At 37.3% G+C, this 288358-nt stretch overlaps 2 protein-coding genes and 1 non-coding gene across 6 annotated transcripts; 1 reads left to right on the top strand and 2 right to left on the bottom strand.

Annotated features, from left to right (window-relative positions):
* The first annotated feature begins 39528 nt into the window (after window positions 1–39528).
* Window positions 39529–40236, top strand: LOC145982333 (uncharacterized). The gene has a single exon (XM_083115896.1). It carries the CDS (start codon window positions 39529–39531, stop codon window positions 40234–40236), a length of 708 nt encoding a protein of 235 aa, XP_082972022.1.
* A 53678-nt stretch (window positions 40237–93914) lies between these two features.
* LOC145982331 (uncharacterized) lies at window positions 93915–269420 on the bottom strand. 4 transcript variants are annotated; one of them, XM_083115893.1, is made up of 3 exons: window positions 175155–175211; window positions 129309–132873; window positions 93915–93967 (listed from the first exon to the last, which is right to left on the bottom strand). In XM_083115893.1, exon 2 carries the CDS (start codon window positions 132700–132702, stop codon window positions 129946–129948), a length of 2757 nt encoding a protein of 918 aa, XP_082972019.1. In that variant the 5' UTR covers window positions 132703–132873; window positions 175155–175211; the 3' UTR covers window positions 93915–93967; window positions 129309–129945. The 4 variants fall into 4 exon arrangements, 3 of the variants coding, with proteins under 3 accessions (XP_082972019.1, XP_082972020.1, XP_082972018.1); XM_083115894.1 differs by lacking the exons at window positions 93915–93967; window positions 175155–175211 and adding exons at window positions 122329–122445; window positions 269336–269420; XM_083115892.1 differs by lacking the exon at window positions 93915–93967 and adding an exon at window positions 122329–122445.
* A 1700-nt stretch (window positions 269421–271120) lies between these two features.
* Window positions 271121–271195, bottom strand: TRNAA-UGC (transfer RNA alanine (anticodon UGC)). Its single transcript has one exon. It is a non-coding gene; the product is annotated as a tRNA-Ala (tRNA).
* Between the last annotated feature and the right edge of the window lie 17163 nt (window positions 271196–288358).

Below are 288358 nucleotides of genomic sequence, written 5' to 3'. Positions count from 1 at the left end.
GCAATACTCGTGTTGCAGCCACTATCAACAACGAAGCTCCAAGCAGCCTTGTTGGTGTCTGGAGTAGGGAACGGCACTCAGCTGTACAAAGGTCAGTCATTTCTGCTAACACAACAAAAACACAAGCTCATCTTACAATGAATCAAGAAGCACGGAAGAAATTTACACGACAGCGCGGAGTTGTAAAGGAGCAACTTACACGATTGTTAGAATTCATTCAGAACTTTGAAGAAATGCAAAATATTGTGGAGGTGAAATGCCATACTCAGTATTTATCAGATGTTTGGTCAAAATTCAATGAAGTGCAAACACAGCTGGAACTCGAAGACGACGAGTCACAAGAACATGAAACTTACCACATTGAAGTTGAAGAGTTGTACTTTCAAATTAAGGTTCAAATGCAAGACATAATTTCTAAACATACTGCAATCAACAATCAGGGTCAAGAATCAGTTGATCAGAAATTTATTTTAAAAAAAAAAACAAGCAGCTCAAGCTACCATCAATTTCTCTTCCTACTTTTAATGACAAATGGTTAGGGTCTTCGGATACATTTGTAGCCTTAGTGCACAATAATGACACCTTATCTGCAATTCAGAAATTCCACTATTTGAAATCAGCTGTTAAGGATCAGGCACTAGACTTAATCCAGAATTTGCCAATCACTGAAGGCAATTACACAATAGCTTGGGAACAGCTAGTTCAGCGCTACGAACACAAGAAGCTCATAGCAGCAACACACATAAAGAAACTCTTGAACATTCACTTATTTAGTAGGTAAAATGCATCAGATTTGCGTCAATTCACTAATACCATTACAAGCAATCTTTCGGCATTAAAGGCATTACAGTTAGCGGAACCTTTAGAGGATGTAATATTATTGCAGAACTTCCTCTCTCAATTAGACATACAAACAAGACGTGATCGGGAATTAACTCACACTGAGCAAGACTTCCCACCACTCTCAGAATTACGTCTTTACGTTTCTCAAGCATAAATGTCAAGCACTAGAAACTATCAAACCGCAAATCAGCCAGACACCAAGGGATAATAAATTCAGTGACGCAAGGACCAAACAAAACAAAAATACACAGCAGTCACATTCATATTTGGCTTCTTCATCAAATGCATGTTTGTATTGTAAACAACAGCCTTCTCATTTTCTGTATGCATGCCCAGGTTTTCTCAGTGCAAATGTAAATCAAAGGAGACAGTGTGTGCGTAAAAACAAATTGTGTTGGAACTATTTGAAACCAAATCGAAGCAGGGACTGTAAATCAGCCAATTGCAGAGCATGTTCACAGAAGCACAACACTTTGCTGCACGATGATCAACGAAGCTCGGTACTGTTCGAAGGGAAAGACAGAACAGACACACCGACACCAAAGGTTCAGTGGTGGAGAGTGAGACTCACAATCGGGAGAATACGCAAGTACCATACTGAAGTTTCAAGACCAGATACATATTGAATGTTCTACTTTCAACTGCTTTGGTGCAAGTGAAGGATAAGGACAAGATTGATCACATGTCGTGCCTTACTAGATAATAGAAGTCAGTCAAATATCGTGACGGAGGAAACCGTACAAAGACTGCATCTCAAGTAACAAAGGGCGTACATTCCAATTCATGGGATTAATAACTAAAAGTTGGAAACTCACTTCAGTGTGAATGTGAACATTTCACCACTCGCGAATGACTTCTCAACTACAATCTCTTGTTCAGTTCTGTCAAAAATCACTGGAGATATGCCTGCAGAGCACATAAACTACGATACATGGAATGTTCCAACGGACATCACACTGGCAGACCCAACATTCAATAAACCTGGCAAGATAGACATTATTTTGTGCGCAGGGCTTTTCTACACCATACTGAAGCCACAACGTCTAACTAGAGAAGGCAATTACCATGTTCTGCAAGATTCGAAACTTGGATGGATACTGGGTGGATCCATGCCTCAAGAACGTAACTCATCAATCACTGCATGCTTTGTAAGAACAGATGACAGTTTGGAAAAATAACTTAAACGCTTCTGGGAGTTTGAAGCAATAGAGTCACCAAACAGATCTAAGGAAGAAGAGCTATGTGAAGAGCACTTTAAATTAAATACAACGCGATCCGAATCTGGTCGTTTCACAGTACGTCTACCTAAACACCCAAATCATCCACAATTAGGAGATTCAACTCAGTAAGCCATGAGTAGATTGGAACAACTGGAGAGAAGATTGAAGAGGCAGCCAGCTCTGAAAGAAGATTGCAATAACTTCATGTACGAATGCGAGAATTTAGGACAAATGAGGAAGTTAGAATCAGACAGAGTCAAGGGTGACACACAAGTATTCTACATGCCTCATCATCCAGTATTCAAGCCAGACAGCAGCAGAACGAAGACCAGAGTTGTCTGTGATGCCAGCGGCAAAACTACGTCTGGAAACTCACTTAACGACATTTTACTGGCAGATCCAATTCTGCAACAAGTTCTGTACTCCTTCATTCTAGGATTTCGCACACACAGCATAGCATGCACGGCAGACACGGAAAAAATGTTCCGCCAAATTATGGTGCATGAAAACGACTTACCATTGCATAGAATATTCTGGAGATACTCATCAGACAGCTCAGTAGACACTTATGAACTCTTAACAGTGACTTATGGAACAAAACCAGCTTCATTCCTCGCAACAAAGTGTACACAAATGCTAGCCGAACAGCAACAACACGTATATCTGAATGCAGCAAGAACAGTAAGGGAAGATATGTACATGGATAATTGTTTATGAGGCAGTAACAGTGTAGATGATGCACTGAAATTACAACAAGGATTAATACATCTTCTACGGAATGGCGGTTTCAATCTTCGAAAATGGTGTTTTAACCATCCCGCACTTTTAGAGGCAGTACCTCATAGCCACAGAGAAGTGCAGTTACCACTTCAGTTAGATAAGGATAAAGGTATCAAAACTCTTGGTCTACTTTGGGATCCAAGCACAGACAAATTCTTAATCGCCAAGGCAGAATCAACATCTGCCCATGCAGCAGAAGTAAGAAAAAGAAGAGTAACGTCAATAATCGCTTCAATATTCGATCCTCTTGGATTGGTCAGTCCTGTACTCATCAGTTTCAAAGTATTTCTACAATCGCTGTGGTTTCAATGCATCGATTGGGACGAGAGCACACCACTGACATTATTGCAGCAATGGATGCAGTTGTATAGAAACCTACCACGCATCAATGATATACGAGTCAGTAGATTCATCTTGATTGAAGGAAAAATCAATGACATACAGCTTCATGGATTCTGCGATGCCAGTACAAAGGCTTACGTTGCAGCAATCTACGTTAGGTCAACAAACACAACTGGTGATGTTGCAGTTAAACTTGTTTGCACCAAAGCAAGGGTGGCTCCAGTAAAACAGTTTACACTTCCACATCTGGAACTATGTGGAGCACATTTACTTGCCAAATTAATGAAGAAAGTATTTGCGGTACTCAATCTTGCAATCAGCCAAGCGTATTTCTGGACAGTCTCACAGATAGTCCTAGCATGAGTGTCATCGCCACTAAACAAGTGGAAAACTGTTATCACCAACAGAGGGGCACAAGTTCAAGATTCAACAAGTCGTCACAATGGAGACACATGTCATCACATGACAATCTTGCGGACCTTGTATCTCGAGGTGTAGAACCAGCCACATTGGTGGAATGGACCCACATTCTTGAGTGAAGAATCTTCATCATTGCCAAATTCTTCGTCATACACAGAGAAGGAAGACGTTACAGAAGAAAGAAAGGGGGTCACATCACTAGTCATTAGAGTTCCATCGACAACCTTCATCCACAAATTTTCATCAGTATTGAAACTTGTTAGAGTCATTGCCTATTGCTAGCGTTTTATTCACAACACAAAGAATCGTGAAAACAAGAAAACAGATCAGTTAACAGCAAATGATTTAAGACTCAGCCTAGAAGCAATAATCAAGACAACGCAACAGGATGTTTCCAGAGAAGCATTTCAGGAGCTTCAACGTAATGGACAAGTGGCAAGGGATAGTCCATTAAGAAGTATCTATCCATTCATAGAGAAAAACAACATGCTTCGAGTAGGTGGGAGACTACACAATGCTCAAATACCCTATGAGAGCAAACACCAACTCATATTGCCATCAGAGCATCATTTAACAAGACTCATTATACTAGCAGAGCATCAAAGATCACTTCACGCTGGCTCTCAGCTACTGTTGGCCTTGCTTCGCCAAAAATACTGGATTCCGAGAGCAAGACAAGTCATCAGGAAGGTTAAGCATAATTGTTTACCTTGCTTCAAGCTAAAATCATCTGTGTCAGAGCAACTAATGGATCAACTACCATCAACAAGACTTGAACCAGGTAGAGCATTTATCAATGCAGGTGTGGATTATGCTGGTCCATTTAATGTAAAATCAGGAAACGCAAGAAGCAAGATTTCGAGAAAATGTTATGTAGCAGTCTTCGTCTGTCTCACCACAAAGGCTATACATCTAGAATTAGTCTCAGATCTAACATCGTCTGCCTTTATCGCAGCTCTAAGGATATTTACTTCAAGAAGGGGAAAATGTAGAAATGTATACAGTGATAATGGAACAAACTTCATAGGAGTTTACAGAGAACTACAACAATTGCGTCAGTTGTTTGAGTCTCAAGAATTGAAGACTGAAATACACAAGTATGCAGCATCAGAAGAATTCATATGGCATTTAATACCTCCATATGCTCCCCATTTCAACGGCCTGCGGGAAGCAGCGGCATAATCAATGAAATACCACTTAAGAAGAGCAGCTGGAAATCAGAACTTCACAATTGAAGAACTTTCAACTTTGTTTTGTCAAATCGAAGCCTGTTGAAATTCACGTCCTCTCACAACTATGTCCAATGACCTACTGACAATAGTTATCTCACCCCAGGTCATTTCCTACTAGGTAGCCCTCTAACATCCTTTCCTGAGCTTGATGTGACACATATAGCAGAAAATCATCTGGATCGGTGGCAACGGATTCAACGGACCTACCAACACATCTGGCAGCGGTGGTCCAAGGATTATCTCAACAACCTGCAGCAGAGAACCAAATGGACAAGAACCAAACCCAATCTCCTACCAGGGATGCTGGTGCTAATGAAGGAAGACCATGTTCCACCCCTGACATGGAGGACTGGAGTCATCAAAGATGTCTACACAGGATCTGATAAACTTGTGAGAGTAGTGAACGTTCGCACTACTCAGGGTACATTTAAAATACCAATTCATAAACTCATCCCTTTTCCAACAGAGAAATAATTTGTTGTAATGTTTTGTTGATTTAGTAAATCAAGGAGGAGCGAGAATGTTCAGGTTTTAATCACTAATCAGTGTATTTTAGTGGGACTTGCAGCACGCCAGTGAAGCAGCGTGTAGAGTTGGCAACACTGCCTCAAGACAGTCTCATTTGGCTGCAGTGAAACACTCAACCAAGACGTGCATGTGTGTTGCGCGACCACAATTCAATGCTATTTGTTAGTGTGTGGATTTAACCATATGTATTCCTCAAATATAAGGATTTACAAGAAATGACGTCTACAGAATTCGTGCAAAATCACTATGGTGAAGCAGTTATGGCAATCACAAACACACACCAACTAGGAATAATATAATAAAATAAATATGATGATTTTGATCAGTACCTGTTCTTCATACCTGGTCTGTAACTTCTATAACTCACATACTAATACTCGTATGTACCCCCCAAATAGACATAAATTTCCCAGAAATAAAGAAGGAATTAAAATCCTCAAAAATTTAGCTTTGCAACTTACGTCAACTAGAACTGTCACTGATGCCAGAATGCTTCCCAGTGACAAGACGCTCACCAAAAGTATGTTCAATGGACTAAACCCAGATAAAAGTAGTTAAAAATTAAATTATTAAACTAACAAACATCTCTGACGATTTAGAGTTTCTTAGGATAAAAATAATAAATTAAACAAATTAGAAAAAAAGATTCCAAATAACAGTTGAGCTGAAAAGTTCGTAGGCTGACTCATAGATGGCGTTACTAGAATTAAATCCATGTGATTTTTACTTAGTACTAACCTTCAAAAGATACGTGTATAAATTTCACAGCTGCCGGATAATTAGTATTGTGAGTGAAGCAGCTTTTGTTATTGTGAAAAAATGGATAAAAAAGAATTTCGTGTGTTAATAAAGCATTGCTTTTTGGCGAAAAAAAATACTGTTGAAGCCAAGGCTTGGCTTGATAAACATTATTCGGACTCTGCACCAGGAAAATCAACCGTTGAGAAGTGGTTTGCTAAATTTAAACGAGGTGAAATGAGCATCGAAGACGATGCACGCAGTGGACGCCCCAAAGAGGCTGTTACCGACGAAAACATCAAAAAAGTCCACAAAATAATTTTAAATGATTGTAAAGTGAAGTTGATCGAGATAGCTGAGACTTTAAAAATATCAAAGGAACGTGTTGGACATATTGTGCATGAATATTTGAACATGTGAAAGCTGTGTGCAAAGTGGGTGCCGCGCGTGCTCACAATCGATCAAAAGCAGCAACGTTTTGATGATTCGGAGCAATGTTTAACGATATTCAACCGTAATAAACACGAATTTTTCCGTTGATATATTACAATGGATGAAACATGGCTCCATAACTACACTCCAGAGTCCAATCGACAGTGAGCCGGGTGGACTGCACGTGATGAACCGAATCCAAAGCGTGGAAAGACGCAACAGTCGGCTGGCAAGGTTATGGCATCAGTATTCTGGGATGCGCATGGTATTATATTCATCGATTACCTCAAATAGGGCCAGACCATCAACAGCGATTATTACATAGCGTTGTTGGAGCGTTTAAAGGATGAAATCACGAAAAAACGGCCCCATTTGAAGAAGAAAAAAGTGCTGTTTCATCAAGACAATGCACCGTGTCACAAATCAATGAAAACGATGGCAAAATTATATGAATTAGGCTACGAATTGCTTCCCCATCCACCATATTCTCCAGATCTGGCCCCCAGTGACTTTTTCCTGTTTGCAGACCTTAAAAGAATGCTCGCTGGAAAGAAATTTAGCACTGATGAAGAGGTAATCGCCGAAACTGAGGCCTATTTTGAGGCTAAAGAGAAATCGTACTATAAAAATGGCATCGAAAAATTGTATGACCACTATAATTGTCGTATCACCCTCGAAGGCAACTATATTGAATAATAAAATCGAATTTTGTCAAAAAAATATTTTTTACTATGTTAGCCTACGAACGTTTCAGCCCAACTGTTACATACAGACCATCAACTCTTTCGTATTTGACAAACTTCCTTCCTACTGCCGGGAGACTCATTCCTGAAGAATCAAAAACCTTTTCAATAACGAGCACACTGACCTGACATAAAACATCCTAGACCTTATTGCTGCAGGATACCACTTGTTTCCTAGAAACCTAAATACAAACGAAATCATTTTTGAACCTTATTGTAAATGTATCATTCAAACTGGCTATCCAATATAAGAGTGTTATTATTATATTTTGAAAAGGAACATGAGAGACAGAGAGTCTAAATAATGGAAACTACTATCCCACTTCCCTGGACAAAGAAATCAGGTTAAACATGGCAGAGGGAAAGGGAGACATGACTATTATATGATAATCGTACTGCACTTACCGTATAATTCGCCTGTTGATAATTTCTTCTTTCCCTCTCTGCTGATATTGATGGTTATTAAGAAGCTTTGTAAAATAGAGTTCACAACAAACATGTACGTACTTTTCGTATGTACAGCTGTTTCGTTTCAATTCTCAAACCTGTTAATATCCAGTGCTCGAAGTGGGAAGGTGCAGGTGGTATGGCCTCGCCTACTTAAAAGAAAACCCAAAGCATAGCCACAAAGATTCACTTTCAATTGCAATTTTAATTCTGGGAGAATTCAGTTGTATTTCATGCCTGCCAAGGTTCCGTCGTGAATGGGTACGTTTCCTGTCTGAGGTTAACTCAGCATTTTACTAAATGTGACTGTTCTCCAACTTCTGCCAACAGGATATTGGTAAGGAATATATAGTGTGCTCGGGGACAGTCTTTTATAGACAGTTGTGACAGACAGTTTGCAATAGACAGCTGCGATGAACAGTTTTATTTATTACAGACACAGCGATAGCAGTGGCTCATGGTCTGGCTCTATGGGTGTGCACTTTAGTCTCGCGTCCAGAAGTGTTATACCACCCCTGTGAAATACTTGCACTTGTTTGTGCGTACATAATGATGCTTAATAAATTGGTAACAAAAGTTTTGATCACCTTTCAGTGAAAATGAGGCTATGACAGAGTTATATTTCATGATTTTTTTAACATGGATTTTTTTTACAAATTTCAAATATTTTGGAAATTATCCAGTCAATCACGAGAAGAGAGATATGTAATTCAGCATTCGATAACCTAATAAAAATTACTCAAAACATAGAAATACCGATCTACAATATCAATACTATTGTCAATTTGCAAAATATTTCATAAAAACTTTCTTCCCCGCTCTGCTGATATTAATGAACAAGGAGAATAATAAGATTGGCGTACACCTAAAAAGCCAATGCAACTACCACATGGAGGAAATCAGTTGTAATCTATCTAGCTGTTGTTAATTTCTAATGACAGATTTATCAAACCAAGTAAATCAAGCAAAATCAAGAGAAAAATAAATGAAGGGGTCCGCCGTATAACGTTGTAAGTGACAAAAAAGTGATTTTTCAGAAATGAGCAAAAACATTTGTAGAATACATGGGCGTGTGTTTCGAACTTTTTTCAGCTAGAATGTATAGTTCGTATTGAAATAAACATAAAACCAAAAGAACAATTCATTGCAATAAGCCATTAATGCGTTAGAGAGCTTTTTACACCATGTAATGAGGTAACAACGTTGTAAGCGACTGGCACTTACAACGTTATACCCCGAACTAGCTGGTGTCGCTTAACTAGGGACGGGGCAGGAATGAAAAACGTACCACAGTATTCCTGTCAATACCTCATTTTATGATACAAGTAAAGCAATAGTAGATAAAAGTACAAAAATGGTATTATAAAAGTATAACATAATGTTAAATGAGGATAATACATTTTCTTATGGGTTAACATATAATACATATTCTTAATAAGGAGCGTTATCCTTTTCACTTGGACATCCAAAGCCATAATACATAAATGTCATACAAAATTGGTGCAAAAATATTTTGCCCAAACAAGTTTTCCCTGGGTGTAGGCAGGTACAACTAAGAATCGTGGCAATTTTAGGCTTGCTCGGTTGTATGGTTCCGGAATCAAAAATGGGATGCCGACAGACAGGCATACGCACAATTTTGTCTACGGACTCTACATTATTCAAGGGTAACACTGACAAATACGATCAGAGCCCCGCCATACGTAAACGTATTGCAACAAGTGGTGGTTACAACGTTATTCTACTCACCTCTTCTGGCGGCAGTTTCCGGGTACAGTTTTTTTCTTCTTTGTTACATATGGCATGCCAGCATCTCTCAAAGCTTTCCTCTTCTTATCCTCCCAATGCGAAACATTAACTTTCCGTTTTTCACAATTATTTAAGCGTTTTTGATCACCCGGTGACAGAGTAACGCCCGACACAGCGTCCATTGTTTGGCTCGGTTTGGCGCATACAACGTTCTTCCGGCGACAAGAGCCGAATTCCGCGCTTCTCACTTCGGTTTGCAGTGCTACCAACCTACTATATCATCAATCTAAATTTACCACATGGTGGGGAATGTCGCATACTCCGTTTTTGCCACAAAATCTCCACATTGGAAAAGTTGGCGCTTACAACGTTATACGGCGGACCCCTTCAAATGTTAAAGCAAATAACAGTACTCACTAAGTTCACACTGCCCTACTTCGTAATCGTACTTCAGAATTTTGCTTCTCTTCCGTCATATCCATATATTACTGCTGTTGCTACAGGCTTTGTAGCTAACTTCATGGACAATTATTCCATGGAATGAAGGAAATGAGTCATTCCCTTACAAAGTAGAAGTATTAACTGTGTTTCTGTGGTCAATTTTTTAGTTTCATTCAAACTATTCATATGTATTCGTATATCTACTTGTAAGGGCTATTGTAAAAACCGCAAGACTTGTGTCCTCGTCGTAGCTGACGACCATCAGTGTCCGTGTCGCTCACCCTCGGCAAAGACAAGGGAGCATTCGGCATTCTTCGTAGATCTTCGGCGTGGGGAACGCATGGCCGGCACTCATTCCAGTCTCACAGTTTTCTTGAACTAAATCCCCCTAAAATAAATAATTTTGCAATATTTTTTCTTCGTTTACAGCAAATTTTGTGTTGTCAGTTATCCCAGTAAATTTCATGTGTGTAATGTGTGAAATTCAACTGAGAATGTAAAAACAGATGGAAAAAGAGGAAGAAAAGGAACAAAGACTAAAAGAAAATTAAGAAGAGGAGCAAAGACTAAAAGAAAAGGAAGAAGAAAAGAGGCAAAAACTAACAGAAAAGGAAGAAGATGAGGCAGAAAGACAAAGGGAAATGGAAATGAATAAACAGATGTTTCAATATTTCAAAATAAATCAAAGAGAAGAAATATCCAAAGCGATAACTAAAGTGAGAAAAGAGGGAGATGAAAGATACGAAGAACTACTATAAAAAAGGAGAGAATACGGACAGATAGATGACGATCACTTTAAACAACTACAAGAAAGTTGGCACCAAGAAATTAAAAGTTTGAGAGGAAAAAAATAATGTAAACCACGGTTTGTTAACCGAGCTGAAGGAAAGCCAGATGAAAATATCCAAAAATTTGGGAGGTGAGATAAGAAACAGGATAGAGGGTCAAGCGCAACAAAAGGAGAGGCTTCGATTTGGAACGGGAGTTTGTATAGTGGTAGGGTACCCTGTATTTTTTAAAAATTAAATTTAAGAAATACACCCACTTGTCAGTATCCCCCGTTTTTTTACATTTTTCTCAGTTGTCACACATGTCAATTTTTTTCTATTTTCTCTATATTCTCATTGGAACAAACACAAACATCCATGCTCGAAACGAGTATTGATAATATTGCATGCTAGCGAACAATTTCCGAGGAAAAGTTTGATACGGTTTAGACGTAAGTGGTTGGGATCCCACTTTAAACTGTAGGTCCAGTCCAGTATTAGCTTTCTTACTGTGCATAAAGTGGACTTAAAAGGAAGAAAAAAATTCGAGAAAAAGCACTTGAAGGTTTTGATGCTTTCCAAGTGCCTTGATGAGGCGAAGCTATTCTATGACTTTTAAGTGGCCAGGTGGCCCTGTGATAGTGAATAAGTTTCACGTCCTGAAGGTTTTGGGCTCGATTCCCGTTCTACTGCACATTTTTTAAAAATAACTCGAGCAACTCATTTTTTCATATTATTTAATAACTTATTTAAATAAAGGTGAAATTTTTACTTTATTTTTGGGTAGAAATCTCTATATTACAGTTTTCAATTTTATTTATTAAAATTAATTTTTACGACAGTTTTCCACTTTTTCTCATCTTTTACAAATACTTACATATTAAATTGTGCACGTGTTTTATTGAAAAAATGTTATGTCTGGCAAAAATATACATTTTTTCGAGAAAATGATCCAGAAATAAATATAATACTATTCACAAGTAATTATCGTAAAAGTTTGGAAAACAAAATTCAATTCAAAATTCAATAATTCACACAACAAATAAAATAAGAACGTGCGCAATAAATAAAGTGAAATAAATAGTTGCTCGAATTAAGGAAAAAACTGGAAACAATTAAATGGGAATCAAACCCACTAGCTTTTACGTGTCAAGCTAACATGCTACCATCACACCACCGGCCCTTCTGACAGACGGACAGTATATTCGTCTCGTGAGTAACTCTTGCTAAGTTTCTAATCTTTGAAGCACTTTTTTCTCGGAAATGACTGGCTAATGAAATTGTTGTTGTGTGTCACGGAGTAATGTTTACTGCAACATTTGAGCACACAATCGAAACATAGAGAAAAAAATGTTTTGTCTGCACATCATTACTTTTCACTGAGTTCAAAAAACATCCAGAGTCCAAACTCACTGCTAGTTATGCAAAACGTGCCAGGAATATATGGAGCATGCGTGCACTTTGTTAGGAATGCAAAGGAACCTCGCAAAGTCACAGAATGTTGTATGCCATGCTGACGGTTGGCCGTGGAGTCATGTGGTATCTGCTTATCAGTCGAACATGACCTTGTGCATTCAGACCAGAACACTGATGCGAACGAAGGTATTTCATGAGAATTTTAAGCTGGAACAAAATGTTCCATGCGCTACAACCGACAGAGGTTTGTCTTCAGCTTACTATTTTGGGACAGGCAAACTACACTAGGCATACAGAGTATAATGTAAGATAGGAGGCATTTGTTTCTCCATCTCTTCACACTGACAATTTAATTACCCTTTTTGAAGTTATTTGGCCACAGAAACGGATCTTATTATTGATGTCGTATCTCATGTGATGGCTTTGTTCAGTAATTCTGACTAGGTTTCTTGACAAAGCAGGACAGGCTACCCAAGAACAGTAATTTTCTACCTTTTATATCTGCTTCTGTCCTCATCCTGTATAGAGCATACGAGCACATACCACAAATATGTAAGAGAAATATTTGTTAATTTGGTAACTTGTTTTGCACTTGACTTTCTATCATGAACAGCTGCAAATGTCAAAGGCTTTCCCTTTTTAAAGATTAAAACGAATAATTTTTATTTGATTAGGAAACTAAAAATGACTTCAGTATTCTCATGCAGTACACAAGAGATTATAAACACTCTCTAAAACATACTGCTCACTGCAACACATTATTTCCACAATCAAGACACAAAGTTAAAGACATGTTCAAGTACAATTATATTTCTATGATAATCAAGTGCTTTACGGTCTCAATGTCAATTTTGGATTTGTCTGTTATCCAAATATTATTAATTTTGAAAATACTCTTTCAGTTGGTGGAATGTGCCTGAAATTGAATGCCATGTTTTATATCGTGAAAGTGTTTTGTTTCTTTAATTAAAACTTTTAGTTTACAATTTAGTTCATCAAACCAACCTGTGTTCTTCTCCCTTGTTTATTTATAGTAATAACTAAAAGCCCATTAAAGCATAGAATAACCTTTCACTGTTCGTAAGTCAGTCATTGTTCTCTGCAGTTTTCCATGCAACCTTCAGGCTTTGTGATCGTGCATCTTACGCTTCACATCAGGGTATGATCATTTATAAGTTGGTTTAAGCGAAATTCTCCATTTTCATTCTTTCAATATATGATATCAACATCACAATGCAAAAACAGATATTAATGGTTTCAATGTCATTTGCTGGGAATAAAAAAAATCGTATTATGTTGGTTTCGAACATCCAAATGCAGTATCAAAGTCTTTACCTCAGACAGCACTCACGATTTTGAAACGTGGAAAGGTATTCATTTTATGGGGAATGTGAAAGTTGGTGTGTTGACAGAATGTAGTTACTGCCATAATAGCACTGACAAGTAGGAAGCGATCTCAATGAAAACATGGCTACATGCTTTCCGCTAACAACGGTGATTTTTCAACATACACACAAATACATCATTGATTCGGAACAAGAAATTTTCATCTTTGCTGCTTTCAGATTACCAACATACGAAGTGGCATGTAATTCAAAAGGTTTTGAAGAAACATCAGTTTTATAAATAAGGTTGGATGAAATTAGACAAAAAAATATTACCTTCCGCTGGGTTCGAACCCAGGCTGCCCGCATGCTAGTCCGACACGATAACCAACACTCCAAATGAGACAACACGAAACGTTTTTGCAAGTAGTCAACTAAAACGAAAGTTTATTTTCAGATTGATAATTCCCAAAATATAACATAGCTTGGCAGGTGTGTCTTGCATTTTCTGTACTTTTATTATTTGAGTAGCTTTGGTCTCTCCCTAGGTTAATCATGGGAATAGTGAGGAATGTTTTTTTAGAAGAAGATGATAAATAGACACCCAGGAAAAATCACCCTCGCAAAAATTACAGAACTCGATTGATTGATTGATTGAGTTGGTGTATTAAGTCCACTTTATGCACAGTAAGGGTAATCAGGACTAGACCTACAGTTTAAAGTAGGATCCGAACCACTATGTGCCTCCACCGGGAATTGAACTCGAGAACTCGAGCCTGGAACCTTCGATGGGAGGTGTGTTTCTGGTTCTAACTATATCTGTGTGTTTTCGTTAGATTCATGGTATTTCGTGAGTAAATATGAAGAAAGTAAATAAACAAGACAAGTGGGTGGAAGGTACTGGAGAATCATAGCTACGAGACCATTGAGAAGATATCCTTCGCCAAGATAGAGAATCTCTATATCCCTTGTGATAGAGAACCTATTAGAAGAATGAAAGGACAGATTAAAATATTAAATTTGATGTGTATCCTTTCGTCAAAATGTCTAGAAAACAATATAATATACTTGTTCACTGCTAGAAAAAAATTTTTTTTTGCCTTTGGTGGGGATCGAACCCAGGCCTCGCTGATGAAACTCTGCACGCTAACCAACACACTATCAATAACTTTACTCTTTATTTTCTCCAGTCAGTCTGTTTCCTTCCTCAACACCTGAAAAAGCAAATGCATCTTAATTTCACTGATAATTGTGTCATTGTCTATTGATAGAAACCACCGTATGTCAAAAATAGACACATTCTTTCTGTGAAATATCCCATGTTTCGCACATCATGCTTCTCCGTTTACTGTTATTTGGACATTCACTTGGAAGTTAAAACTTAGCTTTGTCTGTGTGTTTCCACGTGCATGTGTAACAAGAGTGGTGTGAACGTGTGTTGGAGGTTGTTCTAGGTATTATTTTCGTTCAAGCATTAATATAATTGTAAAATATAGAACTTAGTGTAATGCAAGGAGTGAAAATATAAACCCAGTCCGTCAGGTTCGTTCCCAAACAATATTAAATAAAGGAACGTAACGTGGACCAAGTATTATTCCATGTCGAGAACACGAGACAATACTTCCAACAATTTTCATCGCATATTTCTTTTAGGCATCACTGCTCAATTTACAGAGATGTATACCTGTGACTGGTATACAAGCCGCAGAATTGCAATGCTGTTTGGGTTGTCTACTCACAAGGCGCTTGGTGGTCAGACACAGAGGGCTTGTTTCAGTGCTTCTTCAATAGGGTCGTTACAACCCAGCATTGTCCAAGACTGTACAAGGGAGAGCACTTTGTAGAACGATCTCTGGTTTAAATTCTCTCAACTGGTAGAAGGAATTTCCCATGAAGGTGTTCTAGGGTTTAAAGAAATGTCGTGTGGAATTTCGTCAGTTTGTATTCCACATTCTTTCTTTCAAGACTGGTTACAGTCTGTTGGAAGTTATAATAACTATACCGCGTTTGTTACAACCTGTCCATCTTCCCACGCTTGCTGATCACTGGCTATTCTAGCAGAAACCACGCTGCGTTGCCGCTGTCTACCACGTGAACTCTGTGCTGGGGAAAGTAGAATCCAGGCTGTGAATAAAATATGCGGAAGTGCACAAATATACACAATCCCCCTTCCTGAATGTTCTGGCTAAGATGACACTAAACACAAAAAGGACACAAACAAATATCACCAGAATAAATTCCATCCTAAATACTTTAAAATGCACACTAATCAGCACAAACGCTTACATAACAAGCTTCTTCAACAAGACCCAAACAAAACACGTGAGTTAGGCCACAATGTGGCAACAGCATCTACGTAAGCGCCTCTCTTCTGGCTTCCATTTACTCCTCGCTGCTCAGCAGACGACTTTTTCCTCGTTTCTCATTGGCACCAAAACTGTAGAGCCATCGCTGGTGAGGGAAACGGGACAGGTTCTAACAAACCGGGAATAAGATTACAACCGGTTTCGTGTCAAGTCTCGCAAGTAGCAAAGATGGCGGCTGTTCTTTGGCAATGTGTCTCTTTAAGTTCCTGAGTATTTAGGCCACAGCAAAGAGGAGAACTAGTTAGGGAGTGTATGTGATTGAGATAAAAGATTCTGAATATGTTCCACCCAAAAAAATAATGAAGAGGATGCCAATGCGGAGGCGAGTAAAACTGTGTATGACAAAAAATATTCCATTTCATGTAAAATGTGGTATCTACTGTTCATACCATTGTTAACATGCAGCGGCGCCCTTCTTAGACTTTCCAAATAAATTTTAGACTCACTTGATTAAAACGGGTCTCGGGTTCAATATCCGGTGTAGGCCCATAGTTGTTCAGATTCCACTATAAATTGTAGGTCCAGGCTCAATTGGCCTTTCTATGTACAAAGTGGACTTAAAACAAAAACTAAATAAATAAGTATTTACTGTCGTATGTAGATGTGAACTGCAATCTAGTAGAGAAATATCATATCAATGTTTCCATTCCAATCCCATCCCAACCACTTCTGCACACCCATAGTTACGGCAGTCATTATGATTCTAATATCTCTTGTGAACATGTTCTCTCGTTATTTTGTTGGACATGGCAGTTAATTGCTGTAACTGACAGCCTGTAAATCGCAGAAAAAAGTATCGATACAATTTCACCATTTGAATCACATGAACTTTTTCCAGATATCTTGGGGAGGGAACAAGTGCCCACCCAGCGTCGTGAGGACCATTTGGAAGCTACTTCAAGAAGTAGCTGAGTCCGGTCACGAAAGCCAGAAAACAGCGGCGATGGAATCCGATGCGCTGACAACGTGTCACCCAATGAAAAACCGCTCAGGTGGCCCTGGTCTTTCGAGGGCTGTTGCACCACGGAGTTTAGTTTAGAGAGTTTTAGGACCAAGAGAGGAACGTAAATCTCCAGGTTAAAATCCAACCTGAAAGAACACCGCTTTTAGTCCATACAAGTGATTAAGGAATATTAGCTCCGGGACCTCAAGGCTATTCGCCAAAATGCATTCCAGAACACATTCCAACAGTGTAAGAAGTGCTGGGAGCAGCGGGGGACACACTTTCAAGGTGACAAATCCGATTAAGCTGTGTACAAGGTAAACAAATTTATTTTGAAAAAGTTCCATTTGTTTTTGGAGAAACCTCGTGAGCTCGAATTACAGGAAAATAATCTTCCTCTACGACGCACACTGTTCACTTCCTCTCTGTGAACTGCCGTTCGCACAGGAATTACTTAGGAAAATAATATTCCTTCTGTCCGCGACAAACTTTTGCGTATTCCAAACTGCACTTCTCGTAGCGATCTAACTTCTTTTACTTTCTTTATCGCAGACAAAGAAAGATAAAAAACCTCACACTATCACACAGATTATCATTTCTTACCAAACACGACAAATGAGGTTTGCATTCAGATTTCAGCAGCAATACCTGCTACTTCTAAGATTAGAAAAGCAACTCTCTATTTAGAGCACAAGTCACCCATTCTTAACAACACTCATTGTTCACTCATCATAAACATTCAAGACTGCGTATGATTGTTCATTACATACAACAAAAACCACACTGTAAGGTTACACAAAGTTCTTGATAAAAAGAAAGAATTTGTCTACAAATTTTGGGCTGTCGAGCCACAGGCTATTATTAATATGTATATATATTTTTAAATATTATTATTAGATATATAATTACAAAATAATATTCCAGACCTCTTTATGCTATTAACATACCACAGTTTAATAAATACTGTGATACTACGTCAAATAAAAGTCAATGAAAGAAACTCAAATTAAACATGATTGCCAGATTTCTTAGTTATTGTCTGGGGTCTCCCCTATGGCACAGTGGTAGTGTCGTTGCCTTGTAATGAAGGGGTCCCGGGTTCGATACCCGGTGCAGGCACATAGTGGTTCAGATCCCACTTTAAACTGGAGGTCCAGTCCCGATTAGCATTGCTGTGTACTTAAAACACTAGCTCAACTCAACTTAGGTATTGTCCGAATGCTCAGCAAAGTTTATTGGAACTTTCGATGGGAGCTTTATAATACATCACAGTAGTATCCTACAATACATATTCAGATTATTCATATTAAGTATCAATGTATATTGCAAAGTGCAGAATTACTCCTGATTTACTTTCTCTAGGCATGGGACTCTCTGTCTCGGCTATTTTCACGGCTTCTCAACATGGTAAAAGGTAGAAATTTTTAGCAAAAAATGCAGGCTTGACCATGACTCGAACCCGGGTCTCTGGCATACCGTGCTATTGCTCTAACCACTGAGCTACCGAGCCGGCCTGGTCGAGCCTGCGTTTTTCGCTAAAAATTTCTACGTAGTTCATCTCCTGTGTGTGCCTTATCTACAATAATGGTAAAAGGTGTTTTGCGGAGGATCTGCTTTAATCAATACCTACATTTACTTATATATCACCTATGTATTGTTGTTGATAAAGGCATTATCCTCCGCATAACATTACCGGTGCAACTAGTCTTGGTGCTGACTGAGATGCCAAAAAGAGTGTTTTTTTATGCATGTTTTTTCATCATAGAAAGCTGACTTAAAGAAAAAGATAAAATAAATTTTGCCGATTTCAGCTAACCCAAATCACTTGCAGTCTCAATTGAAAAATTCGAGGTTCTTAATGCCATATCCATATTTTGTAACTAGCTAAATAATTTTAGATCGTAAGAGACAGATATTGGCCACTGTTTATACTCACTCACTTGTTGTTGCCTTATGTACTTATGTGTGTGAAAGGTAAGGGTTTAATGGATCCAAACCCCTCCCATTGGTTTAGTAAACATTTTGAATAAATTACATAATGAAATGACGAGTTAATCATTTCATTCTATACTTGGATGAGATTTGAAGAATTTATTTATGATATATTTATAATGAATGGTCATATATTACTCAATTGCAAAAATATAATTTTCTCCATAACCTAAGTATGCTTCAGAATTGTTGAAGAAAAAGATACTGTAATTGACAATAATTAATTGTATATAACCCTAAAACGTGAAAAATCAAAGATTTTTTTTCAATAGTTGAAAATTGCATTCAAGGGTACAAATTCAATCCCCAATGGAGAGACAGTGGTTAGGATACCATTCTAAACTAAGTCTAGTTCCAATTAGTGTGCCTGAGCCTGGTCTGGTTTAATAACCTACGTTCTACAAGAACGTCCGGCGTAAGCAGGGGAAGCAGATAGGGCTACAATCACTCCAGAAATTTTGAGATGAATCAAAATTTTCAAATGAAAGCAGTAAAGAACTTGGGAAAACCAAAACCAAACTCGCTTTAAATAACTACTGGTTACCTAATTCCCTTTGAAATTAAAACCGAAAGTTAAATTATGGTAATTAGGAAATAGTTTATAGTGTATCCTACCTGCAGCTCTGCAATAACCACTTTAACATTACTAGCCTCCTCCGAAAAAATTCCTGCGTACACAAGTGGTCGTACATGAAGTTTAACATGATGCTGCATCCTGATGAATGCGGTCCTACCAATGGTAACTATCATTTTGTAGTCACAGTCAAGGGGTCAAGGGTTCAATACCCGGTGCAGTCATATTGTACAATTGGGATTTTGATGAGGCTAACTGAACGTAAAGCCCTTGCAACTACCAGCCAACCCCTAAGAGTATGAGAGGGGCAGATAGAGATAAAAGAAGGAGGGGGTACGTACAGGTTTTTGAGAACCACTGACGTAAATAAGAAAATCATTCCACTTACCTTTCCTGAAGCACTTACGTCTTCTCGATGTAGCAAAGGACATCGCTGTTGTTCTGGGTAACCGAGCAACCGCGAATTCATGTCGATGTAAATAGTGAACCTCGCGTTTATATTACCCGTGTATTTAAGGTAGATTGCTCTACGTACCGACTAAATTTATCGAACGCAATGGTATCGAACTTTTAGCATTATCAGTCTTTATATCTTCAAATATCACAACAGATCAGAACATAACTGTCAGGAATCATAGCAACAATAACTTTCACTTGCAACAATCTTTTTTCTGTTGTTAATGAGCGTCAACAATCAGAAATTCTCTTTTAGCCACTGCATTCTACAGTTAATACAATAAATCTTTACCCGATTTCTGTTGTATCGCGCTAAGAACCTAGTGTTTAGTTTTTGATAAACTATGAACATTTCATTATGTTTGTCTATTTCTATTTACCTACTAGCTGATTACCCGGCATTGCTTGGGTATTTAATTTTCCCAATCTTCTATTAGACAGGAAAATAATGAATTAAAACTATAGTGCAAAATGAACTTGGAGTTGAACGGGATTGGGCACTATTCACATTAGCGACCCCGTAAAATATGGATTCCACACTAATATCGGTCGTTTTACATGACACGCCCTTCCCACCCCCACCCCTAGGGGTGCCAGGGGTGTCTTGGAGTTGAACGTCATTAGGAGTGTCACTATTCATCTTAGCGACCAAGTAAACTATGGATTCTACACCATACTCCATGAGGCCTTAGAAAGATTGCATCGCGGGCTTGCAGCTGACGGCAATATGGGGGTGTGTCTGCGATAACCAATCTGGTCAGCGAATGAGCTAGCCCGGTTGCTACAGCCAGCTCGCTGCACCCTTCTTGATATGCCTCTTGCTACCCCGGCCTGTTTGTTCGGCTGAGGAGCAGACGGCACGAGAGTATAATATCGGTCATTTTTGCAACACAAAGTCATATCAGCCTGAATGTTAGACAACCCGAGAAACACTATCGTTGTGCGGGATTGCATAGAGTCACAGATGTCTGTTTGTGCGGAATTTAATATCGGTCGTTTTGGATTATTTTTACATGTCACCCCTTCCCATCTCGGGTTAAGTGGTAGAGAAGGCACAGGCTGAACTTCACCCATTAATAAAGAAATTCTAATTCTAATTCTAATCTTACCCCTAGGTGTGCCAAGGGTGTTTTACCCCCAAAGTATTTTTTCCAGATTGCAAGTGATACGTGTACCAAGTTTGGTTGAAATTGCTTCAGGAGTTCGAGAGTTATGCCGGAAGAACCAAACTTACACACCTACACACATACATTCATTTTTATATATTTACATATTCATCTATAGTACCAATTCATAATTCAACCTTCATTGATTAATTTGGTTTATTTTACTTCCACTTTTAGCTAATTGCGAAGGCTGAGTGATGATATGATGAAATTAATGAATACTCTTACAAAGAACATGAAATGCCCAAGCTGAGATTCTAACCCGGGACTGCAATCTTATGGTCGTGATTAAACAAGAGAGGGGAGAAATTGAAGTAAAATAAACAAAATAAAATAAATCTCGACCAAAGCTAAAAAAAAATCACAGCACTGTAAAAAACGACCGTTGGTAAAAAGACACAGACAGTGGTCCCTTGAGTGTTAAGACTGCTTTCATGCACAGATAGCCTAAGTTTAAAGTAGGATCCAAACACCCATGCACCTCAGCGCATGGTTGTTTGGTTAACCTCAGTGCTGTTAATGGGCTTTAGTTAACCTTCGAGCGGGCGCACCTGCGCAAAATTTACGCCAAAAGTAATTTTCTTTAATTTTCTTGTGTTTCCTTTGAAATCGGCGACCTATGCTTTTTATGTATTCCTCAAGGAGGTCTTTTGTGTTGCATATTAGCAGTCATTGTTACTAATCCATATGTTATACTCTTTCAATTGTTGTTTATTTGAGATCATAACACCGTGTCGTAAACTTTGCGCTGCGCGCCTGCTCCTGTTCTGTAATTTTCTCATCCGGTCATTGTTGAAAATGAGTCGACAAAACGTAGACGTCAGCGAAATTCAGCGCATCCTTCAAGTTTCTTCTGATGAAGAGGGATCAAATGAATTGGACAGTGATAGTGACTTAAGTGACGAATATATAGAAGTCAATCAATATGACAGTGAATCGGAACAAGAACTTTCTGATACTGAATATGAGTGTTTTTCAGTGGACAGTTTTTTTGTTGGTAAGGACAAATGCACTAAATGGAGGCATAGAGCATATGGACTGGGTTCAAAGACTAAAGCCGTGAATATTGTGAAAGTAGTGCCGGGTTTGAAACAATGTGCTAGAGATATTGAAAGTGAGGTAGATGCTTTTTTGAAATTGATAAACATTGATATGGTAGATGAAATTGTAAAATACACAAATATGTATATTGATAATCTCAGGCTTGTGACTAAATATGTGCGTGACAGAGACTGCAAAAATACTACTCGATGTGAGATCATGGCACTTTTCGGGCTGTTATACATAATTGGGATCAAAAAGGGTAATCACACAAACGTATTAGAATTATGGGCTACTGATGGAACAGGGATTGAAATATGTCGTGCCGTCATGAGCTACAAACGATTTCTGTTCTTATGCCGTAGCTTGCGTTTTGATGACAAGTCTACTAGACCTGACAGACGCCGGATTGACAAAGTAGCTGCGATTCGCAGCTTGCTGGATCAATTTGTTGCCAACTGTAAAGCCTGCTACAGTTTGAGCGAGTATACAACGATTGATGAAATGCTGCATCCGGCCGCTGTTCGTGGATTCAGTACATCCCCAGCAAGCCCGCCAAGTACGGCATAAAAATGTATGCTTTATGTGATGCAAAAACATTCTATACTTCAAACATTGAAGTGTATTGTGGAAAGCAACCAAGTGGCCCTTATTCTGTTTCAAATTCAGCGATTGATGTGGTGAAACGGATGGTTGAGCCAATTGAAAATTCCAAACGTAATGTTACTACGGACAATTACTACACAAGTATTCCACTCGCAGACTACTTATTGGAAAAGAAAATAACATTGCTTGGAACTATCAAGAAAAACAAGAAAGAAATTCCACCTCAATTTTTGCCCAGTAAGGAGCGAGTTGTTGGTTCATCCATTTATGGTTATCAAAAAGATAAAATGTTACTTTCACACGTCACTCGTAAAAACAAAGCAGTTATAGTATTATCCACTCTACATGACACCGCAGTAATGTGCAACAATAAACCAGAAATGATACATGATTATAATTCTACAAAAAGTGGTGTGGATGTTGTTGACAAATTGTGTGCTTCATATTCCGTTTCAAGAATTACAAAGCGTTGGCCTTGTGTCATCTTTTACACTCTAATGAACATTGCAGGAATAAATGCTCAGGTACTCTATTCTTTCGCAAAAAATGATGTCACACTCCAACGAAGAGTGTTTCTAAAAAATTTAGGTGTGTCTCTGATGAGAGAACATTTGGAGCAACGAGCTACAATTACATCGCTTCCATGTGACATTTCAGCATTTTTGAGAGTCAACTATAGGAAGCAACAAGTAAACGACGAAAGTCATGCAGGAAAACCACCACTGAAAAGAAGAAGATGTCACCTTTGCGCTGTAGAGAAAAGAAGATCTTCCGCATCCATGATATGTAATTCATGTGAGTCATATACTTGCAAAAAGCATTCAACAACCAAGGTTATCTGTACTCAGTGCAGTGTCAACGATTCTGCATCAGACTAAAATATAGCACAAACAAGTATAACATTTCATGTAGTGAAATTTAAACAGGTAAACTGTAAATATTTTTAGCAACAAGTGAGGTTTCTTGAACTTGGAATGTAAAGTGTTTGTACATATACTTGTAACATTTAGGTTTTCAGCAGAAATATCTGTCGTAAAAAGTACGACATGCGCCTGCTGATGAAAAGCGTGGTGCGCTATAAATATGTAATAAGTTACGTACTGTATTTTTTTATATTTTTTTTCAGCATTCTAACTTTTATTTCAATATGTTTAATTTATATTAACCTCAGATATGATATAAATAAATGTAGACCCAAAAAAATTACGTTTATATTATAAAAATCCTTGCTCGTAATGAATGATACTAATTGACGTAAAAAATGCGTCACGCGCCCGCTGGTGTCACGATTATGAACGCGCCCGCTAGAAGGTTAAATACTGGTGATCCACACCATTTGAACACCACTGAAGTTAAACGTTGACCAATATGTGGTGTGTACTTCCTGAATGAGTCCACTGTTTGTGTGGCTCTAATACCAGTATTTTTTTCAGTGATTGAGAGGGTTGGAAGGGGGGGGGGGGGTTTCTGTTCTTAGTTTTCTGTAATCGTCATTTGTCTCGTCTCAATTAACCTAGAGGTTTAGAGTGCTTGGCGTCTTATCCCCTGCAATAAAAAAAAAAAGCTTCATTACCCCGTGCCATAGTAATGTGTTCAATCTGTAAATTTCCAAATCCAGGACCGAAAAGTGTGATGAAATTACACCTAAAACATGCTTGTACATTGCTTTGTAGTGTTTTTTTTCATATTCATGGTGTTGAATCATTGCTGAACTTGACAGGAGTTTTATACAAAATCCAGTTTTGGAAGGGAAGATTATTTTCTTAACAGATCAGAATATTTCTTGATTTGTGATCTCTTTTTGAAGATTTTGATTCCTCTGATACAATTACCCTGAAAGCCGAAATGTAGATTTTGCCCAAATCTGTTGTGTACTTAATGAATTTCGTCATTTCTTTATAACCAGCATACGAGGATTGCCATTTCGCGAGGTTCACAAACAAGCTATAATCGCTGTAACAGTCCCAATTCCCAGTGCAGCGTGGGTACCATAGCGCACTACAAATCCAAGGCCCGAGTTCGAATCCAAGATAGGGCATGGGAGTGTCCTTTCATTAATTTCATCATATCATTAGCCTACTCATCCTCATTCTCGAGATTGCAATGGGCACTGTTGTGTGCATGAGGACACTATCTCCTTCTCAGTGGTTTTGTCATTTATATTGCCTCACTGATAGTGCAGTGGTAATGTCATGGCCTTGTAATCCAGAGGTAATTAATTTGATACTTGGTGGAGTTACATTGTGGTTCGGATCGGGGTCTCCAAGATAATATATACAGGCATCACTCCAGCTTCTGCGACGTCACAGGATTGGTCCAGTATAATCCATTTACAACATTTAACACAAAAGTTGGTTGGTTGTTTGGTTGGTCAACTGTCCTGTTTTAGCAATTACTTAAAATTTTGTTTAATATATGTTTTCGTAGTTATGGAAACAGCCCCGGCGCCCACCCAGCGTCGAATAACATGGGTACCTGGGGGAAACCCTGGGGGGTAAAGGCAGTCAGGGGCGTGATGCTGATCACATCACCCCACTCACGACCGGATCAAGAAAGTGTGGGGCGTTACCCCCACACCCCCTATATGCCTTCATGGCATGGTGCTATGCACAGGGAAGCACTTTACCTTTTTTACCTTTTTTCGTAGTTAGGTTAGGCAGGCTATGTTTGGTTGTCTTAGCATTAAAATAAAGTCCCTAAATGTATTCTACTAGGGTTCCAATATACTTCCACATTAATTCCCACTAGTCTACGATACTTACAGTTGCTTGTTAACGGAGAATACATTGTCCATGGTAAGCGCCCATGCTTGTGTAATGTAATTTTAAGTAGTTTTTTTCAACGTAAATAGCTTTTTCTTTGAAATCCGAACAGTGTTAATTACTTTAGGGAAGGTTCGAATTTCGTGTGACAATAATTGTCAAAATTCTATGATAATTAGTCTTTCTGATATTGGAATTGAAAAAAAAATCATAAAACAATCTGAAACATTACCCAAGGAGATAATGTGTCAAGTGGCAAATGAATCACATATTAGAAGCAAAGCCACATGCAGGTATTCAATGATATGCTGAAGTATATTTGCTAGCATGTCAAAAGCCGTGTGACCAGCATTCGTCCAATAAGCTGTATTCTAGAGCACGTACACAGTTTTTAACAGCTTAATGTATGCACACCCACATAAAGCAAAAAAAAACAAAAAAAAAAACAGAAAAAACAAATGGAAATTCTAGCAATAAATGTAACAAAAATCTAAAATTTCTACTACATTGACATGCAAAAAAACAGTGCTATCACCTGAATTTGCACTACAGGAAGGTCATTGATGCTAGAACAGCACCAGATACAGACAATAATCCTTTTATAATATAAATTGAAACATAGCATAACTACATGCAACTTGCTTCCCAATAAATTTTCTATTACTCTATAAACCATAAACTACAATATAGTTAAAAAAACTGAACTTTACTGAAAACCACGGCCCTACTTCGTTCAGTGAAAAATGACCTGGAACTCCACATTCCAGGAGTATACCATATACCCTGTGAGTGTGAGACACCCTATATAGGCCAAACAGGACACACCATTGAGCAGCGATAGAATGAACATCAGCGCAATATCCGATTATTCCAACCAGAAAAGTCAGGACTTGAGGAACACAACATCACTGAGGGACACAGGATTTTATTTGCTGACGCAAAAATGTAGCCAAATGTGCCGGTTACTGGGACCCGACGGGTAAAGGAAGCAATAGCCCTTTCATGGGATAGCACAAATCTCAACAGGGATGTGGGACTCCAGCTCAGTAATGCCTGTAACCCACTTCTCCATAAAAACAAGACATCAGCCAATGAGAACACCAGGATCCAGAGTGAGGCAGTATGATGACAGCATCCAATCTCTGCCACATTATAGTCACGTATATTAACCTACACTGGTCTCCATTTTTACATTCCCTGAAGGTGAGAGCAATGTATGCGCTTGAAACATTGGAAGCTAACTCCAATTTAACCTGGCTGGTAAAATCTGAGAACATCTGTTCGATATCTCACAAAGTCCAATGATGACATGACCATGATAAATAGTACAACTTACAACTATTCATGCTATAATGCATATATGAAAGCTAAAGAGCACAGAAAGGTTTCATATGAAACACACCTTCATGAACTGTGCAAGGTTTTTCACTTTCCCGTTGAAGTATGAAAGGTCACCAGCACTCTTTTCTGTGTGAAAAGTTGTTATGGGCACGTGCTCATTGTACTGTGAATGTTAAGATATTTAACATCCCACCATCTGTGGGCTCTATCTTCACTTTACATTTGTGTTGAAATAGGAATTTCATATCTCAAAAAATATTTATCCAGTATATTTCAGGATGGCACAATCTAAGAGCAGAAATGCTAACTAACTAACTAACTCTCTAGCCTTAAATACGGAGAAACTAGTACTCACTTTTATCCGCGAAGCTGTTTTTTCTTCTTTTTCGATTAATTTCAGTGGCCACTGCCACCATCCTCGTTGGAACTTGCTGCACTGTTGCTTGGCGTGCGTCTAGCCTTCTTAAACACGAAGATTTATGGCTGCAGCAACACAGGCCTTCCACTTGTCCCTATCATGACCAACATCTATATACTCTTTTCCATTCCTACCAATTTCCTTTAGGTCCATCTCAACATTGTCCCTCCATCTTCGTCTTGGACTTCCTACAGGTCTCTTACCATCAGGTTTCCCAACAAGAATCCTGTAAACTCCTCTTTCCTCTCCCATTCGTGCCACATGGCCTGCCCACCTAAGTCTTCTTGATTTAATCATTCTAATATCTGGACATGAATACAAATTATGTAGTTCTAAATTATGTAACCTTCTCCACTCACCTGTCCCTCATCCCTTTTAGATCCAAATATTTTCCTAAGGATCTTATTTTCAAATACTCTCAATTTATGTTACTCTTTCAATGTAAGGAACTAAGTTTCGAATCTATATAATAATACAGGCAAAATTACTGTTTTGTATATTTTAACTTTTATTTTCTTAGATATTAAATGAGAAGACAAAAGTTTATGAAGAGAAAAGTAACATGCATTTCCTGAATTAAGCTTGCTTTTTATTTCCTCTTTAATATAATTTTCATTTGTTAGTATTATTCCTAAGTACTTGAATTTGGAAACTGGTTCAAACGAGTTGTTATCAATAATTAGATTTTGATTATTACCTAACCCTTGGTTTTGGCCTGTAAGCATATATTTAGTTTTCTCTTTGCTAACTTATCCAAACTTATCTCTTTAGCTGCTTTTAAAAATATTTTTGCATTATTCTTAATTGTATTTATATCATCCCATAATAAGTCTACATCATCTGCGTATCCTAACAACCAAGTCACACCATTTAATTTTAGTCCTTCTTTAGTTTCTTTTACCTTCCTAACAGCATATTCTAAGGCAAAATTAAAGAGCAATGGAGATAATGCATCTCCTTGTTTTAAACCATCATGAATATTAAATTTGTCAGACACGTTAATACCCACACGAATTTTACTTTCTGTTTCACTGGTGCATACTTTTATCGCATTAACAAACTTCTTAGGTATTCCAAACTCGAAAGAGCAGAAATGTCACATTGAAAATGTGAATGGGCATGCAAAGGAGAATAGTTCTTGTAACATCTGTTACACTCCTAAATAGCACATGGCATATTTGGGCTAAAAATTTCTAAAATTCTAAATCTAATATCCCCCATTCTTGAATACTGCTCCCCTATCTGGACCATGGCTTCAAAAACTAATCTCTCCTGGATTGATTCCATCCTCATCTTTTCCCTCGCCATTGCTCGCCACAGAATACCTTCTCTGAGGCACCTTCACAAAACAGATATTGTGTCTGTCTTGAATATCCAACCACCACACACTCGTTGTGAATTAGCAGACATGAAATTTTTGAACAAAATCATGAATGGTAAAATTAAATCCGAATTTCTGCTCAACAAATTTCATCTGCGCATCCCCTCACAGCCAACCCGCAACATTAAGCTCTTTCACAATTCCACCACAAGACTCTCCCTTCTACAGCGGTCTCTTTTCTACAGTCTTCCTTGCTCATATAATAACCTGCCTCCAAATGTGGACATAGTCTTGCCAGAACAAAGTTTTAGAAAATTATTAATGTATATTTTTGCCATCTTGTACTCTATTTTGTTGTTGTTATTATTGTCCTTTTCCTGCTGTTACTGTTTCAGTGTTAAATGGTCATTCAGTACTGTATCTGATACTTTAGGTAAAATAAATAATTAGGAAGATTTTCTTGTCTGTTTGGAAGGTTCGCTCACAATCTCCATATTGAAGATTCTGCATTTTGAGTCCTGTTCTGGGCATGCATGTTTCTTTGTGAACGTCCATTTATTATTATTATATTTAATATTACATAATTATATGTAATCATTAACTCGTATCATTATGATTAACCAAAAGTGTAGGAAAGCAACCCAAAATAAAAAAATGCAAATGCATTGTCTCTTTGGGTGGAGTGACCTCATTCCCCCTTAATCGTCAGTGAACTAAAGGTTAGTCATAATTGAAGCAGTCGTGTTTCTGAGTCACAGGCACCAGGCCACTACTAAGTCTTACAGCCAGCATGATGTCATACTACCTGTGGTGCTGTTATGATTCAGCCTGGTAAACCTTTTCAACATCCCCTCTTAAAATTTTTAACAAAGTCTCTATTGGGACATTCAAGAAAAAGTGGTCCTTCTTCATGTAAATAACAAAATGAATTGTGGTCCTACTTCACGTAAATAACAAAATGAATTAATCTGAAAATTATTAGTGTTTTTAATTGCATTAAGGTTAAAATGTGTGTGAATGCATATAATTTGCATATTCCACCAACAAAAAATTAGCACCTGTAGCCTATATGCTTCACAGGCAAATGAAGTCAAACTTTGGTATATTTTTAAAGCATCACACATGTAACACTTATGTTTCTGCTTTCCATGCTCAGACTATGTCATCATACTCAAGTACCTTTTGTTTTCATTTGTTAGCAGACACCAAAAAGTATTTCATAATTCTATAAAGTCACTTCATTGTAAATATTTTAAGCCATCTCATGTCTACTATCTGCATAAAAAATTTTGAGCCCTCAGTTTACGTGCTTGTAAAATTATACTCTATGGGAGGAATAATGACAATTATACATCATTGAAAAGCTTTTACATAAAGAAAGAGTTATTTTAACTCTGTCTGTTCTCAATTCAGACAAAAATGTTCATAAAAGTGTAGTTTTTGTTGTGTTTTTTTTTTTAAACATAAAGGCCGAATTCAAATATGTGTAGCTTCTTGTACACTTGTCATAAAAATACGATTTTTTTATTTGTTTGTGTTGAAGGTTGTTTATGTGAAAGTATCTCACATATAATGGTGCTGTCATGTGTGAAAGAGCCACAATTAATGCTTAAAAACAATGTTGCAATCTTGATAATGGTCAGCCCAATAGTCATGCAATGCATATGAAATGATGGGTGTGAAATAGAATCAAATTTTCATATCTCATTCTTGCACATTGTGTGCATTGACAGAGTTGTTTTTCTTGGCAAGTGGTTCCAGCATAATTCGCCTCGTTGCTAAGAATGAACAAGGAGCAAGTGAGTTTTGTGTCCGCCAGCACAGTGAATAGGGTATATAAAGAAAAAAGGGAACAAGAAGAAGTTTCATCACCTAGAGTCGTTTTCACATTCAGAAGACACAATGGGCTCTTATGGGCAATGCTTTTCTTATGGGAAATACGAGCATGCTGTTGTGAAATTTCTGGATTTACAAATTTAGCTTAAGTAAAATCGGTACCTGCAGTTTTCCAGGAAATTTTGTAGAGAATATGATGGTGAACACAAAAAACTGGTAACTTGCTTACATACTTTTAGATAAATTAAAAACACAATTTTTACATTGTTTTCATTCCTAACGTTGAAACATGCCGTAAAATTGAAGCATTCATTATTAAAAAAATTGATACTGTTTTTTAATTGTCATAGGTGACGGTGGTACTCAGAATTTATCAATACTTTAAAGCATATTCGCATTAAAAAATATTCAAATAAAGTATGTGGAGATTTTTTATATTCGTGCAGTAGAAAATGTCGTCGCTGGCCATTTTTTGTTCTGTAATTCCAAGTAAAATCTTCCAGCGACAAAGTTGTGGAGAAAATAATGAAATTATTTTTTATAACCACTCAAAGGTTCCCAGGAATATTACTTCCATGCATTTGGAGTTTCTTTTTAACCCGAACCGTGCGCGAAGTAAGGAGACGTTGTCTGGCCATCTTGAGCCGACTCACCGCAGCATTCCGGCTATCACCACCAAGTTTTTGAGTTGTTATTTTATTTCCATTCAGTAAAAATATGAACTTCATGCAGTTTGTTATAATAGAATTGAAATTACTTAAATTTAATAATTGACAATTATTTCCAATGCTGCTGTTGTGAGCAACATTAGTGCTGTTGCAAATACACGTTGTTTTTGTTTACATTACTGTCGACATTAATACTGAAATGAAGATCACCTTTCAGTTTCCAATGTACACATAAATTCATAGACACCATATTAACCTTTCAAAGGCTTTCCAACTCGTGACAAAATATGGGGCTTCAAGATAGAAATATGACATGCCTTGCTTGAGTCATTTACGTCTTATCAGTTCACGTGGGCCATAACTCATTTGTTTGTTTGGGTTGCAACTTGAATCTAACCCATGTGCCAGGTTCCCCTTACTTGAGTGAGAGATCTACTTTGGTCTGTTTAGACTTTTTCCCTCTCCCGAAAAAGTGTTTTCAGTTGTGTGAGCTCTCAGTGATTTTTACTTTTTTAAGTGATTTTTGAAGTGTCATATTCGTGCATTACACTCGCGTGTGTAGTGATCGCAATGGATCATAGTAAAAAGGGTAACTGTAACGTTCACAGTATAATATTAATATTAATAATTACATATAATTATCATTATACAGGGTGCTCGGAAATTCCCCTTACAAACTCCTATGGCAAGTAGAGGGGACTGAGTAGACAATATTTGGAATAAGAACCTATGTCCGGAAACGTACCGTTTCCATGCTACAACCATGACAATGTGTCGGATGTGCCTGTGTTGGTATGCAACCGGGTAGGCAGTACATGACGTCGGAAGATCACCTGATGACCTAAAGTGTAATCATTTATTACAACCATGTCAAATGAGGTATTACGTAAGGTACAGAAGTGAATGACGTGTGACTCAGTCCATAATACAAACCAATTTATTTGGTAACAATGCCAAGGGAACAAAAAAGAAACATACTATTCATTGATTAACACCTGTGTCGACAGTGGAACGCAACAATTTGTAGACATCACGTGCCATCAGGTGATCTTCTGACGTCAAATACTGCCTACCCGGTTGCATACCAACACAGGCACATCCGACACATTCTCATGGTTGTAGCATGGAAACGGTACGTTTCCGGACATAGGTTCCTATTCCAAATATTGTCTACTCAGTCCCCTCTACTTGCCCTAGGAGTTTGTAAGGGGAATTTCCGAGCACCCTGTATATACAAAATATGTAACACGTTCATTGTGAAGGAAGGTCTTCATTTCCCGGCGACATGAGCTAGCGCTGTATTGGCAACACTGTGTGGTTTCTCCATAAGCGCCATTGTGTCTTCTGAACGTGAAAACGACTCTAGAAAGGAGACAAAAGGACAACCCAATATTTTATTGGGAGATTTTGCAAGGAGTGGTGAGAAGAAAGATTCATGACTTTTATTCTAATTATCCAGTTCAACAGAAGCCATTATGAACAGCATTTTATATTTTTACCTTTCACTTATTATATTTATTGAACATTTATTAATGTTTTTAGTCTTCCTGTCACTCCTAATCAACCCACAACTCCTGGCTTATTACCAGAGTTGCAGCTGTGTAACAGACCAAGATATAAAAGCAATATTTCAGGTGGGATGTAGCAACACTTTAAATGTTGAAACCACCGCCACTACTGGACACAATGATTAAGCGAATTTTGTGAGAAAACACCCAATTTAAATGCATCTTTCTTTCAATGTACATTTAATAATGTTAGTTGAAAGGCTTCTTTCTCATGTTCATTTTTTTAATTATAATTTTTATGCATTGCGATCACTGGTATGCACTTTTCCTTCTCTGTTTTCCTGTGTTATGAAATCACTGTATAAAAGGGACGTGTTATTATTATATACAGAGATGTCTGCAGAACCACAAGCCATGGGTTCAAATGGGTAAGATCTCTCCTTGACTTCATTCAAATCATTCATTGTTACACGGGCCCTAATAAATTTTTTAGGTTTATGAGAATGTACAACTATTTAACAGTACATATTTAATATGTGTGTAAAGTTACCCATTCATGAAATTTGGAAAGAAAAACTACACTTTTCCGTTAATTTTTCATTGTAATAAGAAAATTGAGTAAAGATTAATGTTCAAATAATGATTATTATAAAATAGATACTTGAAGCTTTCCAATGAGGTATGTGTGAATTGTTTCCTCCCATGGAATAGTTTTATAAGCACATAAATGGAGGACTCAATTTGTTGATGTGGAAAGTAGAACCTTACATTTTATGTGTAAAATGTCACACATATAATGCTGGAAGACCCTAATAATTTATTATTTTGGTTCTTAATTTACCTTCATACCTCCTCTAAAAACAAAATTACAACCCACACAGATGGAAAACCCTGTAGGGTGGTTCCAGTAATTAAGTAGTTATGTGTACTCTTACAGTTGTTGCTGTATTATTATTTTGACAGATACAAAGTGAAAACATTAATACAAAATATGAAGAATAGGTAATTATTTGATAGAATATTTTAATACTTTTACCCTTTCATTTGATAATTCAATGTTGGTGTTTGTAAAAGTTTTAACATTTACTTTAATCCGAGGGATTTCACAATTTAATGTGGTCATAGTGGGTCCTTATGACCAGCAAATTTAAATTCTCTTCTTCTCAATATTTAAAGTTACTTTTTTGTTGTTTTGTCTTTTGGTTACTTTTTTATTCCATCAGGAAAATAAATAAATAAACATATTTATTTTTACTAGCATTTTTGTATTCTTTCTGGGAATTCTGCGTGAATTATTGGCTCCGAGAATTGCATGTAAATTCTGCGTGAATTTTTCTCCTTAGACGTGAAAAATTGCAACTTTTATTAATTCAAATCCCATTGATTTTATACATATTTATAAATTCCCGAGACAAGTTTTTCACAGTTTAGCTTTTATTTTTATCAAGGAAAATAAATTGAGTGGAAAATAAAACCGAATTCTCTCAATTCTTTTACTTTGTTAGTGTCCTTCTCAAGATAATCTATCTGCCAGATGGAAGAATATTGCAAGATAAGATATCTTGAAGTTCATTAGTTAAATGAACGTTGGAAGAGCATTAAGCTGGAGGGTTATATTCAAGACTTTGTCTAAATGTATTTAATTTGTTTAAAAATTAATGCTAATATTCTGGCAATACCAATTCTCTTCGACATACCAAAACACACTATTCCTCTCCATCCAGCCAAAGATCCAACTTGGACAAACCCAGACTTTTCGTCTCCAGATGGAGGAGGTTCAAACTCCAAAAAGCAGTTGCCAAATGCCGGAATTTTGCTCAGTTGTAAATGACATCTTCTGTCAACATGCACCCTTCACTCATAGTTCAGGGTGTGAGAGAGAGAATTTGGAGACCCATTTGTTTGCTATCCAGTGGCAACCATTAGGTTTAGCCACACCTTGGCCTTGTGTCTTTGCCACCTGTTTTGCTGTCAGACATAAGTTTGGCAAAGCAGAATATCTCAAGAATTTCCCCTCCCCCTGGCAGCTAGATCAAGCCGATTGGTTAAAGGGTTCATGAGACCCTTCCTGTCTTTTCATGGAAAATGTAAAAATTGAATTTCAAGTTTGTTCTTTTCCTGGGTGAGGAATAAAAAAGTGCTTCTAATTTTGTCAGTGTTATGAGGAAATGATTTGGTCCATTTTCCATTAGTTGATACAATGTCTTAAGAACATTATTATTAACAGCAATGTTCCAACATTGTTAACAAGCATTTCAATGGTATGTTTTTGATATTTGATAGAAAGTTATCCTGAGTTATCAATCCGGATGAGTTGTATTTTGAGTCCAAGTATGCGAAACAACAAATTTAAAATACGCAACTTAAATTAAATATTTTAAATATGTACACCATTTTATTGAATTGAATTGGAATTTTTGGATATATTAGAATCACATGGACCCTTTACATTGTTAATATATTGGGGGGGGGGGAGAGGTTGTAATACGTAAGTTGGTAATTTATTTTATTATAAAACATAAAGTAAACATAACGTTTCAATCTTCTAGCAAGGTCTTCTTCAGACTCTGTACCAAGTACAAATGTAACAAGATACAAGAATTGGACGATATATGTACACAAACATTACTCCCGTCCAGACTATTAGAAAGTTGTTCTGGAACATTCTAGCAGGTGGCTTTCCCTTGTCAACTGTACTTTCACCTAAAAGGCTAAAAATATTTACTTCCATCTAGAATGTGGTTGGACTCTTTATCTCACACTCTTTTCCCTTCATTCTTCTTCTTTCTTCTCTCCTCTTTCTCTCTTGTCCTTTCCACTCTTTATAACACCTTACCACCTCCATGAGAGGTTGTAATACGTAAGTTGGTAATTTATTTTATTATAAAACATAAACTAAACATAACGTTTCAATCTTCTAGCAAGGTCTTCTTCAGACTCTGTACCAAGTACAAATGTAACAAGATACAAGAATTGGACGATATATATACACAAACATTATTCCCCTCCAGACTATTAGAAAGTTGTTCTGGAACATTCTAGCAGGTGGCTTTCCCTTGTCAACTGTTCTTTCACCTAAAAGACTACAAATATTTACTTCCATCTAGAATGTGGTTGGACTCTTTATCTCACACTCTTTTCCCTTCATTCTTCTTCTTTCTTCTCTCCTCTTTCTCTCTTGTCCTTTCCACTCTTTCTAACACCTTTTTCCATTCTTTGTTTAACTTCAGTCCTCCATTCCAGTTCATTGTGTCTTCTTCACCTTTCTTCTCTATTTCCTTGGCCTCCTCCCATTTTCTCACTAGTATTCTCTTCTCCCTTCCTATCTGTTTAGCCTCATCCCACTCTATGTCATGTCTTGTTTCTCTCGTGTGTTTAAATATCACATTACTCTATCTCTTAAGTCATACATCATCCCGATGTACATCATCCCACACAATGAACTGGAATGGGGGACTGAAGTTAAACAAAGAATGGAAGAAGGTGTTAGAAAGAGTGGAAAGGACAAGAGAGAAAGAGGAGAGAAGAAGGAAGTAGAATGAAGGGAAAAGAGTGTGAGATAAAAAGTCCAACCACATTCTAGATGGAAGTAAATATTTTTAGCCTTTTAGGTGAAAGTACAGTTGACAAGGGAAAGCCACCTGCTAGAATGTTCCAGAACAACTTTCTAATAGTCTGGAGGGGAATAATGTGCGTGTATATATATCGTCCAATTCTTGTATCTTGTAACATTTGTACTTGGTACAGAGTCTGAAGAAGACCTTGCTAGAAGGTTGAAACGTTACATTTAGTTTATGTTTTATAATAAAATAAATTACTGCCTTGCTCAGCATATTTAGTTTTTCATATAATGGAAACAAGGCTTAATGGTGTAATATGTAAGTTGAAATAGAGAAAACTTCTGCTTGTACCCTTGAATTTTTCGAAAGTTCACCTTCAAAACCAGGAAGTATACTTGGAATTTTATCATGGTCCTGGAGTGACCACCCTGTAGTAATATTTGTAAATACATGTTGAATAAATGCAGCATTTTTGCAAGTGTCTCAAATATTTAGTATATCTTTAGAAGAAAACAAAGAATGAGCATTTTTGAATAGTAAAGAATAAGGAAAGAAATATAGTACATTTTTATGTGAAATAGGTGATGATTAGTTTCTTGTCAGCCAGTAGCGTACGCAGGATTTCATCAAGGGGGGTGTTATCTCGAAAACTTTCTACAAATTCACATTACCATTGTTTTATTATACTTTAATTAATTAATAATAATAATAAATTAATTAATAATTCTTATAATTAATTAATTAGTTTAATTACTACTAATGCAGCTGCTATTTATGAAAGAAATAGAACAAAATTACAATTCTTTTGTTTCAAAATAATTGTCTAGTCAACGGTTATTTATATATGATAAGTGAGACATTTTAAGTGTGAAGAAAATTCATAAAAACAAGCAAATATATTAAATTTATTGAAATAATCGAAATATGAAACTCATTCAAGGAGCCGCGCTGGTCTAGTCTGACAACTTCGTGGGATATCCGGGTTCGATTCCCGGAATTGGTAGAATTTATCCAGCCTTGTCTCCGCACCCAGCCTATGGGTATCTGAGAGCAACCTTGGGGGTTGAAGGCTGCCGGAGCATGGTGCTGATCACATCACCTGCAAAATAGTTCGAGATCAAGAATCTTTGGGGCCCACCACACCACTATGTGTGACTTCATGGCACGGTGCTATATACACGGGGGAATTTACATTACCTTTACCTATGGAACTCACCCAGGGTGATGATGAAGCACGAGAATACATGTTGCTAAATTCCACTGAGTCTATGTTTTCGTTGTAAAGTAAGTTTATAGACATTCCAACACATTTATCCCTTCTAGGTGATTCACAAAAGACTTCTTCGACATTATTTAATGATGTGGATGTAGACTCAGCATCACTTGAGAGTTCACAAGGGGATGTGAAATCAGTACCGGGAAGAACGTTTGCAATAAGGACGAAGCAAGGAATTTTCACAATTCTCGCAAGAGTCACTGCGCGACTTTTTGCAAAAGAAAATTGCAAAATTGAACTTTGCGGCCGCTTAGATTGTGTTTGGAATGTTGTGTTTTTCTTCATGCTGCATGGGAATAATAATCCAAATTATTATTATTATTATTATTATTATTATTATTATTATTATTATTACTACTGTCGCAGATCTTTGACTGTGATAAATTAGCCATTTTTAATTTTTTCTACAGCATTTTCCATAATATTTCAAGAGCTCAAGGGGGGGGTTTAAACCCGGTAACCCTCCCCTTGCGTACGCCACTGTGTCAGACAGTCATCACAGGTGAGTTTCCCATGTTTCCCACAGATTGTCATCTGACAATGCGAGCAGCATTGGGAAGTCTTAATGTCGATTCTCGGACACTTTCCTTCCACATCTTTTTATTTTACTTGAAGATCCTTGGTCATGTTGTTTCACAAGAGAATTGCAATTGATTCAAGTAGCAAATATTGCTTCTCCTCCTTATCCAGTGTATCCTGTGTGCAAATAATGGAAAAGAAACAAACGAGTCAACTTTATTTCACCTTTTATGCCAAATCATCACAGCTCCGAAACAGACCATCTCAGATTTTCATGAAATTTGGTAGGATGGTTGAGGACATGAAGTAACTTACATGTGTAAAATTTTAGCCCTCAGTGATGCATGGTGTTCATACAGCAGGGTTATTAACTTTGTAAAAAGCCAACGGTCCCGGGTGCAAATCCCGCTCGGACTTGGTTGTTTGTGAATGTCCATTCATCAATTTTCATCATTTCATCACTCATCCCCATCTTTGCAAATTAGCCAACAGGCACAAAACGTGAAGTAAAATAAACTAAATCAATCCATCAATCAACTTTGTAAAAAATGTCAAATTTATGCTCACATGGTCTATAAAAAAAATCATAACTTTTCTTATAATTATGGCATAAATTTCATCTTGGGCTTGTTTTGAATCTATTCTATTTTCGTTAAAAATAGTCTTATATGAAAATATTGAAATATTAATTTCAAGGACACATGTGACCTTTCACCTTGGATACCTAAAAAAAAAATGTATCTTTGATGGGAATAAGGTATGTTATAGACAGGGCTCGAAAAATCCCGGTCGCTAAGTTCAAATTGCAGTACAGCATAAGTTACCAAATGATTTTTTTTAAAAAAAATCAACATTGTGAACATTCCAGAGTGTCAGTAATAATTCCTTACTCTTTGTCCCCCAACACCCCATTTCCTGTTTTCTCAAATGATTTAGCAATGTTTTGAATACCGTGATGCTTAGCTTCTTATACAGAGTGTTTCAAAGTTGCACAACCCAAAACTTGAAAATGTATATCATGAAAACCGTAAGAGATATTTACACCGGGTTTTCTGCATTATAAAGCCTCATCAAACAGAGATATTTTTCAATGCTTAAAATTATCAGTTTTCTCCATACAGAAAATTTAGATAAATTAATAACTGGCGGAAGGCAGCCTTAAAATTTTTCCAGAAATGCACTTTTGAATGAGAAAAATACGTAAGAAATTATCGCAGGGTCATAATTAGATGTCTGATGACATGTCAATCTGTCATATGCGACCAATATGGGTCATGTGAAACATTTGATGGATTTTTTATTGGCAATTTTATGGGTTGAGTAAAAAAGTGCCATTTTTGGGACATATATGGCACTGCTAGCAGGTCGAAATATTGTCAACAGACGCATGTCACATGTGCCTAAGTATTGGCTATACATTTACGTGAAAAAACATAAACCAAGATTTTGTACCAAAATTGGACTCTAGAGACAATCCTAGTCTGCCTCTGGTTACACTGAATTCTCTTCGCTCACATTCAACGCTACTATGCCTGTTCTTTTTATTGATTCAGCATGGCGTATTCTTTGGACCATTATGGAAATGAACCTTTTCGGATCTCGAAAGTGTCAAACTGGTTTCTATCCCCTTCCTAACTACATTTTTTACTTAAGAAGAAACTTATTGAATATTGTAAGAAGGGTGAACTTCCTATCGCTTTCGGTATTCCGAAAACTCATAAGGAAGGGATCCCGATGAGACCGATTATACCCATGTATTCTCATCCAGGGTATAAACTGGCGAAAATATTAGTAGAGAGGTTAAGGGAGGTTGGAGGAAAGACCGAATTCAGTGTTGAGAATTCTTGGGAAGTGAAGAAGGGATTGGAGGGGATAAAAATAGACGAGGAGGATGAAATTCGTAGTTTTGATGTCATTAATTTGTATCCTAGCGTCCCTCGAGATAAAGCCGCGGATTGTCTTCAGAGATGGGTTATGGATAAGGGAATTGATGTTGTGACAGCCTGGGAGTTCATTCGGTGGTTTCATTTAGTATCAGGATATAATTATTTCTGTTTCAATGGAAAAATTTATAGGCAGACTCAGGGACTTGCTATGGGCAACCCTGTTTCGGGAATAGTTTCCAGCATATTCCTCCATTACATTGAGAAAGATTCACTGAGTGAGGTTAACAATGATATTAAATATTTTTGTAGATATGTTGATGACATCTTGATTATCGGGAAAAACGAAAAATTAGATTGTATTTTCGAAATTATGGGAGGACAGGACGATAGAATAAAATTCACATGTGAGGTAGAAAAGGAAGGAGTAATCAACTACTTGGACTTGAGGATTGAACGGGTTAATGGCAGGTTTCGGACCGAGGTTTACCACAAGAAGTTAGCAGGGGACAGATTTATCCACCAAGATTCCGAACACTCAAACAGAATTAAGAATAATCTATACATGAACTTCTAAATTCAGGCCGGTAGACTTTGTAATTGTAGGGAGGAAAGAGAGAAAGAGGAAAATTGGATTATGAAGGTGGGGTTAAGAAACGGTTATAAAGTAGAGGAAATGAGGAGAATAAAGAGGGGGGCACTTAAAGTCTTGAATAATGAAGGTGGAAAGAAGGGGATAAGTAAGAATAACGAGGTAGGGGAAATAGAATACAAATACGTCGGCATCCCGTATGTAAAAGGGGTATCCGAAAAGTTTGACAAAATTCTAAAAGGCTTCAGGATTAAAGGGGGAATGCGAGCTCCCCGAAATATCGAGGAATTTTTTACTGAATATAAAAAGGATGGAAAAGGGCGAAAAGATGTCAGAGACGAGAAGGGCGTATATAGGATTACTTGTTCTTGTAATAAAGCGTATATTGGACAAACTGGAAGAAGCATGGGAACCCGTTGGGACGAGCATGACAAGGATATTAGGGAACTATCTCCGAAGACCGGGCTTTCTGAACATATTTTAGAATTTAATCATAAGATTGGAAAAAGAGAAGTTGTAAAAAGGGTTCATAAACAACCTGATTTGAATGTTCACGAGACTGCAAATATTTGTGTTGATAGAGGGAATAAATTAAACAGGGATGACGGTAACCTGAACGAAGCCTGGATTCACATATTTAAGCGGTGGGGAAATAATGGCAGTGAGTCTGTTAAGTTCCATGTCACGCCGGAAGTGACCCACGCTGCTTCAGAGTCTGTGGAGTTTTCATTGGAAGGGATGTAGCATTCGTGCGCTACTACAGCCATTCCTTCAATATGGTAATACGGGCACACTAATATATATTTTTTTTTTTAGAATTATCTCTTAGCCTACATGGCATTTTTAACTTCAGGTATTTTTAAATTCCATATCCTATCACCCTCTTTAACCTAATCCTGGATTTTTTATGTTCTTGACGAAGTATTTTATATACTGAAAAGTGACCTGAAGAAGCGAAGCGTAGCTTCGCGAAACGTCGTCTACAACCTTTATACTCACTCACGTAAGTTTTTTAACATTTATATTTTTTTATGTATTCTTTGGAGCAGCGAGTGTGCATTGCTGAAGATTATTTTACTACTCATTCTTACACTCATGTGCAAGAGGTTTTCCAAGAAAAATGCCCTTCTGCTGTACCTCACAAAGCAACTGTTTTACGACCAGTCAAACACCAACAAATGATCCCACAAATTGTTAAGAGGTGGTATTATTATTGAAGATTAGGCACACACATAAGATGTACTACGTAAACATTTTCAGCAAAAAATGCAGGTTCAACCAGGACTCGAGCATGGGTCTCTGATATACCATGTCATTGCTGTAACCACTGAGCTACTGAGCCGGCCTGGCTTCGCCTGATTTTTCGCTATCGCTGTTTTACCTGTGTGGAATCGTTTCTGCCAGTGCTACCGCAATGGGATATGTTGCCTTTGAAACACACTAGACTTCATCATTGACTGGTTCCTCCCAGCGTAAAGATATTAATGCATTTTTCACTGAAAATTTATTCGTAGTACATTTCCTGTGTGTGCCTGATCTTCAATAATTAACATCTCTACGCTGGGAGGAACCAGGCAACATCGAAGTCTACTACTGTATTTCAAAGGCAACAGATCCCGTTGCGGTAGTACTGGCAGAGAAGATTCCATGCAGGTAAAACAGCGACAGCGAAAAATCAGGCGAAGCCAGACCAGCTCAGTAGCTCAGTGGTTAGAGCAATGGCACGGTATATCAGAGACCCATGTTCGAGTCCTGGTCGAACCTGCATTTTTCGCTGAAAATTTCTACATTGGTATATATTGTTGAAAATCAATTCTCAGATGTTTTCAGCAAATTAACAATATTTTTTTAAAAAATGTAATTGCTTTTATTTGGATAATGCTAACATAAATTTATTAACCCAGTGATAGCGTACATGATTAGTTTAGTGCAGAAAACCTGGTGTAAATACCTTACGGTTTTCATGATATACATTTTTGAAGTTTAAGTTGTGCGACTTTTGAAACACACTGTAGTATGCACAATTGCTAGTAGGTAGTTTCCTGGCGCCTGATTTTCAGAGCTGGAACCTAGCTTTGAAGAAAATTTTTCGAGCACTGGTTATAGAGTTGAATGTAATCTCTGTTTGTGTAATTTTCATTTTGGGAAAGCTTTGGGAACAGGAAATGTCCAGAGAAATGTCGTCAAACTATTGGCATTGGCATTAATCCTGACTATTCACACCATATTTTTGTTGCATCAACATTTGTCTAAGGAGTCATTCCATGCCAAATCAACACAGATATGTGCAATTTCCAACCTGACAATCACGGATTTTCATGAAATTTGGGGAGTTGAAACTATGCATGGAACTTAGGAACTGTGGAAATTTTTAGTTTCGTTTGTCTTGTAATTGTTAAATTATTCAAGGTCAATGTTCGCATAACTTGCCCTTTTTGAGCCACCTTAGCTGTACTAAATGTGCTGTAACTCCGCCCCTATTTTGCGTAGGAAGATCAAATAAAGCTTATTGTACAGAGAATTGAACAAGCTTTCCAGTGATATATAACAAGCCTACCTTTGGATAATAATATAATTTTATCATGTGACCTTGACCTTTGACCTTGAATATCTCAAAACATGTCATCACCAAAAATCATGAAAAAAATATATTTCGTAACTCATGCCATACTCTAAAACATATCAAAATATGATTTTGGGACTGCAATGGTATCAGAAGATAAAAAATAATATGTGTAACTATGTGACTGATAAAAGCCTCATTACATGAACTATGACGAGTCAAATGTCCCTTAACACTCCCTACAAAATGTAAAGGAGTTATCCTGGGTATAATTGGTCATGAAAGAAATAGGTTTTGATTGATTTAGCATGGATGCCTATTATTAACATTTCATGCAAGTAAAAGCCACGGTGGCTCAGTCGGTATCGCGTCTGACTACCATGCTCAAGGTCCTGGGTTTGATCCCCGGCCGGTTCAAATCTAACTTTTCTAACGATGGAAGCGGCCCTGGCACCCACCCATCGTCGAATGACATGGGTACCTGGGGGAAACCCTGGGGGGTAAAGGCGGTCAGGGGCGTGATGCTGATCACATCACCCTCACTCATGACCGGATCAAGAAAGTGTGGGGCGTTACCCCCACACCCCCTATACGCCTTCATGGCGTGGTGCTAAGCACAGGGGAGCAGTTTACATTACTTTTTTAAAAAGTTTTTTTTAAGCTTTTTTGCTTCTGGCTGGTCTACTATAATAATTCAAATAAAAATACAGTAGGAATTGAATTTCCATTTCATAATGTATTTCTGTTAATTTCCCTCCAACTTATGCTCCTTGGGACAATGAGGATGAATAATGATTTGATAAAATGACAAAGATAATGATATAAATACATACATGAAACCAGGATTCGAAATTGGAGGAACCTCACTCCATATAGCGTTGCAATCATCACTACTATGAAAATATTTCTAAGAATTATTTTGCAAATTTCTGTTTTAGGCTCATCATATTTGACATTCATTATAAAGTTAGATCACTGAAGTGAGCTCATATCGTGAACCAAACAGCCCTTTAATAACAGGATGATATCGTTAAGGATTAAAGTGCCGATTAGATCCATTTCTTTCAAATCCATTTACACAACATCTGTAAGTTCCATTATTAACTAAACTTGTCTAAGGTTGTAACAATGCAATATCAATATTTTTTAAACATGTTTTGTAAGTTCATAGTCTCATATACGATGTTAACAGTATTTTTATTTGTTCATTTTGCAGATGAGCATCTGAGAATCTAATCGAAGTGTCTTCTACCAATAGTAAAGAGCACTCTTTAAATTTGTACAAAAGGACAATAGGTTTGACCAACAATAGCAGTTGGTGTATAAGCTTCTGCGGAATATAAATCAACAAAGTCGACTGTTTGAACTTTACATGGAAGAGTAAATACATTTTTGCTAGCTAGCGTAGACACTTGATTGAATGGTGATGATTTACTAGAAATCAAGAGTCCAAAATATGCTCAAGAAATGATGTTTCAAGCGTTAATAATGTCTGAGAGCAAGTGGTCATCAATTGTAAATTGTATATTAGGGGAAACAGGAGGGGAAAAAAAAACAATGCGAGGGGTGTGACTTACTTGTGTTGTCTGTCAAGCATTGGCACGCATTCATTGATATTCTTGCAAGTTGAAATTTTGAGAGGTATTTTCCCAAAATCTTAGGACATTCATCGCTTCCTCAATGCGATGATGATTTGCAAAAAGCATATCTCTCAGACAGTAGCGGCAATTAGGGGGAAGGGAAGATGGTCCCCACTTTTGACCCAATACTATACAAAACCTTATATACCAAGGGAAATTAAATGTCCTTGTCCCCTCCCAGTTTTTGAACCCAATCGCGAAAACTGCTCTCAGAGATCGCAATAATGTTTTGCAGGGTATGATAAAGAAAAATAATAAATATGCATTGAAACAACAATGTAAATCTGAATTTTTATATCCCGAAAATCTAGTTTTAGTAGTCCCTGTAAACAATGATTTGTATGCTAATGGTATTTATTATTGTATTGTATCTTCCCTTGAAATCAGGCCCATAGCCAGGAATTCTTTGTAGGGGGAGCGAAGTCAATCCTAGAGGGGGCAAATTTTTAATATATTGTGTCGCATTGGCAGATATAGCAGGGTACACAGAGGCACTTGCCCCCTCCCCCAAAAGAGATAAGTAACAGAAAAGGGATGATATTTTGAACGAACAACAAACAAACAAAAAAAAAAAACTTCAAGCAACATCAAATAGCAATATTTCGATAATGACCTTTCCGAATTGCCAAAGAATATAAAGTTTCACATAAATACGCTAATAGGGACTGTATCTACTTGATATTTACACATCGATAATGTTTGCATCACTACAGAAAATGTTTGCCTACTGGTTACGTTAATCATTTTGCAAAATATTTTATGAATTGTATTATATTATAGTTGAAATACATGTGTTTTGACACCTGCCAAACAAATAGGAATCCCTTGATTGACCAATGACTTCTTGGATTACAGTGTCATCATTAATATTTCATATTAAGTTTCATAGAAAGACATTGTTTTAATAGGGTGCAAATAATTTTATGGGGTGCCATGGCATTCTCTTTAACATTTTATTTTTCATATAGATCGTTGGCTCCCAGGGCCGACTCCCGCCGCCCCATAGCTATGGCTCTGAACTTCAACTATAAGAATAGTGGAGACTGCGAGCAAAGCGAGCAAGAAAATTTTATCAAATGTTAATTGTAAAATTAATTAATTTATTTGTATAAAATTTGAAATCGAAAGGGGGGGCAAGTGCCCTTGGCCATCTGGAAGAAAAATGTAAGGAACACGTAAAAGCTAATTCCATCATGAGCATCCAATTGTCCTGCTATTCTTAGCTTCTCCTAGTCTTATTTTTCTATTTCAATGTTTGCTTCCCCTAGAATGGACTTCGGTCCAAGGTTGGGGGGGGGGGGACAATGCCCTCTGCCCCCCTGTGGTTACGACACTGTTTATGAGTGTCTCTTCATCAATTTCACGTCATCACTCATTGTTGCAATTAGCTATAAGTGGCAGAAAAGCAACGCTAAGTAACAGAAATCAAATATCCACTCCCTCTCTCCACCACATGAATCACTATTACCAAAAGGTAGACTTGGGGAAACAATAATTTAAGCAGTTCCAAGTTCATAGCAACATAAACACATTAGGCGAAATCATTTCCCGAAGTCTGAATCTGGACGGAAATTTTTCCCCACAATCCTGATACATTATAAGGAATCCCATACACCCTAATAAATCACAAAATCACAAAATCAATAAGTGTCTTTGTTATGTTGCTAGAGTAACACATGATATACTTATAAAGATTAGTGAGAATTCCAGGTAGGAATGTGTTCTGAATTTTTAAAGGGAAGAAAGCAGGTTCTCAGGGGGGGCAGTTGCCCCCCCTAGCTACGGGCCTGCTTGAAATAAGTTTTTTAAGTCTACTTCATACACAGAAAGGCTAGTTGGTATTGTGTATGTAGAGTCAGCGGCAATGAAAATGGGACACCTATCTCCTGAAATATCCACATTCCTGCAATGCATTATGTATGTTGCCTAACTCAACGGCAGTGACAGAACTTGCCATTGAAAATTTGCTATTAAAATTACTCATTGCCGTAGATTTAGAAAACAAAGATGCATTGTTGAGAAGGGAGACTTTCAGGATCTAGTTGTCCCATTTTTATTGAGGATCACTGTACACTCACCGTCTATCGAACCTGGGACTCCTGTATTACAAGGCGATTACATTACCACTTTGCCAAGGGGGAGGCTCAACTTCCCTCGCAATTTGTACCAATATGTTGCTGAATTCGATGATACTATATCAGCAATGTTTGAATAGTGTTTGAATAGTTACTCTTTAAAAGTAACTCCGAGTTAATCACTTGAGAAAGTAATTCGCATATAATGACTGTTATTACTGTTCCTTAGAAAGTACCTAACATAGTTATTATTACAGTTACTTTACTCTAGATTTGTTTCATCTCGTAAGATGTTGTTCGGAACATGAGTTGCAAGTGTGATGTCCTTTTCACCACCGGTGACCACCAAATGCTTAGCATTAAGTTTCATGAAATTATAACTTATTTCTTACATTTCATGTAGGCTAGAAACATTGAGGCAATAAAATTCACAGTAAACTACTGTTACAAAGCAATGACGATTAACATTTTATTTTCTTTTCTTGAGCAAACCAAATATTTTTTAGAATTTTTGTCGAACTATAAAATTACTGTGTCCATGAGGATTGTTGGAGATTATGTATGTAGTCTTATATGGTAAGTGATATAATACAAAAAAACTTGGGATACATCCTGGCTCTTGACGAAAAAAATACAAAATTGTTCTCATGGTCTCAAGATTTTAATAATCATCAATTGACTGATTTGCTTTATTTTACTTCGCTTTTTGTGCCACTTTTGGCTAATTTACGAAGATGGGGATGAGTGATGATGTGATGAAATTTATGAATGAACACTCACAAACATCCATGCCCAGGCCGGGATTCAAACCTGGGATCCCTGGCGTCGTAGAGCGATGTGCTAACCACTCCCCCATGGGGGCCGGCTTTAATAATCGTCAATTTACCCATTCTTTGAGGAGAACATTTGGTTCAAGATATTATTTCCATGCAGTAAAGTAGTTGTACAACTTACTAGTTAGGTGGAAAGATAACTGAGTTACAATTACTAATTTCATAACATAAGTAGTTTTCAGTTACTGTTACTTGAAAATGTTACTGATACTTCCAACGATTCTACATCAGCTGCAGAACTGAAAACCAGAAAAAACCAAATCCGTAAAGAACTATGGAACAGGACATTGTGTGGTGACAAGACATGCAAATAAATTAGATGTGCTACAAAACTGTATTTAATATTTAACTATCATAAAAATAACAAATATGTCTTCTATTGTGTATCCAGGATTCTTCTGACATTTTTCTTTCAAAATCGCGATATTAAAACTCAGTAACAAAAAAGGGTGCAGAATTCCATGTTTATTTACTTCAAGGATAAAAGATTGAGTATTGTTAGAGAGCGCTAATATTTATAAATATTTACAAAATGTACACTGAAATTCTGCAAATTTATGAAGAAAATCTGGTAACGTCACCGATAAAAGATATAAATGTGTTGAAGTACTGTCATATAATGTGAATTCTACAGTCAACGCAGCATTCACTTCAAACATAATTACAAAATGTTTTCAATTATTTCAATTACTCTCCTTACTTAATGCATTTCGTGTTTGAATTAACTACAGTTATCTTTGTATGTTCTCTTCTGCTTTCGAAATATTAAAAGAAATACATAATACAATACAAGGGATTTTATATTACTATTACGACTATTACTATCTTCCATTGCTGATAAATTGTTTTTTTTTTTTTTTTTCAATAAGAACATACAACTAAAATCTCATGATAAACAATTACATTGCTCCACATCTACTTAGATTTTTCAATAAAATCTGATAACCAACGTGACGTCATATCCCACCAAGGAGTACCCTAATCGACCAACCTGCCTGTATCTACCTTGATTATGTGGAGATCTGGCAACATGGCCCTCGGTTGCCATGGCAAACGGTGCTGGCATCTGTTATCGAAAAATTACCACAAAATTGCCTTTAGTACGGCCTTAAGCAGCTCAAACAAATATGAGGGATAACTCTGGAGTGAAAGAACATGGTGAACCTATTCCTTTCAGGGAGTTGTTTCTGTCAAATTGACCATGTGGGGCCATGCATTGTCATGGTGAAGAATGACATTTGCAGACATTTTCTTGCAAATGTCATTACGTATGGCACCCTTCATCAACGTGCAGGAATACTGGGCATTAATCATGACCCTTGCCCAAAATAAATCCACATAAAGAACACCTTGCATGTCCAAGTTGGATAAAAAAAATATGCCTATTACGTTCATTCGTCAGCAGCTGGCATTCTTCGCCAAACTGTTGACATCATTCATACACTCTTGCCTGTGACATCATTTATTCCCCATACCATGCTTTCAATCTTCTCAAAATTTCAGCTGGCTTTATGGTCTCCTTCACAAGGAATTTGATCATACACCGCTGCTCCACAGCTATAGACACACTACTTGCTTCCGGCAGTTTTATCGTTCTACAGATATTAACCACTCTTTATTCACATATGTCTTGGTCTATGTTCAACAACCCTTGTACATTTCTATGCATACAAACATGCCAAGTTGTGTCGAAAACAGACTAATACTTCTTGGGGGAGGGGGAATTACAATATGTAGGAGCACCAGTGTTGCCAGCTTACAGAAATTTTGGTGCTAGCACCAGTCCTTTGGATGCTGGATGGACCAAATTTGCAAGCATTTGTAATGCCTGTCCCCTAATTATTTTTGGTGGTGGGGGACAGGCATTTTTAAAGTTATTTACAGAAAATTTTGAAAATTGGGTATTTTCCCCTGAACCCCAAATGTTCTGTTCTCATTATTATATGTAAAAGTGAAATATGTCAGCAAAAAGCGGTGATTAAGGTGTTATACAGGGTGTCATTTTAATGGCGCCCACGGACCACAGATTCATATAGAGGACATCAAAATAAACAACTTTTCTCAGTAACGTTTTCCTCATTGGTGCATCAATTCGATGCTACAGCCGTTCATAAAAGACTGTTTTGCCGCCTGGATGCTGGCAACCCAACACAACATTTGATCGTATCTGTGACGTCATTTCCTGCGGCAATACAGCACATGGCAGTGTTGAAAGGAACACACAAATTTTGTGAAAAATGACAAACTACCAACCACATTATTAGCTGTAAAACGAAGCGAGAAACGCGTCCAGTAGACCAAACATCATAGCCTGCCAGCCAGAAGATCAGCAGTCATCTCAGGGGAAGGGGGAAGTGAACCAACAATATGAGAAATGGTAAAAAACGTATTCAAAATGAAGTGTCAATATCGAATTTTCTCTCATCCTACATATCAAATAAACGACAATAAATTTTTATTGGACTTACACGTGTAGTAGATAGTAACAAGTGGGTGTTCAGTGATTTGCGTGTGAAAGTACGATAGAATTTGGATATGAAGAGTTCGGAGACGGCGTGTGGCGGTGAAGAAACAATGATTGCACCCCAGGAAGATGGAGGGAAATGATGGTAGTGAACATAGGACCAGCACGAAACGGTTTGCAAGTTTTTGCAGAGTTGTCGAAAAGTCTGGACGAAAGTGAATTCGTCTGTACCCAGATGGGGATGCAGTTGGATTTTGGTCACAAGGAGCAGTGAGTAACAGCTGTGTGGACTGTGTGATGCAAAAACATGAGAGCTCGCCCATGAGGTAAGGACATTCGTTCCATTAAATGCAGTGACGATCGAGACAAAGAATCCAGCGTTAGGTAAATCTACCTTCATGTCAATCACGATGAAAGTAAAAGGATAAACGCCACACACAATTTTTAGTAATTGTATGTAACTTACATTGGTGTCATTCGCGCAACTGGATAGCAATACTTGGCTTAAAATCCAGGAATGCACATGGCTCATTGGAAGCTGCCATATTAAAAAGGAAGTAAAGTACTTTTCATCACTGGGATTTTCTCCTAATGTTAAATCTAGCCCATGCACATTACGTTCCACAGCTGGTAACGGAAGAAAAGTGGCAAGAACAGTATTAATTTTCATCATACTTGCTCGAGCATGAATAATTGGTATTAGCGCTATTGGGTTGGGATAACATCCAGTACATGGACAGACTTGATATGAAAAGTAAATAGAAAGTGCAATTGGTATATTGGGATGTACTGAAACTTGTTTTGGCATAATCCGATACTATTATTGTAACATTCAATTCGTGCATGCACAATTTAAATACGTAAGGTGCACCAACTGGTTAGTCAGTAAAGCATGAGAATTTATCTTGATGTTTAATATTACACTTCATTGTAACCTTTGAAAATGAGGTACCTCAGATATTGTATCATATTGCTATCTGATCAAGTGTAAATTAGAGTTATCGTCAACGTTTGTAACCTGAGAGATTTCAAATATAAATGGTCTATTGTGCGAAAGTAACATCGTTCAATCTAACCACAATATCTAATGTAAAGTTGGATCCATTACGGATTTTGAATAAATAATTGAATGTGCGAGTGAGTTATATTTCACCAAGGTACTCATGCATGATATTTAGTTCTCTATCTTTGTGTATTCACTAACCATAAGATTTCTTGCAGGTGAAAAAGATGTCTAGAGTGCTTGTTAGATAGTGGTGACATTTTTTAAGCATGGTACTGAACTTGTATAATTCATAAATCATAACAGTGAATGTGAATTGACATAATCACATCTTACTGCGAACTGATCTTACAGATTTATCAGGCATGATGCAGGGAAACAGCAGGAACATTTATGTTGAGGTATTTTGAATCTCCTCTGGATCCTATTTATTCTTGAGAGAAATTTAGAGGGTATTAAGGGATATTCAGTAACCACTTTGTGCATTTTCCTAGTACAGGGCAGTTTTCTAACAGATGGGCAAATTTTTGAAATTCTCTCATTTCGTCTTAAATTAATGTGAACCTGAAACATAGTTATACTATTTCATGTTAGCAGGGATCGACTTGTTGAAACCAGAAACCAATCAATCGTCGCCAGCGTGACCGCACGGTTATTCTATCGGATGGAACTGAATTGGAAAGGACGAGTTGCTGAGTAGGATGCATGATGCGGGTAAGGTTTGGAGGAGTGAAATGTAATCTCACGGAATAGTCAGGCTTGGGCAGCCCCGCTAGAGCGGACCGTTAAAATATGATGTCACAAATGCAATAAAATGTTGCGTGTGGTTACCAGCATTCAGGTGGCAAAACGGGCTTTTTTGAATGACTGTGAGAAAATGTTACTGAGAAAGTTGTTTGTTTTGATGTCCTCTATACCTTTCCGTGGTCCGTGGGTGCCATTAAAATGACACCCTGTATATTGTACAAGACTTACACCATATTATTAAGAGGGAAACAAAGAACATTTTCAAACTCTGCTTGTTAATAACAGTACAATAGATATATTGCTTTATAATTCGACTATATCATACCCTCATGCGGATACAAATGACCAAAACTACCTGAAGTTAAATATAATGTGTAGTTTTCAAGAAATTGCACATTACTTACTGGAACATTGTATCCAACCTTCCGGAAGAAGAAAACAGATGGCATTGGTGCAGCAGTGTAGTCAGAAAGAAGTATGCTGTCCACCAAAGATTAAAAGTGAAATACATCCTGTATGCCATTCAAGAAATTTAAGAGGTTGGTAATGAAAACACTTTCACACAAGGCTTATTGACCTTATTTAACTTGCATATTATTTTATTCTTTATTGTATTATAAGATGTTAATTGTAACGTAGCTTGTGAAGTTCCAAATAAAAAAAAATCATACGAATTGTAGCATTCCTGGCAACGTGATTCAAACAAGTGTTCTCGGGTTACCAGCCAGGTTGTCTGTGTTGGTTTCCATTTCGAGCACATACATTGCTCTCATCATCAGGTAATATAGAAATGTAGACCAGTGTAGGGTTAAAAATATATGACTTATTATGGGGCGGAGTTTTATTTGCTGACATCAAAATAATGGCCAAATGTGCCAGTTACTGGGACCGACGAGTAAAAGAAGCCATAGCCATATCACGGGAAAGCACCAATCTCAACAGGGATGCGGACTCCAGCTCAGTCACGCCTGGAACTCACTCCTCCGTAAAAACAAAGCTCCAGCTAATAAGAACAGAAGGATCCAGAGCGAACCAATAAGAAGACAGAGTCCAAACTCCACCCATAATAGTCATAGTCATATATTTAACCCTACACTGGTCTGCGTTTCTATATTCCCTGATGATGAGAGCAATGTATGCGCTCAAAACGTTGGAAGCCAACAACGACTTAACCTGGTTGATACCCAAAGAACACTTGTTTAAAATAAATCATAATTAGCATGGTTTACCATGAACTTTTATTTTTAATCTGAGAGCTGCCTTTTATCACTTTTCAATCACCTATCACAGCAATGTTCTGAAAATACATCGCATTTCTAAATCGTGGCACCACTGTTCAAGTGTCCAAAAAAAGTGGCAGGTAAATAAACCCAAAATTTTCATACATCAGAAAAATAAATGTTTTGTTTTTCTCTAAAACAATAGCTTAAAAAAATAATATTTTCCAATAAGTTTATTCCAAATATTGTAGACCATCACAGCAAAATATCACATTAGTTATTTAATACATGACACAGACACTACTGCATACAACTGATTGCAGATATGAATGGTAACAAAAATTGTTAATTACTTACGTTTGACTTAAGTGATCTGTTGGTTGAGGTTAGATTCTAAAATTATTAACAGAAATTCAAAGAAAAGCATTGTAGGAAAAGCTTATATTCTAAGATTTCTTAAGATAAACATTTAATGGTAATAATTAGTAACAAATATGTTTAACTTTCCGGAGCTTGACAGTACAGTTTAGGAAAGTACCATTCAACTATTGAAATGATATTAAAATGGTTATTACTAAAAGTAATTCCCTCTTCATGTAGAAATCGGACATTTAAAGGTTGCCAAATTGAAATTATATTGTATGACCCTTCCACACGGGAAAAGTGAATGGTACATTTGAGTAACATTTCAGTCATGGGATCCTTGAATCTTAAAAAAATGCCCCACCAAGTGACCTTACAAGAAGGAAGCCTTATTTGCCTACCATAAACAGAATATACCAGTTTTACGTACATTCTATGCAATGTTAAAATGTGTGTGTGTGTAATACAAAAATAAATCTAAATTGAACTATGCAAAATAACAAAACTACACTTAAAAAAATTCTAACCAAAATACATGAATTTTACATTCATATTTCAATAAATTTTCTTTCTTAAAAAACAATAATCCAACTAAATCAGCTGATTTGTCCTCTTCTTCCTATCACGTAATAATTTCTGCACATGACTGCATTTAAGCACTCCTTAACAAAGTTGTCCCACACATTCATTTATTGAAAACATTCTGGAATGTCTAAAATATATTTATCATTGTTATAAATGTACAAAAGTTTGTTGCTAATAAGCATACTTTTAGGCCCACTTTAGACAAAAGCATTTTTCTTAACATTTCTGCTACAATCAAGAAATGTTATAGCATTTTCATGCCATATGATATTCTCTTGGCATATTTCACAGATAGAATCATAATTTTCTTAGCATCTTGTGTAGCATAACCAATCAGAAGTGCAGATGTAATGACAACCAAACGTGAGGTAAACAATGTATCACTTCACATTCAGAAAAACCAGAGAGCTGTACAACGAGGAGGAACAACATTTTCTATGAAACAGTTTTAGGTACAAATCAATGGCACAGCTTCTCTTTAAATTACATCTCTTCATCTTTAAACTTATTATTTATTAAATGAAAACGTGTAAATCAATGATTTTCATGCAGTATGTCTTATCTAATGTTCTCTGCAAGGTTCACGTCAATGTCAAATGCTAACCTGAAGTGCTCTAAGAATTTTGGAAGCATTTACATAGAATTTATGCTAGTAAAGATGTTAAAAGGAAATACTTCCATGTAAAGCAGGCCTTAGGATATCTTGCATTACAACATAATTGATTTGTCTTGCAGCAGAATAATATAACTTAATATTCTTTTTCAATGTTGCATACATGTTTGCACATACAAATTACAGCAGAATGGTTTCTTACAAGGTACATAGTTTACATGAAAAATTCTATATTGGAAAAATATTATTATGAGCCACAAAAATAATATTATTGACTCAAATATCACTAATTTCTGCCTGTTACAGCATAAAGTACTTATTGCACCCTGAAAAACTGCTAACAACAGACTAACTTGTTGATAATTATACTTTTTATAATAGTGCAAAATGCAACACATCAGATTCTGAGATTTGAAGTTACAACTTTACCATTTAGTTATCAACAATTTTCAGCTATCAAACCTAAAGTAGGCACATTAATTAGGATCCTCCAGTTGCAAACATACTCTACTTTAATTTCAGTGCCTTGTACACGCATTTATGAAAGTGTATATTTGTGAAGCATTAACGAGCCATTTACAAGTCAGCATATATATTCTTGTATATAATAGGACAATATGAAGCTGTTTGCGTGTTCTTGTCTATGAAGTCCCCAATCTTACCCTGAAGTTCATCTGCTGAAGGAAATTTTCACTTTGCTCTACATCCACATGCTGGTGGGTGGCAGACATGACCCTGGTGGGATCCGAGCTTTCACACGGTTGTTTCGAGCAAGAAACAACATCACAGATTCATCTGATTCCCAGCACAACTCTCAGCCGATTTCAGCAGCTGCTCAAAGGAATGATCCAGGATAGTTCCTGACGGATACTTGGTGTCTGAACTTTGATGCTCCTGATCATCAACGGCCTTCTCTCCAAATTCTACGCAGGATGGTTCTAGGCTACTTCTAACTTCTCTTTTTGAGCTTAAGGTTGAAGATTTTTCAATATGTTCACCGTCAGTTTCTATCTCGCAGATTTTATCTCCTGTATCAGCAGACCAGATATTAAACATCTCCATGGGTTTTGACTGTTCTCTGAAAATTAATGTACAGGAATGATTACTATCTTTAGAGGAAACACATGTTTCGTGGACAACCTAAGTCAATTAGTTAACACACCCAAATTTTACGTACCTACCACTAAGTGGCCTAATTTAAGACACTACTAATAATACCATATGAATAAATTACAACTGTTTCCAAGCAGATTCCAAGTGGAAAGTAACTATTCCCTTCCTTATTCCTTATTACGGCTCTATTGGAAAACTGGCGACTCCCCTGGTGACAGAACAATGGGGTTTAGAGTGTATAAACTCAACAATGCTACTTTCCATCTCTTCCAAGTTTCTGAAATGGGAATCCGCTAGGTGTTGCTGCAGGGAATGGAACAGGTTAGGGGCTTCGAGGGGTCAGGTTAGGGGATGAGGTAGAACCTCCCAACGCAATGAATAGGGTGTTTCCTTAGTTTCTTTTACCGCGTTGTGTGGCCTGCCATTCTCATGCAGAAATATCACCTGCCAAATCCCACTGCCGGTAAATAATCTTTTCCTCTCAATTTAATTTCTCAAACAAATCAGTTGACGTTAAACTGTGGACTTTTGACCAACAGCTGCTCCAATTCTTCATCCACCAGTTTCTTTGGCCATCCATCCTAAAGATTGAAATTCCCCTCGCTGAATTGCTGGAAGTGCTTCCTGCAGGTGCTGTGTGACACGGCTTCCTCAACCAACGTGGAACAAATTATTTCCTTTGCCTCAGTGGCATTTTACTTCAGTTGAAAAAAAAAGCATGCAGTGTCCAAAGTGTTGTTTCTTTATATTTCATCATCTGCTAGTCAGGCATTTTACCTTTTCAGGTTGGTATTGGGAGTGCACACACATGGCAGTGAAGGTTCCAATATGAACTTTCAGAACAGTAAAGTAAAATAGGTGAGATATAATAAATACTTTATGGGCTGAGAATTAACCTTTAGTGGACTGAAGCCTCCTCTATGTGTAAGTATCTATGGATGGGACCATTTCAAGCATGTGCATTTCAAACTTGCCGTGATATGAAAAAAAAATGTAGCACAAGAACTAGTTGTCGTAGAGGGATAAAATCAGTTTTGATTCTTTGTTGGAATAACAAGGCTTTTATCAGAGTTGGAATCCATACATTGTACTCTATATAATGGAAGTTAAACGAAGAAGAAGAAGAAGAAGAAAAAAAAAAAAAAAAAAAAAAAAAAAATTGGTATGCCTCGGTGGCCACCACAATACGAGACCAAAGTGATTGATTGGTTGATTTGGTGTTTTAAGTCCACTTTATGAACAGTAAGGCAAATCGGGACTAAACCTACAGTTTTCAATTTCTACTTGACTTTCCTTCTATCAAAATGTTCAATGAAATCTTTCACGATCTCTTGGTGCCAATATTTTTCGTTACGTACTTGACACACATTTTCAGCTTGCATCAGGGCACATTATTTATTTGCCTAAAAATGCCGATGGAGTTGTGATTTCAACACTGAAGGCTGAAGAGACAGCAAATGCTGAACACATCCAGGATAGGCCATTATTGTGTCATTTATTTCTTGTCAGGAACATAGCTTCAATATCTAGATGTCTGCATTCCTGTTTGGTTTATAATGAACCATTGGCTGTTGTGTCACAACATTTCACTTGGCAGTAGCTGTATATCGCTTTGGTAGTAGTTTTTTCCTTGGAGATGACACACCTTTAACAGGAGCCTCTCCTGCATGTTAACCTCTCAGGATCACACATTTCAAGTGTATTTCCACTTTCCATGATGTTCATATATACAGTGCGATCGAAAAGTCCCTGAACCCAAATTTCAAAAATTTTTGTCGCCGGTCGTTATGATGATAATGTAATAATTTCTGTGGAAGCTGGTTTGCGAGGGTCTTGGCTGTACACGACACAAGAGATGGCACTGGGGAGTGGCGCTAGCAGTCATGGCGAGGAAATGAACTACGAGCAGTGCTGGTAACAAAATAATCACACCAGTTGCAAGAATGAGTTTGTCGGTGGAGGAGCGTGTGTTTTTGTTAGAGGAGTATTTGAAAACAACATCATACAGTGCTGCGAACGAGAAATTTGAGAGGCGTTTTGGGCGTTCTGTGAGTAAATCAACTCTTCAAGCATTAATCAAGAGATTTCGTGAACATGGTAGTGTGCACGATAAGCCACATAGTGGGTGCTCTTTAGTTGTGATGAATGATGTTTTGGAAGATGTCGCCGCACGATTACAACAATCACCGCAGAAAGGACTGCGGCGGTTATCACAACAGGTGGGCGTATCATATGGCTCAGTACACAAGGCAACAAAACAGTTAACATTACGGCCATACCACGTGAAAGTTGTTCAGGAACTGCGACCAGGTGACAATGGTGATCGAATTAAGTACTGTCAGTGGGTTCAACAATTCACTCGCAACAATATTGCTGTCCTTGATAAGGTATACTTCACGGACGAGGCCTGGTTCCATTTGTCAGGTCATGTTAATGCACAGAACACTCGCTACTGGTCCACAGAAAATCCACAAATCTTACATGAGGTCCCCCTCCACTCGCAGAAAATTGGTGTCTGGTGTGCCGTGTCCAGATCACGAATTATTGGACCGATTTTTTTCGAAAACCGAGTGAACTCTATAGTGTACCAGGACATTATACAGCAGTTTATCGCATTTTTGGACGCTGATGAACGATATGTGTGGTTACAACAAGACGGGACAACATGCCATACGTCCAATGCCAGCATGGCATTTCTGCGTGAATTTTTTGATGACCGCCTGATTTCATCAGGGCTTTGGCCGGCAAGATCACCTGATTTAACCTCACCCGATTTTTTCTTGTGGGGTTATTTGAAGGGGAAAGTGTACGAAAATAATCCCCACGATTTAGATACCCTGAAAACCAAAATTGCCCAGTGCATTACTGCAATTAATGTGCCTATTCTGCATCGCGTAGCATGAAACATGTGCCGTCGCATACGTTTATGCATGCTGCAGCATGGGGGACATTTTCAGCATCTCTTGTGATGTGCCTACATCCACCCAGATATCCAATGAGAAAGATCTACATGATCACGCAGGTAAGGTCCACTTGTTCCTTGCTTTCACAGTTTAGGTTAACTGTTGGTTTCGTTTACCTGATTACTTTGTTACCAGCACTGCTCGTAGTTCATTTCCTCGCCATGACTGCTAGCGCCACTCCCCAGCACCATCTCTTGTGTCGTGTACAGCCAAGACCCTCGCAAACCAGCTTCCACAGAAATTTTGACGTTATCATAATAACGACTGGCGAAAACTTTTTTTGAAGTTTGGGTTAGGGGACTTTTCGATCACCCGATATAAAAAGTAACATTATTCCCCCTCCACCAGAATGACGGGATTTTAGCAGAGGTGAAATTTATACATTGTATCTCATAATAATCAAAGTTAAAGGAAGAAGAAAAAGAAAATCAAAATTTTAGACAAAAATTGTATTTGGCATGCCCCTGTGGCCACCACAGTAGACCAAAGTGAATGAAAAATGTAATGATAGGGATGGCCAAAAAATCCGGATTCCAGAAAATTTGAAATCCGGATTTGTAAAATTTATTGTCCAGGTTTTGGAGGAAGATTTCGGAGGAAATTCAGGTTTTGGATGGAATTCACATTTCAGAGTGAAAACGGATTATGGAGACAAAACAGATTTTGCATTTCAGAGTGAAAACGGATTATGGAGACAAAACAGATTTTGGAAGGAAAATGGATTACTGGGGGCAAATAGATTTTGGAGGAAAAACGGGATTTCGGAGACAATCTGGATTTCGATCCATATTTTCTATAATTGTTGCATGAATTGATCAATATACTCTAATCTGCCACCCAAACGCCAGTCATTTTTCCACGTAGTACACCCTGAACTGCATTTAACACACTAACGAATCTCTGGTATTTGAACTCACAGCCAGTACAATCCTACATGAAATACATCATCATCTGATAGAAGCCGACTGCGTTTAGTAATACAGTAGATCCCCCTTGTTTTATGAACCGATTGCATTATGTTTACCAATATGTGCACATGTTTTCTTGTTTGTTCAACAATCTTAACAAAAAGTTGATACATGATCCACAACAATCCGATGTAATCTGAACATTTTTTGCATGTATGGCATGAGGGCAAGAAAAGTTTGGTCAAAAGCAGAAGGAAATAGGACAGTTTGTGTAGTATTCGATTCCATTGTTTGAGCTCTGAAACATGTAATCTCAAGAAGCAGATGCAAATGATGACATTGTTTTTGGTGTCTTGCGCATTGATCTAAAGTGTGAACTTGTCAAGTGTATCAAATACTACTCTTGTGCAACTGCTATGAGAGATAAGGAACTATTGAGCAATATGGGTATATTTGGCCAAACCAAAGAATTGATGTAGCTTTACAATACAGTTGCAACAACACTAATCCAATTGCTTTTCAGTTACCCAACTACTCCTCTTTCTCAGTATGGATTTGGGTGGAAACATATTCAGTACACTTGGTTACATGCTATTGAATGTATTATTTAAAATTAAGTGTGAGCCAGGATGGGTCAAATTCGAAATCCGGATTCCCTCCAAAATCTGGATTCTCCATTTCTGCTACAAGAATTCCGGACTTTAAAACATCCAGATTTGGCCATCTCTAGTATGTAGCAGTGGGACATTTCTACAACCATGCAAAGTTGTGTTGAAAATAAGCTAATACTTTTTGAGGAGAAAAATAATAACAATATATAAGAGCAGCAGTGTATCAAGATTCCAGAAAAAATCACTTCTAGTGTTGGCTCTATGGATGCTGGATGCATCATATATGCAAGGAAGCATGACAGAAGACAACTTATTGAGGGCATGTACTGCTTGTTTCTGAATTTTGGAAGAAAGGACAAAAATATTCAAACTTTGGAAAATCGAAATTTTAGGCAAATTTGAAAATTGGAGGTTTCCCGCTTGACCCCTAATTGTTGCACATTTTGAATATGTTCTCTTCATTTCATTATTACATGCAAAAGTAAAATATATCAGCAAAAAGTGGTGGTTGAAGAGAAATTAGGAGCACATTTATGAAATCTATCCCATAATATGTTGAGGGGAGAAAATATACATTCTCAAACTCTATTTTTTATCAATAGTAACAATGGGTATATAGAAATTTGTGATATTTGTATGTCATACCTTCATATCTACATAAAAAAAACCCTGAGAAATAACATGTTACTTGCTGCCACATGGAGATCGTAAGATGGATATAACAGACATCCCCTAAATGTTAAAGATGTGCTCACAATTCTCGTCTGTACTCTTGAAACAATAAATGTACAGCTTCAATAGCTGAAAGTGCACCTACAATACCTTGCAGACTCAGGTTAAGATTTTCCAAAGGACTGAAAACAACAATAGGAATTTGGAGGCAGTGAACCATCTCATAGTAAAAATACCATTATGTTGCTCTATTTTTCATAAGTTAAAGAGCAGAGAGACCAACTCCACAATGCTGTGAAGTCCTTAAAATCGATAAGACACAAGCAAACCATCTTGTTTGGTAAAGAGGAACTATTTTTTTAAACTTTAAATCATAATATGCCATGCACTTTTTAAAATTCATTGTGTTCAAAAGAAGAAATATTGAAATAGAGTAAATGTACAGCTATGCTGGACACTATACTCAACTGGATGATACATGTGTTGATGTGCCTATTTCAGAGTAGAATCTTCAGTAATTTCCCGTTTCGTTGAATACAAAAATGTTGTACTCTTAAATAAAATACATAATTCAAATTAGAAAGTTAAGGAAATCAGGGCCTCAATTAATTTATGAAATTTTCATCACACAAATAATATTTTGTTGCAACACGACATAATGTTGAAATTTTTCTTGTATGTATCTTCCTTGCTTGCATTATGGAATTATTTCTCCTGTAGTTTACAGCTGCTACAAGCATAAAAACAGAGTTTGTGTGACATTTCAGCAGACTCAAGTTCCCTTCATCAGACATTTATTTTTAGTTTGACTAAACATACAATTATAACAATATGATAAGTTTAACAAAAACAAAGCACTTATACAATGGATCTTGTCGATTTTACATTCTTATAATGTAGCAACTTAACTGTGAAACAAGCAGTCTGCTCTTGTTACTATTATATTAGTATTATTTTAAATGAAAATTTTTATCAAATTTTAATTATAGATCCCAAATATCATACAGCAACTCAAAATCATCTTCTGTTTTACAAAGATTCTTGACGTCTTTCATTACATTAAATTTTAAAAATGGTGGCTTACCCCACTTGAAACTCCATAGTGGGTCTATGTTGCCATTCTCATTATTTAATTCCTTCATGTGTTCTGCTATAAACAAAGCCTCCCAGATATTCAAATCGATGTCTGCCATCACTATATTTAAAATCTTTCTCTTTATAATCATGTGTTTTTATCCTTGATGTGAGCTGACAAACGTTGGTTTAATTGATTGATTGATTGACTTGCTTTATTTTACTTCACTTTTTTCTGCCACTTTTGGCTAATTTGGGAAGATGGGGATGAGTGATGACATGATGAAATTGATGAATGGACACTCACAAACATCCATGCCCAGGCCGGGATTCGAACCTGGGACTCCTGCCATCGTAGCATGATGTGCTAACTATTCTGCCACGGGGGCCGGCTAAATTATATTTATAATGTTCAAATCATATTTGTGCCCTTCAGTTCATGATGTATGCCCTATATAATATTTTGAACATGAATAACTTATATTATATATTCCTGTGGATTCTACTTCTGGCATTGATTTTCTCATTTCATATTTATTACATGAACATTCCAAACTTCTTTGTGATTTAAATACAGTTTTTCTTGTATGTACGCATTGCTTGCATGGTAGAATTATTTTCCTGTAGTTTACGGTTATTACAAGCATAAGAAAACAGTTTTCCGTTGTGATGTTTCAGGAGAACACACACTCCCTTCATCAGATATTATTTAGTGTTTTCTTATGCTTGTAATAACCGTAAACTACAGGAAAATGATTTAAATACAACTTTGAAGTTATATCTTCTAATAAATTTTGCAATTTTATGCGAGAATCCCTTGTGGAAGGGCATACAAACAAATTTCTTGTTCATTTCTCCTTTTTCCTTTAGATTTCTTAAAACATGTTTTCTGATTTGGTTCATTATATTAGTTTTAAACCATTTTATTTGCTATGTTGAAAAGTTTTTCTTCTTCTTTTATGATATCTTCATCATTTGAACATAGTGTTTGTCCTCTTAGAAGAAAATTTAAATACACATTGTCCATTGTTTTGAATTGACATGAATGTATTTTTCGCCTGCTATTTTTTTGTTATGGGCTGATGTTTGAATTGTTGTCTCAGTTGTCTTGGTTTTCAGATCCAGAAAATAAATTATATTGTTCATGGGTTCACTCACAACTGTATTTTATAAAAGGATGTGTTTCATTCAACAATGTAAATATATTAGTGAGGATGTTCTCATTTTTAGCAATAAATAGCACATCATGGTACAAACATGATTTGGACATTTTAAATTTAAATCCAAGAACAGGTTTTTCAGCTATCATCAATGAGAAACATATAATTATATAAAGAGAAGGGTTTTAAAAAGAGTGATAGGAGACATAGATTTGAATGTCTGGGAGGCTTTCTTTATAGCAGAACACATGAAGGAATTAAATAATGAGAATGGCAACAGACCCACTATGGAGTTTCAAGTGGGGTAAGACACCATTTTTAAAATTTAATGTAATGAAAGACATCAAGAATCTTCGTAAAACAGAAGATGATTTTGAGTTGTCGTATGATATTTGGGATCTATAATTAAAATCTGATAAAAATCTTCATTTAAAATAATACTAAGAAAATAGTAACAAGAGCAGACTGCTTGTTTCACAGTTACGTTGCTACATTACAAGAATGTAACATCGACAAGATCCACAGTATAACTGCTTTGTTTTTGTTAAATTTATCACATTGTTAAAACTGTATCATTAATCAAACTAAAAAATAAATGTCTGATGAAGGGAACTTGAGTCTCCTGAAATGTTACAAAAACTCTGTTTTTATGCTTGTAACAGCTGTAAATTACAGGAGAAATAATAATGTTGAAAGTTATACAATAGTAAATTGTTACACAAAAGTTATACGAAAGAAAACTTGGGATGCTCAGACCCACCTGGCCTCCCTGTCTCAGTGCCTGTGCAATGAATGCCAAGATGATGGCATATGAAATTCAGATGCCATACTAGTGAACTTAAAAATATAAAAGAAACTTTACCTTCCTGAATATGACAAGGGACTTGAAGCTTCTACATTTGAAGACTCTCCTTTCCTGTGTGTTTTCCCATTCATGGAAGATCCATCAAACTCCTGTTGAGAAATAATAGCAGCTGAAGTTTCTGACAATAAAAGACCTTTCTGAACTCACAATGAGAAGACAACAAATATTTTCTAACTTACGTATTGCAGCATTTGTAAAAGCTAAGAACAATAATTTCTTCAGAGCAATGTGCCCTCTCCCTCTGATCTGAAACCATATGCAATGTGATGCAGAGAAAGGTAGTATCTTTGAAATTTCATGAAGTAATAACAAAGTAGCAGAATTTTGTACTAGTTATTTATACAAATATTTGGTTGGTAAAAATAGGCATATTAAAAAATATATGCCTATATCAGCTGATAACAATAGAACTGGTTGAAATTAGAATGTTGAGTGACTCAACACTAAGGCTATTTGACCCTTTCATGAAATACAGGACAAGCAGGTGCGTATATTCTAGGCTATCTAGGCTATCGCCGAAGCACAGATTAAATACAGAAAATAATCGACTTTCAAATGTGACTGATGCTTCACTCTCAAACAATGACCGCACGAAAAAAATGATAGTATAAAACCCGCGACTCCTGTGCACTGTACTCCCGCGACGAGAAGAGGGGAAGAGTGGACCATGCTTCCTTATGGCCCGAGGTGAAAGGAAGAAAAGGCTGTGCTGGGATTTTTCGTCCAAGGTTTGTTTTCCTTGTGCTCGCTCTATACATGGGGATAGACTCCTTTCCTTTAAAACTACCACCAGGCTTCAGCGGTTAAATTCTTCCCCGACCAGCACCTGGAGGTGGTCGGTGACGTATTTGTAGTGGCTTCTTAAGACAGGGAACTCCTCGTTTTACAACAGCAGTAAAACCTTACAGTGATGCCAATGCCCTAACCAGTATGGGATTTTCCCAGGTAAGGGAAATTTGGAACTAAACTACTATTACAGGAACAGGAAAAGAGTGGCTGGCATGTGATAGGGAATTTTTCCTCTAGGCCAAAACAACACTGTCCCATCGAACACATGCAGAACTCATAGGCTGCTGACCTTCAACCAACAAACCACGCTTTACGATGTTTTCAACCCCTCTGCTGCTTTGTTTATGACTGGTTGGGGTAGACTGACTGGCTGGAGATGACAAAGGCATTTTGTGAGTGGAAATCGCGTTGAAGGAGGTTTAAGAAAATTAGGTTTCTTACTGTGTTGATTTTCTTACGTGTATTGAGTGAGCGAATTATGTATATATGTTTTGAATGATCTGTGCTGCGTCGTGTAGTGAACGAAAATGAGTGACATAATTAACAAACTATTGCCGAAACAATTTACTCTGCTTTTGATTGAAGATCAACTTCAAATCGTGAAGATATGCAGGCCTCTGGCATCGCAAAGAAGAGAAGAGTGGATTTGATTTGTTACTTTGCGTTGCTCTTCTGCCACTTTAGCTAATCGGGACGATGAGAATGAGTGACGATACGATTAAATTCATGAAGGGTCATTCACAAAGAATACCCATGTCCATGCCTGGACTTGAGCCCGGGACCCCTGGCATCATAGTGCGCTGTGCTAATAACCATTTTACCACAGAGGTTGCCAAGAGAAGAATGGAGTTCATGTTCAAATTAAATATTCAAGGTTAGAAGTTTATTATATGCATATATTTTATTCTCGCATGTAGGCCTACATAAATATTTCACAATATGGACCTCTATATTTAATAAATAACCATGAAATATTTTAAATGTTTTCCTTATTGTTTTTATATTAATGAAACAGTGATATTTTTATAATTATTAGTAAATTGTAATGTATGTATTTTAATCGCAATGTCACATCACCTTAAAATCCAAGAAATTGAATGAAAAAGAGCCTCCCATTTGAACATTATGATAAAAAGAGATAGCCCAGGTTTTAAATTCAGCATACACCACTGAGGACAAGTCCCTTATAAAGAACAATTTGAAGGACAGTTCTTAAATGAAACAAACCTTCATAAGTAAAAGATATTATGTGCAGACATGACCCTTAACAAGACTAAAAGCAATAAAATATCTGGGGAATAAAAGGCCCATACCTATGCTAAAAGATGAGGTTGTAAAGAGTATTCATTACACTTAAGGATATAACACAGTTCCACAGAGAAATATCCTGCATGAATGCAGCCCAGGATATACTACATGGAGGTGAGGTTACACTTGGGTTACTTACCACTGCTCTGCCCCCTCCACCGCGTGAACTGACTTGAAAAACTATGAATAATATTTCAGTTTTGTCTGTTTTGTTGATTAGTATACATATAAAGGTATCACTTACTTGAATTATGAAAAAAAAATACATTGTTACTATTATTAACAAGCAGAAATTGAAAAGTCCTTTGTTACACTTGTACTATTATGAAATTTTTAAAAAAGGCTATAACTCCTAAACCACTGCATTTTTGATATATTTCACTTTTACACATAATAGAGAAAAAATAAATCAACACTTCAACAATGTGTGGCAATTACTAGTCTGGCGGGAGGGGGGATGTGGGAACAAAGGAGCAATTTTCAAAATTTTCAAATTTTCAAAATTTGTCCTCAGAGGCTACCCAGGTGCACAAGGCTCCATCCACTATAGGTTAATCTGTCTCATCCCTATAATGCAATATAAAATAATGGTATACTCACATTGTCATATTCAAATGTTCTCCTGTATGACCTTGAGGTTTCTGTTATTACAACAGGAAAGGCACATTCCCCATCCCTTGTGTTCTTCATCTTATTTGCTCCACGATCCAATGAATAACAATTATTACAGTGTTCTAAGTAAGATCCACTGCTTCCTTCCTTGGAATGACTGCTGGAGGTGGAGACTGCTTCATTCTTCTCTTCATATTCCAGTTCCTCATCTGTATCACTTGACATGTACAGTTCTCCAAGATAATTTTCCATGCATCTATCTTTGGAAGAGCTTAAATATAAACACAGTCAGTAAGAAACAAAATACACAGAACTGTTACAAGCTTGCAATATGCATGTATTAAAATAGTCTCTGGTCCAGGAGACTATAAAATCAACAACAACAAATTTCATAGATGAAGAGGGCATAAAAAAATCAAGTGGAGCAAAAAAAGGGGGGTATGTGCAGGATGAAAGCAACTCTCCATTTGTAATATTCTAAATTTCGAAGCTGTGCACAGTATCTGATATATGTGTGGGGGGTGGGTGTACCATTACTCTAGCTAAAGAAACTTGCATTAAGCATTCCCCCACCCTATCACTAAGCTTTATCAAGCATTCACCACTTTGAGCATTTATTGTGAACTTTATACATGTTGATTTTTATTTTATATATTAAAAACAATTCAAGTCTTTATTTGTATGCTTGTTACAACCAAGGACATGCAGTGACATTTGGCTTAAGCTATAAACTGAATATGGTTCCATTTCACACACATATGTACTAATACTTGTAATAATAATAAAAAATAGTGTTCCTCTCTGCTTTGCACTATGCCATGAACGCGTATAGGGGGATGTAGATACATGTTGTAAAGCTTAAATCTTGCAGTTTCTGAATATGGCAATGTCATTACATTCAAGATAAAGACAGTAATATGAAATGTGCTATGCCCCTGGTAGTCTAGAAGCTAGCTCCACTTTTGTGTGCACTGAAATGTACCCTCAGTTTGACTTCACAAGCTTTTAATAGGTGGTCCTAGTATGAAGAAAAAATTGGTCACATAACTTGATTTTTGATCGCTCAGCCACCATATTAGATTCAATTTATCTTTTTTCGCTTGAATCCTCTAAATAAGACCTTGGATTTGTGTTCTTGTCATTTTTTCGTTAAAATCAACAATACTCACAGAAATTTGAAAAATTTAAATTAGGTACAAAATTTACAATAATATATCGTATTTACTCATGTATAATGCACACTTTTTCCAAAAAATTTACCCCCAAAAACTGTGGTGCGCGGAATAATTCGGACAGCCAATATGAAACTGTACAGGGTCATTCCATGATTTTGTGACGCTCGCTTTGATTCTTCATGTTTACAGAACCCTAGCATGTTATATATCGTTGTAAAGCTTAAATATTGCAGTTTCTGAATATGGCAAAGGGTATTACATTCAAGATAAATACAATAATATGAAATGCGGTTGAAATAAGATCATTATAAAATGAAGTAACATTTTGATATTTGTAGTACTTTGGATGAAAGAAAAGATAAGGAAAAAGAAAATAATAATTAAAATGTATTACTGGCCAAATAATATTATATATATGGAGTATGTCAATGCCTTAATGGAAGAAATCTTGTGCTGTTAACTGCTAGTTTGAGGATCTTGAATGTGCCTCATATAAATGTTCCATTAGTCACGCCTATATACTTTGAAATAATTCTTGAAGCTTTCCTGGCGTGAATACTGAAGGAAGCCTATCTGGAAATCACCTGGCTGATTGCCCAAGAAAACCTCGTATTTAGAAGTTTTTTTTAGAAAAAGTAAAGGAGGAATAAGCAAAACCAAGTGTAAAAGTTTGAAGGCCATTTCCCACGATTTTTCACTTTGTAATATAATGTTTTGCAACATCAAGAAAAGCAGCGCCATTCTGGCAGAATTTGAACATGCATCTCCAGTCACATGGGATGCATATCAGTGGTATTTGTTGGGCGAGAAATAATAGAAAATAACTTCCTGAGTACTTCAAATCCATAACGTAATTTTGATCTTGCTTTTTACTATTACAGAATAAATAAGGTGGTTAAAGAGTGAAAGCTTTTGGATGCTAAACACAGTGGAGGGAGATGAGGGAGGTGGCATGGGTTGGTGACTATTTGTTTACACAAGAGGATATTCTCCTCTTGGTCCACATAGCAACAGGTGACTCATTGAATAGGTATGATATTGTTCACTCTTGATCGGGATAGCAAGAGCTCAGCTAAAAAAGCCATTTCTTGAAACTAGATTGTCCTGTGCATTATATATGAGATACAATTGTTTGCCACTTTTCCCCATCAAAAATAAGGGTGTGCATTATACACGTGTAAATACAGTAGTCAAATTATGGTTTATCGGAGAAAATTGCCTATTTCTGCAAGGTTACCTGGCTTCTTAGAAGAGGTAATTATTTTTTGTCAAACTTTATGCCGGAAGAAGCCCATTAATGGTGCAGGGTACCTCGAAAGTAACATGTTCTGATTCTGCACCTTGACCATTTCAGTGGTAACGATGACGAAATCGGCTGCTTTCAGTTTGTACCAAAGGGATTTGTGGGCAGAAATAAAAATGTGGGATTAGGCTCACTGTTACCTCTTACATGGCCCTCCCAAGTACTTATTTTATTTTGAGGCAGTGGTGGTGATTGGGTCCCAAAACTTCGGGCAAGGTGTCAAAATGGAAGGGACAAAATCAGTTTACTTTCTCTTGGCAGATAAGGTTTAGCATAGTGCAGGGACAAAAGTGGTAAAAAGTGTGTGTGTGGGGGGGGGGGGGGAAGGACTGCCATTGTTTTGAGGCATTAAGTTTAGTGTACATATGATGTAATATGGCCTGTGATCAATTGCTCAAGTAGCTACTGGACCTGTAGGCAAAAAGATTTTCTCATCCCTGTAAGGTGCATGAGAAGTTGAAAAATATTGAAAATAGTGTAGTTATACTTATGCATTTATGACGGTTATTGTCATATGGCATGATAAGGTTAATACAATGCAATGTATGTTGAGAACATTTAGATAATCAATGCACGTCCATAAACTTGTAAACTACAAATTTCAGAGAATTCACGATAGATGGAGCGTAACTGCTCTAAAGTATACTTTTACTCACGTTAATTCTGGATAATAATGCTAGATGGCACCATTTGAAAGTTATGATAAGTTGTAAAATTATTAAATCTCGTTTTACTTGAATGTTATATTGAAGTTAAACTCAAAGTCATTCTTATACAGGGTGACTGGTAATTAGATGTATTCCCTGAAAGGGGTTAAAGTAGAGAAAATTTGCAATAAATTTGACCATATGATACCCCGTCCGAAAATTAGTAGTTATCGAGATAATTGAATTTCTATTGTTTCTTTAAAAAATGACAATTTTCCACATAAAAAGATGAATTGAGAAAAAACTGCTCATTGTATGGAACTTATTTTAGCGTTTTCTGATAGCTAACAAATAACTGGTTCGTTGAAAAAAAGTTTTTCCCAAATAACAATCACATGTAAATACCGGGTGGGTCTAAACTTACAAATGATGATAAAAAATGCAATCTTAGTTTACTAGGCAACATATTAATAACAAAAATGGTATGACACGAAGCGTACAAATTACATTAATTACTTCCTTGTGTCATCTGCTATCCAACAAGGTACAAATGTTGCTAACATTCACATTTGTGTACAAGAAATAATACTTCATTCATCTTCATGTGAATGGAATCAATGAAGAAAACAATTAAAGAACATTAAACATCTTGCTGAAAGTGGGCACCTCCGTTACGAATGCAGGCACGCAGGTTTTTACAGACATTTGTTCTCTTAACTCGTGATGTGATGGTGTCCTTGACGTGTTTACCAGCTGTTAAGATCCTCTCCCTGAGTTCTTGTTGCGAGTTTACCGGTGTCTTGTAAACTAAGTCTTTTATGTGGCTCCAAATGTAAAAGTCGCAAGGCATCAAATCGGGGAATGGAGCCGGCCAGGGAATAGGGCCACCTCGGCAAATCAATTTCTTTGGGTAATTTTCATCCAGACACTGTCGCACACCCAGGCAGAATTATGGGTTGGCGTCATCAACAATCATTTGATCGAGCCATTTTGCCTGCCCCAAATTTTAAATGGTATCACTTATGAACATTTTTTGAGGAACGGGATGGCAATGTTGTTGGAGGATATGCCTCTAGCTATAAGACGTGACATGATTTACCAGCATGATGACTGACCAGCTCGATCCCCTGATCAATTTGACGCCTTGCGACTTTTACATTTGGAGCCACATGAAAGACTTAGTTTACAAGACACCGGTAAACTCGCAACAAGAACTCAGGGAGAGGATCTTAACAGCTGGTAAACACTTGACAGACACCATCACATCACAAGTTAAGATAATTAATGTCCGTAAAAACCTGCGTGCCTGCATTCGTAACGGAGGTGCCCACTTTCAGCAAGACGTGAAATGTTCTTTAATTGTTTTGTTCATTGATTCCATTCACATGAAGATGAATGAAGTATTATTTCTTGTACACAAATGTAAATGTTAGCAACATTTGTACCTTGTTGGATAGCAGATGACACAAGGAAGTAATTAAAGTAATTTGTACGCTTCGTGTCATACCATTTTTGTTATTAATATGCTGCCTAGTAAACTAAGAGTGCATTTTTTTATCATCACTTGTAAGTTTAGACCCACCCGGTATTTATATGTGATTGTTATTTGGGAAAAACTTTTTTTCAACGAACCACTTATTGGTTAGCTATCAGAAAACGCTAAAATAAGTTCCATACAATGAGCAGTTTTTTCTCAATTCATCTTTTTATGTGGAAAATTGTCATTTTTTAAAGAAACAATAGAAATTCAATTATCTCGAAAACTACTAATTTTCGGATGGGGTATCATATGGTCAAATTTATTGCAAATTGTCTCTACTTTAACCCCTTTCAGGGAATACATCTAATTACCAGTCACCATGTATAAGCGCCTTTGTAACAAATTTTGATCTATTGTTGTTGAAGATCGCATTGTCATAAAATTTACCGCCAAAAAGTTTGCTGTCGCTTATGCGCAAGGACATTTCGATGTGACGGCGGCTGCATGCATGGACAATTTGCAGTGATGGCGATAAATTATAAAACTTAAAGCATGTTATTCTCCATGCTATCGCATAAATAAAGATAGAAAATTTATTCAAACATTTATTGCAAAAGGATCCTTGACACATACATATGAAAGTTATTGTGATATTATATAAATATGTAAATGGACAAGTTATCCGGGATAATTGTGTTGTACACAAAAAGACAGTGGGAAGGAGTAGAAGAAGAGGAAGAAAAAAGTGGGAGTTTGCTGGAAAAAATTGTGGCTAAAAGAGCATTGTGGTGAAGAGTGAGGAAATTAGATATTTCCGTGGATTTCTGCGGTCACACGTTTGCGGGACAAAAAATTAGGATTGTTTCCATACCGCTAATGGACGTTGAATGTTTGCAGATAATAGAGAAAGGCGATGTGTAAGTTAAATGACGAAATCATCATTGACAAACAGTTCGCATAGGGACTGTTACTTGGCATCTTTTCCCGGCTTCACAAGGTAAGCTGTTGTTATCTAAACATTTCTGCATGAGTTCATGTCATCGTATTATAGGTAGATCTACCAAATTGACATTGTCGGTAAATGCATGCATTCGTGTGAAGCGTGTGTCGCAGGATTGTCTACGCAAAGTTCATGTTGAACCTCATGGTGCATAGTAAATGACGGGTGACACTTTCATCATTTGGTACAAGTACACACATAAAACAAGCAAGAATCTTGTTCATTTCTATAAAAAATAGTTGAACTTTGTCTAGCATCTTACTCAATCGTTATTACATTGAAAACCATGAATGGTTAAGGAAATTAGGTAATTTCAATTTTCCCGCGGTCATGTGACCATATATGGGTATAATTGTAGTAAAAACAAAACTAAAAGAAATCAAGTGAAATTTATCGTGCAACTCGCAAGTAGTTGAGTAATGAAAGTTGAATATATCTTTCATTGTTTGATTTATGGTTCTGTAATTGGTAGAAACCAATACGGGTAACTAGATGCGGTGTTGCCAACTGGGTCAAGTCATACACAGCTTCGATGAATTGAAAGGAATCAGCTGTTCATGTTGAATATAAATTGCAATATTAGTACACAAAGTCTTGCCTATTCCAATGGGGTGGATATGTAAAGTTTCATATCAATAAATATGTTTAAAGAAATCTAAGGTCTATTTCAACCCAAATACGTGAGTCATGATATGTATATTTGGTGAGATGTCCTGTTCTAATGTTATTATGTTTCTTACAGAGGTAGAATGCTTCGAGTGTGCTGTGTTCGCAACTAAAGTTGTTGAATTGTTAAATTCAACAGTTACAGACAATTGAAATTATCGCTCAGGAAGCAGACACCAAAATCATCAATTAATATTCATGAGTTTGTGCCAGCCTTTAGATCTGTATGTTTTGTGGAGACGTTATTTGTTGTATCGCATCCTGATAGTACATGAATAACACAAAGTGCAGAGGCAACATGTGCTAATAAGTTCTGCATAAAAGTGTGCAATGGGATAGGGTTTTCACTGGGTGCATCCAAATCTCCTCAAGCTTGTGTGAGACATGAGTCACCAGAATATGAGTATCAGTGGATATAAAGACCTTTAGGCACCGAAACCATCTGATGAACGTGTGCAGTGATTCTGTCTTCAGCCTCTTAATTTTTGCACCTCAAATCAAGTCAAGGCAGAGGCATGTAGCTGGTGCAAAATGTAAAGAATTAAAAAGTTGTTTCAATAAAATGACAACATTGTTAAATACGTTAATGAACACCATTGCCGTCGAGTAGATATTGCCTAGGACATTTTTTCTGCAGCCGACAGAAGCGAGGAGGGAGGCCGTTCTGCTACCCTGAAGAGGCAACAAGGGAGAAGAGGGTGCCAATGCAAGGAAAGAGCGGGGAAGGACTTTGGTGTATTATTCATATGCCTGTTAAGGGGCCCTGTTGCCGTTCAGACCCACCGGAGCAGCCAGTGTTGTCACATCGGATTGACAGAAAAGAGCTAAATCCCACCTAAAATAGGAATACAATTTCTGTGAAGCAACCAGAGTAGACTGCAAAGCCAAGGCTGGATTGAACTACAACTGAGACCAGTTAGGTAATAGACGAAAATATAGTTCCTTGATGTGATTCGTGATTTGGACAAACCTTGCTCCAAAATACTAAGTTGGCAACAGTAGTACGTACAGCTGGGTTTCCCTTCCACGAAGGAGCGGGGTTCTGTTGTCTGCTCAGTGCTCACTACACAAACGTCAAACTGGCCCGGAAAAAGTGTGGTTCTTCTTCTTCCCCTTCGTAGCTCATTGCAAAGAAACGGAGACAGATGAAGAATTGACAAGGGTCTATCACCATTCATTGGATTTTCATGGTAACTGTCTCATGAGTGATACGAGTAGTTCTTTCTAGGAGTGTTTGAGGCTAAATCACTGTGCTGATTGCAAAACAAGAACGAATGAACAAATATCTAGCTCGAAGACATGTTTTCTTTACTGATGGGGGGAGGGGGGTTGTAATAACGTCTAGCAGGCATAATTGTTGTACTGATAGCCGGTAACACTTTTTAAAAAGTCACACCATGGCACTGAGTCAAGGGTTTCATTCAAGACATATTTTGCCACAACTACACATTTGAATTCATTATTAGGGTGCTTGCTCACCTCTAGGGAAGAGGGAACCCTAGCAGCTCGTGTATATTCAGTGCGTAGGCCCATCAGCTTCCATGCTCACTGGAAGTGGTGTTTTATCATTAAGAAATCTTATGTCCATCAAATCAATTTTTCCCCTATCTCGTCATACAGTCCCTTTAATACTTTCTTGGATTTCAAGTAAAAATACGCATATTAAGTATGAAATCAATGTATGAAAATTCCAAAATGTGCCGAGGTTTTTTTTTTTTTTTTTTTAGCAGCCATAAAGTCAACTACCACTGTTGTATCTGATTTTGATGCTGTAATTCTTTAGAGAAGGTTTATTAAATAACATTTCAAGTTCATGCATAAATGCATAAGTCGGACTTCACACTTTTCTTGCAAAAAAAAACATTTTTGCATGGAAAAAAAATATGTTTGTATTATTTTCAGCTGTTTTAAGTTCATTTCTTTATGCACAAATAGGTTAATTGGGACTAAACATCTGACTTTCCTTTTTCAATTTACTTTCTGATAGAAGTTCCAAGAACACCTCTCTTTAATCAAGGAAACTGTAATATTTGTTGCATGAGGTGAGTGGGCCTCGATGTTGCTCAATGTGTACTATCTTACCATCTACATTTACCATCATGACGATGTTTTCATCTCAAGGGATGGTAAATGTGGAAAATACCGTATTTACGCGTGTATAGTGTGCGTGCGTGTATAATGCGCACCCTGGTTTTTGATGGATAAAAGTGACAACAAATTATATCTCATATATAATGCGCAGAACAATCCAGTTTCAAGAAATGGCTTTCTTAGTTGTAGGTATGCTGACCAAGAGTGAATGACGTCATACCTATTCAATTGCATATTATTTGGCGAGTAATACATTTTAATTTTTATTATCTTTTTCCTTATGTTTTCTTTCATCCAAACTACCATAAAAATCAGAACGTTTCTTCAGGTTTTGATGAACTTATTTCAACCACATTTCACATTAGTGTTGTTATCTTGTATGGAATACTGTTTCCATATTCAGAAACTGCAGGATTCAAGCTTTACAACGACATATAACATGATAGGGTTCCGTAAACATGAAAAATCAATGCTAGTGTCCCAAAATCATGGAACAACCCTGTATGGTTTCATGTTGGCTGTCTGAATTATTCCATGCATAATATGCACCACAGTTTTTGGGGGCAAAAATTTTGGAAAAAGTGCGCATTATACATGAGTAAATATGGTATATGATGTGGATGACACTCATCTTCTTCAACTATCACGTCTCGGAGGATGGTAGGGTAAATTCCCCCAATGGTCCAACATAATTTTGATCTAAGTCATTTTGGAGGTGATGTGATCAGCACCACGTTCTGGCTAACTTTACTGCCCAGGCACCAATTGATCTGATGTTGGGTGAAACTCTGAGATGCTTTATGTGGAGACTAGGTCAGAAAAAAATCCGACCTTTAACCACCCACCCAAGAAATCGAACCTGGGTCTCCTGCATAGTAGTGAGATGCCCTAACGACTCTTTCAGAAAATGAGATACAGTAGAACGTCGTTTATCCACATTAACCCTCTAGTACTCGCATGGGTGACCATTGTCACCCAGCCCATTTTTTTTCGTTACCGCCAAGCAGTGTGGTGGAGGGGAGGGGTAGGGGCTTCAGTACCTTCCGCCTACATTTTCAGCTACCTGACTAGTGTGGGTTTGTATGTTGTAGTGAGGAGTGGCCCGTGTTATTGCGCTTGAAAGTCAGTTGGGTGACACTTGTCCCCCGCATGATTAACGGCATTATGAATGCACCAAAGCATCCACGACTCTGTAATAACTCTCTAATTTTGGACGTATTGCTTGGTGAGAGTTCCGATGAGGACGATGTTGTGGAGAATGATAGTGACGATGGTGGAGATGACCATTTAGATGTCCAGGATGATCTCTTTGACACCGAAGAAGCAGATGAACCACAAAAGGAGCAAGTGAAAAATGCCGAAAATGCCTTAGTGCCAAATGCGGAAGAAGAATCCAGTGATGAAGAGGACATCCCATTTGCAAATTTATACATGGTAAGAGACCAGTTTAAAAATGTAATGAAGTGGAAAAACTATCCCCTCAGCCCAGAAATGTACGAACCAGAGCTGACAACATTATTTTGCGGCTCCCATGACCAACTGGACAGGGTAGGGAAGCATGCAGTGCACTTGATTGCTTTGTACTTTTTAACGTTATCGGAACAATAGTTACATCAACCAACATTTATATTCACCATATAAAGGAGCATTTTAGCCGAGAGCGGGACGCCAAACACATGAATGTTCTTGAAATTCGTGCTTTCATAGGCATTTTGGTACTAACTGGCTGTTTGGGCAGTAACAGAAAAGAAAACTAAGCAGGTATGGGACAACTCTGCAGGGACCGGTGTGGATGTCTGTTATCTTGCCATGAGTGAGAATATATTTCATTTTTTCATGCGTTGTATTCGTTTTGTTGACATCAGAGATCGTCTGCAGCGAAGAGAAATTGATCGGCTTGCAACTATCAGAGAAGTCCTAGAACTTGTGGGGCAAAACTTGTGGTCAACACCTCAATCATTTAAAAGTTCAACAATGCTGCAGCTAAACCACCTGCAAGGCAACAATTCCTGAAAAGTTTGGCGTTGGAACTCATAAAACCTCTGATTGAGAGTCTAATCCAGCTTCCTTTCATCCCTGTACATCTGAAGAGATGAGGAAAGGCCCTTCTTGTAATCGAAGAAACTCTTCAGCCTGAGCGCAGACAACAAGGTAACAGTAGAGGTCGCTGCTTTCTGTGTGGGTGGGCGAGAGACAAAACAACCAGAAAACATTGTGAAGAATGTGGACGTCATATATGTAGCGATCCTTCAACAATTGTTTGTACTGAATGCCTGGAATAGGACTAAGGTAATACAACCATTGCAACTGTAAAATATTGCTGACTTCTTAGTATTCTTATGTACAAATGTATTTCTGTAGTTAAACATTCATTTCAATCTTCATATCCACAATGTGAAACAAAATAAGGACATTATAGGCCTAGTTATTACATTGAAATTTTCAACGTACAATATGCATAAAAAAATATTACGAGTAACAAACATTGTTGTGACTATACTATTTCCATATGTAAAATGCAGGGTACGCTTTAGCGATTTCTTTTGCCTTGTAATAAGGCCAAAATATGTTAATATATATGTTTATGGATTCTCAATAAAGCTGTCCTTCAGATGAGCAAGGAGTTTTACAATGTTACACTGCATTAAAAAAAAGTTATGGTAGCCTAAAGTTTAAGATATTTTTTTCATGTAAAATTTTGTCAAAGAACGATTTGGTATTTTTTTCTTTACAACACCTGTTTGATACAAAAATAATTAAGAAAATACTTTAAGTGTCACTAGAATAGATTGTAAATATAACAAAACAAAAAAATCCACCACACTATAATTAGTCTTTTCGAAATAAATATAATACTTTATGGGTGACAACTGTCACCCACGCGAGTATCCATGTTACACGATGCCGCGCAAGTACTCGAGGGTTAATTGGGACCGAAGGTTATGTGGATAACAGTTTTTGCAGATAATCAAACTGAAAGCAGCCGATTTCGTCATCATTACCACCAAAATGGCAAAGGACTGGAATCAGAACATTACTTTCGAGGCACCCTGCACTATAAATTCACTTCCCCCAGCCTAAAGTTTGACAAAAATTAATTACCTCATTTAAGAAGCCAGATAACCTTGCAGAAATAGGTGATTTTCACTGATAAACCATAATTTTACTTTAGTATTTTAAATTTTGTACCTAATTTATATTTTTCAAATTTCTGATAGTATTGTTCATTCTAATGAAAAAAATTATAAGAACACAAATTCAAGATCTTATTTAGAGAATTGAAACCAAAAAAGAAAATTGAAATCGGTTGAGAAATCTGAAAAACAATCAATTTAAAAATTCCGCCATTCTGCGGCTGTCTATAATAATAATTGTAGCTATGATAACTGTAAAGCAAATGGGCAGGGTTGAATCTGTAATACAAAGTAAAAAGTACTTAAAAATTCTTGTATAGTTGTCATTGCTCTTGTCTTTTGTAACAATTGGTCTATTTAAAAAAAAAAAAAACACCTTGTGAATTCAACTGTTGAAACTTGTAAATGTATTTACAGATTGTCCCATCATTTCTGCAACTTTACCTGAAGAAAATACTTCATTTGTGAGAAAAACTATAGGTTTACAACCTGAGCTTAAATCAGAGATGAAAATGTCTCTTATCATGATACTATTTCTCTAGGAATTAATATGTTAACTGTATTTGTGCGAAATATAATCCAATCTTGCATATAAAATGATGCACACTACCCCCGATTTTAGTGGTAAAAAAAGATAAGGGGGGGGGGGGGGCTAATATGCATATTATTTCTCATTCAGGGTGTCTGCCAAAATATCAAATCCTAAATTCTTGACTTTTTCATGACTTTTTCTTGACCTTTCTTTGGTTTTTCTAACCTCTATTTATTCGATCCCTACCTAGGTAAAGTTGGAAATTAGCAATTAAGAAAATAAATATTTATTTAATGAAAACCTTATACCAAAAGGCCAGTTAAGATGAAAACCGAAGTTGTACTTAACAAGAGAATAGATTTGCTTATCTATTGATGCATTGTGGACTGCTTGGCAGACTAACAAGGCTCTGGCATCTGGACTCAAAGCCAGTATAATTTTATGTGGGGCTCTTTTTCTCATTCCTATATATTTGAGATTGTCCCTTCATCCATCTTATCTTACCATCATTTATTCCCATCTTCACGATCAGCCAAAGGGACAGAAAAGTGAAGTAAAATAATCAAAAACAATCAGTCATTGTAATAGCAAAAATTCTTGAGCACAAGTATGTTTCTTGACTTTTTATTGAATTTTTGACCTACTTGTTGATTTCTCTACTTTTTCTTGACTTTCATGAGTTTCTTCACTGGTAGACACCCTGTTATTTCTTAGCTGCTTTGTTATGTTCCTGGCAGTAAATAAATGTACTTATACTAAATTAATTTCTCAATATTATTATATTGTAAGAAGTTATCTTGAAATAATGAAATTGTATGTGCTAAATTACATTAGAATGTCCACAAATCTGATAAACTGACAAATGACAACAGCCACTATTTCAAGAATCAACAGCAGTGAAGAGCATTCAAGAATCAACAGCAGTGAAGAGCAATCATCTTCAATATGAATTTTGTAGATGTAAAGTGAATGTAAGGTGATGGACTTGCCACAATGAAATAAAAAATAGTGGAATTTTGGAGAAATCGAAGTTTGAATATTTTATCCCACATGTAGATCCCTACTCGATGGAAAACCAGAAAAGCCTACCTCCGTGGCAGAGTGGTTAGTACTTAATGCTACGAAGTTTGTGAAATTATTCATCACCACCATAACATTGCACAGTATACTGTTAAGCAGTGATTCATACATGATTGGCTTTTTTGACAACTTTGACCACAAGGGATCTATGTTATTTGATATAGAGGGTACTCATGACTTCTTAGAGAATGCATATGAATTGTTACGATCATAAATTTTAAGTATGTTGCTGAGAACATGGCACTGGAACATATTATTACTGGATCTCAAGGGAGTTTATCTGGCACCATAGAGTGTAAGATGATATCCAGTCTATTTCGGATGCAACAACTCCATTCCTTTCATCGAATGTTCAACATTCACAACTTTTCTAAGAAGCAAACCCAGGACAGAGATGAAAAGAACAACTCATTGTTCAAATAACTGATTGATTGAGTTGGTGTTTAAAGTCCACTTTATGCACAGTAAAGCTAATTGGGACTGGACCTACAGTTTAAAGTGCCTCCACTGGGTATCAAAGCTGGACCCCTTGATTACATGGGAATGATGATACTACTATGCCATTGGGAAGGCCCATTGTTCAAATATTTTTTTCAAAAACTAACCCATCTTACGGTATATGTTTTCTCATGCACCACACAATCTAGTGACAGTGACAGGTTTCACAAGACACAAAGGAAAATATCTTGAATATATTTACAACCAGTGAAACATTAAGAAGAATGAAAATATCTCTGATGGAGTTCTTTCTTATGTTAGGGGCATCACAAAGAGCTATAGAAGAGTAGATTACGTTTTTGCTAGCTATCACAAAGAATCACTGAAAGACTGACAAATTACAGAGCGAAGATAAGGGCATTGCAATAGATATCACTCACATCTCTGAAGTGGTTCCACGGCCAATCTAGCTCAACAGTTTCTGAAAATCATCAAAGAATAAATTGATGTTGCAAGAATTCATTGCTAATACAGTAGTAGAGCTTTTGACTACAGCACCATGTGTTGCAAAAGGCAACATTAAGTGACTTTCTGTTAGTGAATAAGACGAGATCATTCAACCATACATATAGCAGCATGGAAATCAAATAAGTTACCCAGAAATAGATTGTAGCCAGTACACAAAGCTGACTTAAGAATGTAATGCTGATACATGCAAAACATGCATTCCAATGTTAATTTACAAAAAATGTTCTTGTTAGTTCTGATAATGATATTCAGTTTACATTTGTTTCACTGGACTACTCTATGTCGATTAGGGGGGGGGGGGTGCACCGAAGGTGATGATTCCATGCTACTATTGCCCATTCATAATATTCACCAAAGAATCAGACATTTATGCTCTTTGCTTCCAGCCATCCATGCACTATCTAGATCAGAATACACTACTAACTTTGGTAGTAAGAAAGCATTTCTTACTAAAAAAAAACTCTTAAATCTGCAGAAGAATACTTAATCCTTTTTGTTAAATTTGGATGAAGTCATATTGTGGCTGTATCATCATGGGAAGAATACAAACATTGAAGATTTGCCTCCTACAAGCAGAAGTGCTAGGAGACATTTGCTGAGATCTTATTTCTATACAAATCTTCAGTGAAACTGTATTGATGATGTAGTTGTTTGCACAGACCCCTGTGAATCTGCTTTCCAAATGATAGTTTAGTTCAAGGAAATAAAGAAATATCTCGATGATTTTGTTGGGACATGTCATTGTTTAAAATGTGCTAGATCTTCATGCATTTGTATGAAATATGAATTAACCTGTTGTTCTTTTGTAAGTATGGCAGTGTCAAGGGGACAGATTCAGCTTCTGGAAATCCACATGAGATAAAATATGAAATTGTTTGCAAATACAATTACTCTTGGTAAATATTCATTTTTTTATAGTACAAAAACACTTTATTCGTGGCATCATTGAATTATGATTATTACCTTACTTCTCCAACGGTAATACTGAATTTATTGCAATGCATATGAAGTGGTAAAAATCTAGGAACATTTTTATGCAAATTAAAACTTAAAAAACAATAAAAATAAAAATGGTTAGCAAAGCACTGTTATTCTCCTTACAAATCGAAATTGCAATATACTGAATCAATTTCCATAAAAATTGGTCAATTATTAAGAGATATTATTAGTTTTGTGATCAAGGCTGCCTTCTTTGATGACATCATAGCACAAAAATGTACTGGGAGGTCAATATCTGCCCAAGTCAAAAGTGTTTCCTAAGACAACTACTAAGTATTGCCAAAATACTCTGTTCACTCAAACTTTTTCCCTTGTATGTATGTATAACTTGCATTATGGAATTATTTTTCTTGTAGTTTATGGTTCTTAGAAGCACAAAAGCACATTTTTTGATGCAACGTTTCTGGAGAACACACACTCCCTTCATCTGACATTTATTCTTACTTTGATTAATGTTACAATTTTAACAATGTAGTAAATTTAAGAAAAATATTAAAAAAGCTACACTGGTGCAACATAAAAACTCAACTGTGAAACAAGTAATATGTTTTCTTTATACATGTTATTGTTATTTTAAATAAAAATGTCATCAAATTTCAATTATGAATCTCAAATATCATCAGGCAATTCCAGATCATCCTTCTCTCCACAAAAATCCTGATATCTTCTGTAGGATTAAATTTCAAAAGGTGGTGACTTACCCTATTTGTGAAAAAGAGAACTCCATAGTGAGTTAATATTGCCATTCTTTTTATTTAATTTCTTCCAGTGTTCTGCAATGACATTTCATTTAAAATAACAATAATATTTATAAAGAAAGCAGATTGCTAGTTTCACAGTTGAGTTCTTGTTTCAGTAGTGTAGCATTATTGACAAGATTCGTTGTAGAACTGATTTTTTTTTAAAATTTTGTTAAATTTACTACATTGTTATAACTGTAACATTAATCAAACTAATCATACATGTGTGATGATGTTACATCTAAAATTGTGTTTATGTGCTTCTAAGAACTGTAAATGACAAAGAGAAATAATACTCACTTTTCTACAGAACCATAGCCAGGTCCAGGTTCATACGGAAACCACAATGTGAAAAACCCTTGATCTGGCTACCACATGGGCACTTTGAACTTACTTCCGCAGACAATCCAGATACAATGTTGGCAGCATCGGAACAACATCACACTCAATGGAAAGAACCGCACAGAGTGACAGGCAACAGCATTTAAGTGTTCCCCTATGATAGATTATTCTTGACCAATTCTCCTGCCACTGAATGGTTATACACTTACCTGTCTTTCCTACTTGTAGGTAAATCGTCAGTGCTCATGGCTTCATCTTCAGAAAGCAAATCTTCATTTGAAGCACAATCATAACGCATAAAGTTAGGTTCACATCCCACGAACACTGACTCTACCTCGGAAAGCAAATCCTAGAATAAAGGATAAAGAATATGAACTGTCGTCAATAACCAGATTAACGATTATTTACATAACACAATGTAAATATCACAATGTACAGTTTCTTTGGAACAATAAACATGTTCAACATGCTTACCCTAGAGCAATACTGATGTAAATGCAAATGTAGAATAGAGACGGTGAATCTGGATCCTGGAGAATTTGAGATCTGGATCTATCCAGATATGCAGATCTAGATCTGGAACTTTAACTTTCAGCTTGGATGTGACCAGCATGTAAACAAATATTATTATTATTTTTTTAAAAAACAACTAATTTGTGTTATTGTGTTGTTCAACCTTTGTTTCAAGAATATACAAGCCAATTGGAAAATATACACTCTAATCAATCCTTTGTCTTATTTCCTTGTATGTGTAACTGCAAGTAGTTACTTATTTCTAACATCTTTAGAACATTTTGCAGGTTACATGAAAAAGCAAAGTTCTCAGAATTCATTATGTTTCAGAAAGGACCCTTGTAATTTAATCCACACATTGATGGCAGACACTATGGCTACCTTTCCACAAGAGAGGTTTTTTATGCACTATGGTGAAATCAGGATTCTGAGAAGTACATTGGATTGGATTGATTTGTTGTTTTAAGTCCACTTTATGCACAGTAAGGCTAATCGGGACTGGACCTACAGTTTAAAGTGGGATCCGAACCACTATGTGCCTCCACCGGGAATCGAACCCGCGACTCCTTGATTACAAGGCGACGATGACTCTGAGAAGTAGAAAATTCAGCAGAAGAATCTAGCACCATCAGAATGCAATTCGACATTCAATTGCAAAGTTCCCGACACATTATTATATTCTGTTATTAACGACTTTATGAATTCAATTAGAATCATCCATGATTTCTGAACTTTCTCCCGTGTTAGAGAAAGTTCTGAATGCAACATGTATCTTTCACTTTCCATAAAAGTGAATTCATCTAAATATCAGAATTCAAGATTCTACATACAGCAGAGCCTCATTAATCTGGACTAATAGGGGGATAAGTTGACCGGTTTAACGCAGTCCGGATTAACTGAAATAACCTAAAAGAACAGTACAAAGTGCATTAATACTCAGTTTATAGCAACAAAACACGTTTATTATGGTGTATTTAAAGGACATAGGCCTAAATACACTATACAGTACAGTAAAATGTAAAGCTATAATGTACATACAATGCAGTACGAGAGTATTCCTCTGTCAATGTGGCTTCTTCCAAAAGCATTCTGCTGCTTCTTTTTTTTTTCCTGTCCGGATTAAGCGAAGACTGGCTTATCGGGGTCCAGATTAACGAGGGTTTACTGTAATTATCAATAATATAACACCAAATCAATCAATCATCAATAATATGGCAAATGGTACCAAATGGGGTAAAGTCTATATTTTTTCTCAAATTGACTTTTTAGGCATAAAGGACTTTATGTGCCGGGGCACATGATGAAATAAAGTTAAGTGCAAAAATCTCCATTTTGTGATTAAAAAAATACAATTTTAAAAATTTCCACTCTATCAAAAAAGGTCCTGTGTCCATGGACATGGACCTATATTCCAAGAGGTCCTAGGTGTTGTTGATGTAGTAGGTTGTTGCTACTGATATGAATGTGTTTACAACTTCACAAGGAAAACTTTGGCCTGAGTTCTTTAAACTGAGGTAAAAGGTTTCATGGATGGAGCTATGGTTACGTTGCCAGGGCCATGCCAAAAAATGTTCTTCCGGAGGCATATCTCTGGAATGGGTATGAGAAAAATATCGAAAATGGTGGCAATCAAAAGGTGACTTGGGTAGTACAAGCCGAATCAACCCAGGTGCGTTAGCACAGAGGTGAAAATATCCAAAATGCACTTTTCAATGTTTGACCAATGCTGAAAACATGGATCGGTTTGTGGATTTCTTACGCGGAACCTATTTGAGATGGAACAAACCATCAAGTCACGTTGTAAAGAGGAGGTTTAGGGCTACCACGTGGTATTTTCTGTTTTGCCGATCCACTAATAGCAAGCGAGCATATTATTAACTTGCATACAGCAAGCGAGCCTATTAATGTCTCCGCAGTAAAAGGACCTGTAATTTTAAATTTAAATAAAATTTTATTAAACGGTATTGACATATGTCACAATTTATTTTCATGTGAAAAGTTGCAAATACATTGTATTACTTGAAATAAAAAAAAAACTGTTCTCACACATCCAATAACAAGTCCATTAAAACATTTTTTGTGTCTCCTGTAAAATTTGAAATTTTGGACTTTGTTCTATTTTTCCTAGAGGTCCTCAATTAACACTTTTAGTTATTAGACTAGCCTTACTTGTGAGTTCTTAAACAGGGTGTGGGAGGATACAATTTCTTAAAAACAAAACCTTCAGACTTTTTCAGATTTTCTAGATCAATAACCAAAATTTTCCAGACCAGATCATTAAGGCAATAAGTGTACATGTACGACTGGAAGGAGGTCTCTATTTTATCTAAACACACAAGTAAAGATAATAACATAAGAAGGTAACTGTGAAGAGTAATTGACTGTTAGTTAGTGGCAGTGGGACAAGTAACATCAGGATGGAATGAGCATTTATATTACACCCATTCGCATTAGGATTCATCTAAAAATTAGTGCTACCTGGGCTTATGTAATAGGGTACAAAAGTTGTGGTTTTGGAGTCCTGTCAAAGGAAGAGATTTTAAGTGTCCTCGTATAATATCCTCAGTCTATGCAAAAAGGCTCAAACATTTTGAGATACAAGGTAACCAAAAAAGTTCTTGCCGTTTATGATCATCAGAAACAAAAAGGTATACAGCAAATGTCACATACTGTTAGTCCTCACAGTAATCCTCATCGGCATCCAGCACCTTTTGCGGACATGCCTCCAGCTGAACTTCTGGAACCAATTCCTATCGGCGTGTTCATTCACAGCATTATCGTCAAAGGCTTGACGTATTAGGTGACTTGATTGTGCTGTGGACAAGCCCACCTTCAAGCCATCAAGCAGACAACCCGGAACTAGCAGCTTCAACACTCCCATTTCTCTTCACCCTTACTCGTCGGCCCTCGTGGCGGAGTGGTTAGCACATCACGCTACGATGCCAGGGGTCCCGGTTCAAATCCAGGGCTGTTTATGAGTGTACATTCATCAATTTCAACTTATAATCAATCACCCCCATCTTCCCAAATTAGCCAAAAGTGGAACAAAAAAGCGAAGTATAAAGCAAATCAATCAATCAATCTTCACCCCAACTCAAGCTATGACTGCTATGAGTGCACAATGTGTCTGTACTAGGCAAGACCTATGTCCCCACTACCACCCCAACCACTTTTCCGGCACATAGTACTCATTTTTTCCTTTCAGTGATCACTTCTTCCCATGTGATGTTAAAAATGGCAAGAACTTTTTTGGTTACCTTGTATATACATATACAATAGTGTGTAAATATATGGGAAAACATGTGAAATCAACCAGCAAAGAGGCACTTTTCAACCTCACATATTTTGATTCAATTGAAATTTGGCATATTGGAAGAGTCCCACGAGGTAGAAAAATATTCAAAGTTGTAGATCCATAGGTTTTGTATTTCCGATATTACAGTTCAATTTTGATCATTTTTTTAAACATCTTGTTAACTGTAAATTGCAATATTTCGGCAATCAGGGCATTTATACAATTGATTTGGAAGTCACTGGACAGGTCTTGAAGGGCTCTTTCACACGAAATATTACATGCTTATGTCAGGGTTAAAAAAGACAATTGAAGGTGGTGTAAAGAAAAATTTGATACCCTTTTATTTTTTTAAAAAAAGTGGGTCTTAATTTTTTTTCAAAAAAATTATGTCATACATACACTATTACTCAACAGCTGTACAAAATTTAAAATAGGATGCCAATTGGATCTGGAGTTATGTTAGATTGAGTTTAGGTAAATGTAGGATAGGGTAGGTTAGGTTAGGTAATGAATGAATACATATTTTGATAGACTTTTACTCTTGAACCATAGGAATTTGTCTTACAGAAATGAGGTATAATATTGTTTGAATTAACGTACATGAAGGTGATGTTTACATTCCCAGTTATTAGAAATACAGGGTGATTCAGAAGTCTGATCCCTTACGCAGCTCCGTTATTAGTGCACATAGTGAAAAATGAAAAGAGTGGAAAGTTGTTGGAAGGAATAATATTTCGAAAATTACACAGAAATATAATTGTAGCCTATAATGTGCTTAACATCACAGATTTTGTCTCATTGTCGTAGGACTTACCAGAGCTAAGAAAAAAAGGTTGCCACTGATGCTTACGAATGGAGAAATTGACGCGCGCCATGATAAAAAAATGCCCGCCATCTTCAAATCAGTGATAGTAAAAATAAAACAACAGTGGTTCTGAACTGTCAACATATGAGGCTCACCTTTCTGAACATGCTGTACTTAACCATGGTACAATATTTCTTTTATGTAACGTAATTTGGATTTATTGCAATTGCACTTTGTGCGACTTGTTAAAGAACAAAATACATGATATTGCTGGTAGTAAGCCAAAGAATTTCCTCTCACTTTTTTTTTTTTTTTTTTCAAAAAGAACAATTATTGATGGAAATTGTGCAAATATAGAAATGACTATTAAAAGGATTGCATACCCCTTTCCTTACAGTCACATCACCTATTACTACAGGTCTTGATTTTTCGCTTCTATTTTTTTACAAAAAGAGTGCAATTTTATGAGGGCTATTTTTTTTTTTTTTTGAGCCTCCGATAGGTCATGAAATCAAAACCACAGTGAATAGCAAAATGGGTTTATTGACAAATGTTATGTACACGTATCATCTACTTTTCAAGTAAGCCCCAAGAGGATTCAGACATTTATCGTACCGATGCACCAGCTTTCCAATACCCTCTGCAAGAAAAGGTGCCCGCTGTCTGTTGATCCAGGTCTGCACTGTGTCCCGAAGCTCCTCATTGGTGTGGAAATGCCGTCCTCCCAAACACTTCTTCATCGCCGGGAAAAGGTGGAAGTCACTCGGCACCAGGGGTGAACAAACACTTCCCAGTGGAATCATTGAAGAAGGTTTTGGGTTGATGCAGCAACATGTTGTGAGGAATTGTCATGAAGCAAGACAATGCCTGAAGAAAGCATGCCTCTCAGTTTGTACTGGATTGCTCTGTATAGTCTGTGCAATGTCTCACAGTATGCAGCCGCATTGATTCCATAAAGTCAAACAGTAACGCACATCGCACTTGGCGGGAGAGTCTATTGTAGTAGACATTCTACATGCCCGTCGTTCAGCTTTAACTAAAGCATTGACTTTGGCAGTGGTGGTGGTAGTTGCAGGGGAGACACCAATCACGCTGCATGACACCCTGCTTCCGCACTTCATGACCCACCTGGCAGTGCCATCACAGGTTGAAAAAAAAATAGCCCTCCTAGTATTAAAACTCATACTTTCTTATTTCAATTTGCCACCGCCACCCTAGGGAAGAGTTTAAAAACATATTGAAAATAAAATTTTAGATATATTTGGCAGAAAAGTGTGCTAAAGCAAAAATGTGAATTTTGAGAAAAATAACACCGAAAAGTGGAACAAAAATAATAACACAGAAAAATCAAGGTCCCTACTCATATGTCTTACACACACACACACATACAAACAAACAAATGTTGTACACAGGGAAAAATAACCATTAATTCTTCCTGAGGAGATAACATTTTCAGCCAGGCCCAAGTTACCAAGATCCCAGTACTGTAAGTTGGTTTGGTATAATGAAAAAGCAACAAAAATAGAATGAACGTGTTCCATGAAAATCATTCAAAGTTAATAATAAAATATTTTTGGTGTGAGTATTTGTAAAATAATTTCTTTAATATGGAATAAAGAAGAAATTCCTCAACAGTGGAAAGAATCCATAATTGTTCCTGTGTTTAAAAAAGGTGGTAAAATGAACTGCAATAATTACTGTGGAATTTCTCTACTCTCAACAACCAATATTATCTAACATTCTTTTAACAAGACTAACCCCATATGCTAATGAAATTATAGGCAATTATCAATGTGGATTTAAACATAACAGATCAACTACAGATCAAATTTTTCACATCAGACAGACACTTGAAAAAAAATGGGAATATAATCAAAATGTCCATCAGCTATTCATTGATTTCAAAAAAGCATATGATTTGGTCAAAAGAGATAAATTATATAATATATTAGTAGAGTTTGGAATACCTAAGAAGCTTGTTAGTATGATAAAAATATGCACCAGTGAAACAGAAAGTAAAATTCGTGTGGGTATTAATATGTCTGACAAATTTACAATTCATGATGGGTTAAAACAAGGAGATGCATTATCTCCATTGCTCTTTAATTTTGCCTTAGAATATGCTGTTAGGAAGGTAAACGAAACTAAAGAGGGACTAAAATTAAATGGTGTGACTCAGTTGTTAGCATATGCAGATGATGTAGACTTACTAACACTTACTGATTTATCTGTCAATGTATGGCTAAAATAATTATGATTTTGTTCCAAATTTCAAATTCTCAAAGCATGATGTTCTTGTTAAGAACACATTCATAAAATTAACAAATATCTGGTAGTTATATATATATATATATATATATATATATATATATATATATATGCTTCGCTGGATTTTCAACAATATTCCAGTGGTTAGCTAGATGGTTGAAGTACGCTATCTCAACATATTCGTTAAAGAAGAAGGAAAATGTAGTTTGAATAACTTTATTCGTATGAAACAATATCTGAAAGAACAGTTCCGTGTTTGAATATACACTATTTTTATGCAAAGTGCCCACATTTACAGAACTTTCTTGCACGAGTAAAATGAAATTCAGTATGGAACCTCCAAAGAAGAAAGTAGACCATTGGCAGGCTGCATCCTGCCAAGGAGTGCCTTCCCCCTGAACTACATGAATCAAGTGGCGGATGAAGTGAAGTCAGTGGTGTAATCCTCTGACATTTTATCAATAAAGGACTGCCTCATAGACTAGACCACCAAAGCAATAGTGGCTCAACTACAAGAACTCCTCGACTATAACACTGAGAAAGGGCTATGGAGAAATGATGAAGAAAACCAAAAGGTCACACAACAGCTGCTGAAATTGAAATAAAAAGCAGCACCAGAGGGAGAACAGTACTCGGATTTTTTGGGTTTATAGGCACACGGAATGACACTGGCACTGTTGAAACAACTGCAAGTGAAAATCAAGCCATCACAAATATGCAGGAGCCATAGGCCAAATATGAAGGCAGGACCAGGCCAATTATAGTTAATTGCTAATTATCATTTCAGAGTCAAAGTATGTACTTGACTAAACGAAAAAGCTGAAAGGCAGCAAAATGTATCTAAAAGAAGACTCGTGCAACCCCAGATTGCAGCTCTATAGGAGAGGAAGTGAGACATTTGGCACGAAGTGTGTTTTGGCATTTGATGAACTTGGTCATCCCAAGGTGTAGTGATCCATTGCTGGGAACATACTTATTCAAACGACTCATACATTGTGTTATTTTCCTAGGTTTTTTCTTATATTTTTTTAAACATTTTTTTCTTTAAATTTGCATTGTAAAAATTAGAACCTTCAGTTTTAATACTCCTTCATTTCATCCCAACTAGGTATTTATTCTCTCAAATTACCTACCTTCTATTGATTGATGGGGTTAGCACATTTAAATTATTAAATTCCCACATTATTCTGTAGGTGCAGTCAATTCCCACATTATCCTGTAGGTGCAGTCCCAATTTGCATTTCTCTGTATAAAGTGAATTCGAGACAAACTTGTAGACTTTTTCTTCAGAATAATGATTGGAAGAAGATATGAAATGTTCCTTATTTCTGCTTTGTGTGTACGATGTAAATAATTTATATCTTCAATGTTTCTAAGAAATACTAAAAAATTTACCATTCTTTCTTACAGTTGTCAGATGACAATTTAAAATGTGTGTACTTCAGGGGTGCCCATAGGGGGGGGGGGGGGTATTATGGCACAGACTGCGCCATCGAAATTTTGGGGGGGAAGTTTTTCCTAATTGTAATATAAAATTCAACATTTATATATTTCTCCAAAATAAACACCTTAGGTACACCATATTTAATCCATTAGATGAAGAAAATGAAGTATTTTGAGGTAGCGATGCCCACAGGTGGGTTTGTGGACTCTCGTTATGTCCAAGCAACTTTTTTTTGGGGGGGGGGGGCGATTTTTAGTAATGAAAATTTGATGTGAAATAGTACAGCATTTGGCACAAGTTGAATTACATTATTAACTATCCATTGCTGTTATATAAATACTAAATTATAGACTACCAAGGAAATTGTAATATTATTATTAAGGAAGGGGATATCCAACTCTTATACATTGAGTCCTAAATCAACACCTGGATTCTGGTGGGGGATTGAGGATTAAACGTTGGGCGAGAAGGGGGGCAATATCCGAATATGTGTTAAATCTTAGATTATCCTGGGAACTTTAGTTAGGGGGGCTGAGCATTAAATTTGGGGGGGGGGGATATCCAACTCATGTGTATTAACATTACGTCTGATATTGTAGCAGAAAATGTGGTTTGTGGATGGACATTTTTTCTTTTGGAGGGGTTAATATCTAGGTATTCTTCAACATAAACAGTAACTCCAAAATTTTGGTTGGAGGATTGAATATTAAATTTCAGGGGAGGAGATATGGAACTCTTAATAAAGTGTAAAATCTTAGATTGTCAAGGGATTTCTTTAGGGTTCGAACATTATATCTGGGGACTATATTTAGCAATATGGTATGCGGACGTTTCGGCACCGAACATGGGAAAACAGTAAATATCAAGGGATCCTATGAAAGTATTGACGTCCCATTAATTAATATTCTTGCAAGCCTGCAAAGAAATGGATATAAAATTTTCTTGCTCGCTTCACTCGCAATATTCCATTACAAAAATACATGTCTGGTATTTTCATGAGACGATTGTGAAGAATTATACTGTACCTGCATTACAAGAGAAACAATATTTTCTATATTTATTAATCATATGATTTCTTGAAACATAATGTTTAGTGTCGGTATACTGCTTAATTTAAAGCAGGCAAGCCATTTTGATGATATAGTTCTATTAGCAATATTTGCAGGCTATGCTGCAATAGTTGTACTATTTTGATTTGGTGTTTTAAGTCCACTTTGTGCACAGTATGGCTAATCTGGAATGGACCTACAGTTTAATGTGGGATGCGAACTACTGTGTGCCTATACCGGGTATCAAACCCGGGATCCCTTGACTACAAGGTAACGACGCTACCATTGCACCATCGGAGAGGCCCACAATAGTTGTACTAACTGTGTACTTCATAGTAACGCCTTGCACATTACTCAATAAATCAGGAAAATAGTGTCAAATTGGCATTTCTAACTTATTGTTGCAGGGTAATTTTGCTTTTGCAATGAAATTTGCACTTAGGATGAAATCCATGTAATTATTGCTATGGATTACTAAAAAAATTGTAGTTACCACAAGCAGGGGGGGGTGAGTTCTTTGAAGGAGGCACCTTATTATATTCTCGTCCTGGCCTTAGGAATTTCTAGCTAGGGTTCTGTAATTCTCGATCTTAAGTTGTGTAAGACTTTATGTTAAATACACAACTTGTGGGTTATTAAAATCTTGTTCTCCAACCACAAACACTGTTTAAATATATATTTATATAATTATGACTAAAGCCCGGATTTATAAGCGAAATGCATATTCTTTTCCAGACTTCTAATGGTAAGAAGAAAGGTTATACTTTGTATTACATACCTTGATGAGGTATTTAACTAAAGTTGAAAGTGCTTATAAATGCTTATTTCTGCAGGAAATGGTTATGCTTGCTTATTTTATGATTTTGGTTTAAAATAGCATATTTTACTCAAATCTGTCATATTTCAATCCTATATCAATCACACTACCGCATCGGGTTGACAAGATCAATGCTTCTAAATAGCCGCACGAGAGAAACAGCATCCTAGAAAAGATACAGTGCATCCATAATCATTTTTCCAAATAATACATTGTAACATTCGCTTTCTCTTATTAATTAAATTTCAGTAACGTTGTCTTCAGAAACTCATGGTGTTGGTAAAATTGTGTCCGACAAGCTCAGTCAGGAATTACTGAAAAATCCTGGTTACAAAACACTGTGCCAAATTTTTAAAAAAAATCTGTGAAGAAACAGACATTGAACAGGAATTCACCGAAGAAGAACTGTGGTGTTTTTCACATGCACCTGTGATGTCATGCTACGTTGAAAGAACATTTTCACTGTACAAATCATTCTTCACACACACAAGAAAATCTCAGGATGACCATCCTTACATACTTTAACAATTTGAATAAGTTAAGAGATCTAATAAACAAATATTTATTTCAGATTTTCCTGTATTTGTATATGTTTATTTTGGTGCTTATTTTTTTCATTTTTGTGCTAATTAACTTGCTTATTTTACTGTGTGATTGTGCTTATAAATCCAGGATCTAATTATAACATTTGAGATTGCTAGCTTTCCATTATTTCGAAAATTCGAACCATTAAAAAATATGGACAATTTAACAGACTATTGTATCCAAATAAAAATAATTATTACGTATTCATTCAAAATATTTTGAGGAGTAATGCATCCACGGTCTAGCTCGGGGATGGAAACCTCTGTTTAAGCAGAACGCACAGATCAAGTATCGTGTTCAATAAAGCTTTAAAAGAAACTTACTTTCAGTAGACATGCTATCATAATTAAATACTTCATGTGGATTACCACATGCTTTTTTGGGGGGGGGGAAGCATGACAAGATTTGGGGGGATTGTGCCATTGGCTTCGGGGGGGATGGGCACCCCTGGTGTACTTGAGCATTTTATTCTAGGAAACTAAATAACTATTATATTTGCAACTTACCCTGTGGTATATATTCTCTTCTGTTCTGATGGCTTCCAAATACTGAGGTGTTTTCTTCTTCCTGTCTCTCATTACAAAGAAATAGTCATTTCTTGCCTCTGTAAGTAACAAACACTTAACTTCCAGAAATGAACATAAATATCTATACACTGCTTATTATCTGGTCAGTGGTTCCTCACTTTCTTCCAGTCAATGCTAATCAATGTAGACAGGACATTCCCATCCTTATACACATGTGCAAATCAAAATATTATGATTTCATTCACTTTGCTAAAACCAACTTCAATATGATAACAAATAGAGATAAAATATCTTAACAGTATACTTGTTTTATTCATTCAGTTATTGCTTTTCCAATGCATCAAATATCAATCCAGGCCTAAAATAATGCCATTGCATTGCAATCAAAGGGCCCAAGGTTTCCTGATTGGCCTATCTCTGCATAAAGTGGACTGAAATACCAATGCATAACATATGTGTGAATGAATCTACACAACACAAGCATTTATAATGAAATAATATTTTGCACCTGGCTATTTCATGTCAAACCAGGTACGTGTCGACCCTTGATCTCTCTGATACTGATCACATTTGGTAAGTCTGTATGGATTTAATTTTATGAAATGTTCTACAAAGGCTTTGGATAAAAAAAAAAAAACAAGTATCTGATTTTTTAAGGATCACTTATTTACTAAATATGGTACTTTCAAATTAGCACATCTTGGGAATCAAAACCATGGAAGATGAAACTGGTCTTACTTTGATTGTTGTACACTGACTGAATTAGGTTATTTTACGTCACTTTCTGCCACTTTGGATATTGTGACGATGTGGTGAAACTGATGAAGGGAAACTCACAAAGAAAATCCATGCCCAGACCAGGATTCAAAGCCGGTACACCTGGCATTGTAGCATGCTGTGATAACCACTCCACCACTCGGCAGTCTTATTTTGAAGACAAAGACTCAATAATATAGAGTGCATTACACATAAATTTACCGTTGCGTAGATACCAATTTTCGTTTCGTCTCCCTCTCTCTTAGCATCACGTGTTCTACCATGCTCGAAAACCTTCGCTATTGTTGCCATATTGTCATTCCATTCCTGGACACACTCACGCAAACATCATTGAAAACAATTGAATAGCGCTCCAGCTCGCGGTTCCCACCGTTCGGCAGGGACGGTAATGTGGCAATATAGCACGGCGTAGTGGTTGCTTCTTTTATGCAGTGCATGTTCATTGGCTAGCTAGTAACTAGTGTTGCCAACTGTAATAATGAAGCACTATTTCTGTCACGGAAGGGGAAAGACAGGTAAAGTGGCGGTGAGTTTTGTTGGATTGGAAGCACCATATTTTTATTTTATACTAAGTATTTGACCGGTTTGACGTTGTGTGCGTGTATTGCGTGTGTGTATGTAAAAGTGTGTGTTTGCTAATGAACGTTAAATTCCATAATGCCTCTAGTTCTGTCAAAGTTGAAATCAAAAACCTTGCATAGCCAAGCTCGGGAAATTCTAAGCAACGTGCATGCGTTCATGAAGGAGGAAGCCAGTCATGGTGTTAGCATCCCAATAAAGCATTTTGGCAAGAGAGCAGCGGCTGCGACTTGAGTTCCTGAAAGAACAATCAGGGCTATCATGAACGAAAGACAATCTCTTGAGATGTCAGAAGGTCCCTCCACATCATTCCACACTCCCGGGAAAGAACGACAAAGACCAGCGACCAAATCGTCAGTGGACGCTTTCGATGAAAACGTTATCCGTAGGCGCATATACGACTACGCTCTGCGTGAAAATGAAGTGCCGACATTGAAAAAATTGCATGTCAAATTACAGGCGGACATAAATTTTACGGGAAGTCAAGAGAGTTTGCGACGTTTGCTGCGAAAGATGGGATTTAGGTGGAGGAAGACACAAAACAATAGAACCATTCTGACAGAAATGCAAGATATTCGCCTTAAAAGAACAAGGTTTTTGAGGCAAATAATGCACTACAGACGACAAGACCGACCAATAATATACATAGACGAGACTTATTTGCACAGCACCCACACCACATCGCTTCTTGGTCGGATGACTCTGGAAGAGGGCTTCGGGTGCCTTTGTCTAAAGGACGGCGCCTGGTAATAGTTCACGCAGGAGGCAAGAATGGATTTGTCCCCAATGCCCTACTCTTATTCAAATCAAATACCAATTCAGGAGACTACCACGATGACATGAATAGCGAAAACTTTATGAAGTGGCTCCGTGAGAAATTAATTCCAAATCTGCCGCCCAGTTCTGTGGTGATTCTTGACAAAGCTTCTTAGCACAATGCACAAATAAATCCTGCTCATACTCTTGGCTCGTTAAAGAAAGACATGCAGAGTTGGCTCCAAGGAAGAGGCATTCCCTTTACACCTGATATGACGAAGCGTGAGTTATATGACATAATTAAAGTACATAAAGCGAAACATGTAACATATAAAGTGGACTCTTTGTTAAATGAACATGGCCATTCCGTTTTAAGACTCCCACCATATCATCCTGAATTAAATCCCATAGAAAAAATCTGGGCTCTTGTAAAGAACTGGGTGGCATCACATAATGTGACATTTAAATTGGACGACGTCATGACGCTTGCGACACAAAAATTTGAAAAAGTCACGACCGAAGAATGGGTGTCAACATGTCGTCATGCAGAACAGATGGAGCGTGAGTACATGGAACATGAGGGATTAATAGACGACTACGAGGAGGCGGCTGCCCCTCTCGTCATCCATGTAGGGTCCGATTCCACCGACACCGACACCGACACCGAGGATTTATTAGGAATTGAGGAACTACTCTCTTCTGAATAACTGGAGCTAAGTTCCCAGTTGTGTTTTTTTTTTCTGAACTGTAGACAATTTACCGAACCCATAGCTGTGTTCAATGTTATCTACTGGTTATAATCAGGGCTAGGATTTATAGGTAAATTACATACTTTTAGTTTGACGAAATATCGCTGAAATTTTGTGATATCTGTGCGAATAGTAATGTTTGTAGTGATTTAAGGTACATTTTATTGTCAATATTTTTCCATATTTCTAACTTTAATAAATACTTACTTTTACATATTTAAGGAAAATATACTTAATTTTACATATTTCAACAGGTTTAATTCACAAATTGTTCATATTTCATAATTTTGGAATTATTCAAAATAAATAAATTATGTGGCTCCAACATCATTTCAACTCTGGCTCCGGCACGTGTTCTTGTAGAAATTGCATAGAGGAGGCTGTCATTTTTGCTGCTTAATGCGATATATATTGTTTTCTGTGTTAAAATTGCCATGCTTTGATGGGTGACCAAGTTCATAGCAGGGCCGGCGGAAGGGGAGGGCGAACCGTGCCATCGCCCAGAGCGGCAAAATTTGAAGAGAAGAAAAAAATAAGCCTATTGAAAACTGTGATCGAGCGAGATATTCTTTTGCGCTGAATAGTATTGAAATAGCATAAGAAGTCTCATTATTTATGTTATATTTTGATGTTTTAGTTAGGAATATATTGATTTTCAATTTTCCGTTGCTGCGTAATGAACGGGGGGGGGGGGGGGTCGAAATAGAGCGGCATCTGCCGCCACCTCCCAGGGAGGCAAAATGACTAGCGCCGGCCCTGGTTCATAACAAAAGAAAAAGCCGCGCAGCTTATCGTCTAGTGGCAGTATATGTACTTGTTATTGTTGTGGAAGCCGGCATCCTTTGTAAATGTACAACAAAGGCAACCGACTGTCGCCGATCTCAGAGAGGAAATAATAATACTGCTTCAGGAGGAGTGTCATGGTGCAATTGTAGTGGTTTAACACGTTGGCATGTTATTATCTGCCGTTGCAGTTCCATACCAGTGTATACAGGTTTTGGGAGTGAAAAGTTAGAATGCCACCAGTGCATTAATGCAATGAAAAATAATATATATATTTTTTTATTTTGTTTGAAATCACTCAAATAAGGAATCGTATGAAGAAGTCTTCTTTGCAGCATTTTTGGTAATTTTACTTATGTGTTAGATCACATTTTGCGAATTTTTAGTCCATATATATGTAGCTACATACAAAGCCACTTGTTAGTACATATTAATCCTAGTCCTGCTATAATGCATGACGTTTAAAACTCAACGTTAGATAGACCTGAATTCTCTAATTTTATTGTTGTACGTAACAGCTGTGCATCAGCGCACTGCAGCGATTTTTCTATCTGCTCCATTAGCAACACTGCTTCTTTAGTTGTTTCGCGCATCGCACAGCAGAAATATCTGCGCTGGACTCTACATCACGTGGTCAAATGGGTATTTCAAACATTTTTGGACAAGGTATTCAATGTGCAGAGTTGAATAGCAGAATGGAAATGGGAATTCTAAATAAACAAAGACCCCGGGTTTTAACATAAATTGTCAAGTAGAATCCTAGGTGGTATGGAACATGGATTTATTCAGACAGTCCATTTAAGGGGTGTTTTACATTTAAACAAAACTCACACACAAATGCAATTTGTTCATTCCCAAATGTTCCCTGGAAAGAACTTTTAGAAGAAATGGGTACAGTGTTTATTCGGAAGCTATTGGTGCATTGCCATCCAACACAACCTGCATTCAGAATGAATGACTGCATGTAGGATGAAGTACAATTCAGTGAATTCACAAATGCAAACCATCAGGTATGCTACATGTAAAGTTCAAAACAAATTTTCTACGTAGAAAAACAACTCCACCAAATTTTAGTAGTATTTAGAGAGTACAAGGAAGCTCAAAATACCCAAAAAATATCAAAATCAATTAGTGGTGCTTTAGCTATTCAACTTTGAACATTGAACACTTGGTCAAAATGTTTTCAAAATACTTAGTTGATCAGATAATATGTATTGTTGACTCTTCATCTTCAGAATAAGAGCAGTTCAGGTTGAAATTCCAAAATGAGAATAGGTGTTCTTTGCGGGTGCCCCTTCATCAATTTCATTGTATCATCACATCCTCATATTTGCGATTAGCCAAAAGTGGCAGAAAAAATAAGTAAAATTAGCCAAATCAATCAGTTTTGTTTAAAATAAAAGAACAAAATTAACTGTAATAATACTTTTATGTAGAATAGCTTCCATCAAGAAGTTGGTTCAAGAAGAAAAAGTGTAATTAATTGTTTTTTCAAAATTTTCAATGGTCTCCAGATTCACCATGCTCCCAAATGATAAAGAAAAAGGTTCCTTTTGATGTCTGGCTGTTCCCTAAAATAAAGAGTTCATACTCAAAAGATAAGCTATTTTCTTTTCTTAGCCATAAGGTTGGTTATGTTTTTTGAACAGATTTTCTATAGTTAGAATTATGGGCCTCCCCGATGGTGTTGTGGTAACGTCATCGTCTTGTAATCAAGGTATCCCACGTTCGATAGCTGGCAGAGGCACAAAGTGTTTTGGATCCAACTTTAAATTATTGTTCTGATTAGCCTATCTGTAATAAAGTGAACTTTTAAAACAAAAACTGAAACTCAACAACCTATAGTTAGAATTATGAACAGATTACTAGTGCATAGGAAGAGTTCGATGGTTATTTATCGGAAAAAACAAACAAAAAAAAAACTATTACATATAGCGTTAATCCAAAACAACTGAATTTTTCCTTTCATATTCACTTTAGAAGTATTACATACCATGTATTACATGATTATGTTGGAGTTGCACCTACATGTAAAGATTAATGATCTATTCTTTCTTTATCGTGCTGTGATGTCAAGGGTCCCGGGTTCAAATCCTGTTCGGGCATGTTGTTTGAGAATGTCCATTCATCAATTTCATCATTTCATCAATCACCCCCATCTTCACAAATTAGCCAAGAGGCACAAAATGCAAAGTAAAATAAAATAAATCAAAATCAAAATCTATTCTTTCTTTAATAATAAACCACCAAAATATATTTACTCTTCAAAGCGGTAATGGTATCAGGGGGGGGGGGGTATCAGATCAGCTTGTCCAATCCCCCCCCGGGTAGAAAAATAATTGATAAGTAAATGCTCTCTTAGTAAAAATATGCACTTTCTGTATGATAGTTAATGGTACATTAAATGTGATTGGTCCAAAGAAAATATTTCTATTCCCTCCCGCTCCCCTGTTTCCTCTCCAATAATTTTTCTGGGTACCATCACTGTTCACCCTTCCCCCCTGCTGCTTAGAATATAGTTGTGATTTTTCACTTTGTAGTGTGCTTTGAAAGGTTATTAACATTTAAAGGGTTGCTATGATTTCTTGATTATGAAATTCCCTGCATTTCCAGGTTTTCCAGTCCAAAAATGAAATTTTTCCAGACATGTTTATCATCATGATTTTTGCTTTAGAATCCTGTGTTTTTCAATTAATTATAGTATAATCCGTTAATGAATATTCACTTTCACATATTTTTTTTTAGCAAATTTCATTCTAAATGTAAAATTACAATCGGCATCAGCACCTTACCTTCAGACTAAGGTAGCAGAGGTAAATTATTTAATCATTAACAATTCTCCAAAATATAAAAACAACAGAAAAAGTTCATAAAACATACACAATTTTTCATTTTCTGGCAGATTTATAGGGTCGTAGAAAATGTTGCTTTTTTGCTTACATTTATAAGTACACAGCATTTTTGTTGCATATAAGAATTCTATAGGAAATGCTAACAAGACCAAGACCTATAAAATAATACACCATAACCTCATCTTCACCAACTTTTCCAATAATTATGATCAAATTTGTTAAAACACTAAAATAACACACAAACAGCACGATAAAAAAACACTTAGGAGTTCTTCCAAGCTTTCACTCCTTCATGGAGTCATCTTCAGGGCTGATCAAGGAAAGACGGAGTATACGCGGTTGTCCTTACACTGGTGTTACTTGATGTGTCCTCCGGCAGATGTCATTGCAGTCTTGCAGTGTTGGTAAGTCTTGGTGTGTTTGGATTGTTGGTTCGGGGAGATGGATTTTTGAGTTTTACTGTGTTACATTATAGAAACCAACCACCAACTTCCACAGGATTGCATTTCCTTCATTGCACAGGCGCAAGGAAAAATAGAATGGGATGTTAAGGAAGGGGTACACATGATCAAAAACACAAATAATCTCAATGACAATTTATGTGGAAATCTTTATTCTTCTAATGACAATTTATGTGGAAATCTTTCTTCTTCTTTTTTTTACAACACAGTAAAACTCAAAAATCCATCTCCCCCAACCAACAATCCAAACACAGCAAGACTTACCAACACTGCAAGACCGCAACAACATCTGCCGGAGGACACATCAAGTAACGCCAGTGTAACGACAACCGCGTCTACTCCGTCTTTCCTCGACGAGCCCTAAAAAATGACTCCATGAAGGAGTCGAAAGTTTGGAAGAACTCCTAAGTGTTTTTTATCGTGATGTTTCTGTGTTATTTTAGTGTTTTAACAAATATGTTGCCGGCACGTGACGTAAGAAGTTTTCTACAGTCAAATTATGATCATATTGTCAATGTACTTTAGTTATCAGGTATCTGGACTGCAAGTTTTTTTACATTGATATTCTTTCTAATATCTAGTATTATAAAAGTGAAAATTCATTACAGAAATTCCAAGGAACCATTATTTTGCACAACACAGAATCATAAGAATGAAAGAATCGAGTTTCTAAACTGTATCTTTCTTGGAAGTGGAATCACAAGAACCGAATCCAGAAGTAGAAGTGAACTGCGTTTTTATTTTGCAATCTCTTGCAGACTGCATAATGGACGTAAATTCCAGACGATCTGCAAAATTCTCTGACATTTGACATTTCCCTGACAAGTCAAATTCACTGACTTTTGCCTGTATTCCAGGTTTTCCAGACGTGTAGCAGCCATGAGTGTAGCTCCAGAATTCTAATTTGCATGTTAACAGTTTTAAGGGAGCTTTCAGACTGAAATGACAAGTGACATATGACATGGGATTTCACACTGAAGCAACGATCTACACTGGGCTCTCTAGTCTTTAAAATTCCTTCACTGAACATGTACGACCAACAGAGAGAAGAAAAGTCCATTGAAGATGAACCATCTCCACCAAGAATTCTCTGAACTCCAGAAAAACTTAAAAAATTGGAAATAGTGGTGCAAGACAGAAGATTGAAACTCTGTAAGAGCAAGGACAATAGGCTTTCAGAAATCAACAATTCATCTAATGTTGACTGAAGACTTGATGATGGGAAGAGTGTCAGTGCAATGAGTGCCAAAGTTCCTCAAACCACTTCAAAAGCAAAATTGGTGTCCACATTTCCACAGAAAATTTGGAATTAGTGAGAAGAAGAAAATGTGTCACTCTAGCAACAGGGGACAAGACATGAGTGCATCATTATGATACCAAAACGAAGTAAGCTTCCATGCAGTGGAAGCATAAGGACAATCTTGCACTCAAGAAGGTGAAAAGTTAAAAAATGGCCATGGAAGCTGTTGACTTTTTTTTTTTTTTTTTGGTACAGCTAAGGCTCACTGTTTACCAAGTTCCTTCCCATAAATACCACTATTAATGGTGTATCGTAAGCACAAACTTTAACCAAACTGCATCAAGTCATTCACCAGAAAAGGGGAAGTAACGACAGATACTGGGTGAACGTGTTTCACGATAATGCACAACCACACACATCTCACATTGCCAGGGTTGCTGGAGATGAAGAGACATTCAGAATAATAATCTACCCCATTTATGGACCAGACATGGCCCTCAATGATTTTTATCTGTTTTGACATTTGAAGTTTGAGTTAAATGGACAGCTATTTGATGATGGCAAGATGATCATGTGTCCTGTGAACTCCTTTTTTTAATCTTGGGATGAATTTGTCTACAACATTGGAATCATGAGCTTGCCATTCAAATTGGAAGAGGAGGCTACATTGAAAAATAAACCAAACTTTTTCTAAATTTGGCTTGGACACTCCTCGTATGCTATTGACAAAACAGTCCAGTTAAGTGGCAAAGCAACAAATGACACGTGCAGCTTGTCGTGCCATTCCAAAATGAAAGAGTCTGTATATTTCCAAAGGTTCATTTCCAAGTGACACATGCTGCTTGTATCTTGTCACTTCGATCTGAAAGCTGCCTAAAACTGAGCTTGAAATGATTGTTCCTCAGTATCAAATGTGCTGCCAAATGCCACAATAACATGTATGTACTCAGAGCAAAGCCAAAATTTACCAACACAGATATGCACATGCACATACATATACAATGCCCTTCCTAGCATGGATGTTATTAAACTAGCATCAAATACTTTCACTGATTGGTTGAATGACTGACTGGTAAAATACTATGAATGTGAACCAGATTGTACTGGAACATAGTAGAGAATAAAGTGGGACAAATCTGACTGTGGGAAAATATAATTACATCAGCTGATGAGTGTGTATTACAATAATTTTGTATTGTGGAAGTATTCATGGCAATAGGATACCTAGAAACAGGGATCACTACCTCCTCTGCAGGGTTTGCTGTAGCTTGTCACTGCAACGTTTGAGTGTCTATGCTTGTCACATCATGCTTTGGTATGCAGATATGATTGCAAGACTCAAATGTACTTAGTTTTAAATGCAAATACTTATACTAGGTTTATTTTTTAATTAGGGTCCATTTTGCACTGGCACTGCGTTCATGTTGGCAACACTGTGTGCTTGGCATTTTGCGCATGTGCGTTAGTTACCGACATGCCTTGCACCTTAACAGACACCATTTGCACGTTGTGAAATGCTTGGTGTAGTTGTGGTGGACAATGGAAGTGGTGCAGGTGATTGAAAATCCTGTCGAGTGTGAGATACGATTTTTTTTTTCAAAGTGTATTGTCTTTTTTTGACACTGTACCAAAGCGAAGGTGACGAACTACTGAGCCATATCGTCACTGGGGACGAAACAAAACAACTATCCAAGGAATGGCCCCACATATCATACCCCACAAAGGTGAAGTTCAAGCAAGCAACCTCCACCAAGAAACTCATGCTCACCATCTTCTGGGACAGGTTCGGGATGCTTCTGATTGAGTTTCTGCCGAACGGATAAACAGTTAATGCAGCCATGTATTGCAACACTCTCAAGAAACTTCGCCAAGCAATACAGAATAAACGACGAGGAATGCTGTCTGTCTTTCGGTATCATGTTGCTGTATGACAACGCACGGCAACACACCGCAGCTGCCACACAGCGATTATCACCTATTCCTCCACTTGAAGACTTTCCTCGCTGGGAAGCGATTCAACAGTGCCAATCAAGCTGAACAGACCTTCACGGATTGGTTGTCTAACCTGGCGGCAGATTTCTTTGATGAGGGTCTACAAAAGCTCATCTACCACTACGACAAGTGTCTCAACAACTATGGAAACTACGTTGAGCAGTAGCTGAATGTACATATGAACAGCCACCGAGATAATTAAATTTCTTTCTTTGCATGTTTTCGTTTTATTTGAAAACCGTCAATAATTAAAACATAAATCTTGTATTTTACTATATTTTGGCAAAGAATGCATTTCCACCAAAGGCAAAGCTAAGGCTTGCTGGCACTCTGCTTTGAGCTACAACTGGCTGATAGAACCTACTCATAGTTGTAAAAATTATATTTTGTCTGCAACCACTACAGTTCCATGGATTTTCTTGCAATTAATAGAGGCAGGCATATTTCATTTTGACACAAACACGAAATTTGAAATAACACACTGTAATGTTCATTTCCTATGTATTTTAAAGGTGTGAAGTGAATTATTTTACCTTGTTTTCTATGAAAATTAAATGATGCAAAATGAACTGCAACTCTTAAACACAGAATTTGGAGTTCATTTACTGACGTGACAATTTCTGAAGTCTGAATTATCTTGTGAGTTACGTAGATCATGGAAAATTGATGTAAATATTTGAGGAGCAAAAATGTACTACTTCACAGACATGGACGTCCGCAGGATTTTTTCCAGGGAGGGGCAAGGAAGGTATTTTTTTCCAGGGGGTGCAAACGAAGGCAACTTTTCCCCCAAAATAGTGTTGTTCCCTAAAAATTTAAATTTGAATTTATGGTGTTCATGCAATAATTAACACATATTATTGTGGCTAAAATGAAATGATATGTGTGAATACATATGTTTTGATTGACTTTCATTTTCCAGGGGGGGGGGGGGGGCACGGCCGCCCCTTTCGGATTCCCATGTTCACAGAGGAATAAACTAAATCCTTTGACAACTACATAAATGTGCTATTAGAAGGGAAATGTTTATTTTGTGTAAAAAGTTTAGTTTTAAAATCAAATTTAGGGTTATAATCACCATCTCAACACTGAAATGCCATTTTGTTTATTGCTTTTGATCCGAAATTGTGCCCAGTTTTTATACCGAAATCTTGATCCTTTATTCACCAAAAATATGTGGCTGTAGGAATTAACAATCGATTTCACCACCTTTCTTGGGCATTCCCAGTATGTGGCTGTCAAAGTCTAAGTAGAGGTGAAAAAATAAATTACTACTGCTTCAAAACCCATCCTGTGTTTATAAACCCTCCCCCAACACACACACACAGTATGAAGCTGGTCTCAATATTCTCTGATAAAGACTGATACTAAATAAGCTTATGCCGCGCAAGTTCAAAATAGAGGCTCAAATTCTTAAGAATATCTCATTAAGCGCAAGTAAGTCTTGTGCTTCTATTATGATTCCTAACAGCATGTTACCCTGCCCCCGTGTCAGGGCAACAGTGTTTCTTTTCCTTATTGAAATATTTATTAATATGTTAATTAATTAGGTAATTACGTGTATAAACATATATATGTGTTATTAGTGTAAATCAATTTATTATGCATTTTTAGGTTCGTATTATTCCATGTATAAATACCATGTAGCTCTCTGTTCTTGCTTCGTGTTTCGAGCGTTCAAAAGAAAGGCGGGCAGTTTAGCTGTGAAAGATTAAAAATTTTGAAAGAATGGCCGTTGGCAACAGACGCCAACCAAACATATATAAACTCCCAGATGAGAGTAGGGGAGGTCGGCTGTTGGAACTGAGACTTGGAAGGGAGAGGCTGTTTTTGCTTCGGTCGGCTAGGACCGGAGGACAGATCTCCCGAAACGGATGCTGTAAGAGATTGGATTGCCGGGCAAGCTAGTGCCTTGGTGTCCGATTTACAGGTAAAAAGGTAGTTTGTACTGGATGTTATTTTGAAGTAATTACGGTGCGCCGGGCAGCCTAGTGCCTTGTCACCGTGGAGGTTGAGAAATGTACACGTCGGGCGGCCTAGCGCCTGTTAAGACGTTTCTTGGAGTAACGCGAGTCTACCTTGTGACAAGCGTACTTCAGATGTAATTCATGTAATGTAAAGCATCCAGGTACAAACAATAGAGATTCCAACATCAAAATTAGAGTTTTGGCCCGATAAATAATTAGAGAAATGAACGTTCGGATACGACTTGTATATACTTCAACTTTTACGTTAATTAAACTATAGAAAATATCCAAAATTTCCGTTTTTAATTTCACAAACGCTGGACAAGGTAATTTATCTCCCTGATCATAAAGGTTTCGCAAAGGTTATCCGTTGTCTCTTGTAGTTAATTATATAATTATGTTGACTTGTAGCAACCCACGTGCATTGTCGTACAAAGAAAGATACCCCTAGACAAATCTGAGCCGAGTACGAAGTGCACCGAACCTCGAGTGCGGAGGTAAAGGGTGGGGGACCAGGCTAGTAACATAATTTATTTGGGGGCCTGTCCGGGATTGAACTTATTTATTTGGGGGCTCTGTCCGCGATTGAACTTAGTTATTTGAGGCTTGTCGCAGGATATTGAACAAGATTTTTATTTGAAAGTTAAGGAGAGAAACGGACGAGGATCGAACCGATGATCTTGCGAAACAGAAAAGGGGAAGTTACAAGAATGTCGCTTGGTAACTCGAGCAGGTCCAGCCCGACCGCGTCAGAACTTTCTGTTGTTGAGGAACAAAGGTGCGTTCCAAGAGTGACAATGGAGGAAATTCGTTTGCCGCTTCCGACATTTGAGGGAAATGTAGGGAAGGAAGATGCTTTTTCGTATCTGGATAGGATTCAAGATTACGCGAGAACGCTGAAAATTTCGGAAGATGATCTTCTGAAGCAGTTTATTCCTCTTTCGTTGCGAAATGAAGCGAGGGAGTGGTTTTTGTTCACGGAACCGTTCGGTGATTTTTCACAATTCAGGCATAAATTCTTGCAAGCTTTTCATGGATTGGATTATCAGAGAGAAGCAGAGTTATTTTTGTCTCAGAGGTTTCAACTTGCTAACGAGGGATTGGCGGAATACGTTCGCAAAGTTGACAGGCATTTTAGCAGGATAAGGAATTCGGCTTCTGCACAGGAGAGAATTGACTTTGTGAAGTCGCACTGCAATCCGGTATTTAGGGATTATTTGTACAACAAGACATTCACTTCTATGAGAGAAATGAGCGAGTACGCCCTGGAATTACAATCCGAGTTTTTGGAAAGGCAGAGATTCAAATCTTTCGTTTCGGAAGACGAAATTTACAGCTGGTCTTTGAGAAAGTCATTTAACCAGGAATGCGAAGAGGAGAGGGGGAGAAAGAAATCTGATATTTTCTTGGACCCTGTGAGCATTGGTTTTGACCGCCCGAAAGTCGAGCGCCTGAGGGCTGAACATGTGGTTTCACGCCCTCCACCCTCGCGCCTTGCGGTGAGGGATGAAAACAAACAGAACCGCTTTTCGAAGGACGATTGCCAGAGAAATAAATTATGCTACACTTGTGGACAGAAAGGTTGCAGAGCTTCAAATCACCGTAGGGAAAACAAGATTAATGAACGTGGGAAGGACGTAACAAAAAACTCGTAGAGTCGCCACGAATTTGTCAAGTTCGTGGCGTGGAAACTGCAAATTTTACGCGGAAGGAAAATTTTTCACCTCACAATGTAAATGCAAAAGACGTAAGGGAACCTATCGTTTTATGCAACGTGGCTAACGTGGAAGTACACGCATGTATTGATACGGCATCGTCCAATAACTTTGTGTCTTTGGAGGTTTTCGAGAAAATAAAGACAAATGGAGTGAAATTGAGGGGTTGCAAGACTAAAGTAATACTTGCGGAAGGAAATGTGGAATCTTTGGGGAGCGCTTACGTGAATATTAAGTTTCACGGACACAAGGCTCGGGATCAGATATTTGTGTTATCTAATGCTAATCATGAAATGTTAATGGGAAGGACATTGATGGCTAAGCTGGGACTTATACCCATGATTCATTGTAACGGGTGGGCAATTGAGCCTGATCTTTCGAAAATCGTACCTTTTGATTCGCCGCCGACACGTGACAGCGTTGATGCTGTTGGTTCTAGGGGACTGTGTTCGACCACGGATGGAGTCGAAGGGGTCCGAGAGAACGTTTCTGCTTGCGGAGCGGAGACACGTAGCAGCGACATCAAAGGGGAGGGGGTTGACGAAGAGAGAAGGATTGCCATGTTGATGGAGGGTACCGATATCTCAGAGGAAAACAAGCCGAAATTGATTGCCATACTGAGAAGGCATATTGATGTTTTTCAAGATAAACCGGGATTAGCAAAGGATTACGAGGTTGGTTTGTATGTGAATAACGAGAAGCCGTTCCGAGCGAAACCTAGGCCACTTTCTGAGCAAAAGAGGAAATTAATGAATCAGGCTGTTGAGCAGATGCTCGAAGACGGGATCATTGAAAGGGGTGACACAGATTACCTTTCACCGCCTATCCTTCATGTGAAGAGAGATAACACATGTAAAGTGATCATCGACAGCAAAGGATTGAATAAGAGATTGGAGGCTAGACGTAGAGAAATACCTGATATTAGGTCGACAGTATGTAAGCTTTCTGGGGGAACTATATTTACAGTTCTGGATATTCCGTTTGCATTTGCAAATATGCAGATTTCTGAAGATACAAGAAAATATGCAGGTTTCTTGACAGAAATGGGAACGTTTAGATACAAAAGGTTATTTTATGGCTGTCGTAGTGGACCTTTTCACCTTGCGGAACTGATGCAGAAGACGCTAGGAGAGCATTATCAAACTGATGCAATATGTTATTATGATGACGTAGTGATTGCAAACGCTACCGAGGAAGAACAACTGAGTGTGTTGGATTCTGTCCTGGGAAAGATGAAAGACAAAGGACTGACGATTAGTTATCGAAAGTCACGTCTCTTCAGAAAGAAAATTGATTTTCTTGGGTTTACAATTTCAGAAAATACCATATCTTGTGCGGAAAGTAAGAGAAAACAAGCAGAGCAATTGCAGCGCCCGAGAAATATCAAGCAAGTTAGGAGACTAGTAGGTTTCTTAAATTTTCTGTCGGATTTCATAAAGGACCAGGCAAAGATATCCAAACCGATCACAGACTTGTTACAAGGAAATAGGAAATTTTCTTGGGGAAAAGAACAAGAAGAGAGTTTGCAGAAGTTGAAGGATGCAATTGTAAATAGTCCTGATCTCAAGATTCCTGACGTTTCGAAACCGTTTCACTTGTTTGTAGACTGCTCTGACATAGCGCTTGGCTATATCGTCGCTCAGAAGGACGATAAAACCAGAAAATTGCAGACTGTTGCATTTGGGAGTAAGAAGCTGTCTGAAACTCAGCGTTCTTATTCTGTCACAGCGAAAGAGTTATTTGCGTTGACCATGGGTCTGGAGAAATTTGAATATTACTTTCTGCAAGCACCGGAAGTGATAGCTTACACTGACCATTCTGCGCTCGTGGACATCTTGAAATCTTCTCATATTCCGAGCCGCATAAACAGAATGATAAACAGGGTGACCAGGTTTCCAGTTACAGTAAAATACATTGCCGGTAGAAATAACACAGCGGTTGACTACTTGTCGAGGATCGAAGCGGGATTCTCTGAGAGGGAGAATTACATTGGATCTTCGGATGCAGAAGAGAATTATCCGATAGAGGACATCAAGCCTGAAGGATATTTCAGATTAGAGATGCCTGATGGGACGATAATGGAACATCATGATATTCCTAAAGTCGAAGGCAAAGTGTGTCAGAAATTCGACCGGAAACAGAAAAGGAAAACGGAAGCGATGTTTACAGATGCAGCTGGCAACACTGTAAATGGAAGACAGACGGACGGACAGAAAGAAACTTCGCCGCCCGTAGATCTTAACGATAAAGAAATGTGGAAAGGAGAACAACAGAGTGATCCTTACTTGTCGAAATTAATTGGATGTTTAAATGGAGAAGAAGTTGAAATAAAGGATTCTCGAGAGAAGAGAAAATTTGACTTTTATCTGCAACATTCCTGTCTCGACGATGATGGACTACTTTACCGTTTCGTTGACGAAAACACTGGACTTTATCCACCGTTTAGCTCCAGATTGAAGCTGTGGGTACCAGAGAAGTTGAAGAATGAAGTACTTAAATTTTCGCATGATGATTTATTATCTGCGCACTTAGGACATGGAAAGACTTTGTTTAAGGTCCTAGAGAATTATACTTGGGACGGAGTAGTCAAAGATGTCAGTAACTATTGCAAAAGTTGTATCACTTGTCTTCAGTATAATCCTGACAACAGCAGAAAGATGGGATTTATGAACTCGAGAAAATCTACTGCGCCTGGATACAAAGTGTTTCTGGACATTTTTGGACCACTGCCTACAAGTACGAAAGGGAGATACAAGTACTGTTTAGTCATTCAAGATGAGTTCTCAAGGCACATTAGTTTGACACCGCTTAGAACTACAACGGCGAGGACGATCTCGCAAGCATTCTTGAAGTACTGTTTTCAGTCAGGTTTCCCGAAATACGTTGTCAGTGACAACCAGAGTGTATTTCGAAGCAAACTGTATTCACAAACGTTGCGTTCTGTGAATTGCAAGCCTGTCTATATTACGCCGTATAGACCGAAGGGAAATAAATCAGAAGCAGCGATTAAGATAATCAAGCAAGCACTTGGAAAGTTCTGCAAGGAACACTCGTCGTGGGCTGAAAATTTGGACGCGATAAGTTTTGCCATCAATAATGCAACGAATTCGATGACTGGATTGAAGCCGTCATTTTTGTTCTTTGGACGTGATTTGTACACACCGCATGACACTCGGAAAATGGAGCTTCAGAGGGAAGATGGAACCGAGGAGGACGTCACGGCGGAGAGACAGATGGATTACGTCATGCAGTTAAAGGAAAGAATGGGCGTGGCTTTCGAATTTGCAAGAGAAAAAGAAGAAAAGACGAGGCAAAAAGCGTCAAGGGCCTACAATAAGGGCAGAAGAAGGGTTAATCTTCGTGTCGGAGATCGAGTACTGCTTCAAGACCATAGAATTTCGTCTGCTTTTAATAAGCAAACTGCGTGCTTTTTCCCGAAATTCAAAGGGATCTACAGAATTCTGAATTTCACTACTCCAAATAATGTTGTCTTGGAAAAGGAAGGTGAAGGGAAGAGAGTTCTAGCTAACGTTGACCAGCTGAAGGTCATTCCGAGAAGAAATTTGAGAAGTGTGAGGGAAAGCACTCGTCCCTAAATTCTACCCTGAGAATCCATCTCAAGGGGAGGGGGTAGAAGGGCTGTGAAAAATGATGAAAAGGAAACCGAGTGACCGACTTCTTGTTTGTACAGTTGTAATTAAGTTCCTGATTTATTGTCGCTACACATTTGAGTTCTGGTAAATTTATTTCATGTGAATGTAAGATCTAATTACGGACTGTTGTATTTTATGTTATGTCAACCTTTTGCCGATAATGGGTGGTGACAATTGTGAACATGAAGACATGAGATTTTCATCGCTAAGAGAATGCTGAAGGATGGCAGTTCGATGCCCGAAGAAGGAAGGGAATTCCTTAAAGATGAAAAAATGGGGAAGCCATTTTTAAGTCGGGTCGTATGATCGAACGATAGAACTTTTTGAAAGCATTTGAAGCTGAAATTTGGCAGAAGTCGAACCGAGTACCGCGGATGTCCCAGACGCAAGAACTAGGGGACTAAGAAGCCGGGAGTTCTTCGGATGGACCGAGAGAGGAGGCTGAGTCGACCCTAGAGCGGGAGCCGGACATGTTCATTGGAAGGTGGAGGGGCTGAGTCCGTCTGCACCTGGGAGCAGTCCAGATGACCAGATGACCAGATGTCCAGGAGATTCCAGGATTCCGGAGGAAGAAACCGTGTGGAAATAGGACATTTAGTTCAGTGAAATCGAGACTCTTCTTTTTCAGAGAGACGTTTTTGACGTGTAGTGAAAATAACATTTTTCAGTGAACTTTTTCTTTTTTCAGATACAGTGCTTAACTTTTCTCAGTGACTTTAAGACAATTCACACATACTGAAATTTAAATTTCAGATTGAATTGTAACGCTGGGGAGGGGGAATCTGTTACCCTGCCCCCGTGTCAGGGCAACAGTGTTTCTTTTCCTTATTGAAATATTTATTAATATGTTAATTAATTAGGTAATTACGTGTATAAACATATATATGTGTTATTAGTGTAAATCAATTTATTATGCATTTTTAGGTTCGTATTATTCCATGTATAAATACCATGTAGCTCTCTGTTCTTGCTTCGTGTTTCGAGCGTTCAAAAGAAAGGCGGGCAGTTTAGCTGTGAAAGATTAAAAATTTTGAAAGAATGGCCGTTGGCAACAGACGCCAACCAAACATATATAAACTCCCAGATGAGAGTAGGGGAGGTCGGCTGTTGGAACTGAGACTTGGAAGGGAGAGGCTGTTTTTGCTTCGGTCGGCTAGGACCGGAGGACAGATCTCCCGAAACGGATGCTGTAAGAGATTGGATTGCCGGGCAAGCTAGTGCCTTGGTGTCCGATTTACAGGTAAAAAGGTAGTTTGTACTGGATGTTATTTTGAAGTAATTACGGTGCGCCGGGCAGCCTAGTGCCTTGTCACCGTGGAGGTTGAGAAATGTACACGTCGGGCGGCCTAGCGCCTGTTAAGACGTTTCTTGGAGTAACGCGAGTCTACCTTGTGACAAGCGTACTTCAGATGTAATTCATGTAATGTAAAGCATCCAGGTACAAACAATAGAGATTCCAACATCAAAATTAGAGTTTTGGCCCGATAAATAATTAGAGAAATGAACGTTCGGATACGACTTGTATATACTTCAACTTTTACGTTAATTAAACTATAGAAAATATCCAAAATTTCCGTTTTTAATTTCACAAACGCTGGACAAGGTAATTTATCTCCCTGATCATAAAGGTTTCGCAAAGGTTATCCGTTGTCTCTTGTAGTTAATTATATAATTATGTTGACTTGTAGCAACCCACGTGCATTGTCGTACAAAGAAAGATACCCCTAGACAAATCTGAGCCGAGTACGAAGTGCACCGAACCTCGAGTGCGGAGGTAAAGGGTGGGGGACCAGGCTAGTAACAAGCAGTAGCACTAAAATTATATATACCCCCCTCGAACTGCTATCGGTAGCGCCGGCAGCGATAACATTGGACTGCGGTGAAATCAGATTATCAACGTTCACTTACACGAAACAACTCTCATGTAATACCACTATTAAACAGAATCACCTTCCTATTGGTTCACCCCCCTTTTTAGTTCCACATCCCCCCCCCCCCCCCATTATCCATGGCTATCTTTGTGACAGAAATATGCCTTAACCTCTTGTTCTAACAATCACATTCCACCACTTTTTTCTCATGCATGAAATTAACCCTTAGAGACCAGAGCAAGATGAAATTTCCCTGCCTGAAAGAAATATTATCATTAACATATTTCTATATACAATATACACTAAAGCATGTTTGGGTATGAATTGCAAATTCCGAGTCTGAAATATAGGTTTATCGACAAGAATTTATTTATGCCAGAACATAAACAAGCTTAAATTTGACATAAAGTATCCTTCGCGTATACCATGTCCCAAGTGCACAATAGTAACTTCCCTTACTAGAAATTAAAGTAAATGTTCAATGTACTGGAATTGTACTACTCGGGAATGTATGAAACTGAATCACTCAACAAAATGTTTTGCCTTAAGGACATACGCCAGTATGCGCGGGAATTACAAGCATGAAGTTCGACAAAGACTTCAGTTCAAAAGAATATGATCACCTTACACTGACTTTGCCACCAACGAATTGTGGAGCGTAAGCAAAAAAATGGGTTTTAATTCACCCTGTCAAAGGTTATACGTACACTCCAATGTGCAACAAAATACCTTGGTCCCTTTATACTGGACCATCGAACACAAATTGATGAATTAAATCAATCTCAGATTGAGACATATATCGTTCTTTACCCTCGATGAAATTTTCCACAACTTTTTTTAATATGGCTACCCTGGACGCCAAGTTTCCCGCCAAAGTTCAACACAAAGTATACACATGAATTATGGCCATAATTTCTCACACGGATGCTAGCATATACAAAATTGAGGATGAAACTTTGTATGGTTAATGTTCGTGCACGTTCGTCATTAACTGAAGATGTGTACTTACAGATCAGCTGACATCGGGCGAAAAATTCTCACAACTTTAACTTATAATATCCATTTCCACACATAATGGAGAATAAATGTTCTTTGGAATTTTCGATGAACGGTCCTTGATGAACAAATTAAGCTAAATGGATCCACTTGTCAGTTCAGAATAAGCCCGATTTCCATTGATACTTCTCGCTTGTTCCTTGATGACCGCCATAGCTTTCCTTTTATCCCAGACCGAGTCCTAGAACCGTTCCGCCGATCCGATTCCTCAAACCGATTCCATCTACGTCAATTCCATGGCTTCCTGCACAGTCAATGGGTTCTGTGATCCGTTCTTGGAACCAATTCCTTTTTAACATTTGCATTCTTCCGGTTTTGATGAATCTTTCCCTTTTCTTGCAAATTCGCAATGTACATTACTAATTGAGATAACATTGCAAACATACATAATCTAATTTGGAAAATATTATCATTCATTGTATTTACAATACAATCTTAATCTTATATTTTCATCACTAATACAATCATTTGGACCAATTTACAATTAGAGTACAGTGAGGACATCTATTATGAAATCTTTGTATTAACCATCAGTTCGATACGCTATTTGGCATCCAACTGCCATCTATGAGCAATTACAATCGGCCTTATTTTACATTTCAAAGCCGGACCAAAAATATTACTTCACCTAACAGTCGCATATGACAGTCATCGTCATAACAGTGTGCCCCAAAATAGTGTATACCCTCTTCGAACATAGAAACTATTAACGATGACTTGACTCGACTTTCTGTATTTGAAGCTGCAACATCTGTGCTGAATATCACAGTATATCAGGTGGAAGGCATTAGTGTACACAAAATGGCAGAGGTGAGAAGATTCTCTTTCGGGTGAGCAGATTTTCTTTCGAGAAATGTTAAGAAGCAGAGTGCTGCTGAGAGAGGATTTTGCTCAGGTGCCAAATAGTGTGCATGGACAATGCTAGACTGTAATTGAAAGCTTCTTTGCTCGAGCAGGCAAAATGAGTGGTATACAATAAGTATTTCATAAAAAATAAAACCCTATACTTACTTTATGTGAGTATGTTCCGTTTGTAAAAGCAATGTTTTGGAGGCTTCCCCGATGGCGCAGTGGTAGCGTCGTCGCCTTGTAATCAAGGGGTCCTAGGTTCGATACCCGGTGGAGGCACATAGTGGTTCGGATTCCACTTTAAACTGTAGGTCCAGTCTCGATTAGCCTTACTGTGCATAAAGTGGACTTAAAACACCAAATCAATCAATCAATCCAGCAATGTTTTGGGGGATCTACTGCTCCCTTCTTCAGGCTCCTTCCTTGGCACGTATCATTACTACATGCCACGTCAATTTACATTGAACAAGGAATAAGGTAAAAGGTTTCAATTGGTAAAAGAATTGTTAAAAAACCTGCCCATGCCTGAATAAAACTTTCCATACCCATTTCATCCTTCATAAAAAGCCTCCCGAAAACATATAAAGCTTGAAACAAAACTGGGAAAACTCACTCTCCTCAGTCACCTGTGTTAATACCCGATTGTCTTTCTTCTAGAATGCAGGAAGTTCCTTGAAGCTATTCCACTCCTACATAGCTCCCCTCCCCTCTGCCGTATCCTTACATCATTTCCAACTCAAAATCCAATCCTGTGATTCCTGGGCTGCACGGATTACTCCCAGCATGACAGAAATCCTATTTTGTTTTTCTTACCTACCTTCTACCTTTTAAACAACTTTATCCATATTTCATCTAAGTTCCTGTTATCTCTATTTAGTTTACTATTCCTTTCCTTGCATATATTAGCGGCCTCATATACGTTTCTATTTATTTGTTTACTTTCTCTTCTAATAACCTCACTTTTCTTAATTTTATGTTGTTTTTCTATGATGTGTTCAGATAAACCTGTTCTGGGTATTTCCTCTCTGATGTCTTTATTGTGTTCCTTCCACCTTACCTCCATGCTACTTTCTGTTTTTCCAATGTATTCTTTATCACAATCACACCTAATCTTATATACACCCTTCCCTCCCTCCTCAATTTTCATTACCATTCCTTCCTTCTTGTTTTCTGTAAAATGTTTTCCAATGTTGCGTGGAGCCCTCATTTTGCATTTTATGCCATATTCCTTTACTGTTTTTTCAATCTTTTCAGAAACCCCTTTAAAATAACGGGATTCCAGTAAACCTATATTCCTTTCCCGGATTCTCTGGAGTAAGAGAACGTGAACGCGCTCTGCGCGCATGTTGAAGGGTGTGTGTCTCGTCCAATGAATGCATGGAGGGGAGGGGCATCCATGGGAGGGGGCGACTCGACTGCTCATTCTTGGTCCAGTAGTTCAGTAGTAAACATGTCAGCTCGCAAGTCTAGGGGAACTCTGCATTCAGGAGAGCACCGCATAGTGTTGAATGTGTTCGAGAATAACTTGTTTGAAAAGTTTAAAACACATGGCTTAGTTTTTTTTACAAATGTTTAAAACGTTTAAAACAAAGTGTTTTAAACATGTTTTTCAGACTTGTTTAAAACACATTTCGATACATGATGTTTCATAGTTTGTGGTTATTTGCATGTTTTTTGAAAAAAGACAAATAAACGTGCAATATTATTTGTTATTTGTGTAAAACAATACACTGGCCATTGTTAAGAATAAAATAAGAAATTGGCAGCAGAAAGCGTTTTGCTTCACGGACATTATACCGCGCAGCACTTCGTTGCTTTCATCCCGCACCCTTCCCCACCCAGTCTGGCCCCGCCCACAAGCTTTCCCCTCGGCACGTCGCTACTCCAGAGAATCCGGAAAAGTAGTATATATTTCCTTTTCTCTTCTCCATTTCCCTCCCCCTTCTTCTCTTCCCCCTCCTTATTCATCCACTTTCCTCTTTTTCGCAAACTTGCATTCTCCCCTTTGTGTCCTCCTCATTTCGTTCTCTTTATTCCCATTCCTTTTTCCTACACCCATGATCCTTTTCCTCCTTTATCAATTCCTCCTTACGATTACATAGCCTTTTTGCCCTAATATAGAAGTTTAAAAACACATTGTTTTTGTTCTCCTCGCATGTTCAGATTCTTTACTAATGTATCGGTCCCCTGCCAATGCCTTATGAAAAACTCCTGTTTCAATTCCCTTTTTTGTACTTATAATCCTAAGGTGCAAAAATTTACTTTCATCATTTTTCATTTCCTCCTTTGTAAACTTAATGTGGTCTTCCTGTTCTCCTAAAATATTAAACATCTTATTTAAACCTTTTTCCTCACCGATTATCAGTGTGTCGTCAACATATCTACCAAAGTATTTGACCTTCCCTTTCACTTGTTCTATAGCTGCCTTCTCAATATAATGCAAGAATATACTAGATACGATCCCGGAGATCAGGTTACCCATGGCTAACCCTTCTTTTTGTACATGTATATCTTGCTGTTAAAGCTAAAGTAGTTGTATCCAGTAACTAGATGAAACCACCTGACATATTCCCATGCGACTATAATGCTTAAACCTTTTTCCATTAGCCATCTTTGCAAACAGTCCGCCGCTTTATCCCTGGGGATGCGCAGATATAAGTTTACAACGCCAAAACTCATAATTCTATAATTAGTTGTTATTTCAAGTTGCTCTATTCCTTTTTGACCACCCATGAGTTCCTAACACTATATTCAGTTTTTCCCCTACTTCTTTAATTTGTTTTACTAATGTTTTAGCTAAATTGTATCCCGGGTGCAAATACATTGGGATAATAGGTCTTAAGGGGATTCCCTCTTTATGTGTTTTAGGAATCCCAAACACTATTGGGATACTACCTTTTTGCTACCTTCAATTAATTTCTTTTTACAGTTCTCTCTAGTGTGATACTTGTTTCCACTCCCTTCCTGATTTCTCTCTTAATTTTATAATTGGATTTTCCCTTACCACTTCAAAATCTTTACTACAGAAACATTCTTCCATTTTTCTTTTATACTTATCCTTACCTATAACCACCATTTTATTATCTTTATCAGAATAGCCTCGAGGAACTTCCTGCATTCTACAAGAAAGACAATTGGGTATTAACACAGGTGCCTAAGGAGAGTGAGTTTCCCAGTTTTGTTTCAAGCTTTATATGTTTTCGGGAGGCTTTTTATGAAGGATGAAATGGGTATGGAAAGTTTTATTCAGGCATGGGTAAGTTTTTTAACAATTCTTTTACCAACTGAAATCTTTTACCTTATTCCTTGTTCAATGTAAATTGACGTGGCATGTAGTAATGATACGTGCCAAGGAAGGAGCCTGAAGAAGGGAGCAGTAGACCCCCAAAACACTGCTTTTACAAACGGAACATACTCACATAAAGTAAGTATATGGTTTTATATTTTATGAAATACTTATTGTTTACTAAAGTGAGTAATCTACACATGTGCAAATATGAATGAGTAACTGCAATTTGTCTGTAATAGTGGGTCCTCAAATATGGGAAACTTCAATAACATAGTCATGAAAATGAAATGGATTATAAGCTGAAACTGCCTAGGTGGATATTTTATATATGTTTCTACAACTATTGTCACATTAAAATGGTGTTCAAAGGTATATTATTACTGTATCTTATTATTTCATGTAACATGATTATCCTTTTCTGCAGTGAACAATGACGTACAGGTATCTGTTGCATTGTGATTAGATATTTTGATTTGTTTATGCAGGTCTGTCAGTATGTGTATCCAGGTCTGTAGTTATAGAATGTTCTGATATATGCATATTTGGATCTTTCATAGTAATGCACTGACTTATTGATTAAGTTATTTTTTCAAGTCCACTTTTATGCACAGATAGGTTAATTGGAACTGGACCTACAGCTTGAAGTGGGATGCGAAACAGTATGTGCCTCCACTGGATATTGAACCTGGGTCCCCTTCATTACAAGGTAAAGATGTTACCACTACACCATTGCAGATACTTATTATTTAGAATTGTAATTGATTGGAGTGGTTTTCTTCCATGTATGGGTTTCAGGTTGACAGTGCTGCACATTAAGCTCTGCAATACAAGACAGCCTTGTGCGTGACGATGATATCTTCCAATTGTTCCACTATGAATGCGGTACACTTGAGCATAGCATGCTCGAGGGTGGGAGACTTGAACGAGTACTCCAGTAAGAAGTGTCAAATATCCACCCAGATCTCCCAATTTAACACTTGATTTCTCACTGTGGGAACTGTGAAAAATGATGTGTACACCACAAAGGCATGGGCACTGTATGACATGAGACATGTGATTGAGACTGACTCTGGCTTCCTTCCATTTCTGCTGTTTGTTGATCTGTTTGGCATTGCAGGTGATGTACTGATGCCAATGGCCAAAAAACTTAATATTACTCTACATGGCTGTAACTCTGACATTTAAAACAATACAGTATTTTTAAAAAATAACAATAATATATAACAACAACAACCCTGAATGAGTCATGTTGGGTGCATGGTTTTCAATTTCTAATGTGTAGAGACCGGATGTTAGGCAAAATGCCTATTCTTTCCTGTTAGAGATATGATGAAAACGAATGTTGCGAAGGCCAGGGGGGAGGGATTAGCTTCATTTAAAGCCAATTTAATTTTGCCTATTTTGCCTATTTCATACGATATTGCCTATATTATTTCATAAATGCCAGATATTGCCTATTTTAGGCATTTTCTTTAAAATTGGGACATGACTGAACTCTGTGCATACAATTTCCTGTTCCCAGGATTAGTTTCCGATGCTTCCAAGAAATTTAAAAATAACAGTTAGCGAGTTATTGCAGCTAATAAGAACTTGGACAAATTAAGGGCAATTCTGAAAGCTGAAAATATACAAACTGAGTTAGATCCACATGTTCTCGCGTGTTTTAAGTATGCTCCGGTAACATCTGTGGAGGTTGAAAGATCTTTTTCAATTCTAAAAAATGTGTTGTCCGATCATAGACATAACTTGTCGGTTGATCACCTGAAGAAATACCTTGTACCGCAATTAGTGCTTCTTATTCAGAGACTGCCAAACCGTACAGTACAAACTTGAAATTCATTTAAACAGTTTCTCAGTTCGAACTGCTGTGTGGAATATACAGTGCAAATTTTTTAACTGAAATAACCCTGTGTGCAGTGATAAAGTGTATATTTAAATAATTTGCGTACTGGTTGGAAGTAGCCAACAATTTCTTTTGTCAGACTATTGTGTGTAGCCATTATACAATAAAAAATTTTGGGCTGACGTGACTCCTGTTTGCAGTGATTTATTAAGTACAACATTGGACTGCTGTCTCTAATGATGAGCTTCTGGTTTATTTTAAGCAACTATAAAGAATGCACAGGTAAGTCTTTATATTATTTAAACACCTATTTCTTTTTGTATGTCTATCTTCATTATTTTGAGTTAAATTTCATTGTCTTTTTTATTGCCTATTTGTATTTTAATGCCTATTTTGAAAATTATAAGTGCTTATTTGCCTGCCTATTTTATATGTTTTTAGTGCCTAAACATCCGGTCTCTACTAATGTGCATATTTTGTATTTGTAATTTTATGAATAAATGTTGCCAACTTTTGTCTAAGAACGATGATGAAATTGATGAAGGTACACTCAGAAATTAAAAACATGGTCCAGAGCAGGGTCTGAACCCACCAACTTTGGTGGCGAGAACATGAGATGGCTAAATGACCGTGTATTTGGCCACCAAGGCTGCACTCTAATGAATATGGAGATCCATGTTGTGAAAAGTACTCTGTTTCCGTGGAGGACGCTTTGGGATAAGGAGAGGGGGACAAATTCCACAAGCTCTTCTAAATTTATTGACATGGGAATTTGGTAAGGGAGTCCTAAAGTTGATCAATAATTAAAATGTAGTACAAATAATACATACCTTTGGTTGTCTTGTATGGAACATGAGGCAGTGCCTTCATCTCGCCTGCTCTAAGCTCAGCTGGTATGAACTGTCCTTCATTGTCAGATCCAACTGCATATTCCACTGGTATGGTGGCACTACCATCATCACACTGAGTTTTGCCATATTCTTCATAGAGGAGTGTTGAGTCCCTGTCAGAAACCATGTTATCCTTCAACTGTTTCTTTCCTTCCCTTTCACTGCAAAGGTCAGCTGCCACTAGTTTTGCTTCAGACCCGGATGAGCTCGAGACTTTTTTCTGCAATGTCTTCCATGCATGAAGAGCCACCCACTCATACAAGCGCTTCTGCTTCTGCATTCTGACTTTCTCATCTCTTCGCACCTTCACCTGAACAATATCACATATTGCTAGGTACTCTCGCACGTAAGAACCATGTGGCAGCTTGTCTCCAAGTCTTTCTAAACTTAAATTAGAGGTCAAAGCAAAAATTTCAGTGCAGATATTTTGCAATTTTACAGTGATAATAAATGCACATGGAACACACAATTTTGTGACAACACCTTCATATATTCTCCCAGCAACGAGTTCTTTCTCTCTGTACATTGTACTCTTCACTGCATCCAACTCCACGATATCTAGACCAAATGAGTTCAGGCTGGATAGTGTTGACGGCATGAGCTTCGGTTTCTTCCCGACCCATGCTAAGGAGCACTTGAAATTCACGCCACTTCTACACACGTCCTTCAACCTAACACAGTCAAAGTACATGTATGTTCCAACCTTCAAGAAAAAATCAATCGGTATGGTTGATGGGCACGGTGATGAATCAATGTACAGGATACTTTTATCACACAGCACTTTTTCCATTTCATCTTCTAACCTGCTGGAAATAATTACCTCACCAATACTCAAAATTTCCTGTACTCTTCCGGTCTTACCTCTAGGTAAATACTTCTGGTACACCCAAGGTGAGGGACTTACGCAACTACCTTCACTCATTGTTCTGTCTTCAACAATGCACACAAGGCCTGTTGATGTAGTGTGGAGGCGAGACTTCAAACGAAGGTGGCCTCTGTTTTCAGCTTCACATTCATGGGGAGAATCCAACTTCACTGCACCATAATTCAATACCTGACCCCTATTTACAGATTCTTGCAGGAAATTCCTTTCAAATTCTTCAGTGTCTGACAATAACTGGACTAACTGACTGGAACATCTGCTAATGTGAGTTTCTTCTTCTGTTTGTAAACTTCCTGCCTGTCGAGTCCTATCTACTCCCTCATATGATGATATTCCTACAGTATTGTTGGCTAGGGAAAAATACACACAGGCATATAAATTAATACGTGGGTCCTTTTACAAGTTGAAACATAAAATTAAATAACAATAACCAAAGAAAATGGGAGAGTAAAATTCAGTGCAAAAGATATCCTGGTTTAAACATAAGACACCATGACAAAAGGACATACCTCCAAATGTGTGCAAGTGAGGTATGAGAAAGACTAAGGGTTCCCCCGTTTTCATATTATCTGACAAAGATGCACAAAACACCTTTCTCAGGGTTGCCACTCATTTTGCAAAACCACCATGTTCTCTGACTTTTCAAGGTACTTTTACATAATTTTCCAGATCATCAGTGTTTTGTTTCAAACTTTGCATGTTTTATTAAAACAATAAATACGGAGAAACTAGTACTCACTTTTATCCGCGAAGCTGTTTTTTTCTTCTTTTTCGATTAATTTCAGTGGCCACTGCCACCATCCTCGTTGGAACTGGCGGAAATACAGGTCAGACACCCTAACCTAGCACAATCAACCCATCCACAAGCAGCCCAGCCACAACCAACCCCCGGCGACCAATATAAATGGTTTGCCTTCCCCTACCATCCCACCACTTCCAACCGCATAGCCAAAGCCCTTCTCCCATTTGGCATCAAAGTAGTGCACAAACCCATCTCCAAAATAACTGATAAACTGAACAAGCACAAACGGTACTTCCTCTCCCCCCTTGACAACCCAGATGTATATGATGCAGAGTGTGAATGCAAGACTCATTACATCGGCAGGTCCATCAGATCTGTCAATGAAAGAATCCAACAGCACCTAGCAGATGCGAAAAAAGCCCAACCCACTACTGGTCTTGCTAGACATATCAAATACAATAGCCATAAAATTCAAAAGGTTCGAGTCAAACACACTGCCCACATGCTCATAGACACCAAAATCAAGGAAACGCATGCCATAATGCACTTCCCGCACGAACTAAACATCGATAGCGGGCAAGCGCACCACACTTGGATTCCACTACTGCAGCAGTTATCGCCCGGAAATAGCAGACGACGCACCAAGATGCACAGCGCACCTAACGGCAGCCAGAGAACTACGAACAAAAGACGCACGCCAAGCAACAGCGCAGCAAGTTCCAACGAGGATGGTGGCAGTGGCCACTGAAATTAATCGAAAAAGAAGAAAAAAACAGCTTCGCGGATAAAAGTGAGTACTGGTTTCTCCGTATTTATATACTACCGCGTCTCTCTTTCCCCAATTATGAAAAGAATAAAGTTTATTCAACATTATTAAAAATTTTATGATGAAAAATTAATTATAAAATATTTATTTTTACTATGAAATATTCCCCCAAAATAAACCGATCGGTAGGAAAAACTGAAATGTATTCTTAGTTTTCAATCCTGTTAGACAAAAAAAATATTTCCTCAACAATTCCATGTTTTTGAACGTTTTCACAAAATTTTTGGACAATTTTTCCATGCCAAAGTTGACTTCTGGCTTCTTTAGGTCAGTGGGAATAATGATTTTACTGTTAGCAGCAAACAGTGATAATGAACACCATTTTGGTAGTAAACTATTATTAATAATTATTAATGCTAATCCTTGCAAAATGAAAAAATCAAGAGATTAAGAGTCCATTGCCCCTGCCAAGTTACAGCTATGCAGAAATGTTTCAAATGCTACCTGGTATTTCGTATGCATTAAAAATGGCACACTATGTACAAGGGTCGTTCAAGGTTGACCGGGAATTTTATTCCTGCAGAGGAAATAGGTAGCAGAAGAAACACCAAACTATGTCAGTTTTTCAAAGTATTCTCCGTGCGCGCCGAGGCACCGTTGCCATCGTTCTGGCAGCTCCCGAATTCCTTTGGCGTAGAAAGAACTTGGTTGTTGTCGTAGCCACTGGAGGACATCGCTCCACAGTGCTTCGTCTGTCGTGAATTTCTTCCCTCCCAGATGGTCTTTAAGGGGTGCAAACAAATGATAATCACTGGGGGCTAAATCCAGACTGTAGGGGGATGGGGCAGAACTTCCCAGCGCATGTCGGCCAGAGTTGTTATTGTCGCATTGGCCGTGTGAGGGCGGGCATTGTCATGGAGAAGAATGACATTTCCAGACAACATCCCAGGTCTTTTCTTGCGAAGACTTTCGTACAGCACCACTCAACAATGTGGAGTAATACAGGGCATTAATCGTGCTCCCTTTGTCCAGAAAATCCACATGGATAACACCCTTCATGTCCCAGAAGACACTTGCCATGATCTTTCCAGCGGACGGCTGCGTTTTGCTTTTCTTGGGGGGTGGGGAACCTTTATGCCACCACTCCATGCTGCATCTTTTGGTCTCTGGGGTTGAATTGTGCAACCATGTTTCATCACACGTGATGATGGATTGCAACAATTCATCACCTTCTGCTCGAAACCGATTCAGAAGCTGTTCACAGACCGTCCTGTGTGTCCACTTCTGATCGAATGTCAGCTGGCGGGGAATTCACCTTGCACAGATTTTGCGGAAGCGTAAGTGGTCGTGAATGATTGTCTCAACACTCCCGACACTGATATTCACCTCGGCAGCAATATCCCGCACTGTTACTCACCGGTTCTCAAGAATCATTTGCTCAACACGTGCGATATTCACTGGTGTGACTGCAGTCGGGCGAATGTCTCCATGCGCTTCATTTGTCACCAGCTCCCGTCCTTCGCGAAACTGCTCACACCATTCGTACACTCTTGTCCGCGACATCATTTGTTCACCATACTGTGCTTGCAATCGTCTGAAAATCTCAGCTGGTTTCACTTTCTCCTTCACGAGAAATTTGATTACACACCGCTGCTCCACAGCCACAGACACACTGCTTGCCGCCATGTTCGCTGCAACTGCTGCGCATGCGCGAAATACGTCATGCCGGGCACTAGTTACTCGCGAAGGAATACATTACGTAGCCCGCACGTTTCATCATGATCCGGCTATTCATCGATTTTTTATGTACGAAAATCCCGGTCAACCTTGAACGACCCTTGTATTAAAAACCCAATTTCTTCCATAATTCTTATGTGAGGCATATTTTTGGAAGATAATTTGTAACCTGTTATTGGCCTATTTAAGGGGTGGATGAGTGGTTATGATTATTTATGTGTCAGAAAGATAGAGTTTAAACTTTTTGGATCAAAAGGTAATGTCAGCCCCCTTAAACTTTACTTGTTTCTGGTTCAAAAGAAGGATATCCTGTTAAGTTTAAACATGCTCAATTTTCGATATTTTATAATCATGAAATTTTAACTGGTGCTTGCAAATTCTATATAACCAATTTCTAAAATATTACAATAAATGGAATCCATAGAAAATAAAAATTCTGTAGGTCTTGTGCTCATTGCCAGTGGACTATAAGATACTGATAAATCTCTTCAGGGAAGAATTTTGTTTAATTATTGTGCAAACATTTTCTTCAATGTATGTAATTATGTGCACAATTATATAAAATATGCTCTAACCCTGCAAATGAAATTTTATGCTTTAATTATACGTATTTTAGTGAATGAAAAATACACGATGCAAAAATATACACCTTAATTGTTCCTTGTTAGCTAAAAATGTCTACTTATAAATGCAAAATTGAACTCAGTGATACAATATTCTTTGAAACTCAGTGTCTGATGTGTGGGACGAAAAATTTCTGGTCGGAATGGGATTGGGAAGAGGAATATTCATAATCCCAATGTTGGGACTGAAATGAAAAAGAAATCACCATTTTTTGACCAGGTGGGGAAATTTTCGAAAATTTCCGATAAGGTGAAAATCTTGAATTCTACACACAGTTACTCCCTGAAGTGATTGTTCTTGCACTTCTGGAATAAAAACTGTTAATTTTATAAATTTCAGAAATGAAGAGTGCAGTAAATACCAAGAATTAACAATCTGGGATCTCGAAAAGTCAGAAAATTATTTCCAGAGCCAGGACCTGAAATTGACAATTTAAATTTTGAATTACTTTTTGTTACAGTACAATTTTGTGTGTACAACCATGATGGAGAGCAGGTCAAGTGGTTTCTGTTTGATATCTGTGATCATGAAAAAGTACAAAAAGACAAAGAACTGTTCATCAACAAAGTGATAGAGGTTTATGTGAAGGAAGCAAAGCAAATCCCATCCAGATTCTATTTAAATAGTGCACTCAAGTGTGAACTTGTCAACTATGCCAAGCTATTTCAATTTCAGTTTTTTGAATTGTAAAATAATATTTAATAATAAATGGTAAAATATAAGTTTGTAAACCAGTGCCTCATTAGCTGCAATTGTGCATTGAGGGAAATGGAAGTGTTAAATGCTACTGATCTTATTTCCATATTGAAGTTGCTGAAAGCAGGGAAAATCTTAAGTCCAGTTACGGAACCATTTCAATGCCTGATAATGATGAAAAATAGCCATCAGAGAATGACATAATTTAAATTACCATTTTATGTTGACAAGAATAGCAAATTTCTTACATGCCTTCCTTGTCACATACTGTCGTAATGGAGCAGATACACACATGACTTGGAAATGACAGTCCACCAGACCACTAAAGTGAACAGAAAGCTGTCCCTTCGGGTATGATCAGTTGTGATCTGCATCTTCGAGTCTGTAATTTGAAAGCGAAAATTCATTTGGAATGGGTAGTGTAACCACAATGGTATTTGCCATTCTTACCATAAGTTCAATTTTGGCCAGCAGAGAGCAAACAAAATGGTTGCTTTCTTGCCTACTCTTCCCTTGCTTACTCATTTTCCCAATTCACTGTTGAAGACTGAAGCATACTTTTCTACATAAATATTTTAGTTTTTTTTTATATTAACGTTATTTTTTGTGTTAGTCACAGAAAGTTTTGCGTGGGTCACATGGACGACATGAATATCGAAATGTGGCCCATCCAAATCTTGAGTAGCCATCCAGTGGCCCACCAACACCAGTAAGTCTGTTGCTGCCACTGCATGGTTTACAATGATGATACTGTAGCAACACCTGTAACACATCATTACAAGTAGCTAACAAAAACAAACATCAGAATAAAAAGACATGGATAAAGGACGTAAACCAAATAGTGATATGAAAGAAAAGATAAGATGTAGAGTACCTATATGGTATCAGGGAAGGGGATTCCAACTCGTAAGTTATGGCAAGTTGCCTTGCGTGAATCTTGGATGCAATATTCAGGGTGACTGGTCTAATGCTACGATAAAATTCAAGTAAAGTACAGGTTTTCAAAACAAATTTTCCAAAAATTCAAAACAGATAGTAACAATTGTTATAATAAAAATTAATGTTTTAACATTTTACACTAAACATTTATGAATAGTTCCACATACTAAGATAATTTATGTATGCTTCCCCTTACCAAGATGTTTTTTTTTTAAAAATTAATGTTAAGAGTAAGAAAAAAATATGCTATCACCTCTCCTGAGTCATCTAAAACTAACAAAAAATACTCAGTTAAGGCTAAGTGTTAATGCTGATCACCAGTTCTTCAGTTTTAAGTTTCCTCCTCGAAATCTACAATGAACTCATTATCCTCAAGACATCCAAGTAATAAGAGTAAAGCGAGATCATCCCTTCCTGGTCCTCTAAAACGAAGTGACTACCTCTACAGACTATTATTCACTGAAAATGAATAGGTACTACATGTGTCATCAAATTTTATGTGATGATTTACGGAAACCGTCCATCACACACTGACAGAGGAACAGAAGGAAACTAGAAGAACAATTGCCCTCGAACTGTTGAAAAAGTTCAGAAAGGTTCCCACATTCATGTTCAACATTATTGTCGAATATCAAAGTTGGTGCCCTGAATGTGACCATGAAACAAAGTGGCAGAATGCTGACTGTCAAGACCATGGTTCACCAGTCTCGAAGAAAGTGAAGCGGCATCCATCAAATACAAAAACAATGTTCAATGCATTTATTGATGCAAGAGGTGTGATGCACCATGAATTTCTGCCTCAAGGACAAACGATGAATCACAACTCTTACACTGAGGCACTGAAATGTTTTTGTAAGACAATTTGACATTGCCGACCTGACTTGCAGGCATATGGGTAATGGTTCATCTTGCATGATAATGCAAGGTTACATACTGTTATATTGGTACAGGAATATCACACCAAACAAGCTCTTTCACATCCTCCATATCCACCCAATCTGTTGCCATGCGATTTCTTTCTGTTTTTCTATGTGAAAATGCTGCTGAAGTGTAAGTGACATCCAGCTTTACAAAAGGCTGTGACAGATGCTGAGAAGCATCTCAGAAAAGACCTTCAGAAATGTTGGCATCTGTGAATAGACAGGACCACGGAGCATTAGTTGCTGGGTTGAAGATATAATTTCTTACAACATCAGTCATAGAACATTTCCAACAAAAGGTTACATATATTTCATGACTAGAGATAGCGATCCTCCCCATGAAATACTGATAATGCTGTCACCTTGTGTCTAGTGGTCCCAAGATCATACTGGTAGATGCACACTGCATACTGGTATAAAGTGGATTTAGAATTTGACAAGCTTGCAATACTACACTGGGACGAGAATGAAACAGGCATTTCCAATTCGACAAAGGAACAACACACATTTACAACTTGAGACAAGAATGAAACAGACCTGGTCATGTAAGTCTCGATAAAATAGATTAATGGACAAATACACCGACAAAATACAAAAACATCCTTACCTCACAGGATTTAAATCCAGAACCTTGAAACTCGAGGTCATGAGTTAGGAAAAATATTTTTAACCGCTTTTACGTAAGTAAAATTGGAAAATTCCATTTGTGAATTTCTACGCCTAGACGTACAAATGGAACACTTTATCTTCTGAGAATATTAAATACTGCACTAGTGGAGTCACACTCACCTTTGCACAACATCTTCTTAATCTCAGACTTATTATTGCCCTTAGGTTTGTCAGCTGAAAAACTCATGATATTTACATAACTTGACAGCCCTGATTCTTCAATATTAGAAAAAATGTCCTTGCTTATATTAAAAGTTTTCTGCTGAAAAGCTGAAGAAAAGTTTTCTTTAAGAGTATATATAAACTCATTGGATGCAACACAATCATAAATTTCTTCATTTCTATCACACTTTCTATTTCTGAGTACCTTCACTTCATAATCATCCACACAAAGAGAATGGTAAGACACGTTTTGTGAATAGTGTCTGGTGCATATTAGGGATGTCCTTACACAGGTTTTGACTCTGGGCTCACCGATACAGCTTGTGCTTTGAGAATTTGTATTTCCAATGTTATTTGCTCTTGATGTAGTTCCTGAACATCTCGTGGTTACATGGATGTGAAGTGTCAAGTTTAGACTGTCTGCATGTTTATGACCTTCTTTTAGCATTGTTGCAGTGTTATCAGAGTTTACCCAGAAGCTTATTCTTAATGTTAGATAAAGTGGTTTAGTTGCTGAATCCTGTACATGAAAAAATACTGCCAGCACTTTAACTGACAGACACATGACAATTTTGACAACCTCTCCACTTGATTGTCACATGTTGTGTACTGCAACGAACATTTTGCCATGCTTAGGAGGTCTTATCATAGTATTTACATTGTTCACTGCAATACTTTCTACTCTCTTCCACACAGGATTTCTACAAACTGTAGTACACATGCCCTCATCGTCTGGTTCAGAAGCTATTGCAACATCAGTACAGAGTGGTGAATTAATGTTTGAAATATCAACACATTTTGACAAGCTTTGCACATTCCTTTGAGAAACAAGTGCACCTTCTCCAGTCACAGTGTCAAGTGCACCTTCTCCAGTCACAGTGTTTGTTGCTGGAGTTGAGCAATGAACTTCAGATTTCTTACCTTCCTTCTTTGGTTTCTTCCCAATCCAGGCAAGTGATGCATAAAATTCTTTTTCCGAACCTTCTGGAAAGCAAAATGCATCAAAATTCAAGACAGCCCCCACATAAAGACACCTCATCCACTCATTCTGAGAGCACTTCCTTTGATCAATGAACAGGTGATTTATGTGAAATTTAATCCTTAGTTCTTGGCCTCCAGAGCTGCATTTGACTGTTCCTACTTTTCCCTTTGGGGCTCTGTAGATCACTTTCCCATTCTGACCTTTTAATTCTGTTATTTTTTTCTTGGGAGCAATACCATAATTTTTACAGGCCAATTTGATTATGTCACCTGCTAAAAACTTCAATACATTTTTGCTTGGCAACGTTTGGACAGAAGCTTTACCTGTTTGTTCAAGTTGATTTGCATTCTCAAATGTGCCATCACCTGAAGAAGGGCTAAGGAACTTTAAGGAACTAAAGTCAAGTGATTTATCATCATTCTTACATACTTGCTCATTAGAAAGAGACTGTTTACCATTGACATTTGAAGAGGATTCATTGTCAGGATGGGTGATGGAAGAACTTCGGGAAACTTTTGTATTCTGTTTTTTCTGCAACTTCTCAACTGCTGGTGAAAGTTTAGAATCTTGACAACAGAGGTGCTGTCCTTCACTAATCTGTGAAGCACATTTGCAGATGAAATTTGCACCTAAAGAACTGGCACAGATATTTTTAGCAGTTGAGCCACAATGAAGAGCATCTCCTTCTGTCTTCTCAGATTCCTTCTGCAGAGGATTTGGTGTTTCAATGACACTCACCACCTTTGCTGTGAAAGGTGTATCCAACCAACTCCTGAATTTAACAACATGCATTTTCACCTTCTGTCCTTTACACAGCACATAGTCCAGCGACACAGTACTACTAACTCGTTTCCCTGACACAAATACATTGTGCTTTGCAAAAAGTGCCTTTTCCTCTTTACCATGCAAAACAAATGAAGCAGTTCCAAACTCATTATCTAAGGTCTCAACATGTCCATCGATGTCCCTTGCCACAATCTGTTTCTCTTCCAAATCCGCATCTTGGAAGAATGGAGCCTCGGTTCCTCCAAAGCACCTGTTGTCTGACTTGGTTTCCACCCATGCTTCGGTAACACGGTACGAGGCTTTTGAATTGTCAGTTATCCTCTGTGCATTGAAATGAATAAACATTCCCACGGAGAGACAGTCTTGCAATTTCTTGGAGTGACAAGGCTCACCACCAACATGCAGATTGCATTTATTTACAAGAACAATTGTTTCTTTTCCATCAATATGGCTTCTGATCAGCCCACTTGTCACTGATGTAATTTTAACAAGCATTCCAAACAAGTTACCAACAGAAGAAAGAGGGTTCTTCTTAAATGGAACTGGTACACACTTACTTCTTGGAAAAGCTTCCATTTTTGTGTGCTCGAAACCAACCTCATATTCTCCTACACACTTAACAACATCAAGCTTAGGTTTCTTCCCTATCCATACAACCTCTGCTATGTAATCAGTGACCGAATCCACAGGTACAGCATCAAAGCATACTGTAGCTCCTAATTTTATGACATCTCTCAACAACGAAATTTGTGAAACCTTAACACCGTCGATATAAAGGTCACTAATTGTAAACAATGCTCTCTTTAAATTTTCAAACATAAGAAATACTATTATTCCAATAGATGGCGTGGCAATCAATGCAACCTTCCCTACCATGTCCTGCATCACATGCTTAATCATACTTGGTGGAGCAATTGCTCTTGGGAAATTTTCCAGCAAACCATGACCACCTCTGAAGGTACATTCTTTTATTCTCCTGTAAACATCATTGTTCTTCAAGGTCCACGACTGAAATCCAGTGCCTTTGTCTTTCCATGCTAATACTGCAATCCATTCAAAGATGTGGATGTGGTACGTCTGTTTCACCATAATACACACTTCATCTCCTTTTATTATCTCTTTACAGATGTTGCTGAAATTATCTTCTGCCGAGCTCATGAAGCTGGTCTCTGGTATTAAGACGGGAGTAAGAGGTTCATGAAATATTATAGCAGCAAAGGATCGCAACCTCCAAATGTAATCATCCACCACGACGGTATACACAGCACCCTGCTGCACTTTCCTCTGCTGCTTCAGTTCCTGAACTTGCGTCTCTTGAGGCTTCTGCCCTGTCCACACTAACAAAGCTGAATAGAGAAGATTTTGAGAATCAAAAAGGCATGCATCAAAGGAGACGAACGATCCTTTCACAAGATTATAATGAATATCACAATATTTGGATCCACTGACATACAATTGGTCCAGGCCAAAGGAAACTGTTATAGAAGAGTTATTAAACACCGATTCCAAGATCCCATCTGTGGAGTTTGTTGGCATCTTTCTCACTGTGCCACACCTGTCTACAATAACCTCCTTTGGACTCATCTTTAAAACATTTTTTAAACAAACTGTTCCAAGTCACATGGAGTACACAGTTATAGATACATGCCACCACTACACTACTGCTACCCCGTTACTACATGAATGCCATGCATGGTTAGTAATTTCCCTTCGTTGTGTGTATGTGTGAGTGCAACCTTACAAAATCCACCACATCTGAAAAGACAAAAAAAATGGAATGATGTATGTGCTTCCTCTAACACACAGACACACACACACACAAATGCAATAGTCTATTTGAAAAGAACCCTCTTTCTCTTGGGGAAATTTACTTTTAGTTCTCTTACTATGTTAATTAGATTTACTATTTGTTTTACACCCTTCAAATTGGTTGAAGTGTAAGGGAGACTTCATGTTGTGGGGAGAAAAGATACATGCCACATGTCACTTAAGGATTTCACTAGACTTGTATGGTTTGTCATGGTGTGAATGATGGTTTTGATATATTCATTCCCAAGGGAGATGCAGTGGCATGACAACATATCGTGACGCTCTGGTCGAGATTAGAATACGAGCCCCCACCCCATCTGTTGTTTTAAATTTGAAATATCAATGTGAATCGATACAAAATCTTAAGGAACTGCAGTGATGTGCGTCACCACGTAAACAACAATTGTTTACATTCTACGTGTAGACTATGTAATCTATGTAACCTACGTCGATGGCATATTCAACGAAGACAACATGGGGCTCGTTATTCTTTGTGCAAGGCACGCGCATCGTTCTAGAAGCAGCAACCAACATCAGCAGGTGGAAATAGAAAGTGTGAAGCATTCCACTGTCCAGAAATAAGTGTTCCAAGTATTTATTTATGTTCAACCAATTAACTAGGTATTAAATGAACTGCAAAATAAACTTGTCCCGACACACCTTAAAAATGAGATGTCTGTAGAATGACTAGATTTGTTTTACTTCTATTTCCACCACTTCACACATGAAAAAATCTGCCTATCCTAGGCAAAAAAAAAAAAACCTTCCCTTTCGTCAGTGTAACAAATAATATCAGATTTCACTATGGTTGTCATTTGATTTTCTTCCGGTAGTCTGTACATCGTGCTACAATCAAAGGGATCCTGGATTAGAATCCCGGCCTGAGTATAGGTGATTGTGAGTGTCCAATCATCAATTTCATCATATCATCACCCATTCCGATCTTCGCAGTTAGCCAAAAGTGGTAGAAAAGCGAAGTAAAATAAACAAATCCATCAATCTTCTGGTAGTTCCTTTTCCCCTCATTAGTGAAAATTTGATAACTTTGATTACATCGGATGGTCATATGTTGGTTATAGGCCCAGATTATTGACATGTTTGAAGAAAAAAATACTTTCTCTTTCAAAGAGCACTGGGATTTCTTCCTTCCCTGTTTGATTTTGATTTGAGTTGGTGTTTTAAGTCCACTTTATGCACAGTAAGGCTAATCGGGACTGGACCTACAGTTTAAAGTGGGATCCGAACCACTTGTGCCTCCACCGGGTATCAAACCCGGGATCCCTTGATTACAAGGCAATGAAGTTACTTCTCTGTTGTTTGCCTTGTCCACAGTAGACTATGTAAAATATAAGCCAATGTAAAATATAAGACAATATAATCTTTATGTAGATTACACATACACAACGCATGTAGACGTAAGCTTATAGTCTACGGCACATCACTGGGAAAACGTCAGCAATTTATCATATTTAAATAATGATAATAAATTACTAAAGAAAATCTCATTTAATAATTTCATTCATCCTAAAAATATTTTTGTTTTTCAGGAGCTGAAATTTGAAACTGTAGGACAGGCCCGTACCCAGCGGAGGTGCAATGGGGGCCATGCTTCCCCCTCGAACCATCAAATAATATAATGAGAAGATATGAAAACCTACAAATAATTCTAAGGGATGGAATTCTGTTCATGCGAAGCTGATCTTGACATCTTCTTAGTGGCATTTTTATTTCAACCCATTGTCATCACATTGTGCAAAACAGACTGATGGAAAATGGTAATGGACATATTACTTTTGCCATTGGGTATGCACTTAGAACTAGCTGCAATACTACATTAACATTGGTAATTACATCTAATACTTCAAGAGCACTTCCCTGACTACTGTGACAGAGTGTTAGCACAGCGTGCTATGATGCTATGGGTCCCAGGTTTGAATCCCGGGCTGGGCATTGGTGTTTTTAATGAGTGTTCCTTTATCATATTTCATTATATAGTCAAAAAGGCCAGAAAATCTACGTAAAATACCTAACTCAATTAAATCCAACAACATGTTGGACCTTCCTGTTGTTCCACATTGTCCCTCCATCCTCTAAAAAATCCAGGGTACAGGCCTGCTGTATGAAGGAAGGAAACAATACCAGCATTTAAATGCCTCACACTTACTGAATGACAGTTGGAGGTGCTTTATTGTTAACTTATTAAAATTGGGAGGGCAAAGTCAAAAGAAATAACATAAATGGGTAAAAATGTCCAAACTTGTTATCGTGAATTTTGAGTAAATGTTTCACATGAGAAATACGATGATAATTTTTAATTTTTCCTGCTCACTTGGGCTTAGGACCCGCCTGCCTGTATGTTACATCTCTGACTTGAGGTATTCATTCAAATTATGACATACTTTAAAACCAAATAAAGACAGAACGTTTTATTTTATTACCCACAAAAATTAGCCTATTCCAATTTTTTTCAGACTTCTATTTTTTTTTTCGTATCAACCCCATGGGACACAGGCTCCTTTAGCGTGAGGGTCAGGGCACAGTCGCCCACTTGCTATGCCACTGGTGACATGTGTTGCATTTTGCTTGTCATTTGCATGTGAAATTTCCATGAAACGGTAAAAGTACACCAGTAATGTCATGCTTATGCAACAAGTAACAAATATGCAAAGTGAAATCGATAATGAAAAGTCAGGCCTTTTTTATTGCATGGTGTATAAATTTCAGCACAACATATAATTACTGTACCAAAGTAGTGCTGCTTACATACAGGTGCACTGTGGAAAATTTAAAAAAATAATACACCACGAAACAGAACAGTGTAATATCTGCATGAGATAACACCCTCTATCTGGTATTCATGAATTTGCAATTTTAAATCCCACAGACAATGAAAGTTTTGTTCTCCACAGCACAGATAGTAACACTGCTACCATTCATAATCAAATCGTTGCAGTCTTTCTGATTCTGATCTTCACTTCTGGGAGGCTTCCAAACCAGCTGCTTATATTCTTGCAATAATCATAGACAAACAACTTCAAAATAGACACAGCAACTAACTCTGATTTATGGGGGGGGGGGATTTCTCTCAAGAATTTTTTTCAAATGTAAACTTACAACAATCAGCCAGAGTAAGCATGTCAACATATCTAGTGAACCCGAGAAAGATATTGATGAGAGAAAGCTGGACCAGTTGGTTAGGGCATGCAGCTTATACTTTCAACCTGGCATTTTGATCAGCAGCTTGAGTCTCCCCTCAGCTAGAAGTTAATTTTTTTTTCATGGTTTGATGGATGCCAGTTTATAATGTATGTTTATTAAAATTGTTCTATTGTTTTCACTCGTATTTCCAAACATTTGAATTAATTTTTAAAAGCACAACAAAGGTTTGTGTGCTGCAATATTTATTGTGCCACAATATTGATTCTACACTTGTGTTTGTGTATTTCACAAACATTTCAAAGATAAAGAGCCAAACATGACAACATCATTATATTACTACTTTTTGAAAATGTTGGTTCATGTTCTTTCCAAATTCAAAACAGTAAATATTGAAATGGGTGAGGTGGAGGAGGCTATTACAAAAAATTGAAACCGAAAAAGACATCACAAACAGACAATATTCCTCTAATGATACACCTTCTAAACAAAATGTAAACACGTAAAAGTCACCCTTATACAAGAAAAACTATGACTTGAGTCTAATATATATCCTGTAAAGTATCCTGCATCAGCGTGATGCTGATCACATCACCCCCACTCACGACCGGATCAAGAAAGTATGGAGCGTTGCCCCCAAACCCCCTATACGCCTGCATGGCATGGTGCTAAGCACAGGGGAGCAATTTACCTTTTTAAAGTATCCTGTAAAGTATTTGAACATATAGTGTATGCAAGAGTAATCACTAGTTTATATTATCAATGGCAGGATAAGAAAATTATGTACAGAGAAATTAAAAGCAGATGCTGCTTTTTATTACCAACCAGTATAGAACAATAATACCCCTCCTTCACCTCTTCCTTTTTTTATATTCCACCAATAATTGATAGCCATGCAAACATTATTGACGAAAAATATTCTCTCTCATTGTTGTGTGGGCATGGGAAGTAAACAAGGTTCAATTGTTCTCATTTCTTTACCTTTTTTTCACTTCTCACAACAATCAGTCAAAAGTAAAAATAACATTTGGTACATTACAGACTCGACTCTACTGGCAATCGAGTATGGGAGTTTCAAGACCACTTAGTCATTTGAGCCAGGCACGTATTAATGTGTAGCAATGCGAGTGAATAAATGTCTCCTGTAAAGGAATCTATTGTGGCGGGACTGAAGAGCTATGTTAAAGAATTTAGGAGTGATGTGTTCTCCACAGACGACAAGATTTTGTTTTGCAAGTTGAGTGAAACTGGGGTAGGATATTCAAAGAGATCTTCAGTATTGCAGAGTTTAGACACAGCAAAACATTAAAATATATCTAAAAAGTTGTGGTTGTGTATTGATTGCTTAGATTTACCAGAGCTGTAGTGAGCTGCCAATTATGCTTTAGGTTCCACAAAGGTGTAAATCTGACATAATAGTAAATAGAACTTACGATAATTGCAGTGAACCTCACAATATCTTCAATATTTTCCCACTACATTCTTTGGTTAAAGGGATTCAGACTTATTTTAAAACCCCATATCCATCTTAATCGATCTTCCATGAAGATACTGACATTCTGCAGAATGAAAAATTTGAAAGTACTGTTGTGCATATTTTTGGCTTTACTGACTTTCTGCATTTTTCTGGCATATTTTAAAATTTTCATGACAATTTTTTCAATTTTTATGACATAATTACATACATGTTTTACAGTTTTATAGGACATAGAGTCCCGGGACCTAGTAATGACTAATGTATGATCTGCATTAGTACCCAGTCAGCATTATTTTATTGTACAGTGGTCCACAGTAACAAATCTATCTGAATTTATGAATTTCGTAGCTTACATTAGATAAGAGGAACCAGGTAGACATATTTTATATTCTATTACTTAAGCTGATGCCTTTGAATTTTCCCAAAACTGTAATTTTTGTTCTCAGATCTTATCTAATAGATCAAAAGAAATTTGTAATGTTCATGGGAGGGAATATACTATGTTCTCTGGGGTGCCACAAGGTTCTAATTTAGGTCCACCTCTCTTCTTACTTTTGCAAATGACTTACCAAAACTTATTAAAAGTTCACACTGCCTGTTATTTGCTGATGACGTAGAAATATTTAAAACTGCTGACTCACATGAAAATTAAAATTTGGAAACTGACGTAAATAATTTATTTTAATCGTGTAAAGCAAACTTTCACATAATTTTGATAAAAGGCAAATAATGTGCATAATGAATGTACAAAATGAAAATATTTTCCCGAATCAATTGGGGAGAAAGCAAATAAGAATAAAAAAAATTGGATCTTGGAGTCACTCAACTATGTTTTAAAGACCATATCCACCATGTCATAAATCAATCATACGGAAAAAATGGTTTTGTAATCCACTGTGTAGCTGAAAAGTGTAGAAGTATTAAAAAATCTGTGTGTTTGAAGTATTAAAAAATCTATGCTTTTCTCTTCTCTGCTCAGTCATAGAATATACATCTTTGATTCTGCAGACAAAAGAAATAGAAGTGATCCAATCTAAATTCTTATGGGCACATGAAATTCAAAGAGGACAAACACTATCCTAAAATCATCCCTTATTAACTTCTAGATTATTTCAACTTACAAAAACTTGAAAATAGATGCAATTTCAATTTGATAAGCATGCTACAAAAAATTGTAAGCAATAAGATAAACTCAACAGTGTTAGTATCTGCATTGTGTTCTGCATGTAAGAACCACACAGAAGTGTGAATTGTTTCATGGGTCAAAGTCTCGAAGTTATCCCTAACTACAATAGATTACTGGTAAAAGATCGATAGCTAGACATAATGACATGACCTTACATCCATTCACATAAGAGCCATACATGCAGAATGGAAAAAGGAGGGAGACCTTTTGGAATAATGCCTACAGCAAACCGTACATAAACATATAATATATAAACAAATCTGCAATGCACAAAACTATGTATGCCATAATGGAACTTTGTTCTGTGACATCATTTACCTAAAAAATAAATAAATAGGGCATTCCACGAAAAGTGGTCCTACTCCATGTTAATAACAAAATGAATTAATATGGATTTTTTAAAAAGGTTTAGATGTTTGTGAATGCATATAATTTAGACATTTCACCAATAAAAGTTACTAGCATCTGCAGCCTATATGCTTTACAGACAAATGAAGGCAAAATTTGCTACATTTTTAAAGCATCACACATGTAACGCACTTTTGTGATAGAAGTTAAGAAAAAAATAAAATATTTTAGAAGAGATACTGTGAACAATTTGAGTGGGAGAGAGATTGTCTTTTATCTTTTGTTGAATGGTTTTCATGTAGTTTTTTTATAACAGGAAGTTATAACTTAAATAAATGTTGTTTTTCTGTTAAAGTTTTTCATAATGGAAAATTATTACAATTGGCGACGAGGATGAAAATGGAACGAAGGTAACAAGAATAATGTGTATAAGAAGATTAGTCTTATTATGAATAAGAAGCTATGAATAATGGAGGTTAGTAATCATGTACAGTTTTTTGAACAGTTCGATGTGGAACGTGGCAATATTCAAACATACATTGAAAGATTTGACCAATTCTGTTTGGCAAATAATATTGCAGCACATAAAAGAGTTTGTACATTAATTTCGGTAGCTGGCGGAAGAGTGTACGATATACTAAGTGATTAGTAGCACCAGCAAAAGTGCCACACAAGACATATGAAGAATTATGTACTTTGTTACTAACTCATTTTAAGCCTAAAAGAAATGTCATAGCTGAAAGGTATAAGTTTCATTTGTTGAGACAAGAGGAAGGTCAAACGTTATCTGAATTTGTAATATGTTTGAAGCATCAAGCATCTAATTGTTCATTTGGTACGTTTCTTAATGAAATGATGAGAGACCAATTAGTTTTTGGCATACGTAGTGAAGTAACAAGAAAGAAATTATTAGCTGAACCAGAGCTTGATTTTATAAAAGCAGTATCTTTATCATCAGCCATGGAAATGGTAGAGCAAGATGTGAGATTGTTTTATCAAAAAGATAAGACGGTATTCAGTAATGTACATCATGTACAAAAACACAGAACAGTTAGTCAGCAAAGTAAGAAAGCGGCTTTTAAATGTTCAAGGTGTAATAATGTACACGAAAAATACAAATGTCCAGCTTGGAATGTACATTGTTTTAAATGTGGATTAAAAGGTCATTTTCAGCAGTGCTGTAAGAATAAAAATAGTAACATTATTAGAAATGAATCTGCAACTATGGTCAGACATGATGTTGATACATCTATGAAGCCTTTGTTGTTAAACGGCGTACATGTGGAAATTAAACAACCAGTGAACGGTAATAACCAAAGTAGGTTAGACTTAATGAGTCTTAATGAGAATTCAAGTGAACCTTCACATGGGATTAAGGTACATAAAAATCAATTATATGTACAAAAATCGGATGTTGAAATGAGTAGCTCTAGAAGTGAAGCTGATAATTGTTTGGTTAGGTTGATGTGCAATGGCAAAGAGGTCCAATTTGAAGTGGATACGGGTGCAGCAGTATCTGTTTGGGATGAGAAATTCCATACAACGAATTTTAGGAACATTCCAGTTATAAAGAGTGTTCTCACTTACGGAATGCAGATGGGAGACCACTACCAATAGTAGGGAGAGTTATGCCGGATTTGCAGTTAGAAAATGGAGGATTAAAATGACCTTGTACATTTCCTGAAATAAATTGAAAACACCTATTTTAGGAAGGACCTGGTTGGATGAATTATGGCCAGAATGGAAATCTTGGTTTCAGTTAACGATTTCTAGGGACAGTTGTTTGTTAACAGTATCTAAGCAACCAAGTTTTACTAATCAGAAAGTTGAATACTTAATAAATAAGTACAAAGAAGTTTTTTCTGGTAATATTTGTGAGCCTATTAAGCAATTTAAAGCTACAGTACCAATCAAGGAGGGAGCAGTTCCAATATTCAAGAAAGCATACGAAGTTCCATACAGTTTACAACCGAAAGTAAAGGCTGAATTGGATAATTTAGTTCAATTGGGAGTTTTGTCACCTATTCAGTATTCTGATTGGGGTACACCTTTAGTGGTGGTAAAGAAAAATAATGGTGATCTACGGTTGTGTTCTGATTTTAAGGTAACCGTCAATAAAGTGGTAGAAAAAGTAATTTATCCTTTGCCACGAGTGGATGATTTACTTAATTCTTTAGTGAATGCAGACACATATGTAGTGTTGGACCTGACTAAAGCATATCTTCAATTATTACTCGACGAGAGTGCTAAAAAGTTATTGGTTCTCAATACTAAATGGGGATTGTTCACTTATAACAGGTTACCAATGGGTTTAAGCTGCAGTGCACAGATTTTCCAAAGAACAATGGATCAAGTACTGTTAGATTATACATTTGCCAAATGCTACCTGGATGATTTAATTATAACAGGCCGTGGCGAAGAAGAATGTTTCAATAACACACAACTAGTTTTGGATAGATTGACATATTACAATATAAAAGTTAATCTCGATAAATGTCAGTTCTTCAAAAAAAAGGTAGACTATTTAGGTTACAGGATATCTAGTAATGGTTTTCAACCTTTAATCAAGAATAAGACAGCAATATTGAATTGTCCAGAGCCAACAAACGTTAAAGAATTGAAGGCAAATTTAGGAATGATTTCATTTTATCATAGAAGCATGCCAAAGTTCGCTATGAAGATAACACATCTCTATGAATTGCTAAAGAAAGGAGCAGTGTGGTCGTGGACAGATCGACATAAAGTGGAATTTCTTGAATCAAAAGAAGCATTGCTAAAAGCTGAGATATTAACTCCATACAATCCAGATCAAGATATTGTATTGATTGTAGATGGAAGTGGTGTAGGAGTTGGGGCTCAGTTGTGTAATAAGATTGAGGGTGAATTGAAAACAATTGCCTGGACTTTGGCGACACTAGCACCTTCAGAGAGAAATTACAGCCAATTTGAAAGGGAAGCATTAGCTTTAGTGACGGGCATAAAGAAATTTCATAAGTATCTTTATGGAAAGCATTTCATAGTCTATAGTGATTCTTTACCTGTAAAATATATTTTTGGCGAGGCAGCAGCAATTCCATCTTTAGCATGTTCACGTTTACAGAGATGGGCCTTGTTATTATCACAATACGCATACGCAATTGTTTACACAAAATGTGTAGATGTAGCAGATTTTTTATCTAGATTGCCAATAGAGGAAGACACAGGGGATGCTGAGGAATCTTTAAATTATATTGACACCTTTGAAATTGAACCTCTACTGTTAGACAACATAGTAAAGAAAACAAAAGAAGATGACATTTTACAAAAAAATGTACAATGGGTTGATGTTGGGTGGCCTAATTCACTTCCAAAAGAGTTTCAAAATACTGAGGTCTTACATTATTACAGAAGGAAGAATGAAATAACAATGAATAAAGGATGTCTTATGTGGGGAAGACGTATAATAATTCCTAAAGAATGCAGGGAAACAGTGTTGAAGCTGTTACATGCAGAACATGTAGGTACATCTAAAATGAAGATGATGGCTAGAGAATTCTACTGGTGGCCTTTAATAGACGAGGATGTTGAAAGGTTGGGAAATCAATGTGTAGAATGCAATAGTTTTCAAAGAAGTACATCCAAAAACAAATATGTCGGATGGAAACAAACAGATATTCCTTTTGAAAGAATACATGTTGATTTTTTTTAATACTTTTGGACGTTTCCAATGTATACAGAGGCAGCACCAGGACACGGGGAACCAGAGGCAGCTGTACCTGCAGAAGCGAGGAACATAGTAAACAGAGAATTTCGAAGATCTTCTAGATCCAAGAAGGAGCCGGATAGACTACAACTTACCTTTGGTAACAAGACCTATGAATGATTTTTTTTTTTTTTTGTTGGAGGGGCAGAATTGATAGAAGTTAAGAAAAAGATAAAATATTTTAGAAGAGATACTGTGAACAAGTCGAGTGGGAGAGAGATTGTCTTTTGTCTTTTGTTGAATGGTTTTCATGTAATTTTTATAACAGGAAGTTATAACTTAAATCAATGTTGTTTTTCTGTTAAAGTTTTTCCTAATGGAAGATTATTACATTTTGTTAATGCTTTCCATGCATACAGCCTATGTAATCATACTCAAGTTTTTTTCACTTGTTAGCAGACACCTCAGAGTGCTTCATAATTCTATTAAATCAGTTAGTTCATTATTTTAATCCAATCTCATGTCTAGAACCTTAAATTTTGTGTGTAAACTGTCACACACCTAATGTTGGAATACCCCAAATACATGTTTCTAATAAATGTAAACACAACTTTAGAAACAACATTACAGCACACTCTAACAGATGTTGAGTTTCTAGAAATTATTTCCAAACGTTTGGATACTGCAGTGAAAACAAGAAGAAGAAAAAACTGTCTGAATGGAGACCTGCAGAACCAATGAAAATGCTACACTGAACTTATAAGCAGCAGGTTCTAACCAACTACTCCACTGCTCTTGTAAAATTACTGTTCTAAGTTTGCTAGATATGTAGGCATGTTTCTTACAGCCACTTGTTGCAATTTATGTTCGAAGAGATCTCTTGATATAATTTTCACCCATGAATTATAGTGTGTTGCAATGAATAGTTTAAGTCCCTTGTCAATAATTATTTTGGGATTAAAAGCAGCTGCTTTGAAAGCTTCCCACAATCCAAAAGCAGCATAGAAAAAACTGACACGATTTGATTCCAGACGATAGACTTATTGACCATATGACATGACATATACTTACGAAGAACATGTTTTATTTATGTGTCTGAAAAACCTCGTGCTTATTGATCGATTATGGTGATATTGTACTTCATTTGTGTGTACTGTGTGTGTTTAATTCTTTTCAGGATTAATAAAATGCGAAAATTTAGCACATAAGGTATATTACATTGGAAATTATTTTTAATGTTTTGAAGAGCCCACTAACTGTTCCTGTTAAATAATTTTACAAAATCTGACAAGGCATGTTTTTTAATCTATCTGCAGTTCAGCAACTTTTTTCATAGTTTATCATACAAAAAGAAATAATATATGTTATATTCTAGTAAAAAAGTACAGGGCTGTAGTCGAGGGTATATTGTGTATAACCACTGGTTAACCTTACTAGTTAGCGTATACCTTCTGCTACAGTGAGTATACCTTCTATGTTCATTTAGTTTGGCCATTACTCCAGTGAGCTCAATACAGTGAAATACTTCTGGTTTCACGTGATCAGGAATATAATATTGAGAAGGGAAGACAGTATGAATACATGACGTGTGTCAGCATTTTATCGGCATGATTTTACAACTATAATAATTTTGTAGAAATGTGTATAGTTAATTTTCTAGATTTTTTGCTAACACTAACAACTTTTTGCAAATCTTGATTAATATGAGATCTGTCTTTTCTTATCAGTAACCAAAGTACAAGTTTGTCTTGACTTGAGATTTCAAAGTATAAAAGTAAGCCCATGCAAAAGTCTCAATAAACTTGTTTTCCTGCAACATTTGGCGACATACTGTAAAGGCTCTTACCTTTAAATGTCACAATTTATGTCTGTTGTATTTCGGAGAAAACAAAAAGTAAAGAGAACTGTTGCTTTTTCTGTTAATTTTGTCGCCTTTTTATGTAAGTACTGTATACTGTAGGTTTTTCATTTTTAGTGTAATTAGCTAACTAACTAGCTAACTCCCTAGCCTTCTTAAACCCGAAGGTTCATGGCTGCAGCAACACAGGCCTTCCATCTTTCCCTATCTTGAGCAAGTTCTATATACTCTTTTCCATCCCTACCGATTTCCCTTAGGTCCATCTCAACGTTGTCCCTCCATCTTCAACTTGGCCTTCCTATAGGTCTCTTACCATCAGGTTTCCCAACAAGAATCCTGTAAACTCCTCTCTCCTCTCCCATTCGTGCCACATGGCCTGCCCACCTAAGTCTTCTTGATTTAATTATTCGAATAATATCTGGACACGAATACAAATTATGTAGTTCTAAATTATGTAACCTTCTCCACTCACCTGTCTCCATCCCTTTTAGGTCCAAATATTTTTCTAAGGATCTTATTTTCAAATACTCTCAATTTATGTTCCTCTTTCAATGTAAGGGACCAAGTTTCACATCCATATAATACTACAGGCAAAATTACTGTTCTGTATATTTTAACTTTTACTTTCTTAGATATTAAACGAGAAGACAAAAGTTTATGAAGAGAGAAGTAACATGCATTTCCTGAATTAAGCCTACTTTTTATTTCATCTTTAATATAATTTTCATTTGTTAATATTACTCCTAAGTATTTGAATCTGGAAACTGGTTCAAACGAGTTGTTATCAATAATTAGATTTTGAATATTACCTAACACTTGGTTTCGGCCTGTAAGCATATATTTAGTTTTATCTTCGTTAACTTCCAAACCTATCTCTTTAGCAGTTTTGAAAAATATTTTAGCATTATTCTAAATTGTATTCACATCATCCCCCAGTAAGTCTACATCATCTGCATATGCTAACAATTGAGTCACACCATTTAATTTTAGTCCTTCTTTAGTTTCTTTTACCTTCCTTACAGCATATTCTAAGGCAAAATTAAAGAGCAATGGAGATAATGCATCTCCTTGTTTTAACCCATCATGAATTGTAAATTTGTCAGACATATTAATACCCACACGAATTTAACTAGTGTAATTAGCATTATTATTAAAGTTGTTAACAGACAAACTGTTAATTCACAAAAGCAATATCAACAATAAAATACAATAACTAGCTCTACTGAAACTTATAAAATACTTTATATTTAAATGCAATCATTATATACGAGTTACTTTTTATATTATATTCTTCTTTTGTTCAAATTATGGATATATCATTACCATCAGTATTCTACCATGAACGACATTTTTTTGTCAAGTTAATTGATTTCATCCATATATTTAATGGTAACATAATGCAAGGTTAATGGAAACATGGTCTCCACTTTAATGTTTCACAAAATTTATGTTCACCCTGTGAAAATATTGGGACTATAGAACTGAAAAAATAGGGTGGAACCAGCCCACTTTTCTTTATGTGGATTTTTTTGCCAGAAAAAACCTCAAAAAAAACCTTGTCAAAAAATGTTTTTCTTTTCAGAGAATTTTGTAAAATATTGCTTCAAATAATTTTGAGGTTCAACAAATGTCCTCAGTTTGTTGATAATTGTAATAAAGGCCCAGCAGAGCTTCCAAATAATTAATATAGTAGAAGTCACAGTGGGTTTAATCCAGTTGTTTTTCTCGAATCATGCTAGAAATGAATTTTTGACAGAACATCCCCTCCCCTCACCCTATAAAGGTTGAACAGAGCTTATAATTTTGAAATAATTAGTATTGTAGCACTTTGGTTATCAGTCACTTCCTCATGTGGGGAATGATTCATAGTGGAACATTATAGTTTCACCGGTGATGGTCAGTTGATGCAATAACTTTTTCCATGTACAAAACATACAAGGAAGAATTGAGTAAATGTTATGGAAAGTACAAAGTAGAATAAAGTTAATTGACTAATGTGGCATAATTAAATCTGAACAGTTTCTATTTTTTATTATTATTATTTCTAAAAATGTAGTACCATGCGTTCATTTCGATCTTCAGCCGAGAGATCGGGAGAAGCGTGGCGGGTGGCGCTGACGGAGATGCCGACATTTGCGGCCTGTAATGCCCGCTTATTTTTATGGACATATGCAGACATTTATATAAATATTGCAAAACAAGCACTAACGTGTGTTATAATTCATCATCTGTAATTCATCCAAGTTCTGCCCTTATATACACAAAAAATACGCTTTAGAAGCGATGTTAAGAGCCACAGATAATAAAACATTTCAATCATAGTTTTGACCAGTAACGTCCTGCTTAGGTTTATATCCTTGAAAGAGTTTTGTGTCGATGAGAATCGTTTGGAGGTTTCGAATGTGCAACACTGTATCAAGATTACGCTGCAGTCGAAACCATTAAAAGTCAAAGGTTTCTGTGAGCTTCCTTGCAATCCGAAATCTCCGAGCTCGAGTTTTTTGTTCCTTCGCGACTAGATGAAGACAGAGCTGTGAATATAGTGGCGAGCAGATGTAAACCAAGAGCGTGTTAATTTTGTACTGTGCGCAAGAGTGTTATCAGGGTGGCTACAAACAAGCAGAAATGAAATTCCCCGACTTTTCCAGGTTTTCCAGGACAAAATTTACATTTTTCCCTGACAATTACAAAGTAAACTAAATCGATGTTTTTGCAAATGGAAATAATAAACTCATACAGATCCACGTATGGTTTTGCTAAGTACCAATATTATCTTCTATTAAATTGACTTAATTTCTCTATTCTCTATGATTTGAATTCAAACTGCAAAACAGTGAATTTGGAAAATTATTACAATTCACAAGCTAAGGAAGGATTATGGAATTTTGTCATACGCAGTAAGTTTAAATTAAAATACTTGATTATTTTTAAAGTTACGACTAAATGAGATAAGAGTGAAGAGTGATTGATTAAGAAATACAATTTGTAATTTATCAGTCTCCTTATACATTCTCGGTATTATATGTTGATATTTCCACTGAGGTTTGGTTGGAACCCTCTGCTTGCAAAAACTATGAGTGCAGACTCATTTTTCAATGCATAAAGCTACTTCTCTCTTCTCTGTAAAGCAAACAACTTAACTCTTGCATATAAGTGAAACAACTGAATCGAACAAAAGAAAGTGTCATATTTCCTTACATTATCGATGGGATTTCTGCTTCAGTACAAGTGAAGTGAAGTGCTGTGAAACTGACAACATGCAGTTATACCATTAATTCTGACGAAAAGCGTATGTAAGTATTAGAAATTTAACGCAAGGAATTTATAGAATTGCATTGTATAGGTACCTGATTTAGCTAACCAACACATTAAAAACAGGAACACTCTAATAATAAAAGCTTCTGAAAGTTCATATATGAGGGGCATCCTGAAAAAGCTCCAATGGTGCCTATACGCAGCACTAGTGGTCGGAGAGCGACACACAGTTACGACAGTTCTAGGTTAAAGATTGCAGCTCTCATAAAGTCTCCCACAGACTGCGATGTAGCCTACATTGCACGCTCAGAATTTGGCACAGAGCCACCAGCAATCGTGTGAGTTGTGCAGACCGGACGTCGTGAGTGATAGTATGGTCAGACGATGGTGCAGACAATTCACAGAAGGCCAATCGAATGTGCACAACCCCATAGAGCTGAGTACACATGGGCCCTTTGCATCACTTCAGGTGAGAGATCTTAGACCACTCCCTGTACAGCCCTGGCCTTGAATGTACCTACTTTCATCTCTTTGTTTAACTGAAGAGGTTTCTGGCAAGGCAAGGATTTGACAGCTACATTGCGGTAGAGATAGTTCCAGTCTTTGCTGTCAGACACATATACCATGGACATACAAAATTTAGTGCCATGCTGCGACACATGCCAGAACAACGGTGATGATTATGCCGAAATTTTTGCCCAAAATTCACATTTTCATTTTAGCGCATTTTCTGGCAAATATCTGAAATTATACCTTCATGGTGTTTTTAAACTACTGTTTCAAATTGTAAGTCACATGGCTTATGCCTCTTCGCGAGAGTTTGATATCTTGAAAGTTATTTTGGGAAAGTTATTTTCCATACCCATTTATTAATTTTAAGGTAAGGATTTTAGATAATGGAATTTTGGTGTGGAGTTAGGGCCCCACACTTTCTTGATCACGGCTGAAGGTGGGGGTGATGTGATCAGCACCACACTCCTGGCTACCTTTATCCCTCAAAGTTTCCTCAAGGTACCAGCTTCATATGATGCTGGGTGGGCACCGGAGCAGTTTGAATAGGTGGAAAACATCCCGGTTCTCCCCCCCAGGGGATCGACCCCGGGTCTCTCGCATAGTAGTCAGATGCCCTAACGACTGAGCTCCATTATTACAAATGCCGATAGTGCGCACTTAGCTTGGTAATTCAAAACATATCTCATGCGACAAATACGAAGATGTGGCTCCCGTGTGACGGTAGATACGCACTCGATCTCCTGTTAGAACCCTGCCACTTTGCTCTGTGATGCAAATGGTTTTGATAGAAGTTGAAAAAATCGTGGGAAATAAATGATTTAATGTGGCTGTCGGAATTATTCCACGTACGTATAACTCTATAGTTTACTCTTGAGTAAAATGTTGGAAAACTTGCATGTTCTATGTACACAAACATGACCTAGAAAAGACAAGGATGTTGGATTTCATGGAATTTTTCATTGTTTTAGGACATTTCTTTTAAAAAAAATTGCTAAAAATGCCTACAATTCGGTTCGCATTATTTCGATATTTCGAACGGGCAAAAAATGTGTCCAGACATCACTGCACATTTATAAACATAGTTTCGCAGCAATTACCATTTTTCACGGTTTTGGCGTTTGCAAAAAATCAATGTACCTACTAATTGGAAATTACTTTCTGGCCACCTCTCGTATAAATCAGTAGATGGAAAGTGAAAATTTAGCAGGGCTGGCAGAGAAAACTCAATTCTTGAAGGAAGTGATTTGCTGTTATGATTGAATGATTCGAGTAAATATGGTATTAAAATATTTACGTATTTATTATTAGTATTTTATTTCATAATATTGGACATTAACTTCACTCAGTGAGAGATTTAAGACCATCTCTCATGAGATTAAACAGACAGGCCAGAGAGTGGCGTTAATTTCATTGTAATACTAGTGTTGCAGTAAATTGGAGGTTGGGAGCATGCACTTGCCAATTTTTAAAACGTTCACCAATGTAGATTTATGTTTCACTTTTTCGTGATAGTATTCAATATATATCCAGTTTGGTTGGATTCTTCTTGATATCTAAGAATATTGCAATGTCATTGTAAACGTATGTTAACTTGTGCGAAGCCAATAATACGTCAGGATGATAAAACAAAGCCTTCACACGCACTGCTACATTCAATAAGGTGAAGTGAGCCAGAAGAGTAATAAAATTCCAGCAGCATATTTGCAGTCTAAAGCTCTTCTTGTTTATGCATGCAATTTTTGTTGGATGTTTCAGTCCGTGCAATTTCTGTCGCATGTTGTAGTGAGATACTTTGTCGGGTGGTGATATTCGACAAAACTCGTATGTATCAATGGAACATATTTGTTTCCATGTTCCTTCAGTTTGCCCAACAAAATGCCTTACTACGACGTCCGACAACTATCAGACGGCGCCACCCGCTCTTATCCCCTCCATCTGTCTACAGGTCCCCCCTTACTACTCCCATATGGACAAGAAAAAATGATAATTCAATGCATTTTCCACATAATATTTAGAGGCTTAACCTTTACTCCTCCGATGATACCAACCATATGGTATCATCAGAGTAAGGTCCTACTGGCCCGATGATACTGTATGGTATCATGGTGCTCATTACGAAATGAATGTGCTTTTTGGACCTTCATACTCTTATGTTTGGGTGGAAACTCTGACACAGGTCTGGAGCAAGCCTGGGAAATTCATATTGATGACCAACCTCCCCCCACCCCCTCCGCAACATATCCATGCCACATTTCCGAACAGAGTTTTATTTCACATTTTGGCTCATTATTCAACTTGTATGGCACCAAAGAACATGAAACACCCTTTCCTCGGTTCGTTGTTCTGAATTGTACACCGTTGCATGCTCTGATGTTTTAGCTGCAAAACAAAACTTATCCGAAGTAGATTGCTCCCATAGTGCCCAAGTTATAACAATTTTCCTCCAAAAATGCAAATTACCTATTTTTCGTAAAAAACCGTTTCACATTATGGCTTATTATTCAACTTGTATGGCACCCAAGAACATGAAACATGTTTCATTCTCTTGAGAAATGTCCATTCTTTGAAAAGAATGTAGCAAACTCCACATTTTTGTTTTTTCCATTGAAATTCGGGGGTCGCACCACTCCAAACCCCCCTTCCTCGGTTCGGCGTTCTGAATTGTACACGGTTGCATGCTATGATGTTTTATCTGCAAACCAAAACTTATCTGAAGTAGATTGCTCCCATAGTACCCGAGTTATAACAATTTTCCTCCAAACATGCAAATTACCTATTTTTCGTAAAAAAAAAAAAAAATCACATTTTGGCATATTATTCAACTTGTATGGCACCAAAGAACATGAAACATGTTTCATTCTCTTGAGAAATGTCCATTCTTTCAAAAGAATACTAAAGTTCGCACCTTCTTCCCAAATAGCGGGAGAAGAGGGGGTAAACTCCAGATTTTTATGTTGTTTTTTTCATTGAAATTCAGTAGTCGCTCCCCCAAACCCCCTTTCCTCAGTTCGGCGTTCTGAATTGTACACAGTTGCATGCTCTGATGTTTTAGCTGAAAAACAAAACTTATCCGAAGTAGATTGCTCCCTTACTGCCCAAGTTATAACAATTTTCCTCCAAAGATGCAAATTACTTATTTTTCGTAAAAAAAAAATAATCACATTTTGGCTTATTATTCAACTTGTATGGCACCCAAGAACATAAAACATGTTTCATTCTCTTGAGAAATGTCCATTCTTTGAAAAGAATACTAAAGTTTGCGCCTTCTCCCCAAAATAGCGGAAGAAAATTAGGCAAACTCCAGATTTTTGTTTTTTCCATTGAAATTAGGGGGACATACCCCCAAGCCGCCTTTCTCGGTCCGGTGTTGTAAATTGTACACCGTTGCATGCGCTGATGTTTTAGCTGCAAAACAAAAGTTATCCGAAGTAGATTGCTCCCATAGTGCCCTAGTTATAACAATTTTCGTCAAAAGAGTGTTCGAAGTCAATGAAGACAAAATTCCCTGACATTTCCCTGACTTTTTTTGATACCTCAAATTCCCTGACTTTTCCCGGTTTTCCAGGTCTGTCGCCACCCTGGTTATTCTTGGTTAGTTGCCGTTACTTGTTTGTGTTATTGCAGTGTGTATGTGTGTTGTGTCAGTGAGACGACTGGAATGCCAGCCGCAAGGTTCACATTAGAACAAAGAATTTTTATGTATGACACTTACGTGAAAACAGACTCGTGTCGAGACGTGTGTAGGCAATTTGTACAGAAATTCCCAGGCGTTTCAACTCCACATAGAGATACGGTTAGACATCTTGTCCTTAAATTACAAGAAACTGGATCGTTAAATTTTAAAACACCTAAGCAAAAACAACGGATTCTAACCGAAGCAAAACTCGATGAAATTGGTGCAGCGTTAGAACGTTCTCCAAACAAACCTCTACGCCGTGTTTCACAGGAGATGGGCATGTAAAAATCATCAGCACATACAGCCACTAAGCTACTAAAATTAAAACCGTACTCTTATAACACAGGTTAGTGCTCGTTTTGCAATATTTATATAAATATCTGTATATGTCCATAAAAATAAGCGGGCATTACAGGCCGCAAATGTCGGCATCTCCGTCAGCACCGCCCGCTACGCTTCTCCCGATCTCTCGTCTGAAGATCGAAATGAACGCACGGTATATGTACCTTCAGAAAATATAGGGTGTCCCAAAAGTAATGCAGGTTTTTAATTGTGCGCCATTTTTTCCCCGCAGGGTTGGCCGCATTCTAGGAGGTCACATGTTGTACGGAAACATTGCGGTTAGTCAATATGGAGCGCTACATGACGAAGGAGCGAGTGACGATCATTAAAATTCGTTACAAATACGGAAACTGTGGGCAAATTACATGACATTTTCGATAGGAGAAGCACCCAAAATGAAACAACTGTATGACCTCACACCATGCGATTTTTCTCCTCTGGGGATTTATTAAGTCCAAAGTTTATGCTGCAAAGATAGCAATGATTCCTGAATTTAAATCAGAAATTCTATTAACTATAGACGGCATTGAGCCACAGTTATGCGAAAAAGTGATTCAGAATTTTGTCAAAGGAATTCGAGTGTCAAATGCATCGTGGAGGACATTTTGTCAGATATTCTCTTCCACATTTAATGGCAATGTTCACCCTTTCATATAATGCAATAACTTTGCCAACTAATAAATATATGAAATGTTTTTTCCTTAAATTAAATCCTGCGTTACTTTTGGAACACTCTTTAGTATATGTATCAATATCATGTTCTGCTTTCCTTCCCTCATTGAGCAAAACAAGTTGATGTCTATGCAGGATAAATGTTATTTAAATCTGGCTATGCGCTATATATCGATGTAAGTAGTGCACTATCATAATCTACCCCTTTTTTTAGTTTTAAAAAAAGGGTGTAGGGCATTCAAGTAAATACAGTGTGTATACAGGTGCACAATTGATAATGTGAAATATTTTGAAAACGAAGCATTTTCAGAAGAAATGTTTCAAATAAAAGTTATGTGACTATAATGGGGAAAGGGAATGTCTTTATAAGGAAATGGATTTCTAGGTCGCAACTTATTTTTTTTTGCTATGTCCTAGACGTGTGTCATTTAAATATCTTTAGATTTCATGTACACAGCACCCTTCTACTGAAATTCTATAGGACTTAAAAATACCTAAATGAACCATAAATGCCTATAAATACCTAAATGAACTATTACAAGCTGAAAAAAAGGGACCACATTTCAAAATACTTATTCAATTTGAATTGGCTTAACACCAAGAATCTCACAAAATACCAATTATTAACTTTAACACATAAAGTACTAGGCAACAAACAGCCTGCATATCTCTTTGAAAAACTGAACACAAATTCGAGCAGACATGAACATGTAACACGACGAAATAAATTATTGTCAGTCCCAGTACATAATACGACCACCTATGGAAAATCATTTACCGTAACTGCCACTAAAGAATGGAATTCCCTCCCAACCTCCCTAACATCCATCAACAGCCATAAGCTATTTAAAAAGAATCTCAAACAGTATCTACTGGCAAGGCAGCGAAATACCTAATCACGAGCAACTTTTCATTCATAAAAATACGCATTGTAACATTTGGCAACTGCGTGCACATAAATCTTATAATTTCATAATTTTTTTTTCACTTCATTATTATTATTATATTTTTCATTGTTCCAGATTACTAAATATATATGAATGTGTACTAAAACAAAAGCAAAAAACAAAAAAGATACCTATGTTCAACAATTTATAGGTAAATCTGTTTTTCTTTTTCATTATCTATACATATATCCTAAGCATATATACCTATATATTTAATTGTTCTTATTTGTATTGATATGTAATCCTTTTCATGTTTTTATTTTTATTTTTTTCTCAATGTATTTTTTTCTCAATGTACTCTTTATTCCATTGTACTAATCTTCCAGACAAGGGTCTGTTGTAAGAACGGCCCTAGAGGCCGAAACACGCCCGCTCCAATAAAGGCGATTTTATTATTATTATTATTATTATTATTATAAATGCCTAAAAGCCCTATTATGACTTTTAAAAATAATGTTTATTAAGAAAGACCCTTAATTTACACCATAAACGTTTGAAACCCTTGGACTTTTAAGACCTTGAATGAATCCCAGTGGCAAAAGAAGCAATGCAACAGCAGGGGGTGTCAACCTCTGGCCAAATTTCCGCCATCTTCCAGCTTGCAGCACAAAATTGGAAACATGTGGAGTGATCTGACAGGGTGAGGAATTCTCCATTGTTAAACATTGTACTTCCAGGCAATTAAAAGGACTGTAGGTGTAGCATACCAAAGAAAAATTCGGGCTGTTTTGGGACTAAATCGTATCTACAAAATCAATCAGGTGTTAAAATAGGGCCAGCATTATTCCCGCCCTCCAACAGCTTAAGAGCATGGGAAGATTTCAAGAATACTTCTGTCTGATTGGCTGTTTCAAGTGACTGTTGTGACGAGTAGGAAAGGCAACCTTGCAAGTGACCAATCAAGTTGCCTATTTCCCCCATTGACACAACAGTTAATTTGAGCAGTTTGACTTTTGAGGTTGAGTTTTTTGAGCCCACTTTATGCACAGGTAGACTAATCGGAACTTGACCTACAGTTTAAAGTGGGACTCAAACCACTATATGCCTCCAACGGATATTGAATCTACAACCTCTTCATACAAGGCGACAATGTTACCACTATGCCTCGGGGAGAACCAAACCTGCCTTGGGAATCAGGAGCAGTTGCATTTATAAGTTTGCACCAGTAACTTCCTGTGGCGTGGAGAGAAGGTTCTCCAAAGACACTTCTGTGCTGTAAGGATCACATTGAAAGTTAATGGGATTGTTACAACCCAGAAGTGTCTGTGATTGTTCAAGCACCAACTCACAGACGACTGGAAAAACTTCACCATGGAGAACATTGAAAAGCATATGGTGGTGCAGTACTTCAAAATATGATACATTTTTTATAAAATGGACAAATTGTATTTTTTTTATAATGAAAGAATAGTATTCCTTGCACTGAAAAGAGTATTATTTGCATACAAATTGCATCTAAAACCAGTTATTTCATAAAATTATTATTAATTAATAATTATGCCTAATACTTTTTATAAGCACCTAAAAGTCCTAAAATGGAGTTTATAAAGTCCTAAATCACACTTTTTAGCACCTAAAAATCCATTCCCTTATCATTATGTATGTTAAAGTAAGACATTTTCAAGGCCACTCAATTTTTTTTAAATGGAAACATAACTTTTTTGTTACATATTTAGAAGGTGGGAGCCTCTTCCTGCAAGCCTCTACAGACGGGAACTTTTCAAGTGCTCACTTTTTAAACTTGCCACAATGTACAAAAAAAATTGTAGTTTGAGAACTCATTGTCATAGATATATGAAATCAGTTGTTTTTCTTAGGAAAGACAGGTCTTTCAGCGGAGGTGAAATTTATACATTGTGCCTCCCAGTAATTAGTGTTAAAGGAAGAAGATGAAGAAGAAAATTGAATTTTTTTTCGAAAAAACTAAAATTTTGGCTTTTTACTAATTACGGCTAACCTTGCAGTGTCAGTTAAGAGTTTAATAGGTTCATGAAGTCATATTTTGGAACTATCTAAATAATTTTACATCCAAGAGACACATATTGGAAATTCTTGCTAGTTGCTAATTTGCTTTTGTCACATGCGAGTTTGTGTATTACCTACCCAATGGCATAGTGGTAACACTGTTTTATAATCAGGGGGTATTAGGTTTGATCCTCAGTGGAGACATATTGCATAGTAATTCGGATTCCATAAAAGCATTTCTATTTAAACATCAATATAATTTTGGTCGATTCGTAATAATATGTAACTTCATTAATTAGTACTTAATTTCTCCGATGCATACGGAGTATTGTTGTATGTAATCACAGACTAAGAAACGGAGGAAAACAACGTTTATACCTATTTTGTTCTTTGTTGCTTGACTAAAAAGTACTGTTATACATAAATAGTAAAAAGATACTACAAAAAATCCGAGATAAAACAGCAAATATTTATCATCTAGTTTACGTGTACTTAAGACCACTAAAATTTGTGTAAAAACAACTGTCATGGCAAGGAAATTAATGTCAAAGAAGCAAAAATATTGAATATTTATTTAATAACAAAAATAATGATGGTTCGTCCATTTGATGAAAAGTAAAGTTCCTGATAAATATTTTATGTACATTATTGTTATTAGTGGTATAAATAAATGTTTAGAGGGGCCTCCCCGATGGTGTAGTGGTAACGCCATTGCCTTGTAATCAATAGATCCCGGTTCGATACTCAGTGGAGGCACATAGTGTTTCGGTTCCTACTTTAAAATGTAGATCCAGTCCCGATTAGCCTATCTGTGCATAAAGTGGACGTGAAACTAAAACTCAATCTTCCTTAGTACAGTCGTTCAAAGCCGTGTGTTCTCAACCTAATCTCGGTGGAAAAAATAACCAACATTGGCCGATACCAGCAGTCACACAAAAGACCGACACAGAAGGGAAGAGAACAAGTAGAAATTGCGGAATCCCCTCCCCACTTGAACGTAGATAAAACAATGCTAATTTCAGTAACCTTCATCCTTCGTTTCCAAGATCTCTGCAATTACCTGACCTGGCATTAGCATGGCGGGTGGTTTAAAACATTCACCTATCTTACCACCACGAGCTTCAAGCAAGAATTGGCAAAGAATGGTTTATTTCCTACAGCGGTAACTACTATCCGTGACAAAAATATTGAGCCCTTGGTTTGCGTGCTTGTAAAATTGTACTCCGTGGGAGGATAAAAGTCAAATATACCTCATTGGAAAGCTTACAAGTGTCTGCTTTTAGACAAAAGACGACAAAGTGATTTTAACTCTGTTTCATATTCAGAGAAAAATGTTTGTAAAAGTGTAGTTCTTTCATGTATTTTTTACATAAGTCAAATTCAATTGTGTGTAGCTTCATGTAAAACCGTTGTAAAAATGTATTATTTTTGTGATTGAAGCTTGTTTATGTGGAAATATATCACCCATATATAATGATATTATCAGCTGTGGAACAGACACAATTAATGATTAAATATGATGTTGCAATATCGGAAATGGCCAGTCCAATTGTTATGAAATGCATATCAAAATAATGGCCGTAGAATAAAAATCCAATTTTCATATTTCATTCTTTCACACTGAACGAATTGAAAACAACAGAGAATTGTTTTTCTTGGCAACCGGTTCCCGCGCAATTCACATTGTTGCTAAGAACAAGTGACCTTTGTTGCCGGTTGCACTTTAAACCCCGCATCCAAGCAGCTTTGAGACGGGAAATGAGCCGAAAAAATGTGCTGTGCAAAGGAAAGCATTGTAGAGATGCAGACATTTTCTTTTGTCACTTCTGGGTTTATATTCCTGCCACGAATTATTGCCTGAATTCTCCCATAGCCATGATAATTCTTACGTACATTCTATCCAGGCAGTCAGCCTATCACAAGTTCGCATGTTTGTTCGTATGCACAGTATTGAGTGATGGCGGTTCTGTGAAGTGATTAAACTAAATTGTCAAGTGCACGGCGGAGTGTTTGGGGATTACGTCAGCACAGGGAAAAAGGTATGTGGCCACGGTGGCTCAGTCGGTAACGCATCTGACTACCATGCTCAAGGTCCCGGGTTCGATCCCCGGCCGGTCAAAATCCGGGAACTTTTCTAACGTTGGAAGCAGCCCTGGTGCCCACCCAGCATCGAATAACATGGGTACCTGGGGGGTAAAGGCAGTCAGGGGCATGGTGCTGATCACATCACCCCTACTCACGACCGGATCAAGAAAGTGTGGGGCATTACCCCCACACCCCCTACACGCCTTCATGGCGTGGTACTTTACAGGGAAAAAGGTATGTAAAGAAAAAGGGAACAACAAAAATTTGCTTCGACCCAATATTTTATTGGGCAAGTTTTTGCAAGATGTGGTGAGAAGAAAGATACACAACTTTTATTTTAATTATCCAGTTCAACAGAAACCATTATGAACAGCATTTTATACTTTTACCTTTTACTCATTATATTTATTGAAAATTTATTAGTTTTGAACTGTCTCTCTTAATGAACCGCCGGCCCTTGTGGCAGAGTGGTTAGCACATCGTACTGCGACGCCAGGGGTTCCGGGTTCGAATCCTGGCTTGGGCATGGACGTTTGTGATGTCTATTCATCAATTTCATCATACCATCACTCAAACCCATCTTTGAAGCGAAGTAAAATAAATCCAGTAAAAATAAAAAAATCAAATCTCTTTATGAACCCACAACTCCTTGCTTATTGCAAGAGTTGCAGCTGTGAAAGAGATAAAAATATAAAAGCAATATTTCAGGTGGAATATATAGTAACACGTTAAATGCTGAAACCACCACCACCACTACTCGACACGATGATTAAGTGAATTTTGCAAGATAAACACAATTTACATGTTTTTGCTGGAAATATATTTTAAAATATTAGTTGGCGTGAAGGCTTCAAATGCACATTTTTTAAATATAATTTTTATGCGTTGCTATTGCTACCACGCACCTCGATCTATTTCCCGTTCTTATGAAATCGCTGTACACAGCAGGTGCGATATTATTGTATACAGAGAAGACTGGATCTCTCATCGACTTCATTCAAATCGTCCTCATGGAACATCCTTGCACTCAATATATCTGTTTAAATGTGCGGCATAAAATAAAACTGGGAAAATGATGTTCATATAAAGCCGACTAGAGTTGTTTTCTCTCTAAGTCCACTTTATGCACAGGTAGGCTAATCGGGACTGGGCTTACAGTTTAAAGTGGGATCCGAACCACTATGTACCTCCACTGGGTATCGTAGGAGACTACGTTCAAATGAAGTTAACAGCTACAAGAAATGTGCCCCCCACCCAAAAAAAACAACCTGCAGTACAGCAGTACTCCATTTGCAATATGATAAATATTTCATTCATTATTTTATGCTGTGTCAATACTTTTGATCGGCTCGACGGAATGCACTTGCGTGATTCTCGCAGCGAAGTGCAGCGAAATGGCAATGCCGTGGAAGCCGCTTGCAGCCTGCGGAGTGTGAGATTCGCCGCACCCGGCCATACATCATGCAGTCGTTTACCATATTTGAGGTACACATGCCGAACTTCTGGAATTTGATTAAATGTGTTATATCAACAGTCTTTTGCAATTTCATTGAATTTGTAATTATGCATTTCAAGTTTGCACGTTTCCCGAAAATGCCAATTTTTGAAGTATCTAGTAAAAATATGCATTTGATTTTTTCTACAGAGGTGCAAAAATAATCAAATTTCAAGTACACAAAATCTCAAAATTATATGTACAGTCAGTCAATTATGAACTGTATGGTGTTAAGTTCCCCATTCATGAAAATTGGAAGAAAAAACTACGCTTTTCAGTGAATTTTTTATTATAGTAAGAAAACAAAGTTAAGATTAATTTTCAGATAATGCTTATTAAAAAGTAGATACTTGAAGCTTTCCAATGAGATACATTTGACATTTTTTCCTCCCACGGAGTACAATTTTACAAGCGCGTAAACCAAGGGCTCAATATTTTTGTCACGGATAGTAAGCAGTTACATGCCTTCATGGTCACGTTTGGGTTCAGCTTTCAATTATCCATGCCTTTGATCTTGCCATCTGCTTTCCAGGAGGGTGGGGGTTTAATCCAGTGTTTCTAGGAAAATCTATGGAACTTCCTGTGCACGTCTCCCAATCTGTCAGAAGGAAGGGTGAAAGAACTTTTAAAAAGGACAAATGTTGAGATGAGCTGTTGCCCTTGCCCGTTCTTCTAGCCAATGAAAATCTTCGGTATCGGTAAAAGAAAATCAACTGATACTAACCGATGCAGATGCCGCCAATATCGGGCAATACCGATAAATCGGTATCGGCTCAACCCTAATTACAACTTGTATTACACAAGATGTTTAATCCTGCTAAGGAAGTAAAATTAATTACCATTATACACTATTTAAATTATATATTTGTAGGATTTCGGGGGAAGGCTTCAGCCCTCTTAGCCCTCCCCTTGGCTACATGCCTAATGGCGTACCTTTAAGTTTGCAGTCTCTCTCCAAGTACTGCCATTGTACTATTGGTCACCCTTTGTGTTTGTTAAAATGTTTAAAACACTTTGGATTAAACTTTGTTTTATGTCATATTTTTTTTTGCTCATAGAGGCTTATTAGGACTGGACCTGAAGTTTAAAGGGGGATCCAAACCACTGTGCAATGTGCCTCCACCAGTGACCAAACCTGGGCACCTTAGCTTAGAAGGCAAAAGCATAAGCTACTACGCTATCGAAGAGGCCCTTGTTGTAATTTATAGTTGCATATTTAATTTATTTCATTTTTGGAATAACGATTTTGAAGGTTATGAAGTAGTATGAATTTCAGTTACCACTTATATTTGTCAAATATCTGTGAAATTAAGTGCTCAATAAAAAAAATGATTTCTGCATAAGTTGTTTATTTTTGTACAAGGATTAAGGATATTACAAAAAAGGTTAGGTTTCAATTTTACAAAATTTAGTGACCTTCAAATAATCATGAAAACGTCGTTGAACCATGTAATGACATTTGGTTTTCACATTTTAGTCACATACGTTTTATTTGAAACATTTCTTCCAAATACTACAGTCTCTCTACCCACTATCTAACTTTGTCAGATATTTTACATTATCAACTTAAACGATTCACCTTCTGTATATTTTTAAATTTTGATAATTTCCGACATTCTCATATCTTTCTGAAGACTACAGTTTTGAGCTTTGTGCACTCAACTTACAAGATCACAACAACATTACATGCACTATACTTTGACAAAAAAATATATCAAAATATAGTGCATGATTTAGGAGGGGCATGGGTTTAGATGGTCCTCCTCCGTAGTCGAGCGGGTTAAGGCGTTCACTCGTCTTGAGATCGTTTGCTGCGGGACGGCGTAGGTTCGAATCCGGCTCTGGTCGGAATTTATTCGGCCTACGTATAGGGCCGGTGGCAACCCACCATCGTGAGGAAATTGGGAAGCTCCGAGTGAGTGAGCGTAACCCGGTCAAGAAGACCTACAACAACGGCTGGGGGTTCGTCGGGCTGATCACCCGTCACCCCAATACTGGTCTAAGACCTCCACGCTATAACAGGTGACGGCGGAACAGTGTGGGAGGGAGACCAGCAGTCGGTAGGTAAGCCAAGGCCCGCCAAGGTGCTGTAGAGCTGTAGGGTTATGTTATGTTATGGGTTTAGATGGTTAGACAAAGAGGGACAATATATATATTTAGCGGCCATGGTAACCTCTGTAAATTTATAATAATTTGGAGAAAATTATTTCTGCAGTTACAAAACTTGATGTCCTGCAACTGTATTGAATGTGCATGAACTCAGACATGTTTCGATATGATGGATAAAAAACTGACCCCACCCCCTTTCCCCAACTCCATAATATACTGTACAATTTTTTCTCAAAACTGCCTAGAATACATTTCCGTAATTTAAGTAACTAAACTCGTCAGTAAACAATTCTGCAATAAAACATTTTAAATCATATTTTGTAATTTAGGACGAGAACATTGTAATTATGATAACTGCCATACATGTAAAACTTTTGAGTTGCAATTTTTACAGTTGTGAGATAACTTGAATGATTGCTCTTGCATTGCATTGAGAAAAATCGGTTACCACAGTTTGAAGATGGCAGATATAGATCTTTTCAAAATGCCTTAAATTATGCTCATACATTTCTGTCACTAACACGATGGCTGTTATACAATTCAAACTGTGGCCTGTCACTGCTAACAGTGTCCCCACATTCAACACAGGTCTTATTCATTGAATAAAAATCGGTATGAAATCGATTCTGCAATGTGAATTGATTAATGGGTTTTAAAAAATGCTGCAAAGAGCTTAAAAAAAACAAGGTCGTACACAATACAAAGAAAGAATTATTTCACGAAATTGATAAGAACCTCTTTTTGGCAAATTTAAAAACATTGAAAATGAATAATTGTGTTTAAAGCTCTTCTACCTGTACTGTATTTAAATATCATGATTGGAACACCATTTTTTTTATTTATAGAACTTCAAAGAGTGTGGTTGTTTGGAAAAGACAAAAAAAACCAGCTTCTTTTGTTCTCACGATAAAAAATCAAAGGCACGTTCAAAAAAAAAATTGTTAGTATAACTTAACGCAGAATCCAATAAGCTAAATTTTGATGTAACTCGTTTTTATGTAAGTTTACTGGTTAATTTTTAATTAGTCCAAACTCAGGTATCCATAATTTTTAATCTGACAGTAGAGAAGATGCCCTCACATTTGACTATTGTTACAAGGTCAAGAGGGTAGCAAGTGTGACTGATAAAATCAAAAGTCTAAATGAATGTTAGCTTAGCCTGCTATGATATCCAAGATTCTGGTTTCGTGGTAAATACCTTGAGCATTTTTCTACATAGTGCCTCAATGCCATGGGTGCCTATGTAGAAAAATAGCTCAAAGTATGGACTTTCAGAGTAAGAAGGTTTTGTTCAACTTTGGTTAATTTTAATTACCAAATAGGTACTTCTTTCTGGACATGCCTCATAGATTCGTGTGTCTCGTCTAATCAACAGTAACATCAGTGTGATTAACCAAGAGATGTAGAAAAGTAATATAAAATAGGCAAACAACTATGAGCATGATCTTGCTTTATGAGTTCAAAAATTGTAGTCTTGTTTCTAATTTCATTATATCTCCCCTCCCCCTTGCAAAAGTAAAATCAACTCTGTGGTCATACAGTCTGATTGGGACTGTGTATACAGTGTAAAGTTGGGCACACCGAAATGCGCCTCGTCAGGGAATTCAACTCAAGAAACTGAATACAAAGCAATAGCATTAACAATTACACCATTCAGGAAGCTTAGAATAAAACTTTTGGTCAAACATTTTAGAAAATAATACTTTAGTTAATCATTTGAAAAGTGTGAGACCTTCATTACCAATTCTATAACTATGTGAAAACTTGTTGTTTTAGTAGTAAAGATATTTTATTGATAAATAAAAAAAAGTAAATAGTTTTTGATTCAGTCAACTAAAACAATACAATGTTCAGATACATCACTAAAAGTAAAGTTCCTTGCCATAAGGCACATTTAAGGGGTGTGGGGGTAGAGACCACCCACACATTGTTTGCGTTGCAATTATTGTGCTTCGGATCTTAAGCTGTCGTGAAGAGTAGGGGTAAGTAATCAAATGTCCTGTAGTATATTATAAAAGTGCCATTCATTAAGCACTAACAACATGTCGTAAAACTGGAGTTTAGTTGCGTATGTTTGTGTAGCATCATACTTTTATTTACAGGAAATAGTAGCCTAAGTTGGACCACCATTTTTCTTTTTTAAATTGGATCGGTCTATTTTAGGAGAAGTTAGGTAAGGAAATGGTAAGGAAATAATTTTTGTTAAATTTCGCCAGTAAGTAATTGGAGGACTGTCCTTCATTAGGTTCCCAAGATGTCGAAGAGATACACGTATGGGAAATGGAACGAAGTTGATTTGCAGATGGCTGTGGCTGCTTACAGAAACAGTGACTATGGACTCAATGAGTGTGCCCACGTATACGTAGTGCCAAAGGCCACAATAAAGAGACACGCTGACAGAAAAAATAAGTTTTTGAAAACAATAAAGTGCTTCGGTAGGCAAGCAACCCATACTGCAGAAATTGCAAAAAAATCTCGCCGACCACATTCTGTTATTTGAGGAAAGGTTTTCCACTTTAAAAATATTTAACTTAGGAAAATAGCTGCTTGTTTCAACAAAAATATGTTACATCAGAGAAAAACAGTACATAGAAATATTATTTCCTTCTCAAATTGTGTGTTTCTTTATGTTACATTACATTAAGGGTCATGTGTAGATTGTTTTAGCATAAGTTCCATAGTTCCTATTTTGCAGTAAATACGTTGTAAGTATAATGAAAATTGTTGTAATAAAAATGTTGTTTTATGCAAAAACACTTTTAATTCATTCTAATGTTAATAATAATTGTTATTTACAGTCTTACTTCTCAGGTCCAAATTAGGCAACCGGGTTCCAAATTTGGACCATTGATCCAATTTATTTTTCTAAATATATTTTAAAATTTATTACTATCAGATGAAAGTGCATGTAATGTTCTATACTTTTTTAAAAAAAATATTTCGATTTAGTCATTAATAGAGAAACGAATTAAGAAAAAACAAAACTGGTCCAATTTTGGCAACCTTCCCCATCTCTTCAAAAAACCCTCTGGCACCTTGCACAAGAAACAGACATTTCATGATGTCTGTGTGGCAAGCTACCAAGCTTTAAAACCTGAAGTCATACTTTAGAAGAATGGAAAGAAAATATCACGAGAGAAATTGAAGCAATTTCGGAAGAGGAACTGATATGTGTTAGTGAAAATTTCCTATAAATATGCCGTAATGTGTGGATGCAGAGGACATCACTTCCAACACCTCTTATAACAAGGTATGTGCTCATTTTAATTCTGTCAATGTTATTGTAGGAGCTTATTTCATTACATAGCTAGCAGTTCCAGTTAAGCCGATGTTGCAACCAATTTGCTAGCAGATGCCATCTTACTTCCTGGTGCGCTAGCAGCCACTTTACAGCCACTTAACCCGTGAAAGCCACTGTACGTTATCCCTCAAATAGGAAGTTTTAGAGTGCAGAAAATTCTTCCATCTGCTCACAAAAGGTGTTGCTACAACATTCTTGGAGATAAAAACCATCTCTGTCAGTTACAATGTTGTTCATGTCACTGATTCAAATTTTTAACCCATAAAAGTTACAGTTATGCCATTTTTCTATATCTCTAGGTTAATCACACTGATGAAATTAATAATGATTAGAAGAAATACATGATGGGACACACACACAAATGTATATTTGTAACCCAGAATTCAAATCTTGGGTCTTTGGCATTACAGCATGATATACTAACAACTGCAACACAGAGGGTGACACAAATATATTTTAACGTAACTTTTTTTTCAGTTAGAGAATCATGTCTGCTACCCAAATTACCCTGCAGATATAAGAGGGTTGCTGGAAAAGTTTCTGCAAACTACCACCAACAGTGGCGTTAGTGTTCTGCTATTATAAAAATCGGAAGAATGGACCTTTTTATGTTTAAATTATCTTTGATTGTTTGTTTAAGCCTATTCGTTTATTTTTCACAGCAGTTTGAAGAAGTAGTTTCGTGTGAAAAATGGAAATTTCTTGTGAACACTTTCGGGCAATGATTTTGTATGAATTCAAATGTAGTTTAACAGTGAAACAATGCATCGAGCGACTTCATTTGGCTTTTGGGGATGAAGCACCATTCAATAGGACTGTGTACAATTGGTTTTCCGAATTCCAGCGTGGTCGCACATTTCTCGAAATGATTGAGAGCGATCTGCATGTGACATACCGTGAGATTCAGGCATCTTTGAACATTGACATGAAAGCAATACATATGATTTTGCATGGTCATCTGAACATATGGAAACTTTCAAGCTGTTGGATCCCACACAACTTGACCGAAGCTAAAAAACGGGTCGTGTAAATTGTTCTTAGGAAATGCTCAAACAATTCAACCGAGGCAAGTCAAGTTTGGTGTACTACAGGGACATCGGAACGGGGGCAGGGGGGCATGTGCACCCCACTCATCATCGAGGAGGGGCAATATGGTATTTCTCCCCCCCCCCCCCCATCGTGCCATAAAAAATTGATTTTTCTGATCATTTTTTGTTCTGATTAACATTTGAGAAAAAAAAATTCCATTCGTCAATGAACGTGGGCTGAAGTTTCCGCTAACAGTAAGAAAAAGAAAAGAAGCACTTGACTGACAGCAGATTAGGAATGGTAGTTTCGTCTTTTAAAGCAAGTGCAAACCTGAATTGTCCCTCCTAGGAATTCCCTCTTCCTGTTTCCAATTGCACCAGGTTTTTTACAGATGCCCTCCCTTGTAACAATGCTCCAGGGAGAGGGTGTGCACTCAGATAAGGGGTGTGCAGGGGCAGAGGTCAGTGCACTCAGATAAGAATGGTCTGCAGTTCTGAAATAGATCCAAGCTGACATATTTCCACAAAACAGATCTTGTCGAGAAACCAAATATCCTATGTAGAATTTCTGGCCTCACTCTCTCTGCATCCCTCCCTGTTGCATGTCCACAACCTCCTTGTCAGGAAAGCTTTGTCCAGATGGGCGTTTCGGAAGATGATTGAGTTTTACCTCACTTTGTCTTGAATTTTTCAGTTGAAGTTTGGTGTTGGGTTGGCCCATCCATAAACCACTAGTCAGTTATCAGGTGCATCGAAAACTTGTGAATAACAGAGAGTCCGTCGACCATCGTATCATTATTAACATATCAAATGTGCTTCTAAAATGTGGCTGCAGGCGAAGAGTGAAGGAACAACCAGCACAAAAGACGTATTTTTTGAGGTAAGCAGTAGAATAAAATTATTCTTGATCATTTACATAAGATGAAGCTATTGTGGAATGGTAAATGCCATCAAAAAGAAAAGCTTAACAACAAGGTGTTCGATTCCCGATGAAGCACATACATGATTCCTTCATTCTTGACTATCATCATCATATCCTTTAGCGATTGCGCAAAAATCTGTTACATGTTCAACGGTAATTACCTCTGTTTGAGTGTATACATTTAAAAGTGAACGTAAATATTGATTGCACGCAGTGGCTTCGCTAGGCCTTTTTTTGGGGGGGGGGGGGGCTGAATCCCTCGATAAGCCCCACCAATTTTTAGCTATTATTACATACAGTATTTCGAGAAAACATATTTGAACAATTGTTAATGCAGGAACATACCTCTAGATACATATTCTGGGAAAGAATCGTTTCGTTGTGACATAGTTTTTTTTAAACCACAATCTTACATCTGACACGTCATGTCTTTAGCTGGCAACAGTGCAAACGATCGCCGTCATTTGTTCTATTTTCACAATGGTTACTACGTGAGGAAACAGTAGTGGTGCGTTTTGTATTACGGAGTTTGTGATATTGTGTGTTTGTGACATTTACTGTTGTTCGTACAACAATGGACAAATTTATTATTCAAAGTAAGCGCCTGAAATCGGAAGCTTTAAGCGAATGAAGCACAGCCACAGATTGTCTCGATGAAGATAAGGTAAGATAAGGATTTAGGCACCAGGTGAATCGGAAACATGTCCTCCCACTCCAAGTTCATCTACAAAAGAAGTCGAGAGTTTCATCACTTGATTTAGGCAGTAAAAGCGAAGGGCCTAAACAACCGTTTCTTTCCAGATTTCCAGGTAGTGTTTTCGGTAACCAGAATAGGTGTTTTAATGAAGTATGGTACAAAAGTTTCTGGTGGATTGAGTACAGTGTTAATCACGATGCAGCCTTTTGTTTTCCCTGTAGACATTTCGTAGGCCAGACAGGTAAGGCAGATCCTGCATTTACCAGTAATGGTGTTCGTAAATGGAAAAAGGCTATAGACAAATTTAAAGATCACGAGAAATGTGCTTCTCATGTAATAGCAACTGAAAAATGGCTGACGATCCAAAGTACAGAAAAATTGGGGACAGTAGTTAATCGTTTGACAAATGCCAGTGTGAATGAAATAAAAAAGCGCCGTTCTTATCTTCATCGCGTTGTTGAAGTGTTATTGCTCACAGGTAGGCAGTGCATAGCACAAAGAGGCCATGATGAAATTGAAGAAAGTTTCAATCAAGGAAATATGCGTGAAATTCTGAAGACATTAGGGAAGTTTGATACTGATTTTCGTCTAACATTTCAAAACGTTATGCCAAAGAATGCAACGATTTTTCTCCAGACTCCCAGAACGTTATGCTGGAATGTAGTGCAGCTTTGCTGAGAAAAAAAATATTAACGGAGTTAATGAAAGTGGCTATTTTGCAGTTATTGCAGACGATACAAGGGACATAGGTAAGGTTGAACAAATGAGCGTGTGCCTTCGCTATTTTATTTATAACAAACTTAATGAGAGGTTTTTGTGTTTTTTTGAATGTTAAAGATTTAAGTGCAATGGGACTAAAGGCACGACTTTGTGAAAAGCTGTCTGAATATGATATAAAAATTGGAATATGTGTTGGTCAGGGGTATAATGGTGCCGCTGTCATGAGTGGCCAAAATAGTGGTGTTCAACGGCTATTTAGGGAAGAACATCCCTTTGCACTATATGTTCATTGCTATGCTCACAGGTTAAATTTGGTTCTAGTTAATATTTGTACAGATATTCCTGAAGTTGGAAATTTGATATCCTCAAGTGCTTGTATACCTACTTTTCTACGTTCGGAATAGCTCATACACGGTTTGTAGAAATACAGACAGAGTTAAATGTTCGTGCAGAACTAAAAAATCTAAGTAGCACTAGATGGGCTTGCCAAATAAGGTCTCTACTTATGGTGAGAAAAACTTATGATGCTCTTTTGAAATATCTGAGGAAACCATCAGATTCAGGAGTTAAATGTAGAGCCCTAGGCCTTTATGAATTTTTGAGAAAATTCTCAACCATGACGTCTCTGTTTATTTTCATTGAGCTTCTGTCCATAACAGAAATTCTCAATAACAAGTTGCAGTCACCAAGCCTTGATATTGCGGAGGCAATTGCAGGTGTTAATGCAGTGCTTGACACTTTATGCAGTATGCGAAATGAAGAATATTTTAACTCTGTATACAAAGAGGCAGAGTAATTTGCGAAACAGAAGGTAACTCTCAATGAAACAAGTGTTGAATATTATTCAAAAGTTCACAAACGTGTTCACACATTACCATCATTACTGAAAGACCACGTTGTAAATGAAACCCTGGGGCACAAAAATGATACCGATGAACCTGCATTCTGCGGACGTTTTTACACTATCATTGATCGAATGATAAATGAGCTGGAAAGTCGTTTCAAAGATAAAGCAACTTCCAGTGTTCTGGTTGGAATTCAGCATATGTCACCTTCTTTACTTACAACAAATTTTGACTTGTTTTTGAACCCTCAATTCTTCAGTGGTTTTTGTGACTATTTGCAATTACAAGTGCCGATCGCTGAAATCATGGTTGCAAAAAATTACCTAAAGAACTTGACACACCATCACATCCATAGTACATTTAACGAACGCTATTCCAAAAGACATGTTTCCAAACTTATGCAGAATGTTGCAAATTGTAGTGACAATTCCTGTGACATCAGCATCGTGTGAGAGGAGTTTTAGCTGTTTGAAGAGAATCAAGACATTTTTGCGTAATAGTATGGGCCAAGACAGACTTTCCTCACTTGCAATACTGGCCATACAAAAGGAAGAGTGTCATGAATTGTGTGTGGATTGTGTTATTGATAATTTTGCAAGAAATTCGAACCGCAGAGTACAGCTGATACATAAAGACATAGTTCACCAGCATTAGAAAAGCAGAACAAGAATTCATAAAAATTAATGCAGTAAGTCTATGTTAGTTTTAATTCCTTATGCTTGTTATACATTATTGTCTAATTAATCACTTTGCTATATTCAAACATTAAAAATATTTACAATAGTACTAAGTCATGTATCTGGTTGCAGCCCCCCCCCCCCCAAAAAAAAAAAGCAGATGGCCTAGAGAAGCCACTGATCGCATGGTAACACATCGCACCACACAGGCTTTTTCTTGGGAGGATGGAGGCGAGAGGGCAGAGCCGACCCGGGGACAGGCAACTCGGGCACTCTCCAGAGGTCCAGCGCATCAGGGTACCCCGTGCCAGATAATAATAAATGATTGTGCACAGTTTATTGTGGGTTTATATGTCCCTGGTGGTTCCAATGAAGCAACTAATCTGACTTTTCATAATTTCATGGATTCTTTTGACACACTTAAATATTTCTAAAATTATAAAAATCATATTTTAAAAAGTCCTAAATAAAAATCGTGTTCAAACCTTTCAATCAAAAATAGCTCATATGCACTATTAATTTAATTATAAAATCAGGACATGGAAATATTATATTACATGAAACAATGCAAAATTATCAATAACACAATGCAAACCCCCGTTCGGATCTCCGGGTGGGGACTACTTTGGGAGGTCCCTGGACTAAGGATAAGATCTACATTAGGAATAAGGATATTAAATTAGGCACCTGGAATGTTCTGAGCCTTTACTGGCCTGGGGCATTTCAGTGTACAGTTAATGAAATAGTTAAGTATAAATTAGATGTAATAGCTGTCCAGGAAGTTAGGTGGCCAGGAGAAGGGAATTGTAAAACTAAAAATTATACATTTTTCTATGGTGGTACTGAAAATCATAATTTTGGAACAGGCTTTTTCATAAATAATAGAATTATCTCGGCTCTTAAAACAGTAGAATTTATTAATGATAGGATATCATATGCAGTTTTACAGGGTAGGTGGTGTAAAATTATTTTAATAAACATACATGCACCAATGGAAGATAAACATGAAAATACTAAAGATGATTTTTATACAGAGTTAGAACAGGTCTTTGATAAATTTTCTCAGTATGATATGAAAATTCTGTTAGGTGACTGTAATGCACAGATTGGCAAAGAAGAGACATTTAAACCCACGATTGGTAAAGAAAGTCTTCATGAATTAAGTAATGATAATGGAATAAGATTGATTACTTTTGCAACCTCAAAGAATTTAATTGTGAAAAGTACCACTTTTAAACATAAAGATATCCATAAATATACCTGGTCTTCTCCAGATGGTAAAACTCATAATCACATACATAATATTCTCATTGATAAGAGAAGGCATACTAGTATAATTGACGTTCGTACACATAGAGGTGCTGACTGTGCAAGTGACCATTATTTAGTAATTGCTAAATTAAGAGAAAGACTCTCAGTGATAAATCATAAGCAACAAAATCTAAAAGTTATAAAATTTGATACAGGAAAGTTTACTGATGAAAGAATTAAGAAAGATTACCAAATTAAACTGTCAAATAGATTTGATGTTTTGCAGGATTTAAATGATGATGAAAATATAAATGAAACAGACGTAAATAAGAATTGGGAGCACATACGTAATGCAATAGAATCAGCAGCTAAAGAAAGTATAGGATACCATAAACCAAGAAAAAGTAAGCCATGGTTTGATAATGAATGACATAATCTAATAGAAATAAGAAATCAGGCTAGACTTAGGTGGTTAAATAACTCTGATGATACAAATCTAAACAATTATAATAGAATAAAGAGAGAAGTTAACCGCACGTTTAGAAGTAAAAAAAGAGATTACTTGAAAAGCAAAATTAACGAAATTGAAACAAACAGCAAAAATAAAAATATCCGAGATTTATATAAAGGTCTAAATGAGTTTAGAAAGGGGTGGCAACCTAAAGTAAACTTGATAAAAGATAAAGACGGTGATTTTCTAGCTGACCCAAGGGATATTCTAAATAGATGGAAGAACTACTTTAATGACCTTTTAAATGTCCATGTAGGAGATAAATCAGAAGTAAATGAAGTACACACAGCAGAACCTTTAGTTCCAGAACCTAACTTGACTCAAGTTAAAGATGCTATTAAAAGGCTAAAGAATAACAAAGCACCTGGCATTGATTTAATACCAGCTGAGTTAATTAAATATGGTGGAAATTCATTAATATGTCAAATTCATAAATTAATTTGTTTAATATGGAATAAAGAAGAAATCCCTCAACAGTGGAAAGAATCCATAATTGTTCCTGTGTTTAAAAAAGGTGATAAAATGAACTGCAATAATTACTGTGGAATTTCTCTACTCTCAACAACATATAAAATATTATCTAACATTCTTTTAACAAGACTAATCCCATATGCTAATGAAATTATAGGTGATTATCAATGTGGATTTAAACGTAACAGATAAACTACAGATCGAATTTTTCACATCAGACAGACACTTGAAAAAAAGTGGGAATATAATCAAAATGTCCATCAGCTATTCATTGATTTCAAAAAAGCATATGATTCGGTCAAAAGAGATAAATTATATAATATATTAGTAGAGTTTGGAATACCTAAGAAGCTTGTTAGTATGATAAAAATATGCACCAGTGAAACAGAAAGTAAAATTCGTGTGGGTATTAATATGTCTGACAAATTTACAATTCATGATGGGTTAAAACAAGGAGATGCATTATCTCCATTGGTCTTTAATTTTGCCTTAGAATATGCTGTAAGGAAGGTAAAAGAAACTAAAGAAGGACTAAAATTAAATGGTGTGAATCAGTTGTTAGCATATGCAGATGATGTAGACTTACTGGGGGATGATGTGAATACAATTAAGAATAATGCTAAAATATTTTTCAAAACTGCTAAAGAGATAGGTTTGGACATTAACAAAGAGAAAACTAAATATATGCTTACAGGCCGAAACCATGTGTTAGTTAATAATCAAAATCTAATTATTGATAACAACTTGTTTGAACCAGTTTAAAAATTCAAATACTTAGGAGTAATATTAACAAATGAAAATTATATTAAAGAGGAAATAAAAAGTAGGCTTAATTCAGGAAATGCATGTTACTTTTCTCTTCATAAACTTTTGTCTTCTCGTTTAATATCTAAGAAACTAAAAGTTAAAATATACAGAACAGTAATTTTGCCTGTAGTATTATATGGATGTGAAACTTGGTCCCTTACATTGAAAGAGGAACATAAATTGAGAGTATTTGAAAATAAGATCCTTAGGAAAATCTTTGGACCTAAAAGGGATGAGGAGACAGGTGAGTGGAGAAGGTTACATAATTTAGAACTACATAATTTGTATTCATGTCCAGATATTATTAGAATAATTAAATCCAGAAGACTTAGGTGGGCAGGCCATGTGGCACAAATGGGAGAGGAGAGAGGAGTTTACAGGATTCTTGTTGGGAAACCTGATGGTAAGAGACCTGTAGGAAGACCAAGACGAAGATGGAGGGACAACGTTGAGATGGACCTAAGGGAAATCGGTAGGGATGGAAAAGAGTAAATAGAACTTGCTCAAGATAGGGAAAGATGGAAGGCCTGTGTTGCTGCAGCCATGAACCTTCGGGTTTAAGAAGGCTAGGGAGTTAGTTAGTTAGTTAGTTAGTTATGAAACAATGCAAATTCACCACAGCACTTCAAAATTAAATATAATGAACGTCGAACCATGAAAAGAAACACGAATTTTGAACCTCACAGATTTCTTGGTTTGTTCTGTCTGCTTAATGCTCTTACGTAATACTAGAAAATTGGGATTGTATAGAACACTATACTTCAAAATAAGGAACAAAAATCTTCGATTTCTTCAGACTTCTGGAAATATTTTGGTTCGAGGCCCTGAGTATATTGTATGGCCTCCACCTAGGGCCAGCCAGGGAGTTGGGGTTAATATTTTCTTTGCCTGCCTTTCCAAGAATCATTTTGCTTTTTTAAATTCTGAAAACAAAAATTGTTTAAGGAGCATTAAGAATATTTCCAATGGCTTGTATGATATTTTAATTTTTTTTTTTTTTGCTATCATAGTTATGATTCCGAGAACAACATAACATTACAAAAACTGGCTGTTCAGTTCACCGATAATAGCGTAGTGGCTAATGCAGTTGTCTTATCATAAAAGGGACAGGGTTCGATTCCTGGGGAGAGGGGACAATTTCAGTGCTTCGGAAGTATGTATCCCGTTCGAAATAGCATATAAAGTTGACAATAGTAAGTAAGATTCTTGAAAATTCACGACAGTTTTGAAACGTTATCCCTAACGTCACATATTTATAAAGTTAGATTAAACGCAACAATGATTGGAAAGCAGTAATTCCCCAATACGAGTGAGGAGGTGGTAGGGGACGAGCGAGACTATTTTGAGGGTGGAGATTCCAATTTTACGTAGCCCATACTCCTACATATAATATGTAAATTTCTGTTTTACAGACGAAAGTTCATTAAACTTACAAGTTTATTTACTACTGGCGTTTTCACTGTTGAAAACCCGACAATAAAATGGGAGAGAAATGTCCCGTCTATTAATTATTAAAGGTGCAACATCAGCACCAACTTTACAGGAATTAGAACTGTAGAAAATGTGATAGGATGGCTGGTTACTAGGTTTGAATCTGCAACCCAGAATTTTTTTGTTCTCCATTGTACATATGGTACTAGTGTTACAACATGAAATGTTTACAATATATGCAATGTCTCTTACATTGTTTTAATTAATTAGTTCACGGCCACCCAAAATACTGCCTGCGTTCCAACTTTGGTTCGTCTTTGTTCATAATAAAAATTAAATAGTACATTATGCAATATATTTAGCGTATGTATGATGAAATATCCTGCAATCGCTCAAATAGTTACTGGCTCTGCACATAAAAAGTTTTTGAGTCAGTGGATACGTCTGGAACACCTCTTTTTCTGGATATTTATACACAGTATACATGTGTGATCCCACGAAACATCAGGGGTGAGGGGACACTAAACCCTCTTCCCTCGAGCCATTGCTTACTTTTCCCACCCTTTTCCCTTTCATTTCCATCTTTATTCACCCTATCGGTTTATACTTCCTGAATCTTCGGATTTTAATTTTCAGTATGAATTACATTTAAAAAATCACATTTTCTTTATTGAGAGACCATGTGAAATCTAACTAAACAGTCTGGCATCTTCAATCAACCTAAAGTCATCGGCAGCAATTTAGAATGATTGTCCCCAAATGGAACCTTACAACCTGCTATTCAATAGAAGTAAACATACCTGGAAGGTGAAATGCTTTCTACGTGCCTACCGGTTGCATTATCCCATCTTCTACCTAGAATATAGATGGGAAATTGAAACCAGACATTTTTATTTATTTTAGATCTTGCGTTTATGATTTGCAAAAATTACTTAACAGTAATTGTACTTCACATTTCTTTATTTTAAGTAGTGCCGATACAAATTTCCTCATGAATTTGGAACTTTGAATATAATTCAATTTTTACACATGATTTGAATGTCTGACACATAGCATAAGTATTACTTGTAATGGACATACTTTTAATGCCTGCAAGTAGACTCCCCTTGCGCTTGCACCTGGAATTTTGAAAGGGGGGAGGCAGTTTTAGGCTTGAATCCTGGGCAATGCATGGATGTGTCATTGTCCTAGCATTATCTACTTAACCTAATAATTATTTATTCACAGCATCGTGATTAACTCAAGAAATATAAATGCGACAAAAATTAAATAAAAAGAGTTTGTGATTTGAAGAGAAGTTCTCTGGATGTAAACCCGGCAAAATAACTATCTCTATTCTAATCATCAGTCCTCGAATGCTTTAGAACATCCCCACAACAAACTTGGTCGAAATCCCAAGAGAATCTTCATCATTCAGCAGCGTAAAACTTCAAGACATATTTTAGATAATGCCTTTCATTATAATGGACTCACCCAACATTTCTTTATTCATTTTAATTCAATAATCGGTATTAATGTTACAGTTGGAAATTGGAATATTATTTCTCACTAGCATGTTCTTTCACCCGCTGTTGAACCAGGTTATAGCTGTGAGGTACCCACATGGAAGGTCAACAACAAGGGGGGGGGGACAATAGAGCAACTACAAGGAAAAGAACCTTAGTTCAGCCAAAAGTCTCTCCATCGGTTCAACTCGGGCCATAAGGAAGCATGCTTCACTCTGTCCCTCCCCTCCACGTGGGACCTCTTTTGCCTGTGGTTCTAATGTACGTTTCCCCGCACTGAACCTCCAGCCAGCATAACCCTCTGTGGGGTTATGTGTTGTTCTTACGTGTGCTGAGTGTCTCCTTAACTTCAGCTTTAAGCAATGGTAAGGAGATTCTAAGAAAGTTTTATGGGTCTTAGTCTTGGTAGGGAGCTCACTTCCGATAAACATGTTGAAATCAAAACAGTATATTTTATAAGGACCATACAAACCCGCGATGCAAGGGCTTCTCAAAAGGTTGCTTTCTATTCTCAGTCATTACGTTCTTCTAACTTTGTTCTAAAAAAGGTAAAGTGTTCCCCTGTGCATAGCACCACGCCATGAAGGCGTATAGGGGGTGTGGGGGTAACGCCCCATACTTTCTTGATCCGGTCGTGAGTGGGGGTGATGTGATCAGCATCACGCCCCTGACCACCTTTACCCCCCAGGTACCCATGTTATTCGACGCTGGGTAGGCGCCGGGGCAGCTTCCACCGTTAGAAAAGTTCCCGGATTTGAACCGGCCGGGGATCGAACCCGGGACCTTTAGCATGGTAGTCAGACGCGTTACCGACTGAGCCACCGCGGCCACTTTGTTCTAGTTATTGGTAATTTTCTATATTTAAATTATATGATTAAAAAAAGTCTTGAACAATTAAAAAGTTTGATATATTAAGGAATCCCTCTTCTAGATCGTGATGTGACTTCAATCAAGCTGGTATTGCCTCAATGTATACACACCATCACAGTTTAGCTAACAGTAAGAATAAATGGAATTGAATACGTCAACAGAGCATAGATTGGCTGGTTAATGTATTTATCACCACTTGTTTGTGCAATTATATTACCTAGAGCGGAGAGAACGATGGAAGCAGCATCTCTAACTTAATCTAAAATGTAATATAAATTACATGAATATATAAAAAATAAAATATATTAATATATTAATATATATATATATATATATATATATATATATATATATATATATACAGTGCGTCCATTTCGATCTGCAGCCGAGAGATCGGGAGGAGCGTGGCGGGCGGCGCTGACGGAGATGCCGACATTTGCGGCCTGAAATGCCCGCTTATTTTTATGGACATATGCAGACATTTATATAAATATTGCAAAGTCGAGCACTAACATGTGTTATAAGAGTATGGTTTTAATTTTAGTAGCTTAGTGACTGTATGTGCTGATGATTTTGACACGCCCACATCTTGTGAAACACGGCGTAGAGGTTTGTTTGGAGAACGTTCTAACGCTGCACCAATATCATCGAGTTTTGCTTCGGTTCGAATCCGTCGTTTTTGCTTAGGTGTTTTAAAATTTAACGATACAGTTTCTCGTAATTTAAGGACAAGATGTCTAACCGTATCTCTGTGTGGAGTTGAAACGCATGGGAATTTCTGTACAAATTACCTACACACGTCTCGACACGAGTTTGTTTTCACGTAGGTACGTGTCATACATAAAAAAATCTTTGTTCTAACGTGAATCTTGCGGCTGGCATTCCAATCGTCTCACTGACACGTCCACATACACACACTACAATAACACAAACAAGTAACTGCAAGTAACCAAGAATAACACTCTTGCGCACAGTACGAAATTAACACGCTCTTGGTTTACATTGCTCGCCACTATATTCACAACTCTGTCTTCATCTAGTCGCGAAGGAACAAAAAACTCGAGCTCGGAGATTTCGGATTGCAAGGAAGCTCACGAACACTATTGACTTTTAACGGTTTCTTCTACAGCGTAATCTTGATACAGTGTTGCACATTCAAAACCTCCAAACGATCCCCATCGGCACAAAACTCTTTCAAGGATATAAACTTAAGCAGGACGTTACTGGTCAAAACTATGATTAAAATGTTTTATTATCTGTGGCTCTTAACATCGTTTCTAAAGTGTATTTTTTTGTGTAGATAAGAGCAGAACTTGGATGAATTACAGAAGAACTTTTGCGTGTTATAACACAGGTTAGTGATCGTTTTGCAATATTTATATAAATGGCTGCATATGTCTATAAAAATAAGCGGGCATTACAGGCCGCAAATGTCGGCATCTCCGTCAGCGGCACCCGCCACGCTTCTCCCAATCTCACGGCTGCAGATAGAAATGAACGCATGGTATATACAGGGTGTCATTTTAATGGCGCCCACGGACCACAGATTCGTGTAGAGGACATCAAAACAAACAACTTTTCTCAGTAACATTTTTCTCGTTTGTGCGTCAATTCGACACTACAGCCGTTCAAAAAAGACCGTTTTGCCGCCTGGATGCTGGCAACCCAACACAACATTTGATCGTATCTGTGACGTCATTTCCTGCCGCGAAACGGCGTACGGTAGGGTTGCAAGGAACACACAAATCTTGTGAAAAATTCCAAACTACCAACCACATTATTAGCTGTAAAAAGAAGCGAGAAACGCGTCCAGTAAACCGAACATGATAGCCTATCAGCCAGAAAATCAGCAGTCATCTCAGGGGAAGGGGGAAGTGAACCAACGATTTGAGAAATGGTAAAAAAACGTATTCAAAATTAAGTGTCATTATCGGATTTTAACTCAGCCTACATGTCAAATATCAACAACAATAAATTTTATTGTACTTACAACTTACATTTGGCTGTTTACGCCCAGCTACATGTCAATTATATTTGCTTATCTCGTTCCAAGGTTGATATCTACCAGTGGCGGCTCTTGGTGAACCAAAGTGGAGGGGCGACAGCTCATAAATTTGCTCTACTTGTAATGTGAGTTTAATTGATTAATTTCGTATATAACAGCCAACATGATAAGAAATTGATATATTCGTCTTTACCGAATATCATGCTTTGCACGTTTGCACATATTATGATAAATTAATAATTATTTAACAGTAATGCGAAGATTACGAAAGATGGAAGAAGAAAAAGAGTTCTAACAGATTTAGTTGTTTGTTTTTTAACTTAACAGAGGGGAAAATTGATAAGCACAATGACGAATATTTATGTGCATTGAACGTGAAAATTTCTAGTAAAAATGTTACACAAAAAACGTTTCCTGTCCAACATGACTAATTGATGTATGAAATAGGGCAGCAAAGTAAATATCTCACTGGAAAGGTAATATCTGCGTTACCAGAATCTCAAGCTCTACAGTAAAAACTTCAAACTTACCAGAAATCTTCTTCAGACATGCTTGTTCTAGATTCAAATTCGGTCTAGGCCGGCCTAGGTTTTTATGTTTATTTTATTCATCTAGACTTCTGGGAGAAAAACTTCGCACCAACAAGTTCTCCACATAGCTCATCGCAACAAACGCACAACTACAGCACACTACCGAAAAAGCTTAACTTTTCCATGGAAAACGAAGAAACAACAAGCAAAGAGAATCGAGTATTCTCTTTGCAACAAGTGTCAACGTTATCGTCTTCCCATGCAGTCATTTTATTGCCGGGGTTGCCAGACAATTTTGTCAAATTTTCAGAAATTCGTAGTACACAGGTTCCTGTAGCGGCTCTTGGTGAGTTTAGATGACTAGTTTCTAATTTATTTAACAGCCGGCTTGAAAAGAAATTGCGAAACTTTGTCACACTATCAGGGTTTTTTCAAAACGTGCTAATCAAAACATGTAATTCAATCTAATTTTGTGAGTAACACGAAGCTGTAGCCGACTTCCGTGGCTATAAAAAGCCATGGATCCTGGGTTCGAATCCCGGCCTGGACATGAGTGTTCTTTGTGAGTGCCCTTCCATCATTTAATTATCACTTATCCTCATCGTCGTGATTACCGAAAAGTAGCAGAAAGCGACGGTAAATAACAAATATCAAGCACCTGTCTGTACTTTTTCAGTTACCGATATTTTCTTTCCTCATTGGAAATTGCATTATTTATTGCTCTATGGAATACAGAATGATTTCTTTCGACGGTTGGTAATTTTCTTTCTTACGTTAACTTCATTGCTTCTGGCAACTCTTCATTGTTTACCGTTCTCCGGAGAGAGGGCCAGTTTCGCCTAGGGGGTTGGTTTCGGACGACAAACCCTCCGTCCTCCCAGCCCATTCCCAGCCACAGATCCCGCACGTGTAATTCCGCCAGTTCCCTCGCCTCTTACCCCTCGCGGCAGCGCCTGAAAATGCTCTACCGTCTCGTAAGGTGGGAGGACGCCGCCCTGCCAGATTTCTCTCGAAGTTCCGTATTCCCCCGCACGGTGGCCTGCAAACTTCGCAATTGTCGCGGAAGAATCAATACAGAACCGACTAACCAACGATCTATAAGCAACGGAATATTTGTAATTCAGACAATGTAAAATATAATACAGTAGAGCGTCGATTATCCAAAGTAATTGGGGGACATGGGTGTTCGGAAAACTGGTTTGTTCGGATAATCGAACTGTACATGTTTATTTGCCAAAAAGAAGTACTGTACAGTACATTTATTCATAAAAACAGGCATCTCTTTAAGTATGTATTACAAAGTAACATACAAAGGCAACTTTAGTAGGAATATATATAGTATGTGGTACAGTTTATTAAACAAAAATATGTACATATTACATACGCATTTTGCATGAACAATACACACAGTACACAAAATTAACGTTTAAAAAAATCCTTTATTTTGGTCTGTCTAAGCAAGCCTACACGCTTACGAGCAGCTAAGTCACGTACTTTTTTCATTACAGATATCTGAAAGTGAGCGAGTACACAGTTCGGTTAAGCGGTCGTTCGGTTGACCGACGTTCGGATAATCGACGCTCTACTGTATATAAATGTTAAAGTAATGTTTGTTCACTTGGGATTACACACGGCAGTGCGGCGTCCGTATCGTCCTTATGACCGGCCGCCCCTGATATCTACAGGTTTGTGTCCAGATGCCTTGTGGTACTTTTGTGGTGATAACGGAGTATCTGAGGTTCACGTTGTTACATTAAGACTAAAACACGTACAACCACAGTAACAATCTAATGATGAATCAGTAGCGAATATACTGCCCTGTTCAGAGTTGCAAACTATTACATGTGTATCCGGTGCGTAGATAAACACAGTCGTCGGAGAGTTTGTTTTACTACTATTTATATCCCTGTATTTTCAACCATTTTCACATTTTTCAACCATATATTACCACTTGCCTCATAATGCACTGAATATACATTATGTTATGTGTTGCTTACGTTTGGAATTGAGTTCTTTCATTTATATTTTGTGTTCAGTGTGTCACAGACAACTAGTATCAGAAGGACGAAGTGGATAGACAAAATTGTAGATACCAACTTGGTAACTAGATTTCCAAATATTTGATATGTAAGCTAAGACAAAAAATATGACTACTTCCACTTGAATTCCATTTTCTTTCTACCATTTTTCGTATCGTTTACTTCCTGTTAGGTTACAGAACGTGTTTTCTCGTTTTGTTTTACGGTACATAATGTGGCCGATTGTAGCTATGTCATCTTTCACAGAATATGTGTGTTCCTGGCAACCCTGGAACGCATCGCTTTACGATGGGATATGACGTTACAAATGCAATCAAATGTTGTGTGTGGTTGCCAGCATCCAGGCGGCAAAACAGGCTTTTTTGAACGACTGTCGCGCCGAAACAATGCACCAACGAGAAAAATGTTACTGAGAAAAGTTGTTTGTTTTGATGTCCTCTATACGTTTCCGTGGTCCGTGGGCGCCATTAAAATGACACCCTGTATATATATATATATATATATATATATATATATATATATATATATATATATATATATATATATATATATATATATATATATAAATAAATCCCGGTATCATTACGGCAACCACTATACTCTGCAGGAGTGTGGCAACCACTGGAAATCTTTGAGTATACTTGTTTTTTAACGTGTATATTTATATATCATATCGTACTGAGAAGCCTGTTTAACTTTATTTGTAAAATTTGGATAAATCTCTAGTAAATTCACTCCGATATCATTGTGAAGGCCATTCGCACCACTATCATTGTAACACCCAATGTATATATTTGTTATTTTGCTATCATTGTGGAACCATTGCAGCAACACTGCTACCAACTGTTGAATATCATACTTTTTGTCCCCGGCTTTGGTTATCAGTTGACATCACGTCTGTTCGTAATGAAAGACAAAGCAGCTTGACAAATATATTGTAATGATGGTCACGAAGAAGGAGAAAAAGAAGAAGAAGTTAGCTGAAAGATGCTCGTATGATTTAATGTGGTGTACTGTGGTGTCAATGAAACCTTTTGAGCATAGCTGGAGTGAGTTGAAGGATGATTTGCGAAATTATTTCCCTCGCACTCGAGCATTGGAATTTTACATAGCATTAAATCGGAACAGTTCCGCATTGTGTATTTCAGGCTTGTATAAATACTGAACTTGTGTTGCAATTTGCAGGAATAAGTACCAATCGTCATGAAATGGCATATCTTATGGTGTATGGTACCTCAACGAAATCAATATCAAACATATTCAATACTTAAAAGGTAATTGTGTGGTATGTAGAGACTGTAATGTTCCTACAAATTACTTATGTTTGCAACCCACGAAACTGAAAAAGTGCCATATATTTGCAGAAATAAATATTCCGAGTGAAAAATACGGTGAAGTGCACCACGAAAGTGAAAAAGTGCAATATAATTGGAAAAATAAATATTCCGAGTGAAAAATAAAGTGAAGTGCACCATTTACATTTATTATAGAATTGAGAAGGTATGTAGTAATTTGCACAAGATAAGCATGTTAATTGCAAACAATTATGCGCAGCAATTGTAATTCTACTGTACAGTTTTCGTTATCATGGTTGATTCATTCTTGTGGTTTTTATGAACGGTATTTGTACTCGGTGTTATTGAAGATCTCTTGTTCATGAAGTTTTATTAAATTATGTGCTAGTTATTTCAGAAGAAAAGGAAAATTTGTAAACATCCAAACTTACTTTTTTTTAAAAATACATATGGAGGATACTCACTGCTAAAAATCTGTAGTTTCCAATCTGTAATTATATTTATCTTGAGACTTTATCTTCCTTAAAATCCTAAATAAACTTAGTGAATTTTTTCATCCACAGTTGCATTATTTTCTCTTGTAATTAGTTCTTCTTCATGCAAAAAGTATGACAATTATACACTAAAAAAGTGGGAATCAAGTGGGAAAATGTAACATTATATTTCATGTCATGTATGTAGCTGAACGTTTAAGGGAAACGTACCCTTTCAAGGATGTTTTAATTTTGAAATCATGGTAAAATTCTGTCCCATAGGAGACGCCTGGAAATCAACGAATTTCGCGTATGTTACATTTGTACTTACTTATTATGCATTGCTAAACGTCGTCTGCGTGTTTTTTTTGCTGTTTTCACTTCAAAAACTTCGATTTCTCACAGTATTCTTCGATGCGTTTTCACTTACGTTACGCAGAACATAGCGACCAAATTTTGACGACCGTTGTCTGTGATGGACCACAAACCATTGGCGCTAGCTCCACACACCATTGGCACTAGCCCCACAGCATTGGCAATAGCGCCACATACCATTGGCATTAGCCCCACAAATCATCTACAGGTAGCCCCACGCACCATTCGCAGGAATGAGGTATGCCTATGAGGTTAGGTTAGGCCTGTTAGGTTAGGTTCTATTAGCATAAATACAAAACAAAAAAATTCCCGTAACCCCCCCCCCCCCAAAAAAAAAAACATTGGCACTAGCCCCACACACCATTGGCGTTAGCCCCATGCACCATTCACGGGATCGAGGTATGCCTACGAGGTTAGGTTAGGCCTGTTAGGTTAGGTTCCATTAGCATAAATACAAAACAAATTTACAGATTTTCGTGTTAATCAGAAAAAAAACACACAGACTATGTTCAGCAATGCATAATAAGTAAGTACAAATGTAACATACATGAAATTCGATGATTTCCAGGCGTCTCCTATGGAGCAGAATTTTACCGAAATCATTTGTGAAACACTGGAAGATTTTTTTTTTTAATGGAATTAGATGGAATAAAGGTGTTTTGATATTTTATACCGTTGACCTGTTTTGTTGTGTGTTTATTTTAGAAGGGCACATGTCACAACACCCTTTTATTTTAAAATATTCCTTTGGTAAACAATTTCAAAGTTTTACATTCTGTAAATACTAGAAGAATGCTCAACACTACTCATCTGGCTTATGTAAATAGTATGTGTGAACACAAATGCCCAAAAAGATGAGATACATCCTTTTTACCAGTAACTGCACACTGGACCAGCATTGGAATTAACTTTTATCTGTATTAGCACTTTCAAGCAAGGCTTTGAACTCAATTTAGCCAACACTGGACTTATACCACTTTCCCCTCTCTTCTCTCCCCCAACATGATAAATTTTTTACCAATTCTCTTAGCAGGAAGACTAATTTTTGTAGAATTTTGGCAATCATTGTTACACAAAATTTGAACCTTCATCAAAGTAGTGAGCACTGTTTGGATTTCAAAAAATGGGTAAAATTATCGCAAAGTTAATACACTTTTCAAAGACATTTCTGTACAGTTTTTAATGGTCATTGATATTTCTTCTTGTGAAAGAAACACATTCCCAGTTAATTACGATGTGTTTCTAACGCCAGAAACCATCTACGGATAGCCCCACACACCATTCACAGAGACGAGGTATGCCTACGAGGTTAGGTAAGGCCTGTTGGGTTAGGTTCCATCAGCATAAAAATACATTACGATGTGTTTCTAACGCCACAAACCATCCACGAATAGCCCCACGCACCATTCACGGAGACGAGGCATGCCTACGAGGTTAGGTTAGGTTCCATTAGCATTAAAATACATGATTTTCCTCTTAAATTAAGTTATTTTGCTTCTGAAAGTTTGCGTTCGAAAAGAATACACTTCCATAAACATAGGAGAGTCCACAGAAATGTGTTAAGGTAAGTAGTTTCTTGTGTAAAACGTAAGAAAACTGTTTTAACTCTGCGATAATTTTACCGAAAAATGTTATTGGTAAAATTCTTGATGACGGCGAACACTATTTCTACAGAAGAAATTACTTAGCAAGTTCCTGTACCATTTGTGATGTTTCTTGATGTTATTCCTGCAGAGTGTATTGTGTTTAACATGAAAATCGGTATATTTGCTTTCTATTTATGCTAATGAAACCTAACAGGCCTAACCTAACCTCGTAAGCATACCTCGTCTCCGTGAATGGTGCATGGGGCTACCCGTGGGTGGTTTGTGGGGCTACAAAATCGATTCTTGTTTCGCGATTAAACGTGATTCCCACGTTAAAGAATGTTTCGCAATGCATAATAGGCGAATTCCGATGGAAAAAAATAGAAAACTAACGTGGGAAACGTGCTCGCCGTCATCAACAGTTTTAATATGTTATTTATGTTTTAAAAAAAAACAACTTATAAATTACCGTATGCAAGTATGCACGCTTCCCATGGAAAATGTATTTTGCGTTGACAAGTGACTAAGTATCGTACACAAGTGGTAAATAATGTAGAAGTAAATTAAAACCTCAGTAGAATCCATTTACGGAATTTATATTGATGCTAAAGAGAATCAAACATGTCCTGCCTAACCTAACCAGGTGGTGAAGCTAGAATTTGAACTATTTTCACCAGATTTTAAAGTATGCACGTGCATGATCTATACTGTGGTCTGGCATGCTATATACATGTGTGTATTCTTCAGTTGTCAGTGTGCATTTATTTTCATGTTGGCAATATTTTTTTTCTGCATGCCATGGAGTTGGAAAAATACTGCAGGGTGTTCTGATAAATACTGGTGCTGCTAATATGTCACAAGGCATTAGTATAAAGGGGCATTACATTCTTAAATGTTTTCATTGTTAGGTTAGGCCGGTTGCACTTTGATTACAAAGTGACGGTGTTACCAGTATGCCACTGACGAAACCCTTACATATGCTTTGATCAATGAAAATGTTCAGTGAATGAAACAAAAGAAACCTAACCTAACCTTTTCATTTGTACATCCAGTACTGTTTTGCATTTAAAATATAATTTTCTATAGTTTGACGAGTGTTGACTTTTTCCCCTCTGCGAACTTTCAATTACTAATTTAGTCAGCAATACAGGGTTATTAGAACAATGGTTGCAAATTTGACTTCATGCTGCGACACCTTTAAAGGTCAGAGTATGCCTGCCAAGCAGATTCTTGTTGGTGACACATGCATCAATTTCCATACAGGTTGGCATGTTTAAAACTACTTGTTCCAAACATTTAAAACACAAAACTTTGTTTTCTTTTAAAATACTTTAAACATTTCAAGCACACTGCTGTAAGCATGTTTTTTTTCAACTTTGTCTTGTTTAAAACATATTTTGAAACTTGATATTTGAAATTTTGTTGTTTTACTTATCCTTAATCTCTGTTATTTAGTTTACTGTGCACAGACATTGGCCAAATATGTATCCATTTCACAAAGAAACATGCCATTATGACTACCTGTAGGTTACATTTAAAACACGTGAATAGTGTTGTTCCGCACTCATTGTTTATTGTTGTTAATGCAATTTGTTTGCATCCACAATAAAATGTGATATTTGGGAAAACAGTAAAACAACTACAGAGATTGATTTGCTTTATTTTAATTGCTTTCATGCCACTTCTGGCTAATTTGAGAAGATGAGGGTGAGTGACGATATGATGAAGGGACACTCACAAACATCCATGCCTAAGCTGGGATTCTAACCCGGGACCCCTGGTGTCGTAGCACGATGTGCTAATCACTTCAACACACGTGTCGGCCACTAGAGTTAGAGTGGGGACTGACAACCGTGGATTAACTAAACCTTGAGCCTACATGTAAGATTTAAAAGTAATGTAAATAGATATTTTAAGAAGTTCTTCAAATGTTTTCCGTGTAACTAGAAATGCAGTCCTTCCTTGCATGATAAACATATTACTTATCAGAAATGTATTCTTGGCACTCTGTTTAAAACACATAGCTATTTTTTCTTTTACCAAAGTTTAAAACACATTTGTGGGACTGATACATGGATGAACAGTTTTGTTCTGCACTCAATGTACATTCCCCTTCCTGTAAAATGACACAAACTTTGTATGGTTGTACAGTTAATGAATGTGTCACTTTATCTGAACTGGAATGTACATTATTGTTAATGGTTTTTTTTTTGCATTCACAATAAAATGTGTGGTATTTCCGGCAACAGAGTGGCTAATACAGGGATAGAGTGGATCCTGGTAACTGTGGATTAGTTGAACACTCTCAACAGCCAACATGGAAGACTTAAAAGTATAACGTAAGTATTTTAAGAAGATTATCGGGTGTTTACATTATAACTAGAAACACAGTCTTTCCTTGGATGATTAACCCTAAACAGCTAAAGTGGAAAATCAGTAACAGTAACGCTAAAGCTAAGGCATTCTCATCTTGACGACCTTATTCTTTGGCTTTATTGGCTGCCAACATAATTTATTTCCGATAGTAACAAACAAAAAAGTTTTGACATGATTTAACGTTCATAGTTGCATTAAAAACAGCAATTTGTTTGGTATTTTCCACATATTGCTTTGGAACAAAGACTGCAATACATTTTTGTTGTACCCTCTTTTCCTTTGATGGTTATCACAGGTTATTTGCAAGTTTGATACATTGATGCTGTGGTGTGAGTTGTCTAAAGCAACAAAACACATATTTTTAGTTTTGTTCTGAAAAACAAATTTTTTTTTTACCTTGTTGAAACAAAAAATAGATATGGCAAATTTGGTTACATTAAAGCCAATGCTTCGTCACAATGACTACCCACATAAAATAATATCAAATAATTTGTCAACTAGACAGAAATTGAACCCAGACAGTATCACTCCCTCTTTCAGAGTTTAAGGTCAGTTGAAAGTATCGAGGGTGCCAAGTATATCATGTGATAAGAAAAGGTGGAAGGGGGGATACCTTTTTGTATTTACTAGTCTTCATTTTGATAAAGCTTTATCTTTTTGGGTTAACAGATAATTATCTGAATGTTTTCTTGGCATTATGTTTTAAACATTATTTTCTTCATGGTCAAACGGCCTCCCCGATGGCGCAGTGGTAGCGTGATTGCCTTGTAATCAAGGGGTACCGGGTTCGATACCCATTGCAAGCACATAGTGGTTCAGATCACACTTTATTAAACTGTAGGTCCAGTCCCGATTAGCCTTACTGTGCATAAAGTGGACTTAAAGCACCAAATCAACCAACCAACCAATCTTCGTGGTTTAAAATAATTTAAGAAAACAAGGAAAGTTGTTTCTTCATTAAAAAATGCGAACCCTGCTTTTATAGCTGCAATTATCTGGTATTCTTGACTTAAAAATGACAATTTTTGTTAACTTTTCCACTTGGAGTTTTTAAGTCTAGTCTATGTATAGTACAGCTAATTGGGACTGGACCTACAGTCCAAAGTGGGATCCAAACCACTTGTGCCTCCGCCAGGTATCAAACAACTTTAGCACTTATTGAAAACATTGAGTTACATAAAAATATGTCACTCTGTCCTACCTGTAATTATTAAATTGCTGATGGGCATTTGTTACTTCTTGTGTATTTCACAAATAGTGATTATATCGCTAATATTTGAAAAAATCTTAACAGCTGTGCCTTGATTTAAAAACTACTTTCTCCTGCTAAGACAAATTTCATAAGAATGATGTAAATTATAAATGTACATTGTTTCAGAAAATTTCAGCCACAGCACATGCTGAAAACATAATATTTTGTTAATGAAAGTAGAAGCTATTCATAACTTGCAGTCACTCAACACTTCTTTGTCAGCCACCATGGATGAGAGATATTTCAGCATTGGGGATTCCTTATGGTTGTCTGTTAACCTGTATCAGAACAAGAACATTTTTGCAAGTATTCTTGTGAAAGTGATTCATTAACTATATACATAATAAACAACTATATGTACAGACTAAATTCCCTGCAATGTGTAAAACTTAGTAAACTCTACAAAGTGTGTTGTTCTACCACCTTGAGCTACCTTGAAAACAACGATACCATATGAGTGAAAAAGTGTTGTGAACATTTTCATTTTACACAAATAATTGGTATTGAAGTTTATATTTTGACTCACAATAAAGTTTATGTATCACAACACAAACCTATCTATACTTAAGTTTACACTACGACACCACAACGTGAAAAAAACAAAACAAAAAAAATGTTGGCCAAACCTTGGAAACAGCCAAAATTACCAGTGTTTTATGTTCGTATATTTGGTAAACCATTTTTAGTATGGTTGGTCGAATGTCGAGCCAACTACTTTTCGCTAGTTGGGATACCACAATATTTTGTGAATTTCTTATGATGAACACAAGAAGAAAACAACTTCAAAAGTTCCAGAACCTTTATTCCCAGAAACAAGTCGGATTAGAAACAACCCCCTTTTTTAGCACAGCTAGCACAATTTCAGTGTAACATAAAATTGCATTTTATCCTTAAACAAACACTGCATCCGAAGCATAAAATTTGCAATGTTTAACGTTTTTTTGTAAGTATAATATTTTCTCTTAGATATATTAACGATTTTCAATAGGCCGTAATAATTTTCAGTTACATTATTGTTGTTGAAACATTGCTTACAGAGAAAATAAGGAACTGTTGTGTGTACATAAATTATCAATTCTTGATTTGAGGAATGTTATCCAGTGTTTGTTTCAGAACATTCTTAATTTTGTTACAAGTGGAAAACATCAATCATTATGCAAAATTAACAGAAAATATTTAAATTGGAACAGGTGACATTACAAGTGTCGACAACATACATAATGGCTTACACAGTAGAAATTTTAATCATAGTTTCTGCAAGAAAATCACATTCTTCAATACAATATGTACTATGAAAATGATATAATGCATATTTGCACAGATATTTTCTATAATTTGTCCCTTACTTGCTACAGTTCTAATTAGAACTGATCAACAAAATTTTTATTTCAATGATATTCCAGGATATCATGTTTACAACATTCCGTACAAAGAATTATATAAAGGATAACTTACACCACATAACTGAATTCCAGTTTTGCCATGTACTTTTTTTACACAAGTTTTTACCATACCACATGCCTTTTTCAGGGGTAAGACAAGAATGGTCAAATAATAAAACTTGGAAACGTAAGTACATTTAAAAGATTAAAGTTGATGGTGAAGAACAGCAGTGACAGGGCACTCTGCTAAGGCAATCTGCCATCTAATAACTTCAATGTTGACCTTTTAAACCAACGTGCCTTCCCATATTTTAAACTTTGGCTAATATCAATGAAGTCTTACATCTTTAGATAAGTGATAATTGAGTAATTTGTTAATCGAAGTGAGAGAGGCTGTGTGCACTGTACATGATTATCTTGCTGGTATTGTAGTTTACTTTATAAGTGTTTGAAGTTTCTTGGATAACTTTTTAGTGTAACAGTTCTGTACAAACACTTTTATTTTAAGCCAATTTTTATTGTTCAGTATTTCAGGATTTGCTTCAATCAACATCTCACATTCGAGTCTCCTTGGTGGCTTCTTTTTGCAAATATGGTTTTTGAAAAACTTCAAAACCACCTTCTTTTGTTCATCGGTCCAAGGTACAACCTCTCGCTTTGTGCCTTCTACATATCCTGGAGCTCTTTCCTTCCGTTTGACTGAAATCAAAGTTCCCTCAGATTTTTCATAAGTTTTTAGTGTCCTAACATTCTCATCCATTTCTGTGGCTACTTGTTCATGATTGTCTTCATTTTCATCTCCTGAACTAGCAATCTCATTCTCACTCAAGTTGGTTTCTTCCGATGCTAACAAATTTTCTTCAATGTTGACATCTATTTCATCTAGACTTTTACCTCTAAACTTAGAAGCTGCACCACTTTCCATCATCAGAAGTAACTTACTAATTTTGGCTGTTTGAAAGATATGATCAGGTAGTCTGTATTCACTCCGGTGAATGCCACCTGTATGTCCCATAAATGTAGACAACTGTTCAATGTCTTGTTCTGACATCGCTAGCAACTGGCTGATTGTTGCAAGGTGTTTCCTTAATCTTCGTGTAGTTATAGCATCAGGATTTTGGAGTCCTGCTCGTTTGGCATGATTGGTTAATACCTTGTATCCAGCAAACGGATTGGTTGATTTGGTATTGCAAAAGAGATAAGGATTATCTTCTCTAACGAATTTGCTCCTTAACTTGATCAGAAGGTCAATATGTTGCTGAACGTCCAAGCTGAACAAGACTGGCGTCGTTTTCCGTTTACCTTCTATCACAACTCGCTTAAACTTCTTAATCAATATCTTTTCGGTTTGTTTCACAGCATCTGAAAATTCTTCATACCCCTGACTGTTTCCAGTATTTTGATAAAGGTCAACTGTAAGCCTAGCAAGTTCCCCAGGTCTTTTTCGACATAGCAGCATGACTCTGCAATACACAGTTTCAAGCAAGTCTTTGTAAGCAGTCTCATCATCGTTGTTCATTTCCAAGTGGGAAAATGCAGTTCTCCCTTGATCTATTAGAAAGTCTCTAAATTTTTTCAGATCACTCGCCAAAGGAATTGTTGTAATTGTATTCATTTCTCTTGTGCGCAGGTTGTTTGCAGCCTGGTGCGACACTTCATATTTCCAGTTTGATTTTATGAGCAAAATCATTGTTCGAAGGTCAGCCTCGACTTCACTTCGCGTGTGTTGATCGAATTTGTTTTGTCGTTTGTAAATGTGAGAAATCGCTATCTCACAACATTCTTTTAAGGAAGTACTTATATTCATAGCATAAGTAGGGGCTTTATATCTGTCTTCATCTCTGTCATATCCTGCTACAGATTTCACAGCTTCAACTATTAGATCAAAATGTTTTGGTTTTAGAGCCTGCAATAAGCTTTCTATTGTGGGATTTCTATTCTTGATTTCTATTAAAAGTTTACCCAGCTCTCTTATTTTCCTTGACGTTACATTTATTTGATGTCTTTGCCGGTGTATTTTGAGGAAACGTGCACCAAAAGAGCATATTAATGCATCCTTTTTAGCTGCAAGTGAAACACTGTCTGCCCGCATTCTTGGGAAAACACTTTCTTTCAGCTGTAGGTCAACATGTGTACCCTTAATGAGGTAATCTTGTGCATCCAGTTGTGCAGATGTCTTTTTTGCATTGTCAGGTTTCTGTAGGCAGTGTTTTCGATGTTTCCATAGCTGTTTTCGAGAATAAAACCCAAGACAGTAAGAACATGGTAATACATTACTTGGAGAATCATTCAGTACGGATTTCCTTACTGGTTTGATATTTCCTAGGTTGCAGTTAAGGTAGTTGCCTTTTTTTCTTAAAACTGTGATTAGATGTTTCCGTTCTTTACTTTTTAATGGTTTTGACAAAATTCTTTGAACTTCAATTTCACATTTGTGATTTCTTGCAATGTGTCTGGCAAATTGTGTGACTAATGTTTCGCAAAAGAAGCAAAAATCTCTCTCTCTCTTTCGGGTTTTCTTTTCTACAAAGGTATTATGCATTTCAATTGAACCTGAATTTTCATGAACTGGAGTGATAGAATTTTCATGGATGTTGTTGTCCTCACTGCCTGTCTGAGGTGATGGAAGTGAACATGGTGATACTTCGTCTTGTAGTCCATGAAGATTTTTGTCCAAAGTTGGGTTCTCTGAGTCTGTGCTACTCTGAGGCACGTAGTCTGGATCTTTTACACTATCATGAACAGTTGAACAAGATGAAGATTCAAAATCATCATCAGTTTGAGTTTTCAAACAACCTAAACTCTGTGGTTGAAAATTTGTGAAATGATCCCCTGCGACATTATTTATGCATGAATCTGCTGTGTTACACACATCACCCAAATCATATTGCTGCACTGTCATCATGTTATCACTCAAATTAAGTCCTTTCACGTAGTCTGGATCTTTTACACTATCATGAACAGTTGAACAAGATGAAGATTCAAAATTATCATTAGTTTGAGTTTTCAAACAACCTAAACTCTGTGGTTGAAAATTTGTGAAATGATCCCCTGCGACATTATTTATGCATGAATCTGCTGTGTTACACACATCGCTCAAATCATATTGCTGCACTGTCATCATGTTATCACTCAAATTAAGTCCTTTCACACACATGAGGAAATTGCTTTGCATGGAATGGGAATCTGTGAATGGATCATGAAGCAAATATTGCTTGCATTCGTCACCACTGTACACTGTCGAGGAAGGTGAAGGTGGAACAACTTCTTCAATTTTCACTTTTGGATCACTGTGTAATAATAGTCCATAACCTCCAGCATCTTCTAAAACTTGGCATATTGTCTCTGAACATGTTACGTTACTATTTACACTCCATGACATGGGTTCGGAAACCGTATGAGGTTTATTTTCACAGGACCTTGTTTCACTGTTGCTCACATCCAGCATTTGGTAAACTAAAAATAAATACATGAGAAAAAAATAGTAAATACTATCTTAAATATCTTTAAGTGAACTACAGTGAATGACCATTACAGTTATCATAAAACTGTATTCATGAAATTTAAGCAGATTTATTAATAGGCACTATTTTGGGTGCATTCCGAAAGTCTTAACGAAACAAACGCATCCAATGAAAATAACTGGGCTTGTGAATCTGTTGAAACCTGTTATTTTACAGACTTATGGGACACTCTAGGCAAAAGCGCAGGTGCAGCGTTTTGTTTAGAAAAAGTTTCCACATGGCGTCTAGCGGAAAGAATATCCTTATTGCAAAAATAAACTCTACTGTGGGCACTGTTACTCACTTTACTCACATTCTAAGAACTGTTATAGTCATACTCATTTTGTGCATGTTGCTTCATATCGCTATCTGTTAAAATTATAATACATTTTCCGAACTAGTGCAATTTGAATCCAACAGCACGTACGTTGTCTGGAAGCAGCAACTATTCTCACCGAACAAACGAGCCTCCTGATCCATGCGTTTGGTGAATCTCATTCTTGCATGAAACACACGGAATGAGACTTTTGGAACAGCATAATGAAACTCACGGAAACACTTATGTGACAGCCAGTTACCATAACTCATTTAATGTGTTAAACTCGTGTGACTTTCGGAACAGACCCTTTGTTATTTTGTTTATGAATAAAAACATATAATTCATATCTCATGTTTTGTACATGTTTATATTCACTGTTTGTTTTTCAAAGGCAATCAGATTGCAATCACTTTGTCATATACATTAATTAACGATGTGAATGAACTATTCACATTTTGCTATGCATTGAGGAAAGAAATCTAAATTTCAGTTTGTGATGTACAAATTGCCATAAATAATAATAATTTTAAGTCCAGTGCATTTCAGGCAGGTCTGAAGCACAATAGCTTCCCTTAAATGAATAATTGGTGTGACATACATAATAGCTGATTTGGGGGGAGTTCATCTGTGCTTAAAATATCTGATGGTAAAATCTTGTATTTTTTTTAACTCCAGAGAAATTGTACACATGCTTGAATACTTCTATTGCCATTATTATATGTATGTTTGAGAGCAAATGCATATAACCTACAACTCACAATGTTTGCAAGATGATGGTCGGGTGGAGCATTAACAACCAAGCAAAATGCATTACAAAAAGTATTGCTAATGCAAGAGAGAAACATTGCTCAGTGGTTCTCACAATTTAGAATATTAATATTGTCGAACATTAGAAATTCCTCAGAATTAATGAAATGGTACAAATAATTTAACTGATATTGTGTCAATTTATAATATAAAGTTTTGGAGTCAGAAATAGTTTTGTTGCAATATCCAGAACTGTGGACGTACAGTATTTCGAAACCACATAATTCATTTTATTTTTTATTCAAATGTGTATCTTAATAAATATATTTTGACACTACTACGTAAGTACAGTGTTGGCAATAACTATTGAATTTGCATTATATTACGTACTGAGACATTGTACCATTATGAAGACCTAAAGACTCAATCCCATCCCTCCCTCCCTCCCAGTTGGCTTGTACAAGTGTAGTTAAAGTAGCAATCGAATAATACATAACAATTTGTTTGAGGTAGTACATATCATCTTATCTGGATTTTTTTTAAAGAGGACATTATAATATTTTTTCATAGCAACATTCGAATATTATCCACAAAATGTTGTTTTCGGTTCCTCACTCTCCTTTCCTCAAGGTTCTCATTTGAAAATAATAGTAATGGCAGCAGTAATGAAACTTCTGAGAGTGCCATGAAGATTAGTACTGGTGTTCTTTTTTTCAAAACACACAAGAACTCGCAATGAATTACAATTTCTAGGAACAACCATCTGATTTGTCTGCATTGATTACTTCATGAAATACCAAATGCAAGTATACAGAAAGAGAGCTGTTTTTTTTAAAAAAAATAAATAAATAAATGTTCATGTTTTGAACTACATCATAACGTTTTTTGTATGTACACACATTCAAGCGCCTGTTCACTAGGCAAGAATGCAATTCAACATCAACAGCATATTTTCGTGAGTAGTTTGGGTTTCATATATACAAGAAAATGAATTAGTCTGATCACTTAAATTTTAGTCTGCCATACAGAAGTAATTTTGGACTGAACCTACAGTTTAACACAGAATCCAAATCTCAGGACCATTTCGCACATAGGAGCAGCTTAGTTTAAGTTTCAGCCTGACAGGCAATGTGCTAACAATTATAGCAATGTGATCCTCAAAAGTGCATATCGTATAGTAGCATGTAATCAAAATATTATGCAAATCCAAAATTTTCAGACTTGGTAAAAATTAACTTCTTTAGCCTTCTTGGACCTGGATAGCAAAGTAATACAGAGTCCTTATTGTGATTTCACAAATGTCAGTTATTTAGCAAATAATCGTGAACTCTATATTTATGGGATGGCATTTTTTTTCGATTCTGGCCCCCAAAGTTAAGCTTAAAGTAAGATTCTGCCCCTTTAAAATTAGGCCCCAAGTTACGTCCATGTAAACAATCGTATAAACAAAACATACAGAAACAAAGAAACTTACAATTTTGCAAAACGCAGCTTCTTTCCTCTTCTGACAGTCCTTTTGTGCTTTCATATTTTGGTTTCCATCCAGTTAGGGTGTCTTTTCCACCACCTCTACTCTTCCGAACCATTTGTAAGATCTTTTTCGCTCTCGACGCCTGGAAATAATAATAAAGTTTTTAATGGTATGTTGTTAAAGGTGTGCATGCTTCTACTGTAACACGCTATTCAATAATTTATTAGGGATCCTTGGTTCGAATTCTGGCCTGGGCATGAGTGTTCTCTGTGAATGTCCCTTCATAAATGTCATCACTCCGTCACTCATTCTCATCGTCGCGATTAGTCAAAAGTTTTGAAATGGTACAAAAACTCATTTACATTGATTGGAAATATATTGTAACGGCATGGGAGAGATTCATATCGCAAATATAACATGTTACAAGATAATAAAAAATTGAATTAAAAACATTTATGACAAATTTAATGTAAATCATTGCCACTTCTATTTTTACAATGCTTCGCCATCCTAATACTATATATCTCAAACTCTGGTCTTAGAGATTACTTCGTACACAGATCATGAAATAAATTAATTTCATGAGCATTCAGGCTACTAATGGATGGCTCTTCTATTTCTTATTTTTTATGCAGAAATAAAGCTTTCCAGCCGCTGACAAAATAGGACAAGAAAAAGCAGCCCTAAAAATATGAGAACAAAGGCTTATCAAACAATGAGTGACAGATTTGTAGGAACAGAACATGTACCTTGGCTTTCTGATGTATTTGTTCGTTTCCGGGTTTTTAAACAAAAAAAACAACAAAAAAAACGATGTTTGCAATCTGCGCATGAAATCATTGATTTGATTTAATTTTAAACGTGGAACATACAAAAGTCCGATCTCACTGCAGTAGATTTAAATTAAAATCTCCACAATCTTACGCTAATAATTTCGGCCCCCCCCCCCCTCCTCCCCACACACATACACACAAAGTAACACCGATTTTAGCTTGATAACCTCATATTTTGTCTGAATTGAGAATATTCTAGTTACTTACGTACGTGCAATAGTATGCTATTTAAATAAAGTTACTGAAACTTCAACTTACCATAGTTTTATTTGAGTTTGTACTTCTTCGTTTTCCTTTTGCAGCTAGCGCATGTCGGAACGCTGCAAGCAAGACAAAGCATTCACATTAAATATCACTCCTGCTTCTTCGCGTTGGTGGACCGTGTGCTCGGTAGTCTGAAAGAAATGTATACGAACGCTCACGTGGTTTATCCAATGCTACCAACTTCGTTTTCGGTTGCCACTTTAATGAAACTATGAACAAAGTGTATAAAATCAACATATACAGCGACCGACTGTCGCGCTCCAAGCGGAGGAACCGTGAACTAAAAAAATATACAATCCAGACATTCTGCTACCAATGTGGCAACATGGTCGAATTTTCGATGACAGTTTATTGTACTATTACTTCAAAATTTCACAATTTTGACATTCTACTATCATTGTGGCATCAATGACGTATTTCCAACGACAGTTCATTACACTCTCTCGAGTATCAGGAAAACGATAAGCAGGGTTGCCTTCATGGCAACCGTATACGGTCGTCCTAAACACCCGGTCGTCACTTTAAATGGAATTTTCAAATTGACGGTAGTCGCATTGGTTGTCGGATAAATATATATATATATATATATATATATATATATATATATATATATATATATATATATATATATATATATATACAGGGTGACTGGTAATTAGATGTATTCCCTGAAAGGGGTTAAAGTAGAGACAATTTGCAATAAATTTGACCATATGATACCCCGTCCGAAAATTAGTAGTTTTCGAGATAATCGAATTTCTATTGTTTCTTTAAAAAATTACAATTTTCCACATAAAATGATGAATTGAGAAAAAACTGCTCATTGTATGGAACTTATTTCAGCATTTTCTGATAGCTAACAAATAAGTGGTTCGTTGAAAAAAAAGTTTTTCCCAAATAACAATCACATGTAAGTACCAGGTGGGTCTAAACTTACAAGTGATGATAAAAAAATGCACTCTTAGTTTACTTGGCAACGTATTAATAACAAAAATGGTATGACACGAAGCGTACAAATTACTTTAATTACTTCCTTGTGTCATCTGCTATCCAACAAGGTACAAATGTTGCTAACATTCACATTTGTGTACAAGAAATAATACTTCATTCATCTTCATGTGAATGGAATCAATGAACAAAACAATTAAAGAACATTACACGTCTTGCTCAAAGTGGGCACCTCCATTACGAATGCAGGCACGCAGGTTTTTACGGACGTAACTCGTGATGTGTCCTTGATGTGTTGACCAGCTGTTAAGATCCTCTCCCTGATCTCTTCTTTCGAGTTTTATAAAACAAATAATTTTGTGAATGCGGTGTTGGGTCTATTTTCAAATGAATTCTACAGCTAGAAAGACATTTATTTAATTTCATTATATGCCATCATATTAAATAACCAAAAATACTATGCAACAAATGAGAGTTGACTTTTAAATCCGCAGCAATGTATACTCCATCGCAGGAGTCTGTGGAACAATATTTCACATAATGGTAGAGCAGGGGAGAAAACAAGTGGGTGGAGCAAAACAGCATGCGCTGTTCTAATCATCAGGTTGTGCTGTTCTAATCATCTGGTAGCTGCTATCACATTATCCCTTCTATGCAATTCCTGTCCGTCTCTCTCATTTATTGAGCCATCTTGAGTCACTATTTGCAAAGAGAACTTTTTTTCCATTCTCTTGCTCCACAGACTCCTTGGACAGAGTGTAGATTGTTTACAGTTTATTGTAGATGTGCTTTTGCATTATTTTTTCTGAACGTTTCAGTAGCGTACGCAGGATTTTATCAAAGGGGAGGGGGTTATTTCTAAAACTTTTTCCAAATCCACATTACCATTGTTTTATTATACTTTAATTAAATAATAATACTCATAATTAAATAATAATACTCATAATTAAATAATAATACTCATAATTAATTAATAATACTTATAATTAATTAGCTGAATTACTACTAATAATACTACTAATACCACTACTACTACTAAGTAGTAGAGATCTACATAAATATGGTATTTATGAAAACAATAGAAATAAATTACTTTCTAGTCATTCGATTTTTATCAAATTCTGGGAGCATTTTTTTTTTTTGTTTCTTTGTTACAAAATAATTGTCTGGTCAATGAGGTGAGACATTCAAACGTTCTGCAGTAAACAATACAATGGGAAGGCGGACTGGTGACTGTATTCTTGTCCACCTAGCCTTTGTCTATACATTAGCCGCTTACAACAAACCAAGAACTTTCTCATTGTTCACACAAAAAAATACATGTTCATTGAACACTGGCGTACGTAGAGGGGTTAGCTGATGGGGTTACAACCCCTATCAAAATTTTGAGAAAATCAATTTTCAAATAAAAGTCCGTTAACAACTTTAAAAAATCAAAATGTTTAAATGTGAAACCTCTTTTTAAGTGAGTCCCGATTACCATTTGTGTGTTTGAATACAATTCTAATCGACTGAAAAGCTCCAAAAATACGAAATATTTTATTATGCATCCTGCCCTCCAAAACGAAGTCATGTACTATGCATGTTTACTGTTCCAGCCCCTCCCGAAAAAAAAAAAAAAATCCTGTATACGCCAGTGTATTGAACATTGTTGCAACTGAGATACAAAACAACTTTTCTCTCTTTTAAATCATAGTTGCCCTCATATTTTATTTTCAAGAATTCGTGTTAATTTCCAAGGCAGTCACTCTGAAAGACGTGTGTTTGGAATGTTGCTATTCTCTGTGCTGCATGGAAATAATAATTCAAATTATTATTAGTAGTAATAGTAATAGTAATAGTATTGTTCCAGATCTTTGACTGTGATAAATTGGCCATTTAAATTTATTTCCACAGCATTTTTCATATTTCACAAGCTCAAGGGGGGGTTTAAACAGTGCATACGGCACTGGAATGTTTCAAGCATAAATATGTCTTTCGTATGTAAACAATCCATTTTATTGCCATTACTGATTTTATTCACATCCAATTCCAGACAACTGTTGTTGTTGTCACTCTATAACAGTTTCTGCAATCAAAACATTGAGAACCTCCACCCCAAACTTGGACTTTATTTCAGTTTTTTTAATTGCCAAACTATAGTGTAAGTGATGTCCTAAAATTGTTGAGTCTCTTTTCTTAATTTCCAAAAATGTAGTTTAAACAGAGACTTTGGAGCTACATCATATATGAAAAAATAATTTTTTGCCTGCAATCTTGAACTGCTTTGAGTGATTTCTTGCAAATGGAAAAAAACAAATCATTTACTGGATGTATCTCGCTGTGAATTTCAGCTTAAAACATCTGAATCTGCTGCAGTTATCATGGTCACCATACACTATATATAATAGTTTATTGATGGATTGCTTGACGAGTTGGTGTTTTAATTCCATTTTATGCTAACTGGGAGTGGACCTACAGTTTAAAGTGGGATCCGAACCACTGTGCGCCTCCACCGGGTATTGATACAATGTGACAACACTACCACTACGGAATCGGAGAGATACTATATTACAGTTCTTAAAACTCACAACTCAAGTGATGCCCTAACATTGATCAAACTTGGGTTTATTAATGATTAAAAATGTAGCCTAGTCAAATATGAGCATAATTTAAAGCTCTCGCAAAATAGAAAGAGTCAGTTTTTTCACCATCTTCAAACATGGTGACCGATTTTTCTCCAAGGTATCTCGCAATTAAAAACTGCAACTCAAAAGCTTTAAATTTGTGACAATTATTATAGTTAACAATGTTCATGATTTTGACACCACTTCCCTGTCATTCCATAAAAAAATTTGAACCTTCAGGATTCAGACACTTTTTTTTTTTGCTTATTCATTGTTCCTATGAAGAGGACAAAAAGTACAACATTTCATTTTTGTGGTTCTTAGTTTCTGAGCTCTTGAAAAAAAAAAAAATAGCAAAAACTGCAAAAATTTGACATTTCGAAATCTTCAACCTTTTGGAATGCAGCTTATTTGACTTACATGAGCAGTTGCATGTTGTACTTTTTACAACATACATAAATTAGCTGCTTTCACAAGCTTAATTTATTTTGTTCTGCATGACTAATTTTTACATATTTTTATGTTTATACTACTTTTGATTTTTAATTGCTTTGATTTATTTTTATTGGGTAAGATTATTTATTATTTTGTTCGATACCCAGTGGAGGCAAATAGTGGTTCGGACCCCACTTTAAACTGTAGGTCCAGTCCCAATTAGCGTTACTGTGCATAAAGTAAACTTAAAACACCAACTCCATCAATCAAACAATCTTTTATTATTTTATATTGATGACAAGGATTTTTCAAGAATATGTTAGAGATTATTCATTACAATATATTGATTTTCATTTGATTTGGTGTTTTAAGTCCAGTTTATGCACAGTAAGGCTAATCGGGACTGGACCTACAGTTTAAAGTAGAATCCGAACCAGTATGTGCCTTCACTGGGTATAGAATCCGACACCCCTTGATTACAAGGTGACGATGCTACCACTGCACCATAGGGAGGCCCCCCTTTACAGTATTTTAATAATTCACTTAAACTTACATGAAAACAAATAAAAAAATATAATCTGTCCATTCATGGCTGAATTTACTCATTGTCTTCTTCCTCTAGGTTACTGTTAAACAGTAATGTACATAACTTTGCTTTCCACTCTTCATTTGTTTTCATTTTACTCCCACTGGGAACATTTTGTGAGAAAACGGAATTCTGGTAGTGTGACTTCATTATGGCATGGTGCATGTCAGCTTGCAACAGCGAGAAAGACATTTATATTCATCAGCCTACTCAGATAGAGGCATTTGTGTGATTCATTGGTGTGTGCAAACATGTTACCATTATTGTTTATAGTATGTTAACCGCATTAAAGGAATTGTATTAAAACAGAATTGTATTACTGTGTCCGTAGATCCAGATCCATGGTAAAGCATCCAACATAGTGCAGGCCCCAGAGGAAAATGCAAATAGTTATCATTAACACACCTTAAACAAATATTTTGTTTCTGCATATGCTGCCTGATAAAAAATAAAATTAAAAGCAGAAAAAAACACTTATAACTCAAAGCATCTCTCATTACTTCACATGGTCTCTCTTATTTATTCCTATCACATATAAAACTCCAAATAATGCCATTACTTCTGTTCTATTAGCTTGCAGACAATCTTTATCTCTACAAAATCTGTCAGAAACAGGCTCAATATATTTGCTTGTAAACTGTGTTATTTCATGTTATATTCAAATTGATTATTTTGAAAAATGCATCAACTTCATTACTTACATCCCGAGCACAATGTCTTCGCGTGGGAAGCTTCACAAGAATGCTTTCTTCTTCTAGTCTTGGAATTCTGATAAACTTCTGTCGTGCACCAAATAGTTTATAAGCATAAATTCTGCATAAATACATTCTAGAAACTTTAAACAACAATTAGTTTTTTTTTCTAAATTTTCACCATCACCTTCAATCCCATTCTCACCAGAATCGTCATTATTCTCCACTGCCACTTTTATCTAAATGAATAATTATGCCAACATCACCCTCCTCGCCAGAAGATTCTTGAAGAAATCGTGCTATTTCACTTGTATCTAATGTACGGGGCTGGTAGAAGTTGCAATTGAAAATTATCTATTAAAATCAGTTTATCGCCGTAGAGTTAGGCAACACACACAATGTCTTGCAGGGAAGCGATTATTTCAGGATCTATATGTTCCACTTTTATTGCCGGTGACTCCATTACACGATGCCTTTCAGGAATACAGGTGTGGAGGACAGAGCTTCATACATTCTTGATCTTTGCCATACTAGACGTGATGTGATCAGCACTACACTCTGTCGACCTTAACCATCAGGTACACGTTGATGCAAGCAGTGGCGCAGGAACGTTTTTCATTTGGGGGGGTACAAAATTCAGCCTCCCATATATATATATTACTTCACAGGTTCCCATTCCTAAGTACAGAATGTGAAGGCATGGGAAATATTCCATTTTAGAACAGTACACACAAATTTCCTGTTATTTAATGCTAAATTTGAACAAATAATTTTCATTTTTGTTTTTCTTAGAATTTATGATAATGTAAGATCAGATAATAATTCCGAAACATATAAAGCTCTGGACCTTGTTCTTGGCTCATTTTGAATTTAATGGAACGGAAAATCAGGAGTTCGAAATGTGAAAATTTAAAGGGTGTGAGGAAGATCCACCCCCCTTATCTTGAGTCATTCCAACCAGGAATAATTATCTCCCACCTACTGGATATAGAAACCATATTATTGAATATATCATACTTATAGAGTTCCACTTCACTTCAGATCATTTTAATGACCCATGCCTACATATAAAAATATATTTAAAAAATTCACGGTAAAGCATTTATTTGTAATATAATTAGCTGTACCTAATGATGCTGTTCAAGCACTGAAAGTACTATTATTACACATACAAAACCGAAATGCTTCAGATCTCAGAGCACGCAACGAAAACCATACGCTCAAAAGTTTCTTTTATTTCAATCTTTGGTGGACAATATGAAGAGCCAGCCAAGGTTTATTTTCATATGTAGTGGTTTTAAATGTAGAATGTAGGTACATGCGTGTGTTTTAGTTAGCATAGCGCGTGCAACGATGACAGAGGTTCCGGGTTTGAATCCCGGCCTGGACATGGGTGTTATTTGTGAGTGTCCCTTCATTAATTTCATCATAATCATCAGTTATCCTCATCTTCGTAATTAGCCAAAGTGACAGAAATGCGAAGTAAAATAAACCAAATCAATCAATCAAATATTCCCATCTCACTCAAAGACCTTGTGAATCCAATCCAAAATCAACTGAATGTGAAAGCGGGTTAAATGCAATAAACCTAACTTAACTGATTAGAGAAATCATTTAGAAGTTTTAAACCTACTTTTCCTTTCAATAAATAGACCCCCAGTGCATTGATTTCATGCAGAAAAATTTGCAAGAAGTTGGATCAAGTCTTAAGCATCACAGTGCCCTTGACAAGCAAATTGGCAAACCATAGAACCTGCAGTGATTCTCATTTCTCTCGTACATTCATTTGATTTTCTTACAGTTTGACTTTAGGGTTTAACTTAAAATGGCATTGTGTTTGTTTTTCATTGTATATCAAATTAGAATTTAAGCAATTAGTGTCTAATTCTAAGTATACATAATACATAGGTAAAAATAAGTCCTCCTCCCTCAGATAAAATCACAAATCGCACTGTTTTAATGTTTAGGAAGCATTTCATTTCACATAGGAATGATATCCCGATGAGACGAGTCCAGAATTGTCACAGCCTCATTTCGTGTCTTGTGTGTCTTCTCATTCTTGTTTGTGCTTATTCTAGTCTCGGTTTTGGATCAGAAGTTTTTAATACTTTTTCTAGATTCACTTCATGCTCAGATAGGCTAATCGGGACTGGATCTACAGTTTAAAGTGGAATCCAAAGCACTGTGCATGTGGGACCCCTTAATTACAACGCAAGGTGTCTCGTCCTGACCCACAAAATGTTTAGTACAGCAACATGTACATTGTGTCACCACTCTCACAACATACAATATCTAATTAGAGCAAAAACTTTAGTTGATAACGTTTTTCTGCTTTACATCTTGTTTCGACACTGCGAACCATCGAAGTACGGAATTTTATCCTGAATAGATTAAAATGGGCAGCACAGGCTTGCAATTGCCACTACTGGATTTACTTTGCAAATACAATAAATAAAATACACAGCTAATTTCAAAAATAAATTAGATATACACTTGGTGTGTCTGAAAAAGTGATAGCATTTTAAATTTATTTTAAGCAATTTCTTCAAACATGATAACCAGAGTTTCCAACGAGATCATCTCTTACATCAAGTATCGTCTCGCTTTGATTTTGCAGAGATTTATTTCATTCTCGTCTTGAAATTTGAGAGAAAACAGATTTTTCTTGTCTTAGTAACATCTGTATTTTCAACAAATCTCTTAATACGAGGTATATAGGTTTAAGTATAGTTTTCCGAATACCCTCTTACAAAGTTATGAAAATTATGAGTGAGGTATAGGAGTAGATTGTACCCCCCCCCCCCCCCCCAAGTTGGTCAGTCGTATCTAGTCTCGTTTGTGTAAGTATTTCATTTCGGAAAATTCAATTTGAAAAATTCAAAAGAAAAGGAGGTCAGACGTATACCTCTTGTGACTAAGATTTATATCTTATCTTGGAATAGACGCGACCATTTCTAAAGAAAAGTGTACCCCCCTTAAGCAAAAGAGCATTCGCCTGGAGAGTGATTTTCTGAGAGTAGGCTAAACTTTACCTGATTCCACTGTTCCACACACATTTTAAACAACTTTCACCTCCTTAAAGAAGTTTCCAAGAACACAGGTCAATGAACTAAATCATAGCAAGCACAGTGTAGTATAATAAGTTTACAATGGTTTGAATTTCTGTGGTAAGGAAGATATTTAAACTTTTTTTATTGAGCTAATTGAAAATAGGTTATTTAACAGTAGCACCTTGTGTCTGTCAAATTATCTAAGGGAGGTAAAGGGGGTACAATTAGATTTACGGATTTAGGGGGTACAGTACCACCTTCACAAATTTAGGGGGTACAATGTACCCCTGTACCCCCCCCCCCCCCCCCCATTCTTGCGCTACTGGATGCAAGGTGACTGTACAGGAGAAAACTTTACCTTTACAATATTCCTTGTGTTACAAAAAACAATAGGGACTAAAACACACAATATATGGCATTGCATTTCTAAAGTGTTGCGATGTTCAATAAACACAATTCAAAATCATCATAGTAGGACCTGTAGGATAGTAGATCACTAGCACATTATTTCAAAATTTTCTAGTTCGAGTCCTGATAGAATTTTTTCTCTCAAAATTTCTTTACAGTTGAAGAATGTGTTGTATAAAACAATATTTTTTGTAGGAGGATGCTTGGATAAGAAGAGTATCAAATTTTTGATAAAGCACATCAAGCAGATCTCATACATTATTTTCCTGAACTGTCACAGATTGTAGCAAACGAGAAAAAATAATATTTACAGTTCTGGAAAGTAATACTAGACTTTCTGCTTCTATCCTAAAGAAATATAAATAATGCAAAATAATGGTCTATCTCCGATGTTGTAATCGTACATAAACAGTTTTAGAAATGATACATTGTTCATAAAAATAAGCTAAAATAAGGAAAGACTGCACGAGAAGCTAAAATAGGAATCTACAGTGTGGTCACAAAGTGGGCGTACCCCTGGGTTTTCGTCGGAAAGTATGTTTAATTGTTGTTGATTTGCAATCATTCCACCATGATGAAACACATGAAACTTGATTTTAAAGTGCAAGCCGTACTGTCCTTGTCACGTTAATGAACTCTCTGATGTTGATAGGATGTGACGCCGGAATATCTCTGCAAAACTGTCCTTGTCACGTTAATGAACTCTCTGATGTTGATAGGATGTGACGCCGGAATATCTCTGCAAAACATCTGCCAGGACATGGTGCAGAATTCAGCTGTGCTACGATCATGATGGTCTCCATACCGATGTCCTGGAACTGTCAGGTACGTGATCACATCGCTATAACAACAACCAACACTGTAGTATCGGAAACAAAGAGGGCTACACCCACTTTGTGACCTCCCTGTATACTAATTACATTACTGTACTGTACTTTCCTCTGGGATCATCTAGCAATTATCCTAGCCTACCAACATTATACATTTGTCCTACCACGAGTTCAGATAAGAATTCTGTTTTATAATATTTTCCAATGCATCTTTCTTCTACTTCCTCAACAAACACAAAATCTAAAATGTGAAAAACATGCCTCTGAACATTTATGAATATGAATAAATTAAATGAGATGTGGATTAATAAAAGTTGCAATTTTTCAAGTCTAAGGAGCAAAATTCCCGCATAATTCCCGGAGCCAATAATTCCCAGAATTCAAGGAATTCCCGGTGAGTAGCCACCCTGTTTATGTAAATGGTGGGGGAGAGTCAAACAGAATAGACGCAGGCACATTTAATAATGACATTATAGTACACATTGTACAAAAAAATATTGTAGTATATAAAAACATTGTGTCCCACACATGCAGGATCAAGTGATGGGAAGCAACTTTTCTCCTGAGATTTTGGCCAGTGTATGGGACCCTTCATCACCTGGCATTGTGAGAAAAATGGGGAGCTATGAATGAGTAGCGTAACCCTATCATGGAAAACTACAACAATGACTATTGATTGTTCAAGCTGACCACAGGTCACCCCATAACTGAATGGGTGATCTCTCACCAGAGTGAGGCTGGCAGTGGGTAGGTAGGCCCTGGCCCTCAAGGGCTATTGCGCCACTGGTTATTATTTATTATACATTATAAAAACCACATGTATGAATGTATTAGGTTAGATTATTAAAATTTGATTGAGCTTTCAAACCAAAGGGAGACCCAACAAGCGACACATTTTGTTTGTCCCTTGTATGTTACTCATACTGGGCCCTTTTCTCAATGATTGTTGCCTCTGTTTGTTGTTCGTGCATGAATGCTTGTAGACTGAAAGGGCCTGTTGCTTGTCACTATTCACTTCAGTGTAAACCCCTGCCATCTTTTGTCACCTGCCTTGTGTCATTTGTTTACTTTGGTCTGAGATTTCCCTCACAGGTGTTTGAAGAATAAAAATGATGCCTCATAATACAACGAGAGATACGATAGAGATACGATACAGGAAGTATTCCAGTCAGTTTTACGTACGTCATAACAGAAAAAGAAGAGGAATAGCCAAATGTAGAGCCAGCGTATTTTTGGAACAGCTACGAGTTGTTTCACTTCGCTAGTCAGCGAGCCTAAAATTCTACTCGTGAATGCGACGGTGTAGCAAGTTGCACAGAAAGAATGCTCAGAAATCAATTGTGTGCATGAAGTCGAGGTGCTAGGATCGCATGTTTGAGTTTCGCGTTCTTGACGGGCCATTGTTGTTTTCTACAATCTTTTGTTGCAGACCAGGTAGAAGCGCTATTTTGAATTATGTTTCATGTGAAGAATATGTCTCCTACACACTGCAAAAAATATTGTAGGACACTTAAGGGACAAACGACTGAAGTTGTCACAAATGTAATAAAATTTATGCAGGAGGAAGCCGACCAAAAGGATCTCAAGTTGACTCTGAAGAAAGTGATGGACCGTGTTTGTGCTGCGACAGGTGTCTCTGTAAATACAATAAAATCAATTAAAAACAAAAGTTCAATAGGGTTTAAACGCCAGGCAGCTAGTTTGTTAAAGATTTTTAGAAAACTCGGGTTCAGGTGGAAGAAAGTGCAGAGTAATACGCCTACTTATTGAAAGAAATTATATTCGCAATGCGAGAATAAGATATCTGCGTGCAATTTGTAGATATCAAAGGGAATAGCATCCTATTATTTATTCCGATGAAACATACATCCACAGATCTCACAAAATGGATTTAACATACATCCACAGATCTCACAAAATGGATTTATCCCTAACGCGCTTTTGATATTTGAGTCAAAAAAATGGTGATTATCATACAGAAATGAATTCCAACAACTACACGCTATGGATACGGGAAATGTTAATATCAAATTTACCCCCAAATTCAGTTTTAGTAATTGACAATGCATCTTATCACAATGTCCAGAAAGAAAAGAAGCCCCTCCTCTAATAGTAGAAAAAGTGAAATGCAACACTGGTTATTGAAAATTGGGATACCTTTTACTAATTACATGTTTAAACCTAAACTGTAGTCTCATGAAACTACACAAACCAAAAGCAAAGTCTTACATTATACATGACATAATGAGTGAGCATGGTCACACTGACCTTCATTTGTCCGCATATCATCCCAACTTGTACCCAATTGAGAAAATTTGGGGGATATGTAAACAAAAGGTTGCAAATCGCAATGTCACCTTCAAATTGAATGACGTCTGGGAATTGTGCAAGGAAGTGTTTGCCGAAATTGGCGAGAAGGAATGGGAGTCCTGTTGCAGCAATGTCAAAGAGGCTGAGGAAGAATACATTCGTTTGGAAGGTTTGCTGGAACCAGAAATTGAACGTCTAGCTTTCAGTTTGGTGACAGCAGTAGCAGTGCAGATGATTCTGTTTCAAGTGAAGATGAGGATTCGTGCGACATGACAGATTCGGATTCTGAACCTGACGGCATCGAGCAGTTGGAATAAAAACAACTTCGTTTCATGATGACATTTGCGACATTACAATACACAAGGTAAGTTTATTAAATTAAATTGTTTTGCATGTGCCACTGTGAGCCGCCTTTTCTTCGTTTACTTGCAACAATGCACAATGGGTGCTAACATCACGTGTTTCTCCTGTCCCACAGCTGTAGAAAGCTTTGTGCGTCTCGGTTCAAACTTGTGCATAAGAAAACCTCATAGCTGTTCCGAAAATACGCTGGCTGTACTTCTTAATTCTTTAAGTGACGTGTGGTGGTCTTGGAACTTGTGTAGCAACTGACTATGGGTAAGCTTTAATACATAGCACATTCCTTCAACCCCTACCCTCCAGACAGATGATGGATTGCATTTTTGTTTCAATAGCTCAAAAACTAAGAGCCTAAAAAATTTTAAATTTTGAAGTTTTTGTCAACTTTATGGGTCCTACCACTGCATAAAAAATTACCAATTTCTCAGATGTCAAGGTTCAGACTATTGGTTGATTTGATATGAAATGACCCCCCCCCCCCCTACCAATTGCAAAACTGCAAGCTGATAAATTCTCTACAATGACTAAGTTTAGTTCCTTACACTCTGACAATTCATTCGACAGTTTTCATAAAATTGCACAGCATGTTATAGTATGGATACAATTGGTTTTCATTTGCCATCTTGAAACATGTTGTCCAATTTTGCTCATGTGTTGCAGTCAATTCAGTTTTCTAGCTGCAGAAAAAAAATATTTCACTGGTTCTAAATTTATGGTCACTAAGGTGCACACTATATTTCAATAAATTTATTGTCAAAATTATAGTGAAGGTAGAGTTTACAGGATTGTTGTTGGGAAACCAGATGGTAAAAGACCTGTAGGAAGGACAAGACAAAGATGGAGGGATAAAGTTGAGATGGACCTAAAGGAAATCGGTAGGGATGGAAAAGAGTATAGATCTTGCTCAAGATAGGGACGATGGAAGGCCTGTGTTGCTGCAGCCATGAACCTTCGGGTTTAAGAAGGCTAGAGAGTTAGTTAGTTAGTTATTAAATAACATGACATGCATACTTAGTTTTCATACTTTTTACAGTTCTGTGATTGCATAAAGAAAATAACTTCCATCAGGTAATCAATTAACTTCATGCTACTTTTACATTGGACCTACAAAAAGAAATATAATTCACACTTTCAGTAGAGTTAGTTGGGGAAATTTGGGGCATTTTTTTAAAAAAGTTTGAATTATACAAAACCTACTTTGCAGAAAGTAATGAATTTTTTACAGTTTGTTGGTTATAATATTTTGAAGACCCTCACTTGTAAACTATTTTTTAAGCTAACCCACCAAACATAAAAAAAAATGTTTTCAGGTAAAACTGGACAGTGCAGTTTCGAGGGTCAGTGTTTAACTGTGCTCACAACCATACAGACAACACCCAAAACAGTCTAACTTACACACTTTTTACATTTGAGGGTTAACCTTCAAGATAGTGTTTGTTTCCCTGTGGTAGGCCCATTATATTTTGTGCAGTGAAGAAAAGTTAAAAACTGGGGTAATTTGAAGCAGTGTAAAGTGGAAACTGCTGAGAGAAAACATGAACTCTTGTGCTTAATTTGGTTTTCTAAAGTTAGAAGTGTACTTAAATTTGAAGTTTAGTTAACAAAATTGAGCTGTAAAATGTGCCACATTCCTTTTTCATATAGGGTTCACGGGTTCGATACCTGGTGGAGGCACATAGTGGTTCGGATCCCACTTTAAACTGTAGGTCCAGTCCCGATTAGCATTACTGTGCATAAAATGGACTTAAAACATAAAGTGGACTTAAAACATCAAATCAATCAATCAAATCCTTTTTCATATAGGCTTAGTACCTATATGTTTATCAGTTCATGAATTGCTAGTAGGCCTAACGTCCTTTTCTAGCATTTATGAATATGTTTGATCTCTACTTTGTAAGCTGTTCACACCACAATGTTGTTAAAAGTCTGTAATTACTATTTCATAGGATAGTTTATTAGACATTTCTCAATAATTTCCTTACCTTGTCATCAGACATAAATATGTTACATAAATATTTTTTATTGTCTCACTGTAGGCAAATAAATGACATTGAATATGAGTTGATGTCTTTTACTGTACTGTATTTTTACCCACAATACCCTCAAAATGGGGTAATTTTGTGCAGGGACTGAACTAAGAGGTGAAAAGTACAAAAAATGAGAAGTGCCTCAAATTCCCGCAACCCTGGGGTAATTTGGGGCAGGGTATAAAGCAGTGTACAGAACATTTACTATGAGACCTTTCAAGGAAAAAACAGTCAGAATGTACTCTCTGACATTCCAATGTATAAATAGAACTGAGAAATGTTACTATTAGCTATCGGTGTCAAAGGTATTTCAGTATTTTTTTAAAAAGTGGTGAAAATTGCACCAGTAATCAATTCCCTTGTATCTTTCATGGACGCAAAAAAATATTGCATCACTTACAGTATTATCACACTTTGGTTCCCCACAAAGGGGAGCGACTTAAAAAAAAAAAAAGTACTGTAACATTACTTTTTTCAAAATTATATGCTCTGTTCAACCATATTCTGGAAACATTTACTTATATTCTCTCCTGTAAACAATACATTTTCAGCATGAGTTTCGAAAATTGCTAACCAAAAACACTAATAACTTGTACTACATTAATTACTATTTACTAAGCCATTTTTTTTACAAGTTCTCTGAAGCTGTTGATAATTGTTCACTCTTAAAGGATTTAAAACAATAATTTACAAAAAAAAAAAAAAAAAAAGTGTCTGAAAACCACACTTTTTGACGGACTTTTCCAAGATGGGGGAAAACTAGGCTGAGCTGCCCTGCAACAACCTTTGTATGTTAGCAATGTTAATTACATTAACCAACAAACCATAATAATATTATCAAAAAACAGGTGCAAGTTCACTATAACAATATTCATCTGTAATTTTACTTCCACCAGATTATTCATGACAACAAGGATTAATGACAGTGAGATGCAAGAACAAGATAACACTCAAATTATATTTTTCAACTTATAGTAAATAATATGAAATAATGAATATGGCTGACATACCTCAATCACACTTTCCCCACAACATGGTAAATGCACGTTTCCATCTGTATGTTTTCTGAAAACTATAAATACTAGTTTTTCAAGAAGCAAAAAGCTTCTAACCCTTTTCTCTATGTTCCCAAGGTTTATTAACTCTGGTATACATTATTACTGACCAAGCTTTCAAAAAAGACACCATTTGGTACCAAGAAGGATTTCATGGCTCACCAGGCTCAGGTCCATCCTGAAATATTTTTTAACTACAATGCTGTAAAATGATTTTATTAACAGAAACAAAATTATCAGTTCTTTATACATTTTGGGGTAAAAATTTCTCACAAAAGGGGGGGGGGGGGAGATTCCAGCATCTGCTTTGAATAATGGTGATTTTATATGTATCCAGTGTGAGCTGAGGAGGTAAAAAATCTGCACCTTGTTTGAAATAATTTCAGGAAGGAAGGCGGGGGGGATGCTCCCTTGTAACATCTAACAAGTACAGGGTGTAGCATAAAATTGGGATTTATTAAGTGCAAGAAAACTAATACTGTCTTCTATTAGACAAAAATACGAACACATCAACTACATCATTACACATTGCTATTTTCAAAATATGCACAGTCATAATGTTCATGTGTTGAAAATCATATCCTGCAGGTGACCACCATTTCATTTTTGATACTTGGTCAATCTGCGATCGAAATCGTCCATGCCACATTCCAATATGTGAAAAGGAATGTTACTGCATCATTGCACTTCCCGTAACTTTACAGGTCTTTGCCCACATTCTGATTGCATTGGTCGATGAAATAGGACCATGTCTCCCGAGATTAAAATAACATCGATACTCAAATCTCACAGAAGAAACAGTGCCACCATTTTTATAAAACACCCTCACAGTGAGAGCATGTTCAACTCCGCTTCACTGCAAAATGGCGCAGGCTACATTGGTAATTCAAATGACAAACAATAAGTGTTGCCAACTAGACCATTACAGAAACTCTCCCAATGAAAACAAATAAACCCATATTTATGCCACATCCTGTACAACCCGGCTCATATTTTGTCTTCAGTTTGTCTGTTTCTAAATACAAATCATGTATAGTATTTTAATTCTGATTGTCCCTCAAATTGCCTTAACCAGGGGTGTAAATCCCCCCCCCCCCAAGGCCAAGGATGCATCCCCCCAAAAGTCGTTCGTCTCCCCCCCAAAGAATTGTTCATCATAACCCCCCCCCCACACACACACACACATACACACAAATATAGTTTGGATAAGCATGCAGTAATTGATTTCTGTTTGAATGTCGATAATTTTGTTTCATTTTTTTTTAATTAAATTTCGAAATACGTAAGTTTTAGACAACGAAAGCTGACAGTATATACAATTATCCAGTCAGTCATAGCACAAGAACACATACAAATGACACAAATCTTCCAACACTAAAACTGAAGTCCGCATTTCGGAAGTTCCGAGTCGGTACCACAAAGAAACACCAGACAGTCAGTGGTGGCGATTGGGTTCCAAAACCAGGGGGGCAAGGTGACAAAAGAGAGGAGCGGGGACAAAGACAGTATATTTCCCTTTGTAGCTAAAGTTTAGGATATTGCAGGGACGAAAGTGGTGAAAAGTGGGGGCATATGCCCCCTCGCCCCCCCTCCCCTTCGCCCCCCCCCCCAATCACTGACACTGCAGACAGTTTACCACTGCCCGAGATGCCAACAATTGAAAGGCGCATGAAATTTGAATCCTTTTATTGCAGTTGAAATTAAAAGACTAAAGAAAGAAAAAGCACGGCTCACTTTCATGTGTGCTAACATAAAACGTGCAAAACTGCTCAGGCTCACTGCCATTGTTAGTGTACTGAATCAACCTTATTCTTAATAGTTTGTCTGCTTCACTAACCTTTTATTAATGCGAACAGCATGCCCCCCCCCCCCCCTTTCAAACCGATTTCAAAGGCATAAGAGGTAGTGTTTCATTTCAAAACCAATTGCCGCGATCACTCACAGGTAGCAAGAAAAGCTAATAACCATAACTAAAAATCAATAACAAGTTAATCAAATGGAATGATTTCCCCATTCTTGTCTGAAGATATATAGAATTGGTAGCTAAACTATAAAATTTTGTCACACCAAAAAATTCCCATGATGCAGTACATCATGAATCCCCCCACTGTAGGCACCCCTGGTCTTAACAATGTTACATTTGAAGGGCTCAGGTATAAAACATTGTAAGTGACATTTTGGTCATTTTGGAGTTACAATTTGCATCGTGTAGTTCATCGTAAATGGAGTCGAATCGAACTCGAAGTGTTTCGTTTCGTCAACAGATGTCAGAGCTAGACGTGTTGAAAGTTATGGTATCTACCAGTTGGTTCATGTAAAGTATGGTAAGTAGCAAAGATGGAGGCCAAACAGCTGTTACTGAATTGCAACGTGTCTCAGAAAGTTCGCAAGTATTGAGGCAACAGCAAAGATGAGAATAAGTTAGAAAGTGTACGAACGAGTTACAAAGTGTACATGATTCCCATAATGAGCCGGAATATGTACCACAGACTAAGAATGAGGAGAATGAAGAGTTTGCCAATAAAAAAATGCGACTAAAACTGTGCATGTCCAAGTACATTCAATTTCATGTAAAACGTGGTATCTACTGTAGATACAATTGTTGTTAAATGCAGCAGTGCTCATCATGGCAGTTTCGAATTAAATGTTACTCTCGAACCTGAATGTGAACTGCAATCTAGTAGAGAAGTACACTTTTCTTCTACTAGATATAAATAACTGTAGTCACATAGAAATTCGTTTAATTTTTAATTGGGTATGCACATTTAAGGCTGCTTTAAGATACCATGTCTGACAAGCACCGTTAAAAAATGTATTACATTTAAGGAATATATAATTTGATCTGAATCATATCAATTATTTGGAACAGTTTATTTATTTATAAAATATTTCGAGCACTGTATAGGGCTATATGGAGATATACGGACAAGAAAATAAGCAGCAAATGGCCAAAGCCTTATGCCTCTTCAGCAGGCATTTATCCAGAACATACCACATTGGAAGGAAAGGGAGCAATGTTCCTTTTGTTTTATTGCGATTTCATCATGCTACACATGCATTTCTTTACATGGTTCGATTTTGATTTAGGCCTGTTAACACATACTGCGGAGTTTTAGCGATTACTTATTGCATATTTCCTTGAGAGTGGTTTTTCACTTCCATAAACTTCTTTACAATTCTGTACTTGCCAACAGCCATTTGTTTACTATCATCTTAGTTACAAACTGCTCCTCCTCCTCCTAGGTCACATGCCCGACCCTGTGGCCAAGTGGTTAGCACATCGCGCTGTGACGCCAAGGGTCCCGGGTTCAAATCCCATTCTGGCTTGGTTGTTTGTGAATGTCCATTCATCAATTTCATCATTTCATCACTCATCCCCATCTTCGCAAATTAGCCAAGAGGCACAAAACGCGAAGTAAAATAAACTAAATCAATCACTCAATCAAAATCCTAGGTCACATGTGTGAGTTAAGAATGGGTTTCCAGTATCGGTTCATGGAATCTGTTCGTTTACCATGCGGTGTTTAGATATGTACTAAAATGTTAGAAGACTTTGTTCAATACATGTGAAGACTTTGTTCAATACATGTGTTCATAGTTAGATTAGTTGGGTCCGGTGTAGTTCCTTTAGCATTTTAATAACCCTAAATGCTTTGTGGTTAGGTTAGGTGGGTCACTTTAAGTTCTCTTAAGCCAGTCTCACATGGCAGTTAGGTACATCCTCACTTCGTAGTCGACTTCCAGCTTCGTTACTTAATGATGATGTGAGAGCTTTCACTTATTCAGTTCCCAACAGAATTAGAAACCGTCTCTAAATCCATCGTTGATACCATAGAACTACCAATCAGAATTGAGGAGCACACTGGCCAGCTGAAGTAGGAAGTTGAAGAAAGGCAATAGATGTTCGACTGTTTCATCAAGGCAACTTAAAGAAGAAAAAGATTCGACCAATACAGCTATAAATGATTGGAGCGAATATTTTATTTGTTGAGTGAAGAGTCTACTAATTATTATTGTTTTAAATAAATAGTGCGTATGTCTAAATTTCCTACTGTGATACTGTTAATTTACTTTCACAACCGATGCGAATACTATTTTGAAGTAAACAGTAAACACTGTACAGCCACATACGTATGTATGTACTCTCTGGTTTGTTGGCTGTAACAAATAGACTGTGCTGTGTGTAGCACTGCAGTAAATTAATCTGCTAGTGTTGTAATGATATATAACATGTTTGTGCAGTCGTCATTGTTAAGTATGTGATTTTAAGGATCGTGTGAGACCCCTTTTGCTGCCTTCGCGAACTGAAGACGTAAAAAATCTTATGCTAGTTTCAAGTCGAAGGTGGGTAGGGAAGTGGAGACCTACTTAACCACCATGTGAGACTGGCTTTAGCAGTAAAATAAGATCCCTAAATGCTTTGTAGTACTGAATGTAGCCAAAAAAGTTTGAATATTTTTTTCAATAAATATTTTCGTAGTTAGGCTAGGTGGGTGAGGTTTTGTTCAATTAGGATTTTAATAATAACCTTAAATGCTTTCGTTGTTAGGTTAGGTGGGTCAGGTTTAGTTCTCTACAACTCATCACGCTACGGCTGATCTCAAACATGAAACCCCTTCAAGCCTTCTGCAAACATTCAGGAAGAGGAGAATAGCGGCAGTAGACTGTGTAATGTGTGTGAAATGGGGAGTTTCGAGCAAGGTACCTCTAACATCTTATTTCAGCCATAAATTGGACATTTAATGAAAATGTGCCGATTAGTTTTAGGAAGGTTTCCAAATTACTTCTACATTCATTCCCACTAGTCTACGATACTTTACTGTCACATCTGTTTTTTTATCACAACATTACATTTTTTTCGAAATCCAAACATTGCTAAGGAAGGCTCAAATTTTGGGCGACGATAATTAGTCTCCCTGCTAGGAGAATTTGAAGAAATCATAAAACAATTGGAACCGTTACTGCAAGGGTGTGAAAGAGTAAATCTAGTCCAAATAACTATAAATTGGACCTTTTATTTATTTTAGGGGCTGATGATAAATCACTGTTCGGTACTGGTGCGATCTCGCACAAACACTTTTCACTCGTTTCTTTCGTCATTTTTAACATTCGTACTTACCGATTATGCATTGCGAAAGGTTCGTGAAGGTGAGATTTTGCTCTTGGGAAGAAAATAACTTCAATTTATCACATTAACAGTAATTATTGTTCTTGCTTTCTTCGCTTGCGTATCACAAGATGGTGGCCACATCTTATCATATTGGAAGACGAAACATTAGATGTGTTGGGAACGAGAGGGTTTTCACTGTGCATTAATTGTTTCTCGGTCCAGCTGTGTTCGAGAGAGTAGCGTGGTGAATCATCAGTAGGTATGTACTGTTTCTAACCTTCTTAAACGAAAAATACATACTTTGGTGTTACTGATCTCGGATTTTTCCCCGAGTTCGAACCCCAAATAACTATTGATGGATAGCCCCAAAAACCATTGACGGGTAGCCCCACGAACCATTTCCAGCAAGGTTAGGTTATGTTCAGTTAGGTTTGGCAAGAATAGTTAAAATTTTGGGTAAAACTTTGATAGCATCCCAACACCTCTCACTCGTTTACTTCGTCATTTTTAACATTCGTACTTACCTATTCTGAATGCAAAAAAATTCTTCAAGTTGCTTTTTTCATGATAAAAAGTTCAATGCAAGAGTAATTATTAAACCATTGATGTTAGCCCCAAAAACCATTGACGTTATCCCCAAAAATTCACGATAGCCCCACGAACCATCACTGGGACGAGGTATGCCTACGAGGTTAGGTTAGGTTCCATTAGCACTCATTTCATTCAATTTGCTAAATATACGGACAACATCGGTTTTTCTCGATGAAAGAAAATGACAACAAGAACTTCTAAATGTTACAGAAACTCATTTCGGTAAGTAGTTTCTTGTGTAAAAATGAAGAAATCCGATGGGACGCTATCGAAGTTTGGTACCAGTTTCATAGATCGGACACACATTAAAATCGGATATGTTGTGTTTCACATGGTTCGTACTTACCAATTGTGTATTGCGGAACATAGTTCAAGGTGGCATTATGCTTTTTACAAGAAAACAATTTTTCACATTCTGAGTACTATTTTTTATTCCTTTCTTTGCTTCCGGAACACACAATATGGAGGGCATATCTTGACTCATGTTGTGGGTATGCAGTGTTTCAACCTTCAACGAAAAATTCCTACTATCGTGTTCGTCACCAGTGGAAATTATACATTATGCACGGGTAGCTGACGGATAGTTCCACGAACCATACACGGGATAGCACCACAAACCATTCACGGATAGCCCCACAAACTATTCATGGATAGCCTCACGAACCATTTCCGATAAGGTTAGGTTACATTAGGAAAGCATATTAAAAAAAGGGGGGGTTGAAACACTGACAGGGGCTTACGTCATCAAACGTACGCAGCATCAGGTTGTCTTAGGGCAAGCAAATGAAAGCAATGGCAATTGTGCGTCGGCGAGATATTTCTCTTGAAAAATACATGATTTCCCAGTCAAATATATTCCACGATGAAAGAAAATACCTCGACAAACATTGTAAACCTTGGAGAAACTCATTTCCGTAAGTAGGTTCGGTAAAAATGTCATAGCCGGGAAATGGATATCTTCAAATTTACAGGAGAGAGTACTTACGGAATTAAGTTTGTGTAATTTCGGAAGGTCATAGAAGTGTTTTCTTGTATTTTTCAATGTATTTGGTCGCTAATTCATGAATTTTTCTATAATAATGTCTGTCTGATGAACGTAAGCCTTTGCTTGCATTTCCATCCATGTACTTGAACCGGATGTTGTGAGCATCTGATGACGTAATCCACGGTAGGTGTTTCCAAAGACACAGTTTTTTCACTATATTGCCCAACCTAAAGCAACCTAACCTTACCATGATGGTGCGTGGGGCTATTCGTGGATGGTTATACAATCCAGAATGTTCTTTGGGGCTATGCGTGAATGGTTTTGGGGGCTATGCGGGAATGGTGTTTGGGGCTATTCGTGGATGGTCATACTATCGCCAATGGTTTTTGGGGCTATGCAGGAATTTTTCTGTTAAGAAGGTTGAAACACTGCTTTGCCGTTTGAAACACAACGCTAGTCAAAATTTGTCTGCCATATTGCATGTTCAGGAAGCGAGAAAAGAACAAACAATAATTACTCGATATGTCCAAAATAGATACTAATTTTGTTAAAAAAAAAGCAAAATCCCTTGTTAAACGATCTTTCGCAATGGAGAATAGCTAAGTACGAATGTCAACAATTACAGAATAAACAAGTTACAGACATTTCCCGACTTCGATAGTTTTACCGTAGTTTCCTGTGTAAAATTGAAGAAAAGTGTCTCCGATGTATGAAACTGTTACCAGAAGTTTTACCGAATTTTGTTCGTAACACAATGCGAGGCAGATTTAAGAAATTAAAAAAAATCTTGCAAAACAACCGCACGGTTGGAAACACTTCAAGGGGTTTACGTCATGCAACGTACGCAACATCTGGTAACCGTAGCGCGTCGAAAAGATACTTTTCTTGAAAAATGCATGAATTTGCTGTCAAATATATTGCACAATGGAAAAAAATAGACCCTTTCAACAATCTATGGAAACTCAATTCTGTAAGTACTTCCTGTAAAAATGAAGAAATTCGTTTGTACGAGATCGTACCGTTAACCACTGTTCTTCAACATTGTATGTAGGCTTGTAGTGAACTCACATGATGATAAACATGACACAAAACGCTTATGTATAATGGTCAGATACAGATTAGCATGTAGCACTCGAAAGTTGGGCCAAAGTGCTCTTCAAACATTCACCACATGATAAAAGCCGAAAGGGTAAATATGCGATATAGCCCGAACGGATTCCTTCAAATTTACAGGAGAAACTACTTACTGAAATCAGTTTCTGTAGCATTGTCGAAGTTCTTAGAGGTATTTTCTTTCGCGGAAATGAAAACTTCACCATAGAATGGTGCAGAACTAGAAATAATCACTTTTTACGTAAGGAACTTGCATTTTCTGTAAAGCGACAACATTATGCCATTGTTTCCATTATGTACCTGCAGATGGCATGAGCGTCGAAAGTCACACGGTCTCGCCAGTGTTTCCAAACGTGCCTTTTTTTTAAGAGAATTGTTTTTTCTTTTTTTCAAACTAAGCTTACCTTACCTAACCTTGCTGGAAATGGTCCATGGGGCTATCGTGAATGGTTTTTGGGGCTATCCATCAATGGTTCGTGGGGTTATCCATCAATGGTTTTTGGGGCTATCGTGAATGGTTTTTGGGGCTATCCAGCAATGATTCGTCGGGCTATCATCAATAATTTTTGGGGTTATCCATGAATGGTTTGTGGGGTTATCGTGAATGTTTTTTTGGGGCTATCCGTCAATGGTTTGTGATGACATAATGAACACGAAAGTAGGTATTTTTCGGTTAAGAAGGTTGAAACACTGCATATCCACTTCAAATCAACAAAACACAAGCATAACGTGTGATGATCCAAAACGAGTACGTGCCATATTGTCTGTTACCCAAGCAGAACAAGGAAGACAAATAATGACTCGTAATATGAAAAGTTGACACTATTTTATGGGAAAAGGCATAACTTCACCTTAAAGAATCTTCCACAATGCAGAATAGGTAAGTATCAATGCTAAAATTAACGAAATAAACGAGTGAGAGGTGTCTGGGCAATATCGCATAATTACTGCCGAAAGAATGATCATACCACACAAATTGCTATATTCTTCTTAAATTGGATACTCTAATGTTTTCTTTAAAAAATTTTAGTTGGTCAAAATGTCAAATGTGGGAAATGGATTTCTTCAAATTTACAGAAGAAAGTACTTACGGAATTGAGTTTCTGTGGGCTAGACTCTACTCTACGTCCTTATTGCCTTTTCGTGGTAACCAATGGGAGTTTACAACACTGCAGGCTCATCTTTGTGTCCGCGGTGTGTTGTGCGTGCGTATGGTGCATGAAAAAGAACAGGTTTCAAAAACTTGTCGATAGTGTAAAATACGTTTATCCCCATTAATAATTTAGTGCATCCTTCAAAACTGTGCTTACAGACAGCCTGCATCTCATCGGGTAATTACATTTCTCTTTTTATACTTTCTGTTCACGATAGCCCCCCACTAACCATTGACGGGTAGCCCCACGAACCATTCATGATAGCACCACAAACCATTCACGTCAGCCCTAAAAACCATGCACGGCTAGCCCCACGAACCATTCACGTTAGCTCCAAAAACCATGCACGGGTAGCCCCACGAAACATTCACGGGGACGAGGTATGCAGGTTAGGTTTAGGCCTGTTAGGTTAGGTTAGGTTCCATTAGCACTCACTTGACCCCTAAATATGTGCTTCATAATCAAAAAATTTCCTCAGTACGTTCAATTACGCATATCCGGACAAAATCGGTTTATATCGATTTCGGATGACCGGACACATTTCCGATTTTCTTCATATTTGACATAGTCACTAATTGATGCCTCCTAATCACGAATCTGAAGTTAAAATTTGTCGGAAACATCTAGAAATTGTGAACCATTGACGCTTGCCTCACGAACCATTGGTGCTAGCCTCACGGACAATTGGTGCATGGTTAGGTTAGTTTCGGTTAGGTTAAGCAAACATAGTTAAAATTTCGTGTCGTGGTAGTATTATGATCTAGAAATTGCAAATAATTGCGAACCATTGATGCTAGCCCACAAACCATTGGTGCATGGTTAGGTTAGGCAAACAGTTAAAATTTGGTGTCGTGCTAGTATCAGGAATATTGCTTGTGAAACAAAAAATGGTAACATTATAGTATAGGGTTGACGGACTTCTTCAAATTTACAGGAGAAAGTACTTACGGAAATCATTTTCTGTAGCGTTGTGGAAGTTCGTGAATGTAGTTTTAATCCATTTTAATGCGAATACATGTTGCTTTCTGCAAAAATCTCTGTCCGACATGCTGTTTCTGCTGCCGCCATTTGCTTTCAGCACGAGAGCACAATGTTCCGTGTGTAAGATGACGTAACCCCGTAGTCAGTGTTTCAAACTCGCTGTGTTTTCGCTAGAACATGACGTTTCGAGTATTTTTCTATTTTTTTAATTTTTTTAACTATGCTTGCCTAACCTAACCTTACGGAAAATTGTTTTGGGGGCTAACGTGAATGGTTTGTGGGGTTAACGTCAATGGTTTGTGAGGCTAACGTCAATGGTTTGCGAGGTATTAGCATAATTCCAAATCTGGGCACAAAAGTAGGTATTTTCCGGTGAACGAGGTTGCAACACTGCATAAATCGACAAAACACTCTCACAACATGCCTGAACCAGTACGCTATCGCCCGCCATAATGTGTTACAGAATCGAAATAACAAGTAACAGTAAGTACTCGTAAATGTAAGAAATAGACATTATCTTAGTTAGAAATGCATTAATGCTAACGGTTCCGATTGTGTTATGATTTCTCCTAGCACAAAGACTAATTATCGTAGAATTTTGGAAATCATTGTCACACGAGATTTGAACCTTCCTTAAAGTAATGAGCACTGTTTGGACTCGGAAAAGTTATTTATGTTGAAAAAAAACAACTTGATAATTACCTTACACACTTCTCATGGACAAGATATTCTCCGTCGAGAAGCAACAGTAAATATCATAGAAGCGTGGGAATGAATGTATAAGTAAATCGGAACCTTAGTAGAATGCATTTAGGGACTTTATTTTATTGCTAAGGGAACCAAACCTAACCTGCCTAACCTAACCACAAAAGCATATATTGAACAAAACCTTAAGTAATCGCTAAAACTCTGCAGTATGTGTTAACAGACGTACATCAAAATCGAACCATGTAAAAATTGCATTCGTAGCATGATGAAATCGCAATAAAACAAAAGGAACTTGGGCCGCATTATTTCACCTCAGGAAATGTTCTGCATTCCAAAATAGTATGTTAGCAATGTAAAAAAGTACGAAATATATGATTTATAGATGTCACCATCATACTATAATAGTACCCAAAAAATTTCGCGAAAATCGACGCTTTCCATTCCGAAAACTAACACCTTATTCTAGCTTATTTTGCAATTTCTAGATGCTTCCGACAAATTTTAACTTCAGATCCGTGATTAGGAGGCCTCAATTAGTGAGTATGCCAAATATGAAGAAAATCGGAGAGGGGTCCGGTCATCACAAGTTGATCCTCGATTTCCTCCTCCAGGTAATTTTTCCTCGCTTTGGGATTTACGTTGTTGAATTCCTTATACAATAAGCTTTCAAACGATATAAGACACCTATCCCTTAGGAAAAGGACAGATCTACAGATTTCCAGTGGCGTCTTTCCTGAAATGTGGAAAGAAGCACGAATCCTGCCACTTCAGAAAAAGCAGATTGCCACTTCTTACAATGACTTTAGGCCTATCAGTCTTTTGCCTGTGCTATCTAAAGTACTCGAGAAAATAGTGCATTCGCAGACGTTAAACTACGTTAACATGAATAATTTACTGCCCCCGCTGCAATCCGGATTTCGTGAGAAACACAGCACAGCCACTGCTCTTGCTAAAGTTGTGGATGATATTCTCTATGCCATTGATAAACAGCAAGTCACTATTTTAGTACTTCTGGATCTCAGTAATGCTTTTGACACTGTGCAGCATGATTTATTATTAGCCAAACTTAAATATTTCAAGTTTTCTCCTTCAACATTAAACTGGTTTCAAACATATCTATTTAACAGACGTCAAAGGGTCGTATTACATAATTCACCATCTCACGTGTCTCAACCTATAACGATGAAAACAGGCATGCTGCAAGGATCGATATAAAATTCTTCACTCCACATTTTTACGCAGACGATACCCAGTTATATTTCTCAGATCATTACGCTTCGTTGGAACATAAGCTTCAGTCACTAAATTCTGACTTGAACATCGTCAGTAACTGGTGTGTATCTAACGGTCTTAAAATAAATCCAGAAAAATCCACTTTCATAATCATTGGTTCTAATTATTCAAGGTCGTTAATTAAAAATATTAAGATCGAGCTCAAAATAAACAATTTGCCCATTGTCAGGAATAACACTGCTAAAAATCTTGGTCTGATTTTTGACGAAATTTTTGATTGGACAGAACATGTAAAGACGCAATGTAGGAAAGCTTATGGAACACTTAGGAATCTGAATCGTTTCCGTGACTTCCTCCCTGCGGAATGCAAGCTAAGACTCGTCCAAGCATTAATCTATCCATTGTTCGACTATTGTGATAATGTTTACAGCCCTCAACTCTCGCAAAAGCTCAGTAAAAAAATACAAATGGTGCAAAATGCATGCTTCCGATACATTTTTCAAGCAAAAAGATCCGATCATATTCTTCCATTCTTAAATAATAATCAGGTTCTTACCATGGCAAAGAGAAGGAAGTTGCACTATCTCTGTTTTATACGCCGCATACTGACAGAAGGTAAACCGCAGTACCTGTTTGAGAAGATGCATTCCCGTAGGGAAATCCATCAGTATGTTACCCGTAAGCGGAACAACTTCGATTTACCCCATCACTCTACCACGGCCTACAAATCCTCTTTCTCCTTTTCGGCTCCCAAAGCATGGAATGCATTGCCTGCAAATATCGCTTGTGTAAACAACCCATTATATTTTAAAGGTAAAATAAAAGATCTGCTGTTAATGGAACAATGGCAGAGTCAGGGCACATACTGAAGGTATCACGTCACTCACTATAAGGAATTGTATTATTGTATTATTATTACTATTGTCTTTTGTATTTCTAGTTACACTTTTTTTTTGTATGCAACTAATTCCTATGTATTTTTTTTTCCATCTTCATTTTTTATTTTTATTATTATTATTATTATTTTACGTTTAGCTTAAAGCTCCATAAGTTTATAATCATCTCATATGTATTCTCATATTGACAAGGGTTAGGTGGCAGAGCAGCCCTTGGCTGAACCTCGCCCGCTGAATAAAGAAAATTTATTATTATTATTATAAGGTAGAGTCTTACCTTTCTGTGTAATTTCGGAAGGTCGTGGAAGTGTTTTCTCGTATTTTTCATGTATTTTTCTATAATAATGTCCGTCCGATGCACGAAAGGTTTCTTGCATTTCCATCCATGTACTTGAACCGGATGTTGGGAACATCTCATTACGTAATCCCTCAGCAAGTGTTTCCAAACGCACAGTTTTATTCACTGTATTGCCCAACCTAAAGCAACCTAACCTTACCGTGATGGTGCATGAGGCTATTCGTGGATGGTTATACGATCCAGAATGGTTTTTGGGGCTATGCGTGAATGGTTTTTGGGGCTATGCAGGAATGGTTTTTGGGGCTAATATTCGTGGATGGTCATACTATCTCAAATGGTTTTTGGGGCTATGAGTGAATGGTTTTTGAGGCTATGCGGAAATGGTTTTCGGGGATATGCGGAAATTTTTCTGTTAAGAAGGTTGAAACACTGCTTTGCCGTTTGAAACACAATGCTAGTCAAGATTTGGGTAACTTTCTGATATCGCCCAAAGGATTTCTTCAAATTTACAGGAGAAACTACTTACTGAAATCACTTTCTGTATCATTGTCGAGGTTCTTCGAGGTATTTTCTTTCGCGGAAACTAAAAACAATGCTGCAGAACAATAAATAATCAGTTGTTATGTAAGGAACTTGCATCTCCTGTAACATTAGGCCGTTGTTTCCATTATGTACGTGCAGATGGCACATGCGTCGAAAGTCACGCGGTCTCGGCAGTGTTTCCAAACGTGCCTTTCTTTTATGAGAAATTTTTTTTTAACTATGCTTACCTAACCTAAGCTTGCCAGAAATGGTCCGTGGGGCTATCGTGAATGGTTTTTGGGGTTATCCGTCAATGGTTTTTGGAGCTATCCGGCAATGGTTCGTGGGGCTATCATCAATAATTTTTGGGGTTATCCGTCAATGGTTTGTGGGGCTATCGTGAATGTTTTTTGGGGGCTTTCCGTCAATGGTTTGTGATGACATATTGAACACGAAAGTAGGTATTTTTCGGTTAAGAAGGTTGAAACACTGCATATCCACTCCAAATCGACAAAACACAAGCATGACGCGCGATGATCCATGACGAGTGCACTGCATATTGTCTGTTACCCAAGCATAACAAGGAAGACAAATAATGACTCGTAATGTGAAAAGTTGACACTATTTTATGGAAAAAGGCATAACTTCACCTTAACGAATCTTCCGCAATGCAGAATAGGTAAGTATCATAACTAAAATTAATGAAATAAACGAGTGAGAGGTGTTCGGGCCTTATCGGATAAGTACCAAGATTTGCCCGCTATTTTGCGTGTTCCGGAAGCGAGACAAGAACGAACAATAATTACTCGATATGTCCACAATAGATACTAATTTCGTTTATATATAATAAAAAAAAACACATCCCTTGTTAAACAGTAAATAGAAAAGCGCGACAGCGATACAACTGCGCAGTGTTGCAACCCAGCGAGAGGGATAGCGGGAGGGATTTTCAAAACCAGCGGGAGGGTTTTTCCATTCATTTGCTTGCAATACGTGTAATTAGTGACGAGTAATTATCAATACGTGTAATTAGCGACGCGTAATTATTAATACGAATTATTAATACGTAATTTCATAAGATTTCTACATGTTGCTTCAAGAATGAAATATTTCCGCTTCCTGACTGAAATATTTTCCCAAGGCGATTTCTGAAGAAGAGCCGAACATTTATCGACAGAACAAAAATCAATCTACACAATTCAATTTTTTTTGTCAAAAATTATTCTTTAAAATCACATATTTTGAACGCACAATCTTCAGATCACAGAATACTTCTTCGATGCAGGCAAATGTTCGCGCTGCGATTTCTCAAGAAGCGGTCAGCGACTCAACATGATACACACATATATCGATAGAATAAACATTAATCCACCCAATTCATTTTTTGGTCCACCAATTTTCTTCAAAATCATGTTTTTTGAACCCACAATCTTGAGATCACAGAATACTTGTTCGATAAGCAGGCCAATGTTCGCGCCGCGATTTCTGAAGAAGCGGTCAGCGACTCAACATGATACACACATGTATCGATAGAATAAACATTAATCTACCCAATTCATATTTTTGGTCCACCAATTTTCTTCAAAATCACATTTTCTGAGCCCACAATCTTCAGATCACAGAATACTTCTTCGATAAGCAGGCCAATGTTCGCGCCGCGATTTGTCAAAAAGCGGTCAGTGACTCAACATGATACACACATGTATCGATAGAATAAACATTAATCTACCCAATTCATATTTTTGGTCCACCAATTTTCTTCAAAATCACATTTTTTGAGCCCACAATCTTCAGATCACAGAATACTTCTTCGATAAGCGGGCCATTGTTCGCGCCGCGATTTCTCAAGAAGCGGTCAGCGACTCAACATGATACACACATGTATCGATAGAGTAAACATTAATCTTCTCAATTCATATTTTTGGTCCACCAATTTTCTTCAAAATCACGTTTTTTGAACCCACAATCTTCATATCACAGAATACTTGTTCGATAAGCAGGCCAATGTTCGCGCCGCGATTTCTCAAGAAGCGGTCAGCGACTCAACATGATACACACATGTATCGATAGAGTAAACATTAATCTTCTCAATTCATATTTTTGGTCCACGAATTTTCTTCAAAATCACGTTTTTTGAACCCACAATCTTCAGATCACAGAATACTTCTTCGATAAGCGGGCCAATGTTCGCGTCGCGATTTCTCAAGAAGCGGTCAGCGACTCAACATGATACACACATGTATCGATAGAATAAACATTAATCTACCCAATTCATATTTTTGGTCCACCAATTTTCTTCAAAATCACGTTTTTTGAACCCACAATCTTCAGATTACAGAATACTTCTTCGATAAGCAGGCCAATGTTCGCGCCGCGATTTCTCAAGAAGCGGTCAGCGACTCAACACGATGCACACATGTATCGACAGAATAAACATCAATCTACACAATTCATATTTTCTGTCCACCAATTTGCTTCAATTATGTAGATGAAACATGTATTATGTAAGATGTTCTTAAACTTATGAAATGAGAAAGTGCTAAGTTTTAATTAAGGGACTATCATTATGCATGGAAACCAATGATTTTACTAGTATGATGAAACAGGCTGATTTTGGTATATCTGTGGGGTACATTTTCAAACTTTATTGCTTGTTTGACACTATTTGAAAGAAAGAGATTCCTTTGCGTGAGAGGTAGCCACCTCTTCTCTCATTATATTCTCCTGTGAAAGACGGGAGCTAGTCTTGAAGCGGAAAGTCTTTTGACCTTGACAAGGAAGGACATCTGAACCTCTGAACCCCCTGTGGGGATTATCAGCAAAGATGAGAAAGTCTCTCTGGCGCTGCTGTCCTGTGGGCAACTTGTTTGTTGGGGGGTGGGGTCGGGTGGGAGGGGGGGGGTAGAAAGGACTGCTCGATTTCTAACACCCTTTCAATGTTGCCAAACTTACATGGACGAAAGGTCATTGAGTCGGGGCCGGCGCTAGTCATTTTGCCGCCCTGGGCGGTGGCGGGTGGCGGCAGGTGCCCCTCCGTTTCGACCCCCCCCCCCCCCGTCATTACGCAGAAACAGGAAATTGAAAATCGATATATTCCTAAGTAAAACATCAAACTATAAAATAAATATTGAGACTTGTTACGCTATTTCAATACTATTGGATTTTTAAAAGAATTACATGCAATATTCCCGGATCTCCCGCGTGGGTGATCTAAGATCTGAATTCTTTCCTGCGTTGTCCTCGCATAAAGCGTCTATGGGGTTCACCCAGCCTCAAATCAATGGGTACCTGGGGCAACCCTGGGAGGTAAAAGCGTGCTGATCACATCACCTCCAAAATGGCCGAGATCGAGAATGTGTGTGGCCCTACCCCACATGCCCTAAATGTGCCTTCATGACATGGTGATAATGGGGGTTCTTCCTGAGTAAACAAAAAATAATAATCGATTAGGCAATTCGATTATCGATGGCGGAGAAAGAACTTCCGGTATGACCAAATTCCCAATGTAAACAAGTGGGATACAGATATAAAGGGACAAAATACTAACATTTTGCAAGACAATGTTGATCTTCTACCAACACTTTCGTGCGAAGACTTGTGCAGGTTGAAATAAACCTTACATAAATTATGAAAATTGAAATACTTCAATTTTACAACAGTAAAATGAATAATTTTCGACATTTTGTATTCAAACACATATCATATGGCTTAGAGAGAGCGTCGTCAGAAATTTTTGTAAGGGGTAAAGGCCAGTAATAAGAGTAGAATAGTAGAAATAATAATAATAATAATTACAACTGTTATAAATGTTATACAATAAATAATTACTAAACTAATGAAATAAATACATTTTATTCGAAATGTATTATTATTATATATTTATTAATGCTATTCGATTGCATATCCAGCACAACAGTTAAAATACTGAAATGCACAGTTACAGCGATAACATTATAATTTTTGGAATTCTGGATGATTATAAACAGTTTCAATTTTTAAATATAGTCAACCAATGTGCGTTACACGATTATGATTTTCGAAATATGTAAAATATTTTCATTTCAATTACTCCGGTGATTAGGGTCGACTATATAGAGCCTATTCCCTTGTGTTTGTGTCCAATCATTTCGCTATATCTCAACGAAGTTAAGGCATCGAATTGCTTTCCCAATTTGTGGCACTTGGTTTTAAAGTGAGACTACTGATATGTTCCTTCAAAACTGTGGGTTGGCATATATTAACTGCCAAGTTATAATATAATATTATAACTTCCAAGTTTTCCATACGCTTATTTTTTTCTTCTCTTCAATTTTTGCCGCCCTGAAAATTTGTCGTTCTGGGCAGTGGCACGCCCCCCCCCCCTTCCGCCGGCCCTGCTTTGAGTTCGAGTGCGTCTTTTGTGTATGTTGTTTGTACCGAAATGAAGGGCAAAACCGTACATAGTGAGAGCCGAGAAGTGATTTCGAATGTTGTTAAATTTCTTGACAACGAAGCGAGAAAAGGATGTTACATGTTTCCGGTCAATCAAGCTACAAAGCGAGCTTTCGAGAGCTAATGTCACTCTCATCTTCAGGGATTACCTTGAATCCATGAAGATGAGAGTGACATTAGCTCTCGAAAGCCTATCCGGAAATCACCTGGCTGATTGCCCGAGAAAATCTCTTCAAATCATTCTTTATTTTTAAAAAGTAAGCTGTGTGTATATTTGACGGGTTATTTATTTACATAAATATTGTTTATGCGAACCTTGTCCCCACAAATTTATCTTAAGTTAGCGCCTCTGGCCTGGTCCCCCCCAATCGTCGCCACTGTCTCTAAGGATATAATTATGATTGATAATTAAATTAAAGATAAAATCTGTTTCTTAGATGGTAATATTTACTATCACATAGTAAGAATCACAACAATGACAATAGATTTTATTGTTATTAATTATTTAAATCGGGAATCGTCACGAACGCTATCCATTCTTCTTCAACCCCTGACCGCGCCAACCTGAACGTCGCGTTTTTCGGCAGGTCCCCCAGAATTCCATCTGTCAGAGAACAGCTGTGAGGCAACGTGGCAACAGAGTGCCATTTGAGAGCAGAGGAAAACAAGGATTTCCCCCAGATTCTCGTCCGCCGCCGTTCACCGGGTCAGAAACAAGTGGGGGTGGATTTTAGTTCGCATATTTTCCGGGGGTTTTCTCTTCTTTGCTGAGCTTATAGCATGCTTTCCTTCTTGGCGTTTCGATGGGGACGTAATGAAAGTGAAAACGATCCCGTTAACCTTCTATAGTGTTATGGTATTACATCCGAAATTGCTCAACTACTTTATAACCCTTGGCTGATTTACCGGGGTACAATGGCAGGTGCTTTTCCCCTCCCACCAAGTCCCATGATTAAATATATAATGAAAAGTGATGAATGACAATTGCTCCCCACGAACGGAGAGACGTTCGAGCAACATAAAAATAAGTTCCTTCAAAAATATCCTTTCAGACTGTGAGGTTTAGTACTTTAGTCTCTCGTCCTCCCGAGATATAGTCGCTGGCTACTCTTGTCCTACCGCCTACAGTACAATTAGTCGATATGTTAAAAGTTGAAATGTATCACAACTGAATATGGAATCCAGGCTATCTTGAATACACGTCGATAATATTAGTATACTGACAACATTAGTACCCACCATGAACTGCAATTGCGGTGAAGCCCATTTTTTGCAAAGAACAATAATTGAAAAAAGAGAGGGCCGCGGTCGTGTAGTCGGAATGGCGTCTGACGCGGGATACCCGGCTTCGATTCAAATCAATGGGCACTCAAATCGATGTATGCCAGACGGCAAACAAACCTGAGGGATAAAGGCGGCTAGACCGTGGTTACAGCGCCAAGGCGTTGTATCGTGGTACTGATTATATCACCTCCAAAATGGCCGAGACCGTATGGGGCCCTAACCCATATCCTCTAAATGTGTCTTCATGGAACGGTGCTATATGCACGGGGAACTTTACATTTCACCTTTTTTTTAAAGAAAGGAGATAATTTATTTTGTACTTCGCTCAAACATGGGTCTCGGAGTCTCCCTCGGACCCTAGTTTGCCGTAAAGGGAGAATCTTGCACCACTATAGGCATTGAACTGGTTACGTAAATCATTTTGCAAAATATTATGCGCACTACCAACAAGTAATATCTATATGTTAATATTTATCGTTAAAATCATTTACGTGACACTCAACAAACAAAAAGGAACTCTTGATTTCAATTTCAATTTCAATTTCAATTTTCCTTTATTAAAGGGCGAGGTTCAGCCTGTGGCTGTTCTACCACCTAATCGATACTAATGTCTTGTATTAACTTTCGCATTAGTTTTATGGGGGAATTTTGTATGCTATTTACAGGATCTGCGGAGCTCTTATGACCGCCACTGAGCAAAATCCCGCAAAACCTCGTTCTCTTTCAAACTGGGTGGCAACGATGGTTTACTTTCCCTTGGTAGATAAGATTCAGCATAGTGCGGGGTAAAAGTGGCATACACTTCTTACCGTATTTGATGCGGTAAATAATTCATAACATTTGAGATATTTACAGTTGACAGGACGCCTAGTCTACACGGATCGTACTCCAAATTTTGTTCCTTTCCAACAGAAATAATACTCGTCAGTAGGCAGCAGGCCCGTACCTAGATTTTTTTAGGGATGGCCAGATCAGAACATGTGTGTCTGTGTGTGTTTGTGTGTGTGCGTGTGGCGGACCTCACCGACGGCATAGTGGTAACGTGGTGGCCTTGTAATCAAAGGGTTCCGAGTTCGATACCAAGTGGAGGCTAATAGTGCTTCGGGCTCCACTTTAACTGTAGGTCCAGCCCTGGTTAACCTTTCTGTGCATAAAATCATTCAAAATCTAACTCAAATAAACACACATATATGTGGTATTCATAAACTATCAAATTAATATCTGGCCGGCCCCAGTGGCAGAGTGGTAGTAAGCACATCACGCTACGACGCCAGGGGTCCCAGGTTCGAATAACGGCCTGGGCATGGATGTTTGTGAGTATCCATTCATCAATTTCATCATATCATTACTCATCTCCATTTTCGCAAATTGGTCAAAAGTGGGTGGCACAGCAAGCGAACTAAAATAAAGCAAATCAATCACAAACCTTTACTAACATGTTCAAAATGTCAAGAAATTATGAAATATTTGAAAAGTTTGTATTAAGTGTGAGATTTTATTTAATTCTTGCTTTCTATTAACAATGATCAATAAGATTTTATACTTCTATTAGTCTTGCATTCGTGTTTTACTTTGATTGGATATATGTTGCTATTGTTGAAAAACTGTTAGTGGTTGATCGAATGGAAATATTTCTTTGTCTGCGCTCAGTGCCGGATCTACAAGCCACAAAATCCAGAAGTGCGGGGGGGAAGTAAGCCTTTAGGGGCCCTCATCTATGTGCATAGTAGAGGGTTCGTATATGTGTATGTAAAAACTAAACGTAGTTACTCAGGGGTACAGAATGGAATATAATATGTGTATATACAGTTAAGGTAAAGTTAAAGTTCCCTGTGCATAAAGCACCGTACCATGAAGGCACATTTAGGGTATGTGGGCACCACATATTTTCGATGTCGACCACTTTGGAGGTGATGTGATCAGCACCACGCTGCGGCCACCTTTACCCTCCACCACCGTGGGCCCTAGAGCGGCTTGATGCTGGGACAATGCCGGAAAATTTTCGACCATAGATCACCCATCCCGGGTCTCCCGTGTGGCAGATAGGCTAGAATTTCGCGAAAAATGCAGAAGTGAAGGTTTCTTTAACCTATCTTAATCAGGAAAAAGTTATCACTGCATGATTTTAACAAATGTATAATTTTCCAGGTGTGAGAAAACAGTGTCACATATACAGGGTGTCTCATCTAACATTGCGACCTGAAATATTTCGTGAGCAACAACAAATGTTGAGAAACTGCTTTCGCAGATATATAGGTATGAGAGGGGCTCATGGAATTAGTGGACACAATACGTTCCAGCTACGTAAGGAAGTACGATTTTCAACACAAACTTAGTTTTTCTTAATGGAAACCCAATTTTGTTTTCAGCTCATTTGAAAGCACGGAAAAAATCATTAAGAATGGCTTTTGTTACATTGAAATACGTCAAGTAGTTCTCAAGTAATTGTAACCTGAAATTGACGCTTGAAACAAACATTCTCACAAGTTGATTCGTGTGTCTTAACATGCATATCCCCCTTTTGACGGCATTCGTGTATCGTAACAAACATGTTACTCTTCTGCATACTATGCGTTGTGCTTAGGAAAGTTGTTACCTTCCAACAACTGCGGGTTACAATACAATGTATGGTTTGTAAATAAGTTTGAGTTGGTTTTTTAAGTCCACTTTATGCACAGTAAGGCTAGTCGGGACTGGACCTATGGTTTAAAGTGGGATCCGAACCACTGTGCTATGTGCCTCCACCGGGTATCGAACCCGGGACCCCTTGATTACAAGGCGACGACGCTACCACTGCGCCATCGGGGAGGCCCTTGTACATAAGTAAACTCTGACAAATTATCTAAAATATTCTGATACATCTTTCTGAGTTAACAAATAACTGTTAATTAAAAAGTATAAATTTTAAACATTCCGCCATCAGTTAAATGCAGAAATGTTAGTGCATTAACATCTTTCTAATTTTTAATTGGCGTTCATTTATTTATGTCATAATTTTTAGTACATTGGAACAATCAACTTTTCTCGTTTGTAAAGTGCTCCCCTGTGCTTAGCACAACGCCATGAAGGCGTATAAGGGATGTGGGGGTAACGCTCCACACTTTCTTGATCCGGTCATGAGTGGGGGTGATGTGATCAGCATCACGCCCCTGACCGCATTTACCCCCCAGGGTTTCCCCCAGGTACCCACGTTATTCGACGCTGGGTGGGCGCCGGGGCCGCTTCCAACGTTAGAAAAGTTCCCGGATTTGAACCGTCCGGGGATCGAACCCGGGACCTTTAGCATGGTAGTCAGACGCGTTACCGACTGAGCCACCGCGAACTTTGGTCATGATAAATCTCTAAGTTTTCAACTTTGAAACTTTGCAGCTTATACCTTTTTTCCTTCAAATTGATTTATCAAATAAAGCAAGGGCGTAACAAAGTACACTGATTAACAAAACGTTTGTGATAGTGTACGTACGTCAGAACTGTTGCTGAGAAAATAGTATTTTCAGACTCTGAAAAGGCCGGGATGATACTTATCTTGGCGAGTGTAGGAAAAATACAGCACATGCGTGCAGATGTATGTGCGACGGCATTTGCGCTCGGCTCTGCCGACAGGCATAGTGAAGGATGGGCCTTCACGCTCAACTTCAGGTTACAATTACTTGAGAACTGCTTGACGTATTTCAATGTAACAAAAGCCATTCTTAATGATTTTTTCCGTACTTTCAAATGAGCTGAAAACAAAATGGGGTTTCCATAAACAAACACCAAGTTTGTGTTGAAAATCGTACTTCCTTAAGTAGTTGAACGTATTGTGTCCACTAATTTCATGAGCCCCTCTCATACCTATATATTTGCGAAAGCAGTTTTTCAATATTTTTTGTTGTTCACCAAATATTTTAGGTCGCAATGTTAGATGAGACACACTTTTTATCCCATCACCCCATTCCCATTTACAAGTTTTGAGTTGAATTCAATATGACCAATGGGGTTCCCTCAAAGCCTACCTGTTGACCAATTGTACCCAGCCTAACTCGTTTACATTTTATAGGAGGTGTTAAGGGACTTCGCGTTTTGTGCCTCTTGGCTAATTGACAAAGATGGGGATGAGTGATGAAATGATGAAATTGATGAATGGACATTCTCAAACAACCATGCCCGAGCTCGATTCGAACTCGGGACCTTTTATATACACTATTACTCAATATGCATAAAAAATTAATCAGAAACTTACTTTAATCAGAGCAGGAAGGACGTATTTAGGGGGTCCGGACCCCCACTCCCCACCCGAAAGACTAATTAAGTGCGAAAATTAAATAATGAAAATATACTCGTTTAGCCTTTATTGTATAATATCCTCTGAACTTATTGGAAGACAATATTGGGATCATACGACTTTGAAGGATAGAAAGGACGTATTTAGGAGGTCCGGACCCCCCTTCCCACCCGAAAGACTTATTAAGTACGAAAGTTGAGCAATTAGAATATTAGCATTTGTTGCATAATCGATGGTTATTAATTCCCTTTGAACTTTTTAGAAGGCAAGGATTATATTGGGATCATACGGCATTGAATTACATTACAAGGAAAATTTCTGTACATTATTACTCAAAATAAGATTCATAAAATATTACTCAGAAACTTACTTTTCTCCAACTAATTGTAACATCATTTTTGTTATTAGATACATATGCAATTCTTCATCTATTTGACATTAATTTTATTTCCAGGGCACTTGCTTTTATGTAAATTATTCCGATCTTAACTACAAGTAAGCTACGTAATGAATATGCGCTGTTATATCTCTATTCTTATACAGTATTTTTATCTATTCGTATAATAATAATATAATATTAATGTATGTATTGTAATTATTATAAATTTGATTTAATATAATTATTTTAATTAAAACATTATTATTATTATTCCTGAGACACTTTGTTTGGACCCCCCCCTCCGAAACAAATTTCTAGACACGTGTCTGTATTAAACAGACGATTCCTAGGAGTAATCAAGATTCTTGTTCTCGATCTGACAGACACGCTTACTCAGAACATTTTTCCTAGCAATCTTGCTTTCACACTAATGATGGCCAAAAAATATCCAGATTCCGAAAAATCTAAAATCTCGATTTGGAAATTTTACTATCTGAATTTCGGGATAGAGGCTTATATATAACCACTTTCCATTTTTCAGGTCAAATTTATTAACAAAGCTCTGAATGTGCTGCACTTTAAGTATCGCTTTTATCCCCCAGAGTTTCCTCCAAGTACACACTTTATACGATGCTGGATGGGCGCCAGAACCGCTTGAACATGTGCAAAAAATCCAGGTTCTCCCACCGGGGATCGAACCCGAGTCTCCAGAATGGTAGTCAGATCATATACTCCGTAAAAAGAAAAAGTCCGCATTTGGCAACCCCAAGTTCACACGTCTTGCAAGAACACTGTTATCGTCACTAAGCTAGTGTAACTGGGATTATCATTGTAGGAACGGCGCCTTTCTTCAGATTCTTCTTTGCTGTAATTCCTACTAATTCGGATTATAAATCACATTCGTAACACACTGGTTTAAAAAGAAAAATAGCAACCTGAAATTGTCTTTCAATAGCATTTGCTCGGAACTTCTCATCGGACGGAAATATGCGGTAAACAATATGGGAATTTTTCGTTTATATATATATGAGCTTGCAGCGGAGTGAGACATTATTTATTGTCACCCAGACACTACAATATGAAACGCATAAAAGAATTACTGGAAATACACGAATATAAGCGCAAGGAAAGAACATAGAAACAAGTTTCCCTTGCTAAAACTAGCGGATACCAAACTTTCCCCAGCGATCTGTCATTACTAGGACGTCATAGTTTTACAACCACCTTGGCTTGCTCAAAAGGGTCGTTATGAATGAACAGACCTTCCAAAGCAGGCAGCAAACAAGTCAACGGACCTTCGGTAATATTTTACGAGGGGTTCAAGACCTGTAGATCCGGCATTGTCTGCAGAGCTGTAGCTAGAAATTTCAGTGCTCAGGACACGAATAGATTTTCACACTTCCTGTACCGAATGTTTACTTCCCCACCTGGATGTAGCTGACATATTTGGATATTAAAGAAATGTTATGTTTGAATCTGATGAAAGTACACCTTTACATTCAAGAATTATGGCTAATATAAGGACAGTCATTTGTGTAGCCAACTTCGTCTTCATTGTACCAACTCGTTCTTAGCGACTCCGACCCCCTTCCTTGTTCTCTGTTTAGATAAAACCAGTTATTTCAGTGTTAGTCTGTCTGTCTTAGTACATGGTAATTTCAGACCAACATTTTTTGATACGATGGAATTCTGAGGGGAATTTTTTTCCAAGAATCACTACATCATCGGCAAGAGCTGTTATCATCAAGTTGCAAAGGACATATATTCCGGGAAACAAATGGTTAGATATGTAGGAATCAGGAAACAGGAAACTGATTCTTATCTCCAGACACACGGATTCATCCGGAAAGCTGAAAATGTTCATTCTCAACACATGCAATTTTAGAATAAATACCATCGTTTGACTTAGTGTAAATTCTCTATTTACAGCACAAGGCCATTCAACTACGTTTTTAAAAAACTTAACGTTGTTGTATTCAGAGCTGAGTTAATGTAAGATGATGGTTGGAAACAGTGATCATTGTTTACCATTTATCCTTATTTTCGAAAAGCGCAAGAGGTAGAAAAGTAACTCTGTCCGGGAAACATTTTTCACAGTAGCCAGAAATCACGTCAGTCACGTAGTTTTGAACAAGGCCATTATGTGGGAAAGGAATATTAAATTGCAAAGTAATTAAAAGTTAATATTATATTCTTTATATAAACTTCAGAAAAATACTTTTTCTGTGAATGGTAAAAGAAGCTTCCACAGCAATCAATTGTTCAATTAATACACTTTTGGTCGCCTTGTCCTTTGGCATTTTGAAACGCATGATATCTTCACAGATAACCGCCTTATCCCTTTCACACGCACAACAAAGAAAATGAGCTTCCAGCTAGAAAAAAAAAGATGGGGGTTGTCGTCGTTTTGACCGAGTATGAGTTACCAACCAGTTGTCCAGTTTGCAGAATTTCCGAAGATCTGACATTTCTTGTGACTCTCAATCTGGCGAATCACTTCAATACAAACAAAGACTTACATTCTTACATTCTTCAATGTGGGGCCACCCCATGGCGCAGTGGTAGCGTCGTCGCCTTGTAATCATGGGGTCCCGAGTTCGATACCCGGTGGAGTCACATAGTAGTTTGGATCACACTTTAAACTGTAGGTTCAGTCCCAATTAGCCTTACTGTGCATAAAGTGGACTTGAAACACCAATTCAATCAATTCAATGTAGGGAAAGTCACAGCAAAATAGGCAGTTTTAGGTACGATTAAGCAAAATAGGCACTAACCCTCAAAAGAGACATATAGGTATTATAAAAATGCGTTTTAGGACTAGGAACAGCATGATAAGGACTTGAAACATGAAAGCCTATGATTTATTACAAAGGAATAAAGAAGGCAAATAGGCAAAAATTCGCACTCTAGTAATAAATGATACAAACGGGATGGTGGAGTTTGGTCATTGAAGATAAAATTCTGTGGGTGGTGGCGTTAGTAACCGAAATAATAATTATATGTCGGGGGTTAGAAATTGAAAATTACGGGGCTAGGGGTTAGTAATTGAAATTAATAGGGTGCGTGGGTTAGTAATGCCATAAAATGGGCTGGCTGGTGTTTGTAAATGAAAATAATAGGGTGATGGGAATAAGGGACATTCACAATACATACGAACGACGCAACATAGTTCCACAAAGAGGATTACACTGGCAGCGGGCCAGGCGCCACGGCCTCGTTAACCTGCAAAATTACAGTCACTTCGGTGTACTATGTGGAAGTGATCGATTTTGTTGTTTTAAGTCCACTTTATGCACAGATAGGCTAATCGGAACTGGTCCTACATTTTAGAGAGGGATCTGAATTCTGTGCCATGTGCCTCCACCAGGTATCGAACCTGGGACCGAGGTGGTACGAATTATTAATTGAAAAGAATGCGTGGTGATGAGGATTAGTAACTCATGATAATGTTGTGATTGAGATTAGTCATTGAAAGTAATAGGGTAGTGGAGAATAATAATTGGTTATCAATGGAAATGTTGAGATTTTTTAATTGAGATACACAAATTTGTGGAAAAACTGAAAATGTACTTGATATAATGATTATTTATTTATTCCTTTATTTTTTGCACCAAGCCTGTCTAAGCGAAGGAAATGTTATAAACATTTTTCATTACATTTTATACTTGTCAATTGTTCGAGCAGAAAGTTAACGATAAGATATAGCGTCAGCATGTCTGAAGGTTAAAAGTCTGCCCTTGTATAAATATTCTGTCGACCTGTAGTCAATGGTCCCCAGTTGTGCTCTAGGATGGGCACATTTTCTGTTTCCAGTTAAAACTGGTACGCTGTCTCGAGTAACCTACGTTTGAAAAACGTGTAATTTGAAGAAGAAAAAAGTCAATCTCACTCTCAACTTCAGTAGTTGAAGACAGGTTTGTGTTTAGTCGGCTGCTTTTGCGTTTGTTATTACTACACATACTGTATGTATAATATGTATTTTGAAACCATTCCACAGGCTAATTCTGTTGTTCGTGTTCTCCGTTGTCCTTCCCCTACTCCAGGTCGGTAATAAGATGGATAGAAATCGCACTGGGAAATTTGCTATTAAAAGTTTGAAAGAACCACGATATTTCAAGAATAAAAATAAAATACAGAAACTCGGTAACTCAAAGTTTGGTATAATAAATTGTTAGAAATATCGTTGTTAGCATGCATCCAAATTATAATTATTCAGTTCACTGATAACCGAGATCATCGTATCAAATTTGGTATTTAGACTAAAAAAAATATCTCAGCGAGTCATATTATAAATTTATGATGCACGTTAATTACTGTAATGAATGATAAACTGATGAAACGAAGGCCACAATGAAAACCAGAATTCTACCAGAGGCTTCGCAACAACACATTAGAGTAAATACTACGTATTCCCATGGCTGGGCAATTTTCGAATGGAATACATGGTTTTTGTGCCTGTGTTTTTTCCGAAGGAAAAATACACTATTGAAGAGAAATTTATAGTGGCATCAGTCTGACCATGAAATATGCGTCTATCTCGAAACAAAATATTTGTCGTTCTAAATGTTCTCAACACGATGTACGTATTATGGTCATTGAATTGAATTTATGTTTTTAGTCCACTTTGTGCACAGATAGGCTAATCGGGACTGGGCCTACAGTTTAAAATGGGATCCGAACCATTATGTGCCTCTACGAGGTATCGAACTCGGGAACCCCTAGATTACAAGATTACAAGTGGTAACTACCACTACGCCATATTATGGTAATCACGTATATAGGGATACACAATTTCCAGTTTTTGCTAATTTTTTACCAATTTAATATCCAGTGCAGACTTCATTCTTAGTGACTACTACAATGCACAACTTACAACCGTTTTAGTGTTGGTAGGGGTATAACTTTACGTAAAGTAATTTAATTTGAGAGTGCATAGTTTAGAAGGGGCATGGATGCCAAATTGGCCAAATTCAAATTTGTTGCCACGGTATCGATATTAAATTTATAACTCTTGAGCTGCAATTATTATACCCATTACATACCCTTCTTGACTCATTGGAAATTACATTTCAGCAAAAATCAGGTTTCAAGATGGCAGAAAATAAATAGATTTTCAATGTTTCTTTTTAGCAGTTAGATACGTTTGAATATTGATCCAAATTTCCACTTCAATCTATTTTAATACAACAGACCTACTCTAATCAGAAAATCTGAAAATACACTTGGTGCGGTTGATGCGCTGGAGAACCATAGTGACAATGGAGAGAAAACTCCAGTTTTGACAAGAGTTTGGTTTTTCGCCACTACCGAAATCTGGACAGGGGCCGTTGAATGAATGGAGGAGAAATATGATCCTTTTCTTGCCTGCGCTCTTAGGGGTTGGTGCGGGGCAGAGAGGGGGGACGGGAAGAAGGTGACACAGGACAAGGCTGAGGGGGCTTTCTTTCTTTATAGCTCCGAAGGAATCCCGCTAGGTGGCTTGTTGTCGAGTGGAAGACGGCAAAGCACATACCTAAGCACAGACAGGCTGTAAAATCATTAGCGGCATCTCCTGGGTTGCATCTGTTTTCGACAGGCAAGCAGTAGAAAAATGAGTACAAGTTTTGCTTTGGCGTTCATGGCGCGGGAAATTTGGGAGCAGTGTTTCAAACTGTAAGCAAAATTTACTGAGGAACAATTTTGCAACATTTTGCCATCAAATTAAAATTTCCAATAAAATACAGAAACCTTTGCCGGGGCCACTGCCCCGCCCCCTTACGACGTCCCTGTTTTGTGGACATTTTGGTGTGTGTGGATGTATCAATGACCATACTCCGATGGGCAAGTATCGATCTTATCCAGTGTGCGAATTAACGGGGGATGACGGGGATTTTCCCCACAAACATTTTTATCTTCGGCAGAAGAAAACATTTTTAATCCCTAACATGAAAGTTTTTATCCCCCCCCCCCACCTCCAAAAGAGAATGAAATTGAAGCAAAACAAGTGCATCCTACTTGGCGCCGTTGCTCTATCCAAACTTTATGAAAACCTGTTGCCGTGGCAAGTAGAGGTGATTTATTCAGCTTTAATCGTTGATAGTTGATCACATTTTTCGCCGTAGGTTAAGTTTCTCCAGTGTTACTAGTTAAATAGCTCTTTTGTGCATGAGTTTGTGTTTTCATAGTATATAAATACACTGTTTCTAAATTACGTGTAATGTAGTAGGCTAGAACCACTGTTCGAAGACACTGCGAACTGCATGGCAATAGCTTAATTTAAACGAACTTGAAACATATACAAATTTTGCACATATCGGCGGCGCCAGGATTAATCATGTAGGGAGGGGGTACGGAATATGACATTTGGAGGGTGCGATGTTAGAGTGTGCCACTGTGGGAAATGATTTCCAATCATCTCTTAGAAGGCATCTATGAAAGTATGCCAAGGGAACTGCCAAAGGCTATGTGCTACTAGTGACTTGCTTAATTATTCCTCCATTTTTCCGCATGTTTGGAAATTACAAACGAACAACGTTTATTGAAGGCAGGCAAATGGCATATATTCTTATGTCTTAACAGTCCAAGAAAGTGTTCATAGAGTGTATACATACAAACACAAGTTACAGTCGTATTGAACTATATAGTGAAATACGAAACTAAACATCTTTCGTACTTTCAATTTATTTCTTTAACTTTACTTCGCTTCTGTGCCACTTGCACGAAGCTGAGGCTGAATGGCGATAAGATTAAAATTATGAAGGATCAATCAAAAGCGTACATGGATAGCACACAACACACTCCCCACAGATGATCATACTGGCCGAGAGTCTAGACGCCTGAGCCTCGTTAGTCTGCTAAATGCAGTCGTAGGTATACTACGTTGGACTTTTGGTTTTAAGTAAACTCTATGCACAGTAAGATTAAATGTACTGGACCTACAGTTTACAGTGGGATCCGAACCACTTGTGCCTCCACCTGGTACCGAACGTGGAGCCCCTAGATTACAAGGCGATGGTGTTACAGTAGTGGGTTTTACGGTACGGACGGCGCGAGAAAGTACGAACCTCTCTCCAGCAGCTTTGGCCATACTTAAAACTTGGTCAACATGCCCATTTGAGTTTTTTTGCTCAAGTGTAGAGCTCTTATAATTTAAGATTTTTGTAAAAATGCCCTCGGGAATTTTTCAGAAAGTACGAACCCCTCCTCAAGCAGATTTGCTATACTTACAAAAGTTGCATTAGCCAGATTTTTGTCAAAAATTGATATATTTTTGGCCACACCAGAAATTAAGCTTATAGTATGTTTTTCTGTCAAAATCCCAGGAATCTTGAATTGATATCTATTGGGTTCTGAGACCGAGTGGAGTGTGGTGCATCGCCTTGTAATCAGGAGGGTTTTGGGTTTGAGTCCTCATAAAATCTGATGGCAAAATGTTAATATTGTTGTTTTGTAAACAAGGGGCTTTGGGTTCGAGTCCTGATAGATGTGGCATTCCATACGTGAGATTTTGCTCTGTTGATAGCTCCCAGATCTTAAATTTGGTAATTCTCTATTAAGAATCGCCAGAGTTTTGTTATCTGGGAGCTCAACAATACGGGGCAAAACTGCATAATCAATACAATAGAATGGAGGTCACGTAAACATTGCATGCTCTTTCCAATCTTTTTGATCAGTTCCATGTTTTGGCCAACAATAAATTATTGCATGCCCGGGAGTTGTATGCCAACAGATATAATCTATATTGCGTCTTTTCAGAGCGTTATTTATTATTAAAGAGTAATTGCCATCATTCTGTATGCCTGAGTGATTATATCTGTTGATATTGCCTCTAATGTGTCTTTTCCGAGGGGAAATTACATGTCATTTGTCATGGGACTCAAAGAGAAATTATTATCTACACTGTGTACTCTTTCAGGGAACCATCCATCATATTGAGGAAATGCCTTCTCGGATATTATCATGCAAAGGTTTGGTATTGTCGCAACAAAATAATTGCAAGGGCAGATGTGCTGGGTAGGTAAAAGCTTTTCTGCTCGTAAGCATAGGTAATATAAAATGGGTAGGTAATATATTTTCTGACGGTAAAGTATTGTTTTATATCCAAAGGGTTTCTGTGTTTAAATCGTGTTTCTAGTTCGAGTTGCTGTTTTAAGTCTATTTTATGCACAGTAAGGCTAATCGGGAGTGGCCCTACAGTTTTAAAGTGGGATCCAAACTACTTGTGCCTCCACCGGGTGTCGAACCCGAGCCTTTTGATTACAAGGCAATGATGCTACCACTGCGCCATGGGGGAAGCCCTGAATCGTGCTTCTAGAACTGCTCTGTGACTCTCTCATTTCTCACATCATAAATATATGATTTTTCACCTATGAGAATGACACTGCATATGGTATCTTCAGGTAATGCCTCGTGGAATTCACAGATAATTTTAATGTTTGTTCTGTCATTAACCACAACTTGTTTTCTTTTTGAAGTGTTGATGACAAACATGGGTCTCCGTTCCTTGAATTCATCTGGTGTGTAGTACAGGTCAGTATTGCCAGTAGTGACGCGCTTGAAGGAAGAAAAAGCTTCATATAATTTGAGAAAATCATCCTTGGAAATGTCTAAATTGTAATTTTCTCTAGGAAAGACTTCATTTCTGCCATTTTTAAGATATATGTTTTTGATGTTGCAGTTATCAAATCTACTTGAATTTTTTTCCTGATTGTTGTGTCTTCCAGTCTGAAACAGTACCACTACAAAATCGGGCATGTCAAATTGAATACTGGAGAATGAATTTGTTGCATCAAATTCATAATAAGTACCAGTGGCGGGCTTCTGTACAGCTTGATATGTGTAAAATTGCAGAGGAATCTGGGGATTTTTTAGGATATCTGCTTTGTATTTAAGAGCGTAACTGGCTTCATATTCAACAACTGGAATTCTTAGCTCCATAGTCTGAATAATGCATTTGCCCTCATCAGGTAAGGTATTGGGCAAAGCTTCCCCTGTAGGGTTTAATGTACTGTACCTCATCAATGCATTGTTATCATTTGCAGCTCTTCTAAATGTAATTCTTAAACCGCCCTTCCACATAATTTCTTTGTAATCCGAGAAGAATCCTGGCAACAGGCGCATGGGAAATAGCACTGTGTGATTTTTAGATAATATCTTATCACCAGCTTCAAATCCCCCTATTTTGTAGTATGGAGCCTCGGTTTTGGATAATTTTAATGTAGCCAAAGCTGTGGAGGTAATGCCGGGGTAATCCACTCTGTTTATAACAACCCCATGCTTTCTGATCTCAATTTCAGAGAACAGATGGGGCACAAAATTGTCCACCAATCTTATATTAGAATTTGCTGGATAATCTGTTCCATCCAGCTTTACAACATCAAATTTGATGTATAGATCTGCTCTGTGGGGGTGTATAAAGCCGTCCCCAACATCAAGATCAACCTCAACCTCCGTGTTGGGTTGATTTAAATTTGCAAATGTCCTCCTGTTTGGGGGGAATGATTGTAGCTCATAACTCTCAATATTTTCCATTGTATGTATTTTTATTTAAATATTAATCTCTATGATAGCAGTTGTTGTGGCTCCAGCAAAATCAACTAATTCTTCTTTTTCATTAGTGACCATCAATTCAATGTAATCTATTCTATTATGGCACACAGGAAAATATAATGTTGGGGATGGATTATAGATGATGGGCTCCATGAATTCGGAATTAGGTTTAAATGTTGCAATGATGCCAGTTTGTTTGTGAGTGCCTATGCCATTTGATTTAGTGATCATACCCTCGGCCACATTACAGTGAATATTCAGAGTCTCTATGGCTAAGAATTTAGGTATATTCATAGCAGTGTGTTTGATGGCCGGTTCAAGTTTTGTGTTGTTCTCAAAGCCTAACAGCTCTCCTATAGTACCCAGATGCACTGTCTCCGTAGCAGATACAATCTCTACTCTGTGAGTGACAGAATTTTGACTTAACACTATACCTCTGGGTAATTGAGCATTTAGAGTGGACAGATTATACTGCCCTGGAGTGATGACAATTTTTTGATCCCCTACTGCAATTGTATTGTTGTGGTGCGTAATATTAGGGATCAGGTACATGCCGTAAAATGCCCTGAGAGCTATTGTTTTGGGATACACTATGTCATCATGTAATTTGAGTTTCAATATTGAATTTTGGCTGGTGAGATGGAATACCCCCATGATGTTTCAGATACCACAAGGCCTTTTGAAAATTTTCAATTGATGGTTTATTTATTTGAGACATATATCTAAGAACAGATAAACACAAATGTCCACAATTAATATCTTTGAAGTTTTGAACACGGGCATTATTGTAATAAAGATTAGGTGATTTTAAATATTTTACTAAATTTTCAGGTGGAACACCTCCAAATGAATCAAACACAAATGCCTCATTGTTTAAATATTTAAGATAACAGATCCAGTGAGTGCCCTGATTTTTGTACTCATCCAAATTAACAATGCCACACTCTTTGTTGAGTGGTTGTTCCGGCAAAGAATCAGACATGTACACACCTCTAAAATATTTGATGCCCAATGGCTTGATTAAAGCTTCAATATCTTGGTTTGTAAGCGGCTCTTGTTTTTTTTAAACTTATTCATGGATCTCTTAACACCTTTGCCTTTTTTCTCCATGACCAGGTTATGGCGCCTCTGCTCATCTAATTCTGCCCTATTTTTCTTCGCATCTATTACTGTTTTTGCTATGGCAGCTGATCCCCCAGCCAAGCTCCCAACAGCCCCGAGAGCAGCTAAGATGGCAGGGATGGTAAATATGAATCCCCCTGTATGCAATTTTTTTCTTGATTGCTGTAATTTTTTTAATTGGGGGGTACTAAGCAACAATTTCATACCATGTCCCTTTGCAAGACAAGAGCTTTTTTTCTTGCGCTGCTTTTTGGTCAAAAGACTATCAATAGTTTTAAGAGATTTAAGACCTGCATAAGGTATTTGATACATAACACCCTTGGCCTTCATCGTAGGTTTATTATATACATATTCACAGCCCCCACCCCAGTTTTTGTTTGGTGCTCATAGCTATGGTGGTTCCCAATGCTGATATTTTTTCACTCAAAGAAGCATCTTTGCTTACAAATCTACCAAATGCAACCTCTTCTAATTTTTTGTCTGCAACATGTCTCTTGTCAAGATCAGAATGTGTGTTGTATGCTATGTCATGGTCTCTACAAGCAGCATCTAGGGGATTTATACCAGGATCACCTCTGTTTAATCTATGGTCCAGTTTTGTACCTGGACCACAATACTGATAGCCTGGAATGTGTAGTTCAAATGGCAGCTTGTTTATAATGTCATTAACAAGCCCCCGACCCTCAGAAACATTCCAAAATTTAGGTGGTAGAGTATTAATAATTTTTATAAGATATCCAATCCCCTTAGGGTCATTCACTATAAAATTAGACAATTTTGTGCTTATCATGTCCATAATTCCAACCTTTTCATTCTAAAAATTGTGGTTGCCAGCATTTTCCTCCCCAGCTATCACCAGCAACCTATCTACAAGTTTCCTGACATCATCAACCCACACAAATTCTTTAGGCAGGGTGTTGTATTGTTTGATTCCACTGCCTGTCTTGATCTGTGACCATATGGGCTTGATTAAATTATTGTATTTTGCTCCACTGCTAGACTTGACTCTTTTTTGTGTGGGATCATTGTTCTGATATAGAGCATCTGATTTTATTAATATTTCTTTGTAATCCTCATAATCTTGATCTGTATAGCTGCCAGGCCTCTTCCTAGTCATCAGTTCCCACAATCCAGGTGTTCCGGTGTACTTAACAAAAGCACCTTTTTCTCCGAGACGAGATTCTGAATATACAATTATATCATCTCCCATAAATGTTACCCTGAAATTGCCAATTCTATGAATGATGCTGCCATCAAGCTCTGTGTCGGCATATAAGCCAAACACCTCATCTTTGTTGTCTTTAGGTGTGGTTAAATATTTTTGAGCAAGAACACCCAATTCAATAGGATCCTGACTAGCCTCAATTCTTCTAGGAGCAACAGGACTAGGTGTATGAATACTGGAAAGTGGGGTGAATGGATAATCTAATATGTTCCTAGCAGCTACAGGCACAAGCTCTGTGATCAAATCTTGATTTTGCTCTGTAACAGTTTTGATATTCTTACCTAAATTATTAATAGCATCAATGACAGGCTGTTCTGTTTGTTTGTGTTTTTCATAAATTCCACGGTTCTCTGATTTCCATCCCTTAAATCTTTTTACAAGATAATCTCTTAACTTAAGATCATCAATGACTGGTCGTTTCATGGTTATTTATATATGTTTCAACGTCTAGAAAATCGTTGATTTTATTTCTGTATTTGCCACTATTGGGTGTTCTTGTCATATCAATTGTGACAAACCCATAACTGTCCTGGTTCCAGCACCTACTGCAAAACTTGGAAAAATTATTGTAGCTCAAGTCCCCACCTACATATTCATCATGTATGTGTTTGAGGTTGGTATGATCTTGATGAAACACACATATAAAATTGCTGTTGTCCCGGATCAGTTGCTTCGGAATTTTAGAAAAAGTCTGTGCCAGGTAGAAACAATCTATGTTTTTGTGCCGCCCCTGTGTAAAGAAATTTCTAACCTTGTTTTGATTATCCAGTATAATGTCATCAAACACAACAACAGAATTATCGAGACATTCATCAAGTGGCTTAACATCTGGTTCAAAAGTGGCTATATCCAATCCATCATATAGCTTCATCAGTTGCTGATATTTTAATTGTTCCAAGCTCTTAGAGAAGATATACAAGTGCCTGTTTTTCCAGTCTAACCAGTTGGGTGCCAATAAAAAATTATCAACCATTAGTGTAGTTTTACCACAAGCAGATGGCCCAACAATAAGACACCTAATATTATCAGGCAGCAACTTGCCATTTCTCTTATTCTGCTGTTCAGGTTCTGGCAGCCTTTTTATAACATCCCAGGTGCTCATATTATCACTTTGTCTGCATCGATCCAGCTGTTTTCCGGATGACCCAGCCATTTGACAAATAACTTGTTGCCCTTCCTGCGGATGATTTTTTCTATGAGATATGTGTCAGGCTGTTTAGTTTTGCTGAGTTCTTGTTCATAGAACCTGCCTTTGAGAATTTCTCCTCGGTGATCTTTTATTATATATGTGTTAAGGGTCCCGGGTTTAACTTGAACCACTGTAAATAATTCGGTGCTCCAGTTTCTTGTAAAGCCTCTTTTGAATAAGTGCTTATATTTGCTGATTCTTACTTGATCACCTACCCTGAATTTAGCCCTTCTTGTTGTTGGCCGGTATCTAGGATAATAAACAGTGCTGATCAATTTTTGCTCATCAGATGAAGTTACTTCAGAGGGTTTCATGTTGATTGTGGAATGGACCGAGTTGTTATATTTATGTAGAAGTTCTGGAAGAATATTAAGCCATTTATAATTACCTTGAAGTGTAAATTGTTTATACATAAGATTTTTTAAGGTTCTGTTGAATCTCTCTACAATTGATGCTTTGAGGTCACTGTAACTCGAGTAATGTTTTATTGCCTGGCTTTTAATAAATTGTTGAAACACTGAATTATAAAATTCTTTGCCATTATCTGTTTGCAAATAGCGCGGTGATCTTCCTGAATGATTGATGATTGTCCTGATGGCTTCTGTAACACATTTTCCAGTCTTGGATTTGAGTGGCACAGCCCAGGCAAATTTCGAAAATGTATCTATCACAGTGAGTAGATACTTGTAGCCCTTGTTGATTTTGTCTAAGTTTTTCAACTGTCCACTTGACAACTCAATCAAGTCGCTTTGCCATAAATCATCTATGCCTTTTGTGACTACTGGCAGTCTCTTATAATTATGTCGGGCCTGTCTGTGTAATTCATCAACAACTAGACATGGTATGTAAACAAGAATATTGCAACTATAGGGTGTTCAGCAGCTGATACTACAGGATTTTCTAAATATAATTTGTCCCCTATTTGTATATTAAATTCCAAAATGCCATCATCTTCAGCATAAGATGTTTCTAATGTATTGGGATCTGTAAAATCCTCTAACTCTACACTGGTGATTTTTGCTTTGTTATCAGCATTTGTTATTGATAAGGTGGGGTAGTGGTGTGACTGTGGCTGATGCCAATATTTGATCTTGATTGGTCTCAATGTGCCCCCAACAAAAAAACTGGTAATAAAATTGTACAGCGGACAGCATATATATTTTGCCACCTGGTGTAAATGGAGAATCATATTCTTTGTTGGGGATACTGTACAATTCAAGAATTACTGTATGTTTTGGATTCTCGATTATGCCTGTTATTTCTTTTTCTGCTGTGAGCAATCTGCTTGTTACAGATTCAAGGTGCTCATTGATGGTCCTAACAACATCATCATGGCCTGGCTTAATTTTTATGTCCACAACGAGTTTCTTGTATTGTTGCACAATCTCTTGAAGCTGGGTGGCAAAAACAGACAGAGCATTTGCTTGATTGGATTCCATGGTTCCTAGCTGCTGCTTGATATTAGCTACAATTTGTTGCAAATTTTCAACAACTGCCAATTTTGAATTTTGAGCAGTAAGATCATGGACCTGTCTTCTGATATCCTCAAACAGGGCATGCAGTTCATTAATATGTTGATTGGTTGGTAGAGTACCCACTGTCTGAGTGAGATGTTTGATCTCTGCCTGGATATTCTTGATATCTTCTGATTTCAATATCCTATTCACAGCTCTCTTAATATTTTTAAGTTCCTGTGATGTAGGCAGATTTGATACAGTATTCTGCAAAGATTCAAGTGCCAATTTCACATTATTTAATTCAGAGGCATCAGCCACATTTTGCATAGCATTTTGGAGCAGGGCTATATCTGCCTGAGTGGGTGTGGATTGTTGTAAAATTTCAAGCTTTGTTTGGATATCATCGATCAAGTGATGAAAATGAGATAGTTCAGATTCAGTGTTGAGGTTTTCAAGCTTTGTGATTTGTTGCTGGACACTAACAAGAGTATCTACAATCCCGGGCAGGCGAGTTTCTTGTACATTTGCCAAATCACTTTGCACTGCTGCTATTGTACCTTCAAGATGGGTTATGGTACTTTGAATTTTTCCAAAATCTTCATATGTTTCAAGTTGCAGCTTAATATTTGCAACACTCCGAGTTATTGCATTCAAAGCATCAGATGATGGCAAATTGTTCATAAAATTTTCAAGTGTCTCAATTTTTTCTTTAACCTCGGCTATGGCATTGTGCAGAGGATCCAGATTAGGTATCTGGAGTGACTGAATCTGTTCTTTTAGAGTGGAAATCACTAGATCAAAATCTTCCTGTGATTTTATGCTTTTGACAATTGTTTGGAGCTGTGCCTGGACATTATTTATTTGCTCTTCCAATTGTTGTTTCAATTGCTCGGAGTTGTTAGCCTGGGTCTTAAATTTTGCTTGAAGAGCTGCTACAGCTTCTTCTAAACTTTGAAAATTATCCAATGTGGCCAGGTCAGTATATTTCTGAAGCAGCACTTTGAGTTCAGAATCAATTTTAAGAAGAGGGTCCATGCATTGTGATTGTAAATTTGTAATTTCTAATTGAAGACTGGCATTCAGTGTGGTTTGTAAAGCTTGTAAATCACTTCTTAATTTCTTGACTCTGACATCAAGCATCAGAATCTCATCACTGTGATCTTCATGCCTTGTATGGCCAAATATATCATTAGGCATTTTCTTTTAGTGGTTATTTATTATAGAGTATCTGATTCTTAATTCTATAAAAAAAGGTATAAGCTTGTCATAAGATCCAGGGACCTCAATGTATAAGCAGTCACCAGCAGAAACAGTATAAACAGTGCCAGAAACCATGTTTGAGTGCTTAATTCTATAAATATTTTTCCCTACTGAAATCTTGACATCACCCTCAGGGGTTGTAATAAATTGCAATTGCCCACCTACAGGTAATTGGTAATGATTTAAATTATTGTTAAATATGTACAATGTTTTGCCTGTTTCATCATCAAGATCTGTAAGTATGCTGTTCAGATGAATAATTAACAAGCCACTCAGTTTAGACATTACAGATTGTAAATCAGAAGAGGGTTGTGGTGTCGGCAGGTCCATAATAGCTTGTTTTTTGAACCCAAATAAGTTCATAGGCATGTTTATTTATTTCAAATCATGCTCTGTAATTGGGCATTGTTTCCCACTTTTCAAATCACAATGCCCCCAAGGTAAAGTATGTGTGCCACATGACAAAATGCATCTCTTATCATCATGTGGGTCCAGAGCCACTTTTGTTACAATATTTGAAGTCAACAAGTGATTCTCACTCTGAATTCTATTTTCTGATGTTCTGATTGAACTCTGTGATTTGATGCAATTTTTGTAATCTTCAAATACAAGCTCTTTTTCCACAGTAACTCTGCCAACGCCCTTGGCCTTTTTGGCAACAGCACCACTACATGTTTCAAAACTGTACATCTTGGCTCTTAACCCAGCAAATGCCACAATAACATCACCAAGTGTCTCATCTTTTAACTTGCCAGGCACTTTTTTGTTGTGGGGTTGAATTATTGTATGTTCACTGGTATCAAAGTATGGAAACAATTCAGGCTGTGACATATCTTGATAAACATCTTCTGTTTGAATTTCAAGAATAAAACTATCCGTGTCCATGTACAATAATTTTACACGATCACCATAAAAAGGTTTCAGCACATCATAATACAATATTAACATATGTAATTTGGACAATTCCAATATCACAGCCCCTACATAAATAGGTTTATCAAACTTGATCTTTGTTTTCATCATGTTGAAAAGTGCCATGTACTCATCATAAATTCTTCTGTAATTGAAGTTGGGCTTTGCAACCAATTTTTTGCTTAGGCTGGGGTCAGTAATTATTTTAACATCGGTATGTTTTCTGACATTTTCAATTGTTTTGCCATACACTGAATTTACCATCAATTTAAACAAGCTCTTATCAAATTGGCTCTTTGCAGATGTTCGAAGCTCCGTGTTTGTATCAATATATGGTTTCAACCATTCTGAGTGCCTGAACCTCAAAACTTTGCCAACTTTGGTCACTTGAACACCATGTTTCATCAGGAACTGGAGGTTTTTATAATATATGACATAACCCTGTTTCGGCTCCAGGGTCATCATGAGCTTCTTCTGTTTAGAACCAGGTGAACACTGAACCTCGGGAATTGGGGGCAGATCAGAAAATTTATTGTGCAAATGATCTGGAAATATCAGATCAGCCTCTATGAAGAGGCCACTGTCACTGTCATCAAAATTCTTAAGATCTTCAATATTGAAATCTTCAACCCACTCAAGCCCTGCATATGGCAATTTATCCATCATAGCATGACCATAGAGGTTGTTTGCATCCACATACAGTATATAATTTGATGGCCGTGCTGGATCATAATCAGGCATATGCTTGTTATTTGCTCTGGCATATCTCTGGGAACATTGCACCATCCCTCCTCTTATACATTTCTCCATAAACAGATACATATCTTGATCGTGGATCAGATCCAATGGCTTTTTGGTGTTGAAAAACGTTGCGGCCCATGCTAGGCCCGGGGCACTGAAAAAATACACTGGGTCCAGTCCATAATTTTGCATAGAAGATTTTCTGAATGCCTGCAATATATCAGCTAAGAGGGTCGTATCAAGTTTTAAATATGCCATGTGATAATCACCAAATGTCTTGCATTTTAAATTGTTCCACATCAATTTGGCATGGTGATAATCTTCATCAGTAATTCCAGATCCTCTGATTTTGCTATAAAATGCTTCTTGTGGTGGCAGGGAACACTCATCAAATTTAGAAAAATCTGTAACATAGTCGTATGGATATACACCCTTCCGCCTAATTAATTTCAGGTCCTGATTTGGAAACGAGGCACGTGTGATTTTGAATTGATCATCAGATAATTGAGAGGCCAGTGTAGCCAGGCTAGCAGGTAAAAATCTGTAAGAATCAAGAAATCTTATGTGAATAGGAACACCATCAACTTTAATTATCTTGCTAATAGATATATATTTCTCATCATTTTCAGCTAAAATATTTAAATTCTGCTTGTCAAACCCCTCGTACCTGATCAGATGATGGAAATCATAATTGGATGCTCCATGGCAAAATATGGGGATAAATTTTGGTCTCTTGATCTTAATATTACAGCTATTACACAGGGCCTGTTTATATCGACCATCTGTATGAGAATGGTGATGAACCTTGATATTTGTATCTGAAAATTCAGAATCACATACCGGGCATTTTTCTGCATTGTTGAAATCTTCAATCTGTTCCTCTGTTAAAGGCAACATAGGCTTTGATATTAATAAGGTGTTAGATGCTATGTCACGGCACACATTTTCTATTCTATGTGCAAATTCTTTGATGGCATTTGGTCCCTTGTATGAATATTCTTTAATAACAACACCATCCCGTATAACCACACAACAAAAGCTGGAAGGTTCATGTAGCTGGTATGGTGTACTTGAGGATTCTTCTGGATCTGGGCTACAGAATGCAAGAGGTTTGAGGTTCGATTCAGAATCCCAGACAATATATACTGGGTGTTCCAACAGGGCTTCAAACTTTTTGAATTTGCAATTTTCACTTGGATTGGGCATCACCATATGAACAGGTTTATGGTTCCCACAGTATTTCAGATGCTCAATTAACTTGTTTTTAGCAATTTCTGCATTCTCTTCCCGAACCCCCTTCACCATTTTTTGACCATCAAATACAGTCAAACATCTTCTGCACAACTTGAATATTGTATGAGTTTTGTCTAGTTGTGTTCTCACTAAAGCTTCAAGATTATGTATCAGAGTATAATGGTATGTATCATCTCCTTCAATTAAGAGCAGATCAATTGGAATAGCAGATTCATCATCAATTGTACTAATTCTGAGAGGTGCTATCGGGCAATTGCCAGTGGAACAAATAAATACATTAATAGATAATTGTTTGCCATTGATATGCCTGGCCTTTTTTTCAAATTTATCAATATTCTGAACTGACATTGGATATTCCAAACCCTCCATTATATCGTCAAAAAGATGTTCATGTTGTTTGTAATAAGTTATTCTCTGAGGATCCCTTGAAACTGGATACAAAGCAGCTAATATACACCACAAAAAGCATTTCTGGTCGGCGTTTTTTATATTGACCACGGCTCTTTTGTTTTTGATATTAGCAGGCAAAGGCACATAAGTAGATCCTTGTAATGGGCTGAATTCAGAAATATTAACATAGAGCTTGTGTGATGAACCGCATAGGCTCCATCCTGACTCTTTTGCCGCAAATTCAGAGTGTTTGATGTTCAGTTGATTTATCAAGCTGCTTATTATTGTGTCTGAATTTGCATTTGAATATACAGGTACAGTTTCTGTTATGTGGGGCTGTGTAAATTTTGTGCCGTTTGGTTTCTTATATTGTACAAACAATTTGAGGGATAGCTTATAAGAGCCATTTTGTGCATTAAGAATTGCCTGCAGATCAGAATTTATACTGTTCAAGAAATTCTCAATGCCACATCTTGGCTCTGATACAAACCGGTGATCCTTTAATTGGCCGTTAAAACTGCTACGGATAGGTGCATGGCGTAGCTGTTTTGCTGCTCTGGTATTAACAGGTGCTTCGTGCTTTCTTTTCAGACCAGATGTAGATGGTTGAGAGGGCAATGCAGAGCAAGTATCTTTATGTTTATATGTGAAATATTCCATGTTGTATTTTCTATTGCATTTGGGGCAAATTTTTGTGGGAGTTTTGTATTTGTCTGGATTACAAATTTTTTGATGCTTGGCCCAATTAGAGCTGGATATATTTTTATTGCACTGATTACAATATTTTTGATTCGGCATTTTTGCTGTTGTTTATTATATACAATTTCCTGGGTTTCAATTCAAAACTTTATACTGAATAAAAAATATCAGTTGGGTTCAGCACTGTGATTTGTATGTGTATATGTATATATGTGTATATACACTTAATATTTTTGGTTTTGGTATTTATATAAAATTTCCTGGGATTCAAATCTAATCTCTATGGATTAATATTATTAATATTAATCTTATGACAGGTTGTAAAGCCAATAGCTTACAAGTGGAAAATCATTCACACTAACCCGGCACAAATGCCTGCACGAACATGCATGTATAGAATAGCAATGACCTTGTTATGTATAACCGGCTAAGACAAATATAAGCTTGACTCTAAATATGAGTAGATTACAACAAATATCAGATTTTATATTGTTCAATATGAATTTAAACCTGTAAGTATGAGAAGCACTGTATCAACACGTCTGTTCCCCTCAGTCAGTCCCACAATACTGGCTGATGCAATATTCAGGAATTTCTGTAAATACTGAGGAAAAAAATCAATACTACCGTCTCGGGAATTGCGCACATTGCCACAGAGGGGAAACATGCAAACACGGACCAATTCTAGAGGTATGCTCTGCATATTGCATTGTTTTAATATTAAATAAGCAAATCCAATTAAACTTAAACCTGAAGTAAATATGTATAGGTGGGTATGGATACAAGTTTATAGACAAACTGATACAATTTTGTAAATCTGCTTGAGGGGGGTTTGATATTTTCTGAATTATAAAATTCTTGGGTTAGGCAGGTGCTACACTTAAACAAATAAACATGTTGACCAAGTTTTAAGTATAGCAAATCTGCTTGAGGAGGGGTTCGTACTTTCTGAAAAATTCCCGAGGGCATTTTTACAAAAATCTTAAATTATAAGAGCTCTACACTTGAGCAAAAAAACTCAAATGGGCATGTTGACCAAGTTTTAAGTATGGCCAAAGCTGCTGGAGAGAGGTTCGTACTTTCTCGCGCCGTCCGTACCGTAAAACCCACTACTTGTTACCACTACGCCATCGGGGAGGTCGGGGTGCACTAGGTGAAAAAGAGGTTGACATTTGGGAGGGTAATCCCTTACACCATATTCTTGCTTTTATAAACACTTTTTGAACCTTTGTAATGCAGCTATAATAAAGAGTTACAAAATAAAAAATATTACTACGAGAATGACATGACAACATATTTCTTTGAAATTGTGCTAATTTTTCGTTGAATTTCTAAAATTTAGTTGTTTGTGTTAACAGGAAAAACTACAAATTTATATTTTCCATCTGAGGTAATAAGTTTATCGTGCCTATAAATTTCTTGACGAGACACAGACGAGATCGAAACCTTCTGTTCAAGACCAACATGAGGCCAAGAAAGGGACAGGACAGGATCTATCAAATGGAGTTCCTTCCTGAGTGGCTATAACCCCAGGCGCCCTACCACTCACTCTTAGTATGTGACCGTTCTGCGAGCTTGTAATTATTCCTTATTGGGGAAAAAGTGTGTGTGTGAGGGGGGGGGGATGGAAGCAGAGGCTACCAGAGCAAGGATTTAATTACCCCACCTCCAACATGACCTATCGATAATGTGTGGAGCTCTGTAACTCCACACCCTCTATATGCCTTCAAGGTATGGTGCCATGCAAAGACGATACCCTTACATTATTTTTAATGAAGCAATGCTACTTGTCTTGCTTCTATCGTTTTCCACGTTATGCACAGAAAGGCTAATGGGGATTGGACCCACACTTTAAAGTGGGATACGAACCTAGAGTGGCTACAAACAAGCGGTCAGAGCTAGACACACACACATGCAGGCAGGAAGAAGTGGCATGTAGCTGTAATCTGGGACAGTTGCAATGCAGCCGCTTTAGGACAGTTCTAGGTTAAAGATTGCAGCTCTCATACAGTCAGTCTCCCACAGACTGCGATGTAGCCTACATTGCACGCTCAGAATTTGGCACAAAGCCACCAGCAATCGTGTGAGGTGTGCAGATTGGACGTCGTGAGTGATAGTATGGTCAGACGATGGTGCAGACAATTCACGGAAGGCCAATCGAATGTGCACAACCCCATACAGCTGAGTGCACACGGGCCCTTTGCATCACTTTAGGTGAGAGATCTTGGACCACTCCCTGTACAGCCCTGGCCTTGAATGTACCGACTTTCATCTCATTGTTTAACTGAAGAGGTTTCTGGCAGGGCAAGGATTTGACAGCTACACTGCGGTAGAGATAGTTCCAGTCTTTGCTGTCAGACACATATGCCATGGGCATACAAAATTTAGTGCCATGCTACGACAAATGCCAGAACAATGGTGGTGATTATGCCGAAAATTAGGTTAGGACTCACTGTTACTAATGCAATAAATTACAACTGATATTCTTGTTTTATTTATACCAAATCGGTAGGGACCTTGATATTTTGTTATTTTATTTTCAGATTGGTACATTTTCATATTTTTTTTATTTTAGAGCATTTTCTGGCAAGTATCTGAAATTATACCTTCATGGTGTTTTTAAACTACTGTTTCAAATTGTAAGTCACATGGCTTACGCCTCTTCGTGAGAGTTTGATATCTTGAAAGTTATTTTGGGAAAGTTATTTTCCATACCCCTTTTTTTAATTTCAAGGTAAGGGTTTTAGATAATGTTATTTTCTCCGTATATACTGAAGGGTGCATAATAACCATAAGTGGCGACGCACCCAAAAAATTTAAATCAATCAATCTCACGTGACAGATACCGATATATTTTGTTTTAGAACATTTTTCTGCCAAATATACCGAAACTTAATACTCCATAGTGCTTTTAAACTATTATTTTAAATTGTAGTTCACATGGTCTACGCATTTTCGTGACAGTTTGATATGTTGGAACAGATTTTGGAGGAAGTAAAAGTAAAGTGTTCCCCTGCACTTTTCCATGAAGGTGTATAGGGGTGTGGAGTTAAGGCCCCACACTTTCTTGATCACGGCTGAAGATGGGGGTGATGTGATCAGCATCACGCTCCTGGCTACCTTTATCCCTCAAAGTTTCCTCAAGGTATCAGCTTCATATGATCATCCAGGTTCTCCCCTCAGGGAATCGATCCGGGTCTCTCGCATAGTAGTCAGACGCCCTAACGACTGAGCTCCATTATTTCTCGCTCGACAAATGCTGGTGGTGCGCACCTAGCTAGCTTGGTAATTCAAAAATATCTGGCGTGACAAATACTGACGATGTGGCTCCCGTGTGACGGTAGATACGCACTCGATCTCCTGTTAGAACCCCGCTACTTTGTTCTGTGATGCAAATGGTTTTGCTAGAAGTTGAAAAAATCGTGGGAAATACATGATTTAATGTGGCTGTCGGAATTATTACATGTACGTATAACTCTATAGTTTATTCTTGAGTAAAATGTTGGAAAACTTGCATGTTCTATGTACACAAACATGGCCTAGAAAAGACAAGAATGTTGGATTTCATGGAATTTTTCGTTGTTTTAGGACATGTCTTTAAAAAAAATCGCTAAAAACGCCAACAATTCGCATTTTATGCCAAATTCGCATTATTTCGATATTTCGAACGGGCGAAAAATGTGTCCAGACATCACTGCACATTCCTGAACATAACTTCGCAGCAATTACCATTTTTCACGGTTTTGGCGTTTGCGAAAAATCAATATCCCCACTAATCGGAAATTATTTTCTGGCCACCCCTCGTATAAATCAGTAGATGGAAAGTGAAAATTTAGCAGGACTGGCAGAGAAAAGTCAATTCTTGAAGAGAGTGATTTGCTTTTGTGATTGAATGATTCGAGTAAATATATTAAAATATTTTCGTATTTATTATTAGTATTTTATTTCATAAAATTGGACATTAACTTCACTCAGTGAGAGAGTAATGACCATCTCCCACGAGTTTAAACAGACAGGACAGAAAGTGGCGTTAATTTCATTGCAATACTAGTGTTGCAGTAAATTTGAGGTTGGGAGCATGCACTTGCCAATTTTTATAACTTTCACCAATGCAGATTTATGTTCAACTTTTTCGTGATAGTATTCAATACATATCCCGTTTGGTTGGATTCTTCTTGATATCTAAGAATAGTGCAATGTCATTGTAAACGTATGTTAACTTGTGCGAAACCAGTAATACGTCAGGATGATGAAAGAAAACCTTCGGAAGCACTGTTACATTAAATAAGGTGAAGTGAGCCAGAAGAGTAATAAAATTCCAGCAGCATATTTACAGTTTAAAGCTCTTCTTCTTTATGCATGCGATTTTTGTTGGGTGTTGCAGTACATGAAATTTCTGTCGCATGTTGTAGTGAGATACTTTGTCGGGTGGCAATATTCGACAAAAATCGTATGTATCAATGGAACCTATTTGTTTCCATGTTCCTTCAGTTTGCCCAACAAAATGCCATACTACGACGTCCGACAAATATCGGACGGCGCCACCCGCTCTTATCCCATCCATCAGTTGACAAGTCCCCTTACTAGTCCCATACGGACAAGAAAAAATGATAATTCAATGTGCTCTATGGACCTTCATACTCTTATGTTTGGGTGGAAACTCTGACACAGGTCTGGGGCAAACCTGGGAAATTCATATTGATGACCAACCTCCCCCCTCTTCGCAACATATCCATGCCACATTTTCAAACAGTTTTTCACATTTTGGCTCATTATTCAACTTGTATGGCACCCAGGAACATCAAACATTTTTCAATATCTTTGGAAACGTCCATTCCTTAAAGAGAATACTAAGATTTGCGCCATTTCCCCAAAATAGCGGGAGGAGAGGGAGCAAACTCCAGATTTTTATGTTTTTTCCATAGAAATTTGGTGGTCTCGCCCCCAAACCCCCCTTCCTCGGTTCGGCGATCTGAATTGTACAAGGCTGAATGCTATGATGTTTTAGCTGCAAAACAAAACTTATCCGAAGTAGTTTTCTCCCATAGTGCCCGAGGTATAACAATTTTCCTCCAAATATGCAAATTACCTATTTTTCGTAAAAAATAAAAAAATCACATTTTGGGTTATTATGCAACTTGTATGGCACCCAAGAACATGAAACATGTTTCATTCGCTTGAGAAATATCCATTCTTTGAAAAGAATATTAAAGTTCGCACCTTCTTCCCAAATAGTGGGAGAAGAGGGGGGTAAACTCCAGATTTTTATGGTTTTTTCATTTAAATTCGGGGGCTGCGGCCCCCAAACCCCCTTCCACGGTTCGGCGTTCTGAATTGTACGCGGTTGAATGCTCTGATGTTTTAGCTGCAAAACAAAACTTATCCGAAGTAGATTGCTCCCATAGTGCCCGAGTTATAACAATTTTCCTCCAAAAATGGAAATTACCAATTTTTCGTAAAAAAAAAAAAAAAAAAAAAAAACATTTTGGTTTATTATTCAACTTGTATGGCACCCAAGAACATGAAACATGTTTCAATCTCTTGAGAGATGTCCATTTTTTTAAAAGAATACTAAAGTTAGCGACTTCTCCACAAAAGAGCGGGAGAAGAGGGGGCAAACTCCAGATTTTTATGTTTTTTCCCCTTGAAATTCGGGGGACGTGCCCCCTCCCCCAAGCCCCCTTCCTCGGTCTGGTCTTCTGAATTGTACACGGTTGCATGCGCTGATGTTTTAGCTGCAAAACAAAAGTTATCCGAAGTAGATTGCTCCTATAGTGCCCGAGTTATAACAATTTTCCTCCAAAGAGTGTTCGAATTTAAAATGCCCGGGCGAGAGAAATTTCTCTCTCTCTCTCTCCTCCTGCCATCACTGGTTTCTGGCGCCCTGGTTGTGTGGCGCATAAAAGGGGCCTAAAAGTTACGAACGAGATTTCCTGTTCCCGTGCAGAGTTCTATAACGATATCTTTAAATAAATAAATAAATAAATAATAAAAAAAAGTCAATGAAAACGAAATTCCCTGACATTTCCCTGACTTTTTTTGACACCTTAAATTCCCTGACTTTTCCCGGTTTTCCAGGTCTGTCGACACCCTGGAACCACTATGTGACCCCCCTCCCCCCCCCCCCCCCCGGGTATCGGGTGTCTTGCTTCTTTGTGTCAGAGTGAGATCTGTAGGTAGTGTGGCCTCTGACCTTGGATTTTCGCAATCGGAAGCAGAAAAGAAATGTTCATTTTCAATGCATCTGGTTTTAAGCTAATGTGAACTCGTCCCACTGTTTACGATACAATTCCAATAATTGTCCGAACTCCTACAGGGAATCTAATCCGGGCACCCTTCATTATAAATGGACATTTCTTGTTACTACTCTATAGGAAAGGATATTCCAGCAGAAATGGCAAATTCGCGATTATTCTGTGCTTTTCGGAGGGTTTCGTACACCTACCGGATGGCGTAGTGTTAACGTCGTTAACTTGTAGTAAAGGGGTCCCGAGTTCGATGCACAATTCGTATCCCAGCCCCGATTGGACTATCTGTGCGTGAAATGGACTTTAAACAAACCTTAATAAAATATCAAAGAAAAACAGCTTTCCAGTAACATCCTTGATAAAATAAAAAATCAATTGTTTACAGTTGATATGTAACGAGTACTTTTCACCACGGCGGCAGAAGGCATTAAGCAATCGAGTAACGATCTATCCACCGAAGGTTCCAGATTCGAGCCTCAACTTGGACATCAATTATTCATCCTTATCTGGGGAAGGGGGGAATACACAACAAGATTTCTTATTATTTTCAACCGTTGTTTTTAAAGTTGTTCAAAGGAAAATGTAATCGGGGGTTGTTTCAATGAGGGTTTGCAATTACCACTTCGGTTTTTCCTGTGTTCTTTACTGCTTTCATTTTAAAATATTCAAAATTTCGGGAAAGGTTGTTGCCTCAGACTCCCCTTTGCGAACGCCAGTGTACTGATGTCTCTTTCATGCATACAACATTTATCGGCATTTAGTGCGACAGCTTGTCGGATGAAATCTGGACCTTTTACGCATCCGATAATTGTCGAATTTTGGCGTACCAACTTTCGGTATTTTGTACAAATTTAATAAATGCCAGATACTTGAAAGTTTGCCTAGAAATATGTAATAGATACAAACCTACATCAAACAAATGTAATATTCAGAACATCACTTATTTCGATGCTTCTCCTCCATAAATCAGGCAAAATGTACTACCAACTCCGAATTTCCATGCCCTTTCACCAAGGGTGTTCGGGAAAAGAGAAAATAAATAAATTGGTATAATGCAGAAAAGGAGCATAACCTTAGGTGGCACGCTTCACCATTTGAAAGTTAACGGGATCGTTTTCACATTCATTACGACCCCTTGGAAACGCCTAGAAGGAAAGCATGCTGTGCTAACAGATAATCAATCACCACAGAGGGGTTTAGATGTCCTTGTCAAGATCAAAACACTTTCCGCTTCAAGACTACTAGCTCTCAAGCGGAATGAGTTTTGACCTTGACAAGGACTGATATGCATCTGACACACCTGAGATATATTTACCTGTAAGAAATTCTGTTTCCGCGATATCTCAAGAAGGGGAGAGCGGCTAAACACGATACATGTATCGACAGAATAAACATCAATATACCCAATTTATATGTTTTTCCACCAATTTTTTTCAAAATCACGTATTTTGAACCTACAATCTTTATATCACAGACAACTTATTCGATAAGCAGACCAATGTTCGCGCCGCGATTTCTCAAGAAGTGGTCAGCGACTCAACACGATACACACACGTATCGACAGAATAAACATTAGTCTACCTAATTCATATTTTTGGTCCACCAATTTTCTTCAAAATCACGTTTTTTGAACCCACAATCTTGAGATCACTGAAAACGTTTTCGAAAAGCAGACCAATGTTCGCGCCGCGATTTCTGAAGAAGCGCACGTCGACTCAACACGATACACACATGTATCGACAGAATAAACATCAATCTACCCAATTCATATTTTCTGTCCACCAATTTCCTTCAATTATGAAGATAAAACATGTATTATGTAATATGTTCTTAAACTGATTAAGTGAGAAAGTGCAAAGTTTTAATTAAGGAACTATCATCATGCATGGGAATCAATGATTGGACTAGTATGATGAAACAGACTGATTTTGGTATATTAGTAGGGTTCATTTTCAAGCTTTATTGCTTTCTTGACACTATTTGAAAGAAAGAAATTCCTTGCCAGAGAGGCAGACACCTCTTCCCTCATTATATTCTCCTGTGAAAGACAGGAGACTGTGTTCTATCTTTCACAGGAGAATATAATGAATGAAGAGGTGGCTGCCTCTCTGGCAAGGAATTTGTTTCTTTCAAATAGTGTCAAGAAAGCAATAAAGTTTGAAAATGTACCCCACAGATATACCAAAATCAGTCTGTTTCATCATACTAGTCCAATCATTGGTTTTCATGCATAATGATAGTCCCTTAATTAAAACTTAGCACTTTCTCATTTAATCAGTTTAAGAACATATTACATAATACATGTTTTATCTTCATAATTGAAGCAAATTGGTGGACAGAAAATATGAATTGGGTAGATTGATGTTTATTCTGTCGATACATGTGTGTATCGTGTTGAGTCGACGTGCGCTTCTTGAGAAATCGCGGCGCGAACATTGGCCTGCTTATCGAAGAAGTATTCTGTGATCTGAAGATTGTGGGTTCAAGAAACGTGATATTGAAGAAAATTGGTGGACAGAAAATATGAATTGGGTAGATTAATGATTATCCTATCGATACATGTGTGTATCGTGCTGAGTCGACGTGCGCTTCTTGAGAAATCGCGGTGCGAACATTGGTCTGATTTTCGAAGAAATTTTCTGTGATCTCAAGATTGTGGGTTCAAAATTCGTGATTTTGAAGAAAATTGGTGGACAGAAAATATGAATTGGGTAGATTGATATTTATTCTGTCGATGCATGTCGGATCGTGTTAAGTCGCTGATCGTTTCTTGAGAAATCGCGGCGCGAACATTGGTCTGCTTTTCAAAGAAGTTTTCTGCGATCTGAAGATTTAGGTTTCAGAATACATGATTTTCAAGAAAATTGGTGGACAAAAAATATGAATTTGGTAGATTGATGTTTCTTCTGTCGATACATGTTGTATGGTGTTGATCCGCTTTCCGCTTCTTGAGAAATCGCGACGCGAACATTGGTCTGCTTGTCGAAGAATTTTTCTGTGATGTGGAGATTGTGATTTCTAAATACGTGATTTTGAAGCAAATTGGTGGACAAAAAATATGAATTGGGTAGATTGATGTTTATTCTCTTCATACATGTTGTATCGTGTAAAGTCGCTGACTGGTTGTTGAGAAATCGGAGCGCGAACATTGATCTGCTTTTGGAAGAAGTTTTCTGTGATCTGAAGATTTTTTTGTTCCAAATACGTGATTTTGAAGCAAATTGATGGACAAAAAATATGAATTGGGTAGACTGATGTTTCTTCTGTCGATATATGTGGGTATCGTGTTGAGTCACTCTCCTCTTCTTGAGAAATCGCGACGCGAACATTGGTCTGCTTTTCGAAGAAGATTTTTGAGATCTGAAGATTGTGGGATCAAAATACGTGATTTTGAAGCAAATTTGTGGACAAAAAATATGAATTGGGTAGATATATGTGTATCGTGTTGAGCTGCTCTCCACTTCTTGAGAAATCGCCGCAAGAGAAATATATCCCATGATTACGGAAATATGTCTTACTCACTGATTTTAAGAGAAAATGTTCTCTTCATGTTAAAAGTTTGCAACACATTTACATGCATGTCTGTTTATGATTCATTGCACTGCTTAGGCGTATTACAAGCGAATCAATTCCATGTATGTCTCCCCTTCGTGCCGAAGGATACAATTTAAAATCCCTCTCGGTAAATTGCAACTTTAGTAAATAGAAAAGTTGTCCTCCAATGTGCTTGAAAATCGCTTATTTTGAACCCACAATCTTCAGATCACAGAAAACTTGTCCTCCAATGTGCTTGAAAATCGCATATTTTGAACCCACAATCTTCAGATCACAGAAAACTTTTTCGAAAAGCAGACCAATGTTCGCGCCGCGATTTCTCAAGAAGCGCAAGTTGACACAACACGATACCCACATGCATCGACAGAATAAACATCAATCTACACAATTCATATTTTTTGTACACCAATTTGCTTCAAAATCACGTATTTTAAACCCACAATCTTCAGATCACAGAAAACTTTTTTTTAAAAGCAGACCAATGTTCGCGCCGCGATTTCTCAAGAAGCGGGAAGCGACTCAACGCGATACCCACATATATCGACAGAATAAACATCAATCTACCCAATTCATATTTTTTGTTCACCAATTTTCTTCAAAATCACGTATTTTGAACCCACAATCTTCAGATCACAGAGAACTTTTTCGAAAAGCAGACTAATGTTCGCGCCGCGATTTCTCAAGAAGCGGGAAGCGACTCAACACGATACCCACATATATCGACAGAATAAACATCAATCTACCCAATTTATATTTTCTGTCCACCAACTTTCTTCAATATCACGTATTTTGAACCCACAATCTTAAGATCACAGAAAACTTCTTCGAAAAGCAGACCAATGTTCGCGCCGCGATTTCTCAAGAAGTGGTCAGCGACTCAACACGATACGCACACGTATCGACAGAATAGACATCAATTTACCCAATTCATATTTTCTGTCCACCAATTTTCTTCAAAATCACGTATGTTGAACCCACAATCTTGAAATCACAGAAAACTTCTTCGAAAATCAGACCAATGTTCGCGTCGCGATTTCTCAAGAAGCGCACGTCGACTGAACACCATACACACATGTATAGACAGAATAAACATCAGTCTACACAATTCATATTTTCTGTCCACCAATTTCCTTCAACTATGAAGATAAAACATGTATTATGTAATATGTTCTTAAACTGATTGAATGAGAAAGTGCTAAGTTTTAATTAAGGGACTATCATTATGCATGGAAGCCAATGATTGGATTAGTATGATGAAACAGACTGATTTAGGTATATCTGTGGAGTACATTTTCAAACTTAATGGTTTTTTGACACTATTTGAAAGAAACAAATTTCTTTGCCCAAGAGGCAGCCACCTCTTCCCTCATTATATTCTCCTGTGAAAGACAGGAGACTGTGTTCTCTCTTTCACAGGAGAATATAATGAGGGAAGAGGTGGTTGCCTCTCTGGCAAGGAATTTGTTTCTTTCAAATAGTGTCAAAAAAGCAATAAAGTTTGAAAATGTACTCCACAGATATACCAAAATCAGTCTGTTTCATCATACTAGTCCAATCATTGGCTTCCATGCGTAATGATAGTCCCTTAATTAAAACTTAGCACTTTCTCATTTAATCAGTTTAAGAACATATTACATAATACATGTTTCATCTTCATAATTGAAGCAAATTGGTGGACAGAAAATACGAATTGGGTAGATTGATGTTTATTCTGTCGATACATGTGTGTATCGTGTTGAGTCGACGTGCGCTTCTTGAGAAATCGTGGCGCGAACATTGGCCTGCTTTTAAAAAAAGTTTTCTGTGATCTGAAGATTGTGGGTTCAAAAAACGTGATTTTGAAGAAGATTGGTGGACAGAAAATATGAATTGGTTAGGTTGATGTTTGTTCTGTCGGTATATGTGGGTATCGTCTTGAGTCGCTCTCCGCTTCTTGAGAAATCGCGACGCGAACATTGGTCTGTTTTTCGAAGAAGATTTCTGAAATCTGAAGATTGTGGGTTCAAAAAACGTGATTTTGAAGAAAATTGGTGGACAAAAAATATGAATTGGGTAGGTTGATGTTTGTTCTGTCGGTATATGTGGGTATCGTGTTGAGTCGCTTCCTGCTTCTTGAGAAATCGCGGCGCGAACATTGGTCTGCTTTTAAAAAAAGTTTTCTGTGATCTGAAGATTGTGGGTTCAAAATACGTGATTTTGAAGAAAATTGGTGGACCAAAAATATGAATTGGGTAGATTGATGTTTATTCTGTCGATATATGTGGGTTTTGTGTTGACTCGCTCTCAGCTTCTTGAGAAATCGCGACGCGAACATTGGCCTGCTTACCGAAGAAGTAGTCTGTGATCTGAAGATTGTGGGTTCAAAAAACGTGATTTTGAAGAAAATTGGTGGACAAAAAATTAGAATTGGGTAGGTTGATGTTTGTTCTGTCGGTATATGTGGGTACCGTGTTGAGTCGCTCTTCGCTTCTTGAGAAATCGAAGTGCGAACATTAGCCTGCTTTTCGAAAAAGTTTTCTGTGATCTGAAGATTGTGGGTTCAAAATACGCGATTTTGAAGAAAATTGGTGGACCAAAAATATGAATTGGGTAGATTAATTTTTATTCTGTCGATATATGTGGGTATCGTCTTGAGTCGATCTCCGCTTCTTGAGAAATCGCGACGCGAACAATTGTCTGCTTTTCGAAGAAGATTTCCGAGATCTGAAGATTGTAGGTTTACAATACGTGATTTTGAATCAAATTGGTGGACAAAAAAATATCAATTTGTTAGATTAATGTGTGCATCGTGTCGAGCCGCTGTCCACTTTTTGAGAAATCGCGGCAATAGAATTTATTACACTTAAATATATCCAATGAATACGGAAATATGTCTTACTCTCTCATTTTAGGAGAAGATGTTCTTCTCTTTATGTTAAAAGTTTACAACACATTTACATGCATCTCTGTTTGTGATTCATTGCACTGCTTAGGCGTATTACAAGCGAATCAATGCCAATGTATCCTTTGGCCTTTCTGCCGAAGGATACAACGGAAAATCCCTCTCGGTGGATTGCAACACTGCTGATTTTTATCGCTTATCGATATCTTCAGGAACATTGTTAAACTATGTTTCGCAATGCAGAATTGGTAAGTACGAATGTAAAAAAGTAGAGAATGAACGAGTTAGAGCGATTTCCCGCATATGATAGTTTTACCTTTTAGTTTTTGTACTGCCAAGGTGATTTCAGTGTACTGTGTGCCGAGATGAATTATTCACTTCGTTCCTTGAAACATTGTAACAACACATAATAGTTTACAAAACCAAAACTAGTACTTACGTGTTATAATTACGACGTGTTAAATTAGTTCTGAGCAATAACAACGTAAAATAATTCTGCACCCACCAACAACGCAAATACCAATAGCTCCATTGCCATATGCAACACAGAATCTGCAATAACAAACCACTTACGTTGCATGCGCATCAAATGTCGGGGAATTCCCTAAACCACCCAACACCTCTAACTACACAACTAGTTCTTAGATCAGAAGAATTGTTAAAAAAAAAATGTTTATCTTCATATTAAAAATACACTGTGTTGCGAAAATTCCTACTCCACACAAAACAAATACTCTACGTAAACTTTCGTTCGATACAAATTCACTATTCAAGTGCGGGCAGAGAGAAGCTCCATGGTGCGCCTTGTGGGTGGAGTGTGAAAATGCATAACTGATCGCACTAAATTCAAACAACTTTTTGATCAAGCCCCGCCCTTGATCTTCTGGCATTTGAATGTAATCCATCCGTTGCTTGTTAACTTAAGCTTGTTAGGTTTAGTACTCTTAGCATCAATTTTTCTGGGCTTTACTAGAAAGGTATTATTATGGTAGAAGTCCTAAACATAACAAGAAATAAATTTCTCCTGACGTCAAAAGACGAAGGGCGGAGACTCAAGTAAAAGGTTGTTTGAGTAGTGTCCCATAAGTGAGACTCTAAGTGGCCAACCTAACAGAATTCCTTCTTCCCAGGTTTAAAATTTCCCCTTTCATCCTATTTTCTCCTTACAAAAGTTCGATATACAGTAAAACCTGTCTATCCCGGAACATGATGGTTCCGAGCAAAATTTTCCGTCTTAACAGTTTTCCTTCTTATACAGGGTTGACTTTAAATACAGTAGCCTATAGAGCGCTGCAGGAAATAATGGAAAGACAGATTTACATTTCGCATTACTTATAATGTAGAGTACTAAAGCATTACGTACATGAATAAAAATGCGATACAGTCACAATAAGTAGGGTGACCAGATATTTGTTGACCAAAAAGAGTATAGTTTATAGGTTGAAGGTGCGCATGCACAAAACATAAAAATAAAACGAAAATACGGGTGGTTATTTGTCATTGCTTCTATTATAGCCCCTATAAAATAGGCCTACACTTTACAGATTCAAATTACTTATGGGTCTAATGTAATTAGGTAATTACAAATACTTCCTCACCAATGGCACCATAATTCATACTTCTGGGATGATTTTGCTTTCTTGAGTATGTTTAAATCATTCTTTATTGCCAGTCCAAACTCTTCACAGGTCATGTCCACGTTGGATTACACTTTCATTACTTGTTCGAGTGTTGACACCAGGAGTGTACTTTTTTCCTCTCGCCAATAGTTTTAATAACACACAATCAACATTTGTACCAAGAATTTTATAAGAGGCACAATCATTTTTAAAATTCACCCAGCCTGTACTAAATCTTTGTACACTGACCTCCACTTACCCATCATTGTTTCTTTTCTTTCTGTGGATTTTAACGCATTCTTACGCGTAAAATAATGAATAAAATTAAATAGCAAGGAAAAGAGTATATTTGGGGATTTTTGCAAATTGAAAAGAGTATAGAGTATATGAACCTCTAAAAGAGTATAATACTCTTAAAAAGAGTATGTCTGGTCACCCTACAATAAGCATAGCAGAGATTACAATTACGTAACTACACAACATGTTGGTACACTTTTTACAGTATTGTAGTTGTTGTTGTTGATTTGGTGTTTTAAGTCCACTTTATGCACAGTATGGCTAATCGGGACTGGACCTACAGTTTAAAGTGGGATCCGAACCACTTGTGCCTCCACCGGGTATCGAACCCGGGACCCCTTGCTTGCAAGGCAACGACGCTACCACTGCGCCATCGGGGAGGCCACACTATTGTAAGAACGTACAGTACGTACTTATGTATCTTTTCTCCACAGCTGCTTCAATGTTCGTTGACATGTTTTGCTCACAACACGACCAAGTTCTCTACATCTTGCAAGAGTTGTAACAATTCACAGTCGTTGTGAGAAGCAGCGAATTCTTGTAGTTCGTTGACATTGAAGATAGTGTTGCCCACGAGACGAGACGAGACGAGACTTTGGTCTGTCCCGTCCCGTCTCGTGAAAATGCTGTCTCGTCTCGTGTCTCGTCTCGAAAATATTCGTTTGTCCCGTCTCGTGTCCCGTCTCGAAGGGTTCTGTCTCGTCTCGTCTCGTCCCGTCTTGTCTCGTCTCGTCTCGTCTCGTAAAAGTGATCCGGGATATCATGCCAACAAAAGTCTAAAGTAGCAGAAACACAATATTTTTCCGGAAAGTGGGATAAAGTTCCACATAGTTTACCCATTGCGTGGTGAGAATAAATAAGGTTCGTTAATCACGAGGACATTAATATTTAAAATGCAGTTTGTTGGTTACTGATTGCTAGGTATCTTATGAAATCTACCTTGTGTTTTTTCTCGCTTCCATACAACTGTCTATGCATCGTACATAAGTGAGTGCTCTTTTTCATTACTGCTATACCTTTTGGAAGTCTTCAAGTGTTTTCCACTAGACCTTCTTTCTTTCTGAATGTCGAACTTCCGTGCACTATGAAAATGTACATTTTTTCTTTAAATTCTAAGCTTGGCGCTGGGAGCAACAAAAAAGTTTTTAAATGTGTAGTACGAACACAAAAGACTATTTAAAATTTCAATACTTAGTATATTACAAATAGAAAGCATTTATTGTTCTTAATATTGTTAAACATCTTCTATGATATAAGTTTCAAAAAGTGTTTGTTTGTGATATTGTGCTGTTTCTTACGCTTAGCTTATGACGCACATACTTTGTTTTCCCTTTAGCCTCTAAGTCCGGTAACACCAACGCTTGATCTAATTTATCCTTCGGCAGGCACGCATCTAGAAACATATGTCGGGGAAGGTGTCCGAGCCAAGTGTTTCAGAAAAAATGATAATAATAACATTAACGACAACAATTAAGCAAATGTTTAAATTACTACATTAATATAATTCATAGGTCTATTCACTTGAATATGTAAATTAATCAATTCTATTATTGTTATTACATGCAACGTTACAAAGATGGTACAAGGATAGTAATATAACAGCACGAATATTAGCTAATATCTAGCTTACGTGTAGTTAAGATCGCCAAAATTTGCATAAAAACAGCTGTCTTGGCTAGGAAATTAATGTCAAAAAAGGTGATGAATTGAAGATTTGCTGAATAACAAAAAAGGATGTTAAATCCAGTTTACGAAAAAAAAAAGTTCCTAATTAATATTTCTGTACATAAATCTTCATTGATACTGTCATGCAAAGCCGTATGATCCCAATAGAATCCTTGTTTTCTAGTAAGTTCGGCAGGAATAAGTAACCCTCGATTATGCTAAACAAATATATTTTTTTGTTTAGCTAGAGCAAGACCCCAGGAGGATGCAAGAAGCCGTTCCTGCAAAAGTGTATGTTTTACGAAGCGAAGAAACGTAACAAAACCACCACGTATGGAAGGCAAACCTGCATTTAGTTTATATCGCATATTTACAGAGCCGTGCCTCCTGAAGTTACTATAAAAATCCCAACTTGATTGATTCTTTTAGACATGCTATAGTTGAAAAAAATATGTTTAAATGCACCAAAAGTGCATCATTATCAGATTATGCATATACCGTGTTATTGGAATCAACATATTTGTGTAAATTGGGTGCCTCCCCGATGGCGTAGTAATAACGTCGAGGTCTTGCAATGAACGGTCCTCGCGTTCGATACCCAATGGAGTCACAAAGTGGATCGGATCGCACTTTAAACTGTAGGTCGGTTCGCGATTTAGCCTATTTGTGAATCAAGTGGACTTAAAAAAAAAATTAAAATATTATCAACCTTAAGAATATTTGAATCCACTAATTCACCCGCAGGTAAGTCAAATTTCACGTATCGCTCTTCATCCTCGTTCATAGACTTCCTGCAATACCTTGTGAATGTGTGTTATATCCCACCAGGTGCGAGAAATGCGCAGAGTTATTCTTTCCCTGTACTGCGTTACTTCTTTTCATAACAGTAAGGCTAAATTCTCGTTTTATCTGAACTTTTAAAAAATGTGCAAGATACGTCTCTATCTTTAAACAACCACCCTTTCAAATGTATTTGTAAAATAATTCCTCTCTGTTTCAGAAAACCTCTTCCTACAATCAAATGGCGGAAACAACTCTCAAGTCTCAACAATTATAAATTTATGCTTAAATTTCCTATCATTTATACAAACAGTAGCACATATCACGTCCTTTGGTGCAACACTGTCAACAGCTAATGTTACTTTCCTCGTCCTAATCAATTTACTTCCAACCAGCGACGGGGCCAGGAAAATGTGACTGGGGGCGGGGGGCGGAAGGCTGGCAACAAAATATTGTAAGGGGGCAGTCACATTAAAACGCCCGAAAACACTACACATATATATACTTATATAATAATACTTATAATAATAATAATAATAATAATTATATTCATGTATGGTGTTTTGTGTTTGTCTTTTATTTAGAGTAGACGTTTACTGCCTAAATTTACTTCTTCATTACGAGTTTATCTCCACATGATTCGTTTTAATAAAGACAGTAATTCTTTTTTATTGGTAAGTTGCGTTGTCTCTAGTGGCCTATTTCAGTATTGGAAGACATTCATAATTTTATAATTCATCGTCTTTCTTGAGATGAAACTACTGATATAAATATTTAAGTTATAAGATAATAATATAAATGACGAAAAAATGCTTCGAAGAGTTTAATTTTCTTGGAAAATAAACGTTACGTTGGAAGAAATTAATCTTCCTAAGTATTAGAAACAATGTGAGGCACTTAGTGAAGTGCAATTCTCCCGTAGGAGAATTCTGCTCTATGTGCTTTGGAGAACACATTGCCCACCCTTGGTACGTCCAGGACTTGACATTTCTTCTCAATGGCAAGAACAGCCAAATCAAGCAGTTTGCATCCAGCATCCTGTTTCGAGCAAGCCTTTTCAAAGATTTTAAGGACAACCATCTTCGTAACGCTGAAGAGTTTTGGGCAAAATTTGTGTCACCTTTCAGGGAAATGTTATCACAGGATAAAAAATCAGACAAAGGTTTCAGTTATCTCATAATTCAAGAAATATTCTGACCCTGGCATTACATACTCATACTCTACCATTCCAACGTATGTCTGTGCTATCCAATTACAGGCACTTATGGAGTTCGTGGGAAGAAGTTCTTCGATTTTGATATGTACGAGAAAGAGCGAACCTGCATCTAATGATTGAAGAGTGGCAAATCCTAATATGCGTTCTTTTACCTGCCCGCGATATGTTTTAAATCGAATTTTAAGTGTAATTTGCATTTTAAGGTTCACGTTCAATACATTTCCAAATAATATCCCCTCATTAACTTCAAGAGTATCGAAGAAATTCCCTTTGTTAAGGTTTCCTCAGACTCATCATCACGAAATTCAAGTACCTGAATAGTAAGAAACCGCGATGAATCCACAACAACTGACATGTAGTGTCGGGTTTTCTTCGATCACCTTTGGTCCTGGGTTCGATACCCAGTGGAGGCACTTTAAACTATAAGTCCAGTCCCGATTAGCCTTACTGTGCATAAAGTGGACTTAAAACATTAAATCAACTAACCAACCAAATCTTGAATCAACTTTGAATGTCTTTTAATAATTAGCGTTGTCACTAACGACCACGATTAGAATAATTTGCCCGTACTACAGATGATTTCTTGTGGTCCTGAAAATATTCGTGATGTTTTAAAATCATCCACATTCAACACTTTTCACAGTTCTTAAGACTGGTTAAAACTTAGGTTAATCTCGGTTATTACAGGACCTAAATGAATGAGAAATCACCTATGCCCAGGTCGGCGCTCGAATCTTGAAAGAAAGTCACACACACATAGCTATATACGTATATACTAAAACAAATCAATATTTGTTAATCAAGTTGGTATTATAAGCAGGAAAGTGATATCATGCAGAATACACCACTTTGAAAAGGTGAAAATCGTCATACTCTTATAAATGAACTCTCTTATTATTCGATATTTCATTAACTTCAGTTGGGGGGCCGGGGGGTCGTAGTGTCTGACATGGGGCGTCCCCCTGCCCCCTCTGGCGTCGTTACTGCTTCCAACCCTCTAATAACTTCGCTGCTGATAGCCTCAGCTTCGAAATGGAAGCTTGTGTGTCGGCGAATAATACAAAGAACTTGTGTTTACTGTCCCTCTTTCATTCAAAATCTGCCGTTTTCCTTTTCAGTTTTTCCTGCAAAACGTCGTCAGCAAGCAAACCAAATTACAGAATTTTTATTGCCCCTCCCTTGCATCAACCTTCATTCCTACTTCAGGCCTGGATTTATGGCAGTTACCCGCTACTGCAGGTCAACCTCGCCCCTATGTTTGGTGATTGCCCCCTGAAGCAACGGTGTCCATTGTTCAAAGCGAAACCTCTGTCAGTGGGGAACGCCGAAAAATAGTCTCGGAATACACCCTGGCCATAAACAGGTTCCCGCCACCCTGACATTGCTGTCAGCTTCCCTCTGAAATTTGATAAAACTACTTTGTGAAATTTGTTATGAAGGCTAAGTTCACAGAATTAAAATAACAGCTACACATTCCTTCATCTGATTTACAGAAAGGCTAATCGGGACAGGACCCACAGTTTAAAGTGGGATTCAAATCACTATGTGCCTTCACCGGGTATCACACCCGGGACCCCTTGATTACAAGGCGACGACGCTAACACTGCACCATCGGGGAGTCCCCTCGTAGAGCAACGTTTCCTTCTACGACGATTATACAGAACTATGTGTTCTTCTTCATTTGAAATCTATTCTATATCAGACTCGGTATTTCGTTATTACAATCCAAGGAATAGTATTCTCCTTAAATAATAAATAAATAAATTTAAAAAAAGCATTGGAAATCATCTTCAAACGGACGTAAAGAAATCGAATCCAACCACCTGTAGATTGCCTGAGGGAAACAACAAGAATTTTCTGAACAAAGACATTTCCGAAATTTCCATAACATTCTAATAATTTCGCAACCCGTGCAAATAATCATGTGGTAAAATGTTGTCATGGTTCCCTGTAAACACTAAAATCACCAAATTAGTTATTTCCATATTTCCCGTATTTTCTCCTCCTCTTTAGCTCTCAGCTGTTCGGAGTGGGATAATGCAAGATTATTTGTCCCTAATTATCTCCTTCTCTTAGTCTTGCTAATATCTTGAATTCCTTAAAAACTTTCCCAACAACTCCTTATCAATTTGTACTGCCATGTTTCCTACAATGTTTTTCCTACATCCTAATAACTTCACTTCTGTACACCCTTTGATGTAAAAATTAAATAATAATAATAATAAACCCTATTCGTCGGTCCGCTTATCTTTCCAACCTATAAAGCTGAGACTATTTTTACAAGATAAATCTCGGACTCTGACACTCCACGATGTTTTGTTCCCTCCTTCCACCTTCTCTACCTGCCCTTTTACTTGATGTTATTCAGAATTGTATTAGTATCTGGAGTACTATCGTAACATAAAGTTATTAACCTGGAATATTTTTTTTTAAAAAATGGGGAGTAACGCTGTGTTTCGAAAGAGTATAGGAAATAAGTTTAGGTATTCATTCATTACTCTCTCTAGAATAGTCTTCTTTTGACTTAAAACACGCTTATCAACGTTTCTAATTGAAATACTTTATTCCAAGCAAACAAGTATTTGCAACTGATCAAATATTTTGCTTTTATTTTTTCGAGACATTCGAGACGAGACGGGACATGTCCCGTCCCGTGAGCAACACTACCGTGAATACGCGCTCAGAAACAAGGAAAAATACCAAGTTAAACAATGCAAAAAATAATTTGCAAGTTTGAATTATTGAAATACCTTACTTTTCTCCACGCCGAACACCGTGGCAGAGTGGTTATCACAGCGTCATACAACGCTAGGAATCCAGGTTTGAATCCCGGCCAGGGCATGGGTGTTCTTTGTCAATGTCGCTGCATCAGTTTCATGATACATCACTCATCCTCATCTTCGCGATTAGTCATGTCACCACCCAAGTATTTTCCCATATAATTTAGATTTTGCTTATACCACTAGTCCTCTACAATTATATATACTACGGGCTGACAATTTAACTACCTTTACTTATTAAAATATTTAGCAGAATCTGAGGCCTTTGTGGGAAGTACGAAACGTAAATAGTATAGGCTATTTAACAATTTATTGAGGAAACAACGACGAGAAATTTGTCGTATACAACAGTGGTAACTTTAACAATAGAAATTTTCCAGTAACAAATTTAGTATAACTTATCTAATTAACATTAATCATTCAATTTAGAAATATAACCACACTTCATATAGGGCAAAATAAATGTACCAGAATCAGTTTGTGTTTCCCATTACGTATTAAGGTTGGTTCAATGTTCTGTATTATTCTTACGTGGAAAATATATTATTAATCAGCAATTTTGAATAGGGAAGTTCTAAATCTAATTGAATACAAATGAACATGATTAGTGGATGTTGGTTAACTCTGAAAGGACCATCTGCGTAATGGTAGCATTAAACATAATATAAATAAATAGTGAACAAATGAAACTATTTAACTAAATCAAGTAATATGAATCTTATATTAAACTTAAATATATTAATAATACTACCAGTACACATATGATTACTTCAGCTGACCGATTCTACCAGTTCAAGGTAGAGCTACGAGATGTGAACCCAGCAGCTGCCAGAGTACGAGAGAGAGAGAGAGAGTTGAGTTGAGTTGGGATTTTAAGTCCACTTTATGCACAGTAAGGCTAATCGGGACTGGACCTACAGTTTAAAGTGGGATCCGAACCACTTGTGCCTTCTACGGGTATCGAACCCGGGACCCCTTGATTACAAGGCGACGACGCTACCACTGCGCCATCGGGTAGGCCCAGAGAGAGAGAGCTCAGCTCGCCTTTCCATAGTCACATGACCTAGTGACGTATTACTTCCCCCAAAAAGGAAACAAATGAAAAACGAATTGCACACAATCTGACTCATATTCCTTTGCGAGCGAGGAATAGCGTTACAGTCAACAAGTGGCAGAAAAGCGAAATATAATAAACCAAACCAATAAACAATTACCTTTCTCTTTATTTTAGTTTTGAAATTCTTAGGAGCCGCAGTAGCTCAGTCGTTAGAGCGTCTGACTACCATGCGAGAGGCCCGGGTTCGATCTCCGGCGGGGGTGAACCGGGACTTTTTCCACCTGTTAAAGCGGCCCCGGCGCCCACCCAACGTCATATAAAGTGGGAATCTGCGAGGAAAAGGCTGCCAGGAGCGTGGTGCTAATCACATCACCCCCAGCTTCAGCCGAGATCAAGAAAGTGTGGTGCCCTAACTCTACACCCCCCTATACACCTTCATGGCGTGGTGCAAACCACAGGGGAGCACTTAACCTCATTTTTGCTAATCATGATACCGTCGAATATGTGATTTTTTAATATAGCTATTTGTAATTTCACAGCAGCTTTCCTATATCTCATTCGTAAGTGTCTGGCAATGCTAAAATTTCATGATGATTGAATTGAATTGATTGAATTAGTGTTTTAAGTCCACTTTATGCACAGAAAGGCTAATTTGGACTAGACCTACAGTTTAAAGTGGGATCCGAACCAGTGTGCCTCCACCGGGTATCGAACACGGGAACGCTTGATTGCAAGGCGACGAAGCTACCGCTACGCCATCGGGGAAACCAAATTTCATGATGAGAATTACAACTCGCGAAACTTTAAAAAAATATTGTTTCAAAGCTTATCTGTATTAGTTTATAACAATTATAATTTATTTTCCATAATAATGTAATTGGTAATTATCCATATTCGTTTTACATGTGTACCAAGATAAATATTATTTTCTGCTAACACGTCTTCGTCTTCTTTCGTTTTGAATCATCTACATTTAAAGGTTTAAGCAACACATTTTAACTATCGATGTAAGTGTAAATCTGCTCATTTTGGTGTTTAACTTAAAACGTTCGCCATGCAAGGTTTTGGGTGCGCGACAACTATTAGCAATGGAGTTGATGAGGAGGTTTGCGGCCTTAATTTTTGGTGAAATGTATAGATATTAGGTTAAAACATCGAAGATCTTAGGAATTATTATAACAATGCAAACAGTGTTTCTTGCATTTTATCTTAACTACTGCTTACATTTCTCCAATACAGAAGCTAAACGAAAGGAGAAACAAATAACCTCGTAGCTCGGCCGCTATTGGCATTCTCCGAACATTTGCAGTGTTCTTTCGGAAGGGCACGTGCTCCGATTTCCAGTTTTCCCCCTAGGTTTTTTCGGCCTCTTCCGTCGGGCTACATAGAACACTGGAGGAATACAGGAGAGAGAGTTCACTGCGCCAGATGTGTCCTGAGCTCTCGCTACCTAACTTGGTGAACTTTTCTTGTCAACAGTCGGGAGAAATTAGGAAATTTGAAGCATGTGAAGACATTACGAACGAAAAAAGCTGATTTGTAAAATAAGTATATCGAAATGTAGTGTTTTATTGTGCAGAAAAAAAAATTGAAAATTTTCCGTTTTCTGTTGGGGGTTCGTGTGCTCCGTAAACTCTCTTCAGGCGACGCCTCTGGTTAGATTCCCGGCGTGGGTGATCTAAGGTCGGAATTCCGGCCTTGTCTCTACATAAACCGTCTCTGGGGCTCACCCAGCCTCAAATCAATGGGTACTTGGGGGGGGGGGGCGGAGTAGCGTCAAATCATCGCCGACAAAACAAAATATCGACGGTACGTACAAAACATTGACACTACGAAACATCGACAGTACAAAACATCGACAGCGCAAAACATCAACAGTATAAAACATCGACAGAACAAAACATCAACGGCAAAAACATCGACACCAAGAACATCGACGGTAAAAACCGACGGCAAAAACATCGACGGGAAAATCATTTTTTGACAAAGTTTTCCAAACTAAGGAATTGAAATCTAATCCCGAATATTTTGAGATGGGCTACCCTAAATTATAGTGTTTCAGCGAAACGAATGAGAGAACTCAAGTTGCCAACTCACAGTGCTACCGTGCTACCAATGTACAATGGTCATTGATAAGATTACAAATAAAGAAATTGCGCAGTGATCGTGATTGTTTAGTTTCTGATAACCATTTATCACTTCTCGCCGGTATCCGTATGAAAGATAAAAGGACCACCAGCTATTGTTATTCCTTGTTTATTAGACGCAGGAGACCGAAAGGACCAATATAGAGGCTATCCACCGGAAGGAAGTGCCTTCACGCGGACGCCATACTTGTAGCACAACTTCCGGTTCGTAGGTTCACAACATGCCGCTAAAGGGAGCTGAGAGTGTGTCATGTATGAAAGGAACGAATGGGTGTGTACAAGGAGGATGTAAACTACGATCAGGGCTAAATAATTTTTCACGGATCTCTATTCATCCATTTTCTCGAGATCTAGGCGCCAAAATTATTGCATTCAAGCTGTCAGGCGTGAAAATTGGAAGCCCATTAGCAGGAGTAGACTCCGCAGTAATGACAACGGATGTGCAGGAACACAAAAAGTCGGGACCTGAAAAAAAATCCCGTTCCCATCCACACTTCGGAAAAAATGATAGAGTTTAAAAGTAGTTTATTCCCTTCATATATTTTTTTGTATTAAATGTCCGAAATTTATTGAAATTAGCAGTTTTTATTCCAGAAATGCAAAATGAATCATCACACGAGGATGATATTGTGTGTATAATTAACATTTGTTTTAGTATCGGTAATGTTGAACATTTTCCGCTCCTATAATCTCCCAATTTAGTCGGGAAATAACATTATTTTTCCCGTTTTGAACGTCAGGACTTTAAAAATACCCCGTCCTGTTTCCTTCGCAACCAAAAAATTTCCGTCCCTCACCCCTTGCACTTCATTAAGGGAACAGCTAAGAGTAAGAGAATGGGGGAAAGCGAAGTATATCCAGGTTGTGGGCAAAAATGAAAGAGGCGCGCTGGCATGGTTCAGATTAGGGGGATGGAAACAACTAAGAACGAGAAACGAATCAGGGGAAACGATATGTCCTTTGTGCGAGGGGGAGGAGACGGATAAGCATATCCTACTGACCTGCTCTTCTACACGTGACCTAAGGAACAAATGAATGAAAAAACAGGTAGGGAGGTGGTAGAAGTGGTAGACGACAGAATAAAGATAAAGGAAACGTGGCAGCAAGTTGCGAAATACCTGGGAGAAGTAAGAGAACGGCGGGGGAAAGCTATTAGAGAAGATCATGCTCCAGACGAGCCATTTTTATAGTGTAAGTGTGTGTAAAGTAAAATGTATGCGTTTTTTGGTGAGAGTGCAGGAAAAGAGAAGTGGGGCGAGGAAGAAGGAAGTAAGACTAGATGAAGAACTGTTGAGGGAGGGGAATAATGTGTATGTAGGGGACAAAGTAAGAGACAGCTTAAAAGAAATCTAAATGTAACAAAATAGTGTAGAAAAATCAAAAATATGTAGTGCGTACAGCCTATGGCTCGCACAAAAAGAAAATAAATCTAAATCATTAAAGATAGAAGAGATATCATTCAAATCTCGATTTTCTCTCTGCTTTAGTGATATGAGCAAAAATATTACTTTTCCCTTCTAAAGATACTCGGTCATAGTCAGATAGGTTACACGTTACGTTCTGGAAGTACATACGAACTGTATTAAATTTTTGTGTAACCAGATTATTATTTTTGTGTGTGTGTGTGCGTAACCAGAGGAAATATTTTTTTGTGTAACCAGAAAATTAAGTGCGGGCACTATTATTAAATTTCGTGTTTTGCAATGGAAATCTTTTCAACATTGATAGAGAAGATGTCCTAGTTTTGAACAACATAGTCAGGTAATGGTGTATCATTGTGTTTGTCCCATCATTAATTTTTCCAGTTTATTATTCATCTTCATCGTCACGTTTAACACAAATAGCAGAAAATTGACTTAAAATAACAATGAGCGTTTTGTAATTCTGCGTTCAAACGGGAACGAAACCAGCAAGTGTGCATTACCGCATCCCTCTGACTTGCCCTGACTGAAGAAAGAAGAAAATAGCTCCTTTTTCCGTTTTTCATACGTCCATACATCTCGCACTTTTTCACTTAAAACATAAATGTATGCATCCAAAGATTTACGTGTTTTAGGCGCTCTCGCTCGTCGCTCTGTAGGAAAAATTACTTCCTATATGCGGGCTACAAATATCGCCAATACAACGACGATCAGCAAATGGATCTCATCCTGGAATAATGCCGTATTACTTCCTAGCTGCTCATCCAATTGATATGCAAAGGCCTCTACTTTGCCCTGATATCTCTTATTCTCCTCGTCGTCAAGTGCTTTTATATGATCCATTTCATCCGGTATATAAAACGAGAAGAAAGGCCACAAGTACGCGCTTGAATTACCCGGCAACCGTCAACCAGAAGTTGTGCTACAGTTCCACAATCGATTTTGCCGTTCGATATGATTTTGTTTATTCGTGGATAGCTACTATACAACTTGACTTTTCCGTAGTGACTTTCCTTCGGTTCATGCACTGGTATACCTTGTAGCATGGCCTCTTGCTATCAAAACGAGCTACGTGAGTAACAATGTACACGTAATTTTCAGTCAAGCAAAGCAAACTTCAAGTCACATGTAAGCGTATACACTGTGTGCAAGTAATATAACTACCCCCTTGCAATATTTTCTCGCCCCCTTCCCCTCCAGACATTTTCCCCCGGCGCCGTCACCACGAAGTACCTCTGTTGTATTTGAATCAAGGGGTTCGAGGTTTGATCCCCGGTGGAGGAAAGTTGCACAGTGGGTATGGATTCTTTAAACTAAAGGTTCAGTTCCGATTAACCATTCGTGGGTCACACGAAAAAGTTATCTTGTTGATCGCTCACGGTGCCAGAGACCGTGCTCTTAAAATGTTAAATTAAAGGTCAACAACGCCAAATCCTGAAAAAAATAACGGTGAAAGATGTTTCATATTGGATTGCGACGACATGGAATGAAGTTAAGAACTCAACACTTCAAAGATCATGGAGAAAGCTCTTTGGTTTGGAGAAATCCAACGAAACTTTGCCGGGATCGGAAAATAAAAATGTCTCTCAACTCGTCCAGCTAGCTAATGAGCTACCAGTGGAAACGCCAATCGAAAATGAAGACGTCCTCGAGTGGTGTAACCAAGATCAACAAATGGAGCTGACTGACGACGCTATTGTTGATATAGTCATCAATCCTGAAGAAAATTACGAGGAGCACGACACCGACGAGAGCACCCCGAAAATATCACATTCTGAGGGAATGAAGGCAATCGAAGCTGTTATAGCCTACGTTGAACAGCAAGAAGAGTCCACGCCGCTTGATCTACTCTCCCTACAGCGTTGGCGTTACATCGCAGCATCGAAGAGAGGAAAGAGGCTAGTCCAAAAAACTATGAAATACTTTTTGAAAAGTAATCTTCTCATTTATGTGGTACTAGTAATAAATAATTACTATACAGGTGTAAGTGTTGTTTCGTCATTTACGACCTATTAGCACATTATCTCCGTATTATCCGAGATTTTCCGTATCCGAAGTAGCCTCGGTCTCAATTAGCTCGGTTAATCGCGAGTCTACTGTATTTGAAAACAATTGAGATTGTATAAAACTACGAATTGCATGTTTCAGTTTTAAAGAAAAAAATATATAGGACAAAATAAGTAATATTCGAAATAACGAAAAATTCAATGTTACATATGCACCCATAAAACTAAACAAAAAAATCGTTTTAATTCCCCTTTATGCACAGAGAAGTTAATCGGGACTGGACCCACAGTTTAAAATAGAATCTGAATAACCATGTGCTTTCACTGGGTATCGAACCCTTGACCCCTTGATTACAGGGTAACACTGCGTTAATTGCGAGACAATTCTTAAAATGCGTTTCTTTTGCAAATAAAGTAACTGGTGATTAAAAGTATTTTTAAATTTTTCACAGCACTTTTACAAATGTTACACTGATGGGTATCAATGACCATCTGAATCAAACTGTCCATCTAGTGAGTCACTTTCCCTCAGAATATTCGCTCTTCTTCCCTTATGACCACCTTATCAGGGACGGCGTTCCAGGCGGGCTAGGGGACTGAGGCCCCACAAAACATCTCTGGCTCCCTTCTCTCCAAGATTTTTACAGTAGGTTAGACTTATTTCGACCAAAAATAGGAAAAACTAGAAGTTTTCTCACTCAATATTTTCCATTAAAAACTTCCATTTGGCCAATCATAACTCACCAAACTTGCTGCAAAAATTGAATCACTATTTTTAGGAATAGGTCTAACAGGTGCGAAAATATTTTTTAAATTATAAGTAGGAGGACGTTCAACACCTAACGAACCTTCAAGCTTCATTTACATGGACGTGCGAACGGGGAGGCAAGGCTGGTCGCCTGTCCCACACCTAATCCTTTACTTAGAAATGCAATGTAATCTTATTGCAGTTATAATACGTATTATACTCTAAAAGAATGTTACCTATTTTGAAGACGGAAAATATGCAAGCAACTACTGGAGAGGGAATTGCTTGTATTACTCTGTATATAATTGAACTATTCCACTCCATTTTCTAAGAAATTTCTTGTTGTTAACACTCACTCATACTTTATTCGTTAGCTGTGAGCTGTGTTGCTTAATGTCGCTGGCGAAATAATGGCTCATACTTGGAAATTAATAACTTATGTGTAGTTGTTTTGAATCTGAACTGAGACTAATTTAAAGTCACATATAATTTAAACAGTATGATCTTTTTTTTAATAATGCAATACATATATAGCTTAATTCCAAGTAGTCCAACAAGGCATGGTATCTTCGAAAGCATCTTAAGAGATTCAAGATAGAAACTTATTTCTTTAAAGATCCTATCTGTAACAAGATGGGCTTGCTGTGCGAATACTATGACCGTCATAAAATCTTTCCGTAAATATTTGACGTCAGGAAATAGTCTCAGATACAAAAGTAACTAAAGTGAAGGCAATAGAAGACGACTCATTTCGCAAATGAGAATGGCGGAACCAAGGGAAGCATTGGCCATCTAAAATTTTCAGGTTTATTAAAATTTACAAGTCAATGGTACTTTTGTTGACCTCTTTGGACCAGAAAAGCAAATTTGATGATTTCACAAATGTAACAGTTATTTCAAAGAATAAAAATAATCTTGGACGCATATTTTTATGGCCTAGATAACTTTTTAATCCTCCCCAAAAAGGTTAAGCGGCAAGTTTGATTGTGAACCCCTAAAGTTAGATTCCAAGTTACGCCCATGGACTTGGATATAGAAATTCCTCCCGTCAAAACAAAAAAAATAAAAAAAATTGTATCACGGACTAGATAATACGTGGCAAAATGATGTCCAAAAGTGGCGGCGATTGGGTTCCAAAACTGGGGGGAGGGCAAGGTGCCAAAACTAGGGGGCGAGGACAGGACAGTTTACTTTCCCTTGGTACATAAGGTTTAGCATAGTGCGGGAGAAAATGTGGCAAAAAAACGTGAGGGGGTGTAGCAACTGCCCCCCACGCCCCCATAATCTCCGCCACTAGTTGAATGTGAAAGAACATTTTTCTACTTTGTAACAAATCATGGGTTATCTTCGTAATAGGATTGGTAACTAGAGGTTGAGTGCTGTATTTATTCCCTCAAATGTAACAGTTATTTAACAAAATAGTCCTGGACATTATTTTTATAGGATGGAAAACTTTTTGATTCTTGATTAGTGCAGTGGCGCCGATTAGAAAGGCATGGGGATGTAGATGCTACCCCACCCCACACTTTTTGCCGCTTTTGCACCCGCATTGTGCTAAACCGTATGATCAGACAAGATGGCGACAGGTTGTTAGACGTGTTGGAATCGGCTCCGGATAAAACTCTTTCTGTGCTGGATATTGGGTTTGCTGGACTTTGGGCTACAAGCTTATAAGTGAAGTGAACGTGTGTGCATCAGCGAGAGCATTGTACATACGCTGTAAAAAGACGCGTTTCAAAAAAGCAGCAGTTTGTGTTCAGAGATCTTCGCTTCATCATTCCTGGCTCAGGCGTACCAACCGAAGATGCCACGCGCTCCAGCGAAAGAACTTAACGATCGCCTCGAAACCTTTGAACAAGAAGTGCGAAGCGAACTTTCTTCTTTCAAGGATGCACTTGAAAGCGAAATAAGAGGTAACATCACCAGTGCTTCTCCTAACTCGGAAGCCATATTGAAGCTCCAGGTTGAACTTACCAAGCTGGAGGCCAAAATGGAAGAAAAGTTCAAGCACCAACGAGAAGAGTTCCTCTCCCTGCTGGCTAAAATGGAGACCCAAGAAGAGAAGCTCGATGACCTGGAGCAGTACTCGCGTAGGGAGTGCCTACTTATCCACGGCGTTCAAGAAACCATAAAGGAAAACGTTGAGGATAAAGTGTTGGATGTGCTGAACAAGACACTGAATCTGAACGTCCGTAGCGAGGATATTGCCCGCTGTCATCGGCTGGGCAAACAGAATCGATCCGTGGCCGACGCCTTACAAGAGGGAAGACGATGTATTATTGTGAAATTCTCCACTTACAAAATACGCCACCTGGTTTGGTCTTCGAAGAGGATGCTAAGGGACGCCGGGTGCCCCTTTTTCATCACGGAGTCCCTCACGGCCACTCGCCAAGAGATCCTGCGAGTGGCTAAAGACAGATTTGGCCGGCGCTCTTGCTACACAGAGGATGGGCGTATCATCGTACGCAAGGAGAATGGCAGGAAACATACCGTCACCCGCATGAGAGATCTGGAACAGCTGTCGTCGTAGTCTCCCCTCCTCCCCGAGGACTGCATTCACCTGAACTAAATATTGTGCTTATCTAATCCGTTGCCGAATAAAAACACGTACTTTAGTTAAGTTCTTCACTATACCATATTATTATTATTGAATCTGATTTAGCAACAATAGTGTATGTGATTGTGTGCTCCTTTTATTTGCTTCATTTTTTTTTTATTTTTTTTTTCGCATATATATTCAACATTATTATTTTTTTTTTATATATATATATATATTTTTTCCTTGTCTTATTAAGAGTGACGTAATGAAGAAAATGTGTGTAATCGTGTTACCTCAGTGTTCAAATATCAACCTGCCCGACCTGTCATTTGTTCCACGAGACAAGGTAAGCCTTTACTCTTTAATAGCAAGTATTCAATAGTTGGTAAGCCTGAAAACATCCAAAGATTTCCACTGCATTCCTTGCAAGGGCTCAAATGCGAGGACGGTTCCCGTTAACCCCCCGGGTAATCACCAGCTGCTGGGAAGGGGAGGGCCAAGCAATGACTCATTTTTCCGTGTCGCTCTCGCGAATGTCAGATCGCTAGTTCCGAAAATGGACGAACTGCGGCTTGTTGTAAAAGAGGGAGACTTCGATTTGATAGTCATTACAGAAAGCTGGATAAAGGACGGAACACCACTATCTCTAATTAGTATACAGGGTTATGAAACGCTAACAAAAAATAGAACCAAGAAAAACTGTGGCGGAATTGTAGTTTTTCATAAATCTAACTTAACTGTTCGAACAATAGAGACGAAAGTAAATACTGAAGGCATCGAAACATTAACTTTGATTCTGAAGTACATGAATAAACAGTTTGGTGTATGTTCCATATACAGACCGCCCAATGTCCCATACACAAAACTTACATTGATCGAAGAATTAATATCCGAAATATATCCACTAGTTGATAATCTCTTCCTGTTAGGAGATGTAAACTGCGATTATCTCACCCCGAATAAACCAGAAACACGGTTTTTAAGATCGATTTTTGATTCATTTGGTCTAACGCAAATAGTTAATAAACCAACCCGTATCACCGAAAAAAGTAAAACGCTCCTTGACATCATAGCCGTCGACAATACAGAATTACTGTTTAAAACTGACGTCACTGTCCCAATCGGTAAATCAGATCACTGCGTTGCGTACGCTGATTTCTTGTTGCAGAAACCGGAACCTCAAGCGA

Source organism: Lepisma saccharinum, unplaced genomic scaffold (genome assembly GCF_977018435.1).
Source record: "Lepisma saccharinum unplaced genomic scaffold, izLepSacc3.1 HAP1_SCAFFOLD_127, whole genome shotgun sequence".
NCBI lineage: Eukaryota > Metazoa > Arthropoda > Insecta > Zygentoma > Lepismatidae > Lepisma > Lepisma saccharinum.
Note: the sequence above shows the minus strand (reverse complement) of the source record. Positions and strands in the feature narration are given on the sequence as shown.

Bases quoted from the DNA above. Each gene is read 5' to 3' on its own strand.
- LOC145982333 (XM_083115896.1), top strand. From the start codon at position 39,529: ATGTATTCTCATCCAGGGTATAAACTGGCGAAAATATTAGTAGAGAGG.
- LOC145982331 (XM_083115894.1), bottom strand. From the start codon at position 132,702: ATGAGTCCAAAGGAGGTTATTGTAGACAGGTGTGGCACAGTGAGAAAG.